This window comes from Pocillopora damicornis, chromosome 1 (assembly GCF_964200805.1).
Source record: "Pocillopora damicornis chromosome 1, jaPocDami1.2, whole genome shotgun sequence".
NCBI lineage: Eukaryota > Metazoa > Cnidaria > Anthozoa > Scleractinia > Pocilloporidae > Pocillopora > Pocillopora damicornis.
The window spans coordinates 10,276,724-10,559,578 of NC_142670.1; the positions used below are offsets into that span (position 1 = coordinate 10,276,724).

The following is a 282,855-nucleotide window of genomic DNA, read 5'->3' on the forward strand; positions in this document are numbered from 1 at the left end:
CTGCCAACGATTTCTTTTTGTTTAATACTGTGTGAAATCGGGATTCTGATGACTTTTCAACGCAGCAGCAATTCATATGGGGGTCCCCAAAAGAGTTCTTTAATCCCGCGACCCGACTTCAATTTTATCTCAATTCCGTAATCCCGACGGTTTATACCGGCCAATCTCGATATCCTGGTCATAGATTTTTGTTTTATTCCATCCAGCATTGATCCGTTGGAGTCTTTGGTCACCGTAAGGCGTAAGTTTATCTTTTTTCACCCGAACGATATCGTTCATTCAAGAAGTTTTCAAAGTTTTGCACGAATAACATAAGCTAGCTATAGTCACTATAACGACTTCCATCCGTTTAACTTCGACCCCGGAAAAACATAGTAGTAAAGACAGCTCAGTATCAAAGAAATGAATAACAGTGTCAACAAGTGCTTCCATAACAAGAGAAACAATTAAAGAAAAATTAATTGAACACAATTCTGCTGTTAAAGCGAATAATTCTTCCGAAACAGGAAAAATCTTCCGCGGAGAAAATGAGTCTCTCGTTCCAAAGATAGGGTGACCCGGTCATCACACGCGGTCTCGTCGTCCGGAAATGACTCATGCGATTCTTCATCATTGACGGGGGAATCGTACTCTAATATCCAATATCTCATTTTCCTCTTCGGCTGGTTTTTTTTTTTTTTTTTTTTTTTTCCGCTGCTCCTTAAAGTCAGCGAGTTCGAAGCTGAGCGGTTCACCCAGCTGAATTTCTCTCTGATCGGGGTACGACGGGAGAGTTTCAGCTTTTACCATCTGACGCACTGCTACACCAAATGTTTGTGCTCAGTCCCTCATCTTCTGTATGTTCTGTGGTGCTATTGGTATAGGTGATAACATTTGTATACCGGTATGGCCGACAGGATCATGGCACTTTCGGGTGCAGGATACCAAGGCTTTAGATTTGTAAAATAATAGGCCACTAACTGGGTTGTCCCCTTTGAGCCTTCTTTGGCTACATTTTCAAGGTTTCTTGCGTAATTTAACACCGTGCAAAGTGGATATATGTAATAAATGCACAAGCGAGTGAATATTCTCCACGTCTATTGTCATAAGACTCATCAGCTTAAAACACGTTTGTGGGAAGAAGTGAAACACGATCCCATAAAAACATGGGCGTGTGAGGCTTGGCTTTTTTGGACTTTCATATAGATCAATTTCTTTATAAATTCTCGTCAACGGACTTCTCGGTTCTTGGAGCGTTTAAGTGATCGATTCCCGAATTCCGCCTCTTGAAATTAATATCGATTCCCGTGTCCCGTTCACAATAACAATCTCGCATCTCGCTCTCTTCTTACTCTAAATTGCTGGATCCCGGCCCTCAAATAAACCCAATCCCGAATCCCGAATCCCGAAAAACCTTTTAGGGACCCTCTCATATCGTTTCCCTTATTGGACTGACTTGGGCTGTTTAAATATAATGAGAACCCCGTCAGTTAATTGCGGGCGATCCTCTTTACATAATTTTTGTCAAAACGAGTCAGGAACTTATCAGGATGCCAGGAGAGCGCATGGAAGCTCCTTTATAATCTCCTGATATTAATTTTCTGCTTTATTGCGAGTATCACCGCGACCATATCTGCAGAAGTACCATTCCCAGACAAGGGACGTCATCATATCTTATCGTTCGAGGAGTTGTCTCCACAAATCTCTTCATTCGATATGATATTCGAATCTACCCCTCACTTTTTTAACTGCCACAGATGGATGTTTTAATTTTGGAAGCATCTCAGTGCATTTTTTCGAAATAAAAGGTGTTTAACGCCTTGTCCTCACGTAGCGCTTTGCTCATAACTATATCATTGTCACAGTCGCTTCCTCGGCGAGTACCTCCAAAATATATCTGTAAAAGGAAAATTATCGGTTTAACCGAAAGTCCGATTTTTCTCAATGAGGCGCACACATATCCCTACCGCTCTTTTGTTGTGTTTAAGTAAAGAACAACGTTTTACTGAAAAAGAACGTCAAAGAACTTTCTGGTCTGCCCTATATCTGAGCTTATTTGAGTTGCTCTCTCAAACGAGTTGTTTTCGGTGTTTGAAAAACACAAAATCTTGCAACACCTTCCAGTCATCAGAACTAACTACTGATGTCACACTCTATTCGACACGCACAGAAAACGTTCATGTCAAGTAAGATTGACTTCAAGTCCCGCACTCTATTTTCGGCACGCTCAGAAAACGCACATGTTAAGGAAGATTGACCGCAAGTCTCGAACTCTACTCGGCACGCACATAAAACGCTCATAAATCTCACATGTCAAGTGAGAATGACTTATCGCAGCCTATTCGGTGCGCTCAGAAAACGCACATCTCAATTACGGTTGACAACAAGTCTGAGGGTGCGTTCTTTTGGGAGAATCCGGATCAGGATTTCTGATATGTGGCGTTCCGTTTGAGCAAATCCATTTTCAGATCAGTGATCTATCAAATCCACTTTGGATCTGACTTTGGATTTGACTTTGGACAAGGATTCATCGGATCACTAATGTGCGAGATCTAAAGACGGATCATTGCATCATTGATCCAACGTGTTCCTTTGGGCGAAGGATCCGAAACTTATCATTTTGCTCAGCGATGCTCAATTTCAAACAAGTAGGTACTTCATATGTTGACCGGAAAGATTGTTGGCAATCGCTCAACAAATTCTGCGGTAAACACGCAAGAAACTCGATTTTGTAACGTTAAATCGATCGGCCACTGATCGCAGGCATTTAGGGTTCCTAAGTATCCATATCGTAATCAATACTTGCTTCTGCAAGTCAATGGTAGATCTCCCCCCGTTCCTTTGTCCATGAGGTAGACCTAGGCAAGTAGCTAAGAGGCGTTCCAAACAGCTGACTGTAGTTCTTGACATCAGAAAATGACTTAAGAAATCTGAAACACTGTAGAGTGGTTTAATACGTTCAAAATATTTCTCAACGCGGACATGGCTCTGCCTCTCCCTAATCGAAAGAAAAAAAATAAAAATTCCTCATCTTCACTACTTCTCGCTTCTTGTAGTATTGAATCATCAGAAAGTTCCTCTATTAACGAAACAACAGCTGCTCTATCCGCGACGGCCATCCTGTTTTCGTTTTTAAATTCAGCGCGCAATTCCGCTGAAGCGCTCTACAATTTCGCGCCTGCTGTCATGGTAACTGATCTGATGAACTAAAGCTCCGTTCCTTAGATGCACCCACAGGCGGCCCAAGCTCCAGCTGTGGGATGATCATCTTGCACAATAACAGTCATGGCGATAAGAGTTTGTATGAGAATATTTACGACCGCTCTAAGGAATAAAACAATAAGTCAAATTCTCAACGAAAATAATTCACCTTACTTTCACAGCGTATCACTTGTTATCTGACCGTTTACTTTGATGAAAAGAACCCAATTTAGCGAGTTGTCCATTTCGAGGTTTTCAACTTACATAAGAAAAGCCCAAGGCTGAACACTCCATTTCCAAACGCCTGATCCGAGAAGCGAAAAATCCCAGCGCAAAATGACCTGGCGACCACAAATCCAACGCAGAATCCAATACTGTAGTTTCATTTCAATTCACTACAAAATCAATCTTCCCCTTGCATCCGACTAAGCTGCAGTTTGCTTCAAAAATTTCCAGTTTATAGGTTTCTAATAGCCCGCCTACGCATCAACCTTGACACACGACCGTTAAAAATCAGCTTGGTAACCCTGCCTCCGTTTTAACTGAGCCTCGCCGGGGAACACACCGTAACTTGGCACCTGTGTTGCTTGGATTCTGCACCGTGATCTTGGATCACAAATCCTAATCTGGATCCTCCGAAAGAAACGTACCCTCATTATCTATTCGGCACGCAGAGAAAACGCACATGTCAAGTAAGTTTCACTCAAGTCTCGTGCTCTATTGGGCACGTACAGAAAATGCACATGTTAAGTAAGATTGACCTCAAGTCTCGCACTCTATCGGGACTCGGTACAGACAGAAGATTTGTAGATTTTCTCTCCTATTTTAGAACTCTCTCTGAGAAGAATAAATTTTAGTCTCGCTATGGATTCGACACGTAGATGTAGCTCTTTTCTCTAACAATCTGTTACTGTTGTAATACTGTTACTGTCACTCGTCAGCTTACCTGACAGCTGCGAATAATAAAGCTTGCCTTACCTGGCATGAGGTTACACGTTTTTAGGTTAAAGTTCAAATCAGTTCGTAACGAGGTATATGTTTTCGTGAATGATCCCGATATTTTAGGCAAAATTTTAATCCCTGATCCCAGAAGCGATGGGAATTTTGATCCCTGATCCCGCAAAAAATTGTCGATCCCAGGAGATTCCCTTTTCATAATTTTCCTTCGTAGTTGTATGACATAAAAACGAAACTAATTTTGACAACATTTGCGTCAAGATGGAACTGTTTACAATTACTTCTATTAAAAAAATGTTTAAAATACAAAATACCGTTCTGCATACTTCTTTTTTATAATTATCCAAAGCATTAGGTGCCTAAATGAACTCGATCTCCCACTCCTCCTGTTCGACTTCATCGTTTCCAGAATTTAACGTTTCGTCACAATCAGCGCTTGAATGGGACACGTACTTGACATTTATTCTTGAACTGTTCTAATTTGAATTATTATTTTTACTGCACTAAAAATCGAGACTAACTGGCGTGATACTGACTAATATATGCACTTTTTGAAGCTGATACAAAGCGTTTCTCTATTCTAATTAATGCTGTTATTGTTCGTTTTTGTCATGGTTAAAAAAATGTGCATTGAGTATACCATATTTTAAAATAGGAGGGAAATAGAGGTGGTATATTCTGATAGAAATAATTGCCAGTATGAACCTCACAAATGAACTAGTCGTTACAAAATCATTTACCCGGAAACTGTAGAGACTGTTTTTGCTGTTGTAAGGAAGGTACTTATATGTTTTTGTAGTTACTTTAATCGAAACTAAGTATTCAAGTGAAAGCTAGTACATCTTTGCGTATTTTGCATGGGTTTATGACATTTTCGAAATATCATTTTCAGGGTTATTGGAAGATCCTTAAACAGTTTTTAAGAGGCGTTATCATCTACCTCAGACAGCAGTCAAGGTATGTACAAGGAATGTAAAGTACGAGGTCGGATATTTCGAAAAGTTAATTTGACCACAGAACAGCTAAAGTTTTAACTGCTACAGCATTAACTATACCATTTGTTCTTCCTCTGTGTGAGCGTTGAATCCTCTCACCAATATATATATTTTTTAGGACTATTTTAAAAAATCTGCGAGTTTTCCATGTCTCTTAAAGGGGCATAAATAAAACTTAGCAGGTTTTAACTCGAACAAAGCTGAATCTCAAGGTTCATTTTCCATCCTTATCTTAGTTGGTTTTGTTGTTTCGTGGATTTTTCCCTCGTTCCACAAACAGTTTTTAGCCCAGATCCAAAAAATATCTTCATTCTTAGCATTATAGCATAATCTTGGTCTGTAATTTTTAATCGTAATTTGTCTTACAGGAAAGAACGAGCCAGTGGTAAGGACGATACGATTCTGTATTTTAATGACATTGTGCTACTTTTATGAAATTTTCGCTCAAGAGTGCAAAGAGAATGAGAGAATGCCATTTTTGGTATGATACTTCGAAGACATACTTTCATCCGGCACAAAAGGACTTAACACTGAGTTCAAAACATTCTGAACTGTACGGGTCTTGGTTGGTAAAATTTAAGACACCATAGACAAAAGACATGATAGTACTCCAAATTTCTACTTTCGAAGGCAAATTATTTTCCATGAATGCAAGAGGATAGCGTTATCCGCATTTTGAACATCCGGGCCAGATCTCCAAATATTTTTCTTTGATCGAGAAGAATAATGAATTTTTTTTTACAACTGCACAAAGTAGGATACAAATAACACGTGTATAGAGTACTAACATCCTGCCATATCGTACTAAATTTGTCTGAATAGAACTTACTAATCACTCCCGAACCAGCAAACCACCGCGCGCGAAATGCGCTATTCATCCAGGTGTTTTAGACTAACAAGGACAACAACTCATTGGTGCGCAATGGAAGGGCACCGACTTGACATCTTCATACTGAGCTCTTAAAATTTATGTCAAACATTTTGGAAACTCCTGCAGACCTGATACTTGAGCAGATTGTTATTCATGATTGTTTATTTGTTAATAATGTACAGTAGCTCACTCTCTTAGCGTCGGGCATCCTGTATGTAGTTTTGCTTTTAGATTTCGATTGGATGACAGTGAAAACCATCAATAGTAAAATCTAAGGCATCCGGTGTCAGCTACATATGAACAACAGGGAGAGTGTAAATTAAAGGACGGCCGAATTCGACGAACCTCCCATTTAAATCAAACTCTTTTCATTTTCTTCCATCGTCCAGATGGGTTTATGAAATTACAGATAGAAAATGATGTGCCACGATTTACCGAAGCAATTTTTCGGCATTAGGTTAGTATGAGACCTCCTTGGGAAATTAGGTGCAGCCTGATAAGGAGGTTTATTAATAAGTGATCAACTTGCTGTGAAAAATTTGATATAAATTTTTTATTCAAGATGGGTTTATGAAGGCAGCGAAAACTGTAACTGTCACTATCACTAGGCAGGAGTAAATCAGCGCTTGCCGCAAAGATTCGGAGCCGATTTCATGTACAGACATTGAAAAATTATTCTTCTGACTATTAATTGCAAAAAAAAGTTCAGCTGCTTTACCAGACTTCAACGTTTAAAAATTGCCCTTTGAACATGCGTCTGTATTAACTGCAGTAACTTTAGATGGAATGGGCCGGCGCTTGTGGCCGAGTTGCAAAGGAGAAACGCTGATTAAAGACGTCACGTTAATTGGAAGTTTTCAAAAGATTTAAAACTGACAGAAAAAAGAACACTGTACTAAAATTAAAACCGTGAAAATGCAGGTATTCAAAGTGGGTTTCATTTACAAAAGCCAAGAGCTTTCCGTAGATATCCTTATTTGCTATTTTTCCAAGACGCAGGAATTAAAAAAAACTTCTCAACATCTCAGGAAAATGCAGTTCATGTTTTAGTCGAACATTAGACAATGAAGCAATTTCCTAAGTGATTAATTAGCAGCATTATTTGGGTGAACAGTATTGAATTGAAAATTTCCTTATCAAAGCCTTCTTATAATTACTGATCTACTGTCTGTTATAAGATATTCTAATTGATTGGACTTGACCTGAAAACGGTAGCTTTTCCTTGAAAGTCAACGGAATCCTGTAAATCAATAAAATGGGGAACAGGCCCTTACAATTTTATATTCTAATTTTAATCAACAGAGATCGAAGTTACATCGTCTAAATAATTCTACCTCTTAAGATCTGCTGATTAACACCTCTTTCTCGCAAAATACTCTTATTTTTGTTATGCTGGCCGTTGTCTCAATGTTCAAATCCTTGACACCTTTAAAACTGTAAAACATAAAGTCTAACGACTCAAACCACTGTTTGTATACCATAAAAGTAATTAGGATTGTAATTTACCCCAAGGTAATAACGAATTGGTAAATTGAAAACAAAATGGTAGGCCTGTGGAATGATTCCCTAGACGAAGTTATAAACTTGAACTTTTCTAAGAAGGGGTAATCTAATCTCTGTAGGACAGTAAAACAAGGTATGCATAGGAGATGTAAGGATCCAGGTTCAGATTGTACACCTACGGGCTCATGTAGGTACAAGGACGATCTTAGTTGGTGGAATGATTAGTCTCGTTAATTCTGTAAGCGAACGAGACCTTGACCTGTTAAATGGAAGCAAAAGACTGTCAATATTTGTTCTTTCTCTGTTCAAACGTTAAATTTTATCAGTATCTTTTTTATATTTCTTAGGCCATTTTGAAGAATATTGGAGTTTCTCACATCTAAACATGTATAAACGCACATAAATAGTACGATAAATTTGTAAGATTTTAGACTTAGTTGGTTGTACAACAAACAAAACTATACATTCAAATCGGAATTTCATGAATCATTTTCCGTCCTGTCTTTTTTTCTTTAATCTCAGGAGCATAGCTAACAAAAATCGACAAAAAATTACCGTCATTTTGATTTAAATTATAGCGCTTTCTTCAACCCAAATTAATCACATTATTTCTTTTTCCAAATTTATCTTAAAGGAGAGACGAACCAGAGGCAATGACGATGCGGTTCTGTATTATGATTGCAGTGTGCTACTTTGATAAAATTTTCGTTCAAGATTGCAAAAAGGATAAGCATGCCATTTTGGGTATGATGCTTCGAAGACACACCTTCAAAACGATAAAATCATCGATTGCAGCTGAATGTAATCAGGCGTGTAACGATGATTTCAGATGTCACAGCTTCAGCTACGTCATTTCTGAGGAACTATGTGAACTAAATAACCGGATTAAGGAGGCCAGACCAGAGAACTTTGTGCCAAATTCTGAGAGATATTATGTTAAAAGTAATACTGAAGAAAAGAGGTGAGTTAAACCATAGAAACCCCTCAGCAATGAGTTGAAACCCATCTGAACAATGATGGCTCTTTAAAAAAGAAAGACCATAGGTGAATGACGTGAAATTGGTCCAAATTTATACGTTGAAGTACTTTCCACAATTAAGTGAGATGATACTTTCCAACCCGGAAGCCTTTTTCCACCGAGAGCCACAGTAAGCAAAAATGAATATTTTGTTCTCTTTCACGTGCGCACTGTAATAGGTGAAGCAAATGAGTTTGAACGGATGGACGGGCGCACGGATCCCGCAATCAGAAGTTCATGACGTCAAACTTTCTTTCTCTTGAGTACATACATAGATTTAGTTTTATTTTCAGTGGGTAAATGGAAATTATAGTTGTTCCTTGAAGAAAACATTTTTCGACCACAGTTCCTCTCGGTTCTATTCCGGAATTTCCAGCGGAAGCATGTGAAGAGATAAAGCGAAGCGAAGAGGGAGAAGCGACCAGCGGCGAGTACTGGCTTTATTCCATCATAACGGGAAAAACAGTTCTTGTTTCTTGCGATATGGAAAGAGAGGGTAACAAAACCGAAGTTTTTGTTGTTCTTGTAGTTGATATTAATATTACATTTTTAATTCCTGTGATGTAGATCTAAAGCAAATGATTTGTTCTGCATTGTTTGTTTCCTTTCACTGAAATCCTCAACACAACCATCATATATAGCGGTGAATATCATGTTATTTTCTCATTTACCCATGACTGTATTACATAAATTATAAAATTGGATTGTCCTACCCAAAGTAAGGATATGGTAGACCTTCGGAGGCCTTTTTTTTTTCATTTTTTTTGTTTTGCACTAATTATTCAGCCCGCCAGTGTTCATGGCCAACTAGAACCTGTCAACACGAATTAGAGACGCGGCGGCGAAACAACTTATGAACGGTAGCTCTTCAATTTCAATCGCGTAACAATCTCCTGATTTCGATCGCGCGTGAAGATCTTTGCAATCGGTTTGCGTGTAAAACCAGACGAAAGTCCAAGAAAAATTGTCTGGCTGCGAAGAAATTCTACATGAAACGGCGAAAAAGGTCGCTGAAACAGACAAAGGCTCGTGGTTTGAGGAATTTTGGCCGCTCGCACTCGATCAAAAAGTTCTATCGCAGCTGCTCAAGCCGTGTTAGACTTGAAATTGCTCATAAGCAGACTTCAATAAGATCTTTCAAGTGCAACTGCTAGATAGTGTTCTACGAAACATGTTTTTGCAAATGTTACCTAGGCCTTTTCAGGTTTGGCCCCCGTGTTTCAGGGTGTCCAAGTAGTTTCACATATGGTCACCTAAAGGAGTGAAAGGCGATAATTACAAATATTAGAAAAGCCATAAACATTGGAAGCAAAAAATAAAGTTATTGTTTTTAATTTTTCAAGCGTCAAAATGTAGCGGATTGCCTTGAAATCTTTTAAACCTAAATCTCTTAGTGATTAAATACGTTGTAGCTGTAACGATTTTTAGATTTCTAAGAGAGTGCATATTCGTCCCCCTCGCGAACAAACAGGCAGAGGCAAAGAAGGACTTATTGACCGACCAACTTGTTGTTTTTACCAAGTTAATGTCAATTCATATTGTTCATGGATATTATATTCGCTTATATCGACAGATATTGCATTAATTGCACAATCCTATTCTTTTAACCTTTTTTATACCTAGTTAATTTTACCGTCGACGGGAGCAAAGGACGCTTTGGCACTATACAGACATTCACAGTTCCACGGACCACCTGCTATCTCATCAAAGCCTGGGGCGCTTGGGGAGGAACACATTCATACGATTATAGAGACTATCCAGGAACATATTATGGTGGAAAGGGAGCATTTAAAGAACAGAAGTTCACATTGAGTAATGGAAATGTGCTAAATATCGTGGTGGGACAAAGAGGAGGACAAAGGAGGATGAAGGCGTTCAAAGTACAAGCCAGACTGCAGCTCAACTCGGAAAATCTGTGAAGGACAAAGCCGGCACTGGAGGAGAGGGAGGAGGTTTTGTCTCTATTTCAGTTAATGTTCTGTTGCTGGCTGTCGGAGGAGGAGGGGTGCGTCGGGTGGATATCATGGTGTGGATGGTCAAGTGGCATCAGTAGTGAGGGGAAAGATTCGTCACAAGGTCGAAATGGAGGCACAGATGGGCAGCCATGTGAATGCAATAGTGAGGGCGCTAGCTACCATGGAGGAGTGGGTACCGATTGGTTTGATCAAGGTTGGACCCGACTAGGCTCCTCCCATGGGGAAAGGGGAGGTTCACGCGCTGAAGGCTGGTCGGAGATCAAGCCGGAGGTGTGAATAGTGCTTATAGCGGGGGCCCTGCACTAGGGGCAGTTGGTGGGTTTAGAGGCTGGGGAGGTAATTCAGAAGATAATAGAGCATCAGGCGGAGGTGGTGGGTACTCTGGGGGAGGCAGTGGTACTCATAAACACCAAGCCGGAGATGGACGAGGCTCGTATCGCAATGAGTAAGACTGTTCAAGTTTGACTGCTGGTAACTCAAATCATGATGGGGCTGAGCAAATGAATGAACGGCTGGGCTGAGTTCAATAAAATATTTGACTGTCTTATTTGGTTTTCTTTAAGACATTCTTTGTATAGCGGCAAACAGTAGTTTTAGTAGTAATTGGAGGACCTGATCTACCTTCCAGTCTAGTTCTTGTTTTCATTTTGTCTCAGACTTCAAATCTAATCACCTCAAATCCTCCTATACAGAAAAAGGAGCTGTTTGATGGAATGGTTTATACCAATTATATTTAAAACCTGGGAGATTTCTTGTTAAAGTTTAGATCGTTTGAATAAAAAATAGTGTTACAATTATGACAAATTTGCCCTGATCTAATATTATCAGTTAATGGGTATTGTTTGAAGGAGTTGTAACGTAAGCTAAAAATAGTGTATTTCCAAAGTTTAGTTCAGATTCGCAACAGAGATACAAACCGTCCAGTCGTTTCATCCTCTGTCGATTCTTTTCAAAATTAAGACCATTCGTATCCAATGGACGCTGTGAAAATAATTCTCACTTAATTGCTACAGAAACAGAAATTTCTTCAAACGTACTTATAAAAACAGGTTTTATTAGTATGGGTACGTACTAACTCAGCTGACTGAGCGCGAATGGTTCTAACTGGTTACGAATCGACCGGGAGAAAGAAAGGATTGGTAACCAGAGATTCTGAAGGTAATGTGCTCATGAGAAGTTTTTGAGGAATCAACTTCATTACTTTTCGCTTTTGAAATTTGTGCATCTTTCCTAGAACACTCTTCAGAAAAAAAAGGAATTCTAGCAATCTCAGTTGTTACAAAACAAAACTGATATCACAAAATTTTTTTTTCTACTCAAACAGCGCGGGTTGTATATATTCTCCTGGCACTTTTTTAGTTCACCTCGGCGATCGACACTTCAATAGCGTGAAATTTGCTTTTCTCTGACAAATTAATAACAGGTGTCGCTTGTGAACAGATCTATTAAAAAGCTAAGGAAGTTGATATGCAAAATTCTTAAAAATGCTGTGTAAGATATCTTTTTTAATACACTTGGCCTTTTACCTCCATTACAAAGCTACTATTACCGAAAACACGCGTAAAGATGCGATTTTTTCTTTAACAAAAACGAAGCCGGCTGTAAAAAAGAAATCTCTTTCCTGAAAACTGTCATTTGTTTGAAACCGATTCCGAAGATTATTGCACTGATATTCTGTTTGAATAATTTTCTTCTCCAAGAGGAGCAAGTGCGTTATGATTTGCATGACCTCGTTCCATTGCACGATTGTCACTTTTGGAAAAGTCATTTTCATTCCGAAACCATCGTGAATCATGATTCTCCCTAATAAAATACGTATTGTTTTATAATGGTGGGATCGCCAGCCATTACTTGCCCAGGGATATTTCGTACTCAGTTGGTTTGTGCCCAGCGAAGACCATTCATACCCAGTCAGTTTAGTCGTCCAGTGCCCATATGCTGAAAATGTATGATTTCCCTCTTAAATATAAAATAAATATTTTTAAAAAATTAAAATTAAAAAAAAATGAAAAAAGACAAAGGGGAAAAAAGACACAATTATAAACAATAGGTTTTTCTCTTAAAAGTTTCACATTTTCTTTGCGCTAGGAAATGTCGCACGTACAACATCTGTACAACGGGGTTTTTACTGCCACTGAATGATGGGACAAAATGACCGGATACAAATGATGACGGCACGCTTGCTTAAAATGCCGAAATTCTGTATTCTAGATCTTGGAAGAAACTGCGAGAAATCTTGCACAGTGTATCCGTATTGTTTTTTAAAAACACTGTAACGTATTTTAACTATGCATTATTTCTGTAATAACCAGAATGCCAAATTCCATCCGCTGATTTTGATCTTCTCCACACTGTGTAGTTCGTAACCTGATTCAACGAAATTTATCGAGGAGGCGCCTGTCCATGACCGTCGACTAAGTAAATCATGCAAGAATTACGATTGATCAAGCTTATGCAGCGATTCAGAACAACCCAGGATCTTTTTTTCCTTCCAATTGTTTTTAAAACTTAAAACCCAACAGAATTTTGCAAATGAGCTCTGACACTAGCGCAAGGGAGGAAACACATTGATTTGCTTGTGGCTATCACTAATTGGTGTCTAAACTTTCCACTGACAAGCCTTTTCAGCCCGATTTACGCCTGCATTTTGAGAATTTTCTCTTACAAACTGGTGAATTTTTGTTATGCAAATTATGTTCGAAGAGATGGTTCTCCTCTGATCACGCTGGTATAAAAAAGATTGCATGTGAAGTTTCCATATTTTATGCTCTGACTTAATAAATCTTGTATATTGTAGCAAGAGAAAATTCCATGAGCTATATTATTACAATCGCAGCAGTCTAGCTGAAAAAATCAATTTTAGCTTGTGTCGACATAAAAAAAAGAGAATTGGAGAACAATCAAACTATTTTTGAGACATAAAGATAATGAAGGAAAATAAAGGAAAGTTTTCTATCGACGGGAAGTCGAGAGGACCGCTCTTGGCATCTAGCCATGTTTTCTAAAATTGTGCTCTAAAATACCCTGGGAAATGTGGTCAAAATACCACAGAGTTAGCAATTTTCAATCTATACTATAGAAGAGATGTAAACTATATATACTAAAGAAGAGATGCCCACAGATTTGTGGGCTTTTTTGTGCGCGTGCATTTTTACATTTTAATTAATATTTTCTTTTCTTTTGATGCTGCCTATATTTATTGTAACGTATACATGAAGGATCCCTTAGAATAGCAAGTAAATATTTACAAATGTGATTGGCCAGCATCCAGGAAATTGAGCATTAAATTTTCAGCTATGCAATTTACTATGTAAAAAAAGAAAACGCGAATTCCCAAGGACTGAAATACTTAAATTCTCGTATAGTGATTTTAGAGGTCTAACTATCAAAATGGCTACAAAATTCATCGTCCGACTTAGTTTCATTATTTTTTTTTAGTAATGAACGAACAATCTTCGCAATTTCTTAACTAATCATATTTTTCGCTGCGTTTGGTCTTGAATCCTTTTGAAACACTCATATACAAATAAACTAAAGTAAATTTAAAAAATTAAGAAAATTATCTGTTTCGGTAAACATCATTTAATCCAACAGCTTCCTTGTGACGTGCTGTGAGACATCTTTCATATATCCAAATGTGATTGGCTAACATGTTTCTAGGAAGTTCAGCATTAAATTGGCGCTACATCGCACTCAATAAACTACTGTTAGGCTTCTCGATTTTCTCAATAGCTTCAAAACATCGAGAGGATCTCTTTTCATCTAGATTTTTGGACATGGGAGTTTTTCTCCATTTGATCTTGCTCTCTGTGGCTCTCCTCCACGGACAAGCTCTATCCTGTCCAGATGGTAGGTTTCAAATCTTGCTTAGTTGATAAGAAACTTTTATTTTTCTCCTCTAAAATTTTCAGCTATGCAATTTACTATTTAAAAACAGGAAACACGAATCCCTGAGGACTGAAATACTTAAATTCCCGTATATTTATGTAGTGGTCTAACTATCAAAATGGCTACAAAACTCATATTCCAATTCAATTTCAATATTTTTTTTTAGCTACGAACGAACAATCTTCGCAATTTCTTACCTAATCATATATTTCGCCGCGTATGGTCTTGAATCCTTTTGAAACACTCATGTAAAAATAAACTGAAGTCTTAACAAGGTCATCCAAAAAATTAATGACAAGATTTTCGCAAAACGATCTTGTAGTTAAGAAAAACCTTGCACTCAGGGAAATTGAAACTAGATTGGTGAATTACTCAATAATTATTTCTTTATTTTTACCTTCTCTTCTGGAATAGGAATCTTTCTTTGGGTACATAATTATTCGCTGGTGTCATATTTAGTTGACATAATTTCTTTATTCATTTATTTGTTGTAGAAAAATTTTTAAAAACATAAAGCAGACAGGTGTAACTTTTGGAACTCGAAATTCGATGCATAATTTCCTCGTTATAGCACTCCTTGTGTTTTGTATTGTGCGATATTTAAAGCCTGATGAGCAAGTTTTTCATAGCCAATAAAAACAGAAAAAAAATTGTTGAAATGCGGGGAAAGCATTTATTTTTACAATAATGCAGACGGGATACTGTCTGCGAATAGGCGGGAACATTAAAACTTCTCACTTGACAGTGGCTAAGAAATACACGATATGGATGTGTAAACGTTACCATAGTGTCATTACTGAACAACTCTTAATTAGTAAATTTTCATAATTCAATTGAAATCGATGCACAATGAGGCGAACAAACATTTGGTGGTAACAGCTGGAAAATCACTTTCACTTACCCATATTTCAAAGTTAAGTAGGTCTCAATTGGAGGTAAATCACAGCATACTTCGTTTGGCTGAAAATCGATTTATTTTGCGAGAAAATCTGTAATAACTGAATTCCGTTAAAATGCCATTTTGAAGCTCAAAATTTCAAGCGAATCTCAGAGCGTCGCGTCACAAATTGAAAATACCTGGACCGATAAAAAGTACCAACTCTTGAAAAGCAACATCAAACATACGCTGTCGGACGTTTATTTACACAATCTAATTTAATTCATCCGACCTACTTCAAACTAGTTAAAAAACAGGTCAAAAGAAGCCCATTTCTTAACTATGTGCTACTCAAAACAATTGACTAAAAATCTGGCTTTTGGAAGGCAAAGTGTAGTTCTTTTCGATCTCCAAAGGGTGTTTTGGGAAAATAATTCAGCGCGATCTGATAAAATTTTGAAGTAGGATAAAATGCGCCGATTCGACCGTGCCGTCAATTAGTCGAAAGTGTACACATACACGCGCAAACTCAATTGCTTTGCATTTTGCGTCCCATCTACAGCTTATTTAACATAATATCCTCTAACCTTCCATGTTGCTGTTTTGAAGAAGAGGGCTACAGCCCTGAAAGTGTTGCATCGTACACATAAAAGCAAAATGATTTGGCAGAATAGTCAACACCTCCTTATCATGCTCTCACAAATCGCATTTCGGGGTTTCTGACTTGAGATTTTTCTATTCCCATTTTGTTGAAAAGGAAGCTGCAATTACTGTACGCAGGAATATGCAGTGGTTTGGCTCTCTATAATAAGGCCTATTTAACTTGGGAAAATGAGCCAAATTGTTTTTTTGGCTGTTGCCACCATATTTTGAAAATGTTCGATTTTTGACTACTTAAACTACAATATCGGTTTCGTGGGGTTTTTTTTTTATTATTATCTATTCAGCAAGTACACGTTTTATCTAAAACAAGCTTGACTGATATGAAGGATGAAAACACAAAACAGAGCGAGGCAAAATAAAGATCAAAATGCTAAAGTAAGCTTAGTTTGTGCTGAGTGTGTGCATGTCGTGAAATGATGCACGATGGAAGTTTACAGATCGCGAGAGAAGCGAGTTGCTCGAGGTGAAGCCAAGAGCAGTTTTAGCCTCTCGAGGTTTTTGTTCTTTTTGAGCAAGTATTATCTAGCATATTTACTATTTATCTTGAACTTCAAAAGGTGTATCTCAACCGGGATGGAACAGAAAAAACAAGAGTTTTTAAACCACTCGGATAGAGTAGACGGGAACTTACCTGCTAAAATAAGTTGCAAACCTTGGGTTAACTATGCTTAGCCACGGGTGCGTTGAGATATACACTATGATGGTTCATTAGGAGTTAGACAGGACTTGCAAACGCGCACTTTGTTATAATAACTTCTAGGGGAGGAGATATATGATTTGAATTCATTTTAAAAAAAGTTGGAAGTTCATGATTGAAACATCAAACCACTCATATCATTAAACATTTATTGTAGTCATTAAGTTTTCTGAGGACGAATTTTTCATCGGAGTTTGTGCTCAACAATGTTACACTTCGCAACTTTTGGAAATCATACAATCCTTTTCTAGTGATCCTCTCGGCTCGAAAAACCTTAATTCTCGATATAAACGTCTGACTGACGCGCAACAGCGAGCTTAACAACATCTGACGCCCTCAGAATTGATGATCCATTTCGCTTTTTAATATTTAACTATTTAAATTTTTAGATCAATGCCGTATACTGGCATTTCCATCCACTTTGTTCTTCGTGGGAGAACGTCTTGTTAACCACACAATAGCAAACATCAGTGTGATTGACAGGGACGCGTGCGAATATCGTTGCTACTTGGACCACAACTGTGTCAGTGTTAACTTTTATTTTGGAGAAAACGAAATAGAAGCACACAACTGTGAACTAAACAACTCAACGGGTAAAGAGTATGACAAGGATCTGGTGAAAGCAGCGAACTATGTATACCACGGAACTAAGGTACCAGTTGTTAAATTTCAATTGCACTACTTTTTTCTTCAGCGATTCATGAGAGCTAAGGGGGTACTCTTTCACGCCTGGAAAACGCCTTTTATCCATTACTGGTTATTTTTACATAATTTTAGACACGTCACGGATCTTTTTCAGATAAGCACTTACCAAAAACAAAAGTCCTTTGAGTGCCTTGGGAACATCCAACTCTATTAGCAAAAGCAAGTAAATTTTCTTAGTAATTTCAGAACGTTGTTCACCAGCCTTGAGTAAACAGTTGATCTCTGTTTTTCTTCTAATAAAGAAAGCACAACTATGAAACACTTAGCAGGTAATTTAGTGTTAACAACTGGGTTGAAAACGTAAATTAGCCACCGTAAAGGGTAAAAAAGCTGACGTTTCGAGCGTTAGCCCTTCGTCAGAGCGATTAGAGGAATTGTGGGTTGTGTGTGGATTTATATGTAGGAAGTGGAGCTACGCCATTGGTGGGAATGTGGTGACGAGAAAACAGGAATAAATTAGCTGAATGAAAAGCGCTCGTTGATTCCGTGGGGATTAAGGGTGCCGATTTGGAATATAAATTTTTGTTCTAGTGTTTTACGGCTTTCCGAACTGCCTAGATGTAAGGAAAGGCCGCAAACTGCCATATGCTGTTTAGAATGATAAGGAAGATTAAAGTGTCTAGCGACTGGTTTGGATGCGTCCTTGTCATTTCTTTCCACATCGCGAAGGTGTTCTCGGAATCGGTCACCCAGTCGTCTTCCTGTTTCGCCGATGTATAACTTATTGCAATAAGTGCAAGTTGTGCAATAAATAACATTGGCGGAGGTACACGTAAAGTGATCAATGATCTTAATGGATCTTTTGGGTCCCGATATTTTCTCTACGTTATGAATGAAAGGACAAGTTTTGCATCGTGAGCAAGCGCATTTAAAAGTTCCAGGTTGGTCATAGGTTTGAAATGAACTCCTGACTAAAAAGTTGCCTATGTTTTTGTCGCGTTTGAATGAAATAAGTGGGGGTTGCGAAAAGATAGTGCCAGTCTCTGAATCGTTTTGGAGTGATTTAAAATTTTTAAGAATGATAGATTTAACTGCGTGGTTGTGAGGGTGAAATGTAAGAGTAAATGGAATGCGGTCAGTGTTCTCCTTCTGAGCCGTTTGTAGTGCTGCCTGTCGATCGATTAGTTGGGCACGGTGGTAGCCCGCTTGAACGACAGAAACAGGATAGCCGCGTTTATCGAAAAACTGGCACATTGCCTCTGATTTTTCGGAAAATCAGAGTCGTCACTACATAAACGACGAAGTCTGAGAAACTGTGAAAAAGGTATGGAGTTCGCTCGCTTCGCGAGCGAACTCCATACGAACTCCATACCTTCGAGCGAACTCCATACCTTCTTCGGTGGCTAATTTACGTTTTCAACTCAGTTGTTAACACTAAATTACCTGCTATACTCTCCCACCGACGCAGCACCACAGTTTCTTTAGAAACTTACCCCTTTATGAAACACTTAATTTATCTCAAATATTTTTCGTGGGCAAGAATAAATGGAGTGGTTATTCGAAGGCATTTCTGCAAAAGGTAGTTAATTTCAATTGGTTTTGAGGCTTGAATATACCAGGTTTAATTATCGGAAAAACTAGATGCATCTCATGGCTCAAGAGTACGTACGACTATGGATATAACAATACAGTCGAGCTATGACCAGGGTTACCGAGTACTGATGTAGGGAAAGACAATTTACTCTCTAACAGCCTGTCTACAGACGCCCCTTTCCGATTTTTCGAAGTGCTGGGATTGACTTTACACAAGCTTTTGAGATTTCTTTCTCCACCAAGTTGTTCTCGGGTTATCAGCGAAATGTTGAAGAAGGCTGTCAAGATATTAAACAGTTACTCGTGACATCCCATCCAGGGGAGTCATAGTTCTTCTTATCGCCTCATGCTAAAAAATGTGGTATCTTTAGGTCTCGAAGTTATGCAATGTGTTTAATGCAGAATTTCTCGTTAAACGCTAGTGACGAGTTTTTTTTTTCATTTCTGTTTTTTGATTATTTGTTTGTTTTTGTTGAAGAATTTTTGTGCTCAAGCTCCATGCGAGAACTACGGTACCTGTCAGTCGGGATTTACAAGAAAACGATATCGATGTTTATGTGCGTCTGGATTCACCGGCCACGATTGTGAAAAAGGTATCACTTAAAATGATAGAAATCAATTTTTTTTAATTTTAACATAATAGTCGATTTCTTCAGAGGGTTCGAGATTTAGAATCGGTTGTACTTATGACACTGTAGGAGGAAAAAAGGATGGGGGCGCAATTTCAGTTTTCACGCTCTTTTTCTCAACTCGGGGTATTGTGTCTTGTTCAGGATGAACAGGAAAGAACTTGAACCACCTTCCGTAGGTGTTGCATTCATTTTCTATTTCAAAGACCATCCTGCTTCTTTCAAGTTGCAGTCTCACTCTGGCCTATAATAGACATTCAGCGCCGGGAAAAATGGGGCGAAGAATTTTCCTCTCCTTTCCACTGCTCCTCACTCGAAACTGCTGCCAAATTGCATAACACATCATATAATTTCAACCATCGATAAGAGTGTTCTAAATTTTCACAAGTGTAGCGAGTATGCCAGTTTCACCAATACCGATGGATCCTACAACTGTTCTTGCAATCCTGGATTCAGCAGGGATGGTTTTAAGGATAAGAGTTGTTGGATAAATATCTAGAAATTTCTAGAATGCTTCGTCATGCTTGCATGCATGCCATGGAACTTTCTATAACATTCTATTACGTCAGGTAGTCATGATGTAATACTACCAAATAGTTGTGTTGTAAGATTCCGGGATGTTCTAGAACGCTTTGTAAATGTTTATAAGGATTCATTCGCGTCGTAGTAGTAGTTGCTGATGTCGAGAGTTACCAAGTTATTGTGGAAGATTGTTTGTTTTGAGTAACTTTGGAAACAACTGTGATATAGATTGTAGTGGGCTTTAGTGAGGTTTATTTTTGTACTGCCTTTAGGAACTGCTTCTATTAAAAACATCACAAGTTTTTTTAATACATTAGTTGAGTTTGAAGGATAGTGGTGTTCTTTCTGTTGGCCAGATTATGCCGCAACAATATTCATGAATGCAAAGATGTCATCCTGCAAAGCATGACCTTGTTAAACAGAAAAATTACACGTACATTCCTTACTCCCTCAAAACGCCTATTAGCTCCATGTATAATACTAGTCGTGACAAAAAAAAGACATCTACTTTCGATATAGACTCATAGGTAGAATTCTCGAAACATCGTATTATCTAACAATCCATTCAATGTGAGAATCTTCTCAAAGCTCTGTCAATTTTTATCAGCTTGCTTTTTTGCTTGTTTCCACTGACGGATAGCCTGACACACGCCTCATATTTACACAATTATCTTTTCATTATAAGACAACGTCAAATTTTTTGGGTTTCTTTGATAGGAACAACGGCTCTTTGATCCTAGTTGTAATTTACTTTTACCCACCGCTTTGCCTGGATTAACTGTCGCAATCATTATCAATTAGGATGAATATAGACTCGGGGATAAAATCTGTAGGAGAAAGACCTCATTTGTTCCTTAAGGGCGCACATCGAACGTTTGTTTATTGGAAGACTGACTGATTTCCAATGATTTGAAAGTTGTCCATCGAATCGAGGTATGTCTCTGGGTAAAAAAAGCTTAGGTTAACTTTTGGATAGCCTCTGTTAACGTCAAACTTTCTTTAAAAGATCCTAGTCAACCACGCCTCTGTCTTTGTTTACATACGGGCAACTGCGGAGAATATCGTTGATCTTACATTCAATTGCTGGCCCGTCAACACTTTTTGCCAGGTACAAAGAAAGGATTCGCAAAAGGATAAGCGTTCTGCAGCAACCCAAGAACAAATCCGAGGCGCTCTACATTTAATGAAAACCTACAAAGCCTCAAAATACGTGTAAAGGGAGTAGAAGATACCTAAAAAAGTTCTGGAAAAACATATATCTGGAGTTAATTGCCCTGGTAGAGAAAGGTCACCCAAAAGCAAAAAAAATTTCACACAGAATAAAATATTGCTTTGCTTAACCAAAGGAACATACTGATGAGGGATTGACCCCTTATTTAAACCAACGCACTTATTCGCAAAGGAAAATCATTAAATTATAGCGGAGCTCGCATAGGACCGTACGACCGACCATACAAGGTGCTACTTTTAGCATGCGCGGCCAGCTGTTCCACGGGCACTATCTTATAATCAGTTCCCTAAACGGACACGGAGAAGTTGCGAATGTAAATCCATTAATATTACCACGCACTTTATCCATAGTAGGGGCTTTAGTTTCGTTGAGGAGACGTGCGGGAAAAAAAATGCGAGCTCTGCTTTTAGGCTTGCCTAAATCTATATATTATCTTGGTTAGAACTAGTCTCTGACAGTAGTTTGAAAACACTTTCGAATGGTAGGAGTTTCACAAGTCGAGCAGGCTTCTCGATACTTTTAACTGGTCAGTTGCCTCTTGTGACCTGCACCTCGCGCAAGGCATATCCACGCTTTAATGCAGCACAATATCTGCAAATTGGTAACTACTTAGACCTTCGATGTCAGGACCCACCTTCCTGTCATTCCACAGGTTGAATTTTTTCCGTCTGCTTCGTAGTTTAGGTCTTCCATGTGGAAAAACACGAGATGTCATCGACGCTTTCATTTACAAACCAAAATTCTCAAGAAAATTGCGAGAAACCACTAAAATAACTACCCGGAATAAACTACTGATAATTTCGGAAGACTTTTACGACAATTTAAGATTTCAGCATATTCAAATCGCTCAGATACACTTGGATACTGATAGACCACAATGGAAATTCACGAATTTAGATGACATAGAAAATGGCGGACTAAGCGCGCAATGAGATCAAGCTCCATATTTATTCTCAATTATGGTCATAGTTACATCGATGAGTGTGCTGAAGATCTCCGTAGCTGTAACAAGGACAATACCATTTGTTCAAATACCTTGGGATCAATCAAATGCTTTTCTGAGCCGGGATTCATAAGGGACGGACACAGCTGCCGAGGTAAAATCCTATACAACGAACATTGAAAATTAGGAGCATCGGTCGCATTTTAGCTTTGGTCTGCATCTCTTAGTAGTAGCTCTTGAGGCTCCGAGAGAGTTGTATGGCATTCTCCTCGATCTTTCTCTCTCTCCTTTTTCCTGGTAATTCGATATTGGAATCTTCAGAGACATAAACTTTGATCATTAGCAATTAAGCTACCTGCCTTTCAAATTTCTAATTTCTGAGATCAAATTCCTCGTTGAAAGTTTAAACGGCTTGAGCTGATGGGTAGCGTACTCGCGTGAGCCCGAAAGGCGCCTTGAATGGTCAAAAAGTTGAGTGGTAAGAATTTTAAACATGTAAGAACTTTCAACAGGACGAAAAGTATGATAAGGGAACGAACCAAAAAGACCATAATCAGACAATTAACGCAAAATTGAGGTTACCTTCTATATAACCCTGCATTCCATGACGTATTTACAAACCTTGGTGAAAGTGGAAGTCATGGTCCAATAACGTCAAATAGTTCCTACGCAAGTAAGACCAAGTAAGGATCATGACAGACAAGTAACGATTCTTGAAAGTTTTAAATCGATATAAATATGTATCACAGGCCTAGATGACTTTAGCTGAAAAGGTATAAAAACTGATCATATTCCGTAGAGTACTACAAGAAACTTGACGCAAAATGTAATTTGTAACAATCATAATCAGCACAAATCAATATTTTGCCGGCACGTATCAGAGGACAGGAGGTGGCTGCGAGGTGCGCGGAGAGCTATAGCATCGTAGTTTGTAATGCGAGGTCTTTAGTGGGGCGAAGCATTCCTTTAAATTTATTTAGTTATTTATTGCTTAGGGTTTTTTGATAAATTATCATGTTCACATTAGGTTTCACTTAGAGCTGTGCTCGTATACTTTCTTAAGTAGCAAGTTATCAACTTGTGTATATCATGTTATTCATAGAGTAATCTAAAACCCCTAGAATTGCACCATTGCCTTGGTTGGGGGTATATGTTCCCCGATTTTCTCTACCAGCTGGTTTTCAGGGGTTTTCGTGTCCGGCCTTGGTGCGTTTAGTTTCCTTCGATCGTAATTGTGATAAACTTTAATAGGCGTATTGGTGCTAAATAAACGGCGCGTTGGGTTGGCTGGCCAACGAGCAGGGGCATCAACACTTTGTATGCCCGGCTGAGTAATAGAGGCAAAATAGGGCCCGTCCTTAGTGCACAAGATACAGTTTACCTACAAAAATAGAGAACATAAAGACAAAAGTGCAAGGAAAACAATGACAAAAAATAGATTAATGAGGCTGTGTTCTATGTTAACGTGTCCTGTGCATGCCTCTTCTACACCAATAAAGAGCTGCAATTATGGACAGCTGTTGTTGTAATTGGGTGTCATTAGCAAGATGTCGCAAAGTAGAAAGAAATGCAAAAAGCGATGCCACGGCTAAGCAAATGTAAGTCTGGCGATGACACAAGCTGAAATGCAAAACAAAAATACCGTAACTTAAATAAAGCTACGTGCACAACGTGATTGTTAATCCCGTTTTCTCAGTCAGTACTGTAAGTTACGGAACCTTGTTTTTTATTTCTTTTCCTGCTCCAATTTCTGAGCCTCCTCTTGGTTGGGCCATAAATTCGAGAGAAAAAATAAGGTCCGTAGCTTAGTGTGCAGACCTCGAATGCGAGGTAAGAGGTACTATCTACATTTGTATTTAAAAAAAAAGATGTTACACTTAAAGTAGCAATTACAAGGAAATCGCAAAAGAAAATGCTGCGGCGTAAGTAGAATCCGTTAAAAATCTGATTACCAGTGCAACGGGCGTGTTGAAAAAATATATCAAAATGGTTATGAATTTGCATTTCTTCCAGCTCTATCATCTTGCGAGGCTTTAGGAGTGGAGGATCCAGACATTATACCTGACGCCCAAATCACTGCGAGTTCCAATTATGCTAGCTTTTATCCACACAAAGGACGGCTCAATGGAGACAGCGGTTGGTGTCAGCGGCCTTTTGAAATCCCCGATAACTATATACAGGTTGATATGGGAGCAAGGCGCGCAGTATGTGGAGTCGCCACACAAGGAACGGCACAAGGAAAGGTACAAGGATCGTTTATAGAAAGCTACACGCTGTCCTTTTCTACTGATGGCACCAGCTGGACTACATATAAAGAAGGAAACGTCGAAAAGGTATTAAACATGATGGACACTTTTTAGTACGCTGTTAATTCTATTTCTTCTTTAAACATTTTCTAGTCTAACGTTTTTTCTGTGCGCATGCGCAGGCTGGGGGAAGAATTACCGGTTGGTAATAGTTAAAATTGATGTAAGAATAATAAATAACTTTAAGGATAAAGGGTAATTTCGGTTATCTCCAAAATTTGGCGTTTTTCACATTTTTTCATTGAAATAATGTCAAATCTTGTCCTCTTCTCCGCTGAAAACATGTAGAGAAGTGTTCCGGTTCCCCTGTGTCCACAGCGACGGAAATATTAATAGACGTCATGATTCTGACCACGGAATCATATGTTAGCCGTTACGTTTCCGCAATGGAAACAGAGATTTCAGTAAGACTTCCGTCACTGGAATTTTGGTTTTTTGTCCAGTGATATTAGCGAAGGGGTTAAATGAGATCTGAATACAGAACTCGATAACAAATTAAATCGGGGGGGGGGATCTCACCGGAAGTAGCTTACCTGAGAGTAAATTTTCCTTAATGATTAAGAGGTTTCTCCTTTTTTTTTCATTTCAGATCTTTAGAGCGAATTCAGACTATAATACCATTGTAAAACATACACTGAATAACCCAGTCCAAGCGAGACACATTCGATTTTATCCGGTCACCTTTTCTCGGATCCCTTGTATGAGGATCGAAGTGTTCGTGCAAGAAGAAAATCAAGAACAGGGCAATTTTTTTTAGTCTTGTATAGTGGAATGGCTCAAGTGTTGGTGAATGCTTTAAAAAGCCAGACGTGGCCTAGCTGTGGAAGTATTGAAAAGTTTTCAACCTTTTCCTGCGTAGTTTACGGGCCGTTTCTCGAAGGTTCCGATAACTTAACGGGCCCCCAGTGCTGTTCTGTTTTTATTCAAGATGGGGGTTTTTAAAATTATTCAATAAACATATTAGCTAAAGAAACAAAATAAACTAGTTAGTGTACCCGAACCTGCTGTGCTAATCTTAAAATTCTGATTAAAAAATATTGCCTCGGGTCCGTTAACGGAACTTTCGAGAAACAGACCCCTGGACCCATACCGAATGTGTGCATGAGATGCAAGCGTGTGTTACAGTTACATTTGCTGTTTTATGTTTATCTTTCGTAAACATGAAAATTAATGTTCTTGTCATCTCAAATCAAATATTTTGAATTTGCTTTAAAAGCTCTCCAGCCAAGCCAGTGATTTATTATGAATTCTGTATAAAAATGTCTTCCCTTGTCGTTAAAAGAAAGATCGAAAAAATAAACGAAAATGGGATGTATTTGCGATAGACACAATTTTCAATTTTTAGGAATTAGAAGCGGTTAGAAAAAGAAACATCTCAAAGGTTTGGACCAATAAGAACCGCCAGAAATATTCTGTAGATCGACTCAAAAGTTCGGACAAATCAACGAATTTGAAGAGCAACGATTCACTTTCTCATTTAATGCGCTGTTAAGTAGACAGGTGTCACAACAAGTCAAAAAATACAGAAAATGCTCGTCGTATCAGCTCTTTTCCTTCGTTGTTTTGGTAGCCATTTTGGAAATGTAGCCGGGAATTTTTATGGAAGGTACTTCATATGTGATTTATTATAGTGTATATGCAAGTACGCTAGTCATCAAATCAGCAGTCAACTATTTACAACGTTAGAAATTATACTATGCGGAAATCTGCCGAAGGGTGTGTAAGCGTGTGTGCGTGGGTCGTGTGAGTAGTTGTGATATTTTCCGCTTGGCAATTACAATTTACACATTACAACACTGCTATAATATCTGCAGCGCATCTCTCTACTAGTCTTTGAAAGTTCAAACCATGTCTGATCTAGTAAGCGATTGCGAGAGGCAAAAAGTTCGGGATAATCTTCGAATTAGCAGCTCAGCAAAAAAATATCGCAGCCTTGAAGATATTGACGACTCTCAGATTGCCCTGTCGGTTGAAATACCATATTATCTTCTAAACGAATGGCATGGTAGAGTTAACAAGAGCGATCCTAGTAGCAAGCGCTCCAAACTACATCACTCTTGATAATGATTTGATCCTTCATCACGGTGCCCGCTGACAAGTTTCTCCACTTGATGTAATTTTTCCCCGAGTTTGTATTTCCTTTTGCCTTTAAAATCTATTTCAAAATTCGCTGAAGAAAGATTATTTTTAGTGCAACATAATCTAAGCAATCTTTGTTGTTTTTTCCAATTAACGCCTTCGGACATGCTCCGTAGAACTTTGAGTACACCGCAGGCAAGAAGTATCACGCGAACGAAATGACCTAGATTTCTGGTAATTAATGCGCACGCTGTTGCGCAATTTCGTATTTCAGTTGAATGAAATCTTATTTCTGTACAAAAAAGCAAAAGCAAAGAAACCATCTCTGTTAAAAATAAATTAATCATTTTTTAAGTTAAGTGTTCAATTTCAATTTCAAATAATTTTGCCCCCTATTTGGTAAGAGCCTTAACTAGTCAAGAGGTCTCTATGTGTAAACATTTTTTACAATCTTCATTTCTAACGTAATTTATCAAGAACATTGGTTAAGTAGTACTTTTCTTTGTTAGTGACGAAAAGAGGACTATAAAAATATTACATCCTGTACGTGATATTTCCATCGAAAGATAACAGTTAAATTAATTTAGTTTGCTCCTTACCTCAGTGAGGTGGGTTGAGATCCTGTATGGAGGAGAGTATTGAAAGCTGTTGTGACCTGCTTTAATTATTGATTGTGTGGATGTAATTTTAAGAACAACACAGGATAAACATTATCATTTTACCCAAGCTAGAGCTGTGTTGGAGAGAGACTTATCGTTGAGAGCAGAACATATCGTATGTAGTAAGTTGCTGGAAAAAGTATTCGGAGATGTATTGAATATTACAAAGCGGGTGATTGGAAGGCTTCTAACCATATTAACTACCTTTCGTGTTTACTTTCAACTTGCCAAATAAACTTTGTTTGTTTAGTGGCCCTCATATCTCGTCAAGAACAACGCGAAATTTTTTTTAATAAATTGGGTCTTTCTTTAAAATCGAAAATTTAACTGTTTCTTGATGCCTTAAAATCTTATGGCAAATGCAGCAAAAAAGTTGCTTTTTTACTTTTCGTAAAAGCAGCAGTTTTACAGTTTCTAGGTTTCTAAAGTTTAACATCGCTTACATATTCTTCATTCGATAAAGTGAAACATCATTTGGTGTCCAAATTGGGCAGAATTGTGACATGAACTTGACACTGAAGAAAGTTTGACGTTGTGTTTTACTTATTTGATACACAGGCAAAAGAAATTTCCAGCACATTCGTCTCTTGCAGACGAGAACGTAACGCCATAGAATATTCACGAAGAACCCAAAACATTCCATATACCTAAAACATTCGTAATGAACGTCTCTGAGAACTTCTAGTATATATATACATGTATGTATATAGCGTATATATATATCTTATAGAGCTATATGTATCATAGCTCTTTTCTTCTTTGTCCAAATTGTGACAAAATTTTCTCATTAAGGTTAGCTTTAGTTTGAAACCAAAACTTGAATTGCATCTGCATTACAGCTTCTTCTTCATTGTCCAATTTATATCAAAATTTGCACAAAACGCTAAAAAGAATTCCGAATTATGGTAACATTTCATTACACGTTACACTAAAGGCCTGTCTTCAATCTTTTGACTACTGTATTTTATAAACTAAAGCTAAAGAATTCTGTTTGCAGTATAAGGCTTTAATTTCTTTGTTCAATTTGTGACAACATTTACACATTAAACCCACAAGTTGAGTTATTCATGCTTTTCAATACTTTTTTTTAAAACTAAAACTAAAGAATTCTCTTTGCAGTTGAGCTCTTTATTCTTTGTCCCATTTGTAATAAAATTTACACAGAGCGCGTAAAGGTTGACTTCAAGCTTTTGAATTCTTTATTTTGAGACCAAAACCAAACAGTTCTTTAGAACTCTGGCCATGCAATGCATGAGAGGTGAGCTCAAAATAAATCTATATTTGAAATATTACCAAAGCAATTTTTAAAGAATTTCTAATTAGGATTACAATTCCTCTGAAGTACCTGTTAGAACCAGAAAATAAATCAAACCATAAACAACGTTTTTATTCTCATCATTTTATTTTTAGATAAGGCTCTTCTCGAAGACGGTAGAATAGACACCAATTAATCTTGAGCGACTAAATCTTGCTCGTACACAGACAGTGAAAATCCTAAAGGGGGTAAGTTTCCAAAGAAACTGTAAGACTGCGTCAGTATTAGAAAATAACTTAATTTTATCAACTGATTTGATAGCGCATATAAATCGGCCATCGTAAATAGTTTTTACAGCTGACGTTTTGAGCGATAGCCCATCGTCATTCGCTCTAACGAAGGGTTAGCAATCAAGAGGTCAGCTTTAGTAACTCTTTACAGCGGCCATCTTAGTTATCAACTCAGTTGATAAAACCAAATTATCATAAAAATCATAGTAAATTTTCAGGACAACATACCGCTACGCGGAATTCACACGTTTAGTCTGTTTTACCGTAGTGATGAATAATTTGAAAGAAAATTCCTGGTGAGCAGATGTCGCAGAGAGCACAAAATTAATTAGCCTACGTATAGACGCACCCGCCCCCGGGTATATAATGCTACTTAAGTAATGGTTAAACTAAGTGAGAATTGGGAGACCCGCAGTACTAAATTTACGCAACGTTACACTTGGGGATGTAAGCGTCTTGTGGGCTGTTTTGACTTTTTGTAAAATAAGTAACTTAAAGATCACACAAGAATCCAGCACCAAACAAAGTATGTCACCGAAAGGACAGCGTACACAGAGAGAGCAATTCGACGAAGCCGTATCTTGCACGACAAATACTGAGTAGCCAGATGGCTTCAATTGCATAATCAGTATAGTTGTGACTGTAAGGAAACAAGTTGTGGCACACTCTGTCGTCAACTTTGTGGGGTCACACAATTTTTAGCGGTGCGATGACTTCCTCTCGATAGAAACCTTGTGATCGTAACCCTTTAACTCCCATGAGTGACCAAGACAGAATTTCTCCTTACAATATCAACCAGATGAGTAATGAGAATAAAGAAAAATATCAATTTGGGGATAATAGGTTGATCCAATACTAAATTCTCTGAACTAACATTATAAGAATTGTATCGTTGACAGTAAGGAGAATTACAAATTTGATCTGGGTGTTAAAGGGTTAATCAATAATGGAAGTCGCTTCGTCAGCACCAGTATCGAAATTAGCCGTAGAGTGCAAAATGTTATTGGAGTGTTCTATGACGCTATGTTGAGTTATGGCTGTAAATGCTCTGAAATGCTGTTTGAAGTTGAACGTAAGGGAAAGAAATTCAATCGTTATGAAACAAGACATTAATTAGATCCGAAAAAAAAAAGCCATTACTTGGAACGTTTCCAACCTACTCAGTTCTGACTGGAGTCTTGAACCTTTGAAATCTCGATTTTCTAATTTTTACATTTTTAAGTATAGGCACTTCAAGCCAACGGACTTCTGCAGTCTATCTCAATTATCGATCGCCTTCTAAATTTGGGGGAAAGGCATATTACTGTAAGTAATAATAACTTTATTTACATAGCGCTCGTATCCTCATTTACGATAACTTTTCACAGTGTGATGTCTTTCTTTACACCCCTTGTCATTTGGGTTGTTTTCCTTTTCATGCGATTCATTGGAAAACGAATATCATAGAATCTCGAATTAAATCTAAGATTTTAAAAGTTTACATTGGATAAATCAGGCTGAAGAAAGCTCTAGTTGGCCAATTTGCATCAATAGTCTGTATGCCTATGAAGTCATTCTGTAAGGCCGGGCTCTTCACAAAGGCCAATCAAGGTGACTGTAGGGGCCTGCCACTTTAACCTGTAAACACAATAATCAGAACCCTGTGATTAAGCAGCAAGGGAGAACATCAGAGTGCATGAATTGAGTCTGATTATTGAGATGGGAGCCAGCGATGAAGCATGAAATATAAAAAACAAAATTTTATGATAATTCGAGTGTACCTTGCACGGGTTGAAGGCTGACATAGTGCACCTCATGAATATGTCCCAGCACAAGAGGTTTGTTTTCGTCAACTGCACAATGTGGCGCAATGATTACATCATTGCTATGGAATAGACTGCTGACCACACGAATGCTCGTTTCAAAGCGGTTCGCTGCGGCACACAGAAATACGTGATCACCCCAAGTACCATCTTGTTCCATGTGTTCAAGGTACTCTGTCCATGTTTGATGTCCATGGACAAAGTGAAACAGAACTGTTCCATCCGGCTGTAAAAAGAATCGGTTAAAAAAGGAAACTTCAAAGGATTGTTGATAGAAACTTGAACGCGTGGAGTACGAGTCAGGGAGTAATTTTATCAGAATGGTTCGAGACGACCTTTAATTAGCAATTTACTGCATAGTAACAAATTGTGTGCTTGAAACGTCTTTTAAAACGTCCGTGTATATTCCAAAACGCTTTGCAAACAGCAAGAAAACAACAAGAAAGATCCATCATTAAGAGAATGACTAGAATTCTGTCATCTGATGGAGGTTTAAATGGAACTTTTTTGAAACTTGGTTATATTCTAATGACTAGAACTGTGGTGGCCTGCTTCTTCGAAAAACAAATTAAGTAACATATGAGTTTAACTGTAACCAAGGTCATTGAGTGTCTTCTTAAATCATGAATTTAAATCTTTCAAGTTCCCCTTTCCACCAGGGATACAAGCTGGTAAAGGGCTCCTGAAGAAAAGACCATCATTCCATACAGGAAGAGTAACAGTACTCCTGACCACTTCACCCTGTGAACACTGGAATAGGTTCTGGTGGTGTTGGCCAAGAGGCCTGTATTATCACTAAACCTTTATCATACTCTTTAAATAACATCACTTGACATACTCTGTTAGACATACTAACATCAACTTACAAGTTTTGGGTTGCTCCTGAGGTACTGAACCAAGTTTTGTCTTAATTCGCCATGGGGGATTTTGATTCCCTTAACAATTTCCAGTTGTTCGGACAAGGCATAGAACATGCAATTTCCTAATCCTTCATTGTCAGATATTCTGAAGCCCCTGTCTGATGCAATATTCCTCAGCCCCAATGATAGATCTGTTCTGCTCTTGACTCTGCTTGCATCGAGTTGCATCTGCCGAAGTTCCTGGATGATTCGGTCAAGAGAACCTAGAAAAGACAAAGTTCCTATTAATCTAACAGCATGAAAGCAGCGAAAACGACACAATCCTCAATCTAGTAGAAACTTTGAGGTAATAAGAAAAAGAACGGCTTCAACCACCAGATTTCTACTGTTTTGTCCAGAAACTCAGCTTTGAAAAGGAAGCTCTTACTGTTATTTAAGTCACTTTTTAAGTTCGATATCTGCCCGTGAATGAATACACTAATAATCAAGAGAGAAGAAGCAGACAAGAAAAATTTAGGACAAGGTCTAAGCTCTGACATATCTGTGTAACTGGAAAAAGGAATCCTGGAAAAAAAATTACAGGCTTCAAAAATATATTGATGTATTTCCTCTACCGTATGAATATGTGATTACTACAATATTGTGTCAAAAGACGACTGCATTGTGAATAGAACATAAACCGGTTTTGAGAGGAGCAGCATATTGAACTTTGGTCTCGTTTTGAGAAAAAGCAAAAGAGTGCCCCAAGTCTTCCTGATTTAGACAATTTATGGTAGTTTCCAATTGAAATGGGATGAAAACTTTAAATGAATAGAAGAAACAAAGAACACTAAGTCGTCCGTCCGGATCAGAAAGTAAAAGAAAATCAAGTTTTTTTATACAAGTCTTACGTTTGTGACTGAAGAGTGCAGGAGTATAATTAAAAACATGTCTCATTAGTAAGAAACGTTATCAAAAGTACCTCACGAAGTTTTCACGAAGCATAGCAGGCTTGAAGTCGAAAGTTAAGAAAATAAAATCGCAGGATCTCCTTGTAACCTTCTGTACTTCTTTAGGGATGTCAATTATCGTGTTATTAATATATTATTACTCACTTGGATTCAGTAATGAATCCACTGTTAGTTGTTCGGTTGACGTATCAACAAATTCGACCTGCCCAGCTCTGAAACTTGTGTCTTGTCTTTTAGAAGCTAAGGAGATAGAAAGAAACTTTTATCTTAACATCACAGTAAACAAGAAGATAAAACGAATGATTACTATTCATGTTTAACATCTTTTTTATACGAAGTGTTCATGCTTTCCGTCACAGTTAAAAGAGACCGAAAGCCGAGTATCCCCCTAAAACACCATAAAGGATATTGAAAACATTCTCACCATGAACTATGTCGAACATCTTGTCCACAAGACGGTCACACTGTTTCTCCCAGCTAAACTTCTCTTCATATGAACTCCTCAGCTGCTGAATATCTCGAAGTCGAACTGATCTTTCCTTCTGTCGGACACCAGCAATTGCCTTTGCCCACTCCTTGGGGTCCTCAGACTCCACCACGAATGATTTTTCTGATGGTAAAGTGCACAGTGCTTCACCAAATCCGGAGTTTTTACTGACAAGAATGGGAAGACCGGCAGACAAGGCCTCCAACGCTGTCAAACCAAAACCCTCTGTTCTAGAGGGCATGATGCAAAGATCAACTTCACAAAATAATTCTTTCAATCCCTCTTTACTTTGCATGAACTTCCTCACGGTCAACTGGTTTTTATCAATTCCACTCTCGAGTAAATTTTTTGCTACCTCATCCTGTTTACCGTCAGGTGCACCCACGAAAATCAGATGGTAAGACCTGTCTTTAAGTTCAACTATTGCTTTAGCAGAGATATCGTAGCCCTTCAAGCTGAAGTCCTCTGGGTCACCACGGCCAAACGTCAGTACCTTGAACTTGTTACGTTCCTTTAGGGTTTGTTTTACGTCAGAGAACTCACAGAAAGTTCCAGGAGTCAGTTGAAGGATTTCGTCCTCACTCTTGCATGAGCAGAGCTGAGTGGAGAAAGCGTCTGTTAGCTTTGGTCCAACTGCTAGCACAGTATCTGCCAACTTACACAACGCCACTTCGGTTAAATTCTTCTCTTGACCCTTGGCAATAGCAGTGGGATAGTTTTTGTGCATTGCAAGTTCTTCGGGTGCAGTGTGCACCACCTGAATCCACTTGCAATTGTGAGACTTTCTAATAACTTGGGCTTGCTTACCAAGCTTTGCACCATGACCCAGCACAAAGTCAATGTCAAGGTCTCTTGGTGGGAAACTCAACCATTCAAGAGGATCAGTGAAGCCTTCAAGTTTCTCGGCTTCCTGGATGGAAACATTGTGACTGGATGCCATTCTCCTCTCTTTATCAGTACAGGCAAACTGTGGGACAAGGAGAGTTACGTCCAGTTCAGAGCGTTTGGCCAACAGAATGGCAAGCTGTCTGTTGATGGTGGACAAGCCCCCCATTGACGAACTCCACTCACTGCCAAGGAGAGTCACCTTCAATGCTGTGGCAGACTTCTTTGGATTGAGTTCACTTGCATCATCATGTGATCTAGCAACTACATTTGAAGAGCACAACCCCTGAAGAAAAAAAGGTCATATAGGATTATGAGAAAAAAAATTTTTGGTGTGGTCATATAAAATTTTTATTGATCAATACTTTACCAAGGAAAAACAAAAGAGTATAAAATTCAAAAATAATTTCATCTTGTTAGAAATTCTCCGACTTATATTTAAAAATGAAGACAACCTATCAAGGCTCCCTTTTTCACCACTGATAACAGTCCAATTGATATTCACATCAAGTAAATTAGGGGAGCAAAGCAAAGATGAAACTGTGGCCAGAAATCTTTTCGAGAAAAATCACTACAATCAATTATACCTGGCTTCTTCTTTTCAAGAACCATTTCTTTAATCCACAAACTGGTGCTACCTTATTGCAAGGTTTTCGCTTACAGATGTCTGGTTGACCTTCATTTGCATCAATGAGGTGGAAGCAGTCCTTGTGTGTACAAGTGGTTTTCACTTGGTCTGAGCATGCACGACGTGTTTCTTCTGCCCCTTGATGACAGTAAGGACATGCAACACACAGCCTATACTTCATTCCTCTCAGGTATGGCATTTCTTGTGACAAATTCTTTAGGGTGTCTTCAAGAAATTCACGAACAAGAATTGCTAGTTCGATGGAGTTCTGTCCTTCGGCCTGATCACTTTGTGCTTCTCTTTGTCTCAAGATTACCTTCACAAATCCTGTTTTGCATATGAGGACAAAATCATGAACATCTTTCCCAATAATGAACCATGCTCCATTTTGGTACAGGGTGGGTTGATGCGTGGCCCATGTCTCTGAACACCAACGAATGCATCGGGAGACAAGCTGCAAGAAAAGACCATGGGGGACAAAGCCATGGACAAAGAGGAGATACAATGGACATGGATCAGTTGATGATAATTCCATGTTACAGAGTTCTACAGGCGATGACTTCAACTGAGCTGGTACAAAGTACTTCTTGTCAGTTGGGGAAGCTGAGAACTTAGCGATCAAACCAAATCGCTCCATCATGTCAAGGATGTCTGCCTTAACGATTCCCCCCGTAATAAAGCTGGAGAACACATGATCAACATGTTCCAGGCTAAGGATGCCACTTGCTTCAAGTTCCTGCCAGTACTTAGCAAATAAGGGAGTCTACAAAATATGTAAATGACAGCAATTCCAGATTAGAGAAGTCCACTACATGTTCCTTTTGAATTTTTTCCACGAATATGTACAGGAACTAGAAAAAATTTATTTCAATCAATGTACCGAAATGATCAGAAATTACACTCATAATGTGCAATTTTGTATCTTGGGCTTGTCAGAGATGATTATCAGTTGTTATTCACCACCGCAGAAGCCAATATGCACATGCAAAAAGAACTATTCGCTTGTGTGAATACAGTAATTGTGAGCGGTAGCAAGTCAATGCAAGTCTGTTGTAAAGTAAAAAGGCTCAATCAATTTATAGCCTAAAAAGCTGCAAAAGGTACATGAAATAACTTAAAGCCAGCAGTTGTAAAGATCAGAGTCACAGCTGTTGCATTAGTTGTTAAAAAAGAAAGTGTCACTCTCATTTTCTGTTGGTCTAAATTAATGAACATTTTCCATGTCAGGCCTTTCTAAAATGAACTTTTTTTCCTACTTGTTTATTGAAAGGTGGAATGGTTATCAGCTGTTTGAACAGATCAATCAACCACTGAGCCTTCAGTACAACTGTACTGCGGTGCTTGATTATCATCCCAAGACCATGGTAAAAACTGATCATAGACTCAAACTCTTTTGCATCTTTCATGAAACAATGTTTCCTTGCATAGTGCTCAAGTTGTTGCAGGTTTCTGTGATAAATCTGTTCAGCCACCAAAGCTTCAATCACCTTTTCAAACAAAAACCATCTAGAAGGAAACAGAATACTTGAAATATATATTAAGGGTTTAAAATTGGATATTGACTTCAGTCAGACATCTACTTATTTGCAGTCTTCCAGTGATAATTAATCTATTTCCTTGGTCTAGCTTTCCCCAGACTTTTGGACAATTCAAATATGGTTATATTTTTCCCATAAACAATCTCAATTCAAAGCTGTGCCTTTTCAAATATCCATCTCACATTCACACCTCTTCAAAAGAGAGTATTGTCTCAATGTCATGAATGAGAGTTTTGTCTGTTTGCACTTAAATGACTGCTGTGTATTTGTACAGTCTGATGTTTTAAGAATTTGGATGGACTTCAAACTAGTGGAGGTAAGATGATTTTGTTTTGATATAAATTTACATGCATATACAGTTATACTTAAAACACTGACTGCTCTTCAAAGTACTATTCATGACTGTTTGAATCAAAAATTGATTCCGTACTCCATGAAGTGAGGTTTGCCAGATAAAATGTTATTTTCATTTACCTGACTGGTATTTTCTCCCCCATATAAGGCTCCTGCCTCAACACCTCCAGAATTTTGTTCTGCAATTCTTTTATTCCATCTGCTTTTCCTTCTTCCTTGGCTGGATATGTTTAGAAAATGAATTCAAAGCATAATGTAACACAGAAACATGTGCTTACAATGAGAATAGTTTGTATTATACATATTTTACCACTGACAACAAAGCTAAGATGATAAACTCTTCAACTCTTCAAATCATTTTCCGTTCCCTATTTCAAACTTTGAAATTAATGGATCTGTCAGCAAACATTTATAGGCCCAAGTATGGAAACACTGGTACATAAAGAAACTGAAAGCTAAGAAGAGTGCAGCTGATAAAAAAAAAATAATAAAATTTTTTGCTTGCACTATTAGCCTGAACTTATTCAACCAGGGCAGTATCCTTCCCTCATCACTCCCACAAAAACATTCTATATGTTTAGCAAGCTTTTAAAATTATAATGACACACAGCAGAACTGCTTGATGACATGTAAATGTGAGTCAGATAATAATTATTGTATGCTAAATGCTTCCCAGCCATCTATCAAATGGGCCTTTGATTAAAGAAGAAAAAATGGCCACAAATTAAGTGTTCTTGAAATTGACACAAAGACAAGCTAGTAAGCAATTATAAAACCATCAATTACTGCAAGTAACACATTGTGAAGGATACAATAATATATAGAATATTTTACCTGTTTTATTTTTCCCTCTCTGCTTTTGAAACTTCTGGATAAATTCCTTAATCAAGTTTGGTCTCTCAGTGTTGTCAATGCAGAATAAGGGTCTGACCACATGCTTCTCATATTCCATACCAGAAATTCTCTCCTGTATTTGTTTCTTTATTACTGCTATGTCTCCAACTGGTTTGTCAGCATGTGTTCCAACAATAAACACTGGGGGACGGAGGTATGGTAGCGTATGCTGTGCATTATCATCTGGGTAATCAGTTGCCAGGGCAACACCGTGTACTGTTGCCAGCCATGACAGCAAATTCTCCATGTTTGTGTCATTGTTAGGGTTTTCCAATTTCACAACATTACTCCCTTGTCTCATGCAGGGCTCAGCTGTGGCATCCAACGGCTTGCTGAGATTGTGCACCAATATATATAGTGCTCGTTGTGATAAGAAGATAGGATGGCTGGCATAGTACAGGTGCTGCCCTGCAAAGTCCCATATATCCATTGAAACATGGGATTCTTCTTTGAATAAGCCACTTTTGATGTGTTTGCCTTTGATATAATTCAACCACTGATGAACATGCTTCTCAGTATCAGGGGGTAGGGCAACATCAATAGTTACCCTGGGCTCATCTAAGATGCAGTCCTTTGAGTGTTCAACACCACTGTTATGGAAACCACCTACTGGCCAGTAATCTCCTGTATCCTCAACCTGAGTAAAGTATCAAATAGGTTGAAATTAATTACCCTAAGTACCACAATAATTCAGTTTAGCCAGAAACCTCACTACACATTTGAAATAATTATGTCAGAGTTTTGATGTAAATTAGACCAAATGACAGTACATTAAGTGGGAGGGAAATTATTGTTAGACCACAAGCAGTTCCCTGGTTCTTGGCTAAGACCTTTAGAAAGTAAAAAAATCAATTAAAAAAAGATTTAACAATTTAAATTTTCTCCTCACTTTGAGGTTCCCATAATTTTCAGTTGACATTAAGCATTAAAAACTGTGCTGTCATTAAAAATTGCCTTCAGCAAGTTTGTGAAGAACCTTTTTGGAATTCTTACATCACCTTTTCTCTGCCATAACTGTAACCATAAATAGATCTCTCTTCAAAATCTGCAGATGAAATGTAGGGGAAATCTTTTTCAAAATCTTCATTTGAACTTTCATCTGTATCTTCTCCATTCAAATAACCTGTTGGAAAACTTTCCGCTACCATAATCTTTGCCACATCTTCAGAACATTCCAACAGTCCTGGCTTATTCTCACCAATGGACTGCCAGTTGCTTGCAGCTTGGTCAACATCAATTTTGCACTTTGAAGGATCCACTTCAATCCCCTCAGTGCTCTGTTCTTTGGAGTCAAATGGAAGGCCTAGGAGACTCTTCTTTAAACTGGTTTTACCAGCTCGATCCTGACCAATGAGTAATATTCTACTGCGGTAAACTGTGACATATCCATCTTTCAAAGCCCATTCATAAGCCAGCTGTGCCAATCTATCTGGTATTTGGTCTAATTAGAAAAAGTTTTTGCAACACAAAGAAAATAGTAATTTGTACATTGTACTTTCATAAGCCAGCTGTGCTTCAAGTCCATCTGTTATTTGGCCTTTATAATTAGAAAAAGGTTTTGCAACACAAAGAAAATAGTAATTTGTACATTGATAAATTTGTACAAAATAAGTAAAAAAAACAACTAGTATAAATGCCTAACATGAACAATGTTGGAGTCAAAAGCCAGTATATAAAAACTGAACCATCAAAATTGTTTTTTTTTTCTGATGTTAATATATTAGTGAGTTTGGAAAACACATTTATTCCACTCTTACATAAAAGTTACACAGTCAATCAAAATAGTTCTTCAGGCATAAAATGTAGTGATGAATTTGGTGAACATGCACACCAAAACTAAACTGAACCACTTGTGACTGATCACACAAGAGAGAGGCAATGACTTAAATCAATTCTGCTAAGTAGCGAGGAGTCAATAAACAATTCATTGTTTGTAAAAGAGAAAGAAAAAGCGCATATATCCAAAAGGTAACAACTGTAAGTTAAAGAATAAAATGCACAAAAATCACTAGTGTAAATTATATGGAAACAACAATCAGAAGTTCATCAACGCTAAAAACAAATTCAAGTTCTTTTCCTGTAACTTAATTCACAAATCGTATTAGTTTACAAATTTTGTTTGATAAAAAATAAAACAACAATGAAATTACTTGGGATACATTTTATCCTTTCTTTATTCCAGTCAAATAGAAAGCAAAACTCAAAACAATAATTCCTAACTGCATAGAATGATTTGTAATAACATTTACTCTCTTGATTCCACATCAAATCATATTTCCTTATTGATGAACTTAAATTTCATGAATGAATAAATGTCAGCCAAATTGTTAAAATAAAGCTTTTCAATATAGAACAAAAACTTCCATTACAAATGTCATGTATTTCTCAAGTGATGCCAACTTTGTTAAACCACACAAAAACTGTGACAGTATTTACAGTTTAACTATCGCCAGCTACCTGTAATAATCAGTAACAAGCAGAATAACCACTTGCAAATCAATTATTAGAACCAATTTAGTAAATGCAAATGTCACAACAATGATGTGAACAGAAATTTCTTTACTCACCTTGGAGATCTGAATATACTCGGGCAATTATTCCTCTATCTTCTAGCTCCGCAACACTTCTCATTCCTTCAACTGTAAAAGGATTCCCATGCACCCTCCACAATTCGAGTTTCTTCAGCTGTTTTATGGCTGGATTTAACACAGTCAACTGGTTGTAACTCAGATCCAGTTTCCACAGTGCCACCATCTCACCAATAGCATCAGAGATGGTGGTTAGTTTGTTATGTGAGATGTTCAGCACTTCGAGTTTCTTCAGCTGTGTTATAGCTGGACTTAACACAGTCAACTGGTTGAAACTCAGATCCAGTCTCTTCAGTGCCACCATCTCACCAATAGCATCAGAGATGGTGGTTAGTTTGTTGTGTGAGATGTGCAGCCATTCGAGTTTCTTCAGCTGTGTTATAGCTGGACTTAACACAGTCAACTGGTTGAAACTCAGATCCAGTCTCTTCAGTGCCACCATCTCACCAATAGCATCAGAGATGGTGGTTAGTTTGTTATCTGAGATGTTCAGCACTTCGAGTTTCTTCAGCTGTGTCAAACTTGCTGGAAATATGGACAGCTGGTTTCCGCTTACATCAAGTACCGTAATAATATTTAGTTTTCCAACATTTTCAGGTATTGTTTTAAATATATTCCGTGACAGGTCAAGTTCCTCCAACTCAGTTAATTCCAGCACCCATTCAGGCAGTTCCAGCAAATCACACTCTGACAGATTTAATGTTTTTCTTCCGAAATAATCTGTTCCAGTGTTACTTCTCAGCTTTTCTTTAGAAATATGGGAATCCATGTCTTAGTAATGTAACTGTCAGAACAAAAAAACAAGCTGTCATTAAAGGTGAGTAACTTGAACTAACTTTCTTGTGGCATTTATAATAACAATCGAACCAAAAATTGGCAAAAATGAGGTTTATAATTTAACATCTACTGAACCAAGGTATGATTTATTCCTCGTAGTACATTATCTTTGGAAGGCACCCAGGTTGAGAACCTTGTCAAGATCTTTCATGATCATGAAAGATCTTGGATGATCTTGTCAAGATCTTTATCTTGGAAGGATCTTGCCAAGATCTTGGCAAGTTGAGACCACTGAAAGATCTTGCTAAGATCTTACCATGTAAGATAGTGAAAAATCTTGCCAAGATCATTCCCTTGTGAACTGAATTCCCAGTTTTCTGGGAATTCCTAGGAATTCCTTGGAATTCTCAAAAATTCCCAACTATGCAAATTAACTCTGATTTAAAAAGCTTGGAATTACTGGGAATTTCTGGGAAAGGAAGACTCCAGTTTTGTGAGGACTTGGAATCCCTAGGAATTCCTAGGAATTCTCAGCTTTACAAACTACCTATAATTTAAGAAGTGTGGAACTCTTGGGAATTTCTGGGAATTGAATTTGAGGCAATTTTAATACCCTGAGGTCCACATAAATTCTAAGAAATTCTCAATACCTTGAATGTGAAGGTTTTAAGAAAAAGAGTAATTTCAGAGGCTTAAAACTTTGGCTCAATAAAAGATATGCTATACAAAACTTACCAAGAGATATGCATACATGTAAATGTTTATAACTTAAAGATCATGAAATTTATTACTCAAACTAAGTTTTAGTAAATCTTTACATTAATATGGATTTTCTCATGAACCAGCTGTCAGTTATGTTAAATGGAAATTGCCAACTTCCACAATAATTAACAATAATTACATTGTTATCTTACTTCCCTAACCTACATTACTGGTTGCCTTTGTTAGAAAACCATGGAACAGTCAAGCTCAGTTGCCTCAAACGCTGTCAGAGACTTTTTGTTGACAATACTTTTAGTAGAAATTTCATGCCTTAGACAAACAAATTCAACACCTAATTAATCTTTCTTTTTTCATGATTGTTGTTGCTGTTTTTTTTTCAATTTTTTTCTCTATTTTCATGACTAATTGCTGTAATTTGTTTTGCTGTTTTTATTCTTACAAAACATTTTTGTAAGAGTTCCAATACTTGTGGATCATCCACACACTTTGCAAACATTTGGCATGCAGACAAGACAGAGGTAGTCAATGTTCCCTTTGAGGAAAAACACCTTCTATTTGACGTCTTCAATTTACTTTATTTGAAACTCTGATCTGAAAATATTTGTCAACAAGACTTGTTAGTAGTGAGAAGTACCAATCAAGTTTCCTTTCATAACTTAATTTCTTAAATGTCCCAATCACTGGATCTCCCAAAAAAATATTACATCTTTTTATTTTTGGTGCAAATTACAAGTCCTTCTTTATATAAAAATGAAAAGTGCTAGTCACACTTCAATAATAACAGCTCTTAAGTTTACTTGTTGTTCTTCTCTGTCTGTCAGCTATCAACAAAATTGTTTTATACTTCGGGCAGTGCATAACTATTTGTGGACCAGAGTTCCAACGTACCTCTGTAATCGCATATAGCTACTCCTGTCTCTTGTACAAATGTTTCTCCTTTGTAAGACGCACTCTACTCTGTTGTCAATACTGCTTTAAGTTCAGTGGAAACGACTGACTGAGGAATCGAGATGGCGGTGTTGGAACGTGTTGCTGAACGCTTGCTGTTGCTCAAGCTGTGTAGATTTAGGTACTGGTACACTCAGGGATCATCTATGTGTCTCTTATACTTCCGAATGTGGTATCCTTCTTTTATAAATATGAGGGTAAAAGACGATTTGTTGCATTCAAAACTGTGATTGGCTTGTGTTATTTCTCACCTTTGCCATTAACACAACTCAAGTGAGTTTCGAGTCTTTGTTTCCTCGACCACTTTCGGCCACAAATCGTGCATTTGTAATACGATCGATTCTTGTCGATTATTTCTACATAGAGTGAGCTTACATCTTTATTTATATCACCAAGCTATCCATCTTCTAGAAACAGAGAACTGGTCGGAGAAGTCAGAATAAAGTTGGGCGCTTCTCTTAACACTGCAATCGGCAAGCACGGATTCACTTTGCAGCCAATGACAAGTCCTAAAAGATCCACGTGATCATGCCCGTGATCGGAAACAAAGAAGACTCCATTTGGCGCTCATCTTTGAATGTACTTTTTATCGGTTGATCGCTTTTCTCAACTGTTTTGCTTAATATAACATTTCTAAAGATAGCTATTATTGTGGTTCAATGGGAAAACGAGAATAGCGTGAGTGTTGTAAAAGAGAAGAAAGTTGTTGGCGCCGTGGAGTTAAAAGAAGGGACAACAGTTGACATATGGACTGGTACAAACAAGGGTCGAGTGGCCATCTGTAAAGCTACGATTTTGAAAGTTTGTGGTGAGTAAAAATTGCGATATTCGTTACGTGATCAAAATCTTATAAAAGAATAGATGTAGCGGGTTGAATTAAGCTTACATAACGCTCAGCGCAACTGAAACTAGAAAAAATTCTGAGAATCGAATCGGTCACTTGCATGCCGCAGTTTCTTAAGCTTATGCTTTACAATGAAATAAACCTATCAGTAAGGTTTCAAGATTCCTCTAGTCACGTTTGGGAACATTCAAGATTCATAACAAACCTTAGTACATAAAGAAGCCTTCCTTGGTAAAAACAAAATAATGTATTCAGCCCTTTTTTAGTAAAATCCATGAGAGAGATGTACTAACTCCAATATAAAAGTCACTCAATATAACAGAGATTTCTCAATTTGAGAATCCAATGAATGCCCTTTTTCTCATAGCCATCTTAAAAGCCTGGTCTGAGCTTTAAACATACATATTTTAATATATTTTTTTTCAAATTCAGATGTCAAGGAATCCAGATACAAAATGGTCAAGGTTCTTGTTGACAACCTCATTCAAGGCCAACTCATTGTGAGCCCAGGAAAAAAAATACAAACAGTACAAACAGCAGCTAAGTTTGCAGTTTAGGATAACTTCATTCTAATTTATTGTTACAGTTACAACAAGATTTTAATCAAAAAAATCAATTTTATTTGTCTGTGATTAGCCCCTTCACTCCCAAGAATATAACTATATAAATATAACTTAAGATAAATTGTATTTTATGGAAGAGAATCAACAGATTTTATTCACAATTTGTGTCAAACCAAATTTAATGATTGATTAGAACTATTTTATATGAATAGCTGTAATTGAGGATTAATCCGTATGAAGTTTTCAAGAAAAGAAAAATAAATCAAATTCCATCCTAATATTACCACACATTGATGTTAGTAATTAATCAAAAATATTTTACATGTAAGCCTTAATTAAGCTTCTAAATAAATTTCATTGAATACTTGAATTTTAGCTGGGTTTTTTTAATTTAAAGTATTTATTTTATATCATTAGCCTCAAATTTTTGCTTAAAATTCCCAGTAATTCTTAAACATTCCTAAAAATTCCCAGAAATTCCTAGGAATTTTTTAGATTTACAGCTTTTCAGGGAAAGTCATCGGTTCTCTGAGTTGGAATTCCTAGGAATTCCTAGGAATTCCAAGTCCTGTTGGCTATAAACTTGGAATTTCTGGGAATTTCTGGGAATTTTTGGGAATTTTTAGGAATTTCTAGGTTTTTAGAACCAGAGTTGTTATGGTTGGGAATTCCCAGTCCGAATTTACCGTGAAAATTCACACCTTTATTCCTAGGAATTCCTAGGAATTCCAAAAGCCATTTCGCAAGGGTTGTAAGATCTTGTCAAGATCTTACCATGATCCTGCATGATTTTACAAAAATTTTGATTAGATCATAACCAAGATCTTGACAAGATCATTAAAAGATCTTGTCAAGATCTTAGCAAGATCTTAAAAATATCTTTCCAAGATCATTGAAAGATCTTGTCAAGATCTTAGCAAGATCCTGCAGCTTCTTGCAGGATCTTGTCCAAGATCTTACATGATCTTACCAAAGGTCTTGCCAAGATTTTATCAAAGATCTTGCCATGATTTCACCAAGATCTTGTCCAGATCTTACCAAGGTTTTCAACCTGGGCATCCACCCTTCAGTGTTCTTTTAAACATTTTGAGTAAAGGACCGGATGCTTATGCGTGAAGGGTCTTGATCGAGTTATTTATTTTCATCAGAAACATTTCAACTTAAATCTAATTGTATAATTTTTGTGTTCATAAACAATTGCTTGAGTTATGTATGTTAACGAAAAGGCAATTATGAACAAGAAAGATATTTGAATTTAAATACACTGAGTTTTCCAAGCTGTTTTTCCAAAAACATGCGAATTACTACTTCCATTTCAAAATTAATATCCAACAGGAAAGAAATAATTAGTGCAAATCTTTGGTTGGTTTTGTTTTCATGTGATAACCTAAGACAGTTGTAAATAAACCAAAGCATGAATGATTTCTAAGCTGTAGATATTCAGAACAAGTTGCTAATTTTCAGATCTGTTGTTTGATTTTATCCTCTGTAAGCTATTTTTACTTGTAATTAACAGAGTGAATTCATCAGAATATGGTCCTAGTTATTTAATAAAGACTGATTGGATAAGTTCTCACTGACATATTCACTGTTTTGATACAAAAATAATCAGAATGAGAGCTCTTTGTTTTGTTTGGTTTTTTTTTTTGCAGAATTTGTCTAGCAGCATGATGGTTTTAAGATTACAATTTTCAATTGAAGACATGTTTTGCATGAAATATTATCCAAATCACCCATAGTTGCTGTACTCATTATGTTATGTATTGAATGTTGTTGATGAAATAAAAAAATAACAAAGAGTAGAGAAAACTGGTCTTAATTTCTTATTCATGTTTATAAATAAAAGCTTAACTAAGAAAAGAATGTGAAAAGAAAAAGTATATATCAATTAACTGAGAATAGTGATAAAGAACTCAATTGGTACTAAGCAGAAAAATGAGGAATTGAAAAAAGTGTCCATAATTAGAACTGGCCACTTACGAGAGTGTCCATTAGCAGAGAGTTGACTTTAAAATAAATTAAGATCCTTCATTAATTAACAAATGTATCAGGGATTGTCTCCAAAACTTTGAAAATTGTGCCTGGCTTCTTGATTATTTAATTTTCAACAAAATGAATTCAAGTTAAAAATTTTACAACTGCAATCATTAACCAACATCAAAACTCATGTATAACATATTTATTTAACCCTTCACCCTGCATGGGTGACCAATATAGGAATTCTCCTTACAAAATATCAACACAACATCGAGCAGACATTGTAAGTGATATGAACAAAGGAAAATATCAGTTAGAGGATTATTAGTTGATCCAATACCAAATTCTCCAAACTTACATCATAAGGATGGTATGGGAAACAGTAAGGAGAATTACTTAAGAGATCTTAGGAGTGAAAGGGTCAAGGGAATGAGAGTGTTTACCTAAGAACAAAATGATTCATGAATGAATGTATTTGTTGCTTTCTCAAACAAACAAGTAATGGTGAAAAAAACTCAGGGTTGACTTGAAAAAAAAAAACCCAACAATTTTGAAATCATGGATCTTTAATATTGGCTACCCCCTCTCAGTGCAATAAAAAAATCCTTACTACCTTTTCAGGCCTTAACAATTTTCAGTATATTGAGGAGGAAAAAGTTTTATCTGAAAATACAACTTTTCATCTGTTAATCAAAACTATAACAAAATTCTTCAACATGATTGGTTATCACCAGCCCAATTTGAGCACTTATAGTACAGTGTATGTGTCATGCTTGCAATTAGACAGTGTAATAGAACAGTTAAAGGGACAATTAACATGTCATGCCTGTGGAAGTGGAAAGAACGCATCATGTGCACACACTGTTGTCCTGCATTTTGCCGAGTTAATTGTTGTTGTTGTTTTTTATGAAAATGTATAAATGTATAATGGATGTCTAGTTTCTTTCTCCAATTTTGTTATATTGTGATTAATTGATAACAGTCGTCTGATTTGTTAATCAAGAATATTGTTACAAGCAGAATTGGACAACAGGAAGTCCGGTGAACAACCATGGCAGAAACATGGATGACCATGGTCTATCCATGGTCTTGACACCGGAGTAATAAGCGATTATTGAATGAGGTTGAGCATGATGTCAGAAACTGAATGAAATAATTGTTTAATTATAATTTTTGAGGCATTCAGCTATTTTGAGCATCTCTCTAGGTTTGCAAAAGGTTGAGAACACTAAACTCTAAGGTCTTGGAAACTAGGCAGACATTGATCTCAAGACGATAAATGCAGTATAAGCCTCAGATACATGTATTGCATTTTATCATGTCAACTTCACACACTATTCTACATTAATTGAATGCTCTTGACCAATCAGCTTTTTCATCGTAAATCTTGTTTATAATGATCAAAATTATTGAATGTGTGAAGGAAATTTTTGTTCTTTTTGCAAACAAGAGACAACTGGCCATTTAATACTGGAATTGACATTTTTTGGCTTTAAATGCACATTACAAGTATCATGTGGTTACCTATAGATATTAATGAGAAAAATTCTTAATTAATCAAAAAGAATTGAGTATAAAGGTCTCTAAGAATTTGAATTGTATCTTTTCATTGTCAGTGGTTCCCCTATACCCCTTTGTAACACTCAGTCACATAAAAATATTTGGCCTTTTCGCATATCACGAATAATATTAAAGTTTTTTCACGTTCATGCATTTGAGACATTTCACATGAAAGTAAGAGACCAAATTCCCTAGCTAAATTTTTAATTTTCCTAGTCTTGAACAGTCTTAAGTGACAAATGATGACAGAATGTCTCACGTTATTTGTTCAAGGACCACTAGGGGTCTGTTTTATGACTGTTGTTAGTCCATGTAAAGTTCATGTCCTGTCACAACCCTGGTCAAAACTTAACCACTACTGTTCGAGAATAATACATTTTTAAAACCGTCAAAAAGCTGGGAATTCATCACGCAAAACAAAATAGTTCACGAATCACGTTTAATTCAGTTCTTCATTCACAGGTCACGTTAAAAAAAAATTACTTCACGTGGACCTAAAAAGATCTTATTATCTTTAATCACGATTCAAGAAAAGGAAAACCAATTCAATTCACGATTCACGAGGAAAAAAAATCGCCCAGTCGTGTTTCACATAAAGAGTAGGCGGGACCCTCTTGTCAATCACTGAAGCAGACAGCGAGCAAGTTTAATTTATTTTATCAAATACCTGACATACCTGCATTTAGATCAAAGCAATCAAGCATCAATTTGGTTACTTTACAGATTCAAGAGATTTTGAGTTCGTTTCTAACTTCTGTCAGATGAAGTCAAGTACACTCTATGGAATTAAGCGAGTATTTTGTCATAAGTTCAAACACTTCCATTGCTTAACGCGAAAAACTGAAAACTGAACAACTACCAGACAGAAGGATTAATGATCAGAGCTGATTGTCTTCAAGACGATCAGAAACAGTTTGTCCCTTTATTTTTTCCATTCCTAAGAGAATCTTCGATCAAAACTTCCGTTAAGGTCGTCTTAACTGACAATCACGGTTTTCCTTTTCCCTGTTGTTGAGAGTGTGTAACTTTAACTCGTCTCATGCAGAAGGCTGACTGAAGGCGCCTTTGTTTTACTTTATCAAAATCGTTGTCTTCGTGCTCTGCATTTGACGAGCGTCGCTTAAGATGAAACTTCAATAGATCAGAATCCCACAAACTCAAAATACAAAGAGAAACCAGCGAATATTGAATAGTTAAAAAATATTTGAATATTCAAAAAGTTTGAGTGAACCGACAGAAATGACCGCGGAAGCACCTCAGGGGAAAATGAATTCAGTTCGATCGAGCGGAGAGAGAGTTCTTCACTGAATTATCTTTGTTCGCGTTGCAGAAGTCTAGCGGGGCTACTCTTTACAAGTGAGCGAAATTCTTATCTATATTAAACATAATTCTTACCTCTTAGCAAAATGAACAACTACTGTTGCGAACAAATAAAAACCAAAGACAGACTGTGGATAATCTAACCACTCGGACACTCCTTAATTTTGAGGAAGACTTCCTCCGCAAAATATTTCAGGCCTCTCAAATGTCACGCGATTAAGGGCTGGGTCGCATTACAGACAATTTGGCAGAAAATTGTTTAATCTATGGACTAAAATCTGTTCAGACAAAATTCCCTCACTAAATTTTCAATTTTTCTAGTCTTGACCAGTCTTAAGTGACTGCAAACGATGGCAGAATGTCTTACATTATTTGTTCAAGGACCATCAGTGGTCTGGTTTATGAGTTTCATTGATTCATATCAGGTTCATGTCCTGTCAAAACCCAGGTCAAAACTTAACCACAACCGTTCGTGAACAATTCATTTTCAAAACAACTAAAAAGCCGGGAATTCATCACGCAAAACAAAATGGTTCATGAGTCACGTTTAATTCAGTTATCCATTCACGAGTGACGTTTAAATAAAAGAAATTACTTCACGCGAACATGAAAAATCTTGTTATCTCTAATCACGATTCACGAATAAGGAAAAATTAAAATCACGATTCACGAGGAAAAAAATCGCCGAAGCATGCTTCACGAAAAAAGAGTGTAGGGGACCCTCTTGTCAATCACGGAAGGAGACAGAAAATTGTTTGCACAAGAGGCTAAAATCTGTCAACACATCAGTTTTCGAATGCGACCCCTCATTTGTGATTTTTCAAAAATTACAAAATCGGGAAAAAACATCAAAGACACCAGTGTGCTTGGATGGGGCTGACCTATTTTTCCAAATCTCGAAAGACCAAAGGAGCCCGCCGCCAAAGCTGACAACAGTCGAAAGGAATGACTCTCAATATTGACGGCAAAGTCACGAACGTGGGAGAGAGCGCGAAGTTCATCATTCACACTGACGTTTTCATCGCGTGCGGTTCGAAGCTACAGCATGGACTAGCGAGATTTTCCCTTTCCTTACAACGGCCATTTAATGCCGAGAGGTGAGCAGTATTCCTTCCTTCAGGACCCGGGCAAAACACCCCCAATTTGGCCTGCTGTGAGCGTCGAACAAAGGAAACCTTAGAGTCAGGCTGTTACCTTGTTCGGCCGCATAGCAAGTGTCGTGACTGAACACAATATCACGGCTCAAATCTCCTCTGTGTGATTGACACTTGCATTTCACTTGTTGAAATGCAACCGTATGAGCTCAATTTATTTTCATTTCCGGTCTGAAGCAATTTGATTTTCCAGCCGATTTTTTTGAGCTAAAAGAAAAATTGGTCTGTCATACGACCCGGTGTCACAGGGGATTTGGATCCCCCCTACCAAACTTTCCTCTTGAGCATCGTTCGTATCATATTTGGTGACTAATTCTATTTGCAAGCCTTTTGTCGATGTTCTTTTCAATCACAATATTCTTCAATAAAGGTAAAGAAAACAGCCATTTCATTCCAATTCTGCCGCATTTATTAGAGCGAGTCGTACAGTAGACGTAAGAATTAGATGCGAACAAACTACTGCATTCAAATTATTGAAATTGTTACAATAAATCTTTGCTTCTTCTGATGCGAATCAACATTGATACGAAACTTCATAACAATAGTGGAGACTATTGTGTCCAGTCACAAAAATAACCTAGTCTGATTTTCTGCTAAAATTACATTAAACAGTTTCTGAACAAGAACGAAGTAACTACTCCTGCTACAAGTCGTTCGTAAAGCCTAAGATAAGTAAAAATGTTTCTATTCTGAACTATTGGAACTCTCAGCTTATTTTCGGATGCAAATCAACATTAATGTCTACGTTTTAACAAAAGTAGAGACCATTACATCGCACTCAATCTTATTTTCTAATTTTAACGATTATTAACTATTGAAGGATCCGAAATAACACCTTAACAATTACAAAGACGTCTAGAATCTGGCGGTCTGCAGACGATGCAGAGCATGTTTTTCCCCCTTTTCACTTTCTTTCTTTTTTCCTTTTTGTTCCTTTTTCACAATTCTCCTCATAATCAGGATTTTCTGACCCAAGGGACATCCACACTACTAACATGGATAATAAGGGAGACACCAAGAATAAAGAAGCATAGCATATTATGAACACCTTCTTTGAGGGTGTTGAGGTTCGTAATTAGGTATTATTGTTCAATTTTTTAACTGAGACGGTAAATTGACGTTAGTTATCATCCATTTGTTTTATCATCCTCATTTTGATTGGCTACGAGCACACGGCTACCAATGGGAGATCAATAAAATACTACAGAGTGAGAATCCGGCAAATTTCTATCCCCCCTCCCCCTTAAACTTTCTGAAAATCTTCATAAATATCCTTGCCTGAACAAAACAACGAAAAGGTTTTATTTGACTTCATCCATCTGTGGCAATCTTTCTTTAATAATATCCTATGGTATAATGATCGCAGACGGTTTCGTTTGATTGGAAAATCAAAACATTGAGGTCGTGACTTTAAGAATGACGTTTGCGACTTTACGCGACAAGAATTAATTCTAATTCCTCGCCTTTCTAATATTTCCAAATCAACTCTGTTCTAAATCACAATATTTTTTCCAATAATTGGCAGCTGTAAAGTAACTTACGCTTAAGACCTGAGAGCTCTTTACTGGCATCATGTCACCGTATTATTCCCCGCTTTTTTTTTTTTACCGACAATTAGGAATTCTAAATTTACGAGCAGTCCAGTTCGTTCCAAAATGTTTTCGTGGGAGCAGGATGGTACTCACATTTTGTCAAGAGTATTATTTAAATGATAAGTATAAATGATGTAAATAGAATAAGAAAGATTGAAAATTTGTATGAATATCTCAAGATTTTGATTCAATCCCAAGTAAAGATGTTAGGGAAAGTTGTATTGTAGCAAACATCTCAGTAACTTGGTCGACTTGCGTCGTCGGCAGCTGGACAAAGTTATCGACAGTTTGCACTAAAGAGGGTATCACATTGCTTGGATAGAAACAAGGTGTATACAAGGTATGCAAAGTTCAAAATTCACCTATTTTGAATATTTAATTTCAAGACCCCACAACTAAATATTTCAGTTGACCGATAATATTTGTCCTTCTTCTTTGTTCAATGTTTAATATTCCTATTGTATATAATATACATATATGTACACCAGGTGGAAGAATTTTTGAGTTTCCCTCATTTATGGTCATGATTTGAGTACCATTACGGAAATGAAAGGAGGAGGTTATGTTGTCCGGTACGTTGTTCCACTGGTGTGCAGTTTCAGGGGGCGGGATAATCTCTAGTCGTTGTGCCAGTTGTTTGTGAACCTTTATGAGCTAAAATCTCGCGTTTGGTTTTGGGAGGAATACAACCAATAGAAATTCAATAGAGGAACCCTCGGTCGTTTCACGCCTTGCCAGCTCCCGACACTTCCTTGAAAAAAGAGTCGCTTAAATTATATTTTTATCGTAAACCACATTTATTAGGCTTTCTTCTGATATATAGTTTGCTAGGATTTTAGTGAAACTAGCGCGCCTTCGAATTTTTTTCGCGAAGGACACCCGGAAAGGTAGGAAGTAACCTTTAACCGAATTTTAATCGATCTAAACTACATCGTATTAGCTCGTCAGGGGAAGATAATGGCGACGTGTGGAATTAAAAATCAACGATTTACCCTGAGATGAAGACACTGTATTTCTTCCAAAGGACAAAGGTGCCTCAGGTCTCTGTTATCTTCGTTCTTCTCAAACGAAACATTTTTCGTTAAGATAGTAAAAACAAATTTGAATTGTATCTGGCTCTAATTTTGCTTCCCTTCTTGTTTCCCGGCGACTACAGACTGACACTGTTTTATTCAAGGCTTGAATGGCGGCATGTTGTCCCAGTATCAAAGTAAGCCTTAAGTCGTCCGCCATATGCATTGAGATTTGAGTCAGTTATCACAGGGTTCTGATTTGGGACGACGATTAGAAGCGCTAATGAACTTGTCCTATATATTCCTTGGTTACTAATTATACCTATAAATCACTTTTGACTGAGAACTGCGAAAACCCTAAGTTTATTGAGTCAAGTCTTCTTAATCATTCCACTAATCTAACAGGTAGTTAAGCGCGAATAGACATCTAAGTGTTTGAGGACTGTGCTAGCCGGTTAATGATTAATGAGCTTTATACAACTCCTTTGAAAGAATAAAAAAATATGTAAAGAGAAGTCTAAAGCATCTAAACTATAAAAATGCTTGCAGAACTTATCTGATTTTCTAAGATGCCATGTTTATTTTATTTTTATTTATGATCGTTAAAAAATCCCAATATTGTATCATCACGTCTTCCTAAAGGATGGAACAGTTAAATTTCATTTTGTTTTGTGTTTATCCTCTCTTACAGATTTGCGTGAGTCAATTATAGCGGAGCTCGCAGAGCGTAGTTCCATAATTATAATAAATGGTAGTAGTAATAGTAACCCATCAAGCCGAAAAAATTTGGACTTACGACCGTACGACCGCACGACCGTATAAGGTGCTACTTTTAACATGCGTGGTTAACTGTACCGCGGGCACGCCAACGCCGCGGCTTTGTCCAGTAGTCCGTCAGTGCACTGGGCTCCGAGTCGGACGACCCGGGTCCTATTCCTGGCCGGGGCAAGGCCTTGTGCCCTTGGGAAGTGCGGGGAAAAAAATGCGAGCTCCGCTTTTAGGCTTGGCTAAATCTATATATTAAACATTGATCTTGGATGAATGAATGTGTCAACAAAAGACAACCGTATTCCGCTGAAATATGTTTTAAGATTGTAAAAAATGACTTCATCTGCGAAAACAAACTTTCTGTTTGACACTAGGCCAGGGTAGAGGACATTCTCTTTTATGGCTGTAAAACGGCTATAAAACTTAACCGTTAGGCGTAGAAGTTAACAAATTTTAACCACTCATCGTAAAAAAAAGTTTAAAAAAATCCCGTTATGGTGCGCTTAAATCAACGTTTCCAGATATTTGCTGTCCTAAGGTGTGCAGAAATACTTTTGAAAGAAAAGACATATCACACTTCGAAAGTTATAATGAATGTTTCAAAAACGAAAAGAGCATGGATTGTGTTATATTTTTTCTTCCTCTTTTTTCTTTAATTCTGATGCATTTTCAACCATGATTGAAAACGTTCGCGCTATAGCTCTTTCCCCCACCCAAATCACCCAAATGTCAGTCTATGAAATTACTCCTACAGAAAAGGACGAGTCAATGCTAATGACAGTGCGATTCTGCATATTAATTGTACTGTTCATGTGCTACGTGTATGAAGTTTTCGCTCAACAATGCAAGGAGGATGAGCATGCCATTTCCGGTATGATGCTGCGAGGACACACCCTCAGGACAATGAGATCATCGATTGCATTTGAATGCCATCAGGCATGTTACAATGATTTCAGGTGTCACAGCTTCAACTACGTCATTTCAGAAGAGCTATGTGAATATTTCATCATAAAATATGATGAATATCATAGAACAGCTATTATGCACGATTATGTTATTTACCAGGAGCCCATTAAGTACTAGGCTCTTGTATTTATTGAAGAATAACGGTCCTAGCCTACTTTGCGTTAAAATTTTCGGGAACTTTTACCCCACCTTGTTGTTTTTATGTGGGCAACCTTTGATTTCAGAGGTTAGAAAACACTTTCGCATTCAGACTCATGAGAGTACGCCGTGAAAACGAGGTTTGGGGTGAGAGTGGATATTCTGACGTAAACGTGCACAGGGCCCATTGTCAATTAGTTTCTAATTTGTACAGTATATCCAATTATATGTTTCTAGATGCCGATGAATGCAAGGCTTCGTTACCTGTCTTTAACACGAATGCTATTTGCCAGAACACCCCTGATTCGTATATTTGTGCTTGTAAACCTGGAGTTATTGCAGATGGGAGAACTTGCATTGGTAAGAGGGTTTACAGATCGCTTTTTCTTGAAATTTGAAATTAATATAAATGTGAATCACAGGCCTGGACGACTTTAACCGAAAGGGCGTAAAATCTGATCATATTCCGTAGAGTACCAAGGAAAACAATGAAAACAATGGATTAAGGAGGCTGTGTTTTTATTTTGACGTGTCCTGAGAACGTCTCTTCTACACCAAGAAAGAGCAGCAATTATGAACAGCGGTTTTGTTGTGGTTGGGTGTCATTAGCAAGGTGTTACAAAGTAACAAGAAATACAACAAGCAATACAAAAGCCTATTTCTAAGGGAATGTATGTGTGGCGGCGACACTAGTTGAAATGCAAAACCAAAATAGTGCAGCTTGAATAAAGCTACGTGCACAACGTGATTAAGTACAATGGGCAAATATACAGGAAGCCTTGTTGATGTCGCCATTCCCAAGCCACCGGTAAACAAAACCCGTCTTTCAGAGAAAGCATTCACAACGATTTTCAAAAATGAACATTATGTCGGATCTAACAACATTTATTGTATCTCAGTTAATACGTGTGCTATGATTGATAAATTTAGCAGGCCCTAAATGACAGTACATACCCCTAAAGTGAACAAGTTTGTTTAAATTGAAACCTTCACCCTCAATGTGAGCCCAAAGTCAATAACTCGCTCATCGCGATTTCTCATGATAAATATCTTACTAATCTCGTTTTCTCGGTCAGTACTGTAAGTCACAGAACCTTGCTTTTTTTTCAGCTCGGACTTATGACCATCTTTGTGCCTGGGCCATAAAATCGAGTAGAAAAAAAAGGTTTGTAGCTTGGTTTGCGAACCACTATCCCAGGTGAGGGGTATCTACATTTGTATGAAAAACCGATGTTACACTAATGTAGCAACTAAAAGGATACCTCAAAAGAAAATGCCGGGGAATACGTAGAATACACGTGTCAAAGATCTGATTACCAGCGCAACGACCGTGTTGAAATAATATATACAAAAGTTCCGAATTTACATTTCTTCCAGCTGTACCATCTTGCGAGGCGTTAGGAGTAGAGGATCCAAACATCGTACCTGACGCCCAAATCACTGCGAGTTCCAATTATCTCAGCTATTATCCACGCAAAGGACGACTCAATGGAGACAGCGGTTGGTGTCAGCAGTCTTCTAAAATCACCGATAACTATATACAGGTTGATGTGGGAGCAGGGCGCACAGTATGCGGAGTCGCCACACAAGGAAAGGCAAACGGATCGTTTATAAAAAGCTAGAGGCTCTCGTTTTCTATTGATGGCACCAGTTGGACTGCATATAAAGAGCAAAACGTCGAAAAGGTACAACACGTGACGGTCACTTTTTAGCACACTGTCAATTTTATCTCTTCTTTAAACATTTTCTAGTCTTAGGTTTTTTTCTGTGCCTATGCGCAGGTTGAGAGAGGATTTACCGGTTAGTAATAGTTAAAATTGATGTAAGAATAATGAATAACGCTCGGGATAAAGAGTAATTTTAGTGATCTCCAAAATCTTGAGTTTTTCATATTTTTTTCAAATAAAAAATCTTGTCCTCTCCTCCATCGGAAACATGTAGAAAAGTGGTACGGTTCCGCTGCGTCCACAGCGACGGAAATATGAGTAGATGTCATGATTCTGTCTACGTAAACACATGTTAGCCGTTACGTTTCCGCAATGGAAACACATGTTTTAGCAACACTTCCGTGACCGGAATTTTGTTTTTTTTGTCCAGTGATATCAGCGAAGGGGTTAAATGAGATCTCAATACATATCTAGAAAATAAATTTTTTTTCATTGCAGATCTTTGAAGCGAATTCAGACTTGAATACCATTGTAAAACATACACTGAATAACCCAGTCCAAGCAAGATACACTCGATTTTATCCGGTCACCTTTTCTGGGTACCCTTGTATGAGGATCGAAGTGTTTGTGCAGTGATTGAGAAAATCAACAACAGGGCAATGTTTCTGCATGAACCCTCCTTAGTCTTGTATAATGGAATGGTACAAGTGTTGGTGAATGCTTTAAACAGCCAGAAATGGCCTAACTGTGGAAGTATTGAAAAGTTTTCAACCGTTTCTTGCGTATAGCAGGTAATTTAGTGTTAACAACTGGGTTGAAAACGTAAATTAGCCACCGTAAAGGGTAAAAAAGCTGACGTTTCGAGCGTTAGCCCTTCGTCAGAGCGATAATCGCTCTGACGAAGGGCTAACGCTACGTTTTCAACCCAGTTGTTAACACTAAATTACCTGCTATACTCTCCCACGGACGCAGCACCACAGTTTCTTTAGAAACTTACCCCTTTATTCATTTGTCGTTTCTTGCGTAGTTTACGGGCCGTTTCCCGAAGGTTCCGATAAATTAACTGGCCCCGAGCTGTTCTGTTTTTATTCAAGATGGGGGTTTTGAAAATTATACACTTAACATGTAAGCTACAGAAAAAAATGGACTGATTAGAGTATCAGAACCTGCTGTGCTAATCTTAAAATTCTGATTAAAAAATATTGCCACGGGTCCGTTAACGGAACTTTTGAGAAATAGGCCCCTGGACCCGAACCGAATGTGTGCATGAAAAGCACGTCGCGTGTATTACAGTGACAGTTGTTGTTTTAAGTTAATATTAAGTAAACATGAGAATTAATGTTCTTGTCATCTCAAATAAAAGGTTTTTTTATTTGCTTTAAAAGTTCCTCACTCAAGCCAGTAATTTCTGTAAAAAACTGTCTTCCCTTGTCGTAACGAAAAAAGGATCGAAAGACAAACGAAAATATGATGTATTCGCAAGCAATGGACACAATTCTCAGTTTTAGGAGTTAGAACCGGTTAGGAAAAAACAACATGTTCTATTATGTTTCATGCCCTTGAAAATATATATATATTGACTCGTTTTAGTAGTTGAGATTAATTTGTTAAGAAAGTCTCAAAGATGGCTGGCAGTATAGTTTGGACGAGTGACAGAACATGTAAGCTTCTCTTGTAGCATTGAAAATACCTTAGAAATAATTTGAAACGCAAGGCTATCGCCTTTTTTGCGAAACTACCTGCTTCTCATCGATGTCAATCATTTGCCATCGCCAAGAACTTTCTTATGACCACCATTGAAAGGACGAAGGGGAGATGTGTCAGTTAAAAAATCATGACAAGTGTTGCAATTTTCTAGAGACACATAGCCACTCAATGGTTTTCTTTAATTCAAGTCTGTCAAAATATCAACTAACTTGAAGGAGTTCGTAATGATACTTTAAGCGTCAGAGACAATTGGGCTCTTTTAAATAGAATGAATACTCCAAAAAAAATCATGGGATACACAAAAACCCAGGGGATATACTTGTTCGAAAGGCGGGTGACACTGATCTAGGATTAAAAGTTCTGAAATCCCCTGTTTGAAAGTGTATATTATGTGAACGTTTTCAGAGGATGCCTCTTAGTTCAAATAAAAGTACTGAGGTATGAGCGGTGCTACTCAACGAAGAACAGTGAAAAGAGATGATGTTTTCCGTCTGGCCCTCTTACTTGGCCAGTAAGTATATAGAAAATTCTTATACTTCGTGCAAACCATAATGATGTGGACACGATAGAGAAAGCATCAATTAGTTATCAATTACGAGGCAGTCAAGGTTATGTCAAAGCAGAAGTTCCTTATTTTCCCACACTAGAAGAGTTTTCAAATGGATGGTAGGTTTTTCAAGTAAAAAAAAGAGGAGTATGAAAGAAACCAATAAGGTTGTTCGTTTTGATTATCGGAAAGTAAAGCGTAATAGTCTATTAAAAAGATATACGTTTGCGAAAGTTTGCAAAGAAAAAAAGAGTTCCCTGTATTCCTTATTCAAAGTACAGACCGTGCAAGTGTGTACTCAAGTTATGACCTGCTAATGATATGCTACGAGATGCAGTAACAGAAAACACATCTTGTATTCACTTTTCACATGTGAGATTTTACCAAACCACAAATCGACAATGATAACAGGATTAAGAAAGAAACATATTGAATAAGCATATGAAAAATAAACAAACAAACAAATCTGCGCGTTTATCTTCTGTCTTTGTCGTCACCACCAGGCGAATCTTCCCCTACCTAAGACGAGTGTATAGAATTCATCAACAATATTTCTTTTATCACCTCTCACTTAAAGTGCTGTCCATAAGCATTCAACGCTAGCCAAATCCATCTGGGGCGCCTCTGCGCGTGTTAAGTGACCTATATTGATACCGTTGCATGATAGTTTCCAAGGTAATCTTCCTGATTGACAGCCACAGCGAATTCGAACTACTGAGTTGGATATCATATCATCAAGGAAGCTTATCAAGTTTACAAGGATGCTTCACTTGTTCTTAGAAACGGTCTTCTTGGCTGTTAGCGTTTTGTCATTCTAAATAAAAAAAATTCAAGATAGCAGGAGGGGGAGGGGGAGGAGATAAACTTGTTAGTTATCAGATAAACGCAACTTTTGAAGGACTGGTAACATGCGGATTAGGTTCGATTCTTCTAAGTGTTTTTGTCCTTTTTGTTGCATCGATGATTTAAACTAAAATAGACAAGTATCGGGAGAATCATTCATCCTAACGACTACATTTTGCTCGTAAACGAACAGTGAAAATCCTAAAGGGGGTAAGTTTATAAAGAAACTGTATGACTGCGTCGGTATTAGAAAATAACTTGATTTTATCGACTGATTTGATAGTGCATGTAAATCAATCATCGTAAACAGTTTTTACAGCTGACGTTTTGAGCGATAGCTCATCGTCATTCGCTCTAACGAAGGGTTAACAATCAAGAGGTCAGCTTTACAAACCATTTACGGCGGCCATCTTACATTATCAACTCAGTTAATAGAACCAAATTATCATGAAAATCAGTATATTTTCAGGACAAATAACCAGCCTACGTGTAGCCACACAGAAGCGAGAGAACGTGTTACCTCGCCTCCGTTTCACCGTATATAAGAGGTGCAGGGAAACCGGGTTCCAGTCCACAGAATATTACCTGCCTATGAACTCAACACGGCAATTGACTGCCAACCCAGTAATAGCTTTAACAACCGATGGCCAGTTGCATTATTCAAACAAAAATGGATTTTTTACAAATTTGGCTGACTTTTTTGTTTGCCTTTATTTCAGTAAAGCACAATAAGTTGCAAATGATTCATGGATGCTATCACATTAGACAAGAATCCAGCGCTAAACAAAGTATGTCACCAGAAGGACAGCATAATCGGTCATAATTTATGCGCCGCCGTACTCTATTCGGAACGCTGCTTTATTCGGCATTTTACAGACCCCACGTTGGCGAAGTAACCTGCCCAGCCCTGATCGAAAATAGCCCGCGTTTACATTCCGTCTTACAACCCGGGATCTCGGGTTGGAGTTTCTCGAGGTTGTGGACGCGCTTGGACTGAGGGAGTTAAGATTTCATCACGGCGACGTGTGGTAAAACGTTAGCGTTTTGTTGAGTTCGAAGTAAAACCGCGACTTAATTGCTGACGAGGTTTCGTTGCTAAGAGGACGTAAAAATCGGTGTTTCACGTTTTAGTTCTGTATGGGACGGCTAGGAAATTTACAAAGTTTTAAAACACACGTGTTTCGCTATTACTTTGCTCATTTGATCTCTTTGATTTATTTTTATTACAGATTAACAGATGTCTTTCTTTACACCCCTTGTCATTTGGGTTGTTTTCCTTTTCATGCAATTCATTGGAAAACTAATATAGAATCTCGAATTAAATCTGAGATTTTAAAAGTTTACATTGGATAAATCAGGCTGAAGAAAGCTCTAGTTGGCCAATTTGCATCAATAGTCTGCATGCCTATGAAGTCACTCTGTAAGGCCGGGCTCTTCACAAGGGCCAATCAAGGTGATTGTAGGGGCCTGCCACTTTAACCTGTAAACACAATAATCAGAACCCTGTGATTAAACGGCAAGGGAGAACAATAGAGTGCATGAATCGAGTCTGATTATTGAGATGGGAGCCAGCGATGAAGCATGAAATATAGAAAACAAAATTTTATGATAATTCGAGTGTACCTTGCACGGGTTGAAGGCTGACATAGTGCACCTCATGAATATGTCCCAGCACAAGAGGTTTGCTTTCGTCAACGGCACAATGTGGCATAATGATTACATCATTGCCATGGGATAGACTGCTGACCACACGAATGCACGTTTTAAAGTAGTTCGCTGCGGCACACAGAATCACGTGATCACCCCAAGTGCCATCTTGTTCCATTTGTTCAAGGTACTCAGTCCATGTTTGATGTCCATGGACAAAGTGAAACAGATCTGTTCCATCCGGCTGTAAGAAGAATCAGTTAAAGAAGGAAACTTCAAAGGATTGTTGATAGAAACTTGAGCGCGTGGAGTACGAGTCAGGGAGTAATTTTATCAGAATGGTACGAGACGAACTTTAATTAGCAATTTACTGCATAGTAACAAATTGTGTGCTTGAAAAGTCTTTTAAAACGTCCGTGTATATTCCAAAACGCTTTTCAAACAGCAAGAAAACAACAAGAAAGATCCATCATTAGGAGAATGACTAGAATTCTGTCATCTGATGGAGGTTTAAATGGAACTTTTTTGAAACTTGGTTATATTCTAATGACTAAAACTGTGGTGGCCTGCTTCTTCGGACAACAAATTACGTAACATATGAATTTAACTGTAACCAACGCCATTGAGTGTCTTCTTAAATCATGAATTTAAATCTTTTAAGTTCCCCTTTCCACCAGGGATACAAGCTGGTATAAGGGCTCCTGAAGAAAAGACCATCATTACATACAGGAAGAGTAACAGTATTTTTGACCACTTCACCTTGTGAACACTGGAATAGGTTATGGTGGTGTTGGCCAAGTGGCCTGTATTGTCACTAAACCTTTATCATACTCTTAAAATAACATCACTTGACATACTCTGTTAGACATACTTACATCAACTTACAAGTTTTGGGTTGCTCCTGAGGTACTGAACCAAGTTTTGTCTTAATTCGCCATGTGGGATTTTGATTCCCTTAACAATTTCCAGTTGTTCGGACAAGGCATAGAACATGCAATTTCCTAATCCTTCATTGTCAGATATTCTGAAGCCCCTGTCTGATGCAATATTCCTCAGCCCCAATGATAGATCTGTTCTGCTCTTGACTCTGCTTGCATCAAGTTGCATCTGCCGAAGTTCCTGGATGATTCGGTCAAGAGAACCTAGAAAAGACAAAGTTCCTATTAATCTAACAGCATGAAAGAAGCGAAAATAACACAATCCTCAATCTAGTACGAGAAACTTTGAGGTAATAAGAAAAAGAACGGCTTCAACCACCAGACTTCTACTGTTTTGTCCAGAAACTCAGCTTTGAAAAGGAAGCTCTTACTGTTATTTAAGTCACTTCTTAAGTTCGATATCTGCCCGTGAATGAATACACTAATAATCAAGAGAGAAGAAACAGACAAGAAAAATTAAGGACAAGGTCTAAGCTCTGACATATCTGTGTAACTGGAAAAAGGAATCCTGGAAAAAAAAAATTACAGGCTTCAAAAATATATTGATGTATTTCCTCTACTGTATGAATATGTGATTACTACAATATTGTGTCAAAAGACGACTGCATTGTGAATAGAACATAAACCGGTTTTAAGAGGAGCAGCATATTGAACTTTGGTCTCGTTTTGAGAAAAAGCAAAAGAGTGCCCTAAGTCTTCCTGATTTAGACAATTTATGGTAGTTTCCAATTGAAATGGGATGAAAATTTTAAATGAATAGAAGAAACAAAGAACACTAAGTCGTCCGTCCGGATCAGAAAGTGAAAGAAAATCAAGTTTTTTTATACAAGTCTTACGTTTGTGACTGAAGAGTGCAGGAGTATAATTAAAAACATGTCTCATTAGTAAGAAACGTTATCAAAAGTACCTCACGAAGTTTTCACGAAGCATAGCAGGCTTGAAGTCGAAAGTTAAGAAAATAAAATCGCAGGATCTCCTTGTAATCTTCTGTACTTCTTTAGGGATGTCAATTATCGTGTGTTATTAATATATTATTACTCACTTGGATTCAGTAATGAATCCACTGTTAGTTGTTCGGTTGACGTATCAACAACTTCGACCTGCCGAGCTCTAAAACTTGTGTCTTGTCTTTTGGAAGCTAAAGAGATAGAAAGAAACTTTTATCTTAACATCACAGTAAACAAGAAGATAAAACGACTGATTACTATTCATGTTTAACATCTTTTTTATACGAAGTGTTCATGCTTTCCGTCACAGTTAAAAGAGACCGAAAGCCGAGTATCTCCCTAAAACACTATAAAGGATATTGAAAACATTCTCACCATGAACTATGTCGAACATCTTGTCCACAAGACGGTCACACTGTTTCTCCCAGCTAAACTTCTCTTCATATGAACTCCTCAGCTGCTGAATATCTCGAAGTCGAACTGATCTTTCCTTCTGTCGGACACCAGAAATTGCCTTTGCCCACTCCTTGGGGTCCTCAGACTCCACCACGAATGATTTGCCCGATGGTAAAGTGCACAGTGCTTCACCAAATCCTGAGTTTTTACTGACAAGAATGGGAAGACCGGCAGACAATGCCTCCAACGCTGTCAAACCAAAACCCTCTGTTCTGGAGGGCATGATGCAAAGATCAACTTCACAAAATAATTCTTTCAATCCCTCTTTACTTTGCATGAACTTCCTCACGGTCAGCTGGTTTTTATCAATTTTACTCTCGAGTAAATTCTTTGCTACCTCATCCTGTTTACCGTCAGGTGCACCCACGAAAATCAGATGGTAAGACCTGTCTTTCAGTTCAACTATTGCTTTAGCAGAGATATCGTAGCCCTTCAAGCTGAAGTCCTCTGGGTCACCACGGCCAAACGTCAGTACCTTGAACTTGTTACGCTCCTCTAGGGTTTGTTCTACATCAGAGAACTCACAGAAAGTTCCAGGAGTCAGTTCAAGGATTTCGTACCCACTCTTGCATGAGCAGAGCTGAGTGGAGAAAGCGTCTGTTAGTTTTGGTCCAACTGCTACCACAACATCTGCCAGCTTACACAACGCCACTTCGGTTAAATTCTTCTCTTGACCCTTGGTAATAGCACTGGGATAGTTTTTGTGCATTGCAAGCTCTTCGGGTGCAGTGTGCACCACCTGAATCCACTTGCAATTGTGAGACTTTCTGATGACTTGGGCTTGCTTACCAAGCTTTGCACCATGACCCAGCACAAGGTCAATGTCAAGGTCTCTTGGTGGGAAACTCAACCATTCAAGAGGATCACTGAAGCCTTCAAGTTTCTCGGCTTCCTGGATGGAAACATTGTGACTGGATGCCATTGTCCTCTCTTTATCAGTACAGGCAAACTGTGGGACAAGGAGAGTAACGTCCAGTTCAGAGTGTTTGGCCAACAGAATGGCAAGCTGTCTATTGATAGTGGACAAGCCCCCCATTGACGAACTCCACTCACTGCCCAGGAGAGTCACCTTCAATGCTGTGGCAGACTTCATCGGATTGATTTCACTCGCTTTATCATGTGATCTAGCAGCTACATTTGAAGAGGACAAACCCTGAAGAAAAAAAGGGTCATATAAGATTAAGGTAACTACATTGAAAAAACTTTGGTTGTGGTCATATAAATTTTAATTGATCAATACTTTACCAAGGTAAAACGAAAAAGTATACAATTCAAAAATAATTTCATCTTGTTACAAATTGTCTGACTTATATTTAAAACTGAAGACAACCTATCAGGGCTCCCTTTCTCAACACTGATAACAGCCCAATTGATATTCACATCAAGTAAATTAGAGGAGCAAAGCAAACATGAAACTGAGGCTAGAAATCTTTGCTTGAAAGATCATTACAGTCAATTATACCTGACTTCTTCTTTTCAAGAACCATTTGTTCAATCCACAAACTGTTTCTATCATATCCCATGGTTTTCGCTTACAGATGTCCGGCTGACCTTCATTTGCATCAATGAGGTGGAGGCAGTCCTTGTGTGTGCAAGTGGTTTTCATGTGGTCTGAGCATGCACGACGCATTTCTTCTGTCCTTTGATGACAGTTAGGACATGCAACACACAGCCTATACTGCAGTCCCCTCAGGTAGGGCATTTCTTGTGACAAATTCTTTAGGGTGTCTTCAAGAAATTCACGAACAAGAGTTGCTAGTTCAACGGAGTTCTGTCCTACAACCTGATGACTTTGTGCTTTTTGTCTCAAGATTACCTTCACAAATCCTGTTTTGCATATGAGGACAAAATCATGAATATCTTTTCCAATGATGAACCATGCTCCATTTTGGTACAGGGTGGGTTGATGTGTGGCCCATGTCTTTGAACACCAATGAATGGATCGCGAGACAAGCTGCAAGAAGAGACCATGAGGGACAAAGCCATGGACAAAGAGGAGATACAATGGACATGGATCAGTTGATGATGGTTTCATCTTACAGAGTTCATCAGGTGATGACTTCAACTGAGCTGGTACAAAGTACTTCTCCTCATTTGGGGAAACTGAAAACTTAGCGATCAAACCAAATTGCTCCATCATGTTCAGAATGTCTTCTCTAATGATTCCTGGTGCAATAAAGCTGGAGAACACGTAATCAACATGTTCCATGCTAAGGATGCCACTTCCTTCAAGCTCCCGCCAGAAATTAGCATATCGAGCATTCTACAAAATATATAAATAAGAGGAATTCCAGATAAGAGAAGTCCACTAAATGTACCTTTTGAATATTTTTAACACGTATGTACAAGAACTACAAAATCAATGTATCGAAATGGTCGGAAATTACACTCTTAATGTGCAATTTTGTATCTTAGGCTCCTCAGAGGTGATTATTAGTTGTTATTCACCACCGCTGTTAGTGGTGGCAAGTTAATGCAAGTCTCTTGTAAAGTAAAAAGGCTAAATCAGTTTATGACCTGAAAAGCCGCAAAAGGTACGTGAAATAATTTGAGGTCCAACAATTGTAAAGATCAAAGAGTTACAGCTGTTGCATTAGTTGCTGATTTATTAAAAATATATATCACTCTCATTTTCTGTTGGTCTAAATTATTGAACATTTTCTGAGTTAGGTCCTTTCAAAAATGAAATTTCTTTCCTACCTGTTTATTGAAAGGTGGAATGGTTATCAGCTGTTTGAACAGATCAATCAACCACTGAGCCTTTAGTACAACTGTACTGCGGTGCTTGATTACCATCCCCAGGCCATGGTAAAAACTGATCATGGACTCAAACTCTTTTGCATCTTTCATGAAACAATCTTTCTTTGCATAGTGCTCAAGTTGTTGCAGATTTCTGTGATAAATCTGTTTAGCCACCAAAGCTTCAATCACCTTTTCAAACAAAAACCATCTAGAAGGCAACAGAATAATTAAAATGTTTTTGGGTTTAAAATTGGATATTAACTTCCGTCAGACATGTGCTTATTGGTAGTCTTCCAGTGGTAATTCATCTATTTCCTTGGTCTAGCTTTCTCCACACATTACAAGAGTTCAAACATTGTTCTATTTTTCACATAAACAATCTCAATTCAAAGAGCTGTGCCTTCTCAAATATCCACCAGACACTCACACCTTTCTAAAAAACACAACATTGTCACGATGTCATGAATAAGAGTTTTATTTGTTGGCACTTATATGACTGCTGTGTATTTGTACAGTCATGTTTTAAGAATTATTTTTGATGAACTTCAAACTAGGGTAGGTACAATACTTTTGTGTTCATATACATCAATAATGAAAACACTGACTGCTCTTCAAAAAACTTTTCATAACCACTTGAATACATGAATAACATTAATTCCAAAGTCCACAAATTGAGGTTTGCCAAATAAAATGCTTCTTTCATTTACCTGACAGGTATTTTCTCCCCCATATAAGGCTCCTGCCTCAACACCTCCAGGATTTTGTTCCGCAATTCTTTTATTCCATCTGCTTTTCCTTCTTCCTCTGCTGGATATGTTTAGAAAATGAATGCAAAACATAATGTAACACAGAAACATGTGTTTACCATGAGAATAGTTTGTATCATACATTTGTGATTGCTGATATTTTATTGCTGACAACATAGCTAAGATGATAAACTCTTCAACTCCCCAAATCATCTTCTGTTCCTTATTTCAAACTCTGAAATTAATGCATCTGTCAGCAAAAATGTATATGGCCTAGTATGGTGATGCTGGTACATAAAGTAACTGAAAGCTAAGAAGACTGCAGCTAATAAAAAAATTAAACAACTCTAACTTAAGCTTGCACTATAAGCCTGAAGTCATTCAACCAAGACGGTATCCTTCCCTTAATAACCACTCCCTCTTAAACATTCTGCGTGCCTACCAACGTTTCAAAATTATGACACACAACACAACTGCTGGATGACATTTAAATGTAAGTCAAATAATAATTATTGCATGCTCAGTGCTTGCCAACAATCTACATCAATCTATAAACACTGATATCAACTTGCCACAACAAAATAGCTTTCCAGTTGCTGAGAATTTGTGATAATTGTTAAGCGTGCTAAATAGACAGGGTAGATGAACTGACATTAAGAAACAATAGCTTTTTCATGAGAGTTCCTCCTACTTCTCCTTCTCCAAATATGTAAACAAAGATCAGGTGCACTGTTCTGATCAAACAAGATTGATGGCAGAATCATGGTCAAATGAATGGCTTCATTGGCTCTTGATGCTCTATGTTTCTACAACCGGATATTTTAACTTAACTCGTTTGTCCAAGAATGGGACAATTACTCACTTTCTATGATCATGGAAAAAATAAGACCAAAACAAGATACGGTCATTCTGCATTTCAAGAACTGGTAAGTATCAACCAAACGTAGGATTGATACTTCAAACTGCTCATAACAGAATGGTAAACAAACGGTTTAAAGTTTCTCTGGAATGTTGAGCAGATAGATTTTTTTCTAAAACAGACAACTGAAGGAAACTGTTTAAACGTTTTTGCTACAGTGTTAAACAGATGCAAATTTTTTTAAACGGATGCAAAATTTCTTAAATGGACAAGCACGGCGCTTAAATGTTTTAGCAAAAGGGTTCAATGGATGCAATTTTTTTTAAATGGATGAGCAAATCATTTAAACACTTTCATGAACTGAAATGAAAAGCATTAATGTCCATTTTCCCATGGAGGGTCAGAAATGGGTCTTTGATTAAACAAAAAAATGGTCACAAATTAGGTGTTCCAAGAATTGATGCAAAGACAAGCTAGTAACCAATTATAAAACCATCAATTACTGAAAGTAACACATTGTCAAGGATACAATATGACATCAAATATCTCACCTGTTTTATGTTTTCCTCTTTGCTTTTGAATCTTCTGGATAAATTTCTTGATCAAGTTTGGCCTCTGAGTGTTGTCAATGCAGAATAAGGGTTTGACCACATGCTTCTCATATTCCATACCAGAAATTCTCTCCTGTATTTGTTTCTTTATTATTGCTATGTCTTCAACTGGTTTGTCAGCATGTGTTCCAACGATAAACACTGGGGGACAGAGGTAGGGCAGCTTATGTTGTGCATCATCATCTGGGTCATCAGTTGCCAGGGCAACACTGTGTACTGTAGCCAGCCATGACAGCAAATTCTCCATGTTGGTTTCATTGTTAGGGTTTTCCAATTTCACATCATTACTCCCTTGTCTCATGCAAGGCTCAGCTGCAGCATCCAAAGGCTTGCTGAGATTGTGCACCAATATATACAATGCTCGCTGTGATAAGAAGATGGGATGGCTGGCATAGTACAGGTGCTGCCCTGCAAAGTCCCAAATATCCATAAGATAGGATTCTTCTTTGAATAAACCACTTTTGATGTCTTTGCCTTGGAGATACTTCAACAACTGATGAACATGCTTCACAGTATCAGGGGGTTGAGCAACATCAATAATTACCTTGGGCTCATCTGAGGTGCAGTCCATTGTGTGTTCAATGCTAATGTTGTGCATAGCATCAACTGACAGGTAATCTCTTTTATCCTCAACCTGAGTAAAGTATCAAATAAGGTGAATTAATTACTTTAAGTAACAGTGATTTAGTTTAGCCAGCAAACTAATTACTCTTTCGAAATAATTATGCCCAAGTTTGATGTGAATTAAATAAAATACAAGTACTATACTGGGAGAGAAATTATTGTTTTGACTATCAGCAGTTCCCTGCTTTTTGGCTAAGACCACTGCAAAGTAAAAAAATCAATTAAAAAAAATAAAACAATTTTAATTTTTGCTTCACTTTAAGGTTCACATAATCTTTATTTGATATTAAGAATTTTAAATTATACTGTCATTAAAAGCTGCCTTAAACATGTTTGTGAAGAATGTTTTTAAAATTCTGACATCACCTCTTTTCTGCCATATTTGTAACCATTGAAAGATTCCTCTTCAAAATCTGCAGATGAAATGTGGGCTGAATCTTTTTCAAAATCTTCTGAAGTTTCATCTGAATCTTCTCCTGAACTTTCATCTCGCACAAAAATTTTTTCCACAACAGTCTTTGCCACATCTTTAGAACATTCCAACAGTCCTGGTTTATTCTCACCAATGGATTGCCAGTTCCTTGCTGCTTGGTCAACATCAATTTCACACTTTGAAGGATCCACTTCAATCCCCTCAGTGCTCTGTTCTTCAGAGTCAAATGGAAGGCCTAGGAGACTCTTCTTTAAACTGGTTTTCCCAGCTCGATCCTGACCGATGAGTAATATTCTACTGCGGTAAACTGTGACATATCCATCTTTCAAAGCCCTTTCATAAGCCAGCTGTGTGTTACGTGGATCTGCTATTTTGACTAATTAGAAAAAGTTTCCACAACACAAAGAAAAAAGTAATTGGTGCATTGACAAATTTGTACAAAATAATTGAAAAAAAAAGCAAAGGTAAAAGTTTACAAATCAACCAGTATAAATGTCCAACATGAATAATGTTGGAGTTAAAATTAAACCACCAAAAATTTTTTTTCTGATATTAATGCATTACTGAGTTTGGAAAACACATTTATTCCACCCTCACATAAAAATTACACAGTCAATCAAAATAATTCTTCTGGAATAAAATGTGGTGATGAGTTTGGTGAACATGAACACCAAAAGTAAACTGACTCAATGTTTTATAACATTAAGAATTAGAACCACTTGTGACTGATCACACAAAAAAGAGAGGCAATGACTTAAATCAATTCTTCCAAGTAATTAGGAGTCAATAACCAATTCATTGTTTGTAAAAGAGAAAGAAAAAGCACATATATCCAAAAGGTAACAACTACAAGTTTAAAAAACATTGCACAAAAATCACCAGTGATATTGAAATAACAATCAGAATTTAGTCATGCTAAAAACAAATTCAAGTTCTATTCCTGTAACTTAATTCACAAATAGTATTAGTTTATAAATTTTGTTTCATAAGCTACAAGTTATTAATTTTTTGAACACTTTCATTGAATCAAATAGAAAGAAAAAATAAAACAACAATTTCTATCAATGAAATGACTTGGGATACATTTTATCCTTTCTTTATTCCAGTCAAATAGAAAGCAAAACTCAAAACAATAATTCCTAACAGCACAGAATGATTTGTAACAACATTCACTCTCTTGATTCCACATCAAATCATATTTCCTTGTTGATGAACTTAATTTCAATGCCAGCAAAATTGTTAAAATAAAGCTTTTCAATATAGAACAAAAACTTCCATTACAAATGTCATGTATTTCTCAAGTGATGCCAACTTTGTTAAACCACACAAAAACTGTGACAGTATTTACAGTTTAACTACCGCCAGCTACCTGTAATAATCAGTAACAAGCAGAATAACTACTTGCAAGTCAATTGTTAGAACCAATTTAGTAAATGCACACGTCACAACAATAATGTGAACAGAAATTTCCTTTACTCACCTTGGAGATCTGGATATACTCGGTCAATTATTCCTCTATCTTCTAGCTCCGCAACACTTCTCATTCCTTCAACTGTAAAAGGATTCCCATGCACCCACAACGATTTGAGTTTCTTCAGCAGTTTTATGGCTGGATTTAACACAGTCAAACGGTTATAACTCAGATCCAGTTCCCACAGTGCCACCATTTCACCAATAGAATCAGAGATGGTGGTTAGTTTGTTATGTGAGATGTCCAGCAATTGGAGTTTCTTCAGCTGTGTTATAGCTGGACTTAACACAGTCAACTGGTTGTATCTCAGATCCAGTCCCTCCAGTGCCACCATCTCACCAATAGCATCAGAGATGGTGGTTAGTTTGTTATGTGAGATGAGCAGCAATTTGAGTTTCTTCAGCTGTGTTATAGCTGGACTTAACACAGTCAACTGGTTGTATTTCAGATCCAGTGTCTCCAGTGCCACCATCTCACCAATAGCATCAGAGATGGTGGTTAGTTTGTTATGTGAGATGTACAGCCATTTGAGTTTCTTCAGCTGTGTCAAACTTGCGGGGAATATGGACAGCTGGTTTTCTCTTACATTAAGTTCCATAATATTATTTAGTTTTCCAACATTTTCAGGTATTGTTTTAAGTTTATTCCCTGACAGGTCAAGTGCGTCCAACTCAGTTAATTCCTGCACCGCTTCAGGCAATTCAAGCAAATCCCATTCTGACAGATTTAATGTTTTTACTCCGAAAAAACTTGTTCCAATCTTACTTCTCAGCTTTTCTTTAGAAATATGGGAATCCATGTCTTAGTAATGTAACTGTCAGAACGAAAAAAACAAGCTGTCATTAAAGGTGAGTAACTTGAACTAACTTTCTTGTGGCATTTATAATAACAATCGAACCAAAAATTGGCAAGAATGAGGTTTATAATTTAACATCTACTGAACCAAGGTAATGATTTATTCCTCGTAATACATTATCTTTGGAAGCCATCCACTCTTCAGTGTTCTTTTAAACATTTTGAGTAAAGGACCGGATGCTTATGTGTAAAGGGTCTTGAGTTATTTATATTCATCAGAAACATTTCAACTTAAATCTAATTATATAATTTTTGTGTTCATAAACAATTGCTTGAGTTATAAATGTTAACGAAAAGGCAATTATGAACGAGAAATATATTTGAATTTAAATACACTGAGTTTTCCAAGCTGTTTTTCCAAAAACATACGAATTACTACTTCCATTTCAAAATTAATATCCAACAGGAAAGAAATAACTAGTGCAAATCTATGGTTGGTTTTGTTTTCACGTGATAACCTAAGACAGTTGTAAATAAACCAAAGCATGAAAATGGAGTTTTGTTGGAGTTTTGTAAATAAACCAAAGCATGAATGATTTCTAAGCTGTAGATATCAGACCAAGTTGCTAATTTTCAGACCTGTTGTTTGATTTTATCCTCTGTAAGCTATTTTTACTTGCAATTAACAGAGTGAATTCATCAGAAAATGGTCCTAGTCATTTAATAAAGACTGATTGGATAAGTCCTTCTCACTGACATATTCACTGTTTTGATACCAAAATAATCAGAATGAGAGCTCTTTGTTTTGTTTGGTTTTTTTTTTTAACAGAGTTTGTCTAGCAGCATGATGGTTTTAAGATTACAATTTTCAATTGAAGACATGTTTTGCATGAAATATCATCCAAATCACCCATAGTTGCTGTACTCATTATGTTATGTATTGAATGCTGTTGATGAAATCAAAAAATAACAGAGTAGAGAAAACTGGTTTTAATTTCTTATTCATGTTTATCAAAAAAAACCTTAACTAAGAAGGGAATGTGAAAAGAAAAAGTATATATCAATGAACTGAGGATAGTGATAAAGAACTCAATTGGTACTAAGCAGAAAAATGAGGAATTGAAAAAAGTGTCCATAATTAGAACTGGCCACCTATGAGAGTGTCCATTAGCAGAGAGTTGTCTGTAAAATAAATTAAGATCCTTCATTAATTAACGAATGTATCAAGGACTGTCTCCAAACCTATACAAATTGTGTCTGGTTTCTTGAATATTTAATTTTCAGCAAAATGAATTCAAGTTAAAAATTTTACAACTGCAGTCATTAACCAACATCAAAACTCATGTGTAACATGTTTATTTAACCCTTCACCTTGCATGGGTGACCAATACAGGAATTCTCCTTACAAAATATCAACACAACTAACATGTCATGCCTGTGGAAGTGGAAAGAACGCATCATGTGCACACACTGTTGTCCTGGATTTTGCCGAGTTAATTGTTGTTGTTGTTTTTTTTATTAAAATGTATAAATGTATAATGCATGTCTAGTTTCTTTCTCCAATTTTTTTATATTGTGATTAATTGATAACAGTCGTCTTATTTGTTAATGAAGAACATTATTACAAACAGAATTGGACAACGGGAAGTCCGGTAAACAACCATGGCAGAAACATGGATGACCGTGGTCTATCCATGGTCTTGACGCCGGAGTAATAAGCGATTATTGAATGAGGTTGAGCATGATGTCAAAAACTGAATGAAATAATTGTTTTATTATAATTTTTGAGGCATTCAGCTATTTTGAGCATCTCTCTAGGTTTGCAGAAGGTTAAGAACACTAAACTCTAAGGTCTTGGAAACTAGGCAGACATTGATCTCAAGAAGATAAATGCAGTATAAGCCTCAGATATTGCATTTTATCATGTCAACTTCACACACTGTTCTACACTGATTGAATGCTCTTGACCGATCAGCTTTTTCATTGTAAATCTTGTGTATAATGATCAAAATTATTGAATATGTGAAGGAAATTTTTTGTTCTTTTTGCAAACAAGAGACAACTGGCCATTTAATACTGGAATTGAAATTTTTTGGCTTGCACATTACAAGTATGATGTGGTTACTTATACATATTAATGAGAAAGATTCTTGATTAATCACAAAGAACTGATTTTAAAGGTCTCTAAGAATTTGAATTGTATCTTTTCATTGTCAGTGGTTCCCCTATACCCCTTTGTAAAACTCAGTCACATAAAAATATTTGGCATTTTCACATATCACGGATAATATCAAAGTTTTTTCACGTTCATGCCTTTGAGACATTTCACATGAAAGTAAGAGACCAAATTCCCTGACTAAATTTTTAATTTTCCTTGTCTTGAACAGTCTTAAGTGACAAATGATGACAGAATGTCTTATATTATTTGTTCAAGGAACATTAGAGGTCTGTTTTATGACTTCTATTAATCCATGTAAAGTTCATATCCTGTCATAACCCTGGTCAAAACTTAACCACTACTGTTCGAGAATAATACATTTTTAAAACCATCAAAAAGCTGGGAATTCATCGTGCAATACAAAATAGGTCACGAATCACGTTTAATTCAGTTCTTCATTCACGGGTCACGTTTAAATAAAAAAATTACTTCACGTGGACCTAAAAAGATCTTATTATCTTTAATCACGATTCAAGAAAAGGAAAAAAAATTAATTCACGATTCACGAGGAAAAAAATCGCCCAACTGTGTTTCACATAAATAGTATACGGGACCCTCTTGTCAATCACTGAAGCAGACAGCGAGCAAGTTTAATTTATTTTATCAAATACCTGACATACCTGCATTTAGATCAAAGCAATCAAGCATCAATTTGGTTACTTTACAGATTCAAGAGATTTTGAGTTCGTCTCTAACTTCTGTCTGATGAAATCAACTACACTCTATGGAATTAAGCGAGTATTTTGTCATAAGTTCAAACACTTCCATTGCTTAACGCGAAAAACTGAAAACTGAACAACTACCAGACAGAAGGATTAATGATCAGAGCTGATTGTCTTCAAGACGATCAGAAACAGTTTGTCCCTTTATTCTTTCCATTTCTGAGAGAATCTTCAATCAAAACTTCCCGTTAAGGCCATCTTAACTGACAATCACTGTTTTCCTTTTCCCTGTTGCTGAGAGTTTGTAACTTTAACTCGTCTCATTCAGAAGGCTGACTGAAGGCGCCTTTGTTTTACTTTATCAAAATCGTTATGTCTTCGTGCTTTGCATTTGACGAGTGTCGCTAAAGTTGAAATTATAATAGATCAGAAACCCACACACTCAAAATACAAAGGGAAACCAGCGAATATTGGAGATATCAGAAAGTTTGTGTGAACTGACAGAAATGGCGGCAGAAGCACTTCAGGGGAAATGACTTCAGTTCGATCGAGCGGAGAGTGTGAGTTCTTGGCAGAATTATTTCTGTTCGCGTCGCAAGGCTACACTTTACAAGTGAGCTAAATTCATATCTATATGGTACATAATTCTTACCTCAGCAGTGTGAACAAATCCTGCATTGAACAAACGAAAATCCAAATACAGATCGCTGACAATCTAACGTCTCTGCTCAAATGGACACTCCTTAATTCACACAATTTATTTAACTCCCTCCACAAAATATTTCAGGCTTCTCAAACGTCACGCGACCAACGGCTTGTTTACATTCAGTTACCGTGCCGAAAATAGCACGGTAAGTAAATTATGACTGATTATGCAATTGAAGCCATGTGGTTACTCAGTAGTTGTCACGCAAGGTACGGCTTCGTTGAATAGTGCTCTCGCTGTAGACGCTGTCCTTCCGTTGACATACTTTGTTTGGTGCTGGATTCTTATGTAATCTTTAGGCAACCAATTAAAAAAAAAAAAGTCAAAACAGCCAACAAGCTTACATCCCCAAGTGTAACGTTGCGTAAATTGAGTATTTCAGGTCTCCTAATTCTTACACTGTTTAACTATGACTCAAGTAGCGTTATTTCAATTTAGGTAGCGACACTTTTAGCAACAGATCAAGGACAACAAAAGGTCCTATGATGAAAATGTTATTTATTGTAACAAAAGGCTTTCTAATGTAATCGAAATAAACTTTCAAGGGAGAGTTAATACAAATATGAGGAAAACATAACGTAGTAATATTCTTCAAAGTTGATAAATATTTGAATAAGTGACGAATGTGATAGCCGATAAAGAAACTACTTCCAAACCTAAAAGAACTCGACCAACAATTTCGTTTTGTTTAATACCACGTACGATGTCGGGATTCTGATGACTTTTCAACGCAACAGCAATTCATATCGTTCCCCTTATAGGACTGACTTCAGCTGTTTAGATATGATATTATCATCCTGTCAGTCATTCGCGGGCGATGTTCTCCGCGTATTTTTTGTCAAATCGAGTAAGGAACTCATCAGGATGCCAGAAAAGTGTGCGTAAGCTCCATAGTAATCTCCTGATAATTATTTTCTGCTTTACTGCGAGTATCACCGCGACCGTATCTTGAGAAGTACCATCGCCAGGTAAGGGACGTCATCATATCTTATCGTTCAAGGAGTTATCTCCACAAATATCTTCATTTGATATGATATTCAAATCTATCCCTCTCTTTTTTAACTGCCACGGATGGATGCTTTAATTTTGGAGGCAGCTCATTCAATTTCTTCGAAATAAACGGTGTTTGACGCCTTGTCCTCACGTAGCGCTTTACCCATAACTATATATCATAGTCACAGCTTTCCCTTTCCATGAATAGGAACTTTATCGCTTCCTCGGCGAGTACTTTCAAAATATATCTGTGAAAGGAAAGTTATCGGTTTCACCGAGAGTTCGATTTTTCTCGATGTGGCGCACATATATCCCTACCGCTCTTTTGTTGTGTTTAAACAAAGAACAACTTTTTTTTTTTTTTTTGCAAGTTGATTGTTTCGCAGAAACAGCAATTCTTTGTAAACAAGCTCTAAAAAAAGAAAGCCCAAGAATCAATGAATAAAGTATTAGCAGAGCTACTAATCACCACTCCGTCGGCAACGGATGGATCTTCGCCGTTTAACTAGGCCGAACTTTGCGAGTTACACCTGCCCGGCGATGCACGATCTGGTAGCCACCATCCTCGGACGATATCGTCGTCACATTCTCACCCTGCTCCGTAATTAATGTTTCTGTCAGCACTGTCCAGAACTTTGTAGTCCGCACACTCTAATTTGAGAAATGAAGAAAAGAGACAAAGCTTGATGACGTTTGGGCATGCTTCCAGCTCGATCCTGAATCCATAGCAACAGTGGATACTTGCTAAGATGGCGACAAATAAAAATTTTTTAGATGTTTTGGTAACCAATAATCAGTTGGATATCTTTGAAGTAGACGACTATCTCTTAGCACCGACCAGCACAAATTTCCACACAGTGGAAGCGCAATCTGCTTAAACTGGTATTGCTGTGAGAAAAAGGAAGTGATAAAATATGGTGTTCACGGAGTATTTTGGCCTCCAATTAAGGAACGGTCTGTGGCGAAACTTTTAAGCTTGCACTATCTACTTGTTTTCACTGAGACATGTACACATCATCAAACCGCGCCGCTGTTCAATTTATTCAAGATGATGTTATGGTTTTAGATCCAGGCCAATGCAAGTTCGTGACAAGTGCAAAAGTTGTTCAGCTCTATAACAAAAATATACATGTTTGTCAGAAGTCTTGACCCGTAATGCCTAGGTGGAGGACAAGGAGCTGCAAAGAAAGTGAAAGTTGTCCTGTATTGGCCATTATTTTGTTGGTAAGTAAAGCAGGTGCCTCTATGTTGGTGTGTAACTTATAGTTGATTTTAATCTAGGGAAGGAGATGAGTGTTGATTGACAAAGAAAAACAAAGAATCAACGACACTATTATAAATTCACGGAGGACGAAGGCAATTGAAATTAATGAGTCATAGATAATAATCTGATGAGAAGCAAAATTTGCATGAAGTTAAAGTGAAGGTAGTGTTTAAGGGCTTTCAAATAACTACGAGGAAATGGTAGAAAAAGGAAATTAAAAAAACAAACAAACAAAGAAACAAACAAAAACCAAGGAATAAAACGAAAAAACAACATTATAGAAAAAAACAAACAAAAAAATACGAAAACAGGGGAAAAAACAAAACAAAAAAGACAAAAACTAGGAGAAATATTAAATAAAATATTAAGATAAAAAAAAATTCCCTAAATATCGCAAAAGGGAGGGGCCATTTATCTCGGTATAGCTCCGGTTATTTTTGCCGCGGGGTAAAACAGGGAAAACGTTTATCTGAATTTCTCGTAAAGCGCGCTGAATTTAAAACTAAAACTATGCACACATCGCATTATATTACAATTTTGCAATATTGCTATAAATTATACATTGGTGAAACAGGAAGACGATTAGGTGACTAATTCCGAGAACACTTTCGTGACGTAGAATTAAATGACTAGAACACATCCAAATACGTCGCTAGACACTTCAATCTCCCTAATCATTCTAAACAACATATGACAGTTAGCGGCCTTTCCTTACATCTAGATAATTCGGAGAGCCGTAAAACGCTAGAACAAAAACATATCTTCCAAATCGGCACTCTTAATCGCCACGGTATCAACGAGCGCTTTTCATTCAACTAATTTATTATTGTTTTCCCGTCACTACAACCCACAACTCCTCCAATCGCTCTGACGAAGGGCTAACGCTCGAAACGTTAGCCTTTTAACTCTTTACAATGGCCAATTTTCGTTTTCGACTCACTTGTTAACACTAAATTACCTGCTAAACTCTCCCACCGAAGCAGCACCAGAGATTCTTTAAAAACTTACCCTCCTTAAAACTAAGCACCTATGGTTGGTTATAATATTCTAGTATTTGAATATGTTTAAACTTCCAATTGTGTTCTTTCCCACCGCATAGATTAATGCTGACCAGGACGTGCAGCATAGGTGTCGAAAGGTCGTGATCAATACACGATTGATTAGCCTGACTCTTTCATCGTGAGACAAACGATTAAACTTTCATTTATCTTAACGTATTCTTTTTTTTTGTTGTCGCTGTCTTGTGTGTTTTTTAATAGTACTAGTCAATGAAGCTTGACGTATCTATTTTTCTCACCATTGCTCCTTTTTAATAACATGGAGTTCAAATGAAATGGCTTGGAATGGATGGAGTTTGAGCCAGGCCGCAGTGTTACAGAGCGGTGCGCGGTGTCACGGTGTTTCGGGTATCCCTGAATTTTGGGCTAAGATTTTTAATCTCCCACAAGAAACAGGGTAAAAAGTTATAACTGGAAAATTTTGGAATGTCGTCTTACCTTACCATAATACTAAAGGTAGATCGATAGAATTTCGGGGGACAACCCTATCTACTTTATTTAGAGGCTTGGTAAAATGAGACTGAAATTTAGGTAGCCTAAAGTATGATGAGCCGATGCAAGATTAACAGTGGAGCGGACGTGCATTTACGAAGTATCTCTACAAAAACAGAAGTAGATAATTTAAAACGATCTGGATCATAGCATAATTAATTTATCGATATAAATTCTCTTTTACTTTTACCTGATGCAAGCTTTAAAGTAACAGTTGTAGAAAGAGGGTTCAAAGGGGATAACCGTTAGCCATAAAACGGCCAAAAAATTTAGCCGTCAGACGTAAAAAATTGACAAATTTTAACCGTTAGTCGCAAGAAAAGTTTACCGTAAAAAATACATCTGGTGGAAACGATGGAAAGGTGTTAACTGTTAGCCGTAAATTGGCCAAAATTTTAACCGTTAGCCGTAAAAGCCATAACCCCATTGAGACCTGATGGGTTATTTTCTTCAATTAGTCAAAGGAGAAAAATTCTTTTTATGCAAAGACGTCTACAAAGTTTTGGAGAAAAAAGGGAATAATGTGCACGACAATTGTGATAAGTGACCGTTTTGCGGCCAAATTAGCGTTATCGCGGAGCCCATTTTCCAAGTCCAACCACCAGATAAATTTAAAAGAAGTAAGAATGCACTTCCGTTTAAAAGCTGCAGGAGAAGGGAACTATATACCAAATAAAAGTATAAAGGAATGAAAAATTTAGTGAAATAAGAGTCAATGATTAAATTATTTTGGATGGGGAAGTCTGGGTATTGGCGACATCTTATGAATAAACTCACAGTAAAGGAAAACATTCACCTTAGCGGTGCATAGTCTTACAGGCATTTAAAGAAGCGACGAGGCTGCTTCATAAGACTGGACATAAATATTGATACACAGGACTAAATTTATGCAAAAAACATGACAAATTACTCGACATAAATTAAGTAACAATACACAATGATATAAACATGAACTTCAAGTACACAAAGTAACTAATAAAACATACAAACACTCACAGGTAATTAAAACCTAGACGTGATACACACGGAAAATGGTATGACAATAGTTTCTCAGTAATGATAGTGATAATATCGGTAACAATGATAGTGACAATAGTGATTAAACTCAAATGAGGTTGATCTTTAACTATATGTATGACTAAGGAGCATCGACCTACCGGAAGTCAATTCGCGGTTAAGTGGTGTCGTGATACTGGAAATCTGAATAAACCGTCCCTCTTGATGTGAAAATGTAATACCGGAAGTCGATTTTCTAGAAGTAGAAACTGTTCCTCAACCTGCTACGAGGTAAAGTTGAAAATGTTGTCGAATCGACTCTATTCGAATGGAATGGGACGATTCACCTCTTCTTAAGTCATACTCTAATGCTGTTTGCCAAAGATTTAAACAATAATTAAGATAACAATTGAGTGCCGGAATAGGCTCTCTGATGGACCAAGTGATACAACGGAACCATATGTACCAGTTTATTTACTTATTTATTTATGTTTTTATTCGGGACTTTTTTAAAATATCGTAAATGTTGAGCAGTAAGCTTCTATCATTTGTTATTTTTATTTACTGAGCAACACTTACACTTCACTGCACGTGATATTTGTAGAAATAAAGTCTAGTTGTGAAATAGCCACTAAATTGTCTCACTGACTGATACAATTCCTCTGTAGTGCACCAGCAAAGAGGATCATACAACATCACTTGTAAAGATAAATTTCTATTCGCTATAGAAAATTGAATTCCACAAACTCAGTATCGAAGGAAAAATCTTCGTTTTGGGGCTGGGCAAAACATCAGATTCGCGGAAAGGATGAAAAAACAAAGAAAATATAAATGCTCTAGACTTAATCATTATTAATAATCCCTTGATAAGGTTCAATAGAATGGTTTGAATCAATATTAAATATTTATGCAATATGAGAGATAAAGGGAAACCGGGTTCCAGTCCTTAGCAGATTACCCGCCTGTGAACTCAACCAACAAGGCAATTGACCGCCAACCCAGTTACAGGCCTTACAACAATATATTTTTCACAAATTCGGCTCACTTTTTTATCTGTCTTTATTTCACAAATTTGATCACATTTCTATTATTATTACTATTTGTCTTTATTTCACTAAAACACAATAAGTTGCAAATGATTTATTGAGGCTATCACAACTGCTATGGGAATTTAGAGCTTAGCACTGATTTGTGATTTAAAGCTAAACATGGATTCATTGTTAACAAGGCCACAGACGAAGAAAAAAAAACCCGCGAACGACTGGGTTTAAGGGAACAAAGGTTGATATCGGACGTCAATATACTTAAAACGTAGGCAAGTGTTTGCAACCCTTCGCCTTATTCGTTATTTACATTTAAAAATTTGATCATTTTATTCACCAATTTGCCGGCTGATTAACATTTTTCCCCATTAATCTGGTTGAATAATGTAAAAGAAATTTCGTATCCTAATTTCTTCGAGGAAAAAAATTTTCTGCGAGTTTAAGAACTATGACTACCAATACCACTTTCATTTCACAGCCACAAAAAGATCCTTGAGGATGAAATGAGTCGAAAATTTTCGGAGTCCACAAGAAAAACGCGCTTCGTATTGTTTTCATTGACAGTCTAGTCAGCACCACAGTAGCGCAGGTGACAGGGATGCACTGAAGGCGTACCACTGATGTAATACACAAAATATCCATTGCAATTCCTTACTTGGATGTTGATGGACCAGACGCAGCATCCTCCTGACCAATTAAAGCAGACCTGCCTGGTGACTATACCCTCGCTCACTGTAGGATGAACCCCGTTTAACCAACCAGTTGCATGCGTTCCACAGCGGTGAGTTGGAACACATGTGGCAGCCATTTTATTTCCGGCTGCCCCCTGGAAACGAAACCATTTTGGACCGAGTGTATTGTCGCATAAACCAACTCCGGTGAACGTTTCTTTCCTGTTAGCTTCCGTAAGACTTGCAGGATTTTGACATTCTGAGAGAGATAACAGATAAATGCACAGCTAAAGAGTTATAGTGATGCTACCTCATTGTTGTTTCAGTTCATTTCTTTCATTTTCATTTGTCTCCTTGGTGTTTTACGTTTCTTACATAGCTTTTTAAATACTCTTTAGGAGATTCAATGGCTTCAACACAGTTCGAAATGATTGACAACATTCTTGTTTCATGCATTTTATCAGTTCATTAATCTGTTATTAAGATATTTTCTCCTCTGATCATGTGCGTGGGAAAGAGCTTTGAACCTCAATTCGAGTAAAATTATCATTCTTATTTTCTTTGAGATAAAATATTTACATGTACGGCTCACGACTCACTCTTCTGAATCATTACCCGCCCTAATTTCTAAAAAATAAAGAAGAGCAATCTTCAGTGAAGCATCTAAAGTCAGACGAAAATATCTGAGATAGTATGAGATGAAAAAAAAAATGCTAGCCTCTGCAATTGTAAGTAAAATGATTTCACATTACTTTTAAAAGAAAAAACCACCAACCGGCTGACTGCACATAGCAACTTGTTCTTCCATCCCCTACGTAACCAAGGTTACAAGAACAGTTGTACGAACCAATGGTGTTAATGCACGTGGCTGTTACACGAAGGCAAGTGTGAACACCAGCTGTGCATTCATCTATATCTGGGAAATATAAAAAGTTATCTGTTCACACTGAACAGTTCATGGATTAGTCTTTTCTAGGTAAACAATTTTTATCATCTCCTAATGCAAAACAAGGTAACTAAGATGAAACTGGTTTTAAAAAGTCCAATCCGCAGAAAGGCTATTTTCCTTAAGGGATACAAAAGAAGTTCCTTCGGAATTGATTTTATATATTTGTCATCTGGAAAAAAAACTATTTGACTTTCTTTATCTTAGTTATGAAACAATTTTATCATTTGTGCGGTTTTTAAAATATCAAACATCCGCATGGATGCTGATGCTACTGATAGTCCGTAATTAAGGAAGTCGATCAAGAGGAACATGGTGGAAGAAATCTGAGAGAGAGAGATGACGAACAAGTACTGAACATGAAGTGAACTTGTACGACGAGCAGTTTATAAAAATGAGCATAGTTCTCTAACAAGAGGCCTTCTGTGTGTCCCACACAAAAAGAATAAGTAATTTCAAAAGTAATCTGTACATAATGTCCTTACCTACACATTCTTTGCCACTTCTAGTGAAACCAGAATGACAGGAACAGTAATAAGAGCCGTTGGTATTTGTGCAGTTTGCATTAGAACCACAAATATGGACGTCAGCACTACACTCGTCAACATCTGATGAGGCAAATTGCGAAAAAATCATAGACGTAGCATTTTATATTTTAAAAAAGTACGCTCTCAGAATGAAAGTTCCACATTCGCAAGTTTATTCATGAAACACCTCTGAGACTTCGATACAGATTCAAAGGTTATGGTAGCATCACCTTTTCATTCAATTTTACTTTTTCTTCAAAGCTGACGTTAAGAGCGTTAGCCCTTGGTCATTCGCTCTAACGACGGCTAAATTACCTTGTTATACTCTCCCACTGACGTAGCTCAATAGTTTCATAAACTTACCCCCCACTCCCCTCCCCCGGAAACAGTTGCCTAAAACGAGAGGTTTCAATACAGCTAAACTTACCTTCTGTCTCCATATCACACTGAGCAAGTAGGGATTTTCCATTAACAATCGAATTCAACCAATAGTTGCCACTGATTGCGTGACCTTCACTCAACTTGATTTCTCTACATGTCTCCGCAGGCAGCTCAGGTATGGAACCGAGAGGGACTGGAAGAAAACAACAGAGGGATCAGAATTAAAAAAAGAAACTGGCTGGCTCCCCAGGGATGAAGAATAATGTCTCTAAATGAGGGTCTCAATGGGTTTAACCATTAGCCGTAACACAGCAAAAACAATTTAGCCGTTAGGCATAAAAAACCAGTAAGCAGTTGTCGTGCTCGTCGTAAAAACCAGTTAGCAGTTGTCGTAAAAGAGACAGCCGTTAAAGTTTTGCTTTAAAACATAACGGAAAAAGAAATGGCTAAAATTTTAACTTTCAACCGTAAAAAAACAATCACCTTAATAAGGCCCTCCTAAAGAAAGTGTTCAAAGAAAAATAACAGGGAGAGGAAAAAGCCCACATTATGTATTTTACGTTAAATTATACAAAAAGCTTTTATAATGAACTGCTGTGCCACGCCAAGATATGCACAGGGATCCGGTCTTCTACTCGAGTGCCTTGCTAGCATATGGGTCCATGTGAGACCACGGAATACGCCAACGGTTCTTTCTCTTTTGTAGTTTAGTCGACTGTAGTTTCTGGAGTATGTTAAAAACAAAAAGCAATAACTCACCCCTATTCTTGTCTCGTGTAAGATAATATCGGAATGAATCTGGCACAAAATGCTCAGGTTTGGCCTTATTAGTGCGGTCATTCAACTCACAGCTATCTTCCCCTATTACGTAGTTCAGGCTCTGACACCTCACGTCATCCCTACAAGCATGTAAACACTCCATTGCGCTAGACTTCTTCATCGTCTTAAAACTGTGTCTCGTTAACATCATGCCGAAAATGGAATATTCCGTTCCACACTGTTCAGCGGTTATTGCAGACAGCAGGTGGACGATAGATAAAGATGCAACGGGAAGAACCATCCTTAGACCAATTCGGCAAATCATTTCACTGCAAATAACATTCGACCAGAAATATAGTCCTTTCGAGTGGCTGATATTTTATAGAATTATGCCAAGAGATGGGGGAGTTTTAAAATAGCACTCAAAATCATGTTGTTTCTTATGGTAATTTTTCAATGCAAGTGACGTCATAGTTACTGACGGGTGTGCACTTCAATTTGCCTGATTGGTGATAACTTCGCGGTCGTCCGATTTTGTTAATCACTCGTGTGATTACAGACCGAATTGGACTCCACTCGGTCCTGTTACCTTTATTAATCGGATAGCAGGTACAGGAAAGGGTTCCCACAAGTGCCTGAGTCGACACAACATCAGTATTTATCGAAGCTAAAGACTAATGATGTCATCCATGATTGAAACTTAAAATAATACAAAATTTAAGCTACAAACTTATGGGTTTATCACATGAAGCTTCCGAAAGTTTTGGGAAAGAAATGATAAAGTGTACCTTGAAGTAACAGTCAAAAGTACTGAGGAGAAGGGAAGAACCCAGATTAGTGTTACATTCTCAATCTAACAATGATCGAAATCACTTTTGCAATGCTTGTGCAAAATCCGAAGGCTCTCCAGCGCAGTTACGGCTTATTGGTAACATTAGCCATGTTTCTAAGCTAACATATTTCTTCTGATGCTCTGACTAACAAAAGGAATCACTGAGTTCGCTATGCTTGATAACAAACATAAAATAAAAAAATTTAAAACACAGCGAACGCTATGGCGAAATTATTTAGTGAATGTAAACCTGAAAACGCCAACCTTTCACCGATGAGCAGAATTTGGCCAAGATCTTTCTGTAGAAGTAAATCCCTTTAAAGTTGGATATCTGTTCGCAAAATGAGGTTTTATCTCGATCACAACCGTTACGCATTATTGAGAATTGCAAATGAATGGCTTGAAAAGCTCACAAAGCCGAAAGGGTTACAAAAAAAACTAATCTCAATCAATATTTAAGAACATAATTAAAGTGCCTGAGTCGACACAACATCAATATTTATCGAAGCTAAAGACTAATGTTGTCATCCCTGATTGAAACTTAAAATAATATAAAATTTAAGCTACAAAATTATGGGTTTATCACATGAAGCTTCCGAAAGTTTTGGGAAAGAAATGATAAAGTGTACCTTGAAGTAACAGTCAAAAGTACTGAGGAGAAGGGAAGAACGTAAATATTTCTCTTAAAATGGTATCGTTAGCGTTTTGCCAATTGAAGCTGTGCAAAGAATGTTATATTAAGAGATAAATTTAAGGTGGGGGCGGGGGGAAATGAGAATAGCACCGTTAGAATTATGTTTAGTTAAGTTAAACCGAAATAAAATTTACCTAAACTAGCGACATAACATCGGGTTAATCTGTCTGCGGAAGAAATCACTTCTCAGTACGTAAGCAGAAATGCTTCGAAAGCAAAGAAAGAAACAAATATTATAAAGATTATAATTTCAGACTAGGCAATAACGTTGAGAAATTTTTATCACTGAAGCGCACTTTGTTTCCGACAACACCATGAAGATTCTTAAAGCGTTGTTCGTTCCTAACAACAAAAGGAAACGTTGTTCGTTTTCAAGAACAAAATGCAGCATTGTTCGTTTGGTATGTAATCGTTTTTTACTCATGGACGTTTCGTAAGTTTAAGAATCTTTTTCTTGGTTTTTAACAATACCATGGAGACTTTGACTACACAGAAATCGATCATATGCCTGTTCGGATTTGAAATATGTTTGAGTAACGATTTTAAAAATTTATTCGTTTCTAACAACAACGGGAAGCGTTCTCCGTTTCTGACAAAAAAATGAAGCGTTGTTCGTTTGGTGCCTACTCGTTTCTCACTCATGGGCATTTCGTAAGCTCGAGAAAATTTTTCTTGGTTTCTAATAGAGACATAAAGACTTTAAGTACACAGAAATCAATCATATGGTCAGAAAGGCCATATGATCGACCCTAATCGTCGCACTGGGGGGCTTGTTGACGTGGTCTTACTTCACCACCACACTCAATGCAAGGATGAATGCTCATTTTGATCAGTTCGTATTCGTATTGTAGCTAGCTTTACCCTCTTCATATATACTTTGATCGGATCAAAATATACATGCAACCGCTAGAGGAAACAGAGCACAACTAAATAATTTTTGCCTATTCTGATCCTAAGGGAAATGATGCTATCAGACTACTACTGTGAAAAAAAGTCACAAGCATAAACAATAGACTATTATCTTAAAAATATCACACTTACCTTACGCAAGGGAACAAGTTAGTTTTTTTTTGTGTTACTCGCTTTACCTTTTACCGACTTGTCGAACGCGACAATCGACATTCATGTACGTGGTGTTTTCATCTGTCGTCGTTAAGAAAGTCACAAATAGACACAACAGAACTTTACTTGTATGTTACGCTGCATGCATTTATTGTTATAGAAACGAACAACGCTTCCCTCTGTTGTTAGAAACGAGCAACGCTTTTAGAGTCGTTACTCAAACATATTTCAATTCTGACCACACAATCGATTTTTGCGGAGTCAAAGTCTTCATGCTAATTTTCCAATGCGAGTGACGTCATAGTTCTGACAGGTGTGTCCCCGCAGGCTTGAGGCTATCAGTGACCTAACTGGTGTATAAACTTTCCACCGATATGCTTTTCTAGCCTTATTTACGCCTAAGTTTTACGAATTCTTCCTTACACAATCTTACACAAATTACGTTCGAAGAGATGGGTATCCTCTGATCACGCTGGTATGAATAAGGTTTCATGTGAAGTTTCCATATTTTACCTAAACTCTGACTGAATAAATCCTCCATATGGCATGAAGAGAAGATTCCGTGAGCTATATTATTGCAGTTGCAGCACGCTCGATTGCTGTCCATACGGGCGGTTTAGCCGAAAAATCAATTTTAGCTTGTGGCGACACAGAAAGAAGAGAATTGGACAAAAACCCAACCAAATTTTTGAGACGTGTCTTAAAACCTCTTTCACGGGCAAAAAAATCAAGGAAAACTTTATTCGACGGGAAGTCGAAAGGACCGCTCTTAGCGAGAGCGGTACTTAACAACGAAGTTTGCCTCAGTGAAGCCATGTTTTCTAAAAATATGCTCGAAAATCTCCGAGAAAATTTGGTTAGAATACTGCAGAGTTAGCAATTTGAAATCTTTAATATGCAAATTTCTGGAGGTTTTTTGTGCGCTTGCATTTTTAAAGAATTCAACTAATAGTTTCTTTTCTTTTGATTTTGCATATGAATTACTGAAACGTTTACAAGAAGGGTCCCTTACAATAGCGAATGGAGGATGGAAATAACTGCCTGAGGAGAAAACTAACACAATTATGTAGTTCAATACACATCAATCAATCTAACAGCCTCTCTGTGAGGGTGTGTTAGACATCTTTGATATATCCAAATGTGATTGGCTATCATGTTTCTAGGAAGTCTAACATTAAATTGCTAGTACATCCATCGCAGTCAACAAACTGCTGTTAAGCTTCTCGATTTGTTCAACCGCTACAAAACATCGAAAGAATTTCTTTTTCAGCTGGTTTTTGAGGACATGGGAGTTTTTCTCCACTTGTTATTTATTTCTGTGGCTCTCTCCCACGGACAAGTTCTATCCTGCCCAGATGGTAGGTTTCAAATCTTGCATTTGTTTATACGAAACTTTCAGTTTTCTCCTTCAAAACTTTCAGCCATGTAAAGGCCTAATTGATAAAATGGCTAAGAAACTCATAGTCCAATTCATTGCATTGTTATCTTTTATTCATTCAAAAATATTTTCGATTCTTTTTCACTATATGCGAACGTATGGTTGCATAGTTTTTTTTAAAGTTATGAGCGTGCAATCTTCGCAACTTCTTAGCTAATGATATGTTTCGTTGCTTATAGTCTTCAATTATTTTGAAACACCCATATAATAATAATCTCACTCATATAAAAATAAACTAAAGTTTCATCAAGGTCATCTAAAATTAATGAAAAGATTTTCGCAAGAAAGATCCTCTAAATATGAAAAGCCCTGCACTCAAGGAAAGGCAAATTGATGAATTAACTAATTGGAAATGAAATGCTTTTCATTCCGTTAGTTTTACATTCTCTCGTGAAGTAAGAATATCTTTCTTGGGTACATTATCATTCACTGTTGTCATATTTAGTAGATATAATTTTTTTTATTCAGACAACTTTTGTAGGAAAAATTTTTACCTTGAAAATAGAATGCAGACTGGTGTTAAACATAGATCAAAACGTTGTCGTGTAACTTTTAGAACTCGGAATTCGATGCATATTTTTCTCGTTATAGCACTCCTGCTGTGTTTGCATTGTGCGATATTTGAAGCCTGAAGAATAAGGTTTTCATAGCCAATAAAAACAGAAAGAAAATTGTTTATATACAGGGAAAGTAATTATGTTTTCAATAATGCAAAAGGAGTACTGAATGCAAATAACCAGGCGCATTAAAACTTCTCACTTGACAGGTGGCTAACAGATAGAAGTTATGAATGTGTAACCATTCCCATAGTGATATTAATTAACAACTCTTTAGTGGGACATTTTCCTAACTCAATTAAATCGATGCACAATGAAGGGAAGGGAAGATCTTAAACTTCAATAGCGGTTTGGTAGGGGTCTTTTTAAATATCTATTCAACACGTTCACGTTTTATCGAAAACAATTTTAATTGATACGAATGATGGAAAAACAAAACAGAACAAAAACAAAATAAAAATCACAATGTAAAATTAAGCATGGTTTGTGCTTAGCGTGTGTATATCGTGAAGTGGATGCACGAAGGAAGTTTGCAGAGCACGAGAGAAGTGAGTTGGTCGAGGTGAAGCCAGGAGCAATGTTAGCTTCTCGAGTGCTCCCCAAATTTCCTATGTAGATCCATAACACGACATGCACTCGCTAATAGCACGAGCCAATTATTTTATAACATAGATGATATAGCTTGTGCACAAAGAGAAATTTCTAATACGATTGAATCGGGTTCAGCCCGTAATCGCTCTCTACGCGAAAACTAACAATAAAAGGCAAGGCGAAAACGGCCCATAAATACTAAGAGACCAAAGCTTAATTTAAAGAAAAGCTAAATTTGCTTCTTTGAAGCGGAAAACGAAAGAATTCCTTGCATTTGCGAGACCCGCATAATCAATTCAGCATTTTGGATTCGTTTTTATTATTATTATTATTATTATTATTATTATTATTATTATTATTATTAAAATCAACAGCCAGAATGTGTCGCTGTTTGTTGAAAATTTGAGAATTCTGAAAAATGTAAGTTTTGAATCAATATCTTCAATTCAACAACACTTTTGGGACTCGTCAACTCAAAGAATACTTACTGTTCTGAAAAAGAGTTTCCGAAGTCGCAAAGCCTTACTTAAGGTCAGAAAGCTCAGTTTGCTTCTTCACGGCCATAACTCGTATAGCGTTTGGGAATGAAAAACCGTTATCTCCAAAGGTATTTTCGTGGATTGACGGAGCTCAATAATTTTTTTTTCTTTTCTTTTTTTTAAACACGTATTATCTAGCATTTTTACTATAATTAATTTTTAGCCTTTAAAGGTGTATCTCAATCGAAATGGAACAGAAAAAAAGTCTGAGAGTTTTGAAACCACTCGGAGGGGGCAAACGGGAACTTACCTGCCTAGGTGAATTGCAAACCTCGTGTTATACATGCTCGGCCATGCCTACGTCGAGACACCATGATGGCTCATTTGGAGTTTGGTAGAACTTGCAAACGCGCGCTTGGTTATAACAGCTTTTATAATAAATCGTGATTTGAAATAATGTAGAAAAATTGGAAGTTCATGATTGAAACGTCTTACCTATATCATAACATTAAACATTAATTGCAGTTTTCTAAGGACGAATTTTTCATCGGAGTTTGGGCTTTGAGTGTTGCAGTTCGCAACTTTTGGAGGTCATAAAATCCTCCTCTAGCGATCTTCCAGGCTTGAAAAAACCTTACCCGTTGTTACTTTTAATACAACTTGAACTCCGGTAAATTAGTGAATATGTCATAATTATCGTTACACGTGCATCGAACAGGGAAACTAAAAACACCTGAGACCCACAGGATTGATGACCCATTTTGCTTTTTAACTCTTACTGATTTGAATTTTTAGATCAATGCCGTATATTGGCATTTCCATCCACTTTGTTCTTCGTGGGAGAACGTCTTATTAACCACACCATAGCAAACATCAGTGTGATTGACAGGGATACGTGTGAATATCGTTGCTACTTGGACCACAACTGCGTTAGTGTTAACTTTTATTTTGGAGAAAACGGTGCAGAACCACACAACTGTGAACTGAATAACTCAACGAGTAAGGAGTATGATAAAGATCTGGTGAAAGCAGCGAACTACGTGCACCACGGAACCAAGGTACCAGTCGTTAAATATAAATTGCACTACTTTCTCTTTTTCAATTCATCATACCTAATATTCATGTCTGGAAAACACCTTTTATCGATCATTTGGTATTTTTACATAAATTTTAGACAAGTGCTGATCTCGTTACGGATCTTTAGTAGAAAAGTACCAACAAAAAACAAAAGTCCTTTGAGTGCCCTAAGGACACCTAACTCTATTAAGAAAAGCAGGTAATTTTTTAAAGTCATTTCAGAACGTTGGTCACCGGCCTTGAGCAAATAATTGATCGCTGTTTTTCTTGCAATGAGGAAAGCACAACAATAATAAATGGAATGGCCTTTCGAATGCATTTCTGCAAAAGTTAGTTAAATTCAATTGGGTTTCAGGCTTGAATTGGGTTTAATAATCGAAATAATTAGATACATCTCACGGCAGAAGAGTGTGTACGACTATGGATATAACGATACAGTTGAGCTATGAGCGGGGTTACTGAGTGCTGTTCTTGGGAAAGACAATTTACTCTCTAATAGCCTGTCTACAGACGACCTTTCCCGATTTTTCTGAGTGATGGGAGTGACTTACACGGGCTACATTTGAAATTCCTTTCTCCACCAAATTGTTCTCAGGTTCTCGGCGAAATTTCGAAGAAGGCTGTCAAGATATTAGACAGTTACTCGTGACATCCCATCCTGGGGAGCGATAATTCTTCTTCTCACCTTATGCTGAAAATGTGGTCTCGAAGTTTTGTAATGTGTCTTTTACAGAATTTCTCTTTTAACGCCAGTGACGAGTTTTCTTTTTGTTGTTGTTTTTTTTTATTGTTTTTGAAGAATTTTTGCGCTCAAGCTCCGTGTAAAAATTACGGCACCTGCCAGTCGGGATTTACAAGAAAACGATATCGATGTTTATGTGCGTCTGGATTCACTGGCCACGACTGTGAGGAAGGTGACGCTTAAAATGATAGAAATGAATTTTGCTTTTAATTTTAACGCAGTGGTCTATTTCTTCAGAGGGTTCAAGATTTAGAATCGGTTGTACTTGTGACACATATTTAATAAGACCCATTATGGGGGGAAAGAAGTATGGGGGCGCAATTTCGAATTCCATGCTCTTTTTCTCAACTCTGGGTATTGTGTCTTGTTAAGTATGAACAGGAAAGAACTTGAACCACCTCCCTTAGGTGTTGCATTCATTTTCTGTTTCAAAGACCATCCTGCTTCTTTCAAGTCTTTTGTTAATAAATTAGTTAGTTTGTAGGATTGTGGTGTTCTTTCTCTCGGTCAGATTATACCGCAACAATATTCATAACTGCAAAGATATCATCCTGCAAAGCATGATCTTGTTAAACAGAAAAATTACACGTGCATTCCTTATTCCCTAAAAACGCCCATTAGCCCCGTGAATAATTATAGTCGTGGCAAAAAAATTCATATACTTTCGTTATATTGACTCATCCCCTTCTCATAGTTATTCTTTATCGCTATACCTGAAACATAGTCCTTATTTGATTTCAGACATTGACGAGTGTTCTAAAAACAGCCATAACTGCAGCTGCACAACTTCTACTTGCACCAATACCAATGGATCATCCAAGTGCATTTGTAAACCTGGATTCAGTGGTGATGGACACAACTGCACAGGTACTGAACACTATTTAAAGAATGATAATTTGTCATTTCACCACAACAAAACCTACGCAACTGGCCAAAGTAGAGTCATTGCATATACTAACCTGTTATTAGTAAAAACGTGATGGTCATATAGTGGAGCCCTCTCTCCCCTTTTCTCAATCAACTTAGGTGTTCGTAATCATGATCATGAGCACGGTGTGTTGATTCCAATTCAGATATCGATGAATGTGCCACCAATACCCACAACTGCAGCAAGGACAATGCCACTTGTACAAACACTGCGGGGTCGTTCAACTGTTCTTGTAATCCTGGATTTATTGGAGATGGACACATCTGCCAAGGTAAAATCCTACACATCACATCTTACGCCACCTAGCCTCTATGACGTTTGCATAACCGCAGACGTTTGACCACTATGTTAACATTGTATATCACGAATTTTTGTACACATATTGGTTCATTTCAGACATCGGCGGAGATGCTGAGAATACTTCCAACAGTAACAACGAAAACGCTATTTGCGAAAATTTCGATGGATCTTCGAAGTGTATATGTAAACCTGGATTCAGTGGGGATGGATACAACTGTACAGGTAATAAATTTTCTTCAGGCCATATCAGTCATTAATGAAGGCAGTACAAATAATGACCTGATATTCTTGTTGTTATAATAATAAAAGAACCCTAAATATCTTGGAAGAAGTCGCGTTTGATGATCCAGATAATACTTCAATCTTTTTTATTTCATTAGATATACAATTATTGTCTGTTAAACTTGATCAGCAGGCATTGTTGTCGTTTCGGTCAGTATGTTTTTCATTATTTTATTATATATACATATATATATATATATATATTTTTTTTTTCATTCTCTCCCTACAATCATGGTGGCAAATATCATTTTGTTAATTTCATTGCAGACATTGATGAGTGTGCTCAGGATACCCACAACTGCAGTAGGGACAATTCCACTTGTACAAATACAGAGGGATTGTTCAACTGCTCTTGTGATCCTGGATTCAGCGGGGATGGACACAACTGTGCAGGTGTGAGAATTTTTCAAAGTATGATTGCTTTCCCGTTTCAGCGAGTAAAACATACATGGCCTGATCTTCTTGTCCACAAAAATTTCAAAAGAGTCCTACTCTTTTTCGTTTCTTCTATGACTCAACATTTGATGAACCTAATTATGACTTACGTTTGTCTATTTAATTTTTTGTGACTGATTAAGTTTTCATTACTGCAATTTTTGCATTGTATAGTGAGACCTCCTTACTTTTATGAGATTGAGTACAATCGGTTGATTTCATTGTAGACATCGATGAATGCGCTACAAATACCCACAACTGCAGCAGGGACAATGCGACTTGTACAAATACCAAGGGATCGTTCAACTGCTCTTGTAGTCCTGGATTCACCGGCGATGGACACAACTGTAAAGGTGACGAAAATTATCAAAGCATGGTGTTCTGTATTATTTGCACATAAAACGTTCAGATCTCTTGGCATAAAATACGACATACACGATGACCTGAGATTCTAAACACAGGATCAACAGGTGCGACTGTCATTTCCACAATGCAAATTGGGGACCTACCCCAGCTCCTATTCCCCTTTTGCCCGGCTACTCAATATCATGATCATGGTATGTCCTGTTGATTTCATTTTAGACATTGATGAATGTGCTGGAGATACGCACAATTGTAGCAGAAACAATGCTACATGCACAAATACCGAGGAATCGTTCAACTGCTCCTGTAAGCAGGGATTCACTGGAAATGGACACAAATGCAAAGGTAGAATTTTCGAAACACCGCATTAAAAAACAATCCATTCTATGTTTGAATCTTCTCAAAGCTCTGTAAATTTTCATCGGCTTGCTTTCTGCTTGTTTCCACTTTCGGATAGCCTAACAAACGCTCCATATACAATTATCTTTTAGTCATAAGACAAGGTAAAATTTTTGGGTTTCTTTGATAGGAACATCGGTTCTTTGATCCTAGTTGTAATCTAACTTTACCCACCGTATTGCCTTCAATTGCCGCAATCATTATTACTTAGGATAAATATAGTCTCGTGGATAAAATGCGTAGGAGAAAGATCTCATTTCTTCCTTGAGGGCGCAAATCGAACGTTTTTTCACTGGAGGACTGACTGATTTCGATGTTGATTTGAAAGTTGTCCATCAAATCGAGGTATGTCTCAGGGAAAAAAAAAACCTTGGCTTAACTTTTGGATAGCCTCCGTTAACGTCAAACTTTCTTAAAGGATCCTGGTCAACCACGCCCCTGTCTTTGTTTACATACTGGCGATTGCGGAGAAAATCGTTCATACTACATTCAATTGCTGGCCCGTCAACGCTTTTTACCAGCGGTATAAGGAAAGTATTCGCAAAAGGAGAAGCGTTTTGCAGCAACCTAAGAACAAATCTGACGCGCTCCACATTTAATGAAAACGTACAGAGCTTTAAAATACGCCTAAAGGGAATATAGGATACCTGAAAAAGTTCTGGAGACATATGGGTCTGGAGTTATCTGCTCCAGTAGAAAAAGGATACTCAAAAACAAATAAAAAAGCACAAACAAGAAAATATTGCTTTACTTAACCAAAAAAACATACTGATGCGGAAATGGCCCCTTCAGTCAAACCAACGCACTTATTTGCAAAGGAAAGTCATTAAATGATATCTTGGTCAGAACTAATCTATGAAGACAGAAATTTAAAAACGCTTGCCGATGGTAGGAGTGTCTCGAGTCGAGCAGGTTTCTCAATACTTCAAGGTTTAGTTGGTCACTTGCCTCTTGTCACCTGCACCTCGCGCAAAGCATATCCACGCTTTAATGCAGCACAATCTCTGCAAATTTACTTAGACCTTCGATGTTAGGACCAACCTTCCTGCTATTCTTAAGATTGAATTTGTTCGTCTGCTTCGCCTTCCATGTGAAAAAACGCGAGATATCATTGATGGTCCCTGTTACAAACCAAAATTTCTCAAGAAAATTGCGAGAAATCACTAAAACAACTACCTGGAATAAACCGCTGATAATTTCAGAAGACTGCCACGAAAATTTAAGATCTTAACATACTCAAATCGCTCAGATACACTTGGATAATAGACCACGACGGAAATGTCAGGAATTTAGATGACATAAAATGGCGGACTAAGCGCGCAATGACCAGTGGTTGTTAGGTTCCTTTGAGATCAGTCTGTCATAGATCACAGTCCCACCCCCACAGCTCCATAGTTATTCCCAATTACGGTCATGGTTGCAGTGTATTTTAGCATTGGTTTGCAGCTCTCAGTATTAGCTTTTGAGACTCCGAGAGAGTTGCCTGACATTCTCTTCGTTCCCTCTCTCCTTTTTCCTTGTAATTCGATATTGGAATCTTCAGAGACATAAACATTGATCTTTAGCTATGAAGCGTACCTTCCTTTTAAATTTCTAATTTCTGAGATCAAATTCCTCTTTGAAAGTTTAAACGGCTCGAATTGATAGGCAACGTACTCGCGTGAGCCCGAAAGGCGCCTTGAATGGTCAAAAAGTTGTGTGGTAAGGATTTTAACGAAGCAAAAGAAACCTTACCCTGACAATTAACGCAAAATTGAAGTTACCTTCTCTATAACCTAGCATTCCATGCCATATTTACAAACCTTGGTGCGAATGGAAGTCATGGTCCATCAGCGTCAGGTAGTCCCTACGCTGGTCAAGATCATTACCGACAAGTTACGATAACTAACGGTATTCAACAGTGGACCGTGCCGTACACTGGCTACTACAGAATAGAAGCCATAGGAGCGAGAGGAGGGTGTAATTATTGGTACCCTAACATTTTTTCGTGTGGAGGCACAGGAGCAAAACTGATAGGAGAATTCCGCTTGAATATGAGTGAAGTCATACAAGTGCTTGTTGGCCAAGAAGGAGGGAGCGATATCAACGCATGGGGTTCAGGAGGCGGTGGAGGTACATTTGTAGTGAGGGGAAATTCCACGCCATTGATAATAGCTGGAGGTGGAGGAGGTGGGACGAGAGCTACATATGGATATGGAAGATGCAATGCAAATACAGGCACAACAGGGAATGCTGGTTATACATCATGGCCAGGGGGAAGAAACGGAACTGGTGCTCATCAGACTGCTAGTGTGTACTCAGGTAAGGGTAAAGTTTGTTAACCCATAACACTTATCGAAAAAGCTCATTCAAATATTTGCTCGTCAGTCTCCGCCCTCAACAGTTATGAAAAGGTAATCAATATACTTTATTATGAAATGATTGCGATAATAATAATAACAATAATAATAATAATAATAATAATAAAGACTTTATTTAAAGAGGGTTAACACTTAATAGCCAAAGACTTATAAACTTGTGGCCCTCAGAAAATAAAGTTACAAACTATGAATACAAATATAATATAATAAAAGTTAAAAACCTAAATTCATGAGAGACGCGAATAGTTGAATTACAATAATATTAAAACTTCCGTAAAATATAGATATAAACAGATGTAAGAGTTAAACCCTAAAATGGTCCAAATGTTGCTGGGCTGCGAAGATCGTTTTAAATAAATGGGTTTTTGAAGACTTAACGGAGTCTGATTTTCTGATATTTAGAGGCACATTATTCCAAAGTCTTGTTACAGCAAAAGAACGGCCTCCTTCAGTGTCGCCTTATAATAAGGACACATAGAATTATAGCTAGCACACCGCGTGCTTCTGTTATGTTGTGTATTGTTTATCGTTAAGTGTTCATTGAGATAGTTCGGAAGAGAGCCATTTACGCTCATATAAAAAATAGCACAATTTTACTCTGTTCATAAAAAGGTATTCATCCCAGCTTATAAAAAAAGGTCACAGTGGGTGTTAGGCGGACGGCATATAAAATGATTCTGGCCGCACGCTTCTGTAATTTAAAGACTCTGTAAAGTGATTCCTTGTCACATGATGACCAAATGACGTCTGCATAACTCATTACTGGGCGAATAATGGCATTGTAGAACAACAATCGCTGTTGAAGTGACAGAGGGGTTCTGATTTTACTCAAAACACTTATGCACGAGGCAAGCTTATCGCAAAAATTTTCAAAATGACAATCAAATATGTGCCTTCTTATTAAAAAACTGGTAAATTTAGATAATAGTATGTAAACACAGTCGTGATTTCACGCTTTTTGTGCTTTGCGACACATTTGAAAACATTTCAAACTCAAAGCTTTTGCAATACTCGCAAAGCAATTTTAAGCACCAATAACAAATTTTAGAAATGGAGAAAAAAATTGCCAAGTTTTGATTTATGGTGCAGCTATCCCTTACCCTCTGAGCTCAAGAAAAAAAAAAGAAAGAAAAAGAAGAACTTCGGCGCTGTGACTGCCTTAGTGATTGTGAACTGGATGACCTCGATGAGGGAGCTCATGCAAAGACGACAAAACAAGCAGAATCTTATACTGAAATATAAGGAACTATACCACATGTGTGTACGGTCCTGGTATTTTCTTGGCGTACCCTGACGTGTACTGATCATTATACAGACCTTACACATCCTTATATTTACCGTATACAACTGAGTACACAGACTGTTTACGCCCCAAGGAAGGGTCCGTATACAGAGCTTTTTATACAGTGCAACGGCCCAGCCGTAATGACTTCGCTATCGCTCGGTCAATGCAGCAAGGCCTCAGTTTGAGATCTTCCCGTAGCGACCTCACTCTCATTTATCTAGATGTTACTATCCACCTTCGAGCCGCCGAAGGAAGAAATCGCGCGACAAGAACAATTTTTAACTGTTTTCCGATATATCAACAAAAATAATTATTTTGTTTGTTTGTTTTTTCGTTTCTTCGAACTATACGCTTAAATAATCATTCATCTCAGTGTTGTGGCTCGGAAAATGTCCACCACCATTCACCTCCACTTTGGTGAATGATTATTAAAAGTAATGAATGATTTCTAAAATGTACTGCTGACTTATCAAAAGACCAATATCGAAACAAATGTTTTTAGTATACAAGGAAGTGTATTTCAGAGTTTAAATGCTGATGAGAACAACAAAAGTCTGCAACAGGAGACTTTGAAAGAAAATTATCATTTTTCTGAAAATGTAACTGGAGCTAGGCTTGACAGAAATATGCTCCTACATATCACTTGAAGCTAATCAACGAATGACCCTAAAAGCAATCAACGTAATTTTAAATTATCTGCGAAACTAAAGAAGTAACTAGTGCAATTTAAGTATAACTGGTGAGGTTTTGCAAAATTTGGGTGCCCTACAAAAACAAGTCTAGGAGCCGAACTTTGCACACGCGGAATCTTTCATAGATAAGAGTTTGGTAATCTGGAATGCAAAGCCTTACAATGATTCATTTGGCTAGTGGCAAATATAAGAATGAGAGTCTTCGTTAAATCTCCTCTAAATCATTTCCTAATTTCACCGTTTTGAAATAATTAGTAAAAATGCTGCTTTGCAAATCTGTTTATCCATTTGAGCGTAGACGTAATAATTCCAGACAACAGGAACCAAGATTCCAGGCGACTTTCCACGCAATCAAGGGATATGAGGTTGCCTCGAGCTTTAAGAAAGATGCGAAGCACGCCTACTAGTATCAAGAGATAGCTTGTTTGCTCGTCAAATATACAATATAATCAAAATATAGTCAAAATACACACGAATAATTTCCCTGGCATTGTTTGGCTGATAGGTCATGAAAATCATGTCACTTGCGAACAAAGCGAACAATTAGAATAACGTCCACGAGAAACCCAAATGACAATAGAAAAAAAAGATAGTCCACTTGCGTGCTCGATACAAGCACTGAGAAAGACGTATCATGATGGTTTTTTGTGTGTTTGTTTTATTTTAGGTGTTGGAGGTGGCGGAGGTGACGCAGGTGGTGGAGGCGGACTTTATTCCAGTGGTACAGGAAACGGAGATAGCGATGGTAAGGGCTTTCTTCAGGGCGGATCGGGCGGACAAGTTTCGTCCAGTTCTCAATTGGCGGGGTCTGGTGGATTTGGCGGTGGGGGTGGTGGGGCCCAGTCACGTTTTGGGGGTGGGGGAGGTGGTGGGGGTTACTCCGGTGGAAGCGGTGGAATGTATTCCTGTGGTGGTGGGGGAGGATCTTATAATGTCGGGAGAAATCAACAAAATAACTTGCATAACTGGACATCTCCTGGTCATGGTATGGTAGATATTACGTTTTTGGGGAATAATTGAACAAAATGCAAGCATAAGCCAATTGGTGTTTTAAATCAAATATGCTCCTACAATTGAAGTATTTTACATTACTAAAATCACTTATGTCGTTAAGCCCATCTCCTCAGCCACAGAAAACCGTGATCAAGCTGCCTTTCGACCTTTAGGTGTAGTTGGTTGGCCTCATTTAATTTCTCAAAGGAGAAGTATGTTCCAGAAATTAACCACGCGACTGTTATCACCACCATTGTTTGACGTGTTCTTGACATTTCAGAGAGAAAAGAAATTTTTTGAAGATGGTGTTCAAATGTGTAAGGAATTCCATTTTCATAGAAGACTTAGTAATTTAGCTACGCATTAACCTGCATTCTTCTCCTTGAACGTGTTACATATATGGTAGCTGAAGAACTCGTACATTTCACAAAAGTACTTTTTTTAATGAAATAAATTTGTATTTCCAAGATTTAGGAAGGATTTTAGGCGCGAGTAGGTGAATTGATCTGGGGCAACAGATAGTGATAGAAACCAGAACGCTTCATGCGATACGAAGTAACAAATAAATGTTTTAGGAGAGAAAAAAATTGCGAGGAACCCGATAAATCTCCTTGAGGATCTTTTGAAATCAACTTATTCGGGCAGAGTTGGCTGTGCAATAAACATTTTTCCGATCAATTCGTCGCTATCGGGATAGTACTGGGTTAAGCTTTTAAAACAAATTGAAGTATCTTAAAAAAATGGATAGATCTCATTAGTATATATTGTTTGGCGTTCTGGTTTCTATCACTGTCCACTTTGGTTGTTTGCATTATTTAAAATTTTTATCAAGAATGTAAGATATTATTTACTGTTTTGGGTGTGAGTAAGCAATAACCTTTTTTGCGGCAGTAGTGGCCGTACATGCGCCATGTTTCCGACTAATGTGATAAGACTATAAAGTAAAGTAAAATGTTTTCGGTAAGGTCGGGAGTTACTACATCACGGGCGACGAGCGGGGATAGAAAAAACGACCCAAATATGAGCGGTCAGGGGTGAAACAGCTTTTATACTTCATATAGAGACATATAATTTGTTGTTTCAGAGACAATCGTGTTGTAAAGCCGAAATGTTAACAGTTTACTTCACAGTTTAAGCAATTTTTCAAAAGTGTTGATTGAACTCATATCTTTTACTGCTTTAATAAACAATGGAGGCTTCGGAGAGGGAGTCAGTGGCATTTGGAAAGGCACCAAGAATAATTATATATATATGGTTTGTAGCTAGCTGCGTGACGTGCGTGACGAAAAAAAAGTATCATGATTTCCGGTTGTCAAAAATGTCAATCAAATTTGGCAGGAACTTGGTTTTCGCACTGTAGTTTGCTTTTCCTGGAAGATTTTGCCATGGATGAAGACCAAAAGCCAACAATGTTAAGAGATTTAGAGATCGACTTTTTGAAAGAACATTTCAATGGCTTTTCTGTTGAAGGCAATTATTGTTTTGGATATTTCGAGGGAAACAGAGCAGAGATGGATGATCTGTTAGTTTCATTTCAGGCATTGAACTCCACGTGTTATGTACTTACAGAAAGCCATTCAAAAGAGAAAAACCACAACAGATTTTCTCAAATAGGTATATAATCTCTCAGTGTTTTAAAGTGCACAGATCCCGGTTTCCTTTCCTGACTCTCCTAATTCAGGGATAATTTAATTGAGAAGAATCGCCGTCTTTCAGAATTTATGGTAAATTTCTTCAAAGGCAGTCTTACGCGATTTGCGAGAAGCTGCGTCTGAACTACCTATTTATATTTCATTTTAGTTTCTTTGTGTTTGTTGTTATTGCTGCTGTTATTTTTTTTTATTCATTTATCTCCACCTAAAAGGTCTATTTGGTTTAAAAATAGCGAACAGTGGCTTTGGCGCTTTGATGCCTCCGTTGGTTAATAGAGCATTAAAAGTATTGTTCCAGTTAAAGCTTGAGGAAAATTGCTTAACTTTTTAAGTAGCGAAGTGTAACTTGGTAACATTTCGGCTTTACAACACGATTGTTTTCTGCAACTAGAAAACGTATATTTAATTCTTCTTGGTACCTTTCGGATGCCACCGATGCCTTCATTGTTTATTAAAGCAGTAAAAGATATATGTACAATCAACACTTTTGAATTGCTTAACATTTTATTTAGCGAAGTAAACTGTTTACACTTCGGCTTTACATCACGATTGTTTCCTGATACTACAAATGATCTGTCTATATATGAAGTATGAAAGTTGTTTCACCGCTGACCACTCGTATTTGGGTCGTTTTTTCTATCCCCGCTCGTCGCCCGTGATGTAGTAACTCCCGGTAAGGTCGAGTACTTGAGATAAATTGATGTAATTCCACAGTTTGACAGTTTTTGCTACAATGCTGTACATCGACCATTTGAGAATTTAAAAATACTATGTTTATAGGTAATCACATGATTTCGAGTGCAATTTGGAATAAATAAGCACAGGTAAATTTTCTCAGAGACTGACAAAATTGCACGAGCCCATAGGGCGAGTGCAATTTGTGGTCTTTGAAAAAATTTACAAGCGCTTATTCATTCCAAATTGCACGTGAAAAATCATGTGATTACGTATTATTAATACATATGAAAATATACGAGATAGCTCATCATAATTATGCAGAAGCAAAGCGCGCGCATCAAGTGCAAAAATAATCTATTCAAACCCAGCAAGCGACATTGTGCGTTCGGTCAAAACAACCGCGTGCGATCAAAACAATAATATACAATGATATTTTCATATCTTTGAGGTGCAAAAAAGTTCAAAGTCCGGCTTAACAGTTCAAGAAATTGTTCAGTCTGGTTTGTTACTTCTTTACATTTAATTAACCTTCATCTGTATTTAATTACCTGAAACAGCATTTATCCTAACCAATCAGAATTGAGTAAATTTTTCATTATCCTATTAGATATACAATATATCACTGTTGTGGTTGCGATCAAGCATGATTATAATGGATATTGATGTTAACTCATTTCGTCGGTCGCTCGACTGATTAAAGTGACTCAGAATGGCTTATAAAAGACAAAATCATATTGACACTCATTAAAGTTAAGATGATTGGCCCAAACTGGTTATAAAGTGACCATTTGTACAATATTATATTAATGTACCTGTAATTTCAATTATACAAAGCAGTTAGAGTAAAATGTTGTGAGTAATAAAACATTATCACAAGTCTGTACATCATCACTCGTCATTGAAATACTGCAAATTTCTTTCAAGTTAACACTTTTTGACTAACGTGTTTGTGTGAAGACTACCTTTTAGGGTTAGTAATGTAAATTATGTAGTTATTTGAGCATAGACAAGATGCTGTTCTTTTCTACCTAGGATGGTGGACGTTTTAATAAAACATGTTTGTCAACTACGTTTTGCTATAAATTTATTTTCGTCGTAATTCATCTAGTCATCGTCAAAATCCTTCTAAAAGTGATGTTCAAGAAACATAATGCTACAACTTGAGAAAACTTTTTTTTCTTGATGTTTCCAACTTTGTCTCTCTCTTTGAATTCAAAGTTCTACTTTGCCGATGACCTAGATAGTGATATAAAAAATTCACCCCCCTTCCCTGCCAGGTCGCCCCATCAAACATAACAAATTCACCAGTTCGCCAGTTTACCATTTCAACTCCTTTCCCTCTTACAAAAGTTTTTTTTCTTGCGAAATATCAATAACTCCTACTAACATGCAAATTTCGTGCTCCCACTAGACTGCTTGAATTTGCTAGCATACTAAGTGGCTTTAAAACTCCGGCTTTGATCAACATCAAGGGTATTTAAAATTACATAAATAGTCGATGATATGCCTGAAATAAACAATTCATTTTAGAAGGAACTGGAGGGAATTGCGGTGCATGATTTTTGTCGATAATAATTGTCGAGAGAGATTGACTGCGCGTTTGGTGTGATGGAGAACTTATGATTATTGTGACGACTGCTGCGTATCAACCCTTTACACCCTAAAATCAGGATGCATATTCTACATACTGCCCTCGAGACATTTCTTTAAGTACTTACGGAGAGAGTTTGTCGAACAATCAAGAGCTTCTTAAGTTCGTGACTGATCATTTTCTTTATTTCATGACCTTAATGTTTGATTCAGACGCTTATCACTGTCAGGGGCTAAAGAGTTAATGCCCAACAAGGGGTCGGGAATGAGAGATCCTTCCAGACCAGACAGATTAGTTAACTTAAAAATATACTCTGAACAATAAATGTCCCGGGCGCTTAGTTAATGGTTTTTTCAATAATTAGCTTTTAACACTTCTTAGAGCAATAACGCTCTTCCTCTAGATACACCCCCCTTCCTCTCAATATAGCGTCACTTAAATACAGTGAAAGTGGAACAGAAGCTGCTATTTTCAATTTCCGTAGCGAACAAAGTGTAACTACTTCTATCCTAAGAAATACTTGAACTGATGTAAGCTTTGCAGATGCAATAAGTATGAAGAGATTAACTTAAAAAACTTGCGACTAGGACCAGTACCAGGTGACCTGCTCGTCAACGTGTAAGTCGATTGTGAGGGGGATTCGAACTAACAACAACAGGCTGATTTCATAAGTGAGAGTAAGAAAATGCTGTGTGCTTTCAAGTTAATCGAAACGGTTTGAAATGAAATACGTTCTGCCATAAGGAAATCAGATGAATGATTTGGAGGGTGAACCCCTAAAAGTGGGGATGACGACGTTTTCTTTGATGGCGCAAATTGCTCGAGGCGGGGGCGAACTAGTCAAGGGAAAACATGCTATGTGGCGAAATATCCAGACAGCTTTTGCATGGTTTCTTTCAGGCACTCCGAAAACGTACGAAATATTAGTCTCCTATTATCTGAATGTGTTTTTACTGTCCGCTTTAATCATTTTATATAACGTATAGAGAGTATCGTGTAATTTACCAGATGAAGCACAGCTGAAAACTTATACACGGTAGAGCCCAAAGACGTTTCCTTTTAAATTTAGTTCGCTTATCATGTGAGCCACCCAAAAACTTCTTATTTTCATGATCTAAGTCAGGTGAATCCTGAGCTGGTCCTTTCGGAAACTTTCCAGGGATTAATATTTTAAAAAAAATCTAACCCGACCCCGTGTCCTCTCGTTTGTTAAACAACATAAAGGCAAAGCCAAGAGATTATAAACTCTCCTGGCTAAACCTAAACAAAACGACTATTGTCTGCGTCCGAAAAAATTATCAGTCGCCTTTGGCTTTTAGGGAGATATCTAGGACAATAGAGTAGTCTTCTTTCCACAGCTTATATCTAATGCATTGGCAATATGTTTTTCTCTGGTAGATGATTTCGATCGCTGCGCAAGTAGTTTTAGCAGGTGTTCCTCAACATGAGGATGCAAGTCCAAGGTTCTGACAAAAAGCTGCGCACACTGAGTCCAGATTGAGTGGGATGACTTACTGAATTTATTTTGACTACTTGATCTAAACGACTTATTTACATTAATATGAATTATCTTTATATGCCAACGCATTAACGTTTTGCCCTTCACTTCCTGTAATCTTCTAGTAGGCAACTTTGAGAAGGACAGCATGTTTTTCCTCCTTTTTACTTTCTTTCTTTCCTTTTTCCTTTTTAGTCCTTTTTCACATCTACACCACTAACATGGATAATAAGGGGAGACACCAAGAATAAAGAAGCAATTCTTTAACTGAGACGGTAATTTGACGTTAGTTATCATGCATTCGTGCTATCATCCTCATTTTGATTGGCTGCCAGCACGCGGCTACCAATGGGGGATAAATAGAATACTACAGAGCGAGAATCCGGCAAATTTAAACCCCCCTTCCCTTAAACTCTCTGAAAATTTTCGTAAACATCCTTTAAGGGGAATCTTTCTTCAACGATATCCTTTGGTATAATGATCGCAGGCTGTTTCGTTTCATTGAAAAATAAAAACATTTAGGTCGTGACTTTAAGCATGACGTTTGCGACTTTATGCGACAAGAATTAATTCTAATACTCCTCACTTTTATAATATTCCCAAATCAACTCTGTTCTAAATCACAATATTTTTTCCAATAATTGGCGGCTGTTATGTAACTTACGCTTAAGACCTGAGAGCTCTTTACTCGCATCATGTTACCGTATTATTTCGCCGCTGTCTTTTACCGACAACTAGAAACTCTAAATTTACGAGCACTCCAGTTCGTTCCAAAATTTTTTCACAGGAGGAGGATGGTTTGACATTTTGTCAAGAATATAATTAAAATGATAAGTATAAATGATGTAAATAGAATAAGAAAGATGAAAAATTTGTATGAATATCTCAACATTTGGATTCAATTCCAAGGAAAGATGTTAAGGAAAGTTATATCGTCGCAAACGTCTCAGTAACTTGGTCGACTTGCGTATCGATGGCCGAGATGGACTGATATTAATTCATTTTCCAACTTCAGCGTTTGAAATCTGCCAGTTGGACATGGATCTTTGTCAGTGGCATATTAATTATTAAGATTAAATGAATAATTAAGCAGCGTTGCTATTTGGGTAAACAATACTGATTTGTAGATGTCACTATCAAAGGCCCCAACTTATGACCCACTGCGCTTTGCAAGATATTGCACAGAACTGAACTTGACCTGAAAGCTGTAAATATCCTTCGAAGTCAAAGGGATTCTGCATATCAAGTATGTTGAAAAGGGGCTCTTAACGTTTTATTTTCCTCTATCTCTCAACAAAATATGGATTTAAATCGCCTAAAGAATCTGTTTGAGACTTGTTGATTAACGATTTTCCTCCCCGAATTTCCCCTATTTTGTGATGCTAAACGTTTTCTGTGTGTTCAAAGCCTCGACAACGGCGCAGCTTTAAAATGAAGTTCAAGATAATTCTAAAACGTAAAGTTAAAACTATTCAAACACAGAAGAAATTAGGACTGAATAATTAAACAAGACGTGGTGTTTCGCACTGAAATGTAACACAACTTTAATTCGGAGCTGAACCAACGTAATACAAATATCTTACAGTTGATTTCTCTCCTGGACAAAGTTATTGACAGTTTCCACTAGAGAGGGCATCACATTGCTTGGAAAGAAACAAGGTGTATACAAGGTATGCAAAGTTCAAAATTCACATATTTTCAATATTTAATTTCAAGACAGTAGAGGTAAATATTCCACTTGACCGATAATATTTGTTCTCTCTCTTTGCTCACCAGTACACCAGTTAGAAGAATTTTTGAGTTCTTTTGATGAGGTCCCGTTTTCCTGTACGTTGTTCCACTGGTGTGCGGTTTCAGGGGGCGGGATAATCTCCAGGCGTGGCGCCAGTTGTTTGCGAACCTTTATGAGCTAAAATCTCGCCTTTGGTTTCGGGAGGAATACAACCAAAAGAAATTCTATAGAAGAACCCTCGGTCGTTTCACGCCTTGCTGGCTCCCGACACTTCTTTAAAAAAAAAAACGCTTCAATTATATTTTTATCGTAAACTGCAGTTATTAAGCTTTCTTCTGATGTATAATTTGCTAGGATTTTAGTCATACTAGTGCGCGTTCTAATTTTTTTCGCAAAGGACACCCGCGAAGGTAGGAAGTAACTTTAAACCGATTTTTTATCAATCTAAACTACATCGTACCGGCTCGTCAGGAGAAGATAATGGCGACGTGTGGAATTAAAAATCAACGATTTACCCTGAGATGAATACTTTTTTTTTCGAAGAGATGTCATATAAAGGAAACTGAACATTGTATTTCTTCCAAAGGGCAAACGTGCTTCAGGTCTTTGTTATCTTCGTTCTTCTCAAACGAAACATTTTTCGTTAAGATTGTAAAAATAAATTAAAATTGTCTTTGGCTCTAATTTTGATTCCCTTCTTGTTTCCCGGCGACCACAGACTGACACGGTTTTATTTAAGGCTTGAATAGCGGCATGTTGTCCCAACATCAAAATAAGCCGTTAGTCGTCCGCCGCAATCATTGAAATTTGAGTCAGTTATCACAAGGTTGTTATTTAGGACGACAATTTCACCCATTAGAAGCGCTAATGAACGTGCCATATATTCCTTGGTTACCAATTATATCTACAAACCACTTTTGACTTAGAACTGCGAAAACCCTAAGTTTATTGAGTCAAGTCTCCTTAATCATTTCACTAATCTAACAGTTGCTTTTTGGTTAAGCGTGAATAGACATCTAAGTGTTTGAGGACTGTGCTAGCTGCTTAATGATTAATGAGCTCTACACAACTCCTTTGAAAGAAATAAAAAATATGTAAAGAGAAGTCTAAAGCATCTAAACTATAAAATGCTTGCAGAACTTGTCCGATTTTCTAAGTTTTCGTGTTTATTTTATTTTTATTTATGATCGTATAAAAATCCCAATATTGTATCAGCACGTCCTCCTAAAGGATGGGACAGTAAAATTTGCTTTTGTTTTGTGTTTATTCTCTCTTACAGATTTTTGTAAGTCAATTATAAACATTCATCTTAGATGAATGAATATGTCAACAAAAGACAACCTTATTCCGCTGAAACATGTTCTAAGATTGTAAAAAATGACTTTTTCTGCGAAAACAAAATTTCTGTTTGACACTAGGCCAGGGCAGAGGAGAATCTCTTTTTTGGCCTTAAAATGGCCTTAACTTTTAACCATTAGGCGTAAAAGTTGGCAAATTTTAACTGTTACTGAATCGTTAAAAAAGGTAAAAATAATTCCGTAATGGTGCGCCTAAATCAAAGTTTCCAGGTATAATAATTTATAGAAATAATTTTTAAAGGAAAGATATATCGCACTTCGAAAGTTATGATGAATATGTCAAAAACGAAAAGAGCATGGATTGTGCGATAAACAAGTGAATTCTTTAAGTTCGCTGGATTTACAAAAAACACAGCTGTCGTCCAAACTGCATCTCGTGTCAATATCCATCCCCACTTTGACTGGTATATTTTTTCTTCCTTTTTTTTCTTTAATTCTGATTCATTTTCAGCCATGATTGAAAAAATTTCGCATTATAGTTCTTTCTCCCACCCAAATCACCCAAATGTCAGTCTATGAAATTTCTCTTACAGAAAAGGATGAGCCGATGCTAATGACGATGCGATTCTGCATTGTAATTGTACTGTGCATGTGCTACGTGTACGAAGTTTTCGCTCAACAGTGCAAGGAGGATGAGCATGCCATTTCCGGTATGATGCTTCGAGGACACACCTTCAGGACAATGAGATCATCGATTGCATTTGAATGCCATCAGGCATGTTACAATGATTTCAGATGTCACAGCTTCAACTACGTCATTTCAGAGGAAGTATGTGAACTAAACAACCGGACTAAGGAAGCCAGACCAGAGAACTTCGTGCCAAATTTTGAGAGATATTATGTTAGGAGTAATAGGGAAAGAGGTGAGATTGAACGAGAAGTAGCCTTAGTGCTGGTGTTCATTGAAGGAATTTGAACCTGATACAACTATTCTCTGTCTTCAGTTCCTCTCGGCTCCGTTCCTGAATTTCCAGCGGAAACGTGTAAAGAGATAAAAGCAAGCGAAGAGGGGAAAGCGACCAGTGGCAGTTATTGGCTTGATTCCATTATAAAGGGAAAAACACTTCTTGTTCCTTGCGATATGGAAACAGCGGGTAAGAAAACTCGATTGCTGGTATTTGTTGACATCAGTGTAATAAAACTTGATAAAGCACTTTATTATTTTGGTAAAGTAGATCCATGTCAAGTTGTTTTATCCTACAACATTTGATCCCTTTCAATGAGATCCTAATCCCAACTACCAAAAATGGGAGAAACATCATCAAAAGTCTTCCATTCCTTGTTTTCGCTTAAATTTACTTATTTGATTAATTATTTATCCGCTTATTAATTTGTCTATGTACTGGAAGTTTTTCATATTTCATCTTAAAATATGATAAATATAGTAGAGTAGCTATTGTGCACGATTATGTTATTTACCAGGAGCCCATTAAGTAATGGGCTCCTGTATTTACCAAAAACTAACGGTCTAAAATTTCCAGGAACTTTTACTCCACCTTATTGTTTTTATGTGGGCAACCTTTGATTTCAGTGGTTAGGAAATACTTCCGCATTCAGAATCATGAGAGTACACCGTGAAAACGAGGTTTGGGGGTGAGAGTGGATATTCTGACGTAAACATGCACAGGGCCTATTATCAATTAGTTTCAAATTTGTAAAGTATATCCAATTATTTGTTGCTAGATGCTGATGAATGCAAAGCCTCGTTACCTGTCTGTAACACGAATGCCATTTGCCAGAATACCCTTGATTCGTATATTTGTGCTTGTAAACCTGGAGTTATTGCAGATGGGAGAACTTGCACTGGTAAGAGGGTTAACAGTTCGCTTTTTCTTGAAAATTTTAAATTAATTTATAATAAAGTTCGGATATAACGCGTGCTGTCATTGGTTGGAAGAACGTGCTCTATGAGAGTATAGAGCATAGAGCTGAGCTAAAGCTGTCACGCCATCTGCCAAATTGTGCTGTGTTTGACCTTTTCCGGGACTTCTTTCTGACTTTTTTTCGTTTATTGAAAGTGAAATTTCGGAACAATCGAGCCAGCAAGTAGCAACAGAAGAACCAAAAAAAAGGTTTTTAAACAGGCCAGGCGCCGTAATTTACGTTATTGTAATGTGAGTAGAGACGAAAATCCTCAAGGAGAAAACGAAACGGACAGTCCGAGTTTTAGAGGTTTTCACGCTTAGTTAGATGGCAAGCTTATATACGGTAATAAAAATCAAACAGATGCAGCTAACACTCAAATAGTAAGTAAAATTTCGTGATCAAAAACAAAACAGAACAAAACAAGAATGATGAAAAATATAACCAAACTGGCATAACTGTTAAAATTCATACTAATCACGCTGAGGTCCATCGCGGCTAGGTCATCATGACGATCTTCGGTCATCGTAGTGAAGCAAGCCTCAGGAAGTACATCGGCCGCCCTTCGAGTGAAAAAATAAGAGTTTGCTCTGATACCCTTTCCGATGCGTTGAGTGGAAGGCCACATCAGTCACTGCAGCCGAGTGTCACGGTGTTGTCATCCCAAGCGATTCTTATGTTCCGGTGAATTCGGCTGTCGTTCATTCTTAAAACACTCGCCTTGAACGGTTTGTTTTCTACTTGTCATATGAAAAACTTGCGTGTTTTTATGAGCCACATTTCTGCCAAGTTTCGCAGAACATTTAAACCTTCAGAATCTGTATTAGAGACTAAAAATCTGTTTAATTCGACCTGCCGATCTATTCAAGTTTTTAAAGTATTGCAGAATGCGAACTGTGATGGTTTAACATTTTTGACAGCTTTAGTCTAGTACAGCCAATCAGATTATTTGAACCATTTTAACAGGGATTCTGATTGGCTTATTGTAGCGTACTTTATGAGAGTATAGAGCATGCTGACGACACTGTTGCTCGCTTTGGAAATAAAGTTTGTTTTGAAAATTGAAAGTAATGCTTGGGAGTTTGCTTGGGGAATTTAAGGGATTCTTCATTATAAAACAAATAGAGAAGCTTTAACTGTGCTCTGTTCTGTTTTAAAGCAAGCAGGAAGCGGCTAGAGCACTCAAGAAGCGGGGAGAAACACTCGACTACGTCTCGTGTTTCTCCCTCCACTTCTTTCGTGCTTTAGCCGCTCCCTGCGTGCTTTACAACAGAGCACAGTCAAGGCTTCTCTGTTTGTTAAATAAAAGTGAATCACAGACCTGGACGACTTTAACCGAAAGGGCGTAAAATCTGATCATATTCCGTAGAGTAGAAAGGAAAACAATAAAAACAATGGATTAAGGAGACTGTTTTTATTTTGACGAGTCCTGAGCACGTCTCTTTTACAACAAGAAAGAGCCGCAATTATGGACAGCGGTTTTGTTGTGGTTGGGTGTCATTAGCAAGGTGTCACAAAGTAACAGGAAATGCAACAAGCAATACAAAAGCCTTTTTCTGAGGGAATCTATGTCTGGCGGTGACACAAGTTGTAATGCAAAACCAAAATAGTGCAGCTTGAATGAAGCTACGTGCACAACGTGATTAAGTACAATAGACAAAAATACGGAAAGCCTTGTTGATGTCGCCATTCGCGAGCCACGGGTAAACAAAATCCGTCTTTCAGAGAAAGCATTCACAGTGATTTTCAAAAAGGAAAATTATGTCGGATCTAACAACATTTATTGTATCTCAGTTATTATGTGCGCTATGATTGATAATTTTAGCAGGCCTCTTAAAAATCACGGTACATACCCCAAAAGTAAACAGGTTTTTTTCAATTGAAACCTTCCCCCTCTATGTAAATTACAAAACGTTGCTTTTTTTCAGCTCGGATTCATGACCATCTTTGTGCCTGGGCCATAGAATCGAGCAGAAAAACAAAGTTTATAGATTGGTTTGCGGACCTCTATCCGAAGTGAGGGGTATCTACAGTTGTATAAAAAAACTGATGTTACACTTTAAGTAGCAGTTACAAGGAAACCTCAAAAGAAAATGCCGTGGAATACGTAGAATACATATGTCAAAGATCTGATTACCAGCGCAACGAGCGTGTTGAAAAAATATATGCAAAAGTTCTGAATTTACATTCCTTCCAGCTGTACCATCTTGCGAGGCGTTAGGAGTAGAGGATCCAAACATCGTACCTGATGCCGAAATCACTGCGAGTTCCAATTATCTCAGCTATTATCCACGCAAAGGACGGCTCAATGGAGACAGCGGTTGGTGTCAGCAGTCTTCTAAAATCACTGATAACTATATACAGGTTGATATGGGAGCAGGGCGCACAGTATGCGGAGTGGCCACACAAGGAAAGGCAAACGGATCGTTTATAAAAAGCTACAGGCTCTCGTTTTCTACTGATGGCACCAGTTGGACTGCATATAAGGAGCAAAACGTCGAAAAGGTATAACACGTGACGGTCACTTTTTAGTACGCTGTTAATTTTATCTCTTCTTTAAACATTTTCTAGTCTTAGGTTTCTTCTGTGCGCATGCGCAGGCTGAGAGAGGATTTACCGGTTAGTAATAGTTAAAATTGATGTAAGAATAATAAATAACGCTCGGGATAAAGAGTAATTTCAGTGATCTCCAAAATCTGGAGTTTTTCACATTTTTTCAAATAAAAAAATATTGTCCTCTTCTCCATCGGAACATGTAGAAAAGTGGTCCGGTTCCGCTGTGTCCACAGCAACGGAAATATGAGTATATGTCATGATTCTGTCTACGTAAACACGTGTTAGCCGTCACGTTTCCACAATAGAAACACAGGTTTTAGCAACACTTCCGTGACCGGAATTTTGTTTTTTCGTCCAGTGATATCAGCGAAGGGGTTAAATGAGATCTCAATACATATCTAGAAAATAAATTATTAAAGTAAATGGTTTGAACCCAGGAGTATCAGTAGTTCGTGTAGTGTGATCGTCCGGGTGTGTGTAGTTCTGAAAAGAACTGTTGTTGGTGACTGACGTTTCGACTATCTGTGCGATAGTCATCTTCAGAGTCAAGTGAGGAGTAGTTGTCAGTCGATGATGTTATAAAGTCTGGTCTGTTGAACGTGATTGGTCTGTTTAGCCGTGATGTGATTGGCTGGAAGACTCGTGTAGAGTTTGTTAACAGTCATTGGTCGGTTTCGATCCGTCTGTTGTTTGTCGGTCTGTTTGTCGGTTTGTTCACGTCGTTAATGAGTCGTTTGTAAGGTGCTGGTAATTGTTGACATCTGTTGAGAGGCGTCTGTTCTAAGTTAGTGAACCAGCTTTCCAGAGTCAGTCGTTGAAAATAGTTTGTACTGTAGGTTAAGCATTTAGCAGAGTCCCAGTCGATTCTGTGATTAGTTTGTCGGTGATGTTCAGAGATGTGATTGTTTGCATCGCCATTTCTAGTTGCTCGTTTGTGTTCAGTTAGTCGCGTGTTAAGGTTTCTACCAGTCTCACCAATGTAGGAGGCCTGGCAGTTGGAGCATTCGATCTTATAAATCGCTCCCTGTCGTTGGGTTCGTCTTTGTCTTTAACGTTGGTCAGTAAATGTCGTAAAGTAGTAATAGGCCTGTGAGCTACGCGAATGTTGTAAGGTTGTAGGATCCGCGCGATAGCCTCAGAAGTGCCTTTGATGTAGGGTATAGCAGCTGTAGTCGTGATAGATGTGGAGTCCCAGTTAGTTTCTGTAGTGTCGGTAACTCTGTGAGTGTTTCGTCTAATGAAGTCAGTGTTGCAGTTGTTTTTGTCAAAAACGCGGTCAAGGTACTTGTTTTCGTCAGATAAACTGTCCGGTGTGTTGCAAACAAGTTGCGCTCGTCTTGTCAATGTCTTGATAGTCGTAGCTTTGTGGGAAGTCGGGTTGTAGGATGATTCGTCAAGAAGTCTGTCGGTATGCGTCGGTTTTCTGTATATTGTTGTTCGTAGTTCGTTGTTGTTTCGGCTCACCAAACAGTCGAGAAAAGGAAGCTTGCCGTCTTCTTCGATCTCCCTGGTAAACTGAATGTCTGTGTTTTGTTCGTTAAGGTGATTGTGAAAAGCGTCAATTTCGTCTTTGTGTACGGCGGTAAATGTATCGTCAACGTAGCGTAACCAAAGCGGTATGGTTTGTCGGCAAGTTGCAAGGGCGCGTTCCTCGATGTTTTGCATCACAATTTCTGCGACAACAACGGAGACCGGCGACCCCATAGCTGTTCCGTGCAACTGCTTGTAGTGTTTCCCGTTGTACTGAAAGTAAGTCGATGTAAGGCAGAGGTTAAGTAGGTCCATAATGTCTTCTGTCGGTAATGGTAGTGCATCAGTAGACTGTTGGATGGCGGTTTCAGTACACTGTAGAGCCAATTGAAGTGGAATACTGGTAAACAGTGATTTCACATCAAAAGACACAAGTTTGTAGTCGTCAGGTATCTGTACGTCTTTGATAGCGTCAATAAAGTTCTCAGTTGATTGTAGTTTACGTCTCGATTTGTCAGTCAGTGGTTGCAGTATCGTCGTAAGGTATTTCGACAGTTGGTACGTCGGGGACCCACAGAATGAGACTATAGGTCGCATAGGTATCCCAGGTTTGTGTAGTTTCGGTAGTCCGTAAAGTTTAGGTGGTTGTGGTACAGAGCACCTCAGCCGGTAGTAGCGTTGAGTGTCAAAGGCTTTAGTCTTTTTGAGCGTAAGTAGTTTGTTGTTGAGTTTGCGTTGTAGTGCTGGCGTCGGGTCACGTTTAAGTAATTCGTAAGTTTGTTTGTCGTTAACAAGTGCGTCCATTTTGTCATAGTAGTCAGTCTTGTCCATAACAACAGTAACACGTCCTTTGTCGGCTGGTAGTATAACAATGTTCTTGTCGTTTTTCAGTCGTTTCAGTGCTTGTTGTTCGTCTTTGGTTAAGTTGCTATCAGTTATAGAGGCTGATTGTATCGTGGAAGCAATTCTACTTCTGATGTTGTCCTTGGCAGGTTCTGATAACTCTCGTTGACGAGAAAGAGCCGCCTCAACACTAGATACAATAGACTCGGTCGGTATACGTTTAGGCGTCACTGAGTGTTTCAGTCCGTAAGATAGTACTTGAGTCTCAGTCTTGTCTAAGGGACGGGAAGAGATGTTCCTGACCCAGTTGTCGTCGGTTCTTTGTCGTCTTTTGTCTTTGTTATGTTGAAGTCGCGTCAGTTTTTGTTGATGTTTGTCACGAGCTTGGTAACTCGTTTTGTCGGCTCTTCTGTCGGCAATAGCTGTGACTGTGTCGAGTAAGGTAGTCGGTAACTGCTGTTTCAGTTTGTCAAGTAGTTGTTGTAATTTGTTATTGTAGTGGTTGAGTCTTCTGTGACAGTCGTTAATCCGCGCTTTGACCAGTCGTCGGCAGGTGGATTTGACGATCTGGATGGCCTCTTGTGTGTTCAACGGGGACCTAAGTCGAAGTCCGGCCGGAACGAGACCAAGGTCTTTGCAGCGGTGGTTGAACCAGAGTTGTTGTCGTATTCGTCTGACAATCATTGCGTAACTGATGTAGTTGTTCGTAAGTCGTTCGCTCTGTCGTCCAAGTGAGCGTAGTAAAGTAAATTAAATGGTAAAGTAAATTATATCAGAGAGAGAGGGGGGGAGGGGAAATCTCATTTAAGTAGCTTACCTCAGAATAGATTTTACCTGATGTTTAAGTGGTTTCTCCTTTTTTTCATTGCAGATCTTTGAAGCGAATTCAGACTTGAACACCATTGTAAAACATACACTGAATAACCCAGTCCAAGCAAGATACATTCGATTTTATCCGGTGACCTTTTCTGGGTACCCTTGTATGAGGATCGAAGTGTTCGTGCAATAAAGAAGAAGATCAACAACAGGGCAATTTTTCTGCATGAACCCTCCTTGGTCTTGTATAATGGAATGGTACAAGTGTTGGTGAATGCTTTAAACAGCCAGAAATGGCTGAGAAATTTCAACCGTTTCTTACGTAGTTTACGGGCCGTTTCCCGAAGGTTCCGATAACTTAACTGGCCCCGAGCTGTTCTGTTTTTATTCAAGATGGGGTTTTGAAAATTATACAATTAACATGTAAGCTACAGAAACAAAATGGACTGATTAGAGTATTAGAACCTGCTCTGCTAATCTTAAAATTATGATTAAAAAATATTGCCACGGGTCCGTTAACGGAACTTTTGAGAAAGAGGCCCCTGGACCCGAACCGAATGTGGGCATGAAACGCAAGTCGCGTGTATTACAGTGACAGTTGTTGTTTTAAGTTAATATTAAGTAAACATGAGAATTAATGTTCTTGTCATCTCAAATAAAAGATTTTTTATTAGCTTTAAAAGTTCCTCACTCAAGCCAGTAATTTATTATGATTTCTGTAAAAAACTGTCATCCCTTGTCGTAACGAAAAAGGATCGAAAAGACAAACGAAAATATGATGTATTCGCAAGCAATGGACACAATTCTCAGTTTTAGGAATAAGAACCGGTTAGGAAAAAAAAAACATGTTCTATTATGTTTCATGCCCTTGAAAATATGTATGTTTTGACTCGTTTTAGTGGTTGATATTAATTTGTTTAGAAAATCTCGAAGATGGCTGGCAGTATAGTTTGGACGAGCGACAGAACATGTAAGCTTCTCTTGAAGCATTGAAAATACCTTAGAAATAATTTGAAACGCAAGGCTATCGCCTTTTTTGCGAAACTACCTGCTCCTCATCGATGTCAATCATTTACCATCGCCAAGAATTTTCTTATTACCACCATTGAAAGGACGAACGGGAGATGTGTCAGTTAAAAAATCATGACAAGTGTTGCAATTTTCTAGAGACACATAGCCACTCAATGGTTTTCTTTAATTCAAGTCTGTCAAAATATCAACTAACTTGAAGGAGTTGGTAATGATACTTTAAGCGTCAGAGACAATCGGGCTCTTTTAAATAGAATGAAAACTCCAAAAAAAAATCATGGGATACACAAAAACCCAGGGGATATACCTGTTCGAAAGGCGGGTGACACTGATCTAGGATTAAAAGTTCTGAAATCCCTTGTTTGAAAGTGTATATCATGTCAACGTTTTCAGAAGATGCCTCTTAGTTCAAATAAAAGTACTGAGGTATGAGCGGTGCTACTCAACGAAGAACAGTGAAAAGAGATGATGTTTTCCGTCTGGCCCTCTTACTTGGCCAGTAAGTATATAGAAAATTCTTATACTTCGTGCAAACCATAATGATGTGGACAACGAAGAACAGTGAAAAGAGATGATGTTTTCCGTCTGGCCCTCTTACTTGGCCAGTAAGTATATAGAAAATTCTTATACTTCGTGCAAACCATAATGATGTGGACAACGAAGAACAGTGAAAAGAGATGATGTTTTCCGTCTGGCCCTCTTACTTGGCCAGTAAGTATATAGAAAATTCTTATACTTCGTGCAAACCATAATGATGTGGACAACGAAGAACAGTGAAAAAAAATGATGTTTTCCGTCTGGCCCTCTTACTTGGCCAGTAAGTATATAGAAAATTCTTATACTTCGTGCAAACCATAATATTGTGGACAACGAAGAACAGTGAAAAGAGATGATGTTTTCCGTCTGGCCCTCTTACTTGGCCAATAAGTATATAGAAAATTCTTATACTTCGTGCAAACCATAATATTGTGGACAACGAAGAACAGTGAAAAGAGATGATGTTTTCCGTCTGGCCCTCTTACTTGGCCAGTAAGTATATAGAAAATTCTTATACTTCGTGCAAACCATAATGATGTGGACACGATAGAGAAAGCATCAATTAGTTATCAATTACGAGGCAGTCAAGGTTATGTCAAAGCAGAAGTTCCTTATTTTCCCACGCTAGAAGAGTTTTCAAATGGATGGTAGGTATTTCAAGTAAAAAAAAGAGGAGGATGAAAGAAACCAATAAGGTTGTTCGTTTTGACTATCGGAAAGTAAACCGTAATAGTCTATTAAAAAGATATACGTTTGCGAAAGTTTGCAAAGAAAAAAAGAGTTCCCTGTATTCCTTATTCAAAGTACAGGCCGTGCAAGTGTGTACTCAAGTTATGACCTGCTAATGATATGCTACGAGATGCAGTAACAGAAAACACATCTTGTATTCACTTTTCACATGTGAGATTTTACCAAACCACAAATCGACAATGATAACAGGATTAAGAAAGAAACATATTGAATAAGCATATGAAAAATAAACAAACAAACAAATCTGCGCGTTCATCTTCTGTCTTTGTCGTCACCACCAGGCGAATCTTCCCCTACCTAAGACGAGTGTATAGAATTCATCAACAATATTTCTTTTATCACCTCTCACTTAAAGTGCTGTCCATAAGCATTCAACGCTAGCCAAATCCATCTGGGGCGCCTCTGCGCGTGTTAAGTGACCTATATTGATACCGTTGCATGATAGTTTCCAAGGTAATCTTCCTGATTGACAGCCACAGCGAATTCGAACTACTGAGTTGGATATCATATCATCAAGGAAGCCTATCAAGTTTACAAGGATACTTCACTTGTTCTTAGAAACGGTCTTCTTGGCTGTTATCGTTTTGTCATTCTAAATAAAAAAATTCAAGATAGCAGGAGGGGGGGAGATAAACTTGTTAGTTATCAGATAAACGCAACTTTTGAAGGACTGGTAACATGCGGATTAGGTTCGATTCTTCTAAGTGTTTTTGACCTTTTTGTTGCATCGATGATTTAAACTAAAATAGACAAGTATCGGGAGAATCATTCATCCTAACGACTATATTTTGCTCGTAAACGAACAGTGAAAATCCTAAAGGGGGTAAGTTTATAAAGAAACTGTAAGACTGCGTCGGTATTAGAAAATAACTTGATTTTATCGACTGATTTGATAGTGCATGTAAATCAATCATCGTAAACAGTTTTTACAGCTGACGTTTTGAGCGATAGCTCATCGTCATTCGCTCTAACGAAGGGTTAGCAATCAAGAGGTCAGCTTTACAAACCATTTACGGCGGCCATCTTACATTATCAACTCAGTTAATAGAACCAAATTATCATGAAAATCAGTATATTTTCAGGACAAATAATCAGCCTACGTGTAGCCACACAGAAGCGAGAGAACGTGTTACCTCGCCTCCGTTTCACCGGTTATAGCGGGTTTCGCCCATAACGAGTTTCGCACATATCGTTTCGCCCAGAACGAGAATGGTTTCGCCCAGAGCAATAAAGGTTTCGCCCATAAGTAAAACTTCTACACTCTCACTCGGAAAACGTCAACCTTATAAACGTTTGTATGCACAGAATGAAGAAAAGTGACTTGACCTGAGATCATGAAATTTTGAAACGAACAAGTTACTGTTGAAACGAACAAGTCAATTATAGCTTTCACCGTGGAGCGGGAATTGTTAAGGTAATTCGCGCACGAAATACTGCAGAGACGTCCGTTTGTCGTAAAAGCATTGCTATGATTTTTTTGCATCACTTTTCTTCTCGAGAATTAAATTAAACGCTTTTGAAAACACTTGCGCGTGGAACATATCATCGTTGCAAATCTTTTGTACACGGAAGATAAGTTCCGCACGCCAGCTTATGAATACATGTGAATACGGTTTCGTGAATACTAAAACAAAGGAATCGAGAGTTAAAGATTGTATTTCTGACATAGGTAACGGCAACATATAATTGGAAAAGAGATAGAAACTAGTCAAGTTCATGAGTGCGCGCGCGTGGAATAGCTTTACTACTCCGACGAAGCGTGCGGTACGAAAGCTTTAGCTTAAAGGAAATTACCGTCTTGCACAAACAATCTCAATCAAACCTTATCAATAGAATTTGAAAAGCTTACTCTTGCAAAAATATCTCACCTGTTCGCTTATCAATAGATTTTCACTCTTGCAAAAAAAATCTCACCTTTTCACTAGTCAATAGAATTTGAAAAGAACCGAAGTTCACTCCTGCCAAAAAAATCTCACCTTTTCACTAGTCAATAGAACTTGAAAAGAACCGTTGTTTACTCTGGCCAAAAAAATCTCACCTTTTCACTTGTCAATAGAATTTGAAAAGAAAACTAAAGTTTACTTGGCCATTACGAAAGTCGTGTATGAACATTGTATGAACAGAAAACAAAAGCCCGGTTACCGGGCTCATCTAAAGCATATGTCTAAAGAGGCCCTTAGCCTGGATAATCACTGACTGTCAGTCTGGGCGAATCGAATTTATGCCTGGGCGAAACCATTCTCGTTATGGGCGAAACGCTTCTTGGGCCAAACTCGTTATGGGCGAAACCCGCGGATACCGTTTCACCGTATATAAGAGGTGCAGGGAAACCGGGTTCCAGTCCACAGAATATTACCTGCCTATGAACTCAACACGGCAATTGACTGCCAACCCAGTAATAGCTTTTACAACCGATGGCCAGTTGCATTATTCAAACAAAAATGGATTTTTTACAAATTTGGCTGACTTTTTTATTTGCCTTTATTTCAGTGAAGCACAATAAGTTGCAAATGATTCATGGATGCTATCACATTAGACAAGAATCCAGCGCTAAACAAAGTATGCCACGAGAAGGACAGCATAATCAGTCATAATTTATGCGTCCGCCGTACTCTATTCGGAACGCTGCTTTATTCGGCATTTTACAGACCCCACGTTGGCGAAGTAACCTGCCCAGCCCTGATCGAAAATAGCCCGCGTTTACATTCCGTCTTACAACCCGGGATCTCGGGTTGGAGTTTCTCGAGGTTGTGGACGCGCTTGGACTGAGGGAGTTAAGATTTCATCACGGCGACGTGTGGTAAAACGTTAGCGTTTTGTTGAGTTCAAAGTAAAACCGCGACTTAATTGCTGACGAGGTCTCGTTGCTAAGAGGACGTAAAAATCGGTGTTTCACGTTTTAGTTCTGTATGGGACGGCTAGGAAATTTACAAAGTTTTAAAACACACGTGTTTTGCTATTACTTTGCTCATTTGATCTCTTTGATTTATTTTTATTACAGATTAACAGATGTCTTTCTTTACACCCCTTGTCATTTGGGTTGTTTTCCTTTTCATGCAATTCATTGGAAAACTAATATGGAATCTCGAATTAAATCTGAGATTTTAAAAGTTTACATTGGATAAATCAGGCTGAAGAAAGCTCTAGTTGGCCAATTTGCATCAATAGTCTGCATGCCTATGAAGTCACTCTGTAAGGCCGGGCTCTTCACAAGGGCCAATCAAGGTGATTGTAGGGGCCTGCCACTTTAACCTGTAAACACAATAATCAGAACCCTGTGATTAAACGGCGAGGGAGAACAACAGAGTGCATGAATTGAGTCTGATTATTGCGATGGGAGCCAGTGATGAAGCATGAAATATAAAAGACAAAATTTTATGATAATTCGAGTGTACCTTGCACGGGTTGAAGGCTGACATAGTGCACCTCATGAATATGTCCCAGCACAAGAGGTTTGCTTTCGTCAACTGCACAATGTGGCGTAATGATTACATCATTGCTATAGGATAGACTGCTGACCACACGAATGCACGTTTTAAAGTGGTTCGCTGCGGCACACAGAATCACGTGATCACCCCAAGTGCCATCTTGTTCCATGTGTTCAAGGTACTCAGTCCATGTTTGATGTCCATGGACAAAGTGAAACAGATCTGTTCCATCCGGCTGTAAGAAGAATCAGTTAAAGAAGGAAACTTCAAATGATTGTTGATAGAAACTTGAGCGCGTGTAGAGTACGAGTCAGGGAGTAATTTTATCAGAATGGTACTAGACGACCTTTAATTGGAAATTTACTGCATAGTAACAAATTGTGTGCTTGAAACGTCTTTTAAAACGTTCGTGTATATTCCAAAACGCTTTGCAAACAGCAAGAAAACAACAAGAAAGATCCATCATTGAGAGAATGACTAGAATTCTGTCATCTGATGGAGGTTTAAATGGAACTTTTTTGAAACTTGGTCATTTTCTAATGACTAAAACTGTGGTGGCTTACTTCTTCGGACAACAAATTAAGTAACATATGAATTTAATTGTAACCAACGTCATTGAGTGTCTTCTTAAATCGCAAATTTAAATCTTTCAAGTTCTCCTTTCCACCAGGGTACAAGCTGGTATAAGAGTTCCTGGTTAAAACGACCATCATTCCACACAGGAATAGTAACAGCACTCCTGGTCACTTCACGTTGTGAACACTGGGATAGGTTCTGGTGGTGTTGGCCAAGTGGCTTATATCATCCCTAAAACCTTTATCATACTCTTAAAATAACAGCACGTGACATACTCTGTTAGACATACTAACATCAACTTACAAGTTTTGGGTCACTCCTGAGGTACTGAACCAAGTTTTGTCTTAATTTGCCATGTGGGATTTTGATTCCCTTAACAATTCCCAGTTGTTCGGACAAGGCATAGAACATGCAATTTCCTAGTCCTTTATTGTCGGATACTCTGAAGCCCCTGTCTGATGCAATTTTCCTCAGCCCCAGTAATAGATCCGTTCTGCTCTTGACTTTGCTTGCATCGAGTTGCATCTGCTGAAGTTTCTGGATGATTCGGTCATGAGAACCTAGAAAATAGAACGCTTTTATTAATCTAACTGCATGATAAAAAGCAAAACAATCATCTGCTGGAAAATAACAATTCCTAATCTTTTCAGAGAAACTTTTCGGGTAAAAAGGGAAAGAGCTTCAACCACCAGACCAAAGGAAGCTGTAGCTGTCAACTAAGCTACTTCTTGAGTTCGATTTCTTCCCGTGAATAAATACATTAATAATCAAGAGAGAAGAAACAGAGAAGAGAAATAAACGACGAGGTCTAGACTTTGACATATCTGCGTAACTGGAAAAAGGAATCCTGGAAAAAACTACTGGCTTTTAAAATATACTGATGCATTTCCTCTACCGTATGAATATGTGATTACCTCAATATTGTTTCGAAAGACAACTGTATCATGAATAGAACATAAACTTGTTTTGATAGAAACAGTATTTACACTTTGCTTTTGCTTTGAGAAAAAGCAGAACAACTCCCCATGTCTCCAATTGGATGAAAACTTCAAATGACTCAACGACATAAATTAAACTAAGCCGTCCGTCCGGATCAGAAAATAAAAAAAAATCAAATTTGTTTGTATACGTCTTACGTTTGTGACTGAAGAGTGTAGTGATATAAATAAAAACATGTCTCATAGGTAAAGAGTACCTTACTAAGTTTTTACGAAAGATAGCTGGCCTGAAGTCAAAAGTTAGGAAAAAAAATTGCTAAATCTCCTCGTAACCTGTCTGTACTTCTTTGGGATATCAATTATCATGTGTCATTAAATTCTTTTACTCACTTCGAGTCAGTAATGAATCAACTGTTGGTTGTTCAGTTGACGTGTCAATAACTTCGGCCTGCCGAGCTCTGAAACTTGTGTCTCGTCTTTTAGAGGCTAAAAAGATAGAAAGAAGCTTTTATTTCAATAACACAGTAAACAACATAAGGATAAAACGATTGATTACTATTCATGTTCAACATCTCTTTTTATATGAGGTGTTGATGCTTTCCGCCACAGTTAATAAGAGACCGAAGGCCGATTAGCCCCCTAAAATACTTTTTGAAGGATATTTAAAACATTCTCACCATGAACTATGTCCCACATCTTCTCCACAAGACTGTCACACTGCTTCTCCCAGCTAAACTTCTCTTCATACGAACTCCTCAGTTGTTGAAAGTCTCGAAGTCGATCTGATCTCTCCTTCTGTCGGACACCAGCAATTGCCTTTGCCCACTCCTCAGGGTCCTCAGACTCCACCACGAATGATTTACCTGATGGTACAGTGCAGAGTGCTTCACCAAATCCTGAGTTGCCACTGACAAGAATGGGAAGACCAGCAGACAACGCTTCTAAGGCCGTCAAACCAAACCCCTCTGTTCTGGAGGGCATGATGCAGATGTCAACTTCACAAAATAATTTTTTCAATCCCTCCTTGTTTTCCACGAACTTCCTGACGATCAGCTGTTTTTTATCAATTCCACTCTTGAGTAGATTCTTTGCAACCTCATCCTGTTTACCGTTAGGTGCACCCACGAAAATCAGATGGTACGACCTGTCTTTCAGTTCAACTATTGCTCTAGCAGAGATATCGTAGCCCTTCAAGCTGAAGTCCTCTGGGTCACCACGGCCAAACGTCAATACCTTGAACTTGTTACGCTCCTTTGGGGCTTGTTTTACGTCAGAGAACTCACGGAAAATTCCAGGAGTCAGTTCAAGGATGTCGTCCTCACTCTTGCATGAGCAGAGCTGAACGGAGAAAGCGTCTGTTAACTTTGGTCCAACTGCTAGCACAACATCTGCCAACTTACACAACTCTACTTCAGTTAAATTCTTCTCTTCACCTTTGGAAATGGCCTTGGGATAGTTTTTGTGCACTGCAAGTTCTTCAGGCGCAGTGTGCACCACCTGTATCCACTTGCACTGGTGCGATTCTTTAAAGAATTGAGCTTGTTTACCAAGCTTTGCTCCATGACCCAGTACTATGTCAATGTCCAGATCTCTCGGTGGGGCACTCAGCCAGTCAAGGGGGTCGGCATAGCCTGGCCGTTTTTGTGCCTCTCTGAGGGATACATTGTGCATTCGAGCCATTCTCTTCTCTTCTTCAGAACAGGCAAACTGTGGGACAAGGAGAGTAACGTCCACTTCAGGGTGTTTGGCCAACAGAATGGCAAGCTGTCTGTTGATGGTGGACAAGCCTCCCATTGACGAACTCCACTCACTGCCCAGGAGAGTCACCTTTAATGCTGTGGCAGACTTCATTGAATTGATTTCACTTGCTTCATTATGTGATCTAACAGCTACATTTGAAGAGGACAAACCCTAAAGAAAAGAGACCATATAAGATTGTGATAATTACATAAAAAGACTTTGCGTGTGGTCACATAAATTTACATCGATCAGTACTTTACCAAAGAAAAACAAAAGAGTATAAAATTCAAAAATCATTTTATCTTATATCTGACTTATATTTAAAACTGAAGTCAATCTATCAGGGCTCCCTTTCTCAACACTGATAACAGCCTAATTGACATTCACATCAAGTTAGTTAGAGGAGCAAAGCAAACATGAAACTGAGACTACAAATCTTTGCTTTCCAGTCAATTATACCTGGCCTCTTCTTTTCAAGAACCATTTCTTCAATCCACAAACTGGTTCTATCATATCCCAAGGTTTTCGCTTACAGATGTCCGGTTGACCTTCATTTGCATCAATGAGGTGGAGGCAGTCCTTGTGTGTGCAAGTGGTTTTCATGTGGTCTGAGCATGCACGACGCATTTCTTCTGTCCTTCGATGACAGTTAGGACATGCAACACACAGCCTATACTGCAGTCCCCTCAGGTATGGCATTTCTTGTGACAAATTCTTTAGGGTGTCTTCAAGAAATTCACGAACAAGAGTTGCTAGTTCAACGGAGTTCTGTCCTACAACCTGATGACTTTGTGCTTTTTGTCTCAAGATTACCTTCACAAATCCTGTTTTGCATATAAGGACAAAATCATGAATATCTTTTCCAATGATGAACCATGCTCCATTCTGGTACAGGGTGGGTTGATACGTGGCCCATGTCTTTGAACACCAACGAATGGATCGCGAGACAAGCAGCAGGAAAAGACCATGAGGGACAAAGCCATGGACAAAGAGGAGATACAATGGACATGGATCAGTTGATGATGGTTTCATCTCACAGAGTTCATCAGGTGATGACTTCAACTGAGCTGGTACAAAGTACTTCTCCTCATTTGGGGAAACTGAAAACTTAGCGATCAAACCAAATTGCTCCATCATGTCCAGAATGTCTTCTCTAATGATTCCTGGTCCAATAAATCTGGAGAACACATAATCAACATGTTCCATGCTAAGGATGCCACTTCCTTCAAGCTCCCTCCAGAAATCAGCATATCGAGCATTCTACAAAATATATAAATAACAGGAATTCCAGATAAGAGAGGTCCACTAAATGTTCCCTTTGAATGTTTCCAACATGTATGTACAAGATTTACAAAATCAGTGTATCAAAATGGTTGGAAATGACACTCTTAATGTGCAATTTTGTGTCTTAGGCTCCTCAGAAGTGATTATTAATTGTTATTCACCACTGCAGAAGCCATTTAGCACAAGCAAAAAGAACTGTTCCCTTGTGTGACTACAATTACTGTTAGTGGTGGCAAGTTAATGCAAGTCTCTTGTAAAGTAAAAAGGCTAAATCAGCTTATGACCTGAAAAGCTGCAAAAGGTACATGAAATAACTTGAGGTCCAACAATTGTAAAGATCAAAGAGTTACAGCTGTTGCATTAGTTGCTGATTTATTGAAAAAGAGTATCACTCTCATTTTCTGTTGGTCTAAATTATTAAACATTTTCTAAGTTAGGTCTTTTCAAAAATGAAATTTTTCTCCTACCTGTTTATTGAAAGGTGAAATGGTTATCAGCTGTTTGAACAGATCAATCAACCACTGAGCCTTCAGTACAACTGTACTGCGGTGCTTGATTATCATCCCCAGACCATGGTAAAAACTGATCATGGACTCAAACTCTTTTGCATCTTCCATGAAACAATCTTTCTTTGCATAATGTTCAAGTTGTCGCAGATTTCTGTGATAAATCTGTTCAGCCACCAAAGCTTCAATCACCTTTTCAAACAAAAACCATCTAGAAGGCAACAGAATAATTAAAATGTTTTAGTGTTTAAAATTGGATATTAACTTCAGACAGACATGTGCTTATTCGTAGTCTTCCAGTAATTCATCTATTTCCTTGGTCTAGCTTTCTCCACACATTAGGAGAATTCAAACATGGTTATATTTTTCACATAAACAATCTCAATTCAAAGAGCTGTGCCTTCTCAAATATCCAACAGACATTCACACCTTTTTAAAAACACAATATTGTCACAATGTCATGAATTGGAGTTTTATTTGCTGGCACTTATATGACTGCTGTGTATTCGTACAGTCTTATGTTTTAAGAATTTTGATGAACTTCAAACTGGGGTAGGTATGATATCTTTGTGTTCATATACATTTATATGCATATACAGTGATGCTGAAAACACCGACTGCTCTTAAAAAAACCTTTTCATAACCGCTTGAATACATGAATAACATTGATCCCAAAGTCCATGAATAGAGGTTTGCCAGATAAAATATTACTTTTGTTTACCTGATAGGTATTTTCTCCCCCATATAAGGCTCCTGCCTCAACACCTCCAGGATTTTGTTCCGCAATTCTTTTATTCCATCTGCTTTTCCTTCTTCCTTTGCTGGATATGTTTAGAAAATGAATGCAAAACATAATGTAACACAGAAACATGTGTTTACAATGAGAATAGTTTGTATCATACATTTGTGATTGCTGATATTTCATTGCTGACAACATAGCTAAGATGATAAACTCTTCAACTCCCCGAATCATCTTCTGTTCCTTATTTCAAACTCTGAAATTAATGGATCTGTCAACAAAATTGTATATGGCCTAGTATGGTGATGCTGATACATAAAGTAACTGAAAGCTAAGAAGACTGCAGCTAATAAAAAATTAAAGAACTCTAACTTAAGTTTGCACTATAAGCCTGAAGTCATTCAACCAAGACAGTATCCTTCCCTTAATTACCACTCCCTCTTAAACATTCTGCATTTCTACCAACCTTTTAAAATTATGACACACAACACAACTGCTGAATGACATGTAAATGTAAGTCAAATAATAATTATTGCATGCTCAATGCTTGCCAACAATCTACATCAATCCGTAAACATTGATATCAATTTACCACAACAAAATAGCTTTCCAGTTGCTGAGAATTTGTGATAATTGTTAAGCCTGCTAAATAGACAGGGTAGATGAACTGACATTAAGAAACAATAGCTTTTTCATAAGAGTTCCTCCTCCTTCTCCTTCTCCAAATATGTAAACAAAGACCAGGTACACTGTTCTGATCAAACAAGATTGATGGCAGTATCATAGTCAAATGAATGGCTTCATTGGCTCTTGATGCTCTACGTTTCTGCAACTGGATATTTTAACTCGTTTGTCCAAGAATGGGACAATTACTCACTTTCTATGATCATGGAAAAGATAAAACCAAAATAAGATATGGTCATTCTGCATTTCAAGAACTGGCAAGTATCAACCAAACGTGGGATTGATACTTCAAACTGCTCATAACAGAATGGTAAACAAACGGTTTAAAGTTTCTCTGGAACGTTGAGCAGATAGATTTTTTTTTTAAAGCAGGCAACTGAAGGAAACTGTTTAAACGTTTTTGCTACAGTGTTAAACAGATGCAAATCTTTTTAAACGGACGCAAAGTTTCTTAAACGGACGTAAAATTTCTTAAATGGACTAGCACAGCGCTTAAATGTTTTAGCAAAAGGGTTAGACGGATGCAAATTTTTTTAAATGGATGAGCAAATTGTTTAAACACTTTCATGAACCATTTAAATGGATTTAAGCAGATAGTAAACAGTTTTGCAGTTTAAATGAAAAGCATTAATGTCCATTTTCCCATGGAGGGACAGAAATGGGTCTTTGATTAAACAAAAAAATGGTCACAAATTAAGTGTTCCAAGAATTGATGCAAAGACAAGCTAGTAACCAATTATTAAACCATCAATTACTGCAAGTAACACATTGTCAAGGATACAATATGACATCAAATATCTCACCTGTTTTATGTTTTCCTCTCTGCTTTTGAATCTTCTGGATAAATTTCTTGATCAAGTTTGGCCTCTGAGTGTTGTCAATGCAGAATAAGGGTCTGACCACATGCTTCTTATATTCCATACCAGAAATTCTCTCCTGTATTTTTTTCTTTATTACTTCTATGTCTTCAACTGGTTTGTCAGCATGTGTTCCAACAATAAACACTGGGGGGCGGAGGTAGGGAAGCCTATGTTGTGCATCATCATCTAGGTCATCAGTTGCCAGGGCAACACTGTGTACTGTAGCCAGCCATGACAGCAAATTCTCCATGTTGGTTTCATTGTTAGGGTTTTCCAATTTCACATCATTACCTCCTTGTCTCATGCAGGGCTCAGCTGCAGCATCCAAAGGCTTGCTGAGATTGTGCACCAATATGTACAGTGCACGCTGTGATAAGAAGATAGGATGGCTGGCATAGTACAGGTGCTGCCCTGCAAAATCCCAGATGTCCATAATATAGGATTCTTCTTTGAATGAACCACTTTTTGTGTCTTTGCTTTGGAGATACTCCAACCACTGATGAACATGCTTCACAGTATCAGAGGGTTGAGCAACATCAATAATTACCTTGGGCTCATCTGAGGTGCAGTCTATTGAGTGTTCAATGCTAATGTTGTGAGTAGCATCTACTGACAGGTTATCTCCTTTATCCTCAACCTGAGTAAAGTATCAAAGAAGGTGACATTAATTACTTTAACTCCCATGAGTGACCAAGACAGAATTTCTCCTTACAATATCAATACAGTATCAATCAGATAAGTGATGTGAATATAGAAGAAAAACAATTTGGGGATAATAAGTTGATCCAATACTAAAATCTCTGAACTATTGTTATGCAAATTGTGTAGTTTATAGTAAAGAGAATGGCAAATTTGATCTGAGAGTGAAAGAGTTAAGTACCACAGTGATTCAGTTTAGCCAACAAACTAATTACACGTCTGAAATAATTATGCCAAAGTTTGATGTAAATTAAATAAAATGAAAGTACTACACTGGGAGGGAAATTATTGTTTAGACTATGAACAGTTCCCTGCTTTTTGGCTAAGACCATTGCAAAGTAAAAAAAATCAACTAAAAAAAATAATAAAACAATTTTAATTTTAAACATACTTGTAAAGAATGGTTTTAGAATTCTGACATCACCTCTTTTCTGCCATATTTGTAACCATCAAAAGATCCCTCTTCAAAATCTGCAGGTGAAATGTGGACTGAATCTTTCTCCAAATCTTCTTCTGAGGTTTTATTTAGTATAAAAATTTTCTCCACAACAGTCTTTGCCACATCTTTAGAACATTCCAACAGTCCTGGTTTAATCTCACCAATGGACTGCCAGTTCCTTGCAGCTTGGTCAACATCAATTTCACACTTTGAAGGATCTACTTCAATCCCCTCAGTGCTCTGTTCTTCAGAGTCAAATGGAAGGCCTAGGAGACTCTTCTTTAAACTGGTTTTACCAGCTCGATCCTGACCAATGAGTAATATTCTACTGCGGTAAACTGTGACATATCCATCTTTCAAAGCCCTTTCATAAGCCAGCTGTATGTTACATGGATCTGCTATTTCGACTAATTAGAAAAAGTTTTCACAGCACAAAGAAAAAAGTAATTGGTGCATTGACAAATTTGTACAAAATAATTGAAAAAAAAAGCAAAGGTAAAAGTTTACAAGTCAACTAGTATAAATATCCAACATCAATAATGTTGGAGTCAAAGGCTGGTATATAAAAACTAAACCATCAAATATTTTTTTCCCCCTGATATTAATGCATAAGTGACTTTGGAAAACACATTTATTCCACTGTCACATAAAAATTACACAGTCAATCAAAATAATTCATAAAATGTAGTGATGAGTTTGGTGAACATGCACACCAAAACTTGACTCAATGTTTCATAACATTAAGAATGAGAACCACTTGTGACTGATCACACAAGAAAGAGGCAATGACTTAAATCATTTCTTCCAAGTAGTGAGGAGTCAATAACCAATTCATTGTTTGTGAAAGAGAAAGAAAAAGCGCATATATCCAAAATGTAACAACTGCAAATTAAAAAAATTGTGCAAAAATCACCAGTGTAAATTATATGGAAATTTCAATCAGAATTTAGTCATGCTAAAAACAAATTCAAGTTCTATTCCTGTAACTTAATTCACAAATCGTATTAGTGTATAAATTTTGTTTGATATTAGCCACAAGTTATTCAAATTTTAAACACTTTCAATGAATCAAATAGAAAGCAAAAATAAAACAACAATTCCTAGCAGTGAAACTACTTGGGATACATATTTTATCCTTTTGTAATTCCTGTCAAATAGAAAGCAAAACTTAAAACAATAATTCCTAACTGCACAGAATGATTTGTAACAACATTTACTCTCTTGATTCCACATCAAATCATATTTACTTATTGATGAACTTAATTTCAATGTCAGCCAAATTGCTAAAAGAAAGCTTTTCAATATAGAACAAAAACTTCCGTTACAAATGCCATGTATTTCTCAAGTGATGCCAACTTTGTTAAACCACACAAAAACTGTGACAGTATTTACAGCTTAACTGTCGCCAGCTATCTGTAATAATCAGTAACAAGCAGAATAACCACTTGTAAGTCAATTATTAGAACCAATTTAGTAAATGCACATGTCACAACAATAATGTGAACAGAAATTTCCTTTACTCACCTTGGAGATCTGAATATACTCGGTCAATTATTCCTTTATCTTCTAGCTCCAAAACACTTCTCATTCCTTCAACTGTAAAAGGATTCCCATTTACAAACAACGATTGGAGTTTCTTCAGCTGATTTATGGCTGGATTTAACACAGTCAACTGGTTGTAACTCAGATCCAGTCTCTCCAGTGCCACCATCTCACCAATAGCATCAGAGATGGTGGTTAGTTTGTTATCTGAGATGTTCAGCACTTTGAGTTTCTTCAGCTGTTTTATAGCTGGACTCAACACAGTCAACTGGTTGTAACCCAGCTCCAGTCTCTCCAGTGCCACCATCTCACCAATAGCATCAGAGATGGTGGTTAGTTTGTTATGTGAGATGTTCAGCACTTTGAGTTTCTTCAGCTGTTTTATAGCTGGACTCAACACAGTCAACTGGTTGTAACTCAGATCCAGTCTCTTCAGTGCCACCATCTCACCAATAGCATCAAAGATGGTGGTTAGTTTGTTATGTGAGATGTTCAGCTCTTTGAGTTTCTTCAGCTGTTTTATAGCTGGACTCAACACAGTCAACTGGTTGGAACTCAGATCCAGTCCCCACAGTGCCACCATCTCACCAATAGCATCAGAGATGGTGGTTAGTTTGTTATGTGAGATGTACAGCCCTCTGAGTTTCTTCAGCTGTGTCAAACTTGCGGGGAATATGGACAGCTGGTTTCCCCTTACATCAAGCATCGTAATATTATTTAGTTTTCCAATATTTTCAGGTATTGTTTTAAGTTTATTCCCTGACAGGTCAAGTTTGTCCAACTCAGTTAACTCCAGTACCGCTTCAGGCAATTCAAGCAAATCCCACTTTGACAGATTTAATATTTTTCTTCCGAAACGATCTGTTACAATCTTACTTCTCAAGTTTTCTTTAGTAATATGGGAATCCATGTCTTAGTAATGCAACTGTCAGAACGAAAAAAACAAGCTGTCATTAAAGGTGAGTAACTTGAACTAACTTTCTTGTGGCATTTATAATAACAATCGAACCAAAAATTGGCAAAAATGAGGTTTATAATTTAACATCTACTGAACCAAGGTAATGATTTATTCCTCGTAGTACATTATCTTTGGAAACCATCCACCCTTCAGTGTTCTTTTAAACATTTTGAGTAAAGGACCGGATGCTTATGCGTAAAGGGTCTTGAGTTATTTATTTTCATCAGAAACATTTCAACTTAAATCTAATTGTACAAATTTTGTGTTCATAAACAATTGCTTGAGTTATAGATGTTAACGAAAAGGCAATTATGAACAAGAAAGATATTTGAATTTAAATACACTGAGTTTTCCAAGCTGCTTTTCCAAAAACATACGAATTACTACTTCCATTTCAAAATTAATATCCAACAGGAAAGAAATAATTAGGGCAAATCTATGGTTGGTTTTGTTTTCATGTGATAACCTAAGACAGTTGTAAATAAACCAAAGCATGAATGATTTCTAAGCTGTTGATATCAGACCAAGTTGCTAATTTTCAGACCTGTTGTTTGATTTTATCCTCTGTAAGCTATTTTTACTTGCAATTAACAGAGTGAATTCATCAGAATATGATCCTAGTCATTTAATAAAGACTGATTGGATAAGTCCTTCTCACTGACATATTCACTGTTTTGATACAAAAATAATCAGAATGAGAGCTCTTTGTTTTGTTTGCTTTTTTTTACAGAGTTTGTCTAGCAGCATGATGGTTTTAAGATTATAATTTTCAATTGAAGACATGTTTTGCATGAAATATCATCCAAATCACCCATAGTTTCTGTACTCATTATGTTATGTATTGAATGTTGTTGATGAAATAATAAAAATAACAAAGAGTTATGAAAACTGGTTGTAATTTCTTATTCATGTTTATCAATAAAAGCTTAACTAAGAAGGGACTGTGAAACGAAAAAGTATATATCAATTAACTGAGGATAGTGATAAAGAACTCAATTGGTACTAAGCAGAAAAATGAGGAATTGAAAAAAGTGTCCATAATTAGAACTGGCCACCTACGAGAGTGTCCATTAGCAGAGAGTTGACTGTAAAATAAATTAAGATTCTTCATTAATTAACAAATCTATCAAGGACTGTCTCCAAACCTTTACAAATTGTGCCTGGTTTCTTGAATATTTAATTTTCAGCTAAATGAATTCAAGTTAAAAATTTTACAACTGCAATCATTAACCAACATCAAAACTCATGTATAACATATTTATTCAACCCTTCACCTTACATGAGTGACCAATACAGGAATTCTCCTTACAAAATATTAACACAACATCAAGCAGATATTGTTAGTGATATGAACAAAGGAAAATATCAGTTAGAGGATTATTAGATGATCCAATACCAAATTCTCCAAACTTACATCATAAGAATGGTATGGCAAACAGTAAGGAGAATTACTAAAGAGATCTTGGGAGTGAATGCATTTGTTTCTTTTTCAAACAAACAAGTAATGATTAAAAAACTCAGGGTTGACTTGCAAAAAAAAAATTCAACAATTTTAAAAACCATGAATCTTTAAATAGGCTACCCTGTTTTAGTGCAATAAAAAAAATCCTTACTTCCTTTTCAGGGCTCAATAATTTGCAAATATCAGAATTAAAAAATGTTGAGGAAGAAAAACTTTCATCTGAAAATATAACTTTCCATCTGTTAATCAAAACTATCACAAAATTCTTGAACATGATTGGTTATCATCAGCCCAATTTGAGCACTTATAGTACAGTGTATGTGTCATGCTTGTAATTGGACCATGTTATAGGACCATTAAAGGGACAATTATCATGTCATGCCTGTGGAAGGGGACAGAATGTGTGATGTGCACACACTGTTGTCCTGCATTTTGCCGATTTAATTGTTGTTGTTGTTGTTTTTTATGAAAATGTATAATGGATGTCTATAGTTTCTTTCTCAGATTTTATTATATTGTAATTAATTGATAACAGTTGTCTGGTTTGTTAATCAAGAGTATTATTACAAACAGAATTGGAGATCAGGAAGTCCTCTGAACAACCATGGCAGGAACATGGATGACCATGGTCTATCCATGGTCTTGACGCTAGAGTAATAAGCGATTATTGAATGAGGTTGAGCATGATATCAAAAACTGAATTAAATAATTGTTTTATTACAATTTTTTTAGAGGTATTGAGCTATTTTGAGCATCTCTCTAGGTTTGAAAAAGGTTGAGAACACTAAACTCTAAGGTCTTGGAAACTAGGCAGACATTGATCTCGAGAAGATAAATGCAGTATAAGCCTCAGATATTGCATTTTATCATGTCAACTTCACCCAACTATTGTATATTGATTGAATGCTCATTACCAATCAGCTCTTTCATTGTAAATCTTATGTATAATGATCGAAATTATTGAATATGTACAGGAAAGTACAAGAGACAACTGGCCATTTAATACTGGAATTGAAATTTTTTGGCTTGAAATGCACATTAAAAGTATGATGTGGTTACTTATACATCTTACTGAGAACGATTGTTAATGAATCGCAAACAACTGAGCTCAAAGGTTTCTAAGAATTTGAATTGCATGTATCTTTTCATTGTCAGAGTTTCGCCAGCCATACCCCTTTGATAAACTCATTCACATAAGAATATTTGGCCTTTTCACACGTCACAAAAATATCAAAGTTTTTTCACGCTCATGCATTTGAGACATTTCACATGAAAGTAAAAAGCCGAATTCCCTAACTAAATTTTCAATTTTCCTAGTCTTGACGAGTTTTAAATAACGAATGATGAAAGAATGTCTTACATTATTTGTTCAAGGAACATTAGAGGTCTGGTTTATGACTTTTATTGATCCATATAAAGTTCATGTCCTGTTCAAACCCAGGTCAAAACTAAACCACAACCGTTCTCGAACAATTCATTTTCAAAACAATTAAAAAGCCGGGAATTCATCACGGAAAACAAAATGGTTCACGAGTCACGTTTAATTCAGTTCTTCACACTCGAGTCACGTTTAAATAAAAAACAATTACTTCACGCGAACATGAAAAAATCTTATTATCTCTAATCACGACTCAGGAATAAGGAAAAATTCAGATCACGATACACGAGGAAAAATAACTCGCCCAAGCATGCTTCACGTAAAAAGTAAAGGGGTCCTCTTGTCAATCACGGAAGCAGACAGCGGGCAAGTTTTATTTATTTCATCAAATACCTGACATACCTGCATTTAGATCATGCATTAATTTGGTTACTTAACAGATTTAAGAGGTTTTGAGTTCGTTTCTAACTTCTGCCAGATGAAATCAAGTACACTCCATGGAATTAAGCGAGTATTTTGTCATCAGTTCAAACACTTCCATTGCTAAACGTGAAAAACTGAAAACTAATCGACGTTGAACAACTACCAGACAGAATGATTAAAGATCAGAGCTGATTGACGTCAGCACTAGCAGAAATAGTTTGTCCCCTAACTCTTTCCATTCCTATGAGAATCTTCTATCAAAACTTTCCGTTAAGGCCATCTTTACTCACAATCACTGTTTTCCTTTTCCCTGTTGCTGAGAGTGTATAACTTTAACCCGTCAGTTTCAGAAGGCCGACTGAACGCGTCTTTGTTTTACTTTATCAAAATCGTTTTGTCTTTGTGCTCTGCATTTGACAGGCGTCTCTAAAGTTGTAATATATCAAAAACCCATAACTTGAAATACAAAGGGAAACCAGCGAATATTGAAGATATCAGAGAGTGAGTGAACTGACAGAAATGACGGCTGAAGCACTTCAGGGGAAATGACTTCAGTTCGATCGAGCGGAGAGTGTGAGTTCTTAGCTGAATTATCTACGTTCGATTTGCAGGAATCTAGTGAGGCTACACTTTACAAATGAGCTAAATTCTTATGTATATTGAACATAATTCTTACATGTTAGCAAAGCAAGTAACAAGTGCAGAGAACAAACGGCAATCAAATACGGATTGAAGACAATCTAACTGCTCGGATCAGTAGGGACACTCCTTAATTAACTTCCACAAAATACTTCAGGCTTCTGAAACGTCACGCGACTAAGGGCCTGTTTATAGGGAGTTACCATGCCGAAAAGAGCATAACGCATAAATTATGACTGATTATGCAAAAAGTTGCACTATTTATTTGTCACCTTCGTACTCGCACAGCACGCACAACTATGCAATTAGCATAAGCACAAGCACCGCACTCTGTATACATTATAATGATTTCGTAATGAATTTATCAGTCATAACATGGAACTAAGCAAGTAACATGGTGGAAGCGGTTCTGGTTGATTATTTCTCAACGGATATTTGCATATAGCGATCTACAAGCCAAGTTTTCTCCGGTTTAAACCAAGATGACTTCGAACACACTATTTCCAGAATTCAAAACAACGGGAGATGAAAAGCACACCTGGAAACCTACATCGAAGTTTTGATAGATTACTGCGTAGTGCAGAATTAGTACGAAACATCGAAAGAAAGTGAAGCAGCCAAGTGGACGAATCACGATTCACGAATAAGGAAAAAATCAAATCACGATCCACCAGGAAAAAATTGCCCAGGGATGCTTTGCGTAAAAAGTATAGGGAACCCTCTTGTCAATCACGGAGGCAGATAGCGAGCAAGTTAAATTTATTTTATCAAACACCTGACATACCTGTATTTGAACCAAATCAATCAAGCATTGATTTGGTTAATTTACAGATTTAAGAGGTTTTGAGTTCGTTTCTAACTTCTGTCAGATGAAATTAGGTACAATCCGTGGAATTAAGCGAGTATTTTGTCATTAGCTCAAACACTTCTATTGCTTAACGTGAAAAACTGAGAAACTAATCGACTTTGAATAACTACCAGACAGAATGATTAACGATCAGAGCTGATTGACATCAGCACAGTCATAAACAGTTTGTTGCTTCATTCTTTCCATTCCAACGAGAATCTTCTCTCAAAACTTCCCGTTAAGGCCATCTTAACTTACAATCACTGATTTCCTTTTCCCTATCGCTGAGAGTGTTTCACTTAAACCCGTCTGTTGCAGAAGGCCGACTGAAAGTTTTTGTTTTACTTTATCAAAATCGTTTTGTCTTTGTGCTCTGCATTTGACGGGCGTCGCAAAAGTTGTAATATATCAAAAACCCATAACTTAAAATACAAAGGGAAACCAGTGAATACTGAGGATATCAGAGAGTTTGAGCGAACTGACAGAAATGACGGCTGAAGCACTTCAAGGGAAATTACTTCAGTTCGATCGAGCGGAGAGTGTTAGTTCTTAGCTGGATTATCTATGTTCGCGTTGCAGGAGTCTCGCAAGGCTACACTTTACAAGTGAGCTAAACTCTTATCTATATTGAACATAATTCTTACCAACTAACAAGTGCAGCGAACAACCAGCAATCAAATAAGGACTGTAGACAATCTCGGATCGGTATGGACACTCCTTAATTAACTTCCACAAAATACTTCAGGCTTCTGAAACGTCACGCGACTAAGGGCCTGTTTTACATGGAGTTACCATGCCGAAAAGAGCATAACGCATAAATTATGACTGATTATGCAAAAGGTTGCACTATGTAATATTCACCATCGCACTCGCACAGCGCGCACACCCATGCGATTAGCATAAGCACGAACATCGCACTTTGTATAAGTTATAAAGATTTCGCAATGAATAAAAGTTGTTAGTTCTAACATGGAATTGAGCAAGTAACATGGTGGCAGCGGTTCTGGTTAATTATTTCTCAAGGAATATTTGCATATAGCGATCTACTGGCCTAGTTCTCTCCGGTTTAAACCACGACGACTTCGAACACATCGTTTCCAGAATTCAAAACAACGGAAGAAGAAAAGCACGACCTGGATACCTACATCAAAGATATGATAGATTACTGTGTAATGCAAAATTGGTACAATATTTCGAAAAAAAATTAAGCAGCCAAGTGGACGAATCACGATTCACGAATTGGGAAAAAATCAAATCACGATCCGCGAGAGAAAAAAAATCGCCTAATCATGCTTCGCGTAAAAAGTATAAGGGACCCTCTTGTCAATCACTGAAGCAGACAGCGAGCAAGTTTAATTTATTTTGTCAAACACCTGACATACCTGCATTTAATTTAGATCAAATCAGTCAAGCATTAATTTGGTTACTTTACAGATTTAAGAGGTTTTGAATTCGTTTCTAACTTCTTTCAGATGAAATCAAGTACAATCCATGGAATTAAGCGAGTACTTTGTCATCAGTTCAAACACTTCCATTGCTCAACGTGAAAAACTGAAAAATAATCGACGTTGAACAATTACCAGACAGAATGATTAACGATCAGAGCTGATTGACGTCAGCACGATCAGAAACAGTTTTTTTCTTTATTCTTTCCATTTCTACGAGAGTATTCTTTCTAAACTTCCCGTTAAGGCCATCTTAACTCACAATCACTGTTTTCCTTTTCCCTGACGGCTAAAGCAGTTGAAGGGAAATTACTTCAGTTCGATCGAGCGGAGAGTGTGAGTTCTTAGCTGAATTATCTATGTTCGCCTTGCAGGAGTCTGGCGAGGCTACACTTTACAAGTGAGCTAAATTCTTATCTATGTTGAACATAATTCTTACCTCTTAGCAATGTGAACAACAACTGCAGCGGACAAACAGAAACGAAATACAGATGGTAGACAATCTGACCCCTCGGCTCGGTGTGGACACTCCTTACTTATGGGCCTTTTTACATACTTCAGGCTTCTCGCATGTTATGCGACCGAGGGCCTGTTTACATGGAGTTACCATGCCGAAAAGAGCATGACGCATAAATAATGAAAGATTACGCAGAAATTTGCTCTATGTAATCGTCACCATCGCACTATCACAGCACGCACACCCACACAATTAGCATAAGCACGAACACCGCACTTTGTATAACTTATAATAATTTCGTAATTAATAGGATTTGTTAGTTTTAACTTGGAACGGAGCAAGTAACATGGTGGCTGCAGTTCTGGTTGATTATTTCTCAACGGATGTTTGCATAAAGCGATCTACTAGCCAAGTTCACTCCGGTTTAAACAAGACGACTTCGAATACACCGTTTCCAGAATTCAAAACAATGGGAGATGAAAGCACGACCTGGAAACCTACAACGAAGATTTGATAGATTACAGCGTGGTGCAGAATTGGTACGATATATCGAAAGAAAGTGAAGCAGCCAAGTGGACGAATCACGATTTTCGAATAAGGAAAAATCAAATCACGATCCACAAGGAAAAAAAATCGCCTAAGCATGCTTCGCGTAAAAAGTATAGGGAACCCTCTTGTCAATCACGGAGGTAGATAGCGAGCAGGTTTAATTTATTTTATCAAACACCTAACATACCTGCATTTAGATCAAATCAATTAAGCATTAATTTGGTTAGTTTACAGATTTAAGAGGTTTTGAGTTCGTTTCTAACTTCTGTCAGATGAAATCAAGTACAATCCATGAAATTAAGCGAGTATTTTGTCATCAGCTCAAACACTTCCATTGCTTAACGTGAAAAAGTGAGAAACTAATCGACTTTGAATAATTACCAGACAGAATGATTAACGATCAGAGCTGATTGACATCAGCACGGTCATAAACAGGTTGTTGCTTTATTCTTTCCATTCTAACGAGAATCTTCTTTCAAAACTTCCCGTTAAGGCCATCTTAACTTACAATCACTGATTTCCTTTTCCCTGTTACTGAGAGTGTTTAACTTTCACCCGTCTGTTGCAGAAGGCCGACTGAACGCGCCTTTGTTTTACTTTATCAAAATCGTTTTGAGTCTTTGTGCTCAGCATTTGACGGGCGTCGCTACAGTTGTAATAGATCAAAAACCCAAAAACTTAGAATACAAAGGGAAACCAGCGAATATTGAGGATATCAGAGAGTTTGAGTGAACTGACAGAAATGACGGCTGAAGCACTTCAGGGGAAATGACTTCAGTTCGCTCGAGCGGGGAGTGTTAGTTCTTAGCTGAATTATCTTTGTTCACGTTGCAGGAGTCTAGCGAGGCTACGCTTTACAAGTGAGCTAACTTCTTATCTATATTGAAAAGAATTCTTACCTCTCAGCAGTGTGAACAACAACTGCAGCGGACAAACAGAAATGAACTACAGATGGTAGACAAACAGACAGCTTAGCTCGGTATGGACACTCCTTAATGAAGAGCCTGTTTAAATGGAGTTACCATGCCGAAAAGAGCATGACGCATAAACAGTGAATGATTATGCAAAAAGTTGCACTATGCTAACTCAATTAGCATTGGTAATTAGTCCCTAGGGATTTTGGATATAGTAGATTGTTTTGTATCACTCCTTGTCACTTCACTTGAGGCCTTGGGCTGTGTACTGCTTGAAGCGTTCTACAACTTTTTTCGACGGATCAATCCGACATGGCGGAACAAGTTCCCCAAGCCGTTGCCGGTGGAGCGATAGCTCAAGTTGTTCAAAATCCTCAACCTGCTCAAGGCGAACCTGCCGTGGCGCAGCAAGCTCAGGACCAACCTTTGGCACAACAAGCTCAGAATCGAGAGGTTTGCATCTTTTTCTCAAATTTTCCGTCAAATTCTCACAAAAAATACCTCACCTTACTTCCACAGTACATTGCCTGTTATCTGACCGCTTACTACGTTGAAGAGAACCCATTTTAGCGAGTAATCTATTTCGAGGTTTTCTACGTACATTAGACAAGAGGGTCTCCAATAGGTTTCTTCAATCCCGTGATTCCGACTAAAATTTTCTCTCAATCCCGTGATCCCGATGGATTATACCGGTGAATCCCGATCCCGTTCATAATTTTTTTACCTAGTCCAATACCTCAACTTAAAAGGGCCTACTAGTTAAGTGATATTCTTAACTGCAGGGATCGCTTTCATATTTGTTTCTTTAACCTCGGTTCATATTTATATGATTTTCATATATTTGCAATCATTTAACTCACCACTTATGGGGTTTATTTAAAACCAAGAGAATGACCAGCTCAGTGTGTAGAACGCTGCACCGGTATCGCAAAGGTGATGGGTTCTAATCCCGCACGGGCCTGAATTTTTCTCAGGTCTTATTTTTACTGCTATTTAAGTAGTATTCATAACTGCGAGGATCACTTTCATAATCCTTTCTTCAACCGCAGTTCACATACTGGTATATATGATTTTCATATATTTTTTAGTCATTAAAGGGGCCTTTTCGGTGAGTGATGATTTTCTCAACCAGTATTGATCCGTTGAAATCTTTGCTCACTGTCAGGCTTAAGTTTTTTTCACTAAAACGGTGTTACTGTTCGTTTTAGAAGTTTTCGAAGTTTTGCACGAATAACGTACGCTAGTCACAGTCACGACTTCCTTCTGTTTAACTTCGATCACGGAAAAGCGTATTAGTAAAGACAGGTCAGTATTAAAGAAACGAATGGCAATGTCAACAAAAGCATAAATAAACAAAAGGTGACGCCAATCCCATAGTTCTATAACAAGGAAAATAAAGAAAAATCAGCTGCTGTTGAAGAGAATACTTCTTCTGAGGCGAGAAACTCTTCTGAGGAGAAAATTCGCCTCTCGTTCTAAAGATGGAATCTCGTCAACATCATATGCGGTCTCCTTGTCGGCCGATTCTTCATCACTGCTTGGGGAATCGTACTCTGACATCCCATCTTCCTCTCGAGTTCAGAGCGTACAAGGCTGACCGGCTCACCCGGCTGAATTTCTCTCTGATAGAGGTACGATGAGAGAGTTCCAGCTCTCCTGTCTGACAGAACGCTGACGCACTGCAGCACCAAATGTTTGCGCCTAGTCCCTCATCTTCTGTACGCTTGGTGGTGCCATCGGTACAGGTGGTAATGGTTAAATTACTGATATGGCTGACAGGACCATAGTACGTTCGAGCACAGCATACCGAGACTATAGTAGGCTGCCCAATGGTTTGTCCTCTCTAATCCTTCCTTGGCTGCGTTTCCAAAGTTTCTCGCGTAGTTCAACAACTCAGCAGGTTAAGAGAGTCATATCCGTATAATTCTGAGATTTGCTGGAGGTTTTCAAGGCCGTAATTAGGCATTTCAACACACGTTACCGTGTGGGCCATAAAGGGTTTTTGTTAAATTGGCAACCTCGCTTCTAAAAACCAAGACTTTCTTTCTTTCTAATAAGCACCCAAGACCTAACTTCTCGCTAATGAACCAAGGAAGATGAAAAAAAATGTATTTCATAGCTCCTGGAAACGGTAATTTTTTCGAGGAAAAAAAAATCACTCGAGATGATTCTGTATTCACTGCGCAAACACCTCAACCCTCATACAAGGGAAATAAGCAAAAGTGACAAGATAAAAGCGAATGAACCTTGCGTGGACTGGATTATTCAGTGTGTGCTGTACCACGGTATTCAAGTCTGAAAATCTTCAAGCACAAAATAAAATCCTGATACCCCATGTAATGGCTTAAACAGAAATTTGGCAGATTTGTTTTATCATCCCAATTAATTATCATTTTCTATGTTAAAGGAAGTCAATCGAACACCAACCAGAATCACCCTCCCCTCCCTCTCTACGGTAACTCCCTTAAATTACACCCAATGAAGTTACGGACGGTGAGAGCGGATTCATTTCGGAGTCAGTCGGTGACGGTTTCATTGATATAACTTTTTATTGAGTTACTGGGTAATGTTTCCAATTTGAGATATCTGAAAAATGGCCTCTCGTTGGTGGAAAAGATGCACGGCTCTAGATCGATTTTACCTCCCGTCTCTTTTTTTTAGATTGTGTGCCATAGAAATGCTAGAATGAATACCCCTCATCATATCAGTCAGTTGGTACATGTGCTATGATTGGTCAAAATAGCGCACCCAATTGCACTAAATTTCCCGCTAAATTCAAAAAGTTTGTTTGAATTGATATCTTCCACCCTTCATTTGAACCCAGAGATGTAAAAAAAATACGACTTACCTCGTTGGTCTGTATATGGAACCTCGTTGTCCCGCACGGTCTTATGGCCCAAGCGCGAAGCAAAGATGAAAAGACATTTATTATAATTCAGGTTCAAACAGTAGGGGAAGAGTTTATGGTACTTTATAACTGAAGTTTTGGTCATGCAATTATCAATTCTTTTAAAAATTTTATGAACTGTGATTTGTAGTTTATTCCTTATACACATATATCTATATATCTGCATCTATATATATCTACATCTGTATATCAGTCTATTTATCAGTATATCTCCATACTGGTCTCTGTATAATTCTTAAGGTTCTGAAAAGGAGAATTTGTTAAAAAATTAAGAGCTTCTTTAGTTGGGGATCATTTCCTTTATTCCTGTGACCCTGATAGTTATTCATGAGTGAAATTATAGGGAGATATTTAATATTCAAACAACTTTTAAATTTAGAGGGCCGTACTATTGAATACGGCCCACTTAATTGACTGATCATAGCGCACACACTAACTGAGATACGTGACACTGAGTATTATTACCATGAAGTGAATGATTTCGTCCATACTTTAGGATATTAAGTATTTTATAATCATCTTCAGTAATATCGACGTGCTTTTTTTTCGAGCAATTTATAAATTGCGCGAAATTTTTCTCAATAACTCTTTGGAGAGGGACTGCTCACATCGGCAATTACCATCAAATTGTGAAAAGTAAAGTTGTTCTTGTAACTTCAATGCTTCGGAATAGCTTAGAGACAACATGCTGAATGTATTCCGAAAAAAAAAAACAAAAAACTCAACAGCACAAGTAAAGTGACTTGAAAAGTAAAATAGTGTTTTAGCCACATCTAGATTTGCAGCACTCTAGAGGTAAACATTACATGTATTCGAGCTACGTTTTTATCGCAGAAAATCGAAAACTTTTGCCAGCCTTTGGTCATCATATGTTTGTGCGAGAAGATTTTAGTCAGGACAAGGACATATCAGCAATAAAAATTAAACCGGGCATTCCTATTGTTTTTTTCAGCCTATCCCCCGCCTTTTCATCTGGGCTTCTGAAATAATCATCCCCATCAAAATGGGACCTAAAAAAAGGTATTAAATGAATCCACCCTTCTTAAAAGTTCTTGAGTTTAGTGTAATTTTTTCCTTTTTCTTCCCCTTGTTATCTTTAGAATTCACACGCACTCAAAGCAGCTTGTTGCGCATGCTAAAAGTGGTTCTTGCTCTCGCCAACGTGCGTTGACATTTCGACCGAGTTTTCGGCTTAATAAGTTCCCAAATTTAATGCGTTACGGAAATGCGTAGTGAGAACGCTTCGCGCACGCTTCGGGTTCCACGTCAGGGAATCGGAAAGAACTTTTATTTATTAATTATAAATAGTGAGAATTTTTTATGCAGTCTGATTGCATATTATTAGCACCAAACAGCTTCACTTTATAATGGATAGTCCTAATGTATCTTGTAAGTTAAGGAAAAAAATCTGACCTGAGCGGTAAGTTGTTTAGTATTCAAAACAAGGAAGTGTTTTAGTGCTTAAGAGCGACGGTCAGGAAATATCGACCAAAATCTTAATTTCGTGGCAAGAGTTGAAAAATCGCTTTCTTTCGTTTTTTGTCCATGAATAGCTTTTAGGTAGATAAGATACCTGATGTGGATTGTTCCCGTCAAAAGCTTTTTATTTTTTAGAAAAATTAGAACATCCGTTTTTGTGGTCGGAGTCACAAAATTGGCTAATCATTTACGTGAAATTTGCATACATCAACTTGCCTCTCGTTCGCAAACAAAATCGCACGGAGAAATTTGGACACTTTATTTCAACAGAATCACTGTTCTTCTTTTACTAGAAGATTCTTTCAGAGCAAAAGCGACACTCACCGAGCAGAAATTATTCAAAAATGAGGAATAGGTTTTATGGATAACAAAAACTCCGTTTTGTTATTGATTTTCGACGGCAATATTGCACATGTGGTATAACTCCAAATTGACTTCATTCTAGTTAAATCCCACATTTAGACATACATCTAAAACATACCTGCGAATTAGCTTGGGTTATTGAAGGAAATCTCTATAAGGCGGTATCGAAGTTAAGGAATTTTCATGGTGGGTCGTCGGTAATTGTGTAAACACTTCCAGTTTCGAAATCCATGAAACTGGATATTTGATCCCCAAATACTCATTTTTCTTAATCCTTGTAGGTTTAACAGTTGCAAAGTTGCGTTTCTACTTAAAGAGTGAGATAGAAAAGCCAAACTGGGTGAATTTTAGCCATTTTGAAACGCTAAACTCTATCGACCGGAGACTCGGCGTGACGAATTGTTTCGTGACTAAACGTGATATTTGGGAGTCGATCAGTCACGGAATCACAATATTAACAATGCATTTCTTGACGGCGTATGAGAACAGTGTTTTGAGGAAGAAAAAATCGATCGTCCTAGACAATTAAACAGAAAGGTAAAAGATTCAAACCAGAAGGGGCTCCTGATTCAAGGTTATGTCTTGACATCAGTTGCGCGACGGCGAATATGGAAATTATATGCGCAAAGCGCAAGCTGTGAGGTGGGGGACGGGGAGGGGATCAGGGCAGCCAGAAAAATAGTCTTTCATGGAATAAATCGACGACATAATAATCGCTAAAAAGACTCTAAAAACGTTGCGGTTTTATTTTTGAACTTCTCTGAACAAAACTACTTATGCCATTACCAGGATACAGGAGTCGAGTATCGGCTCCTAGAAAACCATATCCGAATCTTACTCTATACAACTTCATTCTTTCACTTTAAAAGACGAGCAAAAAAAAAAGGAAATAATGCGAAATATTTGTTATCAACCATTTTAAGCACGCAACTTGTGCTGCACCTATGTTTTTAGCCACTATTGTGAAATACTGCACAAAAATTGACTTCTCGGTGGAAAAACAGCGTAACACATAAGACACAAATGTACCCCCTGTTTCAAAACCTCGAAACAATTTTCTGCTCTGCCTCGTCAAAATCGGTTAGGGAAATTACGCTAGCTAATGGTCTCCTACGAAGATAATAAGGCGTCTCGACGGATCATCATATTGACAATTCTACATGTATTTATGAAGCAGATAACAACTTAAGCAATTAATTTTGGTCCGAAGAGCACTCTCTTATTTTGTTGTTAACAGGAATGTGCCGCTGAAGAGGATATGACAGGGGTCTTCCTATATGGGAAGCATTAAACAGGGTAAACGTTGCGGTGCGCAGTCTGAATGCAAAATACCAAACATTTTTGAAATCTAACTCTACCTATAACTCTAAAAAAAAACTGGATTCGGTTTGTGAATTAAATGAATCATGGCCAGAAATCGAGGACAGCCAGCGGTTTTGACCGTACGCTAATTTTTAGGGATTTTGAATAGCTAATAAGGATTTATACATTCGCAAAATGGCGGGGAAGCGAACGTATACTTTTTACCGTGCAGTTGATTTACAATTTTCTAGCCTCAACTAATTCTACTTGACATATGTAAAAACAAATAAATGCGAAACCTAACACTGGTTCTAAAGTCCAAGCTGTGCAAAATCTAACCTGAATCCCTATTAGACAAGCACCAACCCTTTGCTGATGCTTCCCTGTGATAGTTCGATCGTGACAAAACGGGGCTCCCTGTGTCGCTCTGGCTTGGTAACCTCTCTGTTTTGAAAATGGCGGCTGATCGAAGGAGTTACTTGAAAAAGTCTCCAAAATGCCTTCTTTTTCGATCGCTTCGTGCAGTAATGGCGCAGAGATTCACTCTCTGGAATTTCTATATTTCAGGGAAAAAACGAACTGGTTTAGCAAAGAAGTTAGGCCTCTAAAACCGTACAAAAATGAAGATAAACATATCCTTCAAGAACCAGGACGTGGGGAAGGAAAAACCGACATCTAATGACCTTTTTTCTTGCTTAAAGAGAAGCGCGTAGGCAATATTACAGACTCTCGTATGGCAAGGAAAGCCATCTTTTTATGGTGACTCATGGATCAACTTTGGGAGCTTGACACATTGCCAAATGAACATGACTGAAAGCCACGATCGCCTTGCGAAGGTTTAGACGAGGGGAAGTGAGCGATTCTTCGTCTAACTTTATTTATCCTTAAAGTTTCTTTTCTCCCCATTAATCCTTTATATGGTCGCCATATTTAAAGAACGGGAAAAGTAAATGATGCGCATGCTCCAGCGCCATGTTGTCCTCAATTTCTGGCCATGATGGGGATTCTGTAATGAGTCATCATGATAACAAGTTGGGTCCTGTCTTGATAAGGATGGCAAAACGAATGTCCTTTTTTGTCTTAAAAAGGTAAGTGACTCAGCGGCATAGGCCCACCTAACGTTCCCATAAGAACCTTCAATTTCCCAGGTTAAGATCTCTGTTCAGGGAAATACGAAAAACATCATCCCAATACAAGAAGATTCCCGTCAGAGCAGGGAAATCACACGAAAACCTGATCATGTCATTTTACTGTTGACACGAGCAGTTGCTGCAAAACGTGGTCAGTTTGTCGACGTAAGGCCTCTTCAGTCTGACTGTTATATGACTAACGTCTAAATCAAAGTGCTTGCACAATCTCTTCAGCATTTTTATGCTAAATTTGTTCAGTTTACCTTGCTTAACAAGGTCACACATATTATGACAGTCAAACACGATTGGATGTTGTAATGAAACTTCCCTCCGTACTTGATTTGTTAGGTCCTCAAGGGAACTCTCGAACTCCGCGGCTTCGTCATCATTTTATTCTGTGTCATCCTTGTCAAGTAAACTCTTTTGGGTAGCAAGGCGACTGAAAAAGCTGCTTATTTGTTGGCTGGTAAGGAACTCATCGCTGCTGAATAAGCGTTCTCCGTCATTTCCTCTGGCGTGCATCATTTCTTTTGCAACAACTACTGGGTCAGCTTTGCGTCCCGTGGTCTCACCAATATTGAACTTTGTGGATAGGTACTCTTTCTGCTTTACATTAAAACGTGTTCTTCGGTTCTGGGATGATCTTAATGCCCAGCCCATAGGGAGAGTAGACTGTAGTGGCACTTGTTTTGGCACTTCCTGAACATTTCGTACACAGGGAACGCCCACCGTTTGAACCTCCAGTCTCTCCGCATATCCATAAACAGCTTGGTCTAGGAGTGGTTCTCGTTCGAGAGAACGTGTGTGTTTTCCGGAGTCTAGGTGTTGCTGCAGATTCGAGTAACGTTGGTAACATTTGATACATCCCTCTTCCGGACATGAAAAAAGACGAGCGTTGGAGGTTTCCGTTTCTGTTTCGTTACTCGAGTTTTCACAGGAACTATCTTCCTCGCTCTCCTGTCTCGGAACAGTATCTTTACGCTTGGATTTTCCAGGAGCAAAACTCGCCGTGACGCCTTCCTTATTTACGTCCGTTAAGTACGGAACTTCCGAATTTTCCGAGACGTTCAGCTTATCCCAAGGAGTGTATTTCCCTCTGCCAATTCTGTATGCTCTCCAAACTCGCAATCCCTTGTCATCGTACTGTACATTCGAAATTGAACCCACTCCATCAAGCTTGATGTTCAAAGAAGCTGGAGCTTTTGGGGGTCCACACGAAGTCACCCTCACTGAGGACATTCCACCGGCTGACAAAATGGCTTCTTTCATTTCTTCTGACGTTTCAATGTTGTTTCCGGAATTCAGGTAAATCTTCATGTGGGATTTTATGGCTGCGGACCTTCTGTCGCAAGCCCCTTTTCCTCCTTGAGGATCGCGAAAATCCATGCGCTTCACAGTCACGCCGTGATGTTTACCAACCATCTGAGCAAGGCTGATTGTGTTACCACAATGGTAACACCCGGCGTTGTCCTGCCAATAGTATACTCGCTGTAGGTGTGGCATGACGTCCTTTAAATCTTTGAGTACGTCAGACATGACGGACAGTACCGCACAGCTGTCTTGACTGCAGCTTCTGAAGACATGGCACATGGTAAGGGTTTCGTACTTTCCAGCATTACTTGTGCTTTCCTTTCTCATGGCGACAGACACGTGCCAAGGAATTCCCCGTTTCCCAAACCAATCGCGTTGGCTTTCACGATATTTTCGAGGAATAAACTTCATGGCCCAATCTTGTACAAGTAGAACCGATGCGTCGTCCAAGTCTCGGAGGATGTCTAGTCTTGCTTTATCTTGGTTCACCGAACGCAACAAATGAGATTTCCAGGCAATTATATCACGTTTTGCTTTCTCGGTCATGAATGCGAGCTCTTCGTGTATTTGGCCTTTGGAAAGATGTTCAAGATTCACCGCCATCATCTTGATTGCTTTGTCTATCTCCTCTATAGTAACGGCAAGGGAATTACACTGACCACAAACGTCGCTATGATCATGGGCACATGTAGCCTGGTAGTCAACATCTTTAGGGTCGCTGGGAGCAAAAACGATGCAATGATCTGGAATACTTGAACTCTCTGATACGTGAACCTAAGTGATTAAAATGTGCGCAAATCCTCAATTCTGAGGAATATTTACGTAATGCATTTATCTAATGCTATCTTCTAAAACATTTCAGAACCTAAGTATTGTGAAGCTGAATGCCGTAATATGGCTCTCAAAACTCGGTTGCCATGGTAACGTCAATGCTGACGTACATGTGACAAACGACTTTAAAATGTCCCCTGATGATTTTTAGGAAAAGTCGCTAGGTTTGGTGCTCAAAGCTTGAGCAGTTTTGAAGTTATTCAACTTTTAAGCGAAGGGGGGCTTCAAACCCTTCCCGGTCTAAGTAGGGTTAAGGGTGTGAATAAAATAGAAGAACGCATGGAATGCCACGAGTAAACGTAAAAGCTAAACCTCGCTCAACTTTTACGTTTACGTGCGACCTTTCAAACATTGCCTCTATTTAAATTACGCTCCTAAAAGCTATATGTGTATGCACGTGAAATTTATGCGACAGTGAATCCACCCTTATTCACCTACCTAGACGCGAGCAGTAACCAATTATAGAGCACTCATGTAGTAGGCAGTCGAGTAACATTCATGATACACCTACGCCAGGCGCGCAACAAAATTATTTCCCTTTTTCACTTTCTTATTTTACCTTGAAATCAGTCTTGAGGTACCGCTTTGCCTCTTTTAAAGCTTCCTTTTGTGTTTTTGCCCATGTAAGACCCATTCCGTTTTCCCCGAGCTGGTGCACAACGTTCGCAAGATCTTCAAATGCCTGCGCACCAGAACAGCTTACGTAATCTAACCCTTGCAATGACTTGCGAGTCGAAGCGGAACAAACATGCAGAATTCTTAGCAGTATACTGCGACTCATGGGTGTGAAATCATGCTCGGCAGAATATTTTTGGTACTGGCAAACGATTCGTTCAGGTATCATGTTCCGTACCACATTTGGAACTTGGATGACCTCGTTAGTTGACAATGTTATTGTCTTGGCTCCGAATGGAAGATCTTGAATTACATGGGAGCTTGTGATAAAGTCTAGGAAATGCGCTAATTTTGCTTCAGGTATGAATGACTTCGTTTGTGCATTGGTTGGCACCAGTTTTGCACTGCCATGGACTGCAGCATGCTGCCTGGCGACCTTAAACCGATAACTTGTTAGGCCTGGGATCCACTGTTGAATTGTTGCCAAGCTAACCTTATCCGCCATTATGGACAATATCTGCCTGCGAGAATCCCACTCGTTTGCATTTTTGTAGCAGTTTGCCAGCGTGTACATCAATTCTTTATCCAAACCACTAGAACAAGTGTGATTTCCAGTTTCATTCTGTTTTGAGGACATAATAGATTCCCAGAGAAGATCTGGATCATTAGGCGCTATTTCACCAAGAACAGCTGAAACCGCTTTCTTGGCTTTGCGCTCATGCAGTCGTCTGGTCCTTCCACTGGCATCGTTCCAAGGTGTCTTTAGGGTGTACCTAATAGGACTAACGTCTCGACTTCTTAAGAAACTGTTAAGGTGGTCAATAGGTTCTTCCGACTTCATTCCTGTAGTGCTTGTCTCGGTTTCTTCTAGGAGGGTTGATGGTAAATATAATGACGTTTCTTGATCTAGTAAGTCTTGTGCTACCACCGAACAAGGAGTACTTGCAGCAATTGGAAGGTTACACATCACGCCCTAGACAAGGACACAAAATAAATATAACGTAAACTGTATTAAAGAAAATTAATTGGGTACATAATTATCAAAGTTAACCAACACTTAGACAAAGATCAATAATCCCTCCTGATCTTTGTTGCCTTTATTATGGACCAAAAATAAAACCTTTTTTGCTACCTTCATTTATGATAAAAAGTGCCTAATTTATCACATAAAATACCTTTCATTATGACAAATAAATACGAACTTTAAAGCGAGTGGTAAAGGAACCCGGAATGGTATATTGGAAACCCAAAACGTTTTTCTGGGCGTTATTCACCGTATCCTTAACCTTGAGAAAATCATATGAACTCGTATCCCTTGCAGTATAAGGTAGAGGGATGCGTGTATGTAGGTAGGGGCACGTGGAAGCAAAAATTGCAGTTTTTTTAAATTGAACCCTTTATTCTTAAAAGAACAATTTGGCCTCAGCGTACCATCGCGGACTACGTGGTCTTTAACTTATTGCCACTGCTTCAAGTTCTCAGATTTTGGTGAGAATAGAAATAGAAAATCCGCTGAATAAATTTCAACTGTGTGCAGACGCAAGGGCGACATAAAATGCACGGGGTATTAAACCTCTTCATTATCTGCGGAACTCAGGAGAAACTGACGTATAAGGCACAAAATAAGCATATGGCATTGTTTTCTTGGACACCAGCACACAGTCTGAGGTCTACGAAATCGGTTAATTTGTGCTCTCTATCCCTATTCGTTACATTTTAAGGAAAGGCAGCAAGGAAACGGGGCCTGCTCAAGCAGACTTTGTGATGATAAGGTCCCTATCCATTTTTTTTTTATTTTTATCTTTTTTGCCCAGCGGGCCTTGTTTGGTGCCACTGTTAATAACACTATTTCCATTGAGTGCCAGTTCAGAACTTACAGAAGTCTCGATGGTCTCAGTTTCCTCGTAAGAAAGGTTCTTGGTCTCCGGAAGCTTTGTGGGCAGCTCCCCTATTTTCTGCATGTCAAGATTAACCCGGCAGTTGCGACAAATACCTGTTGAGTGAATCGATGGAAAATGCAGGTTTTTGCTGATACGATATAATCACTATTCTGAACAACTACTGTCTTAATTTACACAAGTAAGGGAACCTGTTTTAAAAAACTTAAATGATAGATTTTCCTGCCCTTTCATATACTTCAACTCTTCAATTCCCTACCCTTTGATTTACCTGAAACCTGATAAAGGTACCCTTTAGGGGCTGAGTCTCCCTGTAACTATCTATAGGCCATCAGGGAATCTGCTTTAAAAAGCTGTAATTTTAGGAGTCCGGTGAAGGCTTCTAAATTTACCTTTTTGCTGCTACAATCACTAATATAAAATGTTCGAATAATGAAAGGAAAAGAAGCACGTAAATGAACAAAGGCTATTGAATTTGCGACCGTCACGGCTACCTAATTATTGAAAAAGTCAAAAAAAAAAAAAAAAGAAAAGTGCTTACAAAGTGCTTTAATTGAAGTGTCAGATTGGACCGCCATTTTAGAGCTGGTCTGTTTGGTTGAAAAAGATGAAAAATGATGTATTCATACCTGAACCAACTGGAATAAAAATTCCCAGTTTCTTCCATATCAAATAACATGCACTTTTGCCAAGTCCTCTTTCTGCCTTTGCGTTTTTTTGGGCTTGTCCGCCGTGCTTCGAGATTGGCGGAGGAACTCGGCACAGATTCGATCCTCGACGCCACCCAATACCAAGAGATGAGCGGTGCCGGGGACAAATCGTTAATTCCGAAAGGTCTAACTCCGAAGAAAAGGATGTAGATACTCTTCCCAAAATAAGTTCGATTTCGGTTTCTACGTCAGTTATTGACAAGGAAGACTTATGACCCGCGATGTCTCTTTCGCAGTTCAGAAATGTAATAACCTCAGTTGATCTGCTCCTATCTCTGGGGTCATAAGAGCAAGAACCGCCGACTAAGGATCTAAAAGAGCACTTAACGTCCATGATGACACAAAGCTGGCAAAACAAATTCACTCCAACTTCGCTAATTAAATTTTCCCTCTTTGCATTTAATTGACTAATTCAATTTACTACGGCTAGTGAACTGCTTCGAGCTTTAGCCAACTCTGTCATTTCTTCAACAAATAATAAAAATGAATCCTCACAATTGAAGAAAATATCAATTTAAAAAGCATTTATAATTTTTGTCTTTCTGTTCCGATTCTTCTGAAACCAAAGGAAGCGAAAAAAACAAGTATAAAAGTTAAACAGGTTAGCCGAGAGCTAATCAAATTACATCCTGATATTTATCAGGGAAAACATCTTACACTGAAAAACCTCTCTTTGGCCGACTACCTTTTTTTCAATAAAAAAAGGACGAAAAGCTCACATCAGAATCGTTTTCAGTACGCTTTCGTGTATATTCCGGCCTGCTGTGTAAAAACTCCGCTTGACGTTATGGTCACGCAACAAGAATTGTTTACTCAGCCTTTGTAAAAAAATTTGAATGAATTACGGTCATTTCAAAACCTTCGCGTGAGGCGCTGTAAAGAAAACCCATGCTGATTCTAACATATTATCAAGGACAACCTTAAATCCCTCTAATGACATAGTTAAAAGGAAAATCTGAATTATATCACATGGTGAAAAAAACATTTGAATTAAGGAGGTATTTGCGGGATTTTTCACGTTTAAAAATACAGCACTTTCCTGCGCGTTGTTTGCTATTTATGAACAACAATAAAGATAAGTCATATAGTTTCTGGGAAAGTACGGCACTCACTCTATCAAAATTCGGTGTCATGATCCTTTGAATCGTTTTTCCTTGAAGACCAAAAGTCACTTTAAAATATCAATTTCACACTTGCTTGCGGGACCTTTCGGGATCGTCGCGGGTCAAATTCGTTTTTCTCAGTTTTCTCAGAATTAAAGCGCTCCGGAAGAAAAAGAAATACATTAAATTTTTTCTATTCTTAGTAGCATTTTATAGTCAGAAAATAAGCGAAATTCATTTTTCAACTCTTGCCACTCAATGGTCGATATTTCCTGACCGTTGCTCTTAAGTGTTCAATGTCAGTTTCAAATACTTTTGCCCCCTACTTGGTAAGAGCCTTAACTACTCAAGAGGTCTCTATGAGTAAACATTTTTTACAATCTTCATTAACGTAATTTATCAATAACATTGGTTAAATAGTACTTTTTTTTATCAGTGGCGAAAAGAGGACTATAAAAATATCACATCCTGTACGTGATATTTCCATCGGAAGATAACAGGTAAATTAATTTAGTTTGCTCCTTACCTCAGTGAGGTGGGTTGAGACCTTGTATAGAGGAGAGTATTGAAAACTGTTGTGACCTGCTTTAATTATTGATTGTGTGGATGTAATTTTAAGAACAACACAGGATAAATATTATCATTTTACCCAAGCTAGAGCTGTGTTGGAGAGAGACTTATCGTTGAGAGCAGAACATATTGTATGCAGTAAGTTGCTGGAAAAAGTATTCGGAGATGTATTGAATATTACAAACTGGGTGATTGAGAGGCTTCTAACCACATTAACTACCTTTCGTGTTTACTTTCAGCTTATCAAAAAAACTTTGTTTGTTTAGTGGCCCTCATATCTCGTCAAGAACAACGTGCAATGTTTTTTAATAAATTGGGTCTTTCTTTAAAAACGAAAATTTAACTGTTTCTTGATGCCTTAAAATCTTATGGCAAATGCAGCTAAAAAGTTGCTTTTCTACTTTTCGTAAAAGCAGCAGTTTTACAGTTTCTAACGTTTAACATCGCTTACATATTCTTCATTGGATAAAGTGAAACATCATTTGGTGTCCAAATTGGGCAGAATTGTGACATGAACTTGGCACTGAAGAAAGTTTGACGTTGTGTTTTACTTATTTGATACACAAGCAAAAGAAATTTCCAGCACATTCGTCTCTTGCAGACGAGAACGTAACGCCATAGAATATTCACGAAGAACCCAAAACATTCCATATACCTGAAACATTCGTAATGAACGTCTCTGAGAACTTCTAGTATATATATATATGTATGTATGTAGTGTATATATATATATCTTATAGAGCTATATGTATCATAGCTCTTTTCTTCTTTGTCCAAATTGTGACAAAATTTTCCCATAAAGGTTAGCTTTAGTTTGAAACCAAAACTTGAATTGCATCTGCATTACAGCTTCTTCTTCATTGTCCAATTTATATCAAAACTTGCACAAAACGCTAAAAAGAATTCCGAATTATGGTAGCATTTCAGTACACGTTACACTAAAGGCCTGTCTTCAATCTTTTGACTACTGTATTTTATAAACTAAAGCTAAAGAATTCTGTTTGCAGTATAAAGCTTTAATTTCTTTGCTCAATTTGTGACAACATTTACACTTTAAACCTACATGTTAAATTATTCATACTTTTGAATACTTTTTTTGAAACTAAAACTAAAGAATTCTCTTTGCAGTGGAGCTCTTTATTCTTTGTCCCATTTGTAATAAAATTTACACAGAGCGCGTAAAGGTTGACTTCAAGCTTTTGAATTCTTTATTTTGAGACCAAAACCAAACAGTTCTTTAGAACTCTGGCCATGCAATGCATGAGAGGTGAGCTCAAAATAAATCTATATTTGAAATATTACCAAAGCAATTTTTAAAGAATTTCTAATTAGGATTACAATTCCTCTGAAGTACCTGTTAGAACCAGAAAATAAATCAAACTATAAACAACGTTTTTATTCTCATCATTTTATTTTTAGATAAGGCTCTTCTCGAAGACGGTAGAATAGACACCAATTAATCTTGAGCGACTAAATCTTGCTCGTAAACAGACAGTGAAAATCCTAAAGGGGGTAAGTTTCCAAAGAAACTGTAAGACTGCGTCGGTATTAGAAAATAACTGAATTTTATCAACTGATTTGATAGTGCATATAAATCGGCCATCGTAATAGTTTTTACAGCTGACGTTTTGAGCGATAGCCCATCGTCATTCGCTCTAACGAAGGGTTAGCAATCAAGAGGTCAGCTTTAGTAACTCTTTACAGCGGCCATCTTAGTTATCAACTCAGTTGATAGAACCAAATTATCATGAAAATCATAGTAAATTTTCAGGACAACATACCGCTACGCGGATTTCACACGTTTAGTCTGTTTTACCGTAGTGATGAATAATTTGAAAGGAAATTCCTGGTGAGCAGATGTCGCAGAGAGCACAAAATTGATTAGCCTACGTATAGACGCACCCGCCCCACCCAGGTGAAACGGAAGCGAGGAAACGTGTTACCTTGCCTCCGTTTCATCTTATATAGCAGCTACAGGTTTTACAACCGGCGGCCAGTTGCATTATTCAAGTAAAAATATATTTTTTACAAATTTGGTTGACTTTTTTATTTGCCTTTATTTCACTAAAGCACAATAAGTTGCAAATGATTCAGTGAGGCTATCACAACTGCTATGGGAATTTAGAGCTTAGCGCTGATTTGTGATTAAAGACTAAAAAATGGATTCATTGATAACACAGCCACTGACGAAGAAAAAAAAACCGCGAACGACTGGGTTTAAGGGAACAAAGGTTAATATCAGACATCAATATACATGGAAAAAGTCTCGCTGCCTAAATTTAAATAATGCTACTTAAGTAATGGTTAAACTAAGTGAGAATTGGGAGACCCGCAGTACTAAATTTACGCAACGTTACACTTGGGGATGTAAGCGTCTTGTGGGCTGTTTTGACTTTTTGTAAAATAAGTAACTTAAAGATTACACAAGAATCCAGCACCAAACAAAGTATGTCACCGAAAGGACAGCGTATACAGAGAGAGCAATTCGACGAAGCCGTATCTTGCACGACAAATACTGAGTAGCCAGATGGCTTCAATTGCATAATCAGTCATAATTTATGCGTCGTGCTCTTTTCGGCACGGTGCTCTATTCGGCATTCTACAGACTCCAGGTAGGTGAGGTAACCTGCCTGGCCATGATCGAAAATAGCCCGTGTTTACATTCATTCTTACAAGCCGGGATCCCGGGGTGAAGTTTCTCGAGGTTGTTGTCGCGCTTGAACTGAGGGAGTTAAGATTTCTTTACGGCGACGTGTGGTAAAACGTTGGCGTCTTGTTGAGTTCAAAGTAAAACCGCGATTAAATTTCTGTCGAGGTTTCATTGCTAAGAGGACGTAAAAGTCGGTGTTTCACGTTTTGGTTCTGTATGGAACAGCTAGGAAATTTACAAAGTTATAAAACACGCGTGTTTCGCTATTATTTTGTTCATTTGTTCTCTTTGATATTCACTCCACTAGATTATGAATAAATAATACATGAAATTTATCACTACAATAAAGAAACGTTGTGGAGAAGGAGACAACCAAAAACGCTGACGCACCATGCTAGGGATGTCCTACTAATTAAGGTGTAAGAGAAATATATACAAATATAGAAATAAAAGTTCTAATTATCCTCAATAAAATTTAAAACATTCCTTTTAAAGGCTGCAATACTATTTGATTCTCGAATGTTATTAGATAAACTATTCCATTCATTAATTAGCTTAGATCCAAGTACCGCAAAGGGAATGGAGGTCACTATGCCATTGCATAGGGAGCTGATCAAATCCGATTTTGTACGACTTCTGATGTTTAGTGAAATATCCAAGTTCCTGTCCGTCTTAAACGATAACAACTGTTATTATTTGATTCATAACTGGATTCCGAAAGAAGAATTGCTGTTAATCTCCAATGAACCTTTTTTTTTTTCGTAAGTGACAATGAAGAAGCCAATCATATGAAATCTTATCTTCACTTGGAAAAACAAATGTCGACAAACGAGGCACAACGCACCAAAAATATCGCATGAGCGAGAAATGGAACCGCTCGTGCGAGAGACGGGGAGCGGGTCGCGAGACACGATAAGGCATGCAAGAAGCTAAGTATGACTTTATGACTGTCTCAGGGGTTTACAGTATAGTTGTGACTGTAAGGAAACAAGTCGTGGCACACTCTGTCGTCAACTTTGTGGGGTCACACAATTTTTATCGGTGCGATGACTCCCCCTCGATAGAAACCTTGTGATCGTAACCCTTTAACTCCCATGAGTGACCAAGACAGAATTTCTCCTTACAATATAAATACAGTATCAACCAGATGAGTAATGAGAATGTAGAAAAATATCAATTTGGGGAAAATAGGTTGATCCAATATTAAATTCTCTGATCTAATATTATAAGAATTGTATCGTTGACAGTAAGGAGAATTACAAATTTGACCTGGGAGTTAAAGGGTTAAACAATAATGGAGGTCGCTTCGTCAGCGCCAGTATCGAAATTAGCCGTAGAGTGCAAAATTTTGTTGGAGTGTTCTATGACGCTATGTTGAGTTATGGTTGTAAATGCTCTGAAATGCTGTTTGAAGCTGAACGTAAGGAAAAGAAATTCAATCGGTATTAAACTTAACATCAATTAGATCCGAAAATAGCTCCGGCTTAAACTCCATCAAAGTACTATTATTTGGAACGTTTCCAACTCACTCAGTTCAGACTGGAGTCTTGAACCCTTAAAAATCTCGATTTTCTAATTTTTACATGTTAATCAGTATGGGCACTTCAAGCCAACGGACTTCTGCAGTTTATCTCATTTATCGATTGCCTTCTAAATGTGGGAAGAAAGCATATTACTTTAAGTGCTGTTTATTCCATGCATTGCTGAGATCATGGTGCTGTAGAGCTTAAAGCAGCATTCTGATCGAACAGTATGATTTAAACCGCGATCAAATGTGTTATTATTTCTTTATATAAGAATTACCTCGATTACGTTTTAAAATATCGATATATGAAGAAAGCAAGTTTTTATTCAGCTCTACATACAGATTGTACGTTGCAAGGAATGTTTTTGTTTGTCCATTAAAATTAAGAGTAATCGAGTTCATGATTCAAACCCCTTAAATAAAGTTTAACATTGGTAATAGTTTGTGTTCCCCGTAGACATGAATACTTTTTAATAGTTACGATAACTTTTCACGGTGTGATGTCCTTTCTATATACACCCCATGTCATTTGGGTTGTTTTCCTTTTCATGCAGTACATTAGCCAACTAATACTATACAACTTCCGATTAAACCTAAGATTGTAAAGTTCATCTTGGATAAATCAGGCTGAAGAAAGCTCTGGTTGGCCAATTTCCATCAATAGTCTGTGTGGCTATGAAGTCATTCTATTAGGCCGGGCTCTTCACAAGGGCCGATCAAAGTGACTGTAGGAGCCTGCCACTTTAACCTGTAAACAAAATAATCAGAACACCGTGATTTAATGGCAAGGGAGAACAAGAGACCGCTTGAACTGCGTTTGATTGTTGAGATGGGAGCCAACGATGAAGCCTGAAATATGAAAACCACAAAGGGTGATTGTTGTCAACTAGGTATTAAAAAGAAGACTGAGGATCCTAACTAACAAATATCACTATAAAACAGAAATTACATTTAATTGGAGTAATGTGATGAGCTGTACCTTGCACGGGTTGAAGGCTGACATAGTGCACCTCATGAATATGTCCCAGCATAAGAGGTTTGCTTTCGTCAACTGGACAATGTGGCGTAATGATTACATCATTGCTATGGGATAGACTGCTGACCACACGAATACACGTTCCAAAGGAGTTTGCTGCGGCACACAGAATCACGTGATCACCCCAAGCACCATCTTGTTCCATGTGTACCAGGTATTCAGTCCATGTTTGAAATCCATGGACAAAGTGAAACAGATCTGTTCCATCCGGCTGTAAGAAGAATCAATAAAAGGAGGAAACTTAAAAGGATTGTTGATAGGAACTTAAACGCATGGAGTAAAAGTCAGGTAGTAACTTTATGAGAATGGTACGAAACAACCTTCGAGTAGCAATTTACTGCATAGTAACAAATTTTTGTGATTGAAACGTCTTTCAAAACGTCCGTGTATGTTTCAAAACGCTTTGAATATAATTCTGTTATCTGATAGAGGTTTAAAGCCAACTTTTTTTTAAACTAAATATTCAAATGACTAAACCCGGGTTGGCCTGCTTCTTCAGACACCACATTACATCATATATGAATTTAACTGTAACGAACGTCATTGTGTGGCTTCTTGAATAATAAAGTTAAATACTTCAAGTTCCCCTTTCCACCAAGAGTGCGAGCTGGTATCAGAACTCCTGAAAAAAAGACCATCATTCCATACAGGAGGAGTAACAATATTTCTGGTTGACTTCATGCTTTGAAAACTGGGATAGGTTCTAATAGTGTTAGCCAAGTAGCCTGTATTATCGGTAAACCTTTATCATACTCTTTAAATAACATCACGTGACATACTCTGTTAGACATACTAACATCAACTTACAAGTTTTGGGTTACCCCTGAGGTACTGAACCAGGTTTTGTCTTAATTCGCCATGTGGGATTTTGATTCCCTTAACAATTTCCAGTTGTTCGGACAAGGCGTAGAACATGCAATTTCCTAATCCTTGATTGTCAGATATTCTGAAGCCCCTGTCTGATGCAATATTCCTTAGCCCCAATGATAGATCTGTTCTGCTCTTGACTTTCCTTGCATCGAGTTGCATCTGCTGAAGTTCCTGGATGATTCGGTCAAGAGAACCTAGAAAAGACAAGGTTTTTAGTAATCTGACTTCATGAAAAAAGCGGAAGAATTGTCTGTTGGAAAATAACAATTCTCAATCTAATAGAAGAAACCTTAGGGTCAAAACGAAAATAGCTTCAATCACCAGACTTCTGTTTTGTCCAACAACTCATCCTTAAAAAGGAAGCTGTAACCGTCAATTACGTTACTGTTTAAGTTCGATTTCTGCCCGTGAATGAATACACTAATAAGCAAGAGAGAAGAAGAAGTGAAGAAAAATTAACGACGAGGTCCACACTCATATCGGTGTAACTGGAGAAAGGAATCCTGAAATAAAAGTACGAGCTTCAAAAATATTCTGATGTATTTCCTCTACCTTATGAATATGTGATTACTTCATTATTGCTTCGAAAGACAACTGTATCAACACCTAGCCGTCTGTTCGGATCAGGAAGTAAAAGGAAATAAAATGTGTTTGTACACGTTTTACGTTTGGAACTGAAGAGTGCAGGGGTATAAGTACAAACATGTCTCATAAGTTAAAAGTACCTTGCTAAGTTTTTACGAAGCATAGCTGGCCTGAAGCCAAAGTTAAGGAGAGAAAATTGCTGGATCTCCTTGTAACCTGTCTGTACTTCTTTGGGGATGTCAATTATCATGTGTTATTAAATTCTTTTACTCACTTGGAGTCAGTAATGAATGAACTGTAAGTTGTTCAGTTGCTGTGCCTTGCCGAGCTCTAAAACTTGTGTCTCGTCTTTTAGAAGCTAAAAAGATAGAAAGAAATATTTTTTTAATATCACAGAAAACAACAATATGCTAAAATGACTGATTACTATTCATGTTTAACATCTTTTTTATAGGTGTTTATGCTTTAAATCACAAGTAATAAAAGACCGAAACCAGAGGAGCCCCCTAAATCACTTTTTGAAGGATATTCAAAACATTCTCACCATGAACTATGTCCCACATCTTCTCCACAAGACTGTCACACTGTTTCTCCCAGCTAAACTTCTCTTCATATGAACTCCTCAGTTGCTGAATATCTTGAAGTCGATCTGATCTCTCCTTCTGTCGGACACTAGCAATTGCCTTTGCCCACTCCCCTGGGTCCTCAGACTCCACCACGAATGATTTGCCTGATGGCACAGTGCACAGTGCTTCACCAAATCCTGAGTTTCCACTCACAAGAATTGGAAGACCAGCAGACAACGCTTCTAACGCTGTCAAACCAAAACCCTCTGTTCTAGAGGGCATGATGCAGAGATCAACTTCACAAAATAATTCTTTCAATCTCTCTTTGCTGTGCACAAACTTCCTCACGGTCAGCTGGTTTTTATCAATTCCACTCTTCAGCAAATTCGCTGCAACCTCATCCTGTTTACCGTCAGGTGCACCCACGAAGATGAGACAGTAAGACCTGTCTTTTAGTTCAACTATTGCTCTGGCAGAGATATCGTAACCTTTAAGGCTAAAGTCCTCTGGGTCACCACGGCCAAACGTCAGTACCTTAAACTTGTTACTCTCCTTTGGGGCTTGTTTTACGTCAGAGAACTCACGGAAAGTTCCAGGAGTCAGTTGAAGGATGTCGTTTTCACTCTTGCATGAGCGGAGCTGAGCGGAGAAAGCGTCTGTTAGCTTTGGTCCGACAGCTAGCACAGCATCTGCCAACTTACACAAAGTCACTTCAGTTAAATTCTTCTCTTCACCTTTAGAAATAGCCTTGGGATAGTTTTTGTGCATTGCAAGTTCTTCGGGCGCAGTGTGCACTACCTGTATCCACTTGCACTGGTGCGATTCTCTAAAGAATTGAGCTTGTTTACCAAGCTTTGCTCCATGACCCAGCACTATGTCAATGTCCAGATCTCTCGGTGGGGCACTCAGCCAGTCAAGGGAGTCGGCATAACCTGGACGTTTTTGTGCCTCTCTGAGGGAAACATTGTGAATTCGAGCCATTCTCCTCTCTTCTTCAGAACAAGCAAACTGTGGGACAAGGAGGGTAACGTCCACTTCAGAGTGCTTGGCCAACAGAATGGCAAGCTGTCTGTTAATGGTGGACAAGCCCCCCATTGAGGAACTCCACTCATTGCAAAGGAGAGTCACCTTCAATGCTGCGGCAGACTTCATTGAATTGATTTCACTTGCTTCATCATGGGATCTAGCAGCTTCATTTGAAGAGAACAAACCCTGAAGAAAGAAAGGGTCATATAAGATTATGATAATTACATAAAAAGACTTTGAATGTGTTCATACAAATTTTTATTGATTAATACTTTACCAAGGAAAAACAAAAAAAGCATAAAATTCCAAAAAGTATAAAATTTAAAACTGAAGTCAATCTATCAGGCTCCCTTTCTCAACACTGATCACAGCCCAATTGATATTCTCGTCAAGTTAGAGGAACAAAGCAAAGATAAAACTGAGGTTAGAAATCTTTGCTCGAAAGATCATTATAATCAATTATACCTGGGATCTTCTTTTCAAGAACCAGTTCTTCAATCCAGACACTGGTTCCACCTTATTGCAAGGTTTTCGCTTGCAGATGTCTGGTTGACCTTCATTTGCATCAATGAGGTGGAAGCAGTCCTTGTGTGTGCAAGTGGTTTTCACGTGATCTGAGCATGCATGACGTGTTTCTTCTGCTCCTTCATGACAGTAAGGACATGCAACACACAGCCTATACCGCAGTCCCCTCAGGTATGCCATTTCTTGTGACAAATTCTTCAGGGTGTCTTCAAGAAATTCACGAACAAGAGGTGCTAGTTTAATGGAGTTCTGTCCCACAACCTGATGACTTTGTACTTCTCTTTGTCTCAAGATTACCTTCACGAATCCTGTTTTGCATATGAGGACAAAATCATGAATATCTTTCCCAATGATGAACCATGCTCCATTTTGGTACAGGCTAGGTTGATGCGTGGCCCATGTCTTTGAACACCAACGAATGGATCGCGAGACAAGCTGCAAGAAGAGACCATGAGGGACAAAGCCATGGACAAAGAGGAGATATAATGGACATGGATCAGTTGATGATGGTTCCATCTTACAGAGTTCTTCAGGCGATGACTTCAACTGAGCTGGTACAAAGTACTTCTCATCAGTTAGGGATGCTGAGAACTTAGCGATCAAACCAAATTGCTCCATCATGTCTAAGATGTCTTCTCTAATGATTCCTTGATCAATAAAGTTGGAGAACACATGATCAACAAGTTCCATACTAAGGATGCCACTTCCTTCAAGTTCCTGCCAGTACTCAGCATATAGGGGAATCTACAAGATATATAAATAACATAAATTCCAGATAAGAGTGGTCCACTAAATTTTCCTTTTGAATTTTTTACACGTTTATGTACAAGAACTAAAAATTTTGTATCTTGGACTGCTCAGAGGTGATTATTAGTTGTTACTCAGCACAGTAAAAAACAATTAGCGCAAGCAAAAAGAACTATTCACTTGTATGAGTGCAATTATTTTGGGCGGTAGCAAGTCAATTCAAGTCTCTTGTAAAGTAAAAAGGCCAAACCAATTTATGACCTGAAAAACTAAAAAGGTACATCAAACAACTTGGGGTCCGCAATTGTAAAGATTAAAGATGATTGCAAAAATGAATCTTTTTTCCTACCTGTTTATTGAAAGGTGGAATGGTTATTAGCTGTTTGAACAGATCAATCAACCACTGAGCCTTCAGTACAACTGTACTGCGGTGCTTGATTATCATCCCCAGACCATGATAAAAACTGACCATGGACTCAAACTCTTTTGCATCTTCTATGAAACAATCTCTCCTTGCAAAGTGCTTAAGTTGTTGCAGGTTTCTGTGATAAATCTGTTTGCCCAGCAAAGCTTCAATTACCTTTTCAAACAAAAACCATCTAGAAGGCAACAGAATAGTTAAAATGTATTGGGGTTAAAAATTGGATATTAACTTCATTTAGACGTGTACTTATTTGTAGTCTTCCAGTGTTAATTCATCTATTTTCTCTATCTAGCTATCTCCAAACTTTAGGAAAATTCAAACATGGTTGTGTTTTTCGCATGAACAATCTCAATTCAAAGAGCTGTGCCTTCTCAAATATCCATCAGACATTCACACCTTTTTATAGACAGTATTGTCACAATGTCATGAATTAGAGTTTTGTTTGTTTGCACTTAAATGACTGCAGTGTGTTTGTATAGTCTGATGTTTTAAGAGTTTTGATGAACTTCAAACTAGTGGAGGTAAGATACTTTTGTGTTGATATACATTTACATGCATATACAGTTATGCTCAAAAGACTGACTGCTCTTCAAAGTACTACTCATGACTGTTTGAATGAAACATTGATCCCAAAGTCCATGAAATGCGGTTTGCCAGATAAAAAGTTATTTTGGTTTACCTGACAGGTATTTTCTCCCCCATATAGGGCTCCTGCCTCAACACCTCCAGGATTCTGTCCTGCAATTTATCTATTCCATCCGCTTTCCCTTCTTCCTCTGCTGGATATGTTTAGAAAATGAATTCAAAGCAAAATGTAACACAGAAACATGTCCTTACAATGAGAATAGTTTGTGTCATGCATACATGTGTGATCACAGATATCTTATAGCTGACAACATAGCTTAGATGATAATTCTCCAACTCCCAAAATCATCTTCCTTATTTTAAACTCTAAGATTGATGAATCTGTCAGCAAAAATTTATAGACCCCAGTATAGTGATGCTGGTACATAAAGTAGCTGAAACCTGAGAAGAGTGCAGCCTCCATTAGTACCCTGAACTCATTCAACCAGGGTGGTATCCTTCACTTACCACTCCCACGGAGACATTCTACATGTCTACAAACCTTTTAAAATTATAATGACACACAGCAGAACTGATGGGTTACATGTAAATGTGAGTCAGATAATAATTATTGTATGCTTAATGCTTGCCAACCATCTACCAAATGGGCCTTTGATTAAAAGAAAATGGCCACAAATTAAGTGTTGTTGGAATTGACCCAAAGACAAGCTAGTAACCAATTACAAAACCATCAATTGCTACAAGTAACACATTGTTAAGGATACAAAATGACATGAGATATCTTACCTGTTTTATGTTTCTCTCTTTGGTTTAGAATTTTCTGGATAAATTTCTTTATCAAGTTTTGTTCCTGAGTGTTGTCAATCAAGTTTTGTCCCGGAGTGTTGTCAATCCAGAATAAAGGTCTGACCACATGCTTCTCATATTCCATACCAGAAATTCTCTCCTGTATTTGTTTCTTTATTACTTCTATGTCTTCTACTGGTTTGTCAGCATGTGTTCCAACAATAAACACTGGGGGGCGAAGGTAGGGTAGCTTATGTTGTGCATCATCCTCCGGGTCATCAGTTGCCAGGGCAACACCGTGTACTGTAGCCAGCCATGACAGCAAATTCTCCATGTTTGTTTCATTGTTAGGGTTTTCTAACTTCACATCATTACTCCCTTGCCTCATGCAAGGCTCAGCTGTGGCATCCAAAGGCTTGCTGAGATTGTGCACCAGTATGTATAATGCTCGTTGTGATAAGAAAATAGGATGGCTGGCATAGTACAGGTGCTGCCCTGCAAAGTCCCATATATCCATTTTGACATAGGATTCTTCTTTGAATGAACCACTTTCTATGTCTTTGCCTTGGAGATACTTCAACCACTGATGAACATGCTCTTCAGTATCAGGGGGTTGAGCGACATCAATAATTACCTTGGGCTCATCTGAGATGCAGTCCATCGAGTGTTCAATGCTAATGTTGTCCATAGCATCTACTGACGCATAGTCTCCTTTATCCCCAACCTGAGTGAAGTATCAAATAAGGTGAAATTAACTACTTTAAGTACCACAGTTATTTAGTTTAGCCAGCAAACTCATTCCACATCTGAAATAATTATGTCAAAGTTTGATGTAAATTAAATAAAATGACAGTACATGTAACAGGAGGGAAATTTCGTGGAAAAGGTTGTGGTTATTCATCATGGTGAATAACAATAAAAGCTAAGTTTTTCCTTTGTCTCACGATGTAGTCACATGTGATGTAGATCGCAACGTTTTGACTGCCTACTGCTAGTCTTCTTCAGGCGATGAGGGAAATTATTGTTTAGACCACAAACACTTCCCTGCTTTTTGGCTAGAACCATTGCACACACAAAAAAATCACTTCAAAATTTAACAATTTCGATTTTTGTTTCACTTTAAGGTTGAAATAATCTTTATTTGACATTAAGCATTTTAAACTATACTGTCACATAAAAAAGCTGCCTTAAACATGTTTGTAAAGAATACTTTTGAAACTCTTACAGCACCTTTTTCCTGCCACATTTGTAACCATCAAAAGATCCCTCTCCAAAATCTGCTGATGAAACATGGGCTGAATCTTTTTCAAAATCTTCTTTTGAACTTTTATCTGTATCTTCTTCTCCAAAATGTTTTAGCTGCATAGTCATTTTTCTGGCAAACTTGTCTTGTACAAATATTTTCTCTACCACAATCTTTGCCACATCTTTAGAACATTCCAGCAGTCCTGGTTTATTCTCACCAATAGACTGCCAGTTCCTTACAGCTTGGTCAACATCAATTTCACACTTTGAAGGATCCACTTCAATGCCTTCAGTACTCTGTTCTTTAGAGTCAAATGGAAGGCCTAGGAGACTCTTCTTTAAACTGGTTTTACCAGCTCTATCCTGACCAATGAGTAATATTCTACCACGGTAAACGGTGACATATCCATCTTTCAAAGCCCTTTCATAAGCCAGCTGTGCTTTATGTCCATCTGCTATTTGGTCTTATCAGAAAAAGTTTTCACAACACAAAGGAAAAGTAAGTTGTGTATTCATTTGTAAAAAATAATTTTAGAAAAAAGGTAAAAGTTGACAAATCAACTACTACAAATGCCTAACATGAATAATTTTGGAGTAAGGCTGGTATACAAAAACTAAACCATCGAAATTGTTTTTTTTTCTGATGTTCATGCATTAGTGAGTTTAGAAAACATGTCGTTTAACCCACTCTTACATAAACGTTACACAGCCAGTCAAAATAATTCTTCTGGCATGAAATGTAGTGATGAGTTTGGTGAACATGCACATCAAAACTAAACTGACTCGATGTTTCATAACATTAAGAATTAGAACCCCTTATGACGGCATGTATACACAAGAGAGAGGCAATGACTTTATAACAATTCTGCCAAGTAGTGAGGAGTCAATAGCCAATAAATTGTTTGTAAAAGAGAGAGAAAAAGCGCATATTTCCACAACGTAACAACTGTAAGTTTAAAAAAGATTACACAAAAAACCACCAGTCTTAATTATATGGAAATAATGATCAGAATTCTGTCACGCTAAAACACATTTAAGTTTTATTCCTGTAACTTAATTCACAAATTGTATTAGATTATAAATTTTGTTTGATAAGCCAAAAGTTATTCAATTTATAAACACTTCCAATTAATCAAATAGAAAGCAAAAATAAAACAACAATTCCTAACAGTGAATGAGTCAAGATTCACTTCAGCCTTTCATTATTCCAGTCAAATAGAAGGTAAAACACAAAACAATAACTCCTAACTGCATAAAATAACTTCTAATTACATAAACCCGCTTGATTCCACATCAAATCATATTTCCTTATTGATGAACTTAAATTTCAGTGTCAGCCAAATTGTCAAAATAAAGCTTTTCAATATATAACAAAAACTTCCAATTCAAAAGTCATGTATTTCTTAAGTGATGCCAACATTGTTAAATCATACAGTGACTGTGATGGTATTTACTTCAGGCTTTATTGTGTAGCTATTGCCAGCTACTTGTGATAATCAGTAACAAGCAGAACAACCACTTGCAAGTCAATCATTAGAACTAATTTAGTAAATTTAGTAAATACACGTGTCACAACATTAGTGTGACCAGAAATTTCCTTTACTCACCTTGGAGATCTGAATATACTTGGTCAATAATTCTTCTATTTTCTAGCTCCATAACACTTCTTATTCCTTCAACTGTAAAAGGATTCCCATTCACAAACAACAATTGGAGTTTCTTCAGCTGTTTTACAGCTGGACCTAACACAGTCAGCTGGTTATAACTCAGATCCAGTTCCTCCAGCCCTACTATCTCACCAATAGCATCAGGGATGGTGGATAGTTTGTTATGTGAGATGTCCAGCCATTTAAGTTTCCTCAGCTGCTTTATAGCTGGACTCGACACCATCAACTGGTTGCAACGCAGATTCAGTCTCTCCAGTTCCACCATCTCACTAATAGCATCAGGGATGATGGTTAGTTTGTTAAATGAGATGTTCAGCTCTATGAGTTTCTTCAGCTGTGTTATAGCTGGACTCAACACAGTCAACTGGTTGCAACTCAGATCCAGTCTCCACAGTCCCACTATCTCACCAATAGCATCAGGAATAGTGGTTAGTTTGTTATGTGAGATGTCCAGCCATTTGAGTTTCTTCAGCTGTTTTATTGCTGGACTCAACACAGTCAGCTGGTTGTAACTCAGACCCAGTACTTCCAGCCCCACCATCTCACCAATAGCATCAGGGATGGTGGTTAGTTTGTTACGCGAGATGTCTAGCCATTCAAGTTTCTTCAGCTGTGTCAAACTTGCAGGGAATATGGACAGCTGGTTTCCACTTACAAGAAGTACCATAATATTATTTAGTTTTCCAACATTTTCAGGCATTTTTTTAAGTTTATTCCTTGACAGATTAAATTTCTCCAACTCAGTTAGTTCCAGCACAGCTTCCGGCACCTCAAGCAAATTCCACCCTGACAGATCTAATTTCTTTCTTCCATAAGTTGTTTCAATCTTACTTCTCAGTTTTTCTTTAGAAATATGGGAATCCATGTCTTAGAAATGTAACTGTCAGAACAAAAAAAAACAAGCTGTCATTAAAGGTGAGTAACTTGAAGTAACTTTCTTGGCAATTATAATAACCATTGAACCAAAAATGGCCAAAAATGAGGTTTATAAGTTAACATCTACTAAACCAAGGTACTGTAGTAATTTAATCCTCTTACTGCATTATCTTTAGAAGCCAATTCCACCCTTCAGTGTTCTTTTAAACACTTTGAGTAAAATTAATGTCTTTGTGCAAAGACTTTAGTTATTTATTTTCATGAGAAACATTTCAACTTAAATCTCTTTGCATAATTTTTTGTGTTCATAAGCAGCTGCTTGAGTTATACATGTGAACATAAAAGGCAATTATGAACAAGAAAGATATTTAAATACACTGAGTTCTCAGAGCTGCTTTTGGGAAAACATACAAACTACTTTCATTTTAAAAATTAATATCCAAATGGAAAGAAATCAATAGTGCAAATCAATGGTTGGTTTTATCTTGATGTGATAACCTAGGACAGCTTTAATATAAACCAAAACATGAATGATTTCTAAGCTGTCAATATTCAGACCAAGTTGCTTATTTTCAAACCTGTTATTTGGTTTTATTCTCTTTAAGTTATTATTATTTTCAGTTCACAGAGTGAATTCATCACAATGTGGTCCTAATTATTTAATAGAGACTGACATATTCACTGTTTAGTTACAAAAATAATCAGAAAGAGAGCTTTTTGTTTTGTTTTTTTAACAGAGTTTGTTTAGCAGCATGATGCTTTTAAACTAGCCCATAGTTGCTGTACTGAGTATGTTAAGCAAGGAATGTTGTTGGTGAAATAAACAAAATTGCAGAGTAAAGAAAACTTGTTGTAATTTCTTATTCATGTTTATCAATAAAAGCTTAACTAAGAAGGGAATGTGAAAAGTATGAACTGAGGATAGTGATAAAGAACATGATTGGTACCGTCAACTCTCTCCTAAATGGGCACCCTCTAAACTGGTAAAAGTGTCTGCTAATGGAGCTGTCCACCTACAAGTTAGAATAATTCCTGGAATGTGTACTTAATACAGAGTTTGTCTAGGTACAAAAATGGGAAATTGAAAAAAGTGTCCATAAATAGAGCTGTGCACTTACAAGAGTGTCCATTAGCAGAGAGTTGAATGTAAAATAAATTACTGAGATCCTACATAAATTTGCACATTCATCAAGGACTGTCTCCAAAACTTTATAAATTGTGCTTGGTTTCTTAAATATTTAATGTGCAACAAAATGAATTCAAGTAAAACGTTTTACAACTGCAATCATTAACCAATTTCAAAACTCATGACCCTTATTTAACCCTTTAACTTGCATGAATGACCAAGACAGGAATTCTCCTTACAAAATATCAACACAACATCAAACAGATAAGTGATATGAATAAAGGAAAATATTAGTAAGGATTATTAGTTGATCCAATACCAAATTCTCCAAACTTACATCATAAGAATGGTATGGCAAACAGTAAGGAGAATTACTAAAGAGATCTTGGGAGTGAAAGGGTCAAGGGAATGAGAGTTTTTACCTATGAACAAAATAATTCATGTCCCCATATATGTACTGAATGCATTTGTTGCTTTTTCAAACTAGCAAGTAATGACTAAAAAAACAACAACTTTGAAACAATTGATCATTAATATTGGCTACCCCCTCTCAGTGCAAAAAGGAAAAATCCTTACTTATTTTGCAGGACCTTAATAATTTGCAGATATCAGAGTTAAAAATGTGGAGGAAGAAAAACTTTCTTCTGAAAATATTACTTTTCATCTGTTGATCAAAACTATAACAAAATTGTTCAACATGATTGGTTATCACCAGCCCAATTTGAGCACTTATAGTACATTGTATACACCATGCTTGTAATTGGACTGTGTAATAGAACAGTTTAAGGGACAATTATCATGTATTGCTTGTGGAAGTGGACAGAAATGTGATTGTGTTGTTGCCTCTGTTGTTGTTGTTTTTTTTTTGGAAACGTATAACCGATGTCTACTTTCTTTCTCAAATTTTGTCATAGTTTTGATTAATTGATAACAGCTGTCTGATTTGTTAATCAAGAGTATTATTACAAACAGAATTGGACAACAGGAAGTCCTGTAAACAACCATGGCAGAGCCATGATTGACCATGGTCTATCCATGGTCTTGACATTAGGGTAATAAGCAATTATTGAATGAAGTTGAGCATGATATAAAAAACTAAATTAAATAATTGTTTTATTATGCATATTCTAGAGGTATTCAGCTATTTCGAGCTTCTCTTTGAGTTTTCAAAAGTCTTAGAGTACTAGACGGACCAAGGCCTTGGTAACTACGCAGACATTGACCTCTAAATGATAATCTTGATAAATGCAGAATAAGCTTCAGATATTGCATTTTATCATGTCAACTTCACACACTACTGTACAGTACCGCTCGAAGATAAGCGAACCACTCAACGCGTTGCCCACGCAGAGCCAACGCGTTGGCGTTTTGAACTTAACGCGTTTGCGTTTGCGTGTCCACGCAAACGCAAACGCGTTTAGCGAAGCTCATTAGTAGATCACACTTAAAAACCATTTTGCATAACAAGAGGCCCAAACAAAGCCGACTTTTTTGTCACAATCACCTTAGCATCTCCACGGCGTCTGTGTATTCCAAATAACAAGCGTCATCCAAAGATCTGTTCCTAAAAACCGAACTAAGAGTCAAGCTATTTCATTTTACAACCTGTAATTTGTGAATACTTTCGAAATTCTCGTTCACCTGTATCCCAAACTGTTTTTCGAAATTTTTCTCGAAATTCATCAAACACCGTAGCACTAACTTGTCGCTATTTAAGCAGTGAAACTCTGGGCGTGTTAAATATGGCCTTTTTCCCGCCCTGGAAAAAAAAAGTAAAACTTAGTTAATCACGATCACACGCAAAATAAAAGTTCGCATAGAAACCATTGAAAGATACAAATTGCACTTGTAAAGAATAATTTGGTCACGCGCTAGTCAACACAGTTATGATGAAACTTGTGGCTCAAATTTCGTCAAAGGTCCGCCGATAAAATAGTAAAACCTCGGGAGTAAAACTTCTGGCCATCTTTCGGGTTACCAGCGAGTTTTTTTACAGGATCCTGGCGACGAGAAATCGAATAATTGAAAAGCGTGAACCTTCTCTTTAGCTTAGAGACTCAACTCAATTGTTGTTTTGGAAAGAGGCCGCACGTGGCCCAGACACTATGGTGATGCGTGTTTTGACTGTTTTCGCGAGCGAGCGTTGACTCGCAGGCTTCTTGTACGGGCCATTTCACCTGTAGTTGTAATGTCGCTCGCTGTGATTTTTCGAGTGTCTGCGTTAGAACACTTTTTTCGTTCAAGTTAATTCTCAATTTGTTCTCACACACACAATACAGTCAGCTGAAAGCCGGGCGAAAAGCGGCAGAACGTAAACAAAAGCGTGACAAACTATAAGTATGTTTTTTTCGCTAGCAGTTCACGAATAAAACTCGTGACTCGAATTTCGATCGATAGGCTTTAAATAATGAAACGTTTTGCCTTGGCTTGGGCTACTGAAGATTGTTTGACTTGATTAACGCGGATTGTTGAAAACCGCCTGATGTTTCCCTTGACGAAATCGTGATTGAAATTTTGGTTGCAGAAAGAATCGACTCGCGTGGCCCAGACATTCTGGCGATGAGCGTTTTCGATTCTCGACTCAAGAAACAGAGAGCGCATCAGTTCGACTGGGTTCATTTGTTTAGAGTTGCTCTGTAGTTTTCGAAAACTTGCCTTAATTTTTTTTTCAGATATCTGTCGCAGAATACATTTTGCTCAAAACCGGCAAAAAGCAACAGAACGTAAACCTTGACCGACAAGTAAAATTATGCAAATTCAAAAAGGTTTTCAGTTGCGGATGAAGGCCGTCCTTTGAGTTGGTCAACAATGGATACAAAAGAAAGAAGGTTGGAGGTGGCAAAATGAATAACAAAGGCAATACGGGTCGATGATCAACGCGTTAGCTAACGCGTTAGCTAACGCGTTAGCGAAAGAGCACTAACGCGTTGACTTCTTCGAGCCCACGCGTTGACAACGCGTTAGGTGGTTCGCTTATCTTCGAGCGGTACAGTATATTGATTGAATGCTCTTGACCAACCAGCTTTTTCATAGTAAGTCTTAAGTATAATAATCAAAATTATTGAATATGGAAGGGAAAGTTTTAGTTCTTTTCGCAAACACGAGACAACTGGCCAAATACTGGAATTAAAATTTTTTGGCTTGAAATGCACATTACAAGTATGATATGGTTACTTATACATCTCACTGAGAAAGATTGTGAATGAATCACAAAGAACTGAGCTCAGAGGTTTCTAAGGATTTAAATTCTATCTTTTCATTGGCAGAGGTTCCCTTATACCCCTCTCTAAAACTCAGTCACATAAAAATATTTGGCCTTTTCACACATCATGAATAATCTCAAAAATTGATCACACATGAATTAGTATCTGCCAGTTTTGCCCCATTTCATTCTTGGCCCAGTAACTTAGCCCCCCATCAAAATCAAGTTTGACCTGCCATATGACTGATACATAATAAATAAATTCAAACATTAATACAAACATATATATCTGTGAAATATATAAAGCGAACCATCGATAAAATCCAAAGGTTATAAACTGATAAATCAGTGAACTTTGAAATTTAATCATTGAAAGGATGGCTAGACCGGAACTGAACCAGAGATCTAAAGGTTATAGACATAAATACTTTTAAAATAAAGTATTTAAATAAAGCATACTAAGTTATTGAAAGAAGCTTCTAGGAATAACACGAAGCTATCAGCTTATCATATATTTGGTGGCTAAGATGTAGATTTCCTATGTCACAACAAAGTTTGCTTTGACAGCAATAATAGGGACCCACACGTCACTAGTTTTGTTCAAGAAGACCTTGAAGTCATTAAAACATGTAATCTTTCAATCATGCGGTTTAAGATCTCAAGAAACCTTATCATTTACTTAAAAAGGCAGTTTCAAATCGAGTTCATTGAAGAATGTGCTTGCAAGAAGGTTTTTTGGACGGAGTCGAAAATGAAACGGAGCGAAACTGGCATAAACTTGTAATAAAACCCGAAACATCAAAACGAAACCACCGAAACAAGTGAAACCACCGAAACGACGAAAACGGAACGAGATCACCAGACCAAAAATTAGCATGAAAAAAAAACAGTCAATGATAATAAAATGAATGCCATTCGTCACGTTTCAATTATGGTCTACTCCTGATCTAACTCACGGGAGGTCGTTCTCTCGATTGCCATGTTGTAGTGGTGTGTTTTGGTCCGGTGATTTCGCTTGTTTCATTTCGGTCGTTTCATTTCGCTGTTTCGGGTTTTAGCGAGGCTACACTTTACAAGTTAGCTAAATTCGTATCTATATTGAACATAATTCTTACCTCTCGGTAAAGTAATAAACGAATCCGGCGAATTAGCAAAAATCAAACACAGATTGCAGACAATCTAACCACTGAGCTCGAAATAGACACTCCTTAATTCACGCAATTCGGTTACTTTCCTTCTCAAAATATTTCAGGTTTCCCAAACGTCACGTGACTAAGGGCTAATTTACATGGAGTTACCGTGCCGAAAGTGCACGACGCATAAATTAGGATAGATTATGCAATTGAAGCCATGTGGTTACTCAGTATTTGTCACGCAAGGTACGGCTTTGTCGACTTGCTCTCGCTGTAAACGCTGTCCTTCTGGTGATATACTTTGTTTAACGCTGAATTCTTGTCTAATCCGTAGGCTACTCATTTCACAAAAAGTCAAAACAGCCCACAAGACGCTTACATCCCCAAGTGCTGCATAAATCGAGTAATTTGGCTCTCCTGATTCTTACCCTGTTTATCTATTACTCAAGTAACGATATTTAAACTTAGGTAGCGACAATTTTTCTGACAGAACAAGGACAATAACAAGGTCCTATACTGAAAATATTATTTATTTTAACAAGTGGCTTTGTAATGTAATCGAAATAAGCTTTCAAGGGAGAGATAATGCAAATATTAGGAAACATAACGTAGTAATATTCTCCAAAATTGACAAATGTTTGAATTGGTGAAGAATGTGATAACCAATAAAGAAACTACTTGCAAACCTAAAAGAACTCGACCGAAGATTTCGTTTTGCTCAATACAGAACGATGTCGAGATTCTGAGGACATTTCAACCCAACAGCAATTCAACAGCAATTCAACTCGTTCCCCTTATAGGACTGACTAGAGCTGTTTAGATATAATGAGAATCCCGTGAGTTGTTTGCGGGTGATCCTCTTCGCATATTTTTTGTCAAAAACGAGTGAGGAACTCATCAGGACGCCAGAAGAGTGCATGCAAGCTCCTCAATAATCTCGTGATATTAATTTCCTGCTTTATTGCAAGTGAAGTACCATCGCTAGGCATGGGACGTCATCATATCTTATCGTTCGAGGAGTTGTTTCCACAAATCTCTTCATTTGATATGATATTTGAATCTACCCCACACTGGATGTCTCAATTTTGGAAGCAGCTCATTCCATTTTTTCGAAAAAAACTGTGTTTGACGCCTTGTCCCCACGTACTGCTTTACCCATAACTATATCATTGTCGCAGCTTTCCCATTCCACGAATAGGAACTTTATCGCTTCGTCAGCGAGTTCGTCCAAATATATCTGTGAAAGGAAAGTTATCGATTTAACCGAAAGTTCGATTTTTTCCTATGTAGCGCACACATATCCCTACCGCTCTTTTGTTGTGTTTACGCAAAGAAAAAGGCTTTTTTAATTTTTTTTATTATTCTGCAGAAACAGTGACTTTCTTTTCTTACGGAAAAATAGAAACATCTTTTGTTTTTGTGAACTCGCTATAAAAAAAGGAAAGCCTAAGAATCAATAAATTAAGTATTAGTAGAGCTACTAATCACCATTCCGTCGGCAACAGATGGATCTTCGCCAGGCCGAACTTTGAGTTAAACCGATTTGGAAGCCATCTCTGCTCCGGTGAAACGGTACCATCCTCGGACGATATCGTCGTCACATTCCAACCCTGCTCCGTAATTAATGTTTCTGTCAGCACTGTCCAGAACTTTGTAGTCCGCATACTCTGATTTGAGAAATGAAGAAAAGAGACAAAGCTTAATAACGTTTGGGCATGCCTCCAGCTCGCTCGTGAATCCATAGCAACTGTGGATGCTTGCAAAATGACGACAATTAAAAATCTCCGATATGTTGTGGTAAACACTCATCAGTTGGATCTCTTTTAAGTAGAAGATTATCTCTTAGCACCGACCAGCACAAATTTCCACACAAAGGAAGCGCAATCAGCTCAAACTGGTATTGCTGTGAGAAAAAGGAAGTGATAAAATAAGGTGTTCACAGAGTATTTTGACCGCCAATTAAAAACGGTCTGTGGGGAAACTTTTAAGCTTGCATTATCTACTTGTTTTCACTGAGACAGATCAGCGAACCGCGCCGCTGTTCAATTTATTCAAGATGATGTTATGGTTTCACAACCAGGCTTGCGCAAGTTCGTGACGAAAGGAAAAATTCTTCAGCACTATCACAAAAATATACATGTTTGTCAGCGGTCTTGACCCATAACAATTATGCCAAAGTGGAGGAAAAGGAGCTGCAAAGAAAGTGAAAGTTGTCCAGCATTAATTGAGCATCATTTTGTTGGTAAGAAAGCAGGTGCCTCTGTGTTGGTGTGTAACTCATAAATGATTTTAGTGTAGGGGAAGGACATGAGTGTTGATTGACAAAGAAAGACTAAGAACCAACAACGCTAAATTTAATTCACGGAAGACGAAAGCAATTGCAGTTCATGTTTCATAGATAATAATCTGAAGAGGAGCAAATTTTCTCGGAGTTAACGTGAAGATAGTGTTTAAAGACTTTGAAATAACTACCAGTAAATGGTAGAAATAGGAAATTAAAAAACAAACAAACAAACGAGGAACAAACAAAAATCAAGGACCAAAACTAAAAAAAATTTAGAAAAAACAAACTAAAAAGAACGAAAACTAGGACAAAAACAAAAAGACGAAAACTAGGTAAAAATAAAACAAAAGAGGACAAAGCCAAAGTGAATGTATGACCGAAATCCACGAGAAAAATGATATGGGCTCAACTTATAACAAAATTCGATTCCCGAGGCTTCGATTCATTTGCGACCTTCAGATGAGGACTCGCCGAAGTCCTTTGAGGATTCGTTAGAGTATATCAGTGATGTACTTGGAGCCACTGGAGTAGGTGATGGCGATGGCTTCTTCAGTTCTGCAAGCTCTTCCTTCATAGCGTCGAGTCGCTTTGTCAGTAGGTCGATCACTGAGCAAACTAAAATACACTACCATAGTACGAGTAAATAAAAGTGAAACCTTGAGTAGAATTTTCTTTGTACTGAGATGTCAGATTAACGACTAATTCAAGATTTTGGTTTCTTTGTTTCCTTTTCTTTAACTTTACGCCTCGGACAAACAGGGGGGAGGGGAGGCGGTCGATACAACCCCCCTCCTTCGGATTTTTTTGTTATTTAATCTTATCAGGAAGATTTTATCTGGCGATTGTTCATTTCAGTAACCGTTTGTTTATCTCTGAAACGTGAAAATCAACTTAAAGATATAGCAGAAATTTATTGACAAGTGAGATGTGATTTAAGGATTAATATGAGCTACCAAAAAAAAAATATAAAATGTTGGAAAGGGAAGTACAGTATACCTATAATAAATTTTCTGAGTCTTATTTTCTGTTTTCTTGTCAAGTTCAAAAGCTGTTGTTTGATTGACAAGCCAAAAAGTATCGTGACAAAATGGAAAAACACCTCTACGTTGGATGACGCCACTGGCCCTCAGCAGTGACTTTTCAGTATGTGTCCCATGATGTTAACATAATTTTGTAGCTGATCTGAATCATAGAATGAATAATTTATTGATGAAAAACTCTCTTTTACTTTTACCAGATGTAAGCTTTCAAGTAAAAGTTGAAAAAAACCTGCTGGGTTATTTTCTTTTATTGGCGAACAGTTTAAGAATTCTTTTTATACAAAGACGTCTACAAAGTTTCAGAGACAAAAAGGGAAAAATGAGCGACAATTGTGGTAAGTGACCGTTTTGCATCCAAATTAGCGATATCACGGAGCCCATTTTTGTGCGATAAAAAATCCACGTCCAACAGACAGACGAATTCAAAAATGGTAAGAATGTACTTCAGTATAAAAGCTTTTGCTGACAAAAACTTAATTGCGGGAGATGGGAAATATTTGTCAAATAAAAGTATAAAGGAATAAAGAATATAGTAAGATTAGAGTCAACGATTATATTACTTTGGTCTGGGAAGTCTGGGAAGAGTACTGTCTGTATCGTTTACTTTAACACTTTTATATCTGTGCTGATTATATTACTTTGGTCTGGGAAGTCTGGGAAGAGTACTGTCTGTATCGTTTACTTTAACACTGTTATATCTGTGCTGATTATATTACTTTGGTCTGGGAAGTCTGGGAAGAGTACTGTCTGTATCGTTTACTTTAACACTGTTATATCTGTGCTGATTATATTACTTTGGTCTGGGAAGTCTGGGAAGAGTACTGTCTGTATCGTTTACTTTAACACTGTTATATCTGTGCTGATTATATTACTTTGGTCTGGGAAGTCTGGGAAGAGTACTGTCTGTATCGTTTACTTTAACACTGTTATATCTGTGCTGATTATATTACTTTGGTCTGGGAAGTCTTGGAGTACTGTCTGTATCGTTTACTTTAACACTGTTATATCTGTGCTGATTATATTACTTTGGTCTGGGAAGTCTGGGAAGAGTACTGTCTGTATCGTTTACTTTAACACTGTTATATCTGTGGTGGATATGAAAATCTGGGTAAATGTATTTCTTTTTTTATAAATGTTGATAAACGAGGAAGATGAATGCCACTGCAGGTGTTACGAATTGAAGATAAACTTGTAGGCTAAGTGGTTACTTTGTAAAGGCAATGTGTTTGTCTTAAATCCAAAAATAGACCTCGGATGATATTTGAAACAGTTTAAACGCACATAATTGTTGAAGAGAAAGATTTAACAAAATACCCCAGCTGGTGTAACCACATGATTAGTCAATTAAATATGGAAGAGAAAAAATGTGAATGCATCAAGGAATGTGTAAAGCCTTTGGTTTGTTCCGTCGTACTTTGTACGATCGTCGCACTAGGATACCAGGCGCACTTTATATTAACACTTATCGCACTTTGTGATAACGCTTACCGCACTTTTTAAGTAACACTCGTCACACTTTTTGATTAAAAAGCTGTCTGTCGTGTTGCATACTAGTTACGCTGGTCGCGTTAGAGTCCTGATAATTGTGGCTTTGTGTCATGTCGGGTTGTAGGATGACTCGTCCAGTTACCTGTCGGTATGTGTCGGTTTCCTGTAAACTGTTGTCCGTAATGAGTTGTCGTCACGGCTTACTAGGCAGTCTAGAAAAGATAGTTTACCATTTTCTTTAACTCGCTCTTTTGACTCGCCGACAAACGAGACCAATTTGGCTAAGCTACGTTGATAATACATTTACCACCGTACGACACGACGAATCGACGCATTCCACCAACACCTTAACGAACAAAACACAGACATACAGTTAACCAGAGAAGTCAAGAAAATGGTAAACTTCCTTTTCTAGATTGCCTGGTGACCCGTGACGACAACTCACTACGGACATCAGTTTACAGGAAACTGACACACACTGACTAATTACTAGACAAATCATCTTACGACGCGATATCACACAAAGCCACCACTATCAGGACTCTAACGAGACAAGCCCAACTAGTATGCGACAAGACAAACAGCTTCTCCAACGAAAACGGATACCTTGACCGTGCCTTTTCAAAAACAACTTTAACGACGACTTCATCCGACGAAACAATTCCCGACTTACTAGAACTACCGAAATAAACGACACCGCAACTCCTACACTTACAGAGACTATACCATACATAAAGAGCATGTCTGATAACATCTCGCGCATCCTACAACCCTTCAATATCCACGTCGTCCACAAACCCATCACTACACTACGTCAGTTACCAACAAACGTCAAAGACAAGGACGAACCGAAGAACAGACGGGGAGCAGTGAGATCAATTACTCCGACTGCCAAGCCCCCTTCATTGGAGAGACTGGCAGAAACAAAGAGTCCAAATAGTTCGTGTTTGAAGAAACTACGTGAATAAGCAGTCTGTTGATTTCCAGTGCCTCTCGGTTTATCCTGGAGCTTCCAGCTGAGACTTGTAGAGAATTTTCAAACAAATGAAGGTGGACAGGCGGTGAACGGCTTTATTCTATCAGATCTGGAGAGGATATACTCACTTACACTGACATGAAAAACGTAAGGTACCTTTATGTCAACATCCAATGGCAAAGCCTTTATACAAAAACGAATAAAAAAAACCTGTATAATTTAAAGGCCAATATCTTAGACAATGGCTCCAACAAGCCGAAGTATAAAGATAATAGGGTTGGCTACAAAAACAATTGAGATCGTTGCAAAGATCTGGCCACGGCAAGAAAGTGTTATTTCCAGAAATAGGAGGAAGGGCGGAGTTTGCGCGAGAAGGCCAAGACGAGCTTAGTGACATCAGATTCCAACGTCGTGACAAGCGTTCATAATTCAACAGGCGGGTAAACATAGTCAGGTTGAAAAGTTTTGTGCCGCACACCAAGTTAACTGTAATCGTGGCAATTATTCGATGGATCATCCCTTTAGAAATAGTTTTTCATCTGCCACAACGTTCTTTCAGTTTTGATTCGGTTTTGCCTCAGGACAAATCTCGCTGTGAGAAGAATAAATTTCGCAGCTAATTGACAATTGACAAAACTTTAAAAAATTAACCATTTATAAGATTTTTCTTTCTTAAGTTTCGTATAATTTGTGTTTCATAGAATTTTGTCAAAGTGTTTCAGAAAGCTATATGGTTTGTCTGTTTGTTTGTCTTCTAGTAAGTATCATGAAGACGAGTGATTCCGAACTTCCGGTTTTAGCCAGTTCATTTCCGCTTACTTGAGCCAACCACCCAGGATACATTGCACAAGTTAAAAGATGGCGGGCAACGCAAAATGGAAATTTACCTGAAATAATGAGCTCAAAGGGAAAAGATTTCACGAGAATCTCGGGCTTTCGAAGCCTCTTGCGGATTGCAAAACAGAGGTGAGATTTTACTCGATACACTTTGTTCACTACGCTTAAGTAACACGTGTAGTTAACACAAGTAAGTACGTTTTTACAAAGTCAGGTTCAAGATTGTACAAGACTTGGTGAAGAAATGCCAGTACATGTAGCTGCTAGGGGTTGTAGCTTGGGGCTGTTCCAGTTTATACCCACATTTCTTTTCGCTGAGCATTGCTCGTATTAATCTTATTCACCGTGACAAATTATTTAATAGGAAAGTTATTTGAAACCCAGAATAAAAAAATTATATCGAAGGCACGTGAGGTTTGGTTTGTTTATTTTTAATTAAGTGAGGTTTGGTTTGTTTATTTTTAATTAAGCTTACATAATGCAAAGGAGTTACATATATTTTTCTCGCGGCAAAATAACGATTACTTGTAGTTGCTGTTCAAAATGAATTTTTCAGGACAAACTTATCTTTAGGTTTCTCCTGCTATTAATTTTTTTCTTGCTTTGCTTTGTTTTGTTTTGTTTCGATTTACCTTCCAGCAAAATGCAACCTATGATAAGATTAACTAGGCGTAGAATGGTTTCTTTGGTTCACCACTGAAAGGAAATAAATAAAATTTTAGTGAAAGACACATTTCTTTTTGATAACAGCTTGATAAAGGTTTGATAAAAGTATAGTTAAAGATCAGCCACATGTTAGCCATTAAAGCACAACAGTGGTGTGATCTCTGGGAATATTTCTTTGCCATTGCACTTTAGGGTGACAGAGAGCAACTTAACTGTTCAATAAGTGTTTTCTTCTGAGTTTCAAATTTGGCAAAGGGTACAATTTTGGCCCCTAATATGACTTACTTAAAGAAAAGAAGGAAGCTATAAGAAATAAATGAAAAGTACTGTTGCTGCCAAAAATCACATTGACATAATTTATTTTGAATTCGTTTACATTTTCTTTCCATTACATTTTCATTAAGTTCTTTTGTTTTCAAGTCTGTTACTGTTTTAGCTTTTCTATTACTTTTTTTGCTCAATTTACCTATGTTTGTATCATTCATATAAGTTCCTTACTGTAAATTTTATTCATTCTGATTTATGGTTAACTTTGCTGGATTATTTTTCTGAACCTCTTTAAATGGTTCTCAATTGTCTTTAACCAGGATCTCTTGCAACATTTGTTTGTGTCTTTTGTTCTCCGTTATTTTATTTCTAATTTGGTTTCAGCAACCGCTTTGATTATTCACCTTGCTTTGATTCTTCAATTTTTGTTTTGTTTGGAAGGATATTAACCCTTAAATTCCCAAGATCTCTTTAGTAATTTCCCTTCCTGTCTGCCATATAATTCTTGTGATGTTAATTTGGAGAATTTGGTAGTGGATCAACTAATAATCCCCTAATTCATATTTTTCTTCATTCTCATCACTTATCTGCTTGATGACACTGTAAGGAGAAATTCTGTCTTGGTCACTCATGGGAGATAAAGGGTTAAAGGGCGTGTTTTGGCAAAAATGTTTATGAACAGCTTGCTGTTTGTGGTGTGGCAGGTTTACTTTTCAGTTTTCTCTAAAATGATTTTATGAACAAAAGTAACATGTTCCCTCTTTTATAACAACCACACAATGCTTTTCATCCTGAATTAAATCCTTAACACAAAGTTTTCCATTATTATATTGGATGTAAGGTTTGAAAAGTGGGGAATATTGCTTGCTTGAGGTATATCCTTGGACATCCCCAATGTTAGCTAGGGGATATTCTGTCATGTAATGGGTTTAGCAAATATATATGTTGGATTATAATGGCATTTATTGATCATGAGTACTTTATGGTAAAAGTAAGGTACTGAAATATTGTAATTATAATGTGTGGTGTTGTAATTAAGAGTTCATAAAATATGAAAAAAGAAGAAAGAAAAAACAGACAGAAACAAAGACAGAAACTAACTTTAAGGCCATTGCAAAATACAAGAAACCAAATTGCTGTTTTTGTCTCTGATTGGTTGATTAGATAGTGTTAATATATTAGCCAATCACAGACCAAGGTCATGGAAAAGCTTAGAAATGTCAGACTGTTTCTAGGCTCAATTAAATTTATAAACAGAACTGTGTATGATGAGTAAAACAATCTTTACAGTGTTCAAATCTCTACCAAATTGTCTCCTCTAAACCAACTATCTAAAATCTTGACCCTTTTCCTTTCAACATCTGAGAGTTGATTAACTCAACTTAAAACCTTACACAGTTTGTTTCAAGTATTGCTGAGATTATGCCTGAATTTTTTTTGATGCTTAGCCAAAAAGTTCTCATCAAGTTGTTTTAGATGTACTAATTATTTTCCTAATGGTTATGTTTTTCTTTCAGGCCCTTCTTTATGGAAGATGTGTGTCCCAGACAGACAACATTACCAACCATACCTGTAATAAGGAGTTTCAAGCACTTAAAGCCTGTATAAGACAAGCAGTAAGTTTTCTGGGAGACTGATCAGGCTCTCTTTTCTTTCTGTGTTTAATCAGCTTGGATATCATGTTAGTTTTAAATCACAAACTCAATTATCATGACAAGATAGTCAAATGGGGGCACAAAAGTGTCCTTTCAGAGAGTGAGGTGATAAAAAAGAGAGTCTTGGCTTTCTCATGTAACACATTCTTTGCCATACTTTTCAGTATTCAGAGTTTGTTTCAGTTCAAACTTTGTTAAACATAAGTAGTTAATGACTGGCTTCAAGGGATACAGTGAGTTTTCTTTTCCCAGGACTCTCAAATGTTCCTTGAACTGAAGCCAAAGGGAACAATTAGGGTCAAATAAAAAATGGCTTTTGAGTTGGGAGGTATAACATTGTGATTTTAAACAATTGCAAAAGAATTTGTAGTACTTACATACTTAAACATGTACTCTCAAACTAACTCTTATACTCGCAAATTAGTCAGCTTTAATCAGAATTAATCAGGTTCATCCTTTTATCAGTGGGTACTGTCCTACAGTGAGAGAGGGATGGGGTTTAACTTTTCATTGTCAAATTGATGGTGTCCTTTTTTATTATTTTCCTCCTGATTTTAATTAACAGTCATCAGCAAAAATTAGGGACCGAAGATAAATAAGAGACTACAGCAAGTCACTCAGACATAGGACTGTTGTGCTTTTTCTACTCAAATTCAAATACTACCTACCTAAAATAATGTAATAATAATCATTATATACTGAAACAAAAAGTTTCATTCCTGATTAGTCTATTGTGAATGAATTGAAAAATAACTTATTAAGTGCAATACAGGATTTCCATACTACACACTGGCTTGAAATTAAAGCTTTTAACCCTTTCACTTCCAAGATCTGATTGTTAATTCTCCCCTCTAGCTGCTACACATTTCCTTTTAAATAAGTTACAAGAATTTGGTGTTAAATCAAGAAAACAACCTCTACCTGATAAGTTTAAGTATTCTCCTTACCTCTTTGCTAGATGATGAATGGATTTTATAGGGAGAAGTTACATGTCAATCACTTCTGGGAGTTAAAGGGTTAAAGAGAACTAAACAACAATAAACTTTTTAGTAGTTAAAAGAAAACATTAAAATTTGATGTGTCCATCCTCCTCTGTATTCTAATGAATGATCAAATCAAACAATATAATTATCTTAAGGCATTTTCCAACTGGTTGAAAATGTTTTGAGAAATGTGCACCAGGAATGTACAAAGAGCAGTATTTGTATGAGGTTTTGTTTAGAACATATCATACATAAAAACATATTAAACAGCTCTTACATTTCATAATTTATGGTTACTCATTATATGTTTAAATAAAGTTTTCCAAAAAGCACTCCAATGGCTAGTTCATTCACCAAAGCTTTGTAAACATCACTGATGCCTTTTAATTAAGAGATGTACTTGAGCTCATGAGATTTCCCTCACAAATACATGTGTGATTAAATTAGATTCATAGAATTGATTGAAAGAAAAAAAAATTAAATTCATCATATTTGGAAGATGATGCTCATGTAACTGTTATGCTGTTACATACATTTCCCATCTGCTCCCCTGTGCTCACATGTGCCAATTCCTGCAAGAACACTCTGTCAGCCAAGGAAATCATAGAAGCACAATGATATTCTAGAATCCTTAATCTATACACATGACAAGGAGAATTTGCTCAACAATCAAGAGCTTTTTTTGTTAGTGATCATTTTCTATATTCTCATGACCTAAATGTTTAATTTAGGGATGATATCGCAAGGTTAAATTAGTACCTTGTCACTTTTTGGGGTTTGAGGATTAAATAAAGTTGATGTTCAAATTATAGAAAACCTGGTGTGCCTGGCCTTTTGTTTACTCTGCAACAAGATGTTAGTAAAATAGGAATTCTCATCAATAAGAAATTTATCATGTACTTTTTAAATTTTTTATCTCTCTAAAGATTTCCTCTTGTTTGATGATGTATTTTTGTTGCAGGCAAAGAAAATTTAAGTGTAGAGACTTGAAAAGAGAGAACAACTGCACCAGTTGCTGCAAAGTTCAGGAACAGAAGATGTCACAGGGATCCCACTCACTTTTTGTCTGGGATAAAAAAAATGTTGTAAGGAGACATTTAGGCTTGTGGAAACTTAAAAAGAATGTTATGGAAGTCCCTGTGCTCAGTTTGATTGCCACGATTTTTATCGTTTTTAAATTTGTTTTGTTTTTTCAGGTACTTGGAAATTCAACACCATTGTAGAATTGATGAATTAAAAGAAAATTTTGAGTGTAGAGCTTATTCTAAAATGGTGACCATTTTATGATTCCATTTTTAGTCACCCCAGATATGGTAACGTCATTTCCTGTGTACATTTCCAGCTTTTAAAAAGTGAGATTTTATTTTAAAACTGAAATAGTAGCCAATGTGCTGGGTAGTTGAACCTATGAACATGTTCTACCACAGAAAAGTCACGCATTGAAAAGATTACAGGGTATAAGGTCATGAAAAAGTCAAGTTTCATCGTTTGGTGATTTTTTATTGAACTTTTAATTGAACTGTTAAGGGCCCGTCTACCCAAACAAAACAAAACAAAAAAATCGTAAGCGCCCCCCCCTCCACCCCACCCCTCCGGGTATAAGCCCACCTCTCGCTTTCTTGTTTAGGGAGCGGGGCCGATGTTAGCCTTGTTACGCTCTCGGTCAATAAAAATGAGCGAAAGACCTGCCTTGGGATCAGGAAATCGTGATCACCGACTTTAACTTGCCCGGTCCTTCGCTTGTCTCCAGTCCACTGACTGAGAGTCTCAAAGAGGTTTCTCTTTTGGAGAAAATTTGTTCGTTCAACTTATCCTCGGAAAATCATGAAAATGACAACAATCTCACCATTTTAAACGCAAGGAATCAAATTTACTTACTAGATAGAGATAGGGATCAGAGAAATGCAGCTGTAAAGTAAGGCAAAGACCTCAACTCGTGATCGCGTGACAGCAAAGGAAATTTTATTTTCCGTTGTCAAGGTCGTGACTATTTTGAATTAAGTGAATGTCACGATTACATATTCGAAGGTCATTGAAATAACAGCTCAAGTCAGTCCTATAAGGAGAACGATATGAATTGCTGCTGTTGAAAAGTCATCAGAATCCCGATATCGGACGGTACTAGACAAAACCAAATCGTGGGTAGAGTTCTTGTAGATTTGTAAGTAGTTTCTTTATCGGCTATCACATTCCCCACCAACTCAAACATTTTTCAACTTTGGAGAATATTACTATGCTATCTTTTCGTAATATTTGTATGATCTCTCTCTCGAAAGTTTATTTCGATTTAATTACTCAGCCATTTGTTATCATAAATAACATTTTTATTATAGGCCCTTGTTGTAGTCCTTGTTCTCGTGGAAAAATTGTCGCTACCTAAATCTGAATAACCTGCAACCTGAGTAATAGGTAAACAGGGTAAAAATTAAGGAGACCCGCAGTACTCAATTTACGCAACGTTAAACTTGGGGATGTAAGCATCTTGTGGGCTGTTTTCACTTTTTGTAAAATGAGTAGGCTAAAGATTAGACAAGAATCCAGCACCAAACAAAGTATGTCACTAAAAGGACGGCGTCTACAGCGAGAGCAGTTTGACAAAGCCGTATCTTGCGTGAGAAATACTGAGTAACCACATGGCTTCAATTGCATAATCAGTCATAATTTATGCGTTGTACTCTTTGCGGCACGGCGCTGTATCTGGCATTCACAGGACCCCAGGTAAGTGAGGTAACCCACCAAGCCATCATCGAAATTAGCCCGTGTTTACATTCAGTCTTACATCCCCGGGATCCCGGGGTGAAGTTTCTCGAGGTTGTTGTCGCGCTTGAACTAAGAGAGTTACGATTCCATTACAGCGACTTATGATAAAACTTTGCCGTTTTGTTGAGTTCAAATTAAAAACGCGACTAAATTGCTGTTGAAGTTTCATTACTCAAGAGGAAGCCGGTGTTTAACATTTTAGTTCTGTATGGGACGGCTAGGAAATTAACATAGTTTCAAAACACACGTGTTTCGCTATTATTTCGTTCATTTGTTCTCTTTGATTTATTTTTATAACAGATTCACTCCACTAGATTACAAATAGTCCCGTACTGTACTCGAAGTGCTCGCTGCTCGCCATCTGTATTTTTCTAAAGCGCTTGTTGATCGCTATCTGTATTTTCTAAAGTGCTCGCTGCTCGCGAGAAGAATTTGAAAGCTGCTCGAGCCCGTAAAAATAAACAAACTGCTCGCATGCTCGCTAAGACCATTCGATACCCCTAATTATCGATTGCCTTGTAAATTTGGGGAAAGTTATATTACTGTAAGCGCTGATTATTCCATGCATCGCTGAGATCATGGTGCTGTAGAGCCTAAAGCAACATTCTGATCGTGCTGAGGGATTTTTACCGTGATCAAATGTGGCATTTTTTCATTGTATAAGAATTACTTCATTTACGTTTTAAAAATATTGATATATGAAGAATACATTAAACAACTTGCTAGTTCAGCAATTGTACAGAGTTTTCATTCAGTTGTATACACAGATTGTACGTAGCAATAAATGCTTTTGTTAGTACATTAAAATTAAGAGTAACTGAGTTCAGTTTATGTCTCGAGCCCCCTAATTAAAGTTTCTCATTGGTGTTTTCTTCCCCGTAGACATGTACACTTTTGTATAGTTACGATAACTTTTCACAGTGTGATGTCTTTTCTTTACATCCTTTGTCATTTGGATTGTTTTCCTTTTCATGCGATACATTGGAAAACTAATATTATAGAACCTCTAATTAAATCTAAGAGTTCACAGTTTACATTGGATAAATTCAGCTGAAGAAAGCTCAAGTTGGCCAATTTGCATCAATAGTCTGTATGCCTAGAGAGCCATTCTGCAAGGCCGGACTCTTCAAGAGGGGCCGATCAACGTGACTGCTGGGGCTTGCCATTTTAACCTGTAAACACAATAATCACAACACTGTGATTAAACGGCAAAGGAGAACAATAGAGTGCATGAATTGCGTTTGATTATTGAGATGGGAGCCAACGATGAAGCATGAAACTATGAAAATCAAAAACTTGCTGATGTGTGTTAAATGAGCAAAGTAACAAATCGAACAATGAAAGAGAAGAAGATCGAGGATTCTAACTAACAAATATCATTATAAAACAGAAATTACATTTAATTGGAGTAATGTAATGAGCATTACCTTGCACGGGTCGAAGGCTGACATAGTGCACCTCATGAAGGTGTCCCAGTACAAGAGGTTTGCTTTCGTTGACTGGACAATGTGGCGTAATGATTACATCATTGCTATGGGATAGACTGCTGACCACACGAATGCACGTTTCAAAGTAGTTTGCTGCGGCACACAGAATCACGTGATCACCCCAAGCGCCATCTTGTTTCATGTGTACAAGGTACTCAGTCCATGTTTGATGTCCATGGACAAAGTGCAACAGATCTGTTCCATCCGGCTGTAAGAAGAATTACATAAAGAAGGAAACTTAAAAGGATTGTTGATAGAAACTTGAGCGTGTAGAGTACGAGTCAGGGAGTAATTTTATCAGAATAGTACGAGACGACCTTTATTTAGCAAGTTTTTCCACCAAGGGCACAAGCTGCTATCAGAGCTCCTGAAAAAAACCACCATTCCACACAGGAAGAGCAACAGAACTCCTAGTCACTTCACGCTGTGACTACTGGGATAGGTTCTGGTGCTGTTGGCCAAGTGGCTTATATAATTCCTAAAACCTCTATCATACTCTTAAAATAACAGCGCGTGACATACTATGTTAGACATACTAACATCAACTTACAAGTTTTGGGTATCTCCTGAGGTACTGAACCAAGTTTTGTCTTAATTCGCCATGTGAGATTTTGATTCCCTTCACAATTTCCAGTTGTTCGGACAAGGCATAGAACATGCAATTTCCTAATCCTTCATTGTCAGATATTCTGAAGCCCCTGTATAATGCAATTTTCCTCAGCCCCAGTAATAGATCCGTTCTGCTCTTGACTTTGCTTGCATCGAGTTGCATCTGCTGAAGTTTCTGGATGATTCGGTCATGAGAACCTAGAAAATAGAACACTTTCGTTAATCTAACTGCATGATAAAAAGCGAAACAATCATCTGCTGGAAAATAACAATTCCCAATCTAGCAACAGAAACTTTTAAGGTAAAAAGGGAAAGAGCTTCAACCACCAGACTTCCGCTGTTTTGTTTAACAACTCAGCCTTAAAAAGGAAGCTGTAGCTGTCAATTAAGGTACTTCTTAAGTTCGACTTCTTCCCGTGAATGAATACACTAATCATCCAGAGAGAAGAAACAGAGAAGAAAAATTAAGGACGAGATCTACACTCTGACATATTTGTGTAACTGGAAAAGGACCCCTGGAAAAAAAAGTACTGATTTCAAAAACATACTGATGTATTTCCTCTACCGTATGAATATGTGATTACTTCAATATTGTTTCGACAGACAACTGTATCGTTAAAAGAACATAAACTGATTTTGATAAGAACAGTAAGAACTCCCCATGTCTCCTTGTTTCAGGCCTGGTTTCAGACCATTTTTGGTAGTTTCCAATTGGATGAAAACTTCAAATGACTCAAAGAAATAAATAACACCAAGCCGTCCGTCCGGAATAGAAAGTAAAAGAAAATCAAATTTGTTTGTACACGTTTTACGTTTGTGACTGAAGAGTGCGGGGGTAGAAGTAAAACATGTCTCATAAGTAAAAAGTATCTTACTACGTTTTCACGAAACATAGCTGGCCTGAAGTCAAAAGTCAAGGAAAGAAAATTACTGGATCTCCTTGTAACCTGTCTGTACTTCTTTGAGGATGTCAGTTATCATGTGTTATTAGATTATTTTACTCACTTGGAGTCAGTAATGAATCCACTGTTATTTCTTCGGTTAATGTGTCAACAACTTCGACCTGCTGAGCTCTGAAACTTGTGTCTTGTCTTTTAGAAGCTAAAAAGATAGAAAGAAACTTCTATTTTAATAACACTGTGATCAATAAGAGGATAAAACGACCGATTACTATTCATGTTTAAAGTCTCTTTTATATGAGGTGTTCATGCTTTCCATCACAGTTAATTTGAGACCAAAAGGCGCGTAGCCCCCTAAAATACTTTTTGAAGGATATTCAAAACATTCTCACCATGAACTATGTCCCACATCTTCTCCACAAGACTGTCACACTGCTTCTCCCAGCTAAACTCCTCTTCATAGGCACTCCTCAGTTGTTGAATATCTTGCAGTCGATCTGATCTCTCCCTCTGTCGGACACCAGCAATTGCCTTTGCCCACTCCTCAGGGTCCTCAGACTCCACCACGAATGATCTGCCTGATGGTACAGTGCACAGTGCTTCACCAAATCCTGAGTTGCCACTGACAAGAATGGGAAGACCAGCAGACAATGCTTCTAAAGCCGTCAAACCAAACCCCTCTGTTCTAGAGGGCATGATGCAGATATCAACTTCACAAAATAATTCTTTCAGTCTCTCTGTGCTTTGCACGAACTTTCTCACGGTCAGCTGGTTTTTATCAATTCCACTCTTGAGTAAATTCTTTGCAACCTCATCCTGTTTACCGTCAGGTGCACCCACGAAAGTCAGATGGTAAGACCTGTCTTTCAGTTCAACTATTGCTCTGGCAGAGATATCGTAGCCCTTCAAGCTGAAGTCCTCTGGGTCACCACGGCCAAACGTTAGAACCTTAAAGTTGTCCATGTCAACTACAGCTTGTTTAACGTCAGAAAACTCTCTGAACGTGCTCGGCGTCAGTTGAATTATATCCTGGTGCTCCTCGGATGAGCGCAGGTAAGAAGAGTATGCCTTTGTCAACTTTGGTCCAACTGCTACCACAGCATCTGCCAACTTACACAACTCCACTTCAGTTGTACTCTTATCTTCACCTTTGGAAATAGCCATGGGATAGTTTTTGTGCATTCCCAGTTCTTCGGGTGCAGTGTGCACCACCTGAATCCACTTGCACTGGCGCCATTCTCTAATAAATTGAGCTTGTTTACCAAGCTTTGCTCCATGACCCAGTACTATGTCAATGTCCAGATCTCTCGGTGGGGCACTCAGCCAGTCAAGGGAGTCGGCATAGCCTGGACGGTTTTGTGCCTCTCTGAGGGATACATTGTGAATTCGAGCCATTCTCCTCTCTTCTTCAGAACAGGCAAACTGTGGGACAAGGAGAGTAACCTCCACTTCAGAGTGTTTGGCCAACAGAATGGCAAGCTGTCTGTTGATGGTGGACAAGCCTCCCATTGACGAACTCCACTCACTGCCAAGGAGAGTCACCTTCAATGCTGTGGCAGACTTCATTGGATTGATTTCACTTGCTTTATCATGTGATCTAGCAGCTACTTTTGAGGAGGACAAACTCTGAAGAAAAAAAGGTCATATAAGATTATGATGATTAAATATTTTTACATTGATCAATACTTTACCATGGAAAAACCAAAAAGTATAAAATTCAAAATTAGATTTTATCTTGTTAGAAATTCTCTGACATATTTGAAACTGAAGAAAACCAATCAGGGCTCCCTTTCTCAACACTGATAACAGCCCCATTGATATTCACATTAAGTAACTTAGAGGAACAAAGCAAAGAATAAATCAAGGCTAGAAATCTTTGCTTCAAAGATCATTACACTCATTTTTATACCTGGCTTCTTCTTTTCAAGAACCATTTCTTCAATCCACAAACTGGTTCTACCATATTGCAAACTTTTCGCTTACAGATGTCCGGTTGACCTTCATTTGCATCAATGAGGTGGAAGCAGTCCTTGTGTGTGCAAGTGGTTTTCACGTGATCTGAGCATGCACGACCTGTTCCTTCTACCCCTGGATGACAATAAGGACATGCAACACACAGCCTATACTGCAGTCCCCTCAGGTATGGCATTTCTTGTGACAAATTCTTTAGGGTGTCTTCAAGAAATTCACGAACAAGAGTTGCTAGTTCGACGGAGTTCTGTCCTTCAACCTGATGACTGTGTGCTTTTCTTTGTCTCAAGGTTACCTTCACAAATCCTGTTTTGCATATGAGGACAAAATCATGAATATCTTTTCCAATGATGAACCATGCTCCATTTTGGTACAGGCTAGGTTGATACGTGGCCCATGTCTTTGAACACCAATGAATGGATCGCGAGACAAGCTGCAAGAAGAGACCATGAGGGACAAAGCCATGGACAAAGAGGAGATACAATGGACATGGATCAGTTGATGATGGTTCCATCTTACTGAGTTCTACTGGTGATGACTTCAACTGAGCTGGTACAAAGTACTTCTCATGGGTTGGGGAAGCTGAGAACTTAGCGATCAAGCCAAATTGCTCCATCATGTCTAAAATGTCTCCCTTGATGATTCTTTGTCCAATAAAGCTGGAAAATACATGATCAACATGTTCCATGCTAAGGATGCCACTTCCTTCAAGTTCCCGCCAGTACTTAGCATATCGAGCATTCTACAAAATACATAAATAACAAAAATTCCAGATAAGAGAAGTCCACCAAATGTTTCTCCTGAATGTTTCCCATGCAAATGTAAAAGAACTAGAAAACTTTTATTTCAATCAATGTACCGAAATGGTAATAAATTACACTCTCAATGGACAATTTTGTATCTTTGGCTGCTCAGAGATGATTATTAGTTGTTATTTACCACCACAAAAGCTATTCAGTGCAAGTGAAAAAAATTGTGTAAATACAATTATTGTGAGCGGTAGCAAGCCAATGCAAGTCTCTTGTTAAGGAAAAAGGCTAAATCAATCTATGACCTGAAAAGCTGCAAAAGGTACATGAAATAACTTGGGAGATAAGAGAGTCACAGCTGTTGCATAAGTTACCAATATATTAAACAAAAGTATCATTCTCATTTTCTGTTCACTTAAATTATTAAACATTTTTCAAGTAAGGCCTTTCTAAAGTGAAATTTTTTTTGTACCTGTTTATTGAAAGGTGGAATGGTTATCAGTTGTTTGAACAGATCAATCAACCACTGAGCCTTCAGTACAACTGTACTGCGATGCTTGATTATCATCCCCAGACCATGGTAAAAACTGATCATGGACTCAAACTCTTTTGCATCTTTCATGAAACAATCTTTCCTTGCATAATGCTCAAGTTGTAGCAGATTTCTGTGATAAATCTGTTTAGCCACCAAAGCTTCAATCACCTTTTCAAACAAAAACCATCTAGAAGGCAACAGAATAATTAAAATGTTTTAGGGTTTAAAATTGGATATTAACTTCAGTCAGACATGTACTTATTTGCAGTCTTTCAGAGTTAACTCATCCATTTCCTCAGTCTAGCTTTCTCCAAACTTTAGGAAAATCCAAACATGGTTATATTTTTCACATAAACAATCTCAATTCAAAGAGCTGTGCCTTCTCAAATATCCATCAGACATCCACACCTTTTTAAAAGCACAATATTGTCACAATGTCATGAATTAATAAGAGTTTTGTTTGTTTGCACTTATATGACTGCTGTGTATTTGTACAGTCTGATGTTTTAAGTATTTTGATGAACTTCAAACTAGTAGAGGTAAAATATTTTTTTTAGATACATGTATGTGCATATACAGTTATGATAAAAACACTGACTGCTCTTTGAAGAACTTGTGATGACTGTTTGAATACATGTAAAACATTGATCCCAAAGTCCATGAAATGAGGTTTCTCAGATAAATATTACTTTCCTTTACCTGATGGGTATTTTCTCCCCCATATAAGGCTCCTGCCTCAACACCTCCAGGATTTTGTTCTGCAATTCTTTTATTCCATCTGCTTTTCCTTCTTCCTCAGCTGAATATATTTAGAAAATGAATTAAAAGCACAATGTGACACAGAAATTCGTGCTTACAATGAGAATAGTTTGTATCATACATGTGTGATTGCAGATATTTCATAGGTGACAACATAGCTATGATGATAAACTCTTCAACTCCCCAAATCATCTTCTGTTCCTTATTTCAAACTCTCAAATCAATGGATCTGTCAGCAAAAATTTAGGTAAAATTTCCACACAGCCCCATACTACATTATGCATTCAGTTCTTGGACAGAGAAAACAATGAAAAAAACAATACATTGCCATTGGGAAAACAGATTTGTTTTACAATAGTATGGGGCTGTGCGGGAATTTTATCAAAATTTATAGACCCCAGTATGGTGATGCTGGTACATAAAGAAGCTGAAAGCTAACTGAGAAGAATGCAGCCGATAAAAGCAACAAAAAACACAACTATAACTAGCTTCCACTATTAGCCTGAACTCATTTAACCAGGGCAGTATCCTTCCCTTACAACTCCAACTTAAACAATCTGTGTGTCTACCAACCTTTTAAAATTATAATGACACACAACACCACTGATGGATGACATGTAAATGTGAGAGCCAGATAATAATTGTTCTTAATGCTCAATGTTTGCCAACGTCTACTAAATGGGCCTTTGATTGAAAAAAATAAACTGGCCACAACTTAAGTGCTCTCAGAATTGATGCAAAGACAAGCTAGTAAGCAATTATAAAACCATCAATTACTGCAAGTAACACATGGTGGAGGATACAATTTAAGACACAAAATATTATTCTTACCTCTTTTATGTTTTCCTCTCTGCTTTTGAATCTTCCTTTTAGATTTCTCAGTCAAGTTTGGTCTCTGAGTGTTGTCAATGCAGAATAAGGGTCTGACCACATGCCTCTCATATTCCATACCAGAAATTCTCTCCTGTATTTGTTTCTTTATTACAGCTATGTCTTCAACTGGTTTATCGGCATGTGTTCCAACAATAAACACTGGGGGGCGGAGGTAGGGAAGTCTGTGTTGTGCATCATCATGTGGGTCATCGGTTGCTAGGGCAACACCATGTACTGTAGCCAGCCATGACAGCAAATTCTCCATGTTTGTTTCGTTGTTAGGGTTTTCCAACTTCACATCATTACTCCCTTGTCTCATGCAGGGCTCAGCTGCAGCATCCAAAGGCTTGCTGAGATTGTGCACCAGTATGTATAATGATCGTTGTGATAAGAAGATAGGATGGCTAGCATAGTACAGGTGCTGCCCTGCAAAGTCCCAAATGTCCATGAGATAGGATTCTTCTTTGAATGAACCACTTTCTGTGTCTTTGCTTTGGAGATACTCCAACCACTGACAAACATGCTTCACAGTGTCAGGGGGTTGAGCAACATCAATAATTACCTTAGGCTCATCTGAGATGCAGTCCATTGATTGTTCAATGCTAATGTTGTGCATAGCATCTACTGACAGGTTATCTCCTTTATCCTCAACCTGAGTAAAGTATCAAAGAAGGTGAAATTAATTACTTTAACCCTTTAACTCCCATGAGTGACCAAGAGAGAATTTCTCCTTACAATATCAATACAATATCAACCAGATAAGTGATGAGAATATACAAGAATAACAATTTGGGGATAATAAGTTGATCCAATACTAAATTATCTGAACTACTGTTATGCAAATTGTGTGGTTTATAGTAAGGAGAATAGCAAATTTGATCTAGGAGTGAAAGAGTTAAGTACCACAGTGATTCAGTTTAGCCAGCAAACTAATTACACTTCTGAAATAATTATGCCAAAGTTTGATGTAAATTAAATAAAATGAAAGTACTACACTGGGAGGGAAATTATTGTTTAGACTATGAACAGTTCCCTGCTTTTTGGCTAAGACCATTGCAAATAAAAAAAAAATCAATTTAAAAAAATAATAAAACAATTTTAATTTTTGCTTCACTTTAAGGTTTACATAATCTTTATTTGACATTAAGCATTTTAAACTATACTGTCATTAAAAAGCTGCCTTACACGTACTTGTAAAGAATGTTTTTAGAATTCTGACATCACCTTTTTTCTGCCATATTTGTAACCATCAAAAGATCCCTCTTCAAAATCTGCAGGTGAAATGTGGACTGAATCTTTCTCCAAATCTTCTTCTGAAGTCTTATCTTGTATAAAAATTTTCTCCACAACAGTCTTTGCCACATCTTTAGAACATTCCAACAGTCCTGGTTTAATCTCACCAATGGACTGCCAGTTCCTTGCAGCTTGGTCAACATCAATTTCACACTTTGAAGGATCTACTTCAATCCCCTCAGTGCTTTGTTCTTCAGAGTCAAATGGAAGGCCTAGGAGACTCTTCTTTAAACTGGTTTTACCAGCTCGATCCTGACCAATGAGTAATATTCTACTGCGGTAAACTGTGACATATCCATCTTTCAAAGCCCTTTCATAAGCCAGCTGTACTTTGCGTTGATCTGCTATTTGGTCTTATTAGAGAGTTTTCACAACACAAAGAAAAAAGAAATTTCTGCACTGAAAAATTTGTACAAAATAATTGAAAAAAAAGCAAAGTTAAAAGTTTACAAATCAACTACTTTAAATATCCAACATGAATAATGTTTGAGTTAAAGGCTGGTATATAAAAACTAAACCATCACAAATTTTTTTTTCTGATATTAGTGCATTAGTGAGTTTGGAAAACACATTTATTCCACTCTCACATAAAAATTACACAGTCAATCAAAATAATTCTCCTGGCATAAAATGTAGTGATGAGTTTGGTGAACATGCACACCAAAACTAAACTGACTCAATGTTTTATAACATTAAGAATTAGAACCACTCGTGACTGATCACACAAAAGAGAGAGGCAATGACTTAAATCAGTTCTTCTAAGTAGTGAGGAGTCAATAACCAATTAATTGTTGGTAAAAGAGAAAGAAAAAGTGCTTATATCCAAAAGGTAACAACTACAAGTGTAAAAAACATTGCACAAAAATCACCAGTGATGTGGAAATAACAATCAGAATTTAGTCATGCTTAAAACAAATTCAAGTTCTATTCCTGTAACTTAATTCACAAATTGTATTAGTTTATAAATTTTGTTTCACAAGCTACAAGTTGTTCAATTTTTGAACACTTTCATTGAATCAAATAGAAAGCAAAAATAAAACAACAATTTCTATCAATGAAATGACTTGGGATACATTTTATCCTTTCTTTATTCCAGTCAAATAGAAAGCAAAACTCAAAACAATGATGCCTAACTGCATAGAATGATTTGTAATAACATTTACTCTCTTGATTCCACATCAAATCATATTTCCTTATTGATGAACTTAAATTTCAATGTCAGCCAAATTGTTAAAATAAAGCTTTCCAATATAGAACATAAACTTCCGTTACAAATGTCATGTATTTCTCAAGTGATGCCAACTTTGTTAAACCACACAAAAACTGACAGTATTTACAGTTTACCTATCGCCAGCTACCTGTAATAATCAGTAACAAGCAGAATAACCACTTGCAAGTCAATCATTAGAACCAATTTAGTAAATGCACACGTCACAACAATAATGTGAACAGAAATTTCCTTTACTCACCTTGGAGATCTGAATATACTCGGTCAATTATTCCTTTATCTTCTAGCTCCGCAACACTTCTCATTCCTTCAACTGTAAAAGGATTCCCATTTACAAACAACAATTTGAGTTTCTTCAGCTGATTTATAGCTGGACTTAACACAGTCAACTGGTTGTAACTCAGATCCAGTCTCTCCAGTGCCACCATCTCACCAATAGCATCAGAGATGGTGGTTAGTTTGTTATGTGAGATGTACAGCCATTTGAGTTTCTTCAGCTGTGTTATAGCTGGACTTAACACAGTCAACTGGTTGTAACTCAGTACCAGTACCTCCAGTGCCACCATCTCACCAATAGCATCAGAGATGGTGGTTAGTTTGTTATGTGAGATGTGCAGCCCTTCGAGTTTCTTCAGCTGTTTTATAGCTGGACTCAACACAGTCAACTGGTTGTAACTCAGATCCAGTCTCTTCAGTGCCACCATCTCACCAATAGCATCAGAGATGGTGGTTAGTTTGTTATGTGAGATGTACAGCACTTTGAGTTTCTTCAGCTGTGTCAAACTTGCAGGGAATATGGACAGCTGGTTTCCGCTTACATCAAGTATCGTAATATTATTTAGTTTTCCAACATTTTCAGGTATTGTTTTGAGTTTATTCCGTGACAGGTCAAGTTCGTCCAACTCAGTTAATTTCAGTACCGCTTCAGGCAATTCAAGCAAATCCCACTCTGACAGATTTAATGTTTTTCTTCCCAAACGATTTGTCACAATCTTACTTCTCAAGTTTTCTTTAGAAAAATGGGAATCCATGTCTCAGTAATGTAACTGTCAGAACGAAAAAAACAAGCTGTCATTAAAGGTGAGTAACTTGAACTAACTTTCTTGTGGCATTTATAATAACAATCGAACCAAAAATTGGCAAGAATGAGGTTTATAATTTAACATCTACTGAACCAAGGTAATGATTTATTCCTCGTAGTACATTATCTTTGGAAGCAATCCACCCTTCAGTGTTCTTTTAAACATTTTGAGTAAAGGACCGGATGCTTATGCGTAAAGGGTCTTGAGTTATTTATTTTCATCAGAAACATTTCAACTTAAATCTAATTGTATAATTTTTGTGTTCATAAACAATTGCTTGAGTTATAGATGTTAACGAAAAGGCAATTATGAACAAGAAAGATATTTGAATTTAAATACACTGAGTTTTCCAAGCCGTTTTTCCAAAAACATACGAATTACTACTTCCATTTCAAAATTAATATCCAACAGTAAAGAAATAATTAGGGCAAATCCATGGTTGGTTTTGTTTTCATGTGATAACCTAAGACAGTTGTAAATAAACCAAAGCATGAATGATTTCTAAGCTGTTGATATCAGACCAAGTTGCTAATTTTCAGACCTGTTGTTTGATTTTATCCTCTGTAAGCTATTTTTACTTGCAATTAACAGAGTGAATTCATCAGAATATGATCCTAGTCATTTAATAAAGACTGATTGGATAAGTCCTTCTCACTGACATATTCACTGTTTTGATACAAAAATAATCAGAATGAGAGCTCTTTGTTTTGTTTGCTTTTTTTTTTACAGAGTTTGTCTAGCAGCATGATGGTTTTAAGATTACAATTTTCAATTGAAGACATGTTTTGCATGAAATATCATCCAAATCACCCATAGTTGCTGTACTCATTATGTTATGTATTGAATGTTGTTGATGAAATAATAAAAATAACAAAGAGTAGAGAAAACTGGTTGTAATTTCTTATTCATGTTTATCAATAAAAGCTTAACTAAGAAGGGAATGCGAAAAGAAAAAGTTTATATCAATTAACTGAGGATAGTGATTAAGAACTCACTTGGTACTAAGCAGAAAAATGAGGAATTGAAAAAAGTGTCCATAATTAGAACTGGCCACCTATGAGAGTGTCCATTAGCAGAGAGTTGACTGTAAAATAAATTAAGATTCTTCATTAATTAACAAATCTATCAAGGACTGTCTCCAAATCTTTACAAATTGTGCCTGGCTTCTTGAATATTTAATTTTCAGCAAAATGAATTCAAGTTAAAAATTTTACAATTGCAATCATTAACCAACATCAAAACTCATGTATAACATATTTATTTAACCCTTCACCTTGCATGAGTGACCAATACAGGAATTCTCCTTACAAAATATCAACACAACATCAAGCAGATATTGTAAGTGATATAAACAAAGGAAAATATCAGTTAGAGGATTATTAGATGATCCAATACCAAATTCTCCAAACTTACATTATAAGAATGGTATGGCAAACAGTAAGGAGAATTACTAAAAAGATCTTGGGAGTGAAAGGGTCAAGGGAATGAGAGTGTTTATCTAAGAACAAAATGATTCATGTCCCCAAATGTGCACTGAATGCATTTGTTGCTTTTTCAAACAAACAAGTAATGGTTAAAAAAAACTCAGGGTTGACTTGCAAAAAAAAAATCAACAATTTTAAAAACCATGGATCTTTAAGGCTACCCTGTCTCAGTGCAATAAAAAAAATCCGTACTTCCTTTTCAGGGCTCAATAATTTGCAAATATCAGACTTAAAAAGTGTTGAGGAGGAAAAACTTTCATCTGAAAATATAACTTTTCATCTGTTAATCAAAACTATAACAAAATTCTTGAACATGATTGGTTATCTCCAGCCCAGTTTGAGCACCTATAGTACAGTGTATGTGTCATGATTGTAATTGGACCGTGTTATAGGACCATTAAAGGGACAATTATCATGTCATGCCTGTGGAAGGGGACAGAATGTGTGATGTGCGCACACTGTTGTCCTGCATTTTGCCAAGTTAATTGTTTTTGTTGTTGTTTTTTATGAAAATGTATAATGGATGTCTATAGTATCTTTCTCAGATTTTATTATATTGTGATTAATTGATAACAGTCGTCTGATTTGTTAATCAAGAGTATTATTACAAACAGAATTGGACAACAGGAAGTCCTGTGAACAACCATAGCAGAAATGTGGGTGACTATGGTCTATCCATGGTCTTAATGCCAGAGTAATAAGTGATTATTGAATGAGGTTGAGCATGATATCAAAAACTGAATTAAATAATTGTTTTATTATAAATTTTTTAGAGGCATTCAGCTATTTTGAGCATCTCTCTTGGTTTTCAAAAGTTTGAGAACACTAAACTTTAAGGTCTTGGAAACTAGGCAGACATTGATCTCAAGAAGATAAATGCAGTATAAGCCTCAGATATTGCATTTTATCATGTCAACTTCACACACTATTGTATATTGATTGAATGCTTTTGACCAATCAGCTTTTTCATTGTAAATCTTATGGATAATGATCAAATTTTTGAATATGTACAGGAAATTTTTTGTTCTTTTTGCAACCAAGAGACAACTGGCCATTTAATGCTGGAATTGAATTTTTTTGGCTTGAAATGCACATTACAAGTATGATGTGGTACTTATACATATTAATGAGAAAGATTGTTAATGAATCACAAAGAACTGAGTTTAAAGGTCTCTAAGAATTTGACTTGTATCTTTTCATTGTCAGAGGTTCAGACTTATACCCCTTTGTAAAACTCAGTCAAATAAAAATATTTGGCCTTTTCACACATCACGAATAATATCAAAGTTTTTTCACGTTCACACATTTGAGACATTTCACATGAAAGTAAGAGACCAAATTCCCTAACTAAATTTTCAATTTTCCTAGTCTTGAACAGTCTTAAGTGACAAATGATGACAGAATGTCTTATATTATTTGTTCAAGGACCATTAGAGGTCTGTTTTATGACTTCTATTAATCCATGTAAACTTCATGTCCTGTCCCAACCCTGGTCAAAACTTAACCACTACTGTTCGAGAATAATACATTTTGAAAACCATCAAAAAGCTGGGAATTCATCGCGCAAAACAAAATGGTTCACGAATCACGTTTAAATCAGTTCTTCATTCACAGGTCACGTTTAAATAAAAAATATTACTTCACGAGGACCTAAAAAGATCATATTATTTTTAATCACGATTCAAGAAAAGGAAAACCAATTCAATTCACGATTCACGAGGAAAAAAAAATCGCCCAGTCGTGTTTCACATAAAGAGTATACGAGACCCTCTTGTCAATCAATGAAGCAGACAGCGAGCAAGTTTAATTTATTTTATCAAATACCTGACATACCTGCATTTAGATCAAAGCAATCAAGCATCAATTTGGTTACTTTACAGATTCAAGAGATTTTGAGTTCGTTTCTAACTTCTGTCAGATGAAATCAAGTACACTCTATGGAATTAAGCGAGTATTTTGTCATAAATTCAATCACTTCCATTGCTTAACGCGAAACCGAAGCTTAACTGAACAACTACCAGACAGAAGGATTAATGATCAGAGCTGATTGTCTTCAAGACGATCAGAAACAGTTTGTCCCTTTATTCTTTTCATTCCTGAGAGAATCTTTGATCAAAATTCCCGTTAAGGCCATCTTAACTGACAATCACTGTTTTCCTTTTCCCTGTTGCTGAGAGTGTGTAACTTTAACTCGTCTCAGCAGAAGACCGACTGAACGCGTCTTTGTTTTACTTTATCAAAATCGATATGTCTTCGTGCTCTGCATTTGACGAGCGTCGCTTAAGATGAAACTTCAATAGATCAGAATCCCACAAACTCAAAATACAAAGAGAAACCAGCGAATATTGAAGAGTTAAAAAATATTTGAATATTTAAAAAGGTTGAGTGAACCGACAGATATGACCGCGGAAGCACTTCAGGGGAAAATGAATTCAGTTCGATCGAGCGGAGAGAGAGTTCTTCACTGAATTATCTTTGTTCGCGTTGCAGAAGTCTAGCGGGGCTACACTTTACAAGTGAGCGAAGTTCTTATCTATATTAAACATAATTCTTACCTCTTAGCAAAATGAACAACTACTGTTGCGAACAAATAAAAACCAAAGACAGACTGTGGACAATCTAACCGCTCGGACACTCCTTAATTCTGCGGAGGAAGACTTCCTCCGCAAAATATTTCAGGCCTCTCAAATGTCACGCGATTAAGGGCTGGGTCGCATTACAGACAATTTGGCAGAAAATTGTTTACTCTATGGACTAAAATCTGTTTACACCAAATTCTCTCACTAAACTTTCAATTTTTTCTAGTCTTAAGTGACAAACGATGGCAGAATGTCTGACATTATTTGTTCAAGGACCATCAGTGGTCTGGTTTATGACTTTCATTGATTCATATAAAGTTCATGTCCTGTCAAAACCCAGGTCAAAACTTAACCACAACTGTTCGTGAACAATTCATTTTCAAAACAGCTAAAAAGCCGGGAATTCATCACGCAAAACAAAATGGTTCATGAGTCACGTTTAATTCAGTTATCCATTCACGAGTGACGTTTAAATAAAATAAATTACTTCACGCTAACATGAAAAATCTTATTATCTCTAATCACGATTCACGAATAGGAAAAATTAAAATCACGATTCACGAGGAAAAAAATCGCCGAAGCATGCTTCAAGAAAAAAAAGTGTAGGGGACCCTCTTGTCAGTCACGGAAGGAGACAGCAAGCAAATATAAGTTATTTTATCAAATACCCGAGATCCTGCATTTAGATCAAATCAATCAAGCATTAATTTGGTAACTTTACAGATTTAAGAGGTTCTGAGTTCGTTTCTAACCTCTGTCAGATAAAATCAAGTACAATCCATGGAATAAAGCGAGTATTTTGTCATCCTTTCAAACACTTCCATTGCTTAACGTTAAAAACAGAAAACTATTCAGCGTTGAACAACAACCAGACAGAATGATTAACGATCAGAGCTGATTGACGTCAGCACGATCAGAAACAGTTTGTACCTTTATTCTTTCCATTCCTACCACAATCTTCTTTCAAAACTTCCCGTTAAGGCCATCTTAACCTACAATCACTGTTTTCCTTTTCCCTTTTCCTAAGGGTGTTTAACTTCAACCCGTCTGTTGCAGAAGGCGGACTGAACGCGCCTTTGTTTTACTTTATTAAAATCGTTGTGTTCTGCATTTGACGAGCGTCGGTAAAGTTGTAATTATAATAGATCAGAAACCCACAAACTTAAAATACAAAGGGAAACCAGCGATTATTGAAGATATCAGAGAGTTTGAGTGAACTGACAGAAATGAAGGCAGAAGCACTTCAGGGGAAATGACTTCAGTTCGATCGAGCAGAGAGAGTTCTTCGCTGAATTATCTTTGTTCGCGTTGCAGAAGTTTATTGTAAGCTGAACAGCGTTAAAAAAATGTTCGACCACTCCCCCTCCCCCGCACTTCATCCCCAAATCTGCCTCAAATAGTATATTTTTATATCATCCTTGTGAGATCGTATTCTAAAGGAAACAAGTCTCGACTGATGATTTTTAAAGCAGAAATCTGTTCAAAGTTTTGTAGAACTGTTAAAAAATCTGTGGACACGCAGCGACGTGCACACTAGCTATTAAGTAACAATTAAAGATCGGAAGGGGAAAACATTAAGGAGCATTGGCCTCGGTCAGCCTTACCTTTTTAAGTAATACGTCTAAGAGCTTTTCACCCATCTCTGTCAGCAGTGACACGTGCTTTTCTGCTTGGTCCTTGTTATGTTGCTCCATCTCCTTAAAATTCCCAGCAAAATGGCATCCATTGACTCTACATTGTCGCTGCCTCTCCTCGCAGACAAGCAGATGGGTTTGCAACTCCATCCTAAGAGTAAACAAAAGGTTAAAGCTACATGAATGTATCTACTAACTAACTAACTGATTATAGAAGTTTGAAAAACTGATGACCTGAACTTCCAAATGATGAGGACATTCTTTAATGTATACCAAAGTCAAATAATATTCCAATATTGGGAAAAAATCTTAATATTTTCTGTGTACATCTACTTGTAGTACTAACTAACTTGTATCTACTAACGAGGAAAAGAACTCGCATCTGTTCAGCTCAACTCATATTTTGTATTTGTTTATTTCATTATTTGCTGTTGATTCTTGAAAGTGACAAGGATTATAATAAGACAAGCCAAGTCATGGATATTTTCCCAATAACACTGCGTTTGAGTCGCAAAGTAAACTTTTGGGGCTAATTTTGGATCAATTTTAATCTTGGACGGAGGAGCAAATTGAAGGGAAGCTTTCCAAAGTTCACGAGATTTATATATTTAAAGATGATATTTCTATAAAAATTATATACAGTAAGCTTTGAGTACACTTGGGAAAGATAAAGAAAACCTTGAACTCAGTGACAATTTTCAAAGTCGTACATGCTAGTATGGTCTACATGGGCTTAAAAAATCAAATATAAAAGACCTAATATAAGAAACTGCATACCCACGCCAGATGCTTTCTTTTACGCACGTAAAGAGAATTTCATTTTAAGTTTGAAATGATAATGTACAACGCTTTGTGACCACACCTTCTCGGACGCTTCCTGCATTTTAGAGGGCAACGGATTTCTCCCCTTATGCAAGTCTTTTCAAGATGAAGTTCCTTGTTGGCCACGGTGGTATTCTGGTGGCATTGTTCACACGAGATGACTGCGTAGAGGCATTCCTCCTTATGGGTCGGCTCATCCTTTCTGTTAATGCTGCGTTGGCAGCCCCTATTAGAACAGGATACGAGGGCATCGGGGCAGGTGTGCCGTGCTACCACTTCGATGCTCCCCCTCTCGTTGCACGCTGTACATTTTACCTCGATCTTCTCTACAAGCTTTTTGAGGGTGAAGTTTGTCTTCAGTTGTGTGGAGCTCCATATAGGCTTTTTACAAAGGGGGCAATGGCTGGTAGTTGGGTTTTGTTGCACCCTACTAATACAAGTTTTGCAGAACGTGTGGCCGCAGTCCGGCAAAATAATTGGCTCCAGCATCAGGGTATCACTAAAGCACAAAGAGAACATGGATTTCGACTGCTCTGAGTTTTCGCAAAAGAGAATCAAAGGAATTCACGAGAGTTAATCAGAGGACGCAAAGAAAAAAATAAAACTACCGGAAACGCGGGAAAATGCGAACGACTCGTCAATAGGTTTAGTTTTGAATAGGGTTGGCTGAGACGATGGTGTGCGTGTCATTTATGAAAATCGCGAAGGGAATTCGGACCCAAAACAATCCCAGATCCCAGATTACTTTTGAAACTCAATCGAAAGATTCCTCAAAAATCTACCTTTACCCGTACGAGGTTTAGGGGAGTGGCTTGAACTGATGGCGTTCTAAATTCCATACATTTAAATTTTTATGGTTTTTTTTCCCGCGCTCAAGAGTCCAATCAAAAGACTAAATTTTTTTTCACTGTTTCTATGCTATCGGTTGGTTGGTTGCTGTACTAAAGATAATTTTATGACGCTCTGAGAAACCTGATATATGCATGCATGAGTTCACCCGTAAGCTTGCCTCGCGCTAGCCAACGCCAGCATGTAAACGCGAAACAATCAGCGTGGTCTGTAAGCTGCTATAGTGGGAAATACTCTCACGTTTTTTGAATGAACTGACGTTGTAGGTCGGGCGTGTTGTAAGATGGGGTTAAACCAGTAAAAGTCTAATCCTAGGCATGTGGAACATGGAGCGAACTTAAAAATAGTTAACACGGCATGTAGAGAAATAAGCGTAAATCGGTGAGACCTACTGAATTTGTTACAATTTGACTCGCAATCAATCGGACTCTTTCTACCGAAAGCTACTACTGCACATAAAGAACGCTTTCTTTGGTGGCATTGTCGCATACTGTTCAGTAGTTTGAGCAATAGGAGATGAAAGACACAACGTATGGTTGGATTTGAGTTTTTCGGAAATTAAATTTTCCATATTTTTGAGAAAAAAAAGAAAGATGAACTATCCTTACCATACTTGACATTCGTAGTCCTTTGGATAGTTAGTTATCGGTGTAATGTTATCCATAAGGCGAACGCGAAAGACAAAACAAATCATGAAAAGGAAAAAAATAATGCGCTTAAAAGTTCGTTGCTTAAAAAGTAGAGCCTAAAATAAAAAATAAATAAATAAAACGCACACACAAACAAAGTTTGGTTGCTCCGCCTTCAGTCCGTATTTCCGCCTTGTTCTCGAGTAAAACCATTGCACACTCTGCCCTAATGTGTTGAAATACCGAAATAAACTGCGGTAAAGGACATTTTTTTTTTTAAATGAACGTGAAACAAAGCCACTTAAGATTAAGTTAAACTTCAGTTCGGCTTCAGTAAAGGCCAATTCATTCAAACCGACCCTCTGTCAGTAGAATACCCCAAGGACACTAAGAATCTACTTCTCAGTTCGTGTGGCCTGCTACAAAGAAAGACTGTCGAGTCCCGTGCGGGCACTTTTCCTATCTGTCAAAAATCGAATTAAAGATATATTATTCAAGTGTTATTACGTTTTCTTATATTTTGGCGTCTGGGTTTCAAAATATATCGCACGGCATTATCATAACATGAAATCGATCGCATAAGGCGTACGCGAAAGACAAAACAAATCATGAAAAGGAAAAAAATAATGCGCTTAAAAGTTCGTTGCTTAAAAAGTAGAGCCTAAAATAAAAAATAAATAAATAAAACGCACACACAAACAAAGTTTGGTTGCTCCGCCTTCAGTCCGTATTTCCGCCTTGTTCTCGTGTAAAACCATTGCACACTCTGCCCTAATGTGTTGAAATACCGAAATAAACTGCGGTAAAGGACATCATCGAAAACAACATCGTAGACCACATTGCTTGGTCTGCACAACCGGTTTGAAGACTTTTTGCGTGCTTCACCCTCATCAGCGAAAAAAACTCGTGCTCACCGATTGCTAATTTTGCTGCGAGAGGAATTCTTTTGCTCGAATGTAAAGCGAGATGCCGTGGTTGGTGTCCCGCTCCAACGGATTCACTTGTAGCTGCAACTCCTGCAAGCTCGCGTTAGAAAGGTTTTGCATTGTTTCAGGCACCACGACAGCCTCCTCCACCTCTGACGCTGCATCAATGACATCCGGTTCCTCTACGCCGTAATAGTTGGAGTCTATGACGTTGCTTTCGAAGAAGTCCTTTACCGCTGTATATTCTGATCCAAACAAATTAAGCATTCCTAGAATGTACAACTGATTTGGAGTCTTTTGTTTTTTAGTAGATAGCTTATGATTGTTCCAGGACACCTTAAACTTTTCTAGGTTTTCATTAATCCGTGGAATAAATACATAATGTAGAGCTGCCAGATCCAGTTCGTCGTTCGGATTCAGAAGATTGTTCCTCTCTAAGAAATAGAAGAGGAGTCGGAAATACTCTGTGACCATTTTGCGCATGTCTCTCCACAGCCTCTCTATCCTCTGGTTATGGACCGAACTACCTTGCAAAATATAACACGTCGGTAGTCTAATTACTTTTCGAAAAGCTTAAGTATACGTTGTAGATTCCCGCTCCACGTAGGTATTGAATCAATTAACCAATTCAAGTATTGGTGTGTGGTATTTTTAACCCTTGAATTAGGTTCAAACCCCATGTTTCTTTTTTTGCAATCAAAAACTGCCGATTATTTGATAATGCCATTCGGAGAACTTTGTTATCTTGTGAGCAATATTCAGTTTTCATCAATCACTGTATATTGGGCAACACTCTAAAATGAACTACATGTTTGAACATTCTTTGCCAGTCAGACTAGAACTGAGTTGAAGGTTTTTTCTTTACTTCCAGTCTGAACAGGAAATGGAAAAACTCATGTCAGAGTCCCCAGAAAAAGTAAGTACACATGTTGTACTTACAAGTTGAGGCTTTTTAACACTCTATTTCATCTCTCCTGACTTTTCATACTGCTTCATCCACATGGCCACATTTATCATAACATGTACCAGAACACCGCTATATGTGTGTATCATCTGTTGCCTGCAGATTGCAATTCTTTCTGTCTGTGTAATTTTAGCCAGACTTATTCCAGTTCTTTTTTTTTGTCTGGTTAAATGTTGGGATTAGGTGATATAGGAAACCTTAGCTAGGGTTATATTTGCCAGCAGCTGCTTGGCTACAGATGCTTACACACACAAGCCTGATTAATTTGATGACCATTATCTTGGTTATATTGTTAGTCACTAATTCCATATGTTCTCATCAAGATAATATAATTGAACATCATTATTATAAAATACTATAATAGATTACTTTTACTTTATAAGATCCTTTTAATGCCTATAATGTACATCCCTTGATATTTTGAAAGGTTATAGTGAACATTCATGTTATTAAAGCATCTACAGTTAGTAATGAATTTTCTGAACACCTGTGCTTAAATGACAGAAAACACAAGGGATGTTTTCAGAAAGTGTATAAAAATGTTTAAGTATGAGATTGAACGTAAAGATTTTGCATTTAAGATTAAGTGGATTGGAGAAATTTAGCACGTTTAGTTATTTTAAATGCCCCAGTTTTCTATGTTTTTAACTTTTTTAAGTGCATCTTTTTTTTTCGTCTGGTCATTTTTTCCCCCTTCACACAGTTTTCAAAGTTTACCTGGTTAGTCTTTTAATGCATTTGGTGATTAAAATTTAATTTACTGTTGAGAACATCTACAGTGTTTTCTGTCAATGCCAAATCCAAGAGCAATTTTGCGAGCATTGCTTTAATTATAGGTTCACATGCACACATTTATAGATAACTGAAAAGGAAATAGGGAGGGCATTGACATCTGTCCCTTTACGTACTTTTGCAACTAGAGAAAAACACACCTGAAATTCCTCAACTCAATGTATTTCAGAAAATCTTACAGCTAGATTTAGTGTTGGAAGGTGCTTTTGCACCTGGAACTTGCAACCTGTACTATAGAGGTGGATGGTGTGTTCCTTTGCAAGGTCTCACCTAGAGCTCTATTGCTAGATTTGACAGCGGAAGGTGCTTTTGTACTCTGGAGCTTGCAACTTCTACTATAGAAGCCGAAGGTGTATTTGTCTGTAACGGCACAACTAGGGCAGGGGTTCACCTGGTGTTCTATTACTAGATTTAGCAGTGGAAGGTGCTCAAGTACTCTGGAGCTTGCTATTTCTACTATAGAGGCAGAAGGCGTGTTCCTCTGCGAGGTTTCACCTGGAGTTCTATGACTGGATTTAGCAACGGAAGGTGCTTTTGTACTCTGGAGCTTGCAACTTCTACTATAGAGGCAAAGGTGTGTTCCTCTGCAGCCCTGGGCGAGGACTCACCTGAAGTTCTATAGGTAGATTTTGTGGCAGAAGGTGCATAAGTACTCTGGAGCTTGCAACTTCGACTATAGAGACGGAAGGTGTATTCCTCTGTGGTGCTACAACTAGGGCGAGGTTTTACCTAAAGTTGAATAACTAGATTTGGTGGCGAAAGGTGCTTTTGTACTCTGGAGCTTGCAACTTCTACTATAGAGGCAATAGGTGTGTTCCTCTACAAGGTCTCACCTGGAGTTCTATAGCTAGATTTGGCAGCAGAAGGTGCTCAAGTACTCATTAGCTTACAAATTCTACTATAGAAGCGGAAGGTATTTCCTCTGTGGCACCGCAACTAGTGCGAGGTCTCACTTGGAGTTCTATTACTAGATTTGGCGGCAGAAGGTGCTTTTGTACTCTGGAGCTTGCAACTTCTACTATAGAGGCAAAGGGTGTGTTCCTCCGCAGCCCTGGGCGAGGACTCACCTGTAGTTCTATAGGTAGATTTTGTGGTGGAAGGTGCTCAAGTACTCTGGAGCTTGCGACTTCTACTATAGAGACGGAAGGTGTATTCCTCTGTGTCGGTACAAGTAGGGAGAGGTCTCACCTCAAGCTCTATTAGCAGATTTGGCGGTGGAAGGTGCTTAAGTACTCTGGAGCTTGCAACTTCTACTATAGAGGCAAAAGGTGTGTTCCTTTGCAAGGTCTCACCTGGAGTTCTATTGCTAGATTTGGCAGCAGAAGGTGCTTTTGTACTCTGGAACTTGCAACTTTTACTATAGAGGCTGAAGGTGTGTTCCTGTGCGGTAGTGTGACAAGAGCAAGGTCTCACCTGCAGTTCCAAGATTTGGTAGTGAAAGGTGTATTTGTACTCCGGAGCTTGCAACTTCTATTTCAGGGTTGCAAGGTGTTTTCCTTGGTAGGGGTTCTGCCATTGCCACTGTTAGTCCAGATTTACACTTGTTTCATTGAATTAGGAATAAAGGGGTGTTTTTCTCACTTAAGTATCCTTATCAGTTGTAGTATTGTATCATTTCAAAGATATTTTATTTTAATATTAAAATAGAATTAAGGAACTGAAAGAAATGCTGAGAAGTCTTAACTTCCCATTTGTTAGACAAAACTTGGACGTTAAATTCTCCCAGAGAAAGACAAATGAAGATAATTTCTATTTCTGTAATCAATGATTCTTTGAGCCAGGGATGCTTCCACTCTTCTCCTATTTCCTTCCAGGTGTCATTCAAAGGAACTGGCCCTTTATAAACTGACAAAGATCTTAATTCCACCATTGAGACCAGAGGTATGTTTTGATTGGTTTTTGTTCTAGCCTTGCAAGTGCTTTTCACCTCGTATCTAGCTTGAATGCTTTAGAGTAATGCAAACAACACTATTACTACTGAAAGTAAAGTAACCAGGAAAGTTTGTATACTAAATTAAATTAATAAAATTGTACACTAAAATGGTGTTAATGACCCATTTTTCATCTTGTTTAAAAAGAGTGAAAAATAGATGTGCTCCACAATTCTAATTGGATAGTTACAAGTAGATGTACACAGAAAATATTAAGATTTTTTCCCAATATTGGAATATTATTTGACTTTGGTATACATTAAAGAATGTCCTCATCATTTGGAAGTTCAGGTCATCAGTTATTCAAACTTCTATAATCAGGGTGACCACAAGAATAGTGTGGTCAATAGCCAGGACTTGATTGAAAAAATACAAGTAAATAACATTACATATTAGTTTAACAATACTTTAAAAATTCCAGTTAGCAGATGATAGTAACAAGAGTATTGGAAAGAAAGTTAAGAAGATGAAGAAGAGAATAAAAGAACTCGACAAAAAAGCAACAAAAGGGGAATCAAAAGACACAGACGACAAAAAGAGGAAAAGAAAGAGAAAACCAGAAGACAACAACAAGTCAAACTTAAATGCAAAAAAATTAAAGCCAAAGAAGATGACATTGAAATGAACAAAATAAGTAGACGTCAAATGAGAAGGCTAAGAGCTAAAGAAAAAAAGAAAAGTAAAACTAATAAGTAGGAAAATCTATCTTAGGTTTTATTGCAAGTGACCATCTATATATATGTATTTCCATTAAAACATTTTTTAGCTATTTTTCGCTAAAGTAAACTTGAAAAAAGGAAACTTTTTATGGACCTTAGCTAGTTATACAACACAAATGTGAGAGAACGAGTCGTACTGCGACTTGCTCCCTCACATTTTGGCTACAACATTTAATGAACTGAAATCAAGAGTCTTAACCCTTTAAATCCCAAGATCTGATAGTTAATTCTCCCCTCTAGCTGCTACTCATTTCCTTGCTAATTAGTTATGAGAACTTGCTGCTAGATCAAGATAGCAGCTTCAACCTGACAAGATTGAATATTCACATTATCTGTTTGCTGAATAATGTATGGATATTGTAGGGAGAAGTTTTGTGTTAATCACTTCTAGGAGTTAAAGAGTTAATGCATTGTTTTTATATCTCACTCATAGGGAATTAATTTATCATCACCTCTCTAAAATACTGAATTTCATTGTATAATTTGTTTAGTTTGATTTCAAAGCACCAGGTGTAAATTAAGATATTTTCACTGATGATGATGTTTAATGTTGTTCTTTTTATTTAAGATTTTTACCTGATGTCTGCTGAATTGTACTCTGTTTGCAAGACAACTTTTTGCTTCAAATACACAACCATTAATACAAAAGAAAGAGAGCCCATAACATGTCATTAACCTTGCTGTTTTAAAATAAAAAATGGGCTTTATACATTGAATTCCGGTTGAGTGGTTACTGATCCCTTGCTTAGTTTGAGCTGGTCAAGTGGTTAACCCTTTACACTCTTACATTGTCAGTCATATTCTGTACCCTGTCTTCTTTGCATCCCCTTGGATCCCATTTCTTATAGTACAGACTAGGAGAATTTGTTTGACAATCAGGAGCCTCTTAAATTGGAGTTAATTTCCACCATTGTCTTCACTTTTACATTTGATCCAAGGGTGATACTGTAAGCAGAAAGGAGAAGCCAGTCGCAATTTGGGGGTTTTAAGGGTTCACTGATGGAAACAGTGAATGATAACCGAAATTTAGCATTTTCGTAGACCGTGCTTGAGATAGTGCTGTCAAATTACGCATTTACTGAGCAACAGCAAATGCATAATATTTAGTTTGACGTTCATTGAGCCGTACAAGGCTAGATTTGTGAAAAATACGACAATTTTTTTTGTTTAAAACTAATGTACAAGCACACAATATTCGTACATTTTATGTGTTTCAGCTTTCAATTATCAGCTTATGTAACCGCGTGTGCCAGGTACACAAAGTTCAAGAGTTTGCTACACAAAGGTATAACATAACTAGTGGCTAGATTCTATGTGCGTACTACGATTAGAGACTTCATAACCCTACCTCAACAGTCATAACCTCCAAATCAGTGCTTGCCTCAATACTTGCGAAGAAGTGGTGCTTATCGTTTTTGTAAACTAAGTGAACAACTAGCCCTAGCCAACGGTGTACCGTGGGAGGTCTGGGACGGATGGATAATCCGACTCGTGATTGAGGAATTAATCAAACTCGATCAAACACTCGATTAGTGATGTAGGTTATTATAGGCCTCGATTCTCGATAAGTCTTGTTAGGCTCGGCGATAAGTCGAAATCCATTTAGATAGTAAATACAGACATGGGAAATAATATCAGGCTCGGAAAATAATATCAGAGACGGGAAATAGCAGACAACGAGGAGGTCTGAAAGAGGCCAACAATAACGGACCCTGTTAATTGATTTCCGACACGAAAATTAATTTTTCGATAGGGAAAATACCCTGACTGATTTTTGAACGGTATGTTACGCCATACTGGGTACAATTTGCATGTGAGCGAGATTCTTATCTATATTGAACATGATTCTTACCTCTCAGTAAAATGAATAACAACTGCTGCCAACAAACAAAAACCAAAGACAGACCGTGGACAATCTAACCGCTCGGACACTCCTTAATTCTGCGGAGGAAGAACTTCCTCCGCAAAATATTTCAGGCCTCTCAAATGTCACGCAACTAAGGGCTGGGTCGCATTACAGACAATTTTGCAGAAAATTGTTTGCACTAGGGGCTAAAATCTGTCAACACATCAGTTTTCGAATGCGACCCCTCATCTCTGTTTTTTCAAAAATTCCAAAATCGGGAAAAAACATCAAAGACACCGGTGTGCTTGGATGGGGCTGACCTATTTTTCCAAATGTCGAAAAACCAAAGGAGCCCGCCGCCAAAGCTGTCAACAGTCGAAAGGAATGACTCTCAATATTGACGGCAAAGTCACGAACGTTGGAAAGAGCGCGAACTTCATCATTCACACTGACGTTTTCATCGCGTGCGGTTCGAAGCTACAGCATGGACTAGCGAGATTTTTCCCTTTCCTTACAACGGCCATTTAATGCCGAGAGGTGAGAAGTATTCCTTCCTTCAGGACCCGGGCAAAACACCCCCAATTTGGCCTGCTGTGGGCGTCGAACAAAGGAAACCTTAGAGTCACTGTTACCTTGTTCGGCCGCATGGCAAGTGTCGTGACTGAATACAATATCACTGCTCAAATTTCCTCTGTGTGATTGACACTTGCATTTCACTTGTTGAAATGCAACAGTATGAGCTCAATTTATTTTCATTTCCGGTCTGAAGCAATTTGATTTTCCAGCCGATTTTTTTGAGCCAAAAGAAAAATTGGTCTGTCATACGACCCGGTGTCACAGCGGATTTGGACCCCCCTACCAAACTTTCCTCTTAAGCATCGTTTGTATCATATTTGGTGACTAATTCTATTTGCAAGCTTTTTGTCGATGTTCTTTTCAATCACAACACAATATTCTTCAATAAAGGTAAAGAAAACAGCCATTTCATTCCAATTCTGCCGCATTTATTAGAGCGAGTCGTACAGTATACGTAAGAATTAGATGCGAACAAACTACTGCATTAGAATTATTGAAATTGTTATAATAAATCTTTGCTTCTTCTGATGCGAATCAACATTGATAGTGGAGACTATTGCGTCCAGTCACAAAAATTATCTAGTCTGATTTTCTGCTTAAATAACATTAAACAGTTTCTGAACAAGAACGAAGTAACTACTCCTGCTACAAGTCGTTCGTAAAGCCTAAGATAAGTAAAAATAGTTTGTGTAGTGTGATCGTCCGGGTGAGTGTAGTTCTGAAAAGAACTGTTGTTGGTGACTGACGTTTCGACTATCTGTGCGATAGTCATCTTCAGAGTCAAGTAAGGAATAGTTGTCAGTCGATGATGTTATAAAGTCTGGTCTGTTGAACGTGATTGGTCTGTTTAGCCGTGATGTGATTAGCTGGAAGACTCATGTAGAGTTTGTTAACAGTCATTGGTCGGTTTCGATCCGTCTGTTGTTTGTCGGTCTGTTTGTCGGTTTGTTCACGTCGTTAATGAGTCGTTTGTAAGGTGCTGGTAATTGTTGACATCTGTTGAGAGGCGTCTGTTCTAAGTTAGTGAACCAGCTTTCCAGAGTCAGTCGTTGAAAGTAGTTTGTACTGTAGGTTAAGCATTTAGCAGAGTCCCAGTCGATTCTGTGATTAGTTTGTCGGTGATGTTCAGAAATGTGATTGTTTACATCGCCATTTCTAGTAGATCGTTTGTGTTCAGTTAGTCGCGTGTTAAGGTTTCTACCAGTCTCACCAATGTAGGAGGCCTGGCAGTCGGAGCATTCGATCTTATAAATCGCTCCCTGTCTGTTGTTGGGTTCGTCTTTGTCTTTAACGTTGGTCAGCAAATGTCGTAAAGTAGTTATAGGCCTGTGAGCTACGCGAATGTTGTAAGGTTGTAGGATCCGCGCAATAGCCTCAGAAGTGCCTTTGATGTAGGGTATAGTAGCTGTAGTCGTGATAGATGTGAAGTCCCTGTTAGTTTCTGTAGTGTCGGTCACCCTGTGAGTGTTTCGTCTAATGAAGTCAGTGTTGTAGTTGTTTTTGTCAAAAACACGGTCAAGGTACTTGTTTTCGTCAGATAAACTGTCCGGTGTGTTGCAAACAAGTTGCGCTCGTCTTGTCAATGTCTTGATAGTCGTAGCTTTGTGGGAAGTCGGGTTGTAGGATGATTCGTCAAGAAGTCTGTCGGTATGCGTCGGTTTTCTGTATATTGTTGTTCGTAGTTCGTTGTTGTTTCGGCCTACCAAACAGTCGAGAAAAGGAAGCTTGCCGTCTTCTTCGATCTCCCTGGTAAACTGAATGTCGGTGTTTTGTTCGTTAAGGTGGTTGTGAAAAGTGTCAATTTCGTCTTTGTGTACGGCGGTGAATGTGTCGTCTACGTAGCGTAACCAAAGCGGTATGGTTTGTCGGCAAGTTGCAAGGGCGCGTTCCTCGATGTTTTGCATCACAATTTCTGCGACAACAACGGAGACCGGCGACCCCATAGCTGTTCCGTGCAACTGCTTGTAGTGTTTCCCGTTGTACTGAAAGTAAGTCGATGTAAGGCAGAGGTTAAGTAGGTCCATAATGTCTTCTGTCGGTAATGGTAGTGCATCAGTAGACTGATGGATGGCGGTTTCAGTACACTGTAGAGCCAATTGAAGTGGAATACTGGTGAACAGTGATTTCACATCAAAAGACACGAGTTTGTAGTCGTCAGGTATCTGTACGTCTTTGATAGCGTCAATAAAGTTCTCAGTTGATTGTAGTTTACGTCTCGATTTGTCAGTCAGTGGTTGCAGTATCGTCGTAAGGTATTTCGACAGTTGGTACGTCGGGGACCCACAGAATGAGACTATAGGTCGCATAGGTATCCCAGGTTTGTGTAGTTTCGGTAGTCCGTAAAGTTTAGGTGGTTGTGGTACAGAGCACCTCAGCCGGTAGTAGCGTTGAGTGTCAAAGGCTTCAGTCTTTTTGAGCGTAAGTAATTTGTTGTTGAGTTTGCGTTGTAGTGCTGGCGTCGGGTCACGTTTAAATAATTCGTAAGTTTGTTTGTCGTTAACAAGTGCGTCCATTTTGTCATAGTAGTCAGTCTTGTCCATAACAACAGTAACACGTCCTTTGTCGGCTGGTAGTATAACAATTTCCTTGTCGTTTTTCAGTCGTTTCAGTGCTTGTTGTTCGTCTTTGGTTAAGTTGCTGTCAGTTATAGAGGCTGATTGTATCGTGGAAGTTTATCTGACGAAAACAAGTACCTTGACCGTGTTTTTGACAAAAACAACTACAACACTGACTTCATTAGACGAAACACTCACAGGGTGACCGACACTACAGAAACTAACAGGGACTTCACATCTATCACGACTACAGCTACTATACCCTACATCAAAGGCACTTCTGAGGCTATTGCGCGGATCCTACAACCTTACAACATTCGCGTAGCTCACAGGCCTATAACTACTTTACGACATTTGCTGACCAACGTTAAAGACAAAGACGAACCCAACAACAGACAGGGAGCGATTTATAAGATCGAATGCTCCGACTGCCAGGCCTCCTACATTGGTGAGACTGGTAGAAACCTTAACACGCGACTAACTGAACACAAACGATCTACTAGAAATGGCGATGTAAACAATCACATTTCTGAACATCACCGACAAACTAATCACAGAATCGACTGGGACTCTGCTAAATGCTTAACCTACAGTACAAACTACTTTCAACGACTGACTCTGGAAAGCTGGTTCACTAACTTAGAACAGACGCCTCTCAACAGATGTCAACAATTACCAGCACCTTACAAACGACTCATTAACGACGTGAACAAACCGACAAACAGACCGACAAACAACAGACGGATCGAAACCGACCAATGACTGTTAACAAACTCTACATGAGTCTTCCAGCCAATCACATCACGGCTAAACAGACCAATCACGTTCAACAGACCAGACTTTATAACATCATCGACTGACAACTATTCCTTACTTGACTCTGAAGATGACTATCGCACAGATAGTCGAAACGTCAGTCACCAACAACAGTTCTTTTCAGAACTACACTCACCCGGACGATCACACTACACAAACTATTGATACTCCTGGGTTCAAACCATTTACTTTAATAAGTAAAAATGTTTCTATTCTGAACTATTGGAACTCTCAGCTTATTTTCGGATGCAAATCAATATTAATGTCTACGTTTTAACAAAAGTGGAGACCATTACATCGCACTCAATCTTATTTTCTAATTTTAACGATTATTAACTATTGAAGGATCCGAAATAACACCTTAACAATTACAAAGACGTCTAGAATCTGGCGGTCTGCAGACGATGCAGAGCCACTCGCCCTTTCACCGACAATTAGGAATTCTAAATTTACGAGCAGTCCAGTTCGTTCCAAAATTTTTTCGTGGAAGGAGGATGGTACTCACATTTTGTCAAGAGTATTATTAAAATGATAAGTATAAATGATGTAAATAGAATAAGAAAGATGGAAAAATTGCATGAATATCTCAAGATTTTGATTCAATCCCAAGTAAAGATGTTAGGGAAAGTTGTATCGTAGCAAACATCTCAGTAACTTGGTCGACTTGCGTCATTGGCAGCGTCGTTATTTGGGTAAGCAATACTGATTTGTAGATGTCACTATCAAAGGCTCCAACTTATTAATGACCCACTGCGCTTTGCAAGATATTGCAAAGAAGTGAACTTGACCTGAAAGCTGTAAATATCCTTCAAAGTCACAGGGATTCTGTTTATCAAGTATGTTGAAAAGGGGCTCTTAAAGTTTCATTTTCCTACATTGCTCAACAGAATATCATATCGGGATTTATATCGCCTAAAGAATCTGGTTAAAGAATCTGTTTAGAACTGGCTGATTAACAATTTTTTCTCCCAGAATTTCTCATATTTTGTGATGCTAACCGTTTTCTGTGTTTAAACATAGTTAATAAAGCGAACTGGGTTCGCCTTATTAACTATGGTTCAAAGCCTCGACAAAGGCGCATCTTTGAATTGAAATTCAAGATAATTCTAAAGCGTAAAGTTAAAACTATTCAAACGCAGAAGGAATTAGGACTGAATAATTGAACAAGACGTGGTGTTTCCCATTGAAATTTAGCTCAACTTAAGTTCTGAGCTGAACAAACGTAATACAAATAACTTACAGTTGACTTCTCTCCTGGACAAAGTTATTGACAGTTCCCACTGAAGAGGGCATCACATTACTTGGATAGAAACAAGGTGTATACAAGATATACAAAGTTCAAAATTCACATATTTTGAATATTTAATTTCAAGACAGCACAGCTAAATATTTCAGTTGACCCATAATATTTGTCCTTTCTCTTTGTTCAATGTTTAATATTCCTATTGTATATAATATACATATATGTACACCAGGTGGAAGAATTTTTGAGTTTCCCTCATTTATGGTCGTGATTTGAGTACCATTACGGAAATGAAAGGAGGAGGTCCCGTTGTCCTGTACGTTGTTCCACTGGTGTGCGGTTTCAGGGGGCGGGATAATCTCCAGGCTTAGTGCCAGTTGTTTGCGAACCTTTATGAGCTAAAATCTCGTATTTGGTTTCGGGAGGAACATAATCAATAGAAGTTCAATAAAAGAACCTTCGGTTGTTTCACGCCTTGCCGACTCCTGACACTTCCTTGAGAAAAAATCGCTTAAATTATATTTTTATCGTAAAATACAGTTATTAGGCTTTCTTCTGATGAATAGTTTGCTGGGATTTTTTAGTGAAACTAGCGTACGTTCGAATTTTTTTCTCGAAGAACATCCGCAAAGGTGTGAAGAGACTTTAAACCGAGTTTTAATCGTTCTAAACTAGATCGTACTAGCTCGTCAGGGGAAGATAATGGCGACATGTGGAATTAAAAATCAAGGATTTACCTTGATATGAAGACTTTATTTTTTTTCCCAAGAGATGTCATATAAAGGAACCTGGACATTGTATTTCTTTCAAAGGGCAAATGTGCCTCAGGTCTCTGTCATATTCGTTTTTTTCAAACGAAATATTTTTCGTTAAGATAGTAAAAACAAATTTGAATTGTGTCTGGCTCTAATTTTTCTTCCCTTCTTTTTTCCCGGCGACTACAGACTGACACTGTTTTACTTAAGGCTTAAATAGTGGCATGTTGTCCCAATATCAAAATAAGCCGTCAGTCGTCCGCCGTAGTCATTGAGATTTGAATCAGTTATCACAAGGTTCTTATTTGGGACGACAATATCACCCATTAGAAGCGCTTATGAACGTGTCTTATATATTCCTTGGTTACTAATTATATCTATAAATCACTATTGACTAAGAATTGCGAAAACCCTAAGTTTATTAAGTCAAGTCTTCTTAATCATTCCACTAATCTAACAGTTGCTTTTTGGTTAAGCATGAATAGACATCTAAGTGTTAGAGGACTGTGCTAGTTACTTAATGATTAATGAACTTAAGAGCGAATTTTTTTTATCACCGCGTGGGAGGTGGCACATGATCGGAAAAATCACTATCCTCATATTTCGCTCAGAGATACCTTAGGGTAAGTCTATAAACGTGGTATAATTTTTTTGTTCAGAGCTGTCTTTATTTTCTAGAAAATCACCAAACACTGTATCGAGCCCCAACCGCCATAAAATGACCGAAATGAAGTCGACGAGTAGGGCAACAAAACCTTTATTCCTCAAAAGCGCAAAAGAAAGCAAGTCTTTCTGAATTTTACCTATTTGTATACGAGGTATTAAAAAATGATTTGAATCTAATAACAGGCTTGTTGACATAACTATGAATTATTGGCGAATATTTGAAAATAGCCAAAATTTGATTGATTAAAAATTACATTTTGGAGCAGTTTTTCAATAAAAATTCTTCCTACCTGGTATAACTCGGAATCACTTGAGATGAGCATTTTTACAAAGTGGAAAGAATGTTCTTTCCATGGATATAAAAATTAATTTGGGGCTCTTAATTACTGCGAAGAAGTAGCCCGGTCTATTTCGTGGAAATCGTAACGCCGCCATGTAAACAACCGCAGATAATCCAATTAGGCTTTTAATTATCGAAGCCATAATTCCAACAAAATCTTATCGCTTTGACCTATACTAGATTGTAAACTGGATTTCTTAGGCTCACCTGGCGAAAAACACCTTTTTAAGATTGGTTCCTTGCCTCAATCTTGTTATAAAGAGACTTGACAACAGCTTCGATAGTACAGCACTTCAGGCGGTGTACACCAAATCACACTGAAAACATCTCACGAAGGTTCCTGCCGGAAACGTCGCATTGCTGGACAGTTATAACCATATTTCAGCTTGGAACACTCACATTTTACAAGTCTTCCTTTCACAATAAGAATGGAAGTTTGTTTTTTATAGAACGAGCCAGAGCATCCTGACAGATGAAATGAATCATTGACGTTCGTTTTTTGCGATGGTGTCACGCAATAACATGTCACTCGAAAGGAGGCTCGGTTACCAATACGCTCTTATTTTCTTTCCTTCTTATCCCCTATTTTTTATTTCCAGGAAAAAGTTTTAAATCCAGAATTTAAAATTACCGTTGTTTGCATTTTTTAAGCGCGATACCACTCATGCGTCACCCTAGACTGCTAAATGAATTAGCTATATGTTACTACAGCATAGAGGAAATTTCACTGCATTAATTTTTAACGACGTTAAAAAATGTGTTATCCTATTTTGTAAATTGTGACGGCTTGCAGGGTAGACAGGTGCAGGAGTGGAAAAATTAAATTGGGAGTAGCTTTCTAAAATACTCAGCGCTAAAAAAATAAATTAGATTAGGCACAGTTTCTAACCATATAATGAGCGTCGCGCCATAAATTTTCCAAAGCAAACTAAAATGGTGTTTTCGTTTGGCCGCCGATTTTTTTAAGAGGTGAGCGTACCAAATGGAAATCAATTGCTCCTTTCAAAGATTAGTTGGGGGATGCTGCTCCCAAGATAAGCGAAGTCGAGTTGCAGGAAAAGCTTCTCTTATAGTCCCTCTGCGCTTATGTGAGAAAGACATCTCAGCACACAAACAGGCTGTGGGCGTGAATGATGTTGAATCGGAAGTCGATCTCATTTTAGCACGGGCATCGATATTCACGTTGCCTTCCAATATTTCGGTATCTCGATATCTCCGTTCATCGTAAGCAGCCTTACGTGAGCAAGATCGAAGCCCTTTGTTTTAGCTGTACCTGTCAGCAGTGACGAACTATATGTAGCTTGAATATTGGTTTCATTGACCAGGAAAACACCTAAAGTATATGACACTGTATTCCTTTCCTTTCTTTCTTTCTTTCTTTCTTTTTTTGTTTTATAAAACCCATTCAGTTAGCTGGTATGGAGGAACTTCCTGATTTCTTGAATCTCCGAGGGTACGCCGCCTCTGTCTTGTCGAGAATGCGGGATCTCAAAGAATGGCCGATTAATTGTTTGATTAAGGGACGGGAAACAACTTTTTCCGAGTTCGAGTTGAGAAAACTGTCAAGTTTCTAGCGATGGCCATTATCATCGTAGCAATCAAGGTACAAAATCGAAAGGTTTAAATTGATGAGCACGCTATCGTAAGGAAAATTTAAAAAAAACAACAACAACAACAAAAACAAAAAACAGAGATTGTGTAAGTCCAAAGCTTTAAAAAATGTAATTGTAATGACCTACAGTCAGGCGATATCAAATAACACGTAATGTCTCGCGGCCTATTACAATCGGCCGACTTTGTGACTCGAAGATTTACGTTTTTAGTGAAGTTTAACGTTCAAAGTGCTTAGATAAAGCACGAAGTTGTTAGTCTGTTGTTCTGTTTACATAGTCGGTAGAATTTTTCCAGTGTCATTAGAAAAGAACGCCTCACCGTGGAACCTGTCTGCCTGCCACTGAAGGTCGTGGTAGACCTTATCGATCCACTAGGGACACGTAGGTGATGTATATAATCACGGAGCACTAGACAATTAACTTCCAGTTGTTTTAGTTTACTGGGAAGTTCGTCATTTGAGAGGTTGCGCATGACGTTTGTTTTTCCCGCGAACGTCAAAAATTCAATTTCTGTCGTCTGTCTCTAGGCATGTGTAAACGGAATTAAGTAGGTTTGATTTATTTTATTTTATTTTTTGTGCAGGATTTTTTTAAGAATTCCATAAATAGGTAACAAAATGAAAGGCAAGCTTGCGTTTGCCGTTTGCCGTTAAACGTCATGCTTAAAGTGCCTATTGATAAATAGAATCTTTGCAAGCGCGAAGTCGTGGAAATAGAGTCGATAACAACGCATGTATAGTCAGTACCAGGGGGTGACTAAATTTACGAAAACGTCAAAAAGTAGTTTTTCAGAATGGCACTAATTCAAAACACTCAAAAGAGATCTACAGCGTTTTTTAAGTGAATTCGCGCAGGTTTTTGTTTAAAACATAACACTGACTAAGAAATAAATATTAGTTGGCCCTGCACTCGGTACAGCGATGTCTGCAGACGAATGCCTGTCTGGGTGTCCTGTGCACGTTTAGCGTGATTGCGTGACAAACATGAGTGATGACACACGACTTGGTGAACATCGTTGTGCCATTTGGGGAGCCAAACGTTTCTTAACTGAAACTGTAAGCGATCAAAGCATCTTGGTTTATCGTGCTAAAAAGACTTTTGTATATACTGGAGTTGTATGGAAGCAGAAATAAGTCAAGAGTTGCGATGGTTTGCGATGATTTATGAACAGCTCCGAGTATTGTAAATGGTCAAGCCGGACGTTGTAAACACTTTTCAAGTGAACATGGTGATTTGAAACAAAAATAATGGAAACATCACTCCTTAATCACTGGTTTCAGAAGGTAAGGGTAACATATTGAGTTTCTGATAAAGCACAGCTCAAAGCGGTAAGATTTTGAAGAAATAATGACTTCGATAATAAAAGAATAATTGGATTATCTGCGGTTGTTTACATGGCGGCGTTGCGATTTGCACGAAATAGATCGGGCTATTTCTTCGCAGTAATTAAGAGCCCCAAATTAATTTTTATATCCTTGAAAAGAACATCGTTTCCAATTTTCAGAAATGCTCATCTCAAGTGATTCCGAGTTATACCGAGTAGGAAAAATTTTTATTGAAAAACTGCTCCAAAATGAAATTTTTAATCAATCAAATTTTGGCGATTTTCAAATATTCGCCAATAATTCATAGTTATGTCAATAATCCCGTTATTAGATTCAAATCATTTGTTAATACCTCGTATACAAATATATAATATTCGGAAAGACTTGCTTTCTTTTGCGCTTTTGAAGAATAACGTTTTTGTTGCCCTACTCGTCGGCTTCATTTCGGCCACTGTTATGGCGGTTGGAGCTCGATATAGTGTTTGGTGATTTTCTAGAAAATAAAAACAGTTCTGAACAAAAAAATTATACCACGTTTATAGACTTACCCTAAGGTATCTTTGAGCGAAGTATGAAGGTAGGGCTTTTTCTAGGCATGTGCCACATTTTTTGGATTTCACGCGGTCTCCAGAAAAATTCTCTCTTAACACAACTCCTTTTAAAGAAATAAAAATATGTAAAGAGAAGTCTAAAGCATCTAAACTATAAAATGCTTGCAGAACTTATCTGATTTTTTAAGTTGCTATGTTTTTCTCTTTTTATTTATGATTGTGAAAAAATCCCAATATTGTATCATCACGTCTTCCTAAAGGATGGGATAGTTACATTTTCTTTTGTTTTGTGTTTTTTCTGTCTTACAGATTTGAGTAAGTCAGTTATAAACATTGACCTTGGATGAATGAATATGTCAACAAAAGACAACCGTATTCCGCTGAAATATGTTTTAAGAGTTGAAATTAAGAGATCCTCGCAGCTAAGAACACTACTGAAACGAGTAGTTGTAAATAGGACCTGAAAAAAACTCAGGCCCGTACGGGATTTGAACCCATGACCTCTGTGATACCGGTGCAGCGCTCTACCAATTGAGCTAACAAGCCAACTGGGAGCTGGTCAATGAATTGGGTCCAAATAAACATCCAAGTGATTCCATTATAAAGGGAAAAACTGTTCTTGTTCCTTGCGATATGGAAACAGCAGGTAACAAAACTCAATTGCTCGTATTCGTTGACATCAGAGTAGTAAAACTTGATAACGCACTTATTATAATGGTAAGTAGATCCATGTCAAGTTGTTTTATCCTACAACCTTTGGTCCCTTTCAGTGAAATCCAAATCACAACCACCACAAATGGGAGAAATATCAACAATCTTCCATTCCTTGTTTTCGCTTAAATTTACTTATTTGATTAATTATGTATCAACTTATTTATTTATTTGTCTATTTACTGGCAGTTTTGATATTTCAGCATAAAATATGATGAAATATCATAATATGATGCATAATGTAGCTATTATGCACGATTACGTTATTTACCAGGAGCCCATTAGGTAATGAGCTTCTGCATTTACTGAAAAATAACAGTCCAAGCCTACTTTGTACTAAAATTTTCGGGAACTTTTACTCCACCTTGTTGTTTTTATGTGGGCAACCTTTGATTTCAGTGGTTCGGAAATACTTTCGCATTCAGACTTATGAGAGTACACCGTGAAAACGAGGTTTGGGGGTGAGAGTGGATATTCTGACGTGAACATGCACAAGGCCTATTTTCAATTAGTTTCTAATAAGTACAGTACATCCAATTTTTTGTTGCTAGATGCTGATGAATGGAAGGCCTCATTACCTGTCTGTAACACGAATGCCATTTTCCAGAATACCCTTGATTCGTATATTTGTGCTTGTAAACCTGGAGTTATTGCAGATGGAAGAATTTGCACTAGTAAGAGGATTTAAGATTGGCTTTTTCTTGAAAATTTTAAATTAATATAGATGTGAATGAACATTATGTCGGATCTAACAACATTTATTGTATCTCAGTTTGTACGTGCGCTATGATTGATAAATTTAGCAGGCCTTAAATTACAGTACATACCCCTAAAGTGAACAAGCTTGTTTAAATTGAAACCTTCCCCCTCTATGTGAACCCAAAGTTATGGTAAATAACTTGCTCATCGCGATTTCTCATGATAAATATCTTACTAACGTTTTCTCGGTCAGTATTGTAAGTTACAGAACCTTGCTTTTTTTTCTGCTCGGATTTATGACCATCTTTGTGCCTGGGCCATAAAATCAAGCAGAAAAACAAGGTTTGTAGCTTGGTTTGCGGACCTCTATCCGAAGTGAAGGGTATCTACAGTTGTATAAAAAAAACCGATTTGACACTTTAAGTAGCAATTACAAGGAAACCTCAAAAGAAAATGCCGTGGAATACGTAGAATACATGTGTCAAAGATCTGATTACCAGCGCAACAAGCGTGTTGAAATAATATATGCAAAAGTTCTGAATTTACATTTCTTCCAGCTATACCATCTTGCGAGGCGTTAGGAGTAGAGGATCCAGACATCGTACCTGACGCCCAAATCACTGCGAGTTCCAATTATCTCAGCTGTTATCCACGCAAAGGACGGCTCAATGGAGACAGCGGTTGGTGTCAGAAGTCTTCTAAAATCATTGATAACTATATACAGGTTGATATAGGAGCAAGGCGCATAGTATGCGGAGTCGCCACACAAGGAAAGGCAAACGGATCGTTTATAAAAAGCTACAGGCTCTCGTTTTCTACTGATGGCACCAGTTGGACTGCATATAAAGAGCAAAACGTCGAAAAGGTACAACACGTGACGGTCACTTTTTAGTACGCTGTCAATTTCGTCTATTCTTTAAACATTTTCTAGTCTTAGGTCTTTTTCTGTGCGCATGCGCAGGCTGGGTGAGGATTTACCGGTTAGTTATAGTTAAAATTGATGTAAGAATTATAAATAACGCTCAGGATGAGAGTAATTTCAGTGATCTCCAAAATCTGGAGTTTTTTTTCACATTTTTTCAAATTGTCCTCCTCTCCATCGGAAACATGTAGAAAAAGTGGTCCGGTTCCGCTGTGTCCACAGCGATGGAAATATGATGAATAGATGTCATGATTCTGTCTACGTAAACACATGTTAGCCGTTACGTTTCCGCAATAGAAACACAGATTTTAGCAACACTTCCGTGACCGGAATTTTGTTTTTTCGTCCAGTGATATCAGCGAAGGGATTAAATGAGATGTCAATACATATCTAGAAAATAAATTATATCAGGGAGGGAGGGGGGGAGAGAATCTCATTTAAGTAACTTACCTGAGAACAAATTTTACCCGATGATTAAGTGGTTTCTCCTTTTTTTCATTGCAGATCTTTGAAGCGAATTCAGACTTGAATACCATTGTAAAACATACACTGAATAACCCAGTCCAAGCAGGATACATTCGATTTTATCCCGGCGATCACCTTTTCTGGGTACCCTTGTATGAGGATCGAAGTGTTCGTGCAAGAAAGAAGAAAATCAACAACAGGGCAATTTTTCTGCATGAACCCTCCTTGGTCTTGTGTAATGGAATGGTACAAGTGTTGGTGAATGCTTCAAACAGCCAGAGGTGGTCTAACTGTGGAAGTATTGAAAAGTTTTCAACCGCTTCTTGCGTAGTTTACGGGCCGTTTCCCGAAGGTTCCGATAACTTAACTGGCCCCGAGCTGTTCTGTTTTTATTCAAAATGGGGGTTTTGAAAATTATACAATTAACATGTAAGCTACAGAAACAAAATGGACTGGTTAGAGTATCAGTACCTGCTGTGCTAATCTTAAAATTCTGATTAAAAAATATTGCCACGGGTCCGTTAACGGAACTTTTGAGAAATAGGCCCCTGGACCCGAACCGAATGTGTGCATGAAACGCAAGTCGCGTGTATTACATTGACAGTTGTTGTTTTAAGTTAATATTAAGTAAACATGAGAATTAATGTTCTTGTCATCTCAAATAAAAGATTTTTTATTTGCATTAAAAGTTCCCCACTCAAGCCAGTAATTTATTATGATTTCTATAAAAAACTGTCTTCCCTTGTCGTAACCAAAAAAGAACCGAAAGACAAACGAAAATATGATGTATTCGCAAGCAATTGACACAATTCTCAGTTTTAGGAATTAGAACCGGTTAGGAAAAAAAACATGTTCTATTATGTTTCATGCCCTTGAAAATATGTATATTTTGACTCGTTTTAGTGGTTGATATGAATTTGTTTAGAAAGTCTCGAAGATGGCTGGCAGTATAGTTTGGACGAGTGACAGAACATGTAAGCTTCCCTTGTAGCATTTAAAATAACTTAGAAATAATTTTAAACGCAAGGCTCTCGCCTTTTTTGCGAAACTACCTGCTTCTCATCGATGTCAATCATTTTTCATCGCCAAGAATTTTCTTATTACCACCATTGAGAGGACGAAGGGGAGATGTGTCAGTTAAAAAATCATGACAAGTATTGCAATCTTCTAGAGACACATAGCCACACAATGATTTTCTTTAATTCAAATCTGATAAAATATCAACTAACTTGAAGGAGTTCGTAATGATACTCTGAGCGTCAGAGACAATCGGGCTCTTCTAAATAAAATGAAAATTCAAAAAAGAAAAAAAAATCATGGGATACACAAAAACCCAAAGAACATATCTGTTCGAAAAGCGGTTAACACTGATCTAGAATTAAAAGTTCTGATCTCCCTTGTTTGAAAGTATATATTATGTTAACGTTTTCAGAGGTTGTCTCTTAGTTAAAACAAAAGTACCGAGATATGAGCAGTTCTGCTTAACGAAGAACAGTGAAAATAGATGATGTTTTCCGTATGGCCCTCTTACTTGGTCAGTAAGTATACAGAAGCTTCTAATACTTCGTCCGAACCATAATGACGTGGACGCGATAGAGGAAGCATCAATTAATTATCAATTATGAGGCAGTCAAGGTTATGTCAAAGCAGAAGTTCCTTATTTTCCCGCACTAGAACTGTGCAATCGGATGGTAGGCTTTTCAAGTAAAAAAAAAGAGGAATATGAAAGAAACCGATAAGGTTGTTCGTTTTGATTATCGGAAAGTAAAGTGTAATAGTCTATTAAAAAGATATACGTTTGCGAAAGTTTTTAACGAAAAAAAGAGTTCCCTGTATTCCTTATTCAAAGTACAGACCGTGCAAGTGTGTACTCAAATTATGACCTGCTAATGATATGCTACGAGATGCAGTAACAGAAAACACATCTTGTATTCACTTTTCACATGTGAGATTTTACCAAACCACAAATCGATAGTGATAACAGGATTAAGAAAGAAACATATTGAATAAGCATATGAAAAATAAACAAACAAACAAATCTGCGCGTTTATCTTCTGTCTTTGTCGTCACCACCAGACGAGTCTTCCCCTACCTAAGACGAGTGTATGGAATTCATCAACAATATTTCCTTTATCACCTCTCACTTAAAGTGCTGTCCATAAGCATTCGACGCTAGCCAAATCCATCTGGAGCGCCTATGCGCGTGTTAAGTGACCTATATTGATACCGTTGCATGATAGTTTCCAAGGTAATCTTCCTGATTGACAGCCACAGCGAATTCGAACTACTGAGTTGGATATCATATCATCAAGGAAGCTTATCAAGTTTACAAGGATACTTCACTTGTTCTTAGAAATGGTCTTCTTGGCTGTTAGCGTTTTGTCATTCTAAATAAAAAAATTCAAGATAGCAGGAGGGGGGGGAGATAAACTTGTTAGTTATCAGATAAACGCAACTTTTGAAGGACTAGTAACATGCGGATTAGGTTCGATTCTTCTAAGTGTTTTTTGACCTTTTTGTTGCATCGATGATTTAAACTAAAATAGACAAGTATCGGGAGAATCATTCATCCTAACGACTACATTTTGCTCGTAAACGAACAGTGAAAATCCTAAAGGGGGTAAGTTTATAAAGAAACTGTAAGACTGCGTCGGTATTAGAAAATAACTTGATTTTATCGACTGATTTGATAGTGCATGTAAATCAATCATCGTAAACAGTTTTTACAGCTGACGTTTTGAGCGATAGCTCATCGTTATTCGCTCTAACGAAGGGTTAGCAATCAAGAGGTCAGCTTTACAAACCATTTACGGCGGCCATCTTACATTATCAACTCAGTTAATAGAACCAAATTATCATGAAAATCAGTCTATTTTCAGGACAAATAATCAGCCTACGTGTAGCCACACAGAAGCGAGAGAACGTGTTACCTCGCCTCCGTTTCACCGTATATAAGAGGTGCAGGGAAACCGGGTTCCAGTCCACAGAATATTACCTGCCTATGAACTCAACACGGCAATTGACTGCCAACCCAGTAATAGCTTTTACAACCGATGGCCAGTTGCATTATTCAAACAAAAATGGATTTTTTACAAATTTGGCTGACTTTTTATTTGCCTTTATTTCAGTAAAGCACAATAAGTTGCAAATGATTCATGGATGCTATCACATTAGACAAGAATCCAGCGCTAAACAAAGTATGTCACCAGAAGGACAGCATAATCAGTCATAATTTATGCGTCCGCCGTACTCTATTCGGAACGCTGCTTTATTCGGCATTTTACAGACCCCACGTTGGCGAAGTAACCTGCCCAGCCCTGATCGAAAATAGCCCGCGTTTACATTCCGTCTTACAACCCGGGATCTCGGGTTGGAGTTTCTCGAGGTTGTGGACGCGCTTGGACTGAGGGAGTTAAGATTTCATCACGGCGACGTGTGGTAAAACGTTAGCGTTTTGTTGAGTTCAAAGTAAAACTGCGACTTAATTGCTGACGAGGTTTCGTTGCTAAGAGGACGTAAAAATCGGTGTTTCACGTTTTAGTTCTGTATGGGACGGCTAGGAAATTTACAAAGTTTTAAAACACACGTGTTTCGCTATTACTTTGCTCATTTGATCTCTTTGATTTATTTTTATTACAGATTAACAGATGTCTTTCTTTACACCCCTTGTCATTTGGGTTGTTTTCCTTTTCATGCAATTCATTGGAAAACTAATATAGAATCTCGAATTAAATCTGAGATTTTAAAAGTTTACATTGGATAAATCAGGCTGAAGAAAGCTCTAGTTGGCCAATTTGCATCAATGGTCTGTATGCCTATGAAGTCATTCTGTAAGGCCGGGCTCTTCATAAGGGCCAATCAAGGTGACTGTAGGGGCCTGCCACTTTAACCTGTAAACACAATAATCAGAACCCTGTGATTAAACGGCGAGGGAGAACAACAGAGTGCATGAATTGAGTCTGATTATTGCGATGGGAGCCAGTGATGAAGCATGAAATATAAAAGACAAAATTTTATGATAATTCGAGTGTACCTTGCACGGGTTGAAGGCTGACATAGTGCACCTCATGAATATGTCCCAGCACAAGAGGTTTGCTTTCGTCAACTGCACAATGTGGCGTAATGATTACATCATTGCTATAGGATAGACTGCTGACCACACGAATGCACGTTTTAAAGTGGTTCGCTGCGGCACACAGAATCACGTGATCACCCCAAGTGCCATCTTGTTCCATGTGTTCAAGGTACTCAGTCCATGTTTGATGTCCATGGACAAAGTGAAACAGATCTGTTCCATCCGGCTGTAAGAAGAATCAGTTAAAGAAGGAAACTTCAAATGATTGTTGATAGAAACTTGAGCGCGTGTAGAGTACGAGTCAGGGAGTAATTTTATCAGAATGGTACTAGACGACCTTTAATTGGAAATTTACTGCATAGTAACAAATTGTGTGCTTGAAACGTCTTTTAAAACGTTCGTGTATATTCCAAAACGCTTTGCAAACAGCAAGAAAACAACAAGAAAGATCCATCATTGAGAGAATGACTAGAATTCTGTCATCTGATGGAGGTTTAAATGGAACTTTTTTTAAACTTGGTCATATTCTAATGACTAAAACTGTGGTGGCTTACTTCTTCGGACAACAAATTAAGTAACATATGAATTTAATTGTAACCAACTTCATTGAGTGTCTTCTTAAATCGCAAATTTAAATCTTTCAAGTTCTCCTTTCCACCAGGGTACAAGCTGGTATAAGAGTTCCTGGTTAAAACGACCATCATTCCACACAGGAATAGTAACAGCACTCCTGGTCACTTCACGTTGTGAACACTGGGATAGGTTCTGGTGGTGTTGGCCAAGTGGCTTATATCATCCCTAAAACCTTTATCATACTCTTAAAATAACAGCACGTGACATACTCTGTTAGACATACTAACATCAACTTACAAGTTTTGGGTCACTCCTGAGGTACTGAACCAAGTTTTGTCTTAATTTGCCATGTGGGATTTTGATTCCCTTAACAATTCCCAGTTGTTCGGACAAGGCATAGAACATGAAATTTCCTAATCCTTTATTGTCGGATACTCTGAAGCCCCTGTCTGATGCAATTTTCCTCAGCCCCAGTAATAGATCCGTTCTGCTCTTGACTTTGCTTGCATCGAGTTGCATCTGCTGAAGTTTCTGGATGATTCGGTCATGAGAACCTAGAAAATAGAACGCTTTTATTAATCTAACTGCATGATAAAAAGCAAAACAATCATCTGCTGGAAAATAACAATTCCTAATCTTTTCAGAGAAACTTTTCGGGTAAAAAGGGAAAGAGCTTCAACCACCAGACCAAAGGAAGCTGTAGCTGTCAACTAAGCTACTTCTTGAGTTCGATTTCTTCCCGTGAATAAATACACTAATAATCAAGAGAGAAGAAACAGAGAAGAGAAATAAACGACGAGGTCTAGACTTTGACATATCTGCGTAACTGGAAAAAGGAATCCTGGAAAAAACTATTGGCTTTTAAAATATACTGATGCATTTCCTCTACCGTATGAATATGTGATTACCTCAATATTGTTTCGAAAGACAACTGTATCATGAATAGAACATAAACTTGTTTTGATAGAAACAGTATTTACACTTTGCTTTTGCTTTGAGAAAAAGCAGAACAACTCCCCATGTCTCCAATTGGATGAAAACTTCAAATGACTCAACGACATAAATAAAACTAAGCCGTCCGTCCGGATCAGAAAATAAAAAAAATCAAATTTGTTTGTATACGTCTTACGTTTGTGACTGAAGAGTGTAGTGATATAAATAAAAACATGTCTCATAGGTAAAGAGTACCTTACTAAGTTTTTACGAAAGATAGCTGGCCTGAAGTCAAAAGTTAGGAAAAAAAATTGCTAAATCTCCTCGTAACCTGTCTGTACTTCTTTGGGATATCAATTATCATGTGTTATTAAATTCTTTTACTCACTTCGAGTCAGTAATGAATCAACTGTTGGTTGTTCAGTTGACGTGTCAATAACTTCGGCCTGCCGAGCTCTGAAACTTGTGTCTCGTCTTTTAGAGGCTAAAAAGATAGAAAGAAGCTTTTATTTCAATAACACAGTAAACAACATAAGGATAAAACGATTGATTACTATTCATGTTCAACATCTCTTTTTATATGAGGTGTTGATGCTTTCCGCCACAGTTAATAAGAGACCGAAGGCCGATTAGCCCCCTAAAATACTTTTTGAAGGATATTTAAAACATTCTCACCATGAACTATGTCCCACATCTTCTCCACAAGACTGTCACACTGCTTCTCCCAGCTAAACTTCTCTTCATATGAACTCCTCAGTTGTTGAAAGTCTCGAAGTCGATCTGATCTCTCCTTCTGTCGGACACCAGCAATTGCCTTTGCCCACTCCTCAGGGTCCTCAGACTCCACCACGAATGATTTACCTGATGGTACAGTGCAGAGTGCTTCACCAAATCCTGAGTTGCCACTGACAAGAATGGGAAGACCAGCAGACAACGCTTCTAAGGCCGTCAAACCAAACCCCTCTGTTCTGGAGGGCATGATGCAGATGTCAACTTCACAAAATAATTTTTTCAATCCCTCCTTGTTTTCCACGAACTTCCTGACGATCAGCTGTTTTTTATCAATTCCACTCTTGAGTAGATTCTTTGCAACCTCATCCTGTTTACCGTTAGGTGCACCCACGAAAATCAGATGGTACGACCTGTCTTTCAGTTCAACTATTGCTCTAGCAGAGATATCGTAGCCCTTCAAGCTGAAGTCCTCTGGGTCACCACGGCCAAACGTCAATACCTTGAACTTGTTACGCTCCTTTGGGGCTTGTTTTACGTCAGAGAACTCACGGAAAATTCCAGGAGTCAGTTCAAGGATGTCGTCCTCACTCTTGCATGAGCAGAGCTGAACGGAGAAAGCGTCTGTTAACTTTGGTCCAACTGCTAGCACAACATCTGCCAACTTACACAACTCTACTTCAGTTAAATTCTTCTCTTCACCTTTGGAAATGGCCTTGGGATAGTTTTTGTGCACTGCAAGTTCTTCAGGCGCAGTGTGCACCACCTGTATCCACTTGCACTGGTGCGATTCTTTAAAGAATTGAGCTTGTTTACCAAGCTTTGCTCCATGACCCAGTACTATGTCAATGTCCAGATCTCTCGGTGGGGCACTCAGCCAGTCAAGGGGGTCGGCATAGCCTGGCCGTTTTTGTGCCTCTCTGAGGGATACATTGTGCATTCGAGCCATTCTCTTCTCTTCTTCAGAACAGGCAAACTGTGGGACAAGGAGAGTAACGTCCACTTCGGGGTGTTTGGCCAACAGAATGGCAAGCTGTCTGTTGATGGTGGACAAGCCTCCCATTGACGAACTCCACTCACTGCCCAGGAGAGTCACCTTTAATGCTGTGGCAGACTTCATTGAATTGATTTCACTTGCTTCATTATGTGATCTAACAGCTACATTTGAAGAGGACAAACCCTGAAGAAAAGAGACCATATAAGATTGTGATAATTACATAAAAAGACTTTGCGTGTGGTCACATAAATTTACATCGATCAGTACTTTACCAAGGAAAAACAAAAGAGTATAAAATTCAAAAATCATTTTATCTTATATCTGACTTATATTTAAAACTGAAGTCAATCTATCAGGGCTCCCTTTCTCAACACTGATAACAGCCTAATTGACATTCACATCAAGTTAGTTAGAGGAGCAAAGCAAACATGAAACTGAGACTACAAATCTTTGCTTTCCAGTCAATTATACCTGGCCTCTTCTTTTCAAGAACCATTTCTTCAATCCACAAACTGGTTCTATCATATCCCAAGGTTTTCGCTTACAGATGTCCGGTTGACCTTCATTTGCATCAATGAGGTGGAGGCAGTCCTTGTGTGTGCAAGTGGTTTTCATGTGGTCTGAGCATGCACGACGCATTTCTTCTGTCCTTCGATGACAGTTAGGACATGCAACACACAGCCTATACTGCAGTCCCCTCAGGTATGGCATTTCTTGTGACAAATTCTTTAGGGTGTCTTCAAGAAATTCACGAACAAGAGTTGCTAGTTGGACGGAGTTCTGTCCTACAACCTGATGACTTTGTGCTTTTTGTCTCAAGATTACCTTCACAAATCCTGTTTTGCATATAAGGACAAAATCATGAATATCTTTTCCAATGATGAACCATGCTCCATTCTGGTACAGGGTGGGTTGATACGTGGCCCATGTCTTTGAACACCAACGAATGGATCGCGAGACAAGCTGCAGGAAAAGACCATGAGGGACAAAGCCATGGACAAAGAGGAGATACAATGGACATGGATCAGTTGATGATGGTTTCATCTCACAGAGTTCATCAGGTGATGACTTCAACTGAGCTGGTACAAAGTACTTCTCCTCATTTGGGGAAACTGAAAACTTAGCGATCAAACCAAATTGCTCCATCATGTCCAGAATGTCTTCTCTAATGATTCCTGGTCCAATAAAGCTGGAGAACACATAATCAACATGTTCCATGCTAAGGATGCCACTTCCTTCAAGCTCCCTCCAGAAATCAGCATATCGAGCATTCTACAAAATATATAAATAACAGGAATTCCAGATAAGAGAGGTCCACTAAATGTTCCCTTTGAATGTTTCCAACATGTATGTACAAGATTTACAAAATCAGTGTATCAAAATGGTTGGAAATGACACTCTTAATGTGCAATTTTGTGTCTTAGGCTCCTCAGAAGTGATTATTAATTGTTATTCACCACTGCAGAAGCCATTTAGCACAAGCAAAAAGAACTGTTCCCTTGTGTGACTACAATTACTGTTAGTGGTGGCAAGTTAATGCAAGTCTCTTGTAAAGTAAAAAGGCTAAATCAGCTTATGACCTGAAAAGCTGCAAAAGGTACATGAAATAACTTGAGGTCCAACAATTGTAAAGATCAAAGAGTTACAGCTGTTGCATTAGTTGCTGATTTATTGAAAAAGAGTATCACTCTCATTTTCTGTTGGTCTAAATTATTAAACATTTTCTAAGTTAGGTCTTTTCAAAAATGAAATTTTTCTCCTACCTGTTTATTGAAAGGTGAAATGGTTATCAGCTGTTTGAACAGATCAATCAACCACTGAGCCTTCAGTACAACTGTACTGCGGTGCTTGATTATCATCCCCAGACCATGGTAAAAACTGATCATGGACTCAAACTCTTTTGCATCTTCCATGAAACAATCTTTCTTTGCATAATGTTCAAGTTGTCGCAGATTTCTGTGATAAATCTGTTCAGCCACCAAAGCTTCAATCACCTTTTCAAACAAAAACCATCTAGAAGACAACAGAATAATTAAAATGTTTTAGTGTTTAAAATTGGATATTAACTTCAGACAGACATGTGCTTATTCGTAGTCTTCCAGTAATTCATCTATTTCCTTGGCCTAGCTTTCTCCACACATTAGGAGAATTCAAACATGGTTATATTTTTCACATAAACAATCTCAATTCAAAGAGCTGTGCCTTCTCAAATATCCAACAGACATTCACACCTTTTTAAAAACACAATATTGTCACAATGTCATGAATTGGAGTTTTATTTGCTGGCACTTATATGACTGCTGTGTATTTGTACAGTCTTATGTTTTAAGAATTTTGATGAACTTCAAACTGGGGTAGGTATGATATCTTTGTGTTCATATACATTTATATGCATATACAGTGATGCTAAAAACACCGACTGCTCTTAAAAAAACCTTTTCATAACCGCTTGAATACATGAATAACATTGATCCCAAAGTCCATGAATTGAGGTTTGCCAGATAAAATATTACTTTTGTTTACCTGATAGGTATTTTCTCCCCCATATAAGGCTCCTGCCTCAACACCTCCAGGATTTTGTTCCGCAATTCTTTTATTCCATCTGCTTTTCCTTCTTCCTTTGCTGGATATGTTTAGAAAATGAATGCAAAACATAATGTAACACAGAAACATGTGTTTACAATGAGAATAGTTTGTATCATACATTTGTGATTGCTGATATTTCATTGCTGACAACATAGCTAAGATGATAAACTCTTCAACTCCCCGAATCATCTTCTGTTCCATATTTCAAACTCTGAAATTAATGGATCTGTCAACAAAATTGTATATGGCCTAGTATGGTGATGCTGGTACATAAAGTAACTGAAAGCTAAGAAGACTGCAGCTAATAAAAAATTAAAGAACTCTAACTTAAGTTTGCACTATAAGCCTGAAGTCATTCAACCAAGACAGTATCCTTCCCTTAATTACCACTCTCTCTTAAACATTCTGCATTTCTACCAACCTTTTAAAATTATGACACACAACACAACTGCTGAATGACATGTAAATGTAAGTCAAATAATAATTATTGCATGCTCAATGCTTGCCAACAATCTACATCAATCCATAAACATTGATATCAATTTACCACAACAAAATAGCTTTCCAGTTGCTGAGAATTTGTGATAATTGTTAAGCCTGCTAAATAGACAGGGTAGATGAACTGACATTAAGAAACAATAGCTTTTTCATAAGAGTTCCTGCTCCTTCTCCTTCTCCAAATATGTAAACAAAGATCAGGTGCACTGTTCTGATCAAACAAGATTGATGGCAGTATCATAGTCAAATGAATGGCTTCATTGGCTCTTGATGCTCTACGTTTCTACAACTGGATATTTTAACTCGTTTGTCCAAGAATGGGACAATTACTCACTTTCTATGATCATGGAAAAGATAAAACCAAAATAAGATATGGTCATCCTGCATTTCAAGAACTGGCAAGTATCAACCAAACGTGGGATTGATACTTCAAACTGCTCATAACAGAATGGTAAACAAACGGTTTAGTTGAGCAGATAGATTTTTTTTTAAAACAGACAACTGAAGGAAACTGTTTAAACGTTTTTGCTACATTTTTTTAGACGGACACAAAATTTCTTAAACAGACGCAAAATTTCTTAAATGGACTAGCACAGTGCTTAAATGTTTTAGCAAAAGAGTTAGACAGATGCAAATTTTTTAAATGGATGAGCAAATTGTTTAAACACTTTCATGAACCATTTAAATGGATTTAAGCAGATAGTAAACGGTTTTGCAGTTTAAATGAAAAGCATTAATGTCCATTTTCCCATGGAGAGTCAGAAATGGGTCTTTGATTAAACAAAAAAATGGTCACAAATTAAGTGTTCCAAGAATTGATGCAAAGACAAGCTAGTAACCAATTATAAAACCATCAATTACTGCAAGTAACACATTGTCAAGGATACAATATGACATCAAATATCTCACCTGTTTTATGTTTTCCTCTTTGCTTTTGAATCTTCTGGATAAATTTCTTGATCAAGTTTGGCCTCTGAGTGTTGTCAATGCAGAATAAGGGTTTGACCACATGCTTCTCATATTCCATACCAGAAATTCTCTCCTGTATTTGTTTCTTTATTACTGCTATGTCTTCAACTGGTTTGTCAGCATGTGTTCCAACAATAAACACTGGGGGACGGAGGTAGGGCAGCTTATGTTGTGCATCATCATCTGGGTCATCAGTTGCCAGGGCAACACTGTGCACTGTAGCCAGCCATGACAGCAAATTCTCCATGTTTGTTTCATTGTTAGGGTTTTCCAATTTCACATCATTACTACCTTGTCTCATGCAGGGCTCAGCTGTAGCATCCAAAGGCTTGCTGAGATTGTGCACCAATATGTACAGTGCTCGCTGTGATAAGAAGATAGGATGGCTGGCATAGTACAGGTGCTGCCCTGCAAAGTCCCATAAATCCATTGTGTAATAGGATTCTTCTTGGAATAAACCACTTTTGATGTCTTTGCCTTTGAGATACTCCAACCACTGATGAACATGCTTCTCAGTATCAGGGGGTTGAGCAACATCAATAATTACCTCGGGCTCCTCTAAAATGCAGTCTATTGAGTGTTCAATGCTAATGTTGTCCATAGCATCTATTGATGGGTAATCTCCTTTATCATCAACCTAAGTAAAGTATCATATAAGGGGAAATTATTTACTCTCAGTACCACACTGATTCAGTCTCACCAGCAAACTCATTACACATCTCAAATAACTGTGCCAAAGTTTGATGTAAATTAGATAAAATGAGAGTACATGTACTGGGAGAGAAATTATTGTTTAGACTTCAAGCAGTTCCCTGTTTTTTGGCTAAGACCACTGCAAAGTAAAAAAAAATCAGTTAAAAAAATTGAACAATTTTAATTTTTGCTTCACTTTAAGGCTCACATAATCTTCATTTGACATTAAATATTTAAAACTATACTGTCATAAAAAGGTGCCTTAAACATGTGTGTGAAGAACATTTTTAAAATTCTGATATTACCTTTCTTTTGCCATGTTTGTAACTACCTAAAGATCCCTTTTCAAAATCTGCAGGTGATATGTGGGCTGAATCTTTTTCAAAATCTTCTTTTGAACTTTTATCTGAGTCTTTTTGTCTCAGCTTTTCTTGCTGCATAGACATTTTTCTAGCATGATGATCTTCTTGTGTAAAAAGTTTCTCTGCAACAATCTTTGCCACATCTTTAGAACATTCCAATAGTCCTGGTTTATTCTCACCAATGGACTGCCAGTTCCTTGCAGCTTGGTCAACATCAATTTCACACTTTGAAGGATCCACTTCAATCCCCTCAGTGCTCTGTTCTCCAGAGTCAAATGGAAGGCCTAGCAGACTCTTCTTTAAACTGGTTTTACCAGCTCGATCCTGACCAATGAGTAATATTCTGCCACGGTAAACCATGACATATCCATCTTGCAAAGCCCTTTCATAAGCCAGCTGTGCTTTAAGTCTCTCTCTCATTGGGCCTAATAAGAAAGAGTTTTAACAACACAAAGAAAAAGGTAGTTTGCGCATTGATAAATTTCTAAAAATTAATTGAAAAAGAAAGCAAACTAAAGGTAAAGGTTGACAAATCAACAACTATAAATGCCTAACATGAATAATGTTGGAGTTAAAGGCTGGTATATATAAACTTAACCATCAAAATTGTTTATTTTTTTCTGATCTTAATGCATTTATTCCACTATTACATAAAAGTTACACATAATAATTCTTCTGGCATAAAATGTAGTGATGAGTTTGAGAACATGCACACCAAAACTAAACTGAACCACTTGTGACTGATCACACAAGAGAGAGGCAAGGACTTCAATCAATTCTGCGGAGTAGTGAGGAGTCAATAATCAATTAATTGATTGTGTACGAAAAAAAAAGCACATACATGTATTTCCAAAGGGTAACAATTGTAAGTTTAAAAATAATTACACAAAAAACACCTGCAGTGTAAATTCTATGGAAATAATAATCAGGATTCAGTCATGCTAATAACAAATTCAAGCTATATGCCTATAACTTAATTCACAAAATTTAATCACATTAGTTTATGAATTGTGTTTGATAAGCCACAAGTTACTAAATTTTTAAACACTTCAAATTAACCAAATGGAAAGCAAAAATAAAATTAAAAAATTCCTAACAGTGAATTAACTTGGGATACATTTTATCATTTCGTAATTCCATTCCAATAGAAAGAAAACTCAAAACAGTAATTCCTAACTGCGTAGAATCATTTGTAACAACATTTACTCTCTTGATTCCACATCAAATCATATTTCCTTATTGATGAACTTAAATTTCAATGTGAGCCAAATTGTTAAAATAAAGCTTTTCAATATTAGAACAAAAACTTCCATTACAAATGTCATGTATTTCTCAAGTGATGCCAACTTTGTTACCACACAAAAACTGTGACAGTAATTACAGTTTAACTATCGCCAGCTACCTGTAATAATCAGTAACAAGCAGAATAACCACTTGCAAGTCAATCATTAGAACCAATTTAGTAAATGCACGTCACAACAATAATGTGAACAGAAATTTCCTTTACTCACCTTGGAGATCTGAATATACTCGTTCAATTATTCCTTTATCTTCTAGCTCCGTAACACTTCTCATTCCTTCAACTGTAAAAGGATTCCCATTCACATACAACGATTGGAGTTTCTTCAGCTGTTTTATGGCTGGATTTAACACAGTCAACTGGTTGTAACTCAGACCCAGTCCCTCCAGTGCCACCATCTCACCAATAGCATCAGAGATGGTGGTTAGTTTGTTATGTGAGATGTCCAGCTCTTTGAGTATCTTCAGCTGTGTTGTAGCTGGACTCAACACAGTCAACTGGTTGTAACTCAGATCCAGTCCCTCCAGTGCCACCATCTCACCAATAGCATCAGAGATGGTGGTTAGTTTGTTATGTGAGATGTTCAGCCATTCGAGTTTCTTCAGCTGTTTTATAGCTGGACTCAACACAGTCAACTTGTTGTAACTCAGATCCAGTCTCTCCAGTGCCACCATCTCACCAATAGCATCAGAGATGGTGGTTAGTTTGTTATGTGAGATGTTCAGCCGTTCGAGTTTCTTCAGCTGTTTTATAGCTGGACTCAACACAGTCAACCGGTTGTACCTCAGATCCAGTCCCCACAGTTCCACCATCTCACCAATAGCATCAGAGATGGTGGTTAGTTTGTTAAATGAGATGTACAGCCATCTGAGTTTCTTCAGCTGTGTCAAACTTGCGGGGAATATGGACAGCTCGTTTCTGCTTACATCAAGTAGCGTAATATTATTTAGTTTTCCAACATTTTCAGGTATTGTTTTAAGTTTATTCCATGACAGGTCAAGTTCGTCAAGCTCAGTTAATTCCTGCACCGCTTCAGGCAATTCAAGCAATTCCAACCGTGACAGTTTTAATTCCTTTCTTCCGTAATAATTTGTTACAATCTTACTTCTCAGCTTTTCTTTAGAAATATGGGAATCCATGTCTTAGTAATGTAACTGTCAGAACGAAAAAAACAAGTTGTCATTAAAGGTGAGTAACTTGAACTAACTTTCTTGTGGCATTTATAATAACAATCGAACCAAAAATGGCAAAAATGAGGTTTATAATTTAACATCTACTGAACCAAGGTAATGATTTATTCCTCGTAATACATTATCTTTGGAAACCATCCACCCTTCAGTGTTCTTTTAAACATTTTGAGTAAAGGACCGGATGCTTATGCGTAAAGGGTTTGAGTTATTTATTTTCATTAGAAACATTTCAACTTAAATCTAATTGTATAATTTTTGTGTTCATCAACAATTGCTTGAGTTATAAATGTTAACAAAAAGGCAATTATGAACAAGAAAGATATTTGAATTTAAATACACTGAGTTTTCCAAGCTGTTTTTCCAAAAACATACGAATTGCTACTTCCATTTCAAAATTAATATCCAACAGGAAAGAAATAACTAGGGCAAATCTATGGTTGGTTTTGTTTTCATGTGATAACCTAAGACAGTTGTAAATAAACCAAAGCATGAATGATTTCTAAGCTGTTGATATCAGACCAAGTTGCTAATTTTCAGACCTGTTGTTTGATTTTATCCTCTGTAAGCTATTTTTACTTGCAATTAACAGAGTGAATTCATCAGAATATGATCCTAGTCATTTAATAAAGACTGATTGGATAAGTCCTTCTCACTGACATATTCACTGTTTTGATACAAAAATAATCAGAATGAGAGCTCTTTGTTTTGTTTGCTTTTTTTTTTTTACAGAGTTTGTCTAGCAGCATGATGGTTTTAAGATTACAATTTTCAATTGAAGACATGTTTTGCATGAAATATCATCCAAATCACCCATAGTTGCTGTACTCATTATGTTATGTATTGAATGTTGTTGATGAAATAAAAAAATAACAAAGAGTAGAGAAAACTGGTTTTATTCTCTTATTCATGTTTATCAATAAAAGCTTAACTAAGAAGGGAATGTGAAAAGAAAAAGTATATATCAATTAACTGAGGATAGTGATAAAGAACTCAATTGAAGCAGAAAAATGAGGAATTGAAAAAAGTGTCCATAATTAGAACTGGCCACTTATGAGAGTGTCCATTAGCAGAGAGTTGACTTTAAAATAAATTAAGATCATTCATTAATTAACAAATGTATCAAGGACTGTCTCCAAAACTTTAAAAATTGTGCCTGGCTTCTTGAATATTTAATTTTCAGCAAAATGAATTCAAGCTAAAAATTTTACAACTGCAATCATTAACCAACATCAAAACTCATGTATAACATATTTATTTAACCCTTCACCTTGCATGAGTGACCAATACAGGAATTCTCCTCACAAAATATCAACACAACATCAAGCAGATATTGTAAGTGATATGAACAAAGGAAAATATCAGTTAGAGGATTATTAGTTGATCCAATACCAAATTCTCCAAACTTACATCATAAGAATGGTATGGCAAACAGTAAGGAGAATTACTAAAGAGATCTTAGGAGTGAAAGGGTCAAGGGAATGAGAGTGTTTACCTAAGAACAAATTGATTCATGGCCCCAAATGTGCACTGAATGCATTTGTTGCTTTTTCAAACAAACAAGTAATGGTTAAAAAAAACTCAGGGTTGACTTGCAAAAAAAAAAATCAACAATTTTAAAAACCATGGATCTTTAATATAGGCTACCCTGTCTCAGTGCAATAAAAAAATCCTTACTTCCTTTTCAGGGCTCAATAATTTGCAAATATCAGAATTAAAAAATGTTGAGGAGGAAAAACTTTTATCTGAAAATATAACTTTTCATCTGTTAATCAAAACTATAACAAAATCCTTCAACATGATTGGTTATCACCAGCCCAATTTGAGCACTTATAGTACAGTGTAGGTGTCATACTTGTAATTAGACAGTGTAATAGAACAGTTAAAGGGACAATTAACGTGTCATGCCTGTGGAAGTGGAAAGAACACATCATGTGCACACACTGTTGTCCTGGATTTTGCCAAGTTAATTGTTGTTGTGGATTTTTTTTTATGAAAATGTATAAAAGTAGTTTCTTTCTCCAATTTTGTTATATTGTGATTAATTGATAACAGTCATCTTATTTGTTAATCAAGAATATTATTACAAACAGAATTGGACAACAGGAAGTTTGCTGAACAACCATGGCAGAAACATGGATGACCATGGTCTATCCATGGTCTTGACGCCGGAGTAATAAGCGATTATTGAATGAGGTTGAGCATGATGTCAAAAGCTGAATGAAATAATTGTTTTATTATAATTTTTTAGGCATTCAGCTATTTTGAGCATCTCTCTAGGTTTGCAAAAGGTTGAGAACACTAAACTCTAAGGTCTTGGAAACTAGGCAGACATTGATCTCAAGAAGATAAATGCAGTATAAGCCTCAGATATTGCATTTTATCATGTCAACTTCACACACTGTTCTACATGTACATTGATTGACTGCTCATGACCAATCAGCTTTTTCATTGTAAATCTTGTGTATAATGATCAGAATTATTGAATATGTGAAGGAAATTTTTGTTCTTTTTGTAAACAAGAGACAACTGGCCATTTAATACTGGAATTGAAATTTTTTGGCTTGAAATGCACATTACAAGTATGATGTGGTTACTTATACATATTAATGAGAAAGATTCTTGATTAATCACAAAGAACTGAGTTTAAAGGTCTCTAAGAATTTGAATTGTATCTTTTCATTGCCAGTGATTCCCCTATACCCCTTTGTAAAACTCAGTCACATAAAAATATTTGGCCTTTTCACATATCACGGATAATATCAAAGTTTCTTCACGTTCATGCCTTTGAGACATTTCACATGAAAGTAAGAGACCAAATTCCCTAACAAAATTTTTAATTTTCCTAGTCTTGAACAGTCTTAAGTGACAAATGATGACAGAATGTCTTGCATTAGTTGTTCAAGGAACATTAGAGGTCTGTTTTATGACTTCTATTGATCCATGTAAAGTTCATGTCCTGTCATAACCCTGGTCAAAACTTAACCACTACTGTTCGAGAATAATACATTTTTAAAACCATCAAAAAGCTGGGAATTCATCGCGCAAAACAAAATGGTTCACGAATCACGTTTAATTCAGTTCTTCATCCACGGGTCACGTTTAAATAAAAAATTACTCCACGTGGACCTAAAAAGATCTTATTATCTTTAATCACGATTCAAGAAAAGGAAAAAATTCAATTCACGATTCACGAGGAAAAAAAATAGCTCAGTCGCGTTTCACATAAAGAGTATACGGGACCCTCTTGTCAATCACTGAAGCAGACAGCGAGCAAGTTTAATTTATTTTATCAAATACCTGACATACCTGCATTTAGATCAAAGCAATCAAGCATCAATTTGGTTTCTTAACAGATTCAAGAGAATTTGAGTTCGTTTCTAACTTCTGTCTGATGAAATGAAGTACACTCTATGGAATTAAGCGAGTATTTTGTCATCAGTTCAAACACTTCCATTGCTTAACGCGAAAAAATGAAAACTGAACAACTACCAGACAGAAGGATTAATGATCAGAGCTGATTGTCTTCAAGACGATCAGAAACAGTTTGTCCCTTTATTCTCTCCATTCCTAAGAGAATCTTCGATCAAAACTTCCCGTTAAGGCCATCTTAACTGACAATCACTGGTTTCCTTTTCCCTGTTGCTGAGAGTGTGTAACTTTAACTCGTCTCATGCAGAAGGCCGACTGAAGGCGCCTTTGTTTTACTTTATCAAAATCGTTATGTCTTCGTGCTTTGCATTTGACGAGTGTCGCTAAAGTTGAAATTATAATAGATCAAAAACCCACGCACTCAAAATACTAAGGGAAACCAGCGAATACTGGAGATATCAGAAAGTTTGTGTGAACTGACAGAAATGGCGGCAGAAGCACTTCAGGGGAAATGACTTTAGTTCGATCGAGCGGAGAGTGTGAGTTCTTGGCAGAATTATCTTTGCTCGCGTCGCAGAAGTCTGGCGAGACTACACTTTACAAGTGAGCTAAATTCTTATCTATATGGAACATAATTCTTACCTCTCAGCAGTGTGAACAAATCCTGCAGTGAACAAACGAAAATCCAAATACAGATCGCTGACAATCTAACGCCTCTGCTCAAGTGGACACTCCTTAATTCACACAACTGATTTAACCTCCTCCACAAAATATTTCAGGCTTCTCAAACGTCACGCGACCAACGGCTTGTTTACATTCAGCTACCGTGCCGAAAATAGCACGGTAAATAAATTATGACTGATTATGCAATTGAAGCCATGTGATTACTCATTATTTGTCACGCAAGGTACGGCTTCGTTGAATAGTGCTCTCGCTGTAGACGCTGTCCTTCCGTTGACATACTTTGTTTGGTGCTGGATTCTTATGTAATCTTTAGGCTACCAATTAAAAAAAAAGGCAAAACAGCCTAAAAGCTTACATCCCGAAGTGTTGCGTAAATTGAGTATTTCGACAACAACAAGGTCCTAAAATGAAAGTGTTATTTATTGTAACAAATGGCTTTTTAGTGAAATCGAAATAAGCTTTCAAGGGAGAGTTAATACAAATATGAGGAAAACAACGTAGTAATATTCTTCAAAGTTGATAAATATTTGAATAAGTGACGAATGTGATAACCGATAAAGAAACTACTTGCAAACCTAAAAGAACTCGATCAACAATTTCGTTTTGTTTAATAACACGTACGACGTCGGGATTCTGATGACTTTTCAACGCAACAGCAATTCATATCGTTCCCCTTATAGGACTGACTTCAGCTGTTTAGATATAATAATATCATCCTGTCAGTCATTCGCGGGCGATGTTCTTCGCATTTTTTTTTTCAAAACGAGTAAGGAACTCAGCAGGATACCAGAAAAGTGTGTGCAAGCTCCATAGTAATCTCCTGATAATTATTTTTTGCTTTATTGCGAGTATCACCGCGACCGTATCTTGAGAAGTACCATCGCCAGGTAAGGGACGTCATTATATCTTATCGTTCAAGGAGTTATCTCCACAAATATCTTCATTTGATATGATATTCGAGTCTATCCCTCACTTTTTTAGCTGCCACGGATGGATGCTTCGCCAGTACCGGTCAGCGGTATCTGGGTTGAGCATGCGCTTTCGACGGCTTTTCTCCTCGTCGCGTCGGCCATATTGTTTGTTACTCGTTCGGAGTCAGGTTTCCCTGTTGCGATTAAAGCCTTTCACTATCTGGACGTGCCTTGGTTCATTGTGTTAACTCTCCTACTGGCGTGGTGGCAGTGTTCGGTTCTACCCAGGCCATATTTTCGCCGAAGAAGGCTATTTTTCGCCTCGTCCACGTGAGCCAAAACAGTGTATCCTTCGCCGTGTCAACACGTTCCAGAGCCCTAAACGTGAAATATGGCTGCAACACACCGTGCACCGAAGCAGTGGTGCCTCTCCAAAGTGGAATCTATCAATTCCTTTGAAAACTGGAAGCAAAACCTCATTTACACTCTTTCTTTGGACAGCAACTTCGCCCCCTTCCTCGCAGATGGATTCACATGGTTAAAAAAGACCAGGGGTCAGCCGCTTCGAGGTCTTCACAACGATGGCGAATCAGTGCCATTAGCTCGTCGCCTGACAGCCCGCCAAAAGGTTAACTTCCTCGAGCTGATGTTAGGACAGATCGCCAACTATTGTCCAATTATCTCTCGAAATACTCTGGTGAAAAACTCTACATCCCTCGAGTTCATCTGGCAAACCATCAGACAGCACTTTGGTTTCCAAGTCACCGGGGCTCAGTTCATTGACTTTTCCGAAATACACCTAGCTGCTGATGAGCGCCCCGAAGATCTGTACCAGCGCCTCACAGCATTCGTAGAAGATTCATTGCTACGTGCCAACGGCTTAACCCACAATGGCCAAGCAGTGCAGGAGGATGAGGAGTTAACCCCTACACTCGAAAACTTTGTGGTCCTCACTTGGTTACGCCTCATTCACCCCAGTCTCCCACGACTGGTTAAGCAGCGTTATGGTACAGAGTTGAGATCCCGTACACTTGCCTCGATCAAACCTGAGATCTCGCAGGCCCTCAATTCCTTACTCGAGGAAATCCGCACGTCGGATGATGCCAGAATCCTGCGTGCTGCTGTTGCAGACGATTTTCGTCGCCCTCGTCAGAGTAACAGGGGTGTTCCTAGAGCCCGTCCCAGACAACCCCGCCAAGACAAGGTCTGTCCTCTATGTAAACAGGCTGGCCGTTCTATGACAAACCACTTCCTCAGTCAGTGTACCTTCCTCCCCGACAGTGACAGGCGTTTCATGGTGAAAGCACGACAGATCGCCGGCATCCTTGACAATGACCAAGAAACTGAGACCAGTCCTGATTCTGATTCGCCAGACCCTGACACAACATTGCCAGGCCCGGACATGGTGGCCTACCGTGTGCAGACCCGCCAGTCCCCTTACATGGATGTCTTTCATGATCATCGAGTCGTGCGCGTCACCCTCGACAGCGGTGCAACTGGAAATATGATACGCCATTCAACTGCGAAACACCTCGGCTGTCCGATAATCTCAAGTGCCCAGTCCGTCCAACAGGCTGATGGCTCGTCTCAGCTCCAGGTGATAGGAGAAATTCGTACCACCTTCACCCGGGACCACACAAATTTCGCGTTTGAAGGTCTCGTAGTTGAGAATCTTGATGTTGAGGTACTTGCCGGTACCCCCTTTATGGAGACGAATAACATCGCTGTCCGACCCGCTAAGAGAGAGGTACTACTAGGCAATGGCTCCGTCTACACGTATGGGTCCAAATCCCCACCCAACCCTCATGCAACCGCACGTAGAGCATTTGTCCTACGTGCCCCTGCTCCATCCCAGACAGTGTGGCCTGGAGAGTTCATGGAAGTACGTCTACCAGACGATGCACCTTCTGACTCGGAGTACGCACTAGAGCCTCGCATCGACGCACCCAGTGCACACAATCCGAAGCCATCCCAGTTGTGGCCACAACCTGGTGTCGTTTCCAGCGTTGCCCGAGCCATACGGATTCCTAACCTATCAAGCGTACCCCGCACTCTCAAACGCCACGAACACTTCTGCCAAGTCATCCCTGTTTTTGAGCCCCCCGAAGTCCCATCATCACCCCCACCTACTGCTCAGCGCCCGTTGCCGCCCTCCAGTACACGTTACTCTGCATCCGTTCAGGTTGATCCAGACAACACCCTTCCCCAAACCGTTCGTGCAGACTTCCAATCACTACTTACAGAGTACGACACTGTATTTGACCCGCAATTCCCCGGATACAATGGAGCCGCTGGCGCATACAAGGCCAAAGTCAACATGGGTCCTGTCGAACCTCCTCAGCAGAAGGGTCGCCTCCCCCAATACGCACGGGATAAGCTCATCGAGCTCCAGGAAAAGTTTGACGACCTAGAGAATCTTGGAGTCTTCCGCCGCCCCGAAGATGTGGGTATCACCATTGAATACCTCAATCCATCTTTCCTTGTAAAGAAGCCTAATGGTGGTTCCCGTCTCGTCACCGCCTTTTCTGATGTGGGCAGATACAGCAAACCACAACCATCCCTGCTACCCGATGTTGACTCCACATTACGGCTCATCGCCCAATGGTCACACATAATTATCACTGACCTTACAAGTGCTTTCTACCAGATCCCTTTAGCCAAAGAGTCCATGAAGTACTGCGGTGTCGCCACCCCCTTTAAAGGCGTATGGGTGTATGCCCGCTCCGCTATGGGAATGCCTGGCTCAGAGACTGCTCTAGAGGAGGTTATGTGCCGTGTTCTAGGCCCCTTACTTCAAGATGGAGCCGTGGCCAAGATCGCCGATGATTTATACTGCGGGGGCAACACCCCTCAAGAGTTACTCCACAACTGGAAGAGGGTCCTGCAAGCTCTTCACAAATGCAACCTGCGTTTGTCAGCCCACAAGACCATAATCAACCCCAAGTCAACCACTATCCTTGGTTGGATTTGGTCTGCCGGTACCCTGTCTGCCAGTGCCCACCGCCTCAACACCCTCGCCACGTACCCTGTGCCAAACACCGTTGGTCGTTTGAGATCGTTCATTGGTGCGTACAAAGTCCTGTCTCGTGTTATCCCACGGTGCTCTAGTTATCTAACCCCGCTGGATGCCGTCACGGCTGGATGTACTTCACAAGAATCCATCACCTGGTCTGACAGTCTCAGGGCTGCATTCCATAACGCTCAAAAGGCCCTATCCTCAGCCCTCTCTATCACCTTACCTAGACCTGAGGACCAACTATGGGTCGTCACCGATGGCGCAGTCAAGGACCCAGGAATAGGCGCCACCCTCTATGTGACGCGCAACAACAAGCTACACATCGCCGGTTTTTTCAGCGCTAAGCTGCGGGGCACTCAGACAACGTGGCTTCCATGCGAAGTAGAAGCCCTCTCCATCGCTGTGGCTACAAAGCACTTCAGTCCATACCTCATCCAGTCATCCAATAAAGCCTGTATCCTAACGGACAGTAAGCCATGCGTCCAGGCTTATGAGAAGCTATGCCGCGGCGAGTTCTCCGCAAGTCCTCGCGTATCTACTTTCCTGTCAGTTGTCAGCCGCTACCAGGCCTCAGTGCGACACGTCTCCGGCGCCTCTATCCTCCAGTCAGACTTCGCGAGTCGAAATGCTGCCCCTTGTGAGAATGAAACCTGTCAGATTTGCCTGTTTATCGCCTCAACCAGAGATTCTGTTGTCCGAGCCGCGACTGTCCAGGACATCCTCCAAGGCAATGCCCGCCTCCCTTTCACCAGCCGTCCGGCCTGGTTGGCCATACAGTCTGAATGCCCAGACCTACGCCGCATGCACGCACACCTTGTCCAAGGCACAAGGCCTTCCAAGAAGCTCACAAACATCAAGGACGTCAAACGCTATTTGCAGGTCGCCTCAATCGCAAGTGATGGCCTACTCGTCGTCCAACGTCATGATCCCTTGTCACCGACCAGAGAGTGTATTATTGTCCCTCGCCAGGCCTTGGATGGCCTCTTGACAGCCCTTCACATTCAGCTCAGCCACCCTTCTTGTCACCAGTTAAAAATGGTTGCCAAGCGTTATCTGTTTGTCCTCGACCTGGACAAGGCAGTCTCCCGTGTTTCCGATGGATGCCACTCCTGTGCAGCAATTCAGAGATCACCAACAGCACGAACTGACCAGTCCACTTCGCCTCCACCTGAAACTATTGGGCAGTCCTTTGCGGCAGATGTCATAAAACGTTCTCGCCAACTTATCTTTGTACTCCGTGAAACAGTGACCTCTTACATGTCCAGTCTCTTTCTTGAGAACGAACGCCACCAAACTTTGCGTGATGCCATTATAAAGCTTTGCGTGGAAATGCGCCCCATGGATGGTCCACCTGCTGTGATCCGCACCGACCCTGCTCCCGGATTCAAGGCCCTTGTCAATGATTCACTCTTACAGAAACACAGAATCACAATTGAGCTTGGCCATGCCAAAAATCCCAACAAGAACCCCTTGCAGAGAGAGCAGTCCAAGAATTGGAGAATGAGCTGTTACGTCAGGAGCCTCTCGGTAGTTCTGTCTCTCCCCTCACCCTTGCCGTAGCCACTTCAGCCTTAAACTCACGTATCCGTTCAAGAGGGCTTTCCTCTCGAGAAATGTGGACCCAGCGGGATCAGTTCTCAAACAAACAGTTACCCCTCGCAGATGACCACATAATTTCCCTCCAGCATGAGCAGCGTCTCTCCAACCATCCCCTCAGTGAACGTTCCAAAGCTCCTGGTCAGTCAAGGCGTCCTACCCCCCTGATCGATATTGGTGATCTTGTGTACCTTCATTCTGACCTCAACAAGTCTCGTGCTCGTGACCGCTATCTCGTTGTAGCCATTGATCCTCCATTCTGCAACATCAAAAAGTTCATTGGATCCCAGTTGCGAAGTTCATCGTACCATGTCAAGCTATCTGAGTGCTTCAAGGTCCCATCTGACTTGGGTGATCCCTTCCGTGCCTCTCCGACCCTACGCAAACACTACTCTGATTCTGACGACGAAGATGGTCCTACTACAACGACTCACCCTCCCCCCTCTTTGCCTGCCATCCCTGAGGCCATCGCAGCTTCCACACACCCACCAGTTGTCAACCCTCAGTCTTACAGTCCAGCCCCTGCCTCTCCCGTTGACCATACCATGGATGATTTCGCTACACAGTCGCCCTGCCCTGATCCTTCCCCAGTGGAGTATGCAGCCACCTCAGCGATGCCTTCTCCGCCTGCCCTACGGAGATCATCGCGCACCCGCCGTCCTCCTTCTCGTTTTGCAGATTATGACACTGAACTTTGAACACCGATCTTTAAACTCTGAACTTTGACTCGCCCGCGCGTGTCAATTTGTTAGTTAGTCTTAAGTGTATGTTAAATTGTTTTTAGTTCTTGTTTCTCCTTAAAAAAAAAACAAAAAAAAAACAAAACAAAAAAAAGAAAGAAGTCACGCCAGTACCGGTCAGCGGTATCTGGGTTGAGCATGCGCTTTCGACGGCTTTTCTCCTCGTCGCGTCGGCCATATTGTTTGTTACTCGTTCGGAGTCAGGTTTCCCTGTTGCGATTAAAGCCTTTCACTATCTGGACGTGCCTTGGTTCATTGTGTTAACTCTCCTACTGGCGCTTTAATTTTGGAGGCAGCTCATTCAATTTTATTCGAAATAAACGGTGTTTGACGCCTTGTCCCCACATAGCGCTTTACCCATAACTATATATCATAGTCACAGCTTTCCCGTCCTATAAATAGGAACTTAATCGCTTTCTCGGCGAGTACCTCCAAAATATATCTGTGGAAGGAAAGTTATCGGTTTCATCGATGTGGCGCACATATATCCCTACCGCTCTTTTGTTGTGTTTAAGCAAAGAACAACTTTTTTTTCTTTTGCAAGTTGATTATTACGAAGAAACAGCAATTATTTGTGAACACGCTCTAAAAAAGGAAAGCCCGAGAATCAATAAATAAAGTATTAGCAGAGCTACTAATCACCACTCCGTCGGCAACAGATGGATCTTCGCCGTTTAACTAGGCCGAACTTTGCGAGTTACACCTGCCCGGCGATGCACGATCTGGTAGCCACCATCCTCGGACGATGTCGTCGTTACATTCCAACCCTGCTCCGTTATTAATGTTTCTGTCAGCACTGTCCAGAACTTTGTAGTCTGCATACTCTAATTTGAGAAATCAAGAAGAGACAAAGCTTGATGATGTTTGAGCAAGCCTCCAACTCGTTCCTGAATCCATAGCAACAGTGGATACTTGCTAAGATGGCGTCAAATAAGAATTTTTGAGATGTTTTGGTAAGCAATAATCAGTTGGATATCTTTGAAGCAGACGATTATCTCTTAGCACCGACCAGCACAAATTTCCACACAGTGGAAGCGCAATCTGCTCAAACTGGTATTCCTGCGAGAAAAAGGAAGTGAAAAAATATGGTGTTCTCAGAGTATTTTGGCCTCCAATTAAGGAACGGTCTGTGGCGAAACTTTTAAGCTTGCACTATCTACTTGTTTTCACTGAGACATGTACACATCATCGAACCGCGCCACTGTTCAATTTATTTAAGACGATGTTATAGTTTCAGCTCCAGGCTAGCGTAAGTTCGTGACAAGTGCAAAAGTTGTTCAGCTCTAGCTAGATCTATAACAAAAATATACATGTTTGTCAGAAGTCTTGACCCATAATGCCTAAGTGAAGGACAAGGAGCTGCAAAGAAAGTGAAAGTTGTCCAGTATTGGCCATTATTTTGTTGGTAAGGAAAGCAGGTGCCTCTATGTGTGTAACTTATGGTTGATTTTAATCTAGGGAAGGAGATGAGTGTTGATTGACAAAGTAAAACAAAGAATCAACGACGCTATTATAAATTCACGGAAGACGAAGGCAATTGGAATTAATGAGTCACAGATGATAATCTGACGAGATACAAAATTTGCTTGAAGTTAACGTGAAGGTAGTGTTTAAGGGCTCTCAAATAACTACGAGTAAATGGTAGAAAAAGGAAATTAAACAAACAAACAAACAAAAACCAAGAACTAAAACGAAAAAAATTGTAGAAAAAGCAAACAAAAAAAATATGAAAACAGGGGAAAAAATACGAAATCAAGGGAAAAAAAAGGCAAAAACTAGGTAAGAAATTAAATAAAATGTAAAGGTAAAGAAAATTCCCTAAAACAGGGAAGGGCCATTTATCTCGGTACAGTTTCGGTTATTTTTGCCGCGGGGTAAAACAGGGAAAACGTTTATCTGAATTTCTCTAAAAGTGCACTGAATTTAGAACTAAAACTAAGCACACATCGCAATATATTACAATATTGCAATAAGTTATACATTGGTGAAACAAGAAGACGACTAGGTGACCGATTCCGAGAACACCTTCGCGACGTAGAATTAAATGACAAGGACGCATCCAAACATGTCGTTAAACACTTCAATCTCCCTAATCATTCTAAACAACATATGGCAGTTTGCGGCCTTTACTTACATCTAGGCAGTTCGGAGAGCTGCAAAGCGCTAGAACAAAAATATATCTTCCAAATCGGCACTCTTAATCCCCAGGGTATCAACGAGCGCTTTTCATTCAACGAATTTATTTTTGTTTTCTCGTCACTACAACCCACAATTCCTCCAATCGCTCTGACGAAGGGCTAACGCTCGAAACGTCAGCCTTTTAACTCTTTACGGTGGCCAATTTACGTTTTCAACTCAGTTGTCAACACTTAATTACCTGCTATACTCTCCCACTGACGCAGCACCAGAGTTTCTTTTAAAACTTACCCCCCTTAAAACTAAGCACCCATGGCTGGTTATAATACTCTAGTATTTAAATATGTCAAAACTTCCAATTGTGTTCTTGCCCAGTGTGGTTCATAGATAAATGCTGACAAGGACGTGCAGCATAGGAGTCGAAAGGTCGTGATCAATACAAGATTGATTAGCCTGACTCTTTCATCGTGAGACAAACGATTAAACGTTTATTTATCTTAATGTATTCTTTTTTTGTTGTTGTCGCTGTCTTGTTTTTTTAATACAATTAAATTGTACTATTAAATTTCTCACAATTGCTTCTTTTTAACGGACGTATGTTTAATTTACAAAGTATCTCTCTTAAAACAGAAGGAAAAAATCTGATGCAAGCTTTAAAGTAACAGTTGCAGAAAGAGGGTCTTAATGGGGATAACCGTTAGCCGTAAAACGGCCAAAAAATTTAGCCGTTAGGCGTAAAAATTGACAAATTTTAACCTTTAGTCGTAAAAAAAGTTTACCGTGAAAAATATATGGTAGAAACAATGGCAATGACAATGAATATTCTGGTAGAAACAATGGAAAGGTGTTAACCGTTAGCCGTAAATTGGCCAAAATTTTAACCGTTAGCCGTAAAAGCCATCACCCCATTGAGACCCTCTAGAAAAAACCTAATGGGTTATTTTCTTCAATTGGTCAAAGGATAAAAATTCTTTTTATGCAAAGACGTCTACAAAGTTTTGGAGAAAAAAAGGGAATAATGAGCATGACAATCGTGACAAGTGACCGTTTTGCGGCCAAATTAGCGTTATCGAGGAGTCCATTTTCCACGTCCAACTAACAGATGAATTTAAAAGTAGTAAGAATGCACTTCCGTTTAAAAGCTGCAGGAGAAGGGAAATATATACCAAATAAAAGTATAAAGGAATAAAACATTTAGTGAAGTAAGAGTCAATGATTAAATTATTTTGTTGGGAAGGTCTGGGTATTAGCGACATCTTATGAATAAACTCACAGTAAAGGAAAACATTCACCTTAGCGGTGCATAGCCTTACAGGCATTTAAAAAATGACGAGGCTGCTTCATAAGACTGGACGTAAATAATGATACACAGGACTAAATTTATGCAAAAAACATGACAAATTACTCGACATAAATTAAGTAACAATACACAATGATATAAACATGTACTTCGAGTACACAACGTAACTAATAAAACATATAAACACTCACAGGTAATTAAAACCTAGACGTGATACACACGGGAAATGGTATGACAATAGTTTCACAGTGATGATAGTGATAATATCGGTAACAATGATAGTGACAATAGTGATTAAACTCAAATGAGGTTGATCTTTAACTATATGTATGACTAAGGAGCATCGACCTACCGGAAGTCAATTCGCGGTTAAGTGGTGTCGTAATACTGGAAATCTGAATAAACCGTCCCTCTTGATGTGAAAATGTAATACCGGAAGTTGATTTTCAAGAAGTAGAAACTGTTCCTCAACCTGCTACGAGGCAGGGTTGAAAATGTTGTCGAATCGACTCTATTCGACTGGAATGGGACGATTCACCTCTTCTAAGGTCATACTATAATGCTGTTTGCCAAAGATTTAAACAATAATTAAGATAACAACTGAGTGCCGGGATAAGCTCTCTGATGGACCACGTGATACAACGGAACCATATGTACCAGTTTATTTACTTATTTATTTATGTTTTTATTTGGGACTTTTTAAAATATCGTAAATGTCGAGCAGTAAGCTTGTATCATTTATTATTTTTATTCACTGAGAAACACTTACACTTCACAGCACATGATGTTTGTAGAAATAAAGTCCAGTAGTGAAATAGCCACTAAATTGTCTCACTGCCTGATACAATTCCTCTGTAGTGCGCCAGCAAAGAGGATTATACAACATCACTTACAAAAATAAATTTATATTCGCTATTGAAAATTGAATTCCACAAACTTACTATCGAAGGAAATATCTTCGTTTTGGGGCTGGGCAAAACATCAGATTCGCGGAAAGGATGAAAAAACAAAAAAAATAGAGATGCACTAGATAGATAGATAGATAGATAGACTGTGTTTTATTAAAATTACATTGCAGATAAAACTGAATTGCGTAACTTCACATTAATTAATTGTACAAACTGTTTCTGCAACACATATTTATGAAACTTGTTGCCGCTCTGTCGGTCTTACAACGATTAAGATTGAAATTCCTCTGTTTCCTAAAATTGTAATTAGCCTGATAACTTTTTGGGATTAAAGAATGAATTTTGTTGTTTTTGTTTTCTAAAACTGATCGGAAAAGTGTCGATGTCAACTGTTCTTGGTGGGTTCTCAAGCTTGGGATGTTTGCTTGATCGAGGGCTTCTTTGTATGATGCTCCAGGGAAGATGCATGCAAGGGCTCTTTTCTGCACTCTCTCCAGATCGACTTGTAGATATTTCGGAAGTGCATGGTGGAACACTGGGCAGGCGTAGTCTAGGCAGGACCTGATGGTTGCGCAATAGATTGCTACAAGATCGATTGTAGGTACTTTAGCCCGCTTAAGTTGAATCAAAAAATAGTGTTTTGAGTTGGATTTCTTTATTATTTCTGTAATATGGTTGTTCCAAGTTAGAGTTGAATTAATATTGAGTCCAAGAAGTTTAACACACTGCACAGATTCAATTAGTTCCCCGTCCACGTTGGTTTTTGGAAATTGGGGGTATTGAGGGCTAAAGCTGATCAACAGTTCTTTGGTTTTTGCGCAATTCAATTGAAATAGATTTTCCTCAGACCAGGACTGTACTTGGTCAACTGCACTTTGCGCGTGACTAATCTTTCCTTTCGGGACGGTTTCTGATACCGTCGTATCGTCAACGTATTTCCACAGATTAAAATTGTCGAGCGAAACTGACAAATCGTTTATCATTAAAAGGAAAAGCCAGGGGCCCAGTTTGGTTCCCTGTGGTACTCCGGCAGGCACTTTGCTCCACTCAGAGAAACAGTCATTGCCAAGTTTAACTCTCTGAGACCTATTTGAAAGGAAGTCAACTATCCAGTTAATAACGCTCTTCGGAATGTCCAGTTGATTCAGTTTTGATATTAGGATGGACTGATCAATTAGGTCAAAGGCCTTTCGGTAATCAAAAAGAAGGACCCGAACTGACGCTCCGTTTCCGTCTGTTGCTTCAAGCCAATTGTGTATCATGCTTATGAGTGCCAGTACAGTGGATGATCCAGATACCGTTCCGAACTGATTTGCGTCCGCTACTTTTTCCACGGCCGGTTTAATGAAGTCAGAAACTATAAAATCCTCAGCAAGTTTTGATAACGCAGGTGTAATTGAAATTGGCCTTAGCTCCTTCTTGGGATCAGTCACTTGTTTTACCTTTGGGAGGGGTGTTATATTCGCCAATTTCCAAACTGACGGCAATTTTTGTTCTTTGTAGGAAGTGTTCAAAATGTCCGTTATGGGCTGTGCTAAAATTTCGGCGTATTCCTTTAGAACCCAATTAGGTATGCCGTCCGGGCCAGGAGCTTTGTGTTTGTTGAGGCGTTTCAGATTAATGTACACTCGATGTGTTGATATTTTAGGGAATTCGGCACCTTCTCCTGTAGGAAGGAGAACAGACGTGTTCTCACAGTTGATAGGCTGATAAGACTGGAGCGGTTCTAGAAGAGCTTCATTTATTGCACTGGCGATTTCTTGGGGGGACATGTTGGTGAATTGCTGTACATCGAGGGAGGACAGTAAATTGGGGTTTTGTTTTTTGGATCCACTCAGTTTATTTATCTCTTTCCACCACTGACGGGGATTCACACCTTTGAGATCTTGCACTTTTGAAGTATAGTAGGCTACTTTGCATAGTTTCCTTTCTCTATTGACAGCATTGCGGTAGAATCTGAAAACTGGACCCTTCTTGTTGGAATGAAATGCATTTTGACGCAAACGAATCAACTCCTTGAGTTTTATTGTCATCCAAGGGGCGTCCTTCGGGTAAACTTTAATCGACCTTTCTGGCATGATGTTATTTATGCCGTTTGTTATCAGTTCGTTGAAATTGCGGAGTTTTCCCTCACAGGAGCTTTGCATATTGATGCATGACCAGTCGACATTGCTGAGATAGCGGCCGAGACTTGTCTTCTTGCTTTCTCTCATATCCCTGATATTGATCTTTTTCCTGGTATGTTGGTTCAGTATCCTTTCCTTCGGCTTTACGATGACTGTGCTATGGTCTGACAGACCAAAGGGGGGAAAGCTCTCGGGCGTTGAGAAGTGATTGCCCATGTTTGTTAGTATTAGATCAAGCGTGGCCTGGCCTCTTGTGGGGAATTTAGACTTAATCATTGTTCATAATCCCTTGATAAGGTTCAATAGAAATGGTTTGAATCAATAATAAATATTTATGTAATATAAGAGGTGAAGAGGAACTAGGTTCCAGTCCTCACCAAATTACCCGCCTGTGAACTCAACTGGGCAATTGACTGCCAGCTTGGCTATAGGTCTTACAACCGACAGCCATGTTACGTTGATTATTCAAACAACAATATATTTTTCACAAACTTGGCTAACTTTTTTATCCGTCTTTATTTCACAAACTCGATCACTTTTTTTATTGTTATTGTTTATCTTTATTTCACTAAAGTATATTCTTATTTTCTTTGAGATAAAATACATATATAAGTCTCACGACTCACTCTTCTGAATCATTACCCGCCCTAATCTCTAAAAAATGAAGAGCAATCTTCAGTGAAGCATCTAAAGTCAGACCAAAATATCTGAGATAGTATAAGATGAAAAAAAAAGGTAGCTTCTGCAGTTGTAATTCAAATTATTTCACGTTACTTGTAAAAGATAAAAACTACTAACCGGCTGACTGCACATAGCAACTTGTTCTTCCATCCCTGACGTAACCAGGGCTACAAGAACAGTTGTATGAACTAATAGTGTTAATGGCTGTTCCTCTAAGGCAAGTGTGAACACTAACTGTGCATTCATCTACATCTGTGAAACATAAGAAGAAGACAAAATCTTCCTTGAGAAGAAAATATGGCTTTGGGCTGTTACAGTATTGAATTATCAGCCTTGTATATCAAAACTGCTCGATGCCTTTTCAACTAAAAGTAAAAAAGGGGACACTACTGTAGATGATGAAAGTCATATGTCCAAAATGAAGAGCTGACTAGGAAAATATGACAAAAGAGATATAATTGGGCAGATAACCTCCCAGATCAAATTTTTAGTTCTCCTTGCTGCCAAAAATACAAGTCTTATGATGTTAGTTCAGAGAATTTAGTATTGGATCAACTAATTATCCCCAAATTGATATTTTTCTTTCTTCTCATCCCTTATTTGGTTGATATTGTATTTTAGTTGGCTTGACCGAGTATTTTATATCCACCGTAATCTCATCGTCGTTTTGCCTTTGTTTTGTTTAGTTTTTACTTAAATTTTGTCTGTTTGTTTATTGATTTTTCTTGTTTTGTTAAAAGTCGTCCTCGGGCCCGTGCATTCCGATTACCACGCAATTCTCACCAAGCGATCAACCAGCGCTGGTTCCTTGTTGTCACGCTCTTTCAAAATCCCTCTCTCGCCAAACATTACGGTGTGCCAGAGAAGCCAAAAAATTGTTTGTGTTTTTCTTGAAGATGCAAACCATGGATCCGCTACATCGATCTGATCTAGATAATTTTTTTTTCAAATCAATTCACCCAGTAATAAAATCAGAACTGCCTGTTGAAGTAACAATTCGAAGGGTTATTAGCCTTGCTCGCCTCAATCTTCTATTCCAAAACTTTCAACCCTGTTTTAGTCTTCTATGAGAGGTTCACATCTGTCTATAGTGTCATATGTAGCTAGCAGTTTATAACGGCGTAAAAATGCACCTGGTTATTACTTCCGTATTACAATTGTTTATTTTTTTTTGTTCCTCGCCAAAAAAGGTGAACCCTCTCCTCCCTTGTCCGATTAACCCTTTAACTCCTATGAGTGACCAAAACAGAACTTCTCCTTACAATATCAACACCGAATCAAGCAGACAAGTTGGGAGAATAAAGGAGAAAACTAAATTAGGGGACTACAAGTTGATCCATTACCAAATTCTCCAAATTGAAATCATGAGTATTTTATGGCAGACCGTAGGGAGAATTACTAATGAGATCTTGGGAGTTATTGGGTTAAACCCCCTTCCCACTTGTACTCCTGATCGAAGTTCTAAGGTGATCGATCGATATTTTTACGATGTTCTTTTTAACTGGCTGTAAAAGGACTCTCAGTTCGGCCAAAGAACTCTCAGCTGTGGCACGTTGTATGAATGATTAAATTACAGAGGAGTGCTGTGAGTTGTCTGAAGTTGTTAAACGGAATAAAGTTGTGGTCGTTATTTCTAGTACTGAATATTTCGTACTCTCTTTTATCTCTAATCGTTTCCGTTCAGTCATTCTTTTTGTGTGGTGTACTCTGAAATTCGCACAATATCTTCCCACATCCAGTCGTAGGCTTGAACCCTCGACCTCCCACAAGGCAGTTCGGCGACATACAACCCAAAGAGGCGGCAGTTTAACGACACACCACACCAGCGGAAAAAAATTTGGAAGTTTAGATCATTGCGCGATACTCTGGATTAATGAAAATGAAAAACTAAGAAATGTCATGTGACGCCCAGTCCCAACTTGGCGTTCTAATAGTGAAATAGCATAGCTCCAAAATCGAATCGTGTATCACGAAATAAACAAACGATTTTCTGTTTCGAGTGCGATTAGCTCATATTCAGCTTCTTTAATACTGCTGGTGTTACCAAGTGCACCGTTTTGTTACACACGTGTGGGGCAAGTCACATTTTCACAGGAGTTAAGGTGAGGACAGAACAAGTTAATAGCGACCTAATGCAATTAATTAGATAAACGGGTATTGACTAAAGATACAAATAGAAATAATTTGAAACATGAGTCTAAAGAATGAAAGAAATATCGATCTTATTTACTCATCACGAACGTGGGAGAGAGAATGAATTCACTCGAGGATTCAAATCTTTGACCATCGGATTTTACGATCTGAAAGTCTGACCTCAGAGCCTTAATTAGAGCCTCGTTAATGAGCCAGGACATACGCACTGTTTATATACGCACACTGCTAAGATCTGAAATGTGGTTAAGTGTCATGTTTGAAAATAGATAAAGAAAGAAAGTGAATTTTGAGCTCCATTGTCGAATGAAAAATATTCAAAAATCTAAATCTGCAGGTCAAGACATAAATTCCTCCGAACAGGCTAGATTTTTTCTCTTTTACACACTCGTGAAAATAATCAAAATCGCTCTTTCTCCGACAACCGAGAAAAAAAATTAATCAGTTTAAACTACAAAATTATTTCTCAATGCTGACATATAGATTATCATCATGAAGAGATCTTAAGGTAGTTTATTTACATACCCATGAAGAATCTATGAAACTAAACATTACCACGAGTTTATCAACTGATATTCTATTGATATTACTGATTCCAATACCATGTGTGCCGTTTGTCTCACATGCACCTCAGTAAATAGCCTCAGTTAATGAATTCGAACGCGTCAGAAAATGCTGGGCTCAGAGAGAGAGAGAGAGCTAGGAAAAACTGATTGAAAACATTCAATTCGTAAAATTCCTGCAATATGCACTGAGGTTTTCTATGCACAGAGATGCATGGAATTTCCAGGTGGAGAATACTTTTATAACCTCAGCAGATATTTCTCTAGGAAGAGTACATATGGTATTCTGAGTTTAATGTAATCAAAACCCCAAACGATTTGATTCTCTTCTTCGTTAGTTACGACGAGAAGTCGAGTATCCGTCCTGGAAAAGAGCTTTCTTGGAATTTAATGCGGCTTTCTTAAGGTGAGGAAAGCTAATGAAATAATGAATAGCATATTGTAATCGAAAGAAGGGGAAAATTGTGAAAAAAATATTCAAGACTACTATATTATTTATGGTATTTCTTTAAATTTATATCTACCTCCGATTATAAACCATGATATGCAACTTGTTCTCACAAAGTAGATTTCAATGCAATATTCAGCCCAAAAAAATTATAATCGTTCAGAACAGAAAAATGTATCTCATAAAAGGAAGTATCTTGATGTAAACAAAATACTTTCTACATGTGAGAGGCAGTTAGTGATGGGTGTCCTTTTAATCTTGTTGGGACTCAACTGCGTGTGAAATCAAATGCAAATCAGGATCTGTTTCTTGGAAGGAAGGAACACATTTCATTGTTTGAAAAATAATCGTATTGGGATGAGATCTATATAGCACCATCATATTTGACTAGAGATTTTTTTCACTTTTGACTTCAAACATCCTAAGTGCAGAATTGGCGGGAAGAAGGTATAAGTTCACAGTTCTTATTTTTAGTAACTTTACGAAGTTGTCACGGCAAAAGCGGAAAATGAAAATTGGAGAAGATCGTAACGCTTTTTTCAAGGAAAGTTGTTAAAAAAAATTTGTCATATAAACTGCATTGATTTATATCGCCAATCAGCTGCTTACACGTCACTCGCCTTTCGCGCCACTTTGTCAGGGGGATGAAGGAATATCAAATTCTCATTTTTTAGTATAGTCCACTTTTTTTTGTAAGTAAAGTACTATAGTGTTTGTCTAATAAACAAAATAATTCATGGTTTCTTGTAAATATGGAGCTACCCTTCTCATCATCACCTCCATATCTCACGATTGGACACGGCAAACGAGTAAGATTCGAGGTGATCACTCGAAGAAAAATGATATTGGTACGATATGTAACTCACGGTTTGAAATCATTCTTTTTGACTCAGTAATGGCAGGAGTGTCCTGCTTTGAGGAGAAAAAGGAATTGCGCGTGTTTTCCACTGAGAGGGAAATGGCTGAATTTAAATCACGGAAGGAAATAATCGTCACGCAAAAACATTTAAACAAATAGTAATAAAAAATAAAAACAAACAAACAATGACTTTCTTGAAATAGAAAAGGAAGTTTTGATCAGGACACTGGGCATGAAAAGAGACTAGTAAATGTTTTAAACGGGTGAATATAGAATAATTCATGTTTTCATCGATATTGTTGTGAAACAAAACATTGTTCTTGATATTTTCAGGGATGTAGAGATAGCAAAAAGCATCGTTTGGAGAAAGGGAGCTTCAGAGGAAGACAGTTTAACAGGTACGATTCAATTTTTAAATTCCAGTTTATGAGGGCTGTTTAGAGCTCATGTTTTTTAAAATGTAAGCGCGTAATCTAATGTTCCTTGCGCCTAGAAACAATTGGATTTAATTTCAATCGAGTTTTCTTGATTTATGTTTACTGTTGTCAGATATGAAATATTTCACTTACATAATGCTAAAAATTTCATTGGTTTCTCTCATACGATTAATAATGGTAATAGGAGCGAGTGGAGTCCAACTCAGTCTGTAATCTCACAAAATCGGACGACTGCGAAGCGAGAGTCAGATTTGTCAATCACGAGTATGATCTTGGGAGTTAAAAAGTTAACAGTGTGTGATCGCACGTGATGAGAGCGTGACAGAGCTGAATGACCTGTTGTACTTAGAACTCTTGTCAATATCAAAACCAGCCAATATTTCGCGAAAACGAAACGAAGCGTGAAGTAAAATAAAACAAAACAAAGCAAACGAACAAAAATGCAATGAATTTCTACGAAAAAGATCTTTAGATCGCGGCAGCAGTTTTGATGTCGCAAAATTCGCTATTTATTGTAATGTGATAGTATTATAGATTCGCATGGAACAAAAAAAATTACATCTACACTGCACGCAGTAAACTTATCATTTACATGTATGTCTTCACATGTTAAGATATCAACGTCGTCATGATAATCGGATCTATAAACATTACGGTAATACTTTCCGGGACGGCTTTTATCTACGAACGTTTCTAAGATTGAATTCAACTTTAAAAAAAGGGAAGCATTTCTTGTAACAAGATTTTGTCAAATTTTAATGTCCGAATTAGAGGTGGTTTTTCGACGAGGTGAGTTTCGGTGCGGTAGATCTCTCCCGCGCTGCTCGGTGCTTTTAAAATGTGTTTCAAAATTATATATGTTTCAAGTTTAATCTCGATATCTATATGATACATAGGATGATACATATTCACTGCTTGATAAAGATTTATCTATGATCTTCTCGAGTTTGAATATTTCATCGAAAGAGTGAGCGATATTATCAACACTCGATGGTAAATTTCGTATCCTTGCGCGTGTATGTAAAACCGCTATTAACATGTGCATTACTGACTAAGCATGAGATAGAGATGGCCAAGTTTCTTCTCTGCATTCTTAAGGACCTTGAGAATAAGAAATTGTTGCATGGATAAAAAGAAGAATTACTTCCAACATAAGATGCCCCTCGAGCTGTTCTTCGTTTGGACTAAACACGTATCTTTGACTCCGCTGTAGCCAAAACCGCCGGAAAAACCTGAATGTTCAGTCATGTGACAAAAATAAATGGTCTAGCTATGTTATTTAACCGACTTCAATAATTTTTTTTGTTGTTGTTTTTTTTTTGTGGGATGTTAGCGGGAATTAAAAAACAACACATTTCGCGCTCTTGGGTTAAGAAATTGGAGTAACGTGATAAAAAGCTAACAAAAGTGAAATTTTAAGGATAGAACCACAATGACAACCAATTCTTTATTACGTATGAAAGCGGAACCTCGCCGACGTCGCTATTAATCATTTTAGTTCTTAGAAGTCCTGCGAACATTATTCGACCTCCTTCGCAAAACTTGTAGACATTCATAGGAACTAAATATTTGTCTTCAACTATTCAAACTACATATCCACAAGGTTGTTACTCATACGAATTATTGAACATGTACGAAAACGAAACCTCGCCAACGTCACGGTTAATTATTTTGGATTCTTGAAAGCTTGTGAGCATCATTCGACTTCCTCTTCGAAAATTGGCACAATAAAAACATAGATCTTGACTGGAAGTAAATTTTTTTGGTCTTGAGCAATTCAAGTTACGTATCCTCTAGGTGGTAAGTCGTGTTATTTCTAACCGATTTTCGGTCAGAAATCGGTTTTAGTAGATATTTCCCGAATATCCCCTTCAAAATCGTACAGGAACAGACTATTTATTATTTACTTTCTCCGACATAATTTTTTATGGGCCAGCCACTTTCAGTTTTTTATATTTTATAAGCGCCTTCAAAAGAAAGTTTATGGAATCTTCTGTAGCTTTGTGGAAATTGTTACACATGCGCTTTATGAAATAACTGAAACCTTTGGTGGATAGGTGTGTCTGAGTGACGGTATATGAAAGCAGTTCTTTACGTAATAGGCCGGGGGGAAGGGTGTTGGTAGAGTTCGTGACAGTTACGCAAAACCTCGCTTGTGTTTGCCTTAATGATTCAGTAGTGAGTACTTGGACCCTTGACAGTTAATGCCAACTTTATACTTAAAACGAACTTTTAGGTTAAAAGAGCCTAGTGGTTCGCAAAAAAAAAAAACTTTAATGATGATAATAAAATTTAAAAAAAAGGTTATCCATGCATTATGTTTAAGTAAAATATACTAACTGTAAGGAGTCTTAGGTGTCTTTAATCATCACCAGTTTGAGTTTATCGGTTGAAATATTGGTCGAAAGGCTTTCCTTCTACGTCCAATTAAGTCAAAACAGCGGAACGTGACTCGAGCTGTCACGCCATCACGATAGCGTGACAGAGGAAACTTTGGGACTTTTATTTTTTTCTCGACGTTCTCTTTAGATTACTTTCATTTCAGTCTCCTTCTTTGATTTGTAACCATGATTTATAGCGCATTAAAATCGACTCCATTTATCTCCAGCTATGGCAGAAAGTAATCTCCTAACAACTGGGGAAGAACTGGACTTGAACAATGAGCCTCCAGTCACAGGTGAGAGAAGAAGACCGTTATATGATAGTTTTGAAGTGGTTGTTAGGCCTTTTGGTCGAATAGTTAAGTATATCTTTAATCATGTGCACTTATCTTTGAAACATTTACACTTAAAGGTATTACGGAATCTAATAAATAGGTTGGTATTCTGGGTGACGAGGATACTGCGCATGTTGGAATTGCTCATAGTTGTGATCACTGAAAAGATCGATATATTTTCCGCTTGGTAATTTCAGCGACAGAGAAAAGCCAATTTACGTCAAGTGATTCAAAACTGGAGATATACGATGACCCTTCAAGAGGTGAGACAAAAAGGGGAAATAATTTTTTTAAGGCGACCCAGTGTAGTTTTTGAAATAGTTATATAAAAAATTTCTACCGCTCTGGGAATAACTTGCTGAGAGTCAATAAGTTTATCTTTGCAAGTAGAGCACTCATGGTCGAACATAAACCAAGGTGATTTGGTCACCACGAAAATGTTAATTTCAAGGGACGTGAAAACCAAAACTTTTTACCGAATTTAATTGTTCTGCCTAATATTCTAATCATTGTTGAAACACACATTTTCGTTCCATTTTTGTACATTTAATCATGTTTTCTATATTCTTGACAAGTTTTGAGATTGATAAGAATAGTAAAGGTCTGCTTCGTTATCTAGAAATTGCTAAAGAACTGAGAAACCAGGCCGGAGAAGGAAGACGTTATGGCAATGTCGGCAACGCTTATCATGGTCTAGGACAACTCAAAGCAGCAATCGAGTACCACCAACGTCATCTAGAAATTGCTAAAGAAGTGGGAGACAAGACCGGAGCAGGAATCAGTTATGGCAATCTTGGCAACGCTTATCAAAGTCTAGGAAAATTAAAAACAGCAATCGAGTACCACAAACGTCGTCTTGAATTTGCTAAAGAAGTGGGAGACAAAGCCAGGGAGGGAAGAAGTTATGGCAATCTCGGCAACGCTTTTCAAGGTCTGGGACAGTTCAAAACAGCAATCGAGTACCACAGCCGTTGTTTAAGAATTGCAAAAGAAGTGAGGGACAAGGCCGGAGAGGGACAAAGTTATGGCAATCTCGGCAAGGCTTATCAAGGTCTACGGCAATTCAGAACAGCAATCAAGTACTATCAACATTCTCTGGAAATTGCTAAGAAACAAGGAGACAAGGCTGGGGAGGGACGAAGTTATGGCAGTCTCGGCAACGCCTATCATGGTCTAGGACAGTTCCAAATAGCAATCGAGTACCACAACCGTTATCTAGGAATTGCTAAAGAAGTTGGAGACAAGGCCGGAGAGGGACGAAGTTATGGTAATCTCGGCAACGCCTATCATCGTCTAGGACAGTTCAAAACAGCAATCGAGTACCAGCAACGTCATCTAGAGATTGCTAAAGAAGTGGGAGATAAGGCCGGAGAGGGACAAAGTTATGGTAATCTCGGCAACGCCTATCATGGTCTAGGACAGTTCAAAACAGCAATCGAGTACCAGCAACGTCATCTAGAGATTGCTAAAGAAGTGGGAGATAAGGCCGGAGAGGGACAAAGTTATGGCAATCTCGGCAAAGCCCATCAAGGTCTAAGACAGCTCAAAACAGCAATCGAGTACCATCAGCATTCTCTGGATATTTCTAAGAAAGAGAGAGACAAGGCTGGAGAGGGACGAGGTTATGGCTGTCTCAGCAACGCCTATCATGGTCTAGGACAGTTCAAAACAGCAATCAAGTACCAGAAACATTATCTAGAAATTGCTAAAGAGGTGGGAGACAAGGCTGGAGAGGGACAAAGTTATGGCAATCTCGGCAATGCTTATCGAGGTCTAGGACAGTTCGAAACAGCAATCGAGTACCACAACCGTCATCTTGAAATTGCGAAAGAAGTGGGAGACAAAGCTAGAGAGGGACAAAGTTCTAGCAATCTCGGCAATGCTTATCAAGGTCTAGGAAAGTTCCAAACAGCAATCGAGTACCACAACCGTCATCTAGGAATTGCTAAAGAAGTTGGGGACAAGGCCGGAGAGGGACGAAGTTATGGTAATCTCGGCAACGCCTATCATGGTCTAGGACAGTTCAAAACAGCAATCGAGTACCAGCAACGTCATCTAGAGATTGCTAAAGAAGTGGGAGATAAGGCCGGAGAGGGACAAAGTTATGGCAATCTCGGCAACGCCCATCAAGGTCTAAGACAGCTCAAAACAGCAATCGAGTACCATCAGCATTCTCTGGAAATTTCTAAGAAAGAGAGAGACAAGGCTGGAGAGAGACGAAGTTATGGCAGTCTCGGCAACGCCTATCATGGTCTAGGACAGTTCAAAACAGCAATCAAGTACCAGAAACATTATCTAGAAATTGCTAAAGAGGTGGGAGACAAGGCTGGAGAGGGACAAAGTTATGGCAATCTCGGCAATGCTTATCGAGGTCTAAGACAGTTCGAAACAGCAATCGAGTACCACAACCGTCATCTTGAAATTGCGAAAGAAGTGGGAGACAAAGCTGGAGAGGGACAAAGTTCTAGCAATCTCGGCAATGCTTATCAAGGTCTAGGAAAGTTCCAAACAGCAATCGAGTACCACAACCGTCATCTAGAAATTGCGAAAAAAGTGGGAGACAAGGCTGAAGAGGGACAAATTTATGGCAATCTTGGCAATGCTCATCAAGGTCTAGGACAATTTGAAACAGCAATCGAGTACCATCAACGTCATCTTGAAATTGCTAAAGAAATGGGAGACAACGCCGGAGAGGGAATCAGTTATGGCAGTCTCGGCAACGCTTATCAAGGTCTGGGACTGTTCAAAACAGCCATCAAGTGCCATCAGCATTCTCTGGAAATTGCTAAAAAAGAGGGAGACAAGTCTGGAGAGAGACGAAGTTATGGCAATCTCGGCAACGCCTATCATGGTCTAGGACAGTTCAAAACGGCAATCGAGTACCAGCAACGTCATTTAGAGATTGCCAAAGAACTGGAAGACAAGGCCGGACAGGGAATCAGTTATGGCAATCTTTGCAACGCTTATCATGGTCTAGGAGAGTTCAAAACAGCAATTCAGTACCACAACCGTTATATAGAAATTGTTAAAGAGGTGGGAGACAAGGCCGGAGAGGGAAGAAGCTATGGCAATCTCGGCAACGCTTATCAAGGTCTAGGAGAGTTTGAAACAGCAATCGAATACCACAACCGTTATCTAGAAATTGCTAAAGAGGTGGGAGACAAAGTCGGAGAGGGAAAAAGTTATGGCAATCTCGGCAACGCTTATCAAGGACTAGGACTGTTCAAAACAGCCATCAAGTGCCATCAGCATTCTCTAGAAATTGCTAAGAAAGAGAGAGACAAGGCTGGAGAGGGACGAGGTTATGGCAATTTGGGCAACGCCTATCAAGGTCTAGGACAGTTCAAAACAGCAATCGAGTACCAGCAACGTCATTTAGAGATTGCCAAAGAACTGGAAGACAAGGCCGGACAGGGAATCAGTTATGGCAATCTTGGCAATGCTTATCATGGTCTAGGAGAGTTTGAAACAGCAATCGAGTACCACAACCGTTATCTAGAAATTGCTAAAGAGGTGGGAGACAAGGTTGGAGAGGGAAAAAGCTATGGCAATCTCGGCAACGCTTATCAAGGTCTAGGACAGTTCAAAACGGCAATCGAGTACCAGGAACGTCATCTAGAAATTGCTAAAGAAGTAGGAGACAAGGCTGGAGAGGGACGAAGTTATGGCAATCTCGGCAACGCTTATCAAGGTCTAGGACTGTTCAAAACAGCCATCAAGTGCCATCAGCATTCTCTAGAAGTTGCTAAGAAAGAGAGAGACAAGGCTGGAGAGGGACGAGGTTATGGCAATCTCGGCAACGCCTATCAAGGTCTAGGACAGTTCAAAACAGCAATCGAGTACCAGAAACGTCATTTAGAGATTGCTAAAGAACTGGAAGACAAGGCCGGACAGGGAATCAGTTATGGCAATCTTGGCAATGCTTATCATGGTTTAGGAGAGTTTGAAACAGCAATCGAGTACCACAACCGTTATCTAGAAATTGCTAAAGAGGTGGGAGACAAGGTCGGAGAGGGAAAAAGCTATGGCAATCTCGGCAACGCTTATCAAGGTCTAGGACAGTTCAAAACGGCAATCGAGTACCAGGAACGTCATCTAGAAATTGCTAAAGAAGTAGGAGACAAAGCTGGAGAGGGACAAAGTTATGGCAATCTCGGCAATGCTTATCAAGGTCTAGGACAGTTCGAAACAGCAATCGAGTACCATCAACGTCATCTGGAAATTACTAAAGATGTGGGAGACAATGCTGGAGAGGGAATCAGTTATGGCAATCTTGGCAACGCTTTTCAATGTCTAGGAGAGCTCAAAACAGCAATCGAGTACCACAACCGTTATCTAGAAATTGCAAAAGAAGTAGGAGACAAGGCCGGAGTGGGAAGAAGCTATGGCAATCTCGGCATCGCTTATCAAGGTCTAGGGAAGTTTAAAACAGCAATCGAGTATCAGCAACGTCATCTAGAAATTTTGAAAGAAGTGGGAGACAAGGCTGGAGAGGGAATCAGTTATTGCCATCTCGGCAGAATTCTTCTCGGTCAAAGAAAGTTTAAAAGGGCAATTGAGTCGTACCAACGTCACCTAGAAATATCCAAAGAAGTAGGAGACAAGGCTGGAGAGGCATGCTCACTCGGTTCTCTCGGTATAAGTTTCGAGTGCCAAGGAGATCCCATGAGGGCCTTTACCTACTATTACTCGAGTGTAGAGGTGTATGATGATATCAGGGCCGGTCGTCAATTTCAAGATACGTGGAAGATTTGCTATCGTAATCAGCACCAAAGTGCATACAAAGGTTTGTGGCGTATAAGCCTCATTCAAGGTAAAGTTGTGAACGCTCTTCTTGCCGCAGAAAAAGGACGTGCTCAAGCTCTGAGAGATCTCATGGACGCAAGATATCAGCCTGAAGATACTTCCAGAAGGAGCGGTTCGTACCTTTCCCTGAGTTCTGTTCCATCAAGCACAGTTTTCATAGCTATCAGTGGACCGTGCGTTTACTTCTGGGTTTGCCTCAGTGAAGATAATATCCAAATGAGAAAGATTCACGTGAACAATTATAAGTGTGAAGATGAATTGGAATCTTTCATCCAGCTACTGAACAAAACTGCCCTTATGTAGAATTTTAGGGGAGATGCTGTCACACGCGGAAATCCTTCAGCTGATTCGCCAAAAGAGGATCAAGTGGCCAAAGATATGATCCGAGATGATGTGAGGTACTCACAATCAAGTGCTCTGCAGAAGCTTCGTGACATCATCGTCAGTCCTATCGCTGATCTGATCGAAGGCAACGAGCTAACTGTCGTTCCGGAGGGGCCATTTTGCCTTGTACCTTATGCCGCATTGGAGGACTCGAGGTCATCGTGTCTAAATGATTCTTTCACAATTCGTGTGCTTCCGTCCTTGACGACCTTACAACAAATACATGATTGCCCAGCTGACTTCCACGCGAAGAGTGGTGCATTGCTGGTTGGCGACCCATGTTTCAGAGATATCATCTACCAGGGAAGACGTTTAGTGCAACTTCCGGGAGCAAGAAAAGAAGTGGAGATGATTGGACGCATACTCAATCATTTCCCTCTCACTGGAGAAAAGGCTACAAAAGATGAGGTGTTAAAACGAATGTCATCAGTGGCGTTAGTGCACATAGCAGCGCACGGTAAAATGGAAACTGGGGAAGTCATCTTGGCACCAAACACTACGAGGAAGAACTCTCAGCCAGAAGAAAAAGACTATCTACTGACGATGAAAGATGTCCTAGAAGCTGGGCTGCGGGCTCGACTGGTTGTACTGAGTTGTCCTCACAGTGCTCGTGGGGAGGTCATGGCCGAGGGTGTGGTCGGCATCGCACGAGCATTTTTGGGTGCCGGTGCCAGATCTGTTGTGGCAACCTTATGGGCAATTGATGACGAGGGAACCCTGGAGTTCATGAGTTTCTTCTACGATGCACTTGCTAAGGGCAAGAAGGCAAGCGAAGCTCTCCAGCAGGCCATGAAGTGTATGAGAGAAATCGAAAAGTACGAGGAGGTGAAGTACTGGGCACCATTTGTACTCATTGGTGATGACGTCAGCCTGGATTTCAAGGAAATTCAGACTCTGAACCATGTAATTACTCTGTTTATAACATTTTTTCAATACCAAGTGACATAAATCAAAATTATAGTTGTTGTATGTTGTTTTTCTTTCAATGGAGTTAGGAATTTTTGGTTGCTCGAGCAAATTGAGATGAAATGCAGTCGCTGCAACATTTACGATGATAACCACGATAAGAATGAAAAAAAGATAAGATTTTCTCTATAACTATCCAGTTTTCCGGTGTATTGTTTAATTTTGCATAGCCAAGGAAAACACTCGATGGCAACTCAACGATCCTTCCTAAATTTTTACTCTTACTTTTCAGCTGAGGCAGTGAGCATTGCAACTATATCAGAACAAGGACCAAACCCGTGGAAGTTAACGATGATATTTGGATCAGAAAGCAGTAAGCTACTGATGAAAACTTTGTCAAGAGTCTTCTTTTTAAAGCAGGGAGAGTCAACAGATGGCCAAAGAAAAAATCAACGAGAGTCCTTAACGATCTCTATTGTTTCAAAACTTGACTTGTCACCCGTCTGAACTGTTCTTACGAGCTTGAAGGATTTTGGATACTCTAAAGGAAAAGAACTTTCAAATGTTTTGATCCTTAATATCTTACTCAAACTGATTTTCGTGTAATTTTTCTTTTAATGGGATGTCTTGAAATTATCATGACCAGCAATATAGAAAGTTATATTTTTAATCTAACATGGACGTTAATGTGGGCGTCACATTAACGTCAAAGTTGAGACTCTTTAAGGTGATTTCCAGATATTTTTTTACAGATTTTTTCTCGATCGGTTTTTGCCAGATGACTGATATAGAGCTATTACAACCATATCCATAGACCTTTGAGAATAATAGGTTGTCTGATTGCTCGAGTATGTTAGTTAGTTTTCTGTCATAAACTTCTTTGAGGATTTTTTCTTAGGCATTGCTTATCAAAGCTCTTTTTTTTTGTATCAGAAATATTGTTTTTCAGGACTTAAAATAACAGATTTTGACCTTTATGGCCCGGATTTAATCTTACTCTCACCAATATCTAGACTAAGTTTTCCTTTACGTTTGAATGCGATAAGTTGTGCTCATTGTTCAAGCATCACGATGCATTCTAGATATACTGTTAAAATTAATAGCACAACAGCGAAACTAGGATTTAAAAAGGGTTATGTTTCCATCTATTGGCCGATTTCACAATTGTGCATTATACAAGGCATCGATAGAAGCTCAAACTGTGCGAGAAAGCTGAAGCCTAGTGATGTACTTAGTCACTCCTAATTAGTTGTTTACCTATTTCGTAAGTTCAATAAAGAAGCATTAGAATGTCAAAAATGAGGGAAGTCATTTGACATTTTGTTGGAGGGGAGGAGTAAGTCAATGACAAAATTAAGAAAATTTCTGGCGACGATCACTTTGAATAGCGCGCGCTTACGTGTTATTCGTTAACCTTTTTACTTCCAAGATCTTATAAGTAATTCTCCTTTCTGTCTCCCAGTCAATTCCTTTGGTGTTAGTTAGGAGAATTCGGGTTTGGATCGACCTATAATCCCTAATTAAAACTTTTCTTTATTCTCCTCTCTTGTCTTCTTGATATTTTCTTGATATTGTGAGGAGAAATTCTGTCTTGGTCACTCATGGAAGTTAAAAGGTTAATGAATGCCTGAACCCAAGGCTATCTGTGACAGAAGACTGAACTTTTCGTTAAACTCATGGACCGGCCTATAATGAGGTGACATGCAAGATTTGGAATCTAAACAGTTTTTAGAAGGTGGCGCTTTAAAGGGTAAAAAGAAAAAACCGACAAAACACAACGTAGAAAAAATAAGTGAACCAAGGATGAACCTGGAAGAGACCTGTGTAAGGACAGCGCTGTCACTTGGATTTTAAGCGATTTTAAATCTGGCCTGCAGAACAGGCGTATCTCAGTTGCGTTTTGCAATCGACCACAGGGAAGCGCTCAAAGTGGCGCGAGCGCGAGTCCTTTGCTTTTAAAAGACAGTTAACCAGACCCGAAAAGTCAGGAAACTCTAACAGTGTGACCAGTATGACCAAACCCTGCTAGTTAAAACAGCGGCTGTGTAAATCATTTCCGTAGGAATAGGGGTCCGAGGGAGCTTGGGTCCCATCCCCCCACGCACTTTATTGGAAAAAAGGAAGTAGAAAATGCCCTAGCCCCGGTGTACGAGGCTGTTACAGTAGAAATAACAATAGAAAAATGCCCTAGCCCCAGTGTACGAGGCTGCTAGAGTAGAAATAACAATAAAAAGAAAAATGAACTAGCCCCAGTGTACGAGGCTGTTACAATAGAAATAACAATAAAAAGAAAAATGCACTAGCCCCAGTGTACGAGGCTGTTACAGTTGAAATAACAATAAAAAGAAAAATGAACTAGCCCCAGTGTACGAGGCTGTTACAGTAGAAATAACAATAAAAAGAAAAATGAACTAGCCCCAGTGTACGAGGCTGTTACAGTTGAAATAACAATAAAAAGAAAAATGCACTAGCCCCAGTGTACGAGGCTGTTACAGTTTAAATAACAATAAAAAGAAAAATGAACTAGCCCCAGTGTACAAGGCTATTACGGTAGAAATAACAATAAAAAGAAAAATGAACTAGCCCCAGTGTACGAGGCTGTTACAGTTTAAGTAACAATAAAAAGAAAAATGAACTAGCCCCAGTGTACGAGGCTGTTACAGTAGAAATAACAATAAAAAGAAAAATGAACTAGCCCCAAGGTTGCTGGGAAGTGACAATATTTTTATCCCTCAATCAGTGCTCCAAAATGCGCCAAATATATTTAGAACGTGTTCCTGACTCACCATGTTACCAGTAGTCCCTCCTTCATTCCTAAATTGGTTTCTTCTGTCCTGGTAAATTATTTAGCAGTACATCTCTATTAATACATTTCAACACGACCTGAGGGAGTGAGTATAAAGTTTTAATTACCTCTCCCTAACTGTAAATGCGTGACTTTCGAACTTGCGTGACATTTGCGTTACAGTTGGCCTTTGTGCCATTTGATTCCTTTAAATAGTTTTTCTCGCCCGCTTTCATTAATCGCCTGTTCATCCAAAGTTAATTTATAAAGTGTGATTTCAAGCCACCGGCGTATAGGGACTGATATGTAAGTTGTTTTCGCTTTTTTGTTGTTTATCTCGTTTCGAGCAAGCTCTTTCGTCCTTATTTGTATGTATATTTTGTGTTTACCGTAGCATTTGGTTCATTTATTAGTTCCTTTATTATGTTAGATTCATTTACGCTGTTAAGTCGCCACGTGTTTAATTGAATACAATCTATTATATAAGTCCCTTTTTTTAATTCGTTTACAGTTTACGAGATTGATTAAAGTTATGTCCCTGTAATATATTCCCTGGATTTGGTTGGCATTTTTCTCCGGTCACGATTTTCTTGGTATTTCATCGAGCCTTGATGTTCGTTTGCCGCAACACTAACTGCGTCAGGATTGTGGGCAGCTTTGTAGTCACCTTCGTAAGCTCGAGGGTTTATATCACAGGACGAATTTTAAAGATATTGGAGTTAAAAGTAATGATTTCCCTAGTTTATGGCTAGACTAAGTTTTCTTCTCCGTTTTCTCATACATTTTCGGCGTATCAAAAAATTGGACCTGATCTGCCCACCGTAGGGTAGTTTACATCGATTTGTCATGTTACCACTTACATTCTTGATGAAAAATTGAGCGCGAAGAGATTACAAACGAAAAGGTTGTTTTATGAAATATAATCTGTTTAGTTCATAAAGTCTACTTGAAAAAATGCTTGTGACATTTTGCCTCGAAATTTCGACTGATACGACTTGTCATGTATTTGAGGTGAGAGCTTTTTGCGTGCGATGGCTGTGCGCTAATAGTATGTTAAAAAAAGTATTAAAAAAGTACTGTAGCATACGTTTACATGTATTCAGCCAACGCGCTGTGTTTATCGGAAATCGACTCTTAAACAGGATGCGAGATGTCACTCATTAGCTTATTGAATAGTATCTTTTCTCATCTGGAGGAGAAGCGAATTCTCAACGCGTGGGAAATTGGCGCACGGTCAACAAGAACTGATCCTCTCGCGCATACCCGTCGACTGTCGTGTTGACGTTTCCGTAAAGGGTAAAAAAGCTGACGTTTCGAGCGTTAGCCCTTCGTCAGAGCGATTAGAGGAATTGTGGGTTGTGTGTGGATTTATATGTAGAAAGTGGAGCTACGCCATTGGTGGGAATATGGTGACGAGAATACAGGAATAAATTAGTTGAATGAAAAGCGCTCGTTGATTCCGTGGGGATTAAGGGTGCCGATTTGGAATATAAATTTTTGTTCTAGTGTTTTGCGGCTTTCCGAACTGCCTAGATGTAAGGAAAGGCCGCAAACTGCCATATGCTGTTTAGAATGATAAGGAAGATTAAAGTGTCTAGCGACTGGTTTGGATGCGTCCTTGTCATTTCTTTCCACATCGCGAAGGTGTTCTCGGAATCGGTCACCCAGTCGTCTTCCTGTTTCGCCGATGTATAACTTATTGCAATAAGTGCAAGTTATGCAATAAATAACATTGGCGGAGGTACACGTAAAGTGATCAATGATCTTAATGGATCTTTTGGGTCCCGATATTTTCTCTACGTTGTGAATGAAAGGACAAGTTATGCATCGTGAGCGAGCGCATTTAAAAGTTTATGTAGTTACGACTCTGATTTTGCCGAAAAATCAGAGGTAATGTGCCAGTTTTTCGATAAACGCGGCTATCCTGTTTCTGTCGTTCAAGCGGGCTACCACCGTGCCAACAAAACGATCGACAGGCAGCACTACAAACGGCCGAGAAGGAGAACACTGACCGCATTCCATTTACTCTTACATTTCACCATCACAACCACGCAGTTAAATCTATCATTCTTAAAACTTTTAAATTACTCCAAAACGATTCAGAGACTGGCACTATCTTTTCGCAACCCCCACTTATTTCATTCAAACGTGACAAAAACATCTTAGGTAACTTTTTAGTCAGGATTTCATTTCAAACCAATGACCAATCTGGAACTTTCCTCCAGCTCCACTTTCTACATATAAATCCACACACAACCCACAATTCCTCTAATCGCTCTGACGAAGGGCTAACGCTCGAAACGTCAGCTTTTTTACCCTTTACGGTGGCTAATTTACGTTTTCAACCCAGTTGTTAACACTAAATTACCTGCTATACTCTCCCACCGACGCAGCACCACAGTTTCTTTAGAAACTTACCCCTTTATTCGACTGTCGTGTTGGTTTGAATACGTAGTCTATCACCGCTGGCCAACTTGATCTCTTTCACCGACTGTCCCATCCTCCAAGCTCCTTGCGATTATTAAACCTTTACCTCCCGTGAGTGACCAAGAGAGAAATTCTCCTTACAATATCAATACAGTAACAAACATAGATATCAAGCATGAGAATAAAGTAAAATATCAATAAAGGAATTATTAGTTGCTCTAATACCAAATTCTCTAAATTGACATTATAAGAAATGTATGACAGATAGTAAAGAGAATTACTAATGAGATCTTGGAAGTTTGAGGGTTAAGATCCTAAAAAAAAAAACTAGGAATCAATAATATTATTTTTACCAGTAAATCCAATGGAGTCAAAAGAAAAGGACAACAAATTAAAACAGAAAAAATAAAACAACAACAACAACGTAAGCGGCGCCAAAAGATTTGTTTCATTCCTTTCGTTCGACTGTTTATAAGCTAGCCCGTGGGAACAGAAACAACAGACGTAGAAGGCTAGGAACTTTATTTTTCTCATCAAATGCAACAAAGACCATTCACAAAACACAGCTTTCAAAAGCTTCTTCGCTTTAGGATCAGTGTTAAGTTTCCATTTTTTTTTCTTAGCCCTAAATTGATTTTGCGTTATTATAATAGGTTTAAAATAATATAAAAAGACAAAATATCACGTGCAATGACAATTTCAGTTTAACAGTCCAAGGTCACTGGATTCCACTGGATCAGAATAGAGCAATGGTTTCCTTTCATCATCCGTTGTGCCCTCTAAGGAATGAGGCCTTGACGATGACTCGCATTCCAACACCGTCACTGCCTTTGAAGACATCAGACTCACGTAACTCAGAAGTACGGGAAGAAACCCGAGACCATGCAGCGCGCCGATCAAAACAACGCCGAGAAAGTAGAATACCTAAGCGGAAAAGGTTAAAGTTAAGGTTAGAATTTATTTTACATTGACGCTTACTTACGGCTTGATTAGGGGCTTGCACTTAGAAACGGCCGAGGTGTGATCTAATGAAGTCGTTGTGGCAGGAACTTTTCGGGGAACTGAGCAACGTAACTTAACGTAACAGGAAGGAGTAACAGCGTGTGAAGAGTACCCAGTATTACAATGCCAACATACATACGGAAGTAGAAAACCTGAAAAAATAAGTAAATAAAAAGGAGAATTGATTTGATTCAATTGAACTTTAAAATGTACCATTCACGATTGAAACATCTCGCGGTCACATGAAGGCTATGCACAGATAAGAAACTCAGTCAATATTGACAATTACACGTCAAATAAAGTCACGAAGATCATCGCGAGCAAACGTATGGATATTGGCAATGTATACTTATAAACACCAACAAAGAAGATCTAACATAGCTTAGCATTTTGAACAAAGGCACAGAGAAGTAATACAGATGTTGTAAACACGTTAGGTCAACACATTTCTTACTCAATTTTAACTAGTTACTTGAGGATAATGCTCACCAAAATTAATACGTGGCAATGCAACTTTGTACGATTATCAATTCTAGAGAATACACGTAAAAAATATTATTAGAACTTGAGGAATACGAGTTTCAATCTTGTTCTACACTCCTTTAAACTTTTAGAACTTTGATCACAAATCTTTTATTCCTTAGTTTAAACATTTGTGGAGTAAACTTTCTTTAAACATCAAACATTTGTGTATAATTTGAATAAACATAATAAGAAGTCATGTTTATTTACCCTTTTCTGGCTAAAAAACCAGATGTAAATAAAACAATAAACTATCATGGGGATCTCAGTGTCATATTCAAATATCATATATATATACCATCCCAATACTTACTTGGGATTGTATATATTCTAAGTATTACAAACTGTTTGTGTTGGTGGAAAAACATTAAAAATTGTTATAAACGTAGCATTTAGGGTAGAGAAGGAGTGCAAGGTCGATTAGTCAGAAAATCGAGCTCGTATCGTGAAGTCCTGGTTTCGAATATGCTCTGAGCACCAAATGGATTTGTTTTTCAGTAGTCACGTGTTTTACTTCAACTACGCTTGTAAAAAGCCAACTTCTTTACCTCCATGCCACCGGAGGTTATGAAAAAACAGTGATACGCTTGATAGAGATTTTTTTTCTAGACTATTTAACAAGGGGCTATTTAATGATGGGTTAATCGGCGTTTTTATACTTCTATTAATAAGTGAAAACCTTAAAAAGTATCAAGATTTGTCAAAATTCTAATCTCCATCCCAATCCTTAGTAGTTTAACTTTTAGCCGCCAGTTAAGAGGATGGTTTATCGGTACACGCCTCAGTAACGTCAGGGCACCCTCACTTTCAAAACGAGGCCACACGCAAAAACTGAACAGTAAAGATGTTTTAGTTGTGCTTCACACTTACCTTCGTTGAAGTTGAGGGATTGGGCATGTAGGGAAAGCGCTCATTACGTCATTCACACGGAAGAAATCGCTAGAGTTTTATTAGCGAGAAACAAGAAATGCTTACCTGAAATATTTGAGACTTGGAAAAGTAAAGCACTAAGATCTCAGAAAACTTTGTTTATGTAATTCCACCGAAAACTTGTACAAAAAAATAAACCAAGGCAAAGTATGGTTGTTGCTGTTTGTTTGTTCGTTTGTTTTTTAATTACATTTCAAATTGCCAATATCTTATTTGCTAAGAGTGGTCCCCTCGACTTCCCTTCGTTTGTCGCTCAAGAAAGTTGTGGTTTGCAACAGCTTTTAAAAAATCATTAACGATCAAACAAATTTGATAAAAGGAGAGCCATTTCATTGGATTCTGTGCTAGATCTTAGAAGAAAATGCAAGAAATTTGCAGAGTGTATACGTGTAGTTTTCTAAAAAACACTGTAGTGTAATTTAACTTTGTTTATGTCTGTAATGATCAGAATGCCAAATTTTTTTCGCTAATTTTGATCTTCTCAACATTGTGTGTGGTTCGTAACCTGATTCAACTAAAATTATCGAGGAGGTGGCCGTTTACTTATTAAGTCATGCAAACGTTACGACTGATCAAGTTTAGGCAACGATTCAGGACAACTCAGGATCTTTTTTCCTTCCAATTGTTATCAAAACTTAAAGCCCTAAAAGCAGATAAACAAAAGAAGTTTGAACGATCAAAAAGATGTCTTGGTTACCAGAAAGAGCTGTTCTTATGTACAAGACAAAAACAACATTTAGCCCGAAATATATTGCAGATCTTTTCCAAAAGACAAACACCAAATATTCACTGAGAAACAAGGAGTTCGCCATGCCTAGATTTAATACGACTACGCACGGAAAGCATTCCATCAGATACATTAGCCCAAAGTTGTGGAGTCTAATACCCAAAAATTTAAGAGACCTTCCTGCATTATCTGTATTTAAGCAGCAGCGTATTAGAAAGCTTGATTTGAATTCCTTACAGGCCGATGTTCATTGTTCTGAATGTATTTCGTGTCATACATAATAGACACTTTAGCATTTTATTAATTCTATGCAAATGTAAATAATATTATCTGCTGCGTACTCGTTTTATCAATAGTTAACAGTGTTATCAATTTTAACTCTTTATTTTAATTTATTTATAGTGTCCCCATTTAGTGGTTCGTTACTGCTATTTCAGTTTGACACTTAAATGAAGGTATTCATTCATCCAATCATTCATTGGTTGATTTTCAGAATTATGCAAATGAACTGTGACACGAGCGCAATGGAGGAAACACATTGCTTTGTCTTGTTTTGAAGATATTGGTAGATGAAAGCTTGAGAGATACCCGCAGGCTTGAGGCTATCAGTGACTTCATTGGTGCATAAATTTTCCACTGATATGCTTTTCTAGCTCTGTTTACGCATTCATTTTACGATTTTTCTTACACATTCGTATACAAATTACGTTCGAAGAGATGGTTATCCTCTGATCACGCTGGTATGAATAAGATTTCATGTGAAGTTTCCATGTTTTATCTAAACTCTGACTGAAAAATCTTCTATATTGTAGGAAAGGGAAAATTCCGTGAGGTACATTATTATAGTCACAGCGCGCTCGATTGTTGTCCACACGGGCGGTCTAGCAAAAAAAACAATCTTAGCTTATGGCGACACAAAGAAAAAGAGA

General features: G+C 38.0%; 15 protein-coding genes, 2 long non-coding RNA genes and 2 pseudogenes across 27 annotated transcripts; 10 read left to right on the forward strand and 9 right to left on the reverse strand.

Annotated features, from left to right (window-relative positions):
- The first annotated feature begins 10,606 nt into the window (after positions 1–10,606).
- LOC113679774 (uncharacterized) lies at positions 10,607–99,391 on the forward strand. Its single transcript, XM_089179946.1, has 11 exons — positions 10,607–10,682; positions 17,015–17,277; positions 19,342–19,456; positions 92,069–92,194; positions 92,401–92,526; positions 92,652–92,777; positions 93,105–93,230; positions 93,500–93,625; positions 93,855–93,980; positions 95,814–96,335; positions 99,039–99,391. The coding sequence occupies exons 1-11, from the start codon at positions 10,607–10,609 to the stop codon at positions 99,389–99,391; spliced, it is 2,085 nt and encodes a 694-aa protein (XP_089036072.1).
- Positions 23,259–27,516, forward strand: LOC149051895 (lactadherin-like). The gene is made up of 2 exons (XM_089205492.1): positions 23,259–24,521; positions 25,084–27,516. The coding sequence occupies exons 1-2, from the start codon at positions 24,375–24,377 to the stop codon at positions 25,249–25,251; spliced, it is 315 nt and encodes a 104-aa protein (XP_089061618.1). The 5' UTR covers positions 23,259–24,374; the 3' UTR covers positions 25,252–27,516.
- Positions 29,446–48,642, reverse strand: LOC149051896 (uncharacterized). 2 transcript variants are annotated; one of them, XM_089197357.1, is made up of 12 exons: positions 48,551–48,642; positions 39,743–40,547; positions 38,174–38,616; positions 37,116–37,812; positions 36,402–36,501; positions 35,646–35,895; positions 34,349–35,152; positions 32,814–34,047; positions 32,534–32,629; positions 31,446–31,702; positions 30,538–30,805; positions 29,446–30,394 (listed from the first exon to the last, which is right to left on the reverse strand). In XM_089197357.1, the coding sequence occupies exons 2-12, from the start codon at positions 40,530–40,532 to the stop codon at positions 30,390–30,392; spliced, it is 4,944 nt and encodes a 1,647-aa protein (XP_089053483.1). In that variant the 5' UTR covers positions 40,533–40,547; positions 48,551–48,642; the 3' UTR covers positions 29,446–30,389. The 2 variants fall into 2 exon arrangements, with proteins under 2 accessions (XP_089053483.1, XP_089053526.1); XM_089197400.1 differs by lacking the exon at positions 32,534–32,629.
- Positions 40,731–43,880, forward strand: LOC149051897 (uncharacterized). The gene is made up of 2 exons (XR_016186916.1): positions 40,731–43,019; positions 43,488–43,880. It is a non-coding gene; the product is annotated as an uncharacterized LOC149051897 (long non-coding RNA).
- LOC149051898 (lactadherin-like) lies at positions 48,630–57,140 on the forward strand (annotated as a pseudogene). Its single transcript, XR_016185936.1, has 3 exons — positions 48,630–49,572; positions 55,484–55,791; positions 56,272–57,140. The product of XR_016185936.1 is annotated as a lactadherin-like (transcript).
- On the reverse strand, positions 60,067–140,330 carry LOC149051899 (uncharacterized). Of its 3 annotated transcripts, none has more exons than XM_089197478.1 (12): positions 140,230–140,330; positions 70,354–71,158; positions 68,807–69,249; positions 67,757–68,450; positions 66,308–66,407; positions 65,559–65,808; positions 64,321–65,121; positions 62,778–64,011; positions 62,498–62,593; positions 61,403–61,659; positions 60,494–60,761; positions 60,067–60,350 (listed from the first exon to the last, which is right to left on the reverse strand). In XM_089197478.1, the coding sequence occupies exons 2-12, from the start codon at positions 71,141–71,143 to the stop codon at positions 60,346–60,348; spliced, it is 4,938 nt and encodes a 1,645-aa protein (XP_089053604.1). In that variant the 5' UTR covers positions 71,144–71,158; positions 140,230–140,330; the 3' UTR covers positions 60,067–60,345. The 3 variants fall into 3 exon arrangements, with proteins under 3 accessions (XP_089053604.1, XP_089053692.1, XP_089053644.1); XM_089197566.1 differs by lacking the exon at positions 140,230–140,330 and adding an exon at positions 74,672–76,736 and having other exon boundaries at positions 66,308–66,404; XM_089197518.1 differs by lacking the exon at positions 140,230–140,330 and adding an exon at positions 74,672–76,736.
- On the reverse strand, positions 80,570–85,089 carry LOC149051900 (uromodulin-like). 2 transcript variants are annotated; one of them, XM_089202525.1, is made up of 6 exons: positions 84,952–85,089; positions 83,856–84,184; positions 83,143–83,289; positions 82,674–82,796; positions 82,018–82,158; positions 80,570–81,501 (listed from the first exon to the last, which is right to left on the reverse strand). In XM_089202525.1, the coding sequence occupies exons 2-6, from the start codon at positions 84,178–84,180 to the stop codon at positions 81,137–81,139; spliced, it is 1,101 nt and encodes a 366-aa protein (XP_089058651.1). In that variant the 5' UTR covers positions 84,181–84,184; positions 84,952–85,089; the 3' UTR covers positions 80,570–81,136. The 2 variants fall into 2 exon arrangements, with proteins under 2 accessions (XP_089058651.1, XP_089058686.1); XM_089202560.1 differs by lacking the exon at positions 82,674–82,796 and having other exon boundaries at positions 84,952–85,065.
- Positions 86,064–91,510, forward strand: LOC149051901 (neurogenic locus notch homolog protein 1-like). Its single transcript, XM_089200105.1, has 3 exons — positions 86,064–87,801; positions 90,304–90,566; positions 91,385–91,510. Exons 1-3 carry the CDS (start codon positions 87,729–87,731, stop codon positions 91,508–91,510), a joined length of 462 nt encoding a protein of 153 aa, XP_089056231.1. The 5' UTR covers positions 86,064–87,728.
- Positions 108,149–116,257, forward strand: LOC149051902 (uncharacterized). Its single transcript, XM_089207045.1, has 5 exons — positions 108,149–108,736; positions 108,818–108,967; positions 109,557–109,679; positions 111,934–112,241; positions 115,477–116,257. The coding sequence occupies exons 1-5, from the start codon at positions 108,379–108,381 to the stop codon at positions 115,612–115,614; spliced, it is 1,077 nt and encodes a 358-aa protein (XP_089063171.1). The 5' UTR covers positions 108,149–108,378; the 3' UTR covers positions 115,615–116,257.
- Positions 112,574–115,329, reverse strand: LOC149051903 (uncharacterized). Its single transcript, XM_089200108.1, has 2 exons — positions 113,268–115,329; positions 112,574–112,690 (listed from the first exon to the last, which is right to left on the reverse strand). The coding sequence occupies exons 1-2, from the start codon at positions 115,287–115,289 to the stop codon at positions 112,574–112,576; spliced, it is 2,139 nt and encodes a 712-aa protein (XP_089056234.1). The 5' UTR covers positions 115,290–115,329.
- LOC149051904 (uncharacterized) lies at positions 120,700–132,855 on the reverse strand. The gene is made up of 11 exons (XM_089197053.1): positions 131,155–132,855; positions 129,616–130,037; positions 128,436–129,129; positions 126,931–127,030; positions 126,171–126,420; positions 124,879–125,679; positions 123,357–124,590; positions 123,070–123,165; positions 122,045–122,301; positions 121,133–121,400; positions 120,700–120,989 (listed from the first exon to the last, which is right to left on the reverse strand). The coding sequence occupies exons 1-11, from the start codon at positions 132,080–132,082 to the stop codon at positions 120,985–120,987; spliced, it is 5,055 nt and encodes a 1,684-aa protein (XP_089053179.1). The 5' UTR covers positions 132,083–132,855; the 3' UTR covers positions 120,700–120,984.
- Positions 140,331–145,766: 5,436 nt separating the features above from the next.
- LOC149051905 (uncharacterized) lies at positions 145,767–153,202 on the reverse strand. 2 transcript variants are annotated; one of them, XM_089198738.1, is made up of 5 exons: positions 152,711–153,202; positions 152,061–152,176; positions 150,128–151,156; positions 147,690–149,511; positions 145,767–146,852 (listed from the first exon to the last, which is right to left on the reverse strand). In XM_089198738.1, the coding sequence occupies exons 1-4, from the start codon at positions 153,123–153,125 to the stop codon at positions 147,817–147,819; spliced, it is 3,255 nt and encodes a 1,084-aa protein (XP_089054864.1). In that variant the 5' UTR covers positions 153,126–153,202; the 3' UTR covers positions 145,767–146,852; positions 147,690–147,816. The 2 variants fall into 2 exon arrangements, with proteins under 2 accessions (XP_089054864.1, XP_089054913.1); XM_089198787.1 differs by having other exon boundaries at positions 146,710–146,852; positions 147,763–149,511.
- Positions 153,203–157,380: 4,178 nt separating this feature from the next.
- Positions 157,381–175,173, reverse strand: LOC149051906 (uncharacterized). 3 transcript variants are annotated; one of them, XM_089196362.1, is made up of 12 exons: positions 175,021–175,173; positions 168,642–169,581; positions 167,020–167,498; positions 165,790–166,513; positions 165,098–165,194; positions 164,344–164,593; positions 163,188–163,991; positions 161,675–162,908; positions 161,405–161,488; positions 160,483–160,739; positions 159,589–159,886; positions 157,381–159,387 (listed from the first exon to the last, which is right to left on the reverse strand). In XM_089196362.1, exons 2-12 carry the CDS (start codon positions 169,564–169,566, stop codon positions 159,383–159,385), a joined length of 5,157 nt encoding a protein of 1,718 aa, XP_089052488.1. In that variant the 5' UTR covers positions 169,567–169,581; positions 175,021–175,173; the 3' UTR covers positions 157,381–159,382. The 3 variants fall into 3 exon arrangements, with proteins under 3 accessions (XP_089052488.1, XP_089052449.1, XP_089052402.1); XM_089196323.1 differs by having other exon boundaries at positions 159,619–159,886; positions 165,098–165,197; XM_089196276.1 differs by having other exon boundaries at positions 165,098–165,197.
- A 1,881-nt stretch (positions 175,174–177,054) lies between these two features.
- LOC113683153 (uncharacterized) lies at positions 177,055–186,489 on the forward strand. 2 transcript variants are annotated; one of them, XR_016186868.1, is made up of 4 exons: positions 177,055–181,792; positions 184,114–184,212; positions 186,196–186,319; positions 186,431–186,489. It is a non-coding gene; the product is annotated as an uncharacterized LOC113683153 (long non-coding RNA). The 2 variants fall into 2 exon arrangements; XR_016186863.1 differs by having other exon boundaries at positions 181,590–181,792; positions 186,196–186,489.
- Positions 186,490–188,255: 1,766 nt separating this feature from the next.
- Positions 188,256–203,621, reverse strand: LOC113670541 (uncharacterized). The gene is made up of 12 exons (XM_089197631.1): positions 203,519–203,621; positions 198,639–199,443; positions 197,101–197,522; positions 195,835–196,528; positions 194,944–195,043; positions 194,182–194,431; positions 192,899–193,702; positions 191,382–192,615; positions 191,096–191,191; positions 190,032–190,288; positions 189,422–189,689; positions 188,256–189,166 (listed from the first exon to the last, which is right to left on the reverse strand). The coding sequence occupies exons 2-12, from the start codon at positions 199,426–199,428 to the stop codon at positions 189,162–189,164; spliced, it is 4,920 nt and encodes a 1,639-aa protein (XP_089053757.1). The 5' UTR covers positions 199,429–199,443; positions 203,519–203,621; the 3' UTR covers positions 188,256–189,161.
- A 27,879-nt stretch (positions 203,622–231,500) lies between these two features.
- LOC149051907 (uncharacterized) lies at positions 231,501–246,988 on the reverse strand. Its single transcript, XM_089196951.1, has 12 exons — positions 246,808–246,988; positions 241,818–242,760; positions 240,250–240,731; positions 239,192–239,888; positions 237,722–237,821; positions 236,962–237,211; positions 235,670–236,470; positions 234,148–235,381; positions 233,861–233,956; positions 232,837–233,093; positions 231,925–232,192; positions 231,501–231,781 (listed from the first exon to the last, which is right to left on the reverse strand). The coding sequence occupies exons 2-12, from the start codon at positions 242,743–242,745 to the stop codon at positions 231,777–231,779; spliced, it is 5,118 nt and encodes a 1,705-aa protein (XP_089053077.1). The 5' UTR covers positions 242,746–242,760; positions 246,808–246,988; the 3' UTR covers positions 231,501–231,776.
- Positions 246,989–247,852: 864 nt separating this feature from the next.
- On the forward strand, positions 247,853–253,353 carry LOC149051908 (uncharacterized; annotated as a pseudogene). Its single transcript, XR_016184095.1, has one exon. The product of XR_016184095.1 is annotated as an uncharacterized LOC149051908 (transcript).
- Positions 253,354–267,331: 13,978 nt separating this feature from the next.
- On the forward strand, positions 267,332–272,546 carry LOC149051909 (uncharacterized). Its single transcript, XM_089179960.1, has 3 exons — positions 267,332–267,398; positions 267,635–267,700; positions 268,057–272,546. Exons 1-3 carry the CDS (start codon positions 267,332–267,334, stop codon positions 272,544–272,546), a joined length of 4,623 nt encoding a protein of 1,540 aa, XP_089036086.1.
- On the forward strand, positions 270,481–275,438 carry LOC149051910 (tetratricopeptide repeat protein 28-like). The gene is made up of 2 exons (XM_089197107.1): positions 270,481–273,530; positions 273,826–275,438. Exons 1-2 carry the CDS (start codon positions 272,622–272,624, stop codon positions 273,835–273,837), a joined length of 921 nt encoding a protein of 306 aa, XP_089053233.1. The 5' UTR covers positions 270,481–272,621; the 3' UTR covers positions 273,838–275,438.
- Positions 275,439–282,855: the final 7,417 nt, after the last annotated feature.

What these genes read in the sequence shown, in the direction of transcription:
- LOC149051904 (XM_089197053.1), bottom strand. Translation starts at nt 132,082, where the DNA reads ATGGATTCCCATATTACTAAAGAAAACTTGAGAAGTAAGATTGTAACA. An exon ending in GGGGAGAAAATACCTATCAG is followed by an intron (nt 126,421 to 126,930) that starts GTAAACAAAAGT and finishes GTTGCCTTCTAG; the next exon opens with ATGGTTTTTGTTTGAAAAGG. An exon ending in GATGTGGGACATAGTTCATG is followed by an intron (nt 123,166 to 123,356) that starts GTGAGAATGTTT and finishes CTATCTTTTTAG; the next exon opens with CCTCTAAAAGACGAGACACA.
- LOC149051896 (XM_089197357.1), bottom strand. Translation starts at nt 40,532, where the DNA reads ATGGATTCCCATATTTCTAAAGAAAAGCTGAGAAGTAACACTGGAACA. An exon ending in GATGTTCGACATAGTTCATG is followed by an intron (nt 32,630 to 32,813) that starts GTGAGAATGTTT and finishes CTATCTCCTTAG; the next exon opens with CTTCTAAAAGACAAGACACA. An exon ending in GGATTCATTACTGAATCCAA is followed by an intron (nt 31,703 to 32,533) that starts GTGAGTAATAAT and finishes TGTCTTTTCTAG; the next exon opens with GTTCTCTTGACCGAATCATC.
- LOC149051907 (XM_089196951.1), bottom strand. Translation starts at nt 242,745, where the DNA reads ATGGATTCCCATATTTCTAAAGAAAAGCTGAGAAGTAAGATTGTAACA. An exon ending in GGGGAGAAAATACCTATCAG is followed by an intron (nt 237,212 to 237,721) that starts GTAAACAAAAGT and finishes GTTGTCTTCTAG; the next exon opens with ATGGTTTTTGTTTGAAAAGG. An exon ending in TGATTCATTACTGACTCGAA is followed by an intron (nt 233,094 to 233,860) that starts GTGAGTAAAAGA and finishes TCTATTTTCTAG; the next exon opens with GTTCTCATGACCGAATCATC.
- LOC113679774 (XM_089179946.1), top strand. Translation starts at nt 10,607, where the DNA reads ATGGAGGCACAGATGGGCAGCCATGTGAATGCAATAGTGAGGGCGCTA. An exon ending in CGATGGACACAACTGTAAAG is followed by an intron (nt 93,626 to 93,854) that starts GTGACGAAAATT and finishes ATTTCATTTTAG; the next exon opens with ACATTGATGAATGTGCTGGA. An exon ending in AAATGGACACAAATGCAAAG is followed by an intron (nt 93,981 to 95,813) that starts GTAGAATTTTCG and finishes TCTATAACCTAG; the next exon opens with CATTCCATGCCATATTTACA.
- LOC149051906 (XM_089196276.1), bottom strand. Translation starts at nt 169,566, where the DNA reads ATGGATTCCCATATTTCTAAAGAAAAACTGAGAAGTAAGATTGAAACA. An exon ending in ACAAATGTGGCAGGAAAAAG is followed by an intron (nt 166,514 to 167,019) that starts GTGCTGTAAGAG and finishes TACTTCACTCAG; the next exon opens with GTTGGGGATAAAGGAGACTA. An exon ending in TCTTGAAAAGAAGATCCCAG is followed by an intron (nt 162,909 to 163,187) that starts GTATAATTGATT and finishes TTCTTTCTTCAG; the next exon opens with GGTTTGTTCTCTTCAAATGA.
- LOC149051909 (XM_089179960.1), top strand. Translation starts at nt 267,332, where the DNA reads ATGGCAGAAAGTAATCTCCTAACAACTGGGGAAGAACTGGACTTGAAC. An exon ending in CAATGAGCCTCCAGTCACAG is followed by an intron (nt 267,399 to 267,634) that starts GTGAGAGAAGAA and finishes TGGTAATTTCAG; the next exon opens with CGACAGAGAAAAGCCAATTT. An exon ending in ATACGATGACCCTTCAAGAG is followed by an intron (nt 267,701 to 268,056) that starts GTGAGACAAAAA and finishes TTCGTTATCTAG; the next exon opens with AAATTGCTAAAGAACTGAGA.
- LOC149051895 (XM_089205492.1), top strand. Translation starts at nt 24,375, where the DNA reads ATGGGAGCAAGGCGCGCAGTATGTGGAGTCGCCACACAAGGAACGGCA. An exon ending in AAGAAGGAAACGTCGAAAAG is followed by an intron (nt 24,522 to 25,083) that starts GTATTAAACATG and finishes TTTTCATTTCAG; the next exon opens with ATCTTTAGAGCGAATTCAGA.
- LOC113670541 (XM_089197631.1), bottom strand. Translation starts at nt 199,428, where the DNA reads ATGGATTCCCATTTTTCTAAAGAAAACTTGAGAAGTAAGATTGTGACA. An exon ending in GGGGAGAAAATACCCATCAG is followed by an intron (nt 194,432 to 194,943) that starts GTAAAGGAAAGT and finishes GTTGCCTTCTAG; the next exon opens with ATGGTTTTTGTTTGAAAAGG. An exon ending in GGATTCATTACTGACTCCAA is followed by an intron (nt 190,289 to 191,095) that starts GTGAGTAAAATA and finishes TCTATTTTCTAG; the next exon opens with GTTCTCATGACCGAATCATC.
- LOC149051901 (XM_089200105.1), top strand. Translation starts at nt 87,729, where the DNA reads ATGGGAGTTTTTCTCCACTTGTTATTTATTTCTGTGGCTCTCTCCCAC. An exon ending in AGTTCTATCCTGCCCAGATG is followed by an intron (nt 87,802 to 90,303) that starts GTAGGTTTCAAA and finishes TTGAATTTTTAG; the next exon opens with ATCAATGCCGTATATTGGCA. An exon ending in ACGTGCACCACGGAACCAAG is followed by an intron (nt 90,567 to 91,384) that starts GTACCAGTCGTT and finishes TTGTTTTTGAAG; the next exon opens with AATTTTTGCGCTCAAGCTCC.
- LOC149051910 (XM_089197107.1), top strand. Translation starts at nt 272,622, where the DNA reads ATGATCCGAGATGATGTGAGGTACTCACAATCAAGTGCTCTGCAGAAG.
- LOC149051900 (XM_089202525.1), bottom strand. Translation starts at nt 84,180, where the DNA reads ATGATTTGCCGAATTGGTCTAAGGATGGTTCTTCCCGTTGCATCTTTA. An exon ending in GTGTGATATGGAGACAGAAG is followed by an intron (nt 82,797 to 83,142) that starts GTAAGTTTAGCT and finishes TTGCCTCATCAG; the next exon opens with ATGTTGACGAGTGTAGTGCT. An exon ending in AAGTGGCAAAGAATGTGTAG is followed by an intron (nt 82,159 to 82,673) that starts GTAAGGACATTA and finishes TATATTTCCCAG; the next exon opens with ATATAGATGAATGCACAGCT.
- LOC149051905 (XM_089198738.1), bottom strand. Translation starts at nt 153,125, where the DNA reads ATGGACGTTAAGTGCTCTTTTAGATCCTTAGTCGGCGGTTCTTGCTCT. An exon ending in TTTTATTCCAGTTGGTTCAG is followed by an intron (nt 152,177 to 152,710) that starts GTATGAATACAT and finishes TTCACTCAACAG; the next exon opens with GTATTTGTCGCAACTGCCGG. An exon ending in ACCTCAAGACTGATTTCAAG is followed by an intron (nt 149,512 to 150,127) that starts GTAAAATAAGAA and finishes TTAATCACTTAG; the next exon opens with GTTCACGTATCAGAGAGTTC.
- LOC149051902 (XM_089207045.1), top strand. Translation starts at nt 108,379, where the DNA reads ATGTCAGTCTATGAAATTTCTCTTACAGAAAAGGATGAGCCGATGCTA. An exon ending in TAGGAGTAATAGGGAAAGAG is followed by an intron (nt 108,737 to 108,817) that starts GTGAGATTGAAC and finishes CTCTGTCTTCAG; the next exon opens with TTCCTCTCGGCTCCGTTCCT. An exon ending in TTGCGATATGGAAACAGCGG is followed by an intron (nt 108,968 to 109,556) that starts GTAAGAAAACTC and finishes ATTTGTTGCTAG; the next exon opens with ATGCTGATGAATGCAAAGCC.
- LOC149051903 (XM_089200108.1), bottom strand. Translation starts at nt 115,289, where the DNA reads ATGATTGTCAGACGAATACGACAACAACTCTGGTTCAACCACCGCTGC. An exon ending in CTGCCAGGCCTCCTACATTG is followed by an intron (nt 112,691 to 113,267) that starts GTGAGACTGGTA and finishes TTTATTTTCTAG; the next exon opens with ATATGTATTGAGATCTCATT.
- LOC149051899 (XM_089197478.1), bottom strand. Translation starts at nt 71,143, where the DNA reads ATGGATTCCCATATTTCTAAAGAAAAGCTGAGAAGTAAGATTGGAACA. An exon ending in AGTATATCCAGATCTCCAAG is followed by an intron (nt 69,250 to 70,353) that starts GTGAGTAAAGGA and finishes TTTTCTAATTAG; the next exon opens with TCAAAATAGCAGATCCACGT. An exon ending in GATGTTCGACATAGTTCATG is followed by an intron (nt 62,594 to 62,777) that starts GTGAGAATGTTT and finishes CTATCTCTTTAG; the next exon opens with CTTCCAAAAGACAAGACACA.